General features: G+C 35.8%; 9 protein-coding genes across 23 annotated transcripts; 4 read left to right on the top strand and 5 right to left on the bottom strand.

Annotated features, from left to right (window-relative positions):
* Positions 1–8,525: 8,525 nt before the first annotated feature.
* LOC123566006 (polypeptide N-acetylgalactosaminyltransferase 13-like) lies at positions 8,526–78,311 on the bottom strand. 4 transcript variants are annotated; one of them, XM_045359813.2, is made up of 12 exons: positions 78,158–78,311; positions 67,898–68,188; positions 44,489–45,420; positions 32,501–32,667; positions 26,740–26,917; positions 20,556–20,756; positions 18,910–19,027; positions 18,331–18,519; positions 17,382–17,516; positions 17,016–17,120; positions 10,383–10,517; positions 8,526–9,865 (listed from the first exon to the last, which is right to left on the bottom strand). In XM_045359813.2, the coding sequence occupies exons 3-12, from the start codon at positions 45,013–45,015 to the stop codon at positions 9,740–9,742; spliced, it is 1,881 nt and encodes a 626-aa protein (XP_045215748.2). In that variant the 5' UTR covers positions 45,016–45,420; positions 67,898–68,188; positions 78,158–78,311; the 3' UTR covers positions 8,526–9,739. The 4 variants fall into 4 exon arrangements, with proteins under 4 accessions (XP_045215748.2, XP_045215750.2, XP_045215749.2 ...); XM_045359815.2 differs by lacking the exons at positions 67,898–68,188; positions 78,158–78,311 and adding an exon at positions 62,512–62,534; XM_045359814.2 differs by lacking the exons at positions 67,898–68,188; positions 78,158–78,311 and adding an exon at positions 62,298–62,437.
* LOC123566718 (uncharacterized) lies at positions 33,445–41,067 on the top strand. Of its 3 annotated transcripts, XM_053550236.1 has the most exons (3): positions 33,445–33,618; positions 33,893–34,806; positions 37,182–41,067. In XM_053550236.1, exons 2-3 carry the CDS (start codon positions 33,894–33,896, stop codon positions 38,843–38,845), a joined length of 2,577 nt encoding a protein of 858 aa, XP_053406211.1. In that variant the 5' UTR covers positions 33,445–33,618; position 33,893; the 3' UTR covers positions 38,846–41,067. The 3 variants fall into 3 exon arrangements, with proteins under 3 accessions (XP_053406211.1, XP_053406212.1, XP_053406210.1); XM_053550237.1 differs by lacking the exon at positions 33,445–33,618 and having other exon boundaries at positions 33,835–34,806; positions 39,699–41,067; XM_053550235.1 differs by lacking the exon at positions 33,445–33,618 and having other exon boundaries at positions 33,835–34,806.
* LOC128558910 (uncharacterized) lies at positions 68,070–79,440 on the bottom strand. Its single transcript, XM_053549199.1, has 3 exons — positions 79,218–79,440; positions 75,745–77,142; positions 68,070–68,188 (listed from the first exon to the last, which is right to left on the bottom strand). The coding sequence occupies exons 1-3, from the start codon at positions 79,438–79,440 to the stop codon at positions 68,070–68,072; spliced, it is 1,740 nt and encodes a 579-aa protein (XP_053405174.1).
* A 30,292-nt stretch (positions 79,441–109,732) lies between these two features.
* LOC123566007 (uncharacterized) lies at positions 109,733–119,091 on the top strand. 4 transcript variants are annotated; one of them, XM_045359819.2, is made up of 3 exons: positions 109,733–110,163; positions 112,278–112,516; positions 116,424–119,091. In XM_045359819.2, exon 3 carries the CDS (start codon positions 116,481–116,483, stop codon positions 117,603–117,605), a length of 1,125 nt encoding a protein of 374 aa, XP_045215754.2. In that variant the 5' UTR covers positions 109,733–110,163; positions 112,278–112,516; positions 116,424–116,480; the 3' UTR covers positions 117,606–119,091. The 4 variants fall into 4 exon arrangements, with proteins under 4 accessions (XP_045215754.2, XP_045215753.2, XP_045215755.2 ...); XM_045359818.2 differs by lacking the exon at positions 112,278–112,516; XM_045359820.2 differs by lacking the exon at positions 109,733–110,163 and having other exon boundaries at positions 110,196–112,476.
* Positions 119,092–135,120: 16,029 nt separating this feature from the next.
* LOC123565593 (phosphopantothenoylcysteine decarboxylase-like) lies at positions 135,121–143,641 on the bottom strand. Its single transcript, XM_045359451.2, has 5 exons — positions 143,503–143,641; positions 140,584–140,679; positions 137,329–137,457; positions 136,329–136,497; positions 135,121–135,269 (listed from the first exon to the last, which is right to left on the bottom strand). Exons 1-5 carry the CDS (start codon positions 143,596–143,598, stop codon positions 135,190–135,192), a joined length of 570 nt encoding a protein of 189 aa, XP_045215386.1. The 5' UTR covers positions 143,599–143,641; the 3' UTR covers positions 135,121–135,189.
* Positions 143,642–149,581: 5,940 nt separating this feature from the next.
* Positions 149,582–208,820, top strand: LOC123566008 (angiogenic factor with G patch and FHA domains 1-like). Of its 5 annotated transcripts, none has more exons than XM_045359822.2 (16): positions 149,582–149,627; positions 156,102–156,250; positions 160,294–161,085; positions 161,437–161,536; positions 164,250–164,368; positions 166,737–166,901; positions 173,114–173,215; positions 174,308–174,415; positions 176,524–177,490; positions 180,360–180,511; positions 184,208–184,309; positions 186,915–187,074; positions 187,867–187,949; positions 189,865–189,995; positions 191,825–191,924; positions 208,127–208,820. In XM_045359822.2, the coding sequence occupies exons 3-16, from the start codon at positions 160,312–160,314 to the stop codon at positions 208,340–208,342; spliced, it is 3,279 nt and encodes a 1,092-aa protein (XP_045215757.2). In that variant the 5' UTR covers positions 149,582–149,627; positions 156,102–156,250; positions 160,294–160,311; the 3' UTR covers positions 208,343–208,820. The 5 variants fall into 5 exon arrangements, with proteins under 5 accessions (XP_045215757.2, XP_045215758.2, XP_045215759.2 ...); XM_045359823.2 differs by having other exon boundaries at positions 149,620–149,698; XM_045359824.2 differs by having other exon boundaries at positions 149,624–149,666.
* An 11,446-nt stretch (positions 208,821–220,266) lies between these two features.
* On the top strand, positions 220,267–231,950 carry LOC123566010 (follistatin-A-like). 3 transcript variants are annotated; one of them, XM_045359827.2, is made up of 8 exons: positions 220,267–220,876; positions 226,575–226,769; positions 227,683–227,901; positions 229,107–229,337; positions 229,663–229,920; positions 230,342–230,521; positions 230,731–230,808; positions 231,215–231,950. In XM_045359827.2, the coding sequence occupies exons 1-7, from the start codon at positions 220,783–220,785 to the stop codon at positions 230,787–230,789; spliced, it is 1,236 nt and encodes a 411-aa protein (XP_045215762.1). In that variant the 5' UTR covers positions 220,267–220,782; the 3' UTR covers positions 230,790–230,808; positions 231,215–231,950. The 3 variants fall into 3 exon arrangements, with proteins under 3 accessions (XP_045215762.1, XP_053406208.1, XP_053406209.1); XM_053550233.1 differs by lacking the exon at positions 220,267–220,876 and adding an exon at positions 225,201–225,453; XM_053550234.1 differs by lacking the exon at positions 220,267–220,876 and having other exon boundaries at positions 226,635–226,773.
* Positions 231,951–241,379: 9,429 nt separating this feature from the next.
* LOC123533404 (uncharacterized) lies at positions 241,380–242,735 on the bottom strand. The gene has a single exon (XM_053549198.1). The coding sequence runs from the start codon at positions 242,733–242,735 to the stop codon at positions 241,380–241,382; it is 1,356 nt and encodes a 451-aa protein (XP_053405173.1).
* A 218-nt stretch (positions 242,736–242,953) lies between these two features.
* Positions 242,954–243,595, bottom strand: LOC128558909 (uncharacterized). The gene has a single exon (XM_053549197.1). The coding sequence runs from the start codon at positions 243,593–243,595 to the stop codon at positions 242,954–242,956; it is 642 nt and encodes a 213-aa protein (XP_053405172.1).
* Between the last annotated feature and the right edge of the window lie 2,821 nt (positions 243,596–246,416).

The raw sequence follows: 246,416 nt of genomic DNA, 5'->3' as shown, positions 1-246,416 counted from the left end.
ATAAGTACATCTGTTATTTGTATGCTCAACTCTTACAGCTTCCATCCAGTTCATATTAACTTAGTTTATATCATTGACATTAAGTACACAGTTGCATATTTTCGAGATATCCATGTCTCTGCTTTTGACTACGATATAACAACATTAATCCCCTGCTAGTGGATTTACGGATTCACTGGAGGGGATTTACGGATTCTGTCAGAACAATACAATTTTTATGAAACTCCGGACACATAAAGATAAGTAGCAGTGTTCTGCAAATAAGACTATAGTCTGTCCCACCTAATTTTGGACCTCCGATAATTTATTTATACTGTATATAAAATTGTCATAAATGACATCGTTAATACCAGACGTTTAATATCTCTAGGCACCTTTTTCGTTTTTTTGAAAAAATGTAAAATGAATTTAAAAATCAAGATTTTATGTTTTTCTCCATAGACTTGCATTGTAAAATGACGCAACGTCCATTTCAAGATGGCGGCGTCCATACGAACGTCATTTGGGGGTTTGCTCACAGTTAGCGACGTCATATATATTTATTGTTGGATAACAGACATGGAAAATTAAAACAAACTCTGTCCAAAACTTGTTTTATTTTCTTGTACGGAAGACCCTGAATTAACATTTTACTTCAAATTAAAGTTATATCCGTTTCAGTTTCAGGTTTTCAGCTTTTTTCTGAAAATATGTTTGTACTTACTCGTTAGCATTGACGTAAAATAAATACATGTCTCGAGTCAAGTGCGTATCATTGTTTCAGCCGTAGATATCGTAATAGAGGTGGGGACAGCGGAGATGCGCGCAACCCATTTAACTCATTTTCATTATTGGTTTCTGTTGTTTACAATCGTATCAAAGGTTCAGATGAGAACAGTCTGTTAAAAGGTTGTTTTTAAATAGCGTGAATATACATGTTTGTGTACTGACTGGTGCTTACTATTTTTAGTGACCGTTCGATCAAGGTAAAACATTACTCCTTAATGCAGTTAATGATTTAAAATATACATATTTCAGTTTGAGACAACTGCCTATATAACAGACTACGTTAAACAAATTAATAATTGCCTTTATTCTTTATAATAACATAATACCAGTTTTTCAATTCCATCCTGGCGTCTTTATTTCTCATGCTCAGCCGTTCATTGGAATCCAAAGTGGCATGTTAAAACATTTTTATGTTATTGATAGGCATGGTAGACCTATAGACAAAATAAAAATATGAGCCGCGTCATGAGAAATCCAACATAGTGCATTTGCGACCAGCATCCGCGCAATCTCGTCAACTGCCTACTGCAATTAGAGAAACCGTTAGCGAACAGCATGGATCCTGACCAGATTGCGCGGATGCTGGTCGTAAATGCACCATGCTGGTTTTCTCATGGCGCGGCTTATATGACCTTTTGAAGGGGTATTTTGTTCTTCAGCTAGATAAAAGAAGCATGTTCAAGCGCGTCAGTTACTTTCATTTTCGATGATATAAAACACGTGTCTTTTTTTTGTTTTTTTTTTTTCACCAAGAAGTACGTATATGAAACATTTACTTCTATTACAAACGGGGCAGTACATAGCTATATTGACAATTCAACCAAAAACACGTTGAACGCAAAAAAAAAAAAAAAAAAAAAAAAAAGAGTTAGATTCCTTAAAAAAATGCTTTGTAGCAATTCAAACTTTATATAGACATTCAGTCGAAAAATTCGTACTTGCATGAACTTTACCGTACTGTGTATAACTAGCTTATTGAATACATTTACCCATCAAGTTCATTACAAAAATATACTCTGGCAAAAATGACGGTATCAATTGCAACAACTTGTAACTAATGCAACATATAGTCTACACAGAATATCACTGCGGTCATGTACATAAGCCGTGATATAGTCACATGCCAAATGAATTTTCACTGTAGGCCTATCATATGGAACAGACCTAAATAAAGAAACTTTTGACGGGGGGAGGGGGGGGGGGGGGCACCAGTCTAGTACGAAGATGTCACCGCCAAGGTGCATAGCGAGGTATTGGAGGGGATGCCCTTGCCCATGTTAGGGGTGGGTGGGTATGAAATGGGATCCTCTGGTGCATTTATTAATGGATGTACTCCCCTCATTTTAGTGGGGTCAGGGGCTCTCCCCTGGAAATCTTTGAAATACAGGCATAAAATAGTTGCTTCCGGTGCAGTTTTTGGTCTAATATAGATGTAATAATGGCGGGGTTACTCCTTATTCCTCTCTTGTTGTTGGGGGGGGGTCAGGGGGCTCTCCCCCTTGAAAATTTTGAAATACAGGTATGAAATGGTGGCCTCTGGTGCGTTTCTGGGTACAAATTTTGAGAAAAATAGTAGGGTGCATCTTTGATTATTAATATGAGTAGGCCTATAGGTCACTTCTCAGTCAACTGGAGGGGGCGTGGGGCACGGGCCCCCTCGGCCTGCGGAATCTGATGAAACTTCACAACTTATGTTGACAGCGATACATTTGTTGGTTTTCGTGTTGTTGCTTTTAAGCTTGGTTTTACGTCACACTGACACAATTGAGGTCATAATGGCGACTTTCCAACAATCATCTACACTTTACAGGTAAGAAGTCAAAATTTCAAATTTATAAATATAACGCACCTTCCTAAACCGGTAACGTTAAGGTTGATTGTTTTTTTTGTCGGTGATAGAAAAATCCCTTTTAACACGCTTTACCGATATGTTATAAAGGAAACAAATTAACTATTATTCTATGATTTATGTCTGGGCTCAAACTTAAGAATCATTCCCGCCTTTGATTTAAATTTTATCCACGTAGTCACACTTGCACAGTCGACAGCTAATTTGCTTTATCCTCTTTAAATTCGGGACTCAGTTAGAAAATCAAATCAAATCAAATCAAATCAAAATTTATTTATTGTCGGAGATATTTTAACAAGTTAACATAAGCTATGTACCCTATAGCTTTTTACCGACACTTTGAACAATATTCACTTAATTAATTATTGTTGGGGTAGCTATGCGTACAAATGAGGCGACATGACTTGTGCCACCTATGCACTTGTTCGCTCGAGATATTTAGTGACGTCATATATTGTATGACATAGTTGGAATTTAAAAGCGTTTGAAAAGTTATTGTGTCATGGCGAGCTTCTCAAATGTGTAGAAGGCTATATTCTAAGGAGACTGAAGCAGTTGACGTCTTTGCATCGTACAGGTTCTTCCTGGATTATGCATTTGGAAAATACTGTAATTAAAGATATTGTTTCAAATGCATAGTTCAGTTATTTGCCTGAAATTCTTCGAAAGACTGCCGCAGATTGACTGGATCTATTTTCGGATGATGAATTTTCAGTGTAAAACTTCTGACTGAAAATTATGCACTGAACTGGACATCGTTTGGAAGGATTTAAGGATAAATTGAATAATGATTAAAGGAATTTATAACTGAATACATTGCTTAATGGCCGGATTCTTTCGTGCAAAGTAAGTTCTTTTTCTATTTTTCATTTTAACATTTTCAAAATTTCGTTTGTAGATCTATTCAAAATTGTAAATTCTATTTCAAACCCATTCTGTTTCTTACGGGAGGAAAAATAGCTAAGTGTAAAAAATAAGTGTGAAACGTCCCCACGGAATAACACGTGAAATTTCCCGAAAATCTCCAAAATAGAGAATATTTGGCAATGGCGACCAGAAATAAACAACAGCGAATTCCCATAGAGAAACTGAAATTTAGTCGCACGGGAAAACCAGACGATTGTTTCAAAAATCCTTGAAATTCTCGAGGGTGGCTTTTTTTTTTAATCACAAAAACATGTTTTATGTTCTTTGATCCCGTTTCATTTCTTCATATCAGCCCAAAGTTGAGGTCCAAAATTAGGTGGGACAGACTATAGTAAAATTTGGAAGAATAAACAACTGTGTCTGTATCAACTATGAATTCCCAAGCATTATTTCCTAATTCGCTACGCTCAAACAAAAATGAATTATCTGTCCCATAAGCAAAGAGAATGAACGGGAGAAAAATTAACAGATTAACAAATTAACATTTAGGCTTTGTTATCTGCATTGCCCTTGTATAACATAAACTATCAATTCATTAATTTCTACATGGAAAACATACGGTTATGAATATACTTTTCATTTCATTATGCTGCGAGGCACCTGCTCAATTATACCCCACTCCATCGTGAGAGGGGGTAGTATAAGGAAACCAAGTTTCAACACCAGCATCCTTCTTCTGATCACAGGAGTCTGAAATTCTATCAATAAGACCATAAAATTCTATCTTTACAAAGAATACCCCCTATATATATAAAATAAACACCAGGAATGAAACGTCAAAAACCCAGGGTCCCCTGAAAATACGCACGGAACACAGGGTGATCGCAATTTAACGAGCGTAGTTAAAAAATAACACTAAAATACACCAACCACACTCGACTGCATTCAAATCTGATACACTTTACAAGAGTAATCAGACATTTTCTGAGGTTTTCTGAGATTTTCAGCTGTCGCCGAAGCCATTCGCTGACGTCACAACAATAACAACAATTACAGCGCCGGGATAAAATTAGAAAGTATCAATTCTCGTACTGTCTTACCTTCAAATTACATAACAAACATTTTCATATTGCTTTATTCATATAAAAAAGTCATTGTACACCAAGTATCAAATTTTCCTACTGAAATTTAGATATTCCGCTGCATCGTAAATGGCTTATCCCAAGAGTAACCTCCCTTTACGGGTTTTCCCAATCAAATTTTGTAAATTATCTTTTTATTGCAAAAGAAATCTAGTGGATATTATTGACTGATGTAAACATATAAATATTCTAATACTTATTTACTCGATGTACAAATTTTAAAGGATAAAAAAAGTATGTTATCTTTATCTCGGCGCTGTAATTGTTGTTGTTGTTGTGACGTCAGCGAATGGCTTCGGCGACAGTTGAAAATCTCAGAAAACCTCAGAAAATGTCTGATTACTCTTGTAAAGTGTATCAGATTTGAATGTTGTCGGGTGTGGTAGGTGTATTTTAGTGTTTATTTCTTAACTACGCTCGTTAAATTGCGATCACCCTGTGTTCCGTGCGTATTTTCAGGGGACCCTGGGTTTTTGACGTTTCATTCCTGGTGTTTATTTTATATATATAGGGGGTATTCTTTGTAAAGACAGATTTTTATGGTCTTATTGATAGAATTTCAGACTCCTGTGTTCTGATGCACTGACACCCATTTTCAAAATTTATTGCCTAAAAATACAATCAAAATTATTTAACGCACGAAATAATTATACATCCTACACCTCAATACCTTTGAAATACGGTAATACATCGATTTCTTTAAACCTAGGATACAGCTATGTAAATAATACTCATAACCAGCAAATATTTAATTACTAATGCCGTCTTCACATTTCCTTTTTTGTCGTTTCGTGAATTTAGATTTTATATTTTCGCCTAAACATCTGTGGCAAGACTTATCAGATTCCAAGAATGTATAGAGATACATTTCACGGAAATTGTAAGTTTTGAAAAGAAATGTTCATGACAAGGACGATTGTGAAATTACAAACATGTATCAGATGGCAAACAATAACTTTTAGTAATTACCTTTGTCTAGAACATTTTTCTATAACTGCAATATTTACCAGAGAATTGACCGTAAATTTACTTGAAGAATGAAATGAGAATCTGTTGGAAATAGCTTCATTATTTTGTCTGTTTTGAAATTATGCATAAGTCAAAATTGTCCTCAGCAGTCTGATCAGTTCATAGGCATTTTAGAGTATTTACTGCAATATGATTTGCATATATTCCGTTCTAACACGTATGTACACATATGTACTTTATTCAAGAATTGAATGCTATTTGCTGTGCGTTTATACGGGTATAAACAATATTGGTACTTCTTGTAAATTCATGAATCTCGCTAGCAGTGGTTCATACTCATATAAACGCACAAAAATATCACTCAATTCTTATATTTATTAATTTACATTTTACGACAGCTTGCAACAAAAACTGATTTGCTTTCTAGGAGTATCAGAAAGTCAAAATAAATGTTCAAGATATCGATCTTTTCGTCATCTTATAACAGAACAGTGAAAAACAGTTAAACACCCGCCCACATTCAACTATAATTCGCCTTCCGATAAAAAATACAGTTCCTGCTTTTTATTTTAAATATTTAAATTCATACAGTCGTGTCGATTCAGTTGTGATCATTGACGTCAGAAAAAATAGTTAAAGCTATAACTAAATGTTCTTTTTGAAAGTTTTGGCGTCCAATTTTGAAAGAATGTTTGGAACGAGGCCATTTTGTTCATGTTTTTGGTGAAGGACGTCAGATTACACGTGCAATCTCGCGGAAAGGGCCGTCATTTGATACTATTACTCCAACGTTGTTTATACGAAAATTAACGCTTTTGTCTTTCCATATAAAAGTATAGTGAATACAAATTTTGTATACAACAAATATATATATGAAATAAGTTTGGAAAAAGAACTCATGTTGCTTAATTTGTGAATAACAAATTTCATCCTGAATAAATAGACAGTCTAGTCACAGTCCTTCCAAAAACGCCAGCCCCCACCCCTCTCCCCGACCCCGATTTGTAACGTTCATCAACTTATATAGACCTTTCTTTACATTCCGAGCCGTTTGCGAATATTTTGTTCTAAACTGAAGAAGCATAGTTTTGGTTAGAAAAGTCACCCTTTCTATTTGTTTGCTCTAAAATTTCCACGGGGGAGGCTCCTCGGACCCCGCCGGAGGAGGGGATTCCTCCACCCACACTCTCCCCTTGAGCAACATCTAAATTGATCGCGCTAGGCCCCGACTATTGTCTGTACTTTTATGGCTGAAACAATGATACACATTTGACCTGCATTTAATTGACATCTAAGATACTTTCTGTTACGGTTATGAGAAAATAATAATCATTTTCAAACGGATATAATTACTTAATCATTGAGAAAATGTAAATTCAGGGCTCTAAGCGCAAGTAGATCCTACAAGTTTTCCTCAAGATTATATTTCTTTCATGTCTATAAGGCCAATTTAACATTAAGTAAAGAGACTCCGCCAACGGTGAGCAAACCCCCAAATAACGTTTGTATGGACGCCACCATCTTGGTACGGACGTCACGTCATTTCACAACGTACGTTAGTGTGGGAGAAAGACAATTTTGATTTTTAAGCTCATTTTACTTTTTTTTTTTTTTTTTTAAAAAATGAAAAACATGCCTTAGAGATATTGACCATTGACCTTCTGGTATTTATGATGCTATTTTTGATAATTTTACATTTAATTTGAATAAATTATCGGAGGTCCAAAATTAGGTGAGATCGACTTTAGTAGCAATGACTCGCACCACTTTCATTTTTGACCGACAAACCACTCAATATTTTGTACAGTGGAACTTCGTTTCCTTGAACTCGGGGCAATTTGGACAGCACCCTTCGCTCGAATTTATCGTCCTGTATTTTTGAAGCATGTTTGTTGTTCGACCCCTGAAAATTTGAACAACGATTATTCGAAGTCTCGAACTAGTCCCGACAGACGTTTTATAGTGTCCTTCTAACAGAAAAGACTTTACCAAATATTTTCATCATTACACCCGTGCAAGAGTCACCCCTGGTTAATTACTAGTACATTGATTGACAGGTGTTATCGTAAATAAAAGTTGCGTTGTTGCACTAATTATTTAATCCTCTATCTGCGTAAATTTTAATATCAAAGCTGAATTCTGCTGGAACATGAAGGGGAAAAAAGAAAATTTATTTCGGACCGATGGCAAATAGATTTGGCTATTGTGTGTGTGTGTTCGGGTTTAACGTCTTTCTCAACAATTTTTCAGTCATATGAACGACGGAGATCTGGCCATTGACCGGCAATGATTGTGTAATTTGATGCGGTAGTGGCAAATAAAACAAAGAATAAAGAAAAAAGCCCGAAGCTGAGAAAGATAAGATGAGGGCAGATCAACTATGAATGTTACTCTTAACTTTGAAATGACCAATGTTTAATATGTAAACACAAGTTTTACTGCTACCTTTATTCTTGATATTCTCGAGGTTTTTAATTTGTTTCAAAATTTGAGACACCACAACACCCACAAGTTACTAAAATAGAAACGAATAAAATTCTGGTATCTGCTTTTACATGATTTTATAGTGGTGGTTATATCACCTGACAAAGATACAAACGTTTAAAGATGGAATCGTGTCTGTAGATGGGAAAGTCTATAGTTTTCTCGGGTGTTCGTCATAACATTAAAGATGTAAAGCGGAGAAACTAACAAGCTACGGAGGATTATACGTTAGGTAAATCGCACGTGCTTTAGCATTAGTCATACGGTGCAAGTCGATCAATACAGGTCATACGCCACGGGAGGCTACTGGAGTCACATATTTGGTCCAGCTATTGGTAACCGGGGCAAACTGGCCATGGGGTATCCAACTTTTATTCAAATCTTGAATGAAACGGTATTAAAGATTTTTCACGCTATCATGTCTTACATAAAATACAACACGAATATGTTTTTGCAATCAATTTCCTTCTCTGGCAACATAAACAAACAATAAATACAATTAACAGTTGTAGCAAGATCATGGCACATTTACTGTCTGCATATCCATCAAAATGATCGCTTCCCAACTGCTCTGGATACAAAATTTGAGCAGCGACGTCAAAACGTATCTTACCTGACGTTACGTTGCGATTCCTGACGTAGGTTTTACATTTCTTTGAATGTCCACAATATAATTACATCGTATATGAAATAGCAGGAAAGTTTTAGGAATTTGCAAAACGTGTCTAGCGGATTATTTTGACAGACTCACAGACAACAATATATTGTGTGTTTAAATGTCTTTATGCACATATATGGGTACATATTCGCAAGAACCAAATTTATTTGAAAGAACATTATATTTCGCTAAAATGTAACTTTGTCATAATGATGATGATGATAATGATGATGATTTTAAACTGTCAGTGGCACTATTAATGCGGAATGTGACGGAAGTTTTGCGACAGCATTAATTTTGTTGAAATTAATATGGGTCCTGGACATGATCCAAGTCTTGACACAGTGGCAAGGCAGCATGCATCCTATACCTGGGCTCAAATCTCTGATGCACAAAATGACATGGGCATCCATTAAATATTATGAAGCAAAGTCGCTGAACACTCTGGCAAGGTAAGACATCTACTAAAACAATCGAGATTCGCCATGGCATGTAACTAATAAAGCAACATCTGGATTTGCAAATCAAAAATATTTTCACTAGCAGCAAAAATACATTCTCTTCTGACGAATGTTATTAAAGCGCAAATAAAAGCGTTGAATCCGAGAGTACAAAATGAAATTTCTGATGAGAAATACCCTGTTACGTAAAGACGACTTAATTATTTCATCCTATTGGACTAGGTCCTTCAATTTTGCCACCTCTGCACCACAAATGTACAAGTAAATGTTTGTCTTTCCAATGCGTCCATTTGAAGCGGTTTCACTGTGTCGTAATACTATGTTCAACATGACTTTAAGCACTTTTTTTTTAACATAAAAAAATCTCCTTTCCGACTAGATATTTTAATCTGAATTTCATGCGGGTCCACAGATATATTCGGCCTTTGGTAAAAAGTAATTTTGGTAATAACAGAACATGTCCGAATAATGAGATCAGAAATTGCGTTTTAATGTTTAAGCAAGTAATGAACGATCTATTTTGTAATTTGATGAGCTGCTGTCACGAAACGTATGTGTTAAATTGCCATATCTGTGTTACAGCAGTCGGATCACACGTTTTCATCACGGGACCCTGTTCGTCTAAATCGAGACACAAACCGGATTTCTCATGTTTGATATAACCTCCCTGAAAACAGAAAAGTGTGTGATAAGAAAGCCTCGGATATACGGAATGTTTAAGATCAATTAAGTGCAGCTTTTTAAAACTTTATGGGCGAGTTGTTAGCTATTGCATGATAACCGATACGTGTGTTACTAGGTCTACATTCACCACTAAGAGAGATACTTCCTGAAATATAATCTCAAATATGACATTTTAAAGCGAAAATCTGCCTAGCTTAAAAAAAATTAAACTAACGAAATTTGTAATGAATGTCCCCTAAATTTATAATTAATGTCCCCTTTTGTAATGAATGTCCCCTTCCTACTAAGCTTATCGGTACATTACTGTATAGAATATTCACACTCATAAATGACCTCGAATTATAGGATGCTCTTGTAATCTTATATATTCTTCAAGCGTTCATATAAAATCAATGCACTGTATTTTTTAGTGTTTTAAAAAGCAGGATGATCTGGTTTATTTTGTATTAGATTAAACTGTAATATTATATTTTGACTGACTGTTGAAAAAATGTCCATACTTGTTTGTGAACCCACGTGTCACGTGGACCAATGATACAGTCTTCAAGTTTTGGTCTGGCTCCCTCCATCTCTTCCTTTACAACAACACATTGCAGGGAAGTTCTTAACAACTTGTCATTCGTCATGGAAAACCCCTTAAATGATGATTAAAACAGTTCTATCAATATAGTACATTGCAAGGTTTTCACATATATATTTAAATCAGTTTTAACGAACTTGTACTTTCAAGTCTAACATATTCATCGCACCAAACAGTTGTCGTCTAGCGCGTATTAGAACAAATGCCACATTAATTTATTCAGACCGATGTTACCGCAAATGTCACTTTACCAGTTAACTGGCGTGCACATATGCAAGCGCTTAAACCAGTGTCAACTTATATGTTTCTATTCAATACTAAAGCGTGCCCAAACTATTACCTTCTTTCACTTAGGGATAATAACATGCATTTTCTTGTAATATAAGTCAAATTCCCACGCGAAATTATTAACACTGCTGCAGCAAAACACAATGTCGTATTCTTTCCAAACTGGATAAGACCAAGTAAAATAACATCGGAGGACAGCAGCGCTCGACTATTCAACAGCCTTGTCAATTGAATCAATATTAAAGTCGAAAAGGGGGCATAATTTTGTAAAATTGCAAAATATGGTTATAAAATCTGTACAATGCATATCAACTCGTGACAATGGACAATTGTGTGAAGTTTCAATCCAATCCCATTAGTGGGTACTGAGATACCAGCTTACATACAAAAACCTAACCAAAAAAATCAGCTAAGTAAAAAAGGGGCCCAAAAATTGTAAAAAATGCAAAATAGAGTTATGGAACCTGTGCAATGTAAGTCAGTTTATCATAGTGAATAAGTGTGCCAAGTTTCAATCCATTTCCAGAAGTAGTTACTGAGATACCTGCTTATATAAAACAAGAGGGCCAAGATGGCCCTAGGTCGCTCACCTGAGAAACACACCATAAAACAACATATTAAACAGTGTAAACATGTTTGACCTAGTGATTTCATGGAAAAAAGTATCCTGATCAATTATCATTAAAACTGGAGCAAAAATCTTGAGTATAAGTAAGTATTTTCTTTGATTTGACCTAGTGACCTAGTTTTTGACCCCAGATGACCCATATTCGAACTTGACCAAATTTCATGGAAAACCAATTAAAAAATACAGCCTCTATCGCATACACAAGGTTTTTCTTTGATTTGACCTAGTGACCTACTTTTTGACCCAAGATGACACATATTCAAACTTGACCTAGATTTCATCAAGGCAACCATTCTGACTTAATTTCAGGAAGATCAACTGAAAAATATAGCCTCTATCGCATACACAAAGTTTTTCTTTGATTTGACCTAGTGACCTACTTTTTGACCAAGATGACCCATTTTCAAACTCGGCCTAGATTTCATTAAGGTTATCATTTTGACTTAATTTCAGGAAAATCAATTGAAAAATACAGCCTCTATCGCATATACAAGCTTTTCCTTTGATTTGACCTAGTGACCTAGTTTTTGACCCCAGATGACCCACTTTCGAACTCGGCCTAGATTTCATCAAGGTTATCATTCTGACCAAAATTCAAGTAGATTAATTGAAAAATACAGCCTCTATCACATACACAAGGTTTTTGTTTGATTTGACCTAGTGACCTAGTTTTGATCACAGATGACCCATTTTCAAACTCAGCCTAGATTTCATCAAGGTAATCATTCTGACAAATTTTCATTAAGATTAATTGAAAAATACAGCCTCTATCGCATACACAAGGTTTTTCTTTGATTTGACCTAGTGACCTAGTTTTTGACCCCAGATGACCCATTTTAGAACTCGGCCTAGATTTCATCAAGGTAATCATTCTGACCAAATTTCAGGAAGATCAGTGGAAAAATACAGCCTGTATCGCATACACAAGCTAAATGTTGACAGACAGACGGACGACGGACATCGAGTGATCAGAAAAACTCACCTGAGCATTTCTCAGGTGAGCTAAAAAAAACTTAACCAAATCGGGACGCTAAAAACGAATTGAGCGCGATTACATTAAGTTAGGAGTTGCTTAAAACACCGTAACAGAAAATTTAAGCATATGGCCGTCAGATTGTCTTTGGTTTGAACCATAACACCAAAACATAACAAAAAACAGTCGTTTCATGTCTAGCTTAGAGTTGCATCGATACGATATATAGCTCAAATCTTCTGGTAATAGAGCCTCTACTATCAGAAGATTTGACCTTCCTCTAAGAGGAAGACCACATGTCCTATTCGGCATCGTTTAAGACATGGGTAAGTACCTGAGTAGAACCACCGACCGTCCGTAAGTCAGCTAGTTAGACATGGGTAGACACCTGGGTAGAACCACCGACCATCCGTAGGCCAACTAGTTAGACATGGGTAGAACCACCGACCGTCCGTAGGCCAACTAGTTAGACATGGGTAGACACCTGGGTAGAACCACCGACCGTCCGTAAGCCAACTAGTTAGACATGGGTAGAACCACCGACCGTCCTTAAGCCAACTAGTTAGACATGGGTAAACACCTGGATAGAACCACCGACCGTCCGTAGGCCAACTAGTTAGACATGGGTAGATACCTGGGTAGAACCACCGACCGTCCGTAAGCTAACTAGTTAGACATGGGTAGACACCTGGGTAGAACCACCGACCGTCCATAGGCCAACTAGTTAGACATGGGTAAATACCTGGGTAGAACCACCGACCGTCCGTAAGCTAACTAGTTAGACATAGGTAGACACCTGGGTAGAACCACCGACCGTCCGTCAGCCAACTAGTTAGACATGTGTAGAACCACCGACCGTCCGTAAGTCAACTAGTTAGACATGGGTAGAACCACCTACCGTCCGTAAGCTAACTTGTTAGACATGGGTAGACACCTGGGTAGAACCACCGACCGTCCGTAAGCCAACTAGTTAGCATGGGTAAACACCGACCGTCCGTAGCCACATAGCAGTGAACACCGACGTTCCGTAGGCCAATAGCAGACATGAGACACCTTGGTAGAACCACCGGCCGTCCGTAAGCCAACTAGTTAGACATGGGTAGAACACGACTGTCGTAAGCCAACTAGTTAGACAGTACCACCGGTAACCACCACCGTCGTAAGCCAACTAGTTAGAATGTAGACACCTGGGTAGAACCACCGACCGTCCGTAAGTCAACTAGTTAGACATGGTAGAACACCGACCCTCGTAATCAACAGTTAGATATGGTAAACCACGACGTCCGTAATCAAATGTAACATGGGTAGACACTTGGTAGAACCACCGACCGTCCGTTAGTCAACTAGTTAGACATGGGTAGACACCTGGGAAGAACCACCGACCGTCCGTACGTCAACTAGTTTGACATGGGTAGAGACCTGGGTAGAACCACCGACCGTCCGTAAGTCAACTGGTTAGACATGTGTAGAGACCTGGGTAGAACCACCGGCCGTCCGTAAGCCAACTGGTTAGACATGGGTAGACACTTGGGTAGAACCACCGACCGTCCGTAAGCCATCTAGTCAGACATGGGTAGACACCTGGGTAGAACCACCGACCGTCCGTAAGTCAGCTGGTTAGACATGGGTAGACACCTGGGTAGAACCACCGACCGTCCGTACGTCAACTTGTTAGACATGGGTAGACACCTAGGTAGAACCACCGACCGTCCGTAAGTCAACTAGTTAGATATGGGTAGAGACCTGGGTAGAACCACCGACCGTCCGTTTAGAACCACCGACCGTCCGTAGGCCAACTGGTTAGACATTGGTAGACACCCCTGGGTAGAACCACCGACCGACCGTAAGCCAACTGGTTAGACATGGGTAGACACCTGGGTAGAACCACCGACCGTCCGTAAGCCAACTTGTTAGACATGGGTAGACACCTGGGTAGAACCACCGACCGTCCGTAGGCCAACTAGTTAGACATGGGTAGACACCTGGGTAGAACCACCGACCGTCCGTAGGCCAACTAGATAGACATCGGAGACACTGGTAGAACCACCGACGTCCGTAGGCAACTAGTTCGACATGGGTAACGGTAGAACAAACCGACCGTCGAGCCAATTGAAGGTAACACGGTGACACGACGTCGTAGCCAACAAGTTAGACACCGGTAGACACCTGGGTAGAACCACCGACCGTCCGTAGGCCAACAAGTTAGACACCTGGGTAGAACCACCGACCGTCCGTAAGCCAACTAGTTAGACACCTGGGTAGAACCACCGACCGCCCGTAAGCCAACTAGTTAGACACCTGGGTAGAACCACCGACCGTCCGTAAGCCAACTAGTTAGACATGGGTAGACACCTGGGTAGAACCACCGACCGTCCGTAAGCCAACTAGTTAGACATGGGTAGACACCTGGGTAGAACCACCGACCGTCCGTTAGCCAACTGGTTGGCTTTCTCAATGAAAATTTTTATACCTAATTAAGTTGGTGAAGAGTTAATGATTCGAGGTCAGCGACCTTAATCACTCCTCTGTTTCATATTTCATATTTATTTATTTATCCTTACTATTGTCGATTATACGAAACAGACAGTCGTTTCTTTTATCAATGAAAACCAAAACAAAACAAAACGATAATATTTACAACACGGATGGTCATTGTGACACAACATTTCATTTAAATTGTCGGTAATCTGAGCTGGGGAGATCTAAGTAAGGCGTTTAATGATTAACTACAGACAGAAATGACATTCGAATTATTTATTCGGTTCAGGCTACAAAGGCCGTTCCAAAAGTATGCAGACTTTGCATAATGAACGTAATATTAACATTTCTAAATATTCTTCCTGAAATTAACTCGAATACCTTCAAAACTGCGTATATGCAACGCCAGGCTAGGTTCGATCATACTTTAAGTAACCATGTGGAATGCTGTATGTTCGGCTTTAAATTCTGTATATTCTTTGAATATGTTTTTCTTTCCTGTTGGACATTTGTCCTTGTTTCTTTGCGACAAAACAACATTAATGGATGCACAGTAAAACCAGTGAATGAAAACGTTGCTAAGGAGAACCTAAAAGTTATCTTTATTAACAGGTGATCGTTCTTATCATGTTAAAACTTCAATCGATATATTAGGACAAGAAAGAGAAAGCAGGAAGTAAGAGTAGAAGATAAATGCATAAGCAAATACATATGAGCCGCACCGAGAGAAAACCAACACAGTGCATTTGCGACCAGCGCATCCGTCAGTCTGGTCAGGAACAATGCTGTTCGCTTTCAAAGCCTATTGCAATTAGAGAAACCGTTAGCTAACAGCATGGACCCTGACCAGACTGCGCGGATGCGCATGCTAGTCTGGATCCATGCTGGTCGCAAATGCGCTATGTTGGTTTTCTCATGGCGCGGCTCATATGAGAGTTGATCAAGAATTAAGCGGACTGTTTCCTTAATTTGTAAGTATTGAAAACTATATACATGTATAATACTCTCACACAATCTATCTGATGTTTTAAATAAATGTTTATTAATTTTGTCCATCTACGTTGTGGTCCAGTAGTTACAATGTCTGACTTCGAAACCAGGATTCTTCTGAGTTCGAGCCCCACTCCTCTAACTAAGCATTACTAATATTTGTATTAAGAGTCCCGTGTATGGGTGCCTTACACCTGGCACGCTATAGAAGCAGGGACACTTCTGGAATTGGAGCATCTTCTTTATCTTGCACTATCCTCCTTCTAACATTACTAACATTCGCCCATATTTAAATAAGGGGTTCATCAGTGTAGATCTTGACTAAACCATTCAGTAAATATTAGAGTATATATACCTTTGTTGGACTGCACAAGGTTGCTTTTTGATTTAAAGCTAAGTAATAAACTCTTTTGTGCCATTAATTTGTTGGAATTATAATTGAAGTACGGGACAATCATGTAAGAATGTAGCAATAACAGGACACACGAGGAAAGGCACATAAAATGAGGCGTCATCTGGAAAATATGGATGGTCAGTCTTTTTCGTAAAAGTTTTATCAAAATTTCAGTTTTTAATAATAAAACGAATATGAAATGAGGGACACAGTAGTGTTCGCATATTCCCTGATACATGATATCATCACTAGTGTCCGATATTGATTCCATGTAAAATGATTAATTCTATGAGACAAGAAACTGGAACTTCATAGGTTTCCAACCCTAAATATTTTCCGGCTGTGAGGGTTTCCGACCCTTTCTAATTTCTGGCAACGAGGGTTTTCGATCTTTACTTATTTTTGGATATAAGAGTTTACGAACCTTATCAATTTCTGGCTATGAGGGTTTCCGGCCCTGACCTATTTCTGGTCGACCCTTACTTATCTCTGTCAATAAGGAATTTCGACCCTTACTTATTTCTGGCTATGACAGCACTGTCAACACTTAGTGCACAAATTTTAAATTTTGGACATAAATGGGAGATATACAATCTAATTCTATACATTTTAGGAATCAAATTTTATTCTTATCTTGTATCTGAGTTATAAAGTCCTTTTAATCTGATATTGAAAGGGAGAATTAAACTGAATGAATGAATGAATGAATTAATTAATTAATTAATTATTTATTTATTGACTTACTGACACAGTCTTACAAAAGTTAAAGCAAACTTGAATAAAACATCATGACAGTGCCTACCTGGGCAGCGTACATGTAATGACATGACTCAGCATAGAGTGGTTCTGGAGCTTGGAAAAGGTACTGATGGTTATCTAAGCATTTGTTGGTATGTAAGTTTCTTGCCTGTAAATATAAACAAACAATCCAAGATTTAAGAAATGCCAAGATACGTAATCAAACTGAAATTGCCGAAGGAATGAGGTGACCAGAGTGATTAATAATGTTTGATCTAAAATGAATAAAAGTAACTTAAAGTCTAAGGGAATTTTCTAATTTATGGACAAAGAAATCTTAGTGATTCTGATTTTCTTTTCTATCGAAACCCTATCTTGTCCTTTTTTATCCACCAGTAACATGACAAAATTAAGTTCAATGAATACATACGGATCCCCAGGCTGTAACGTTTTTACTCATAACAAACAGCTCTTGCCAGACATTCTCCATAAACCAGGAAAATGGTTTACATTTAAGCCTTTTCTTCAGTTCAAGGCGCTCTGACAGATCTCCCACATCAAGCGTCTGCAATTTAAAACAAGTTTTGCTACATTAAGGTGTACAAAATATTTGAAGTCCATAAAGTTTGATAACAGTCTGTCTTCTGTGCATAAACAGCTCTCTTTGAATGAAGTAAACACCTTTCCGAGAATATTCTATTCAAGTGAAAATAGACTGCATTTTAGATATGCAAAATTTCATCAAATGATTTTTAAATATTTTCATTTCAACAATTATTAACATCAGACGAACAAACTGGGACTTTCCCCTACCCCCCCCCCCCTCCCCCCCACCCCTTATTGTACATCAAGTAACTGTACGCCCTCATTTTGGCAAGGGAAGTTTAATACATTTTGATTTCGTAGCTTTTTCTGCCACTCTCACAACCGGGAGCGGAACTTTAATCAATGACGCCGGACTTTGAAATCTTCGCTTGTTCGAACCCCTGCCCCTCCTTCTAATTATGAACTTCCTTTCAGAAATGTATTCTTTACACCAGGCACGATAATAAACCGGAAAAAGTTTCTCTGTTTTGAGCGCCTTCTATATTTTATTCCTAAAACCTAAAATTACGCTGGAGGAGTCGCCAGTACGGGTAACTAGGGGCAACAGCAAATGAACTTTGATGCACGCATGCACGCTGCAGCTTTTATGCAATACATCTTGCCATTTGCCTCCATGTTTTGCTTACAACTCACTATGTGAAGCAAAAATTAAAACTCCATCTAACTTGTCATTTTTCTCTTACGTTAATTTTAAGATATTGGCGACAAAAACAAAACTAAAACCAATCTACATTTGTATTCTAATGAGTAATTAAACTCATCGTTCGGCTTACTTTCATTTGAGGAAAGTAGTTATAGACTAGGTCTTTGTGTTCTTGGTCCATCCAGACCTCTATAGCTCGTTTGTAATTAAACTGCTCAATGGCTTCTCTACCACCCGGAAATGAGTACGGTTGCGAACGCGCCACGTGACCAATGTGTGAACAAGGCGCGTGAACAAGTCTGCCACCACACAACCAAATCTTCAAAAATAAAAGGACATACATTTTTTAAATGACAAAGACCTGTATACATGTATTTAAAGGCATGGGATAAATGTTCATAATTATGAAAACGTATAGGTTAGGAAAGCTCGGCTGAATATTAGAACAAATTATTACAAGTCAACTATGGCGCTGTTAGATGATTAAGCACGCAAATGAAATATTTAACGTGTTCTTTTTCAAGAATACTGATTAGCAACCAACAGATCTCTTAAAGATTTTATCACATAATTTTAAAAATTTGATACAATTTAACACTGTACACGTATTATAGGGTATCAATTTTGCAAACGCATTTTTTCATAAAAAAATATATCCCGGTCGTGTTTAATATTCGTGTATTCTTACTGACATGCAAATTTGCATTACCCTCCATGCCATTTCTAAATTTTCCCCTCCCCATACTTTCATGCCCTCGTCATATTTTCCCATCTCTTGGAAGAAATTTCTTTCTATTGCATAGGCTGCTCCAACCATCACCGTTCCTCTGAAAATACGGCGGTGAAATATTAACTTATTTTTTATTAATTTATCAAATTTGCGATCATCGTTTATCGTTCAGATGCATATTATTATACCATTCAGACTGCGCCTTCCTTCGTATCTGAACTCCAAAAAATGATCCTATTCAACAACAAATCACAAAATGAGATATATTATTTCTTAAATAGTATTCTTATTTGTTTGAACATACATAACGACACATGCAAATTCTTGAATAACCGAACAAACAATTTACATGTACTTATCTTGCTTAAATGTAAATAAAAGTGTAAGTTGTAGAATGACCCTAGTACCCGTTTCACACCATATAGAAAACACATATAGAAAACAAAAGTAAACAAGAGGGTCATGATGTCCCTGGATCGCTCACCTGAGTAATATTGCCTACATGTCATCAATAACAAGAAAGTAGATCAGAAGGTAACTGGAACCCATGGCGGAATTTGGCTGGTTCAAGAAGGAACCGAGATCTTACGGTGATACAACTTAAGTGCAAGTTTGATTAAAATCCAATTATAAATGAAACTGTCGTGCAGACAATACGAAAATATCCAAATTTTGCCCTTTCAGGGGCCACAACTCTAGAATCTATAGTGGGATATGGCTGGTTCAAGAAAGGAGCCAAGATCTTATAGTAATACAAGTTGTGTGCAAGTATGGTTAAATTCCAATCATAAATAAAACTGCTACTGTGCAGACAAGACTAAAATAGCAAATTTCTGGCCCTTTCAGGGCCCGTAACTCTATGGAGCCCATATTCCTAGTTCAAGAAAGGAACCAAGATATTATAGTGATGCAACTTGTGTGCAAGTTTGGTTAAATCAAACACAAATGAAACCACTATCGTGCAGACAAGACCAAAATAGCCAATTTTTGCCCTTTCAGGGACCGTTACTCTGAACCAATGGTGGGATATGACTGGTTTACGAAAGGAACTGAGATCTTATAGTGATACTTATTGTGTGCAAGTTTGGTTAAAATCCAATCATAAATTAAACTGAGACCAAAATAGCCGATTTCTGGCACTTCCAGGAGCCGTAACTCTAGAATCCATTAAGGAATATAGCTGGTCCAAGAAAGGAACCGAGATCTTATAGTGATACAAGTTGTGTGCAGTTTAATTTAAATCATAAATGAAACCACTATTGTGCAGACAAGACTAAAATAGCCAATTTTTGCCCTTTCAGGGGCTGTTACTCTGTAATCCATGGTGGTATATGTATGTCCTCTTTATTTCTATATAGAAATATCTGACCGCTATGACAATCGGCTTGAGGACATGATGAGTATTCTTCAAAATGCAAGCGCACAAATACTAGAATGAGACGAATAAACACTTTGTGCTATCTTACTTCAAAGAACATAACGGGACAAATTCTAAAATAAGCTGAAATAACATTTTATGCTGTCTTGGTTGGATAATATTTGTGCTGCTTTAATAGATATAATGAATTATAACTTAATGTTATTAACTGGTTAACGTGGTCGTCGTTTTTAGAATAGTTACTTACGGCCTGGTATCAGTTGATTTGGATCCAATCTGATCATTTCTGAAGAATGTTTCGAAGAATACGAGTCTCCAGTCAAATCCATATCTGGTCATATAGTCTTGATAGTACTTATATTCCATGGAGTCTAACTGAATATAGTCTAAATTACCCATAGCTATAGTCGTACGATCTTTCTTTATTTCTGTGAGCAGAGGCTGTAACCTGAATATAAATGAAAGTTCGATATTTTTGTCAGAACGTTTTGTTTTACACCTGATTCCAAGCCAAGTACGAAGTTAATAGTCAACATTTTGTATCCGGGGTGTCAAGGACTGTATGCAAATAGCGATGACAATTGACCGTCAAGCCAATCAACCATTTATTTTATAACACGAGATCAAAAATAAATTTTAAAAGTTCTTTCTAAAGTTTTGACTATAGTCATATCAAGCAAACGTGTGTTGAATGTGTCAAGCTAGATGGGATGACAAATAACTCCGCCTAACTTCATTCGAAAGGAAATTAATACAATATCAATATGTTTATTTTATTAAACAGTAATTTTGTTCAGCGATCTCCAAAATAGGTTTTTGAGATGACTTGCCGTTTCTTCCTCTTTTTCAATATAACTTACTTTTAAAACAAGAGCTGTCACTAATAGTGACAAATGCCCTCGAAGCGTGCCCAAGAATGCTAAAGTTAACTGCGCAAAATATGCCAGAATAGTTTAGGTATGAATCATTTTGTGACCTTGACCTGAGAGACCCGGGTCATAAGCGCCACACACCTTCTCAATATGGTTAACATTTGTGTCAAATTATTTTCAAATCCCTTGATAAATGTTAGAGTTATGGACCAAACAAGAAAAGGACCATGTTATCCTCTGACTTCAGCCATCAGAAATATATGTTCATAATTATTTTCTTCAAATAATGCTGCACTTACAATGTTTTTACGAAATCAGATATTTCTGTCACCTTTGGGACATACAGGACTGTTTAAGTAGCGGGCACAGCGAATGACCACATAATACTTTGACCAGGTCCAGTTTTTAACAGAATTTGTAGTCAATTTAGTTGTGGTCGGCAGACTTGTTTGAAAACACATACACTTAACGTTAAGTATTTTATTTACGTCAAATAATTTCTTAAATAATAAATTTCAAAATAGTGCGTGCAGTTTAACGAAACATTAGTTTTCTCGACGAACGGGAATTAAGAATTTACTTCGGGGCAAAAATAAATGTGCTTATTCACAGATGATCTTTAATACATGTTTCAGTATTAAGGTAAATTATGTAATAAAGATCATAATGTAACTAGATGCCCACGGGCAACAAGTCGAGTCCGCCCTTTAACCCTAACTGTGACCTTGACCTTTGAGATAGGAACCTGGAGTTTGCACACGACACTTCCGTCTCACTGAGTTAAACATTCATGCCAAATATAAACTAGAGTTGTCACAGAAGTAACGAATTATACCCCCACCATAAGGCCTTGTCACAGAAGTAAGCCAATGTCAAAGTTAAACCTCAAAATCAATACTAAGGGGTCATTTGCTGGTCATTATCAACCTCATTATTAAGTTTTGTGATCCTAGACCCAAGCGTTTTCAAGTTATCGTCCGGAAACGGTTTAACTGTTCCGGGTCTCTGTGACATTGACCTTTGACCTACTGACCTCAAAATCAATAGATTTCATCTGCTGGACATGACCAACCTTCCTATAAACTTTCATGACCCTAGGCCCAAGCGTTCTCAAGTTATCGTCCGGAAATGGTTTGACTGTTCCGGGTCACTGTGACCTTGACCTTTGACCTACTGACCTCAAAATCAATAGAAATCATTTGCTGGTCATGACCAACCTCTCTATCACCTTTTGTGATCCTTGGCCCAAGCGTTCTCAGGTTATCATCAGGAAACCGTTCAAATATACCGGGTCATTGTGACCTTAACCAATGACCTACTGGCCTCAAAGTCAAATTCGATCCGTATTTTATGATGTTACCAAACTTTATGATCCTAGGCCCAAGCATTCTCAAGTTATCATCCGGAAACCGTTTCAAACTTACCGGGTCATTGTGACCTTGAACCTAATCCTACAGCCTCAAAGTCAACTTGATCCGTATTTTATGATGTTACCAAACTTTATGATCCTAGGCCCAAGCGTTCTCAAGTTATCATCCGGAAATCGTTTAACTGTTCCGGGTCACTGTGACCTTGACCTTTGACCTACTGACCTCAAAGTCGAACTTAACCTGTATTTTATGATGTTACACCTGAGTACCTAAATTTGTGATCCTTAGCCCAAGCGTTCACAAGTTATCATCTGGAAATCATTTAACTGTTCAGGGTCATTATGATCTTGACCTTTGATCTACTGACCTCAAAGTCGAACTTAACCTGTATTTTATGATGTTTAACCTGTGTACCGAAACTTTTTCCAATCTGTCAAGCCTTTCATGAGTTATTGTCCGGAAACCATGAAAACCAACGGACGGACTGACCGACAATCTCCCTCCTGTATACCCTCCCCCCTCCCACACACACACAGACGAATATATAACAAGATTCCTCAAAGCATGTCAAAGTTATGGGCTGGACAAGATCTGACATGACCCTTGACCTCCAACTGTGACCTTGACCTTTGAGATAGGAACCTGGGGTTTGCGCATGACACTCCGTCTCACTGAGGTCAACATTCATGCCAAATATGAACAAGATTGATCCATGCATGTCAAAGTTATGGTCTGGACAAAGAAATCCGGACGGACGCATGCACGCACACACGCACCGAACAGCCACTTGGACGACTATGTCTTCGCTTCCGCAAGCGGGCTCGACAATAAATGATGGCTGCATTTTGTATACATTTTCACTGTGTAAGATACGCACATGTCACAACGAAAATTGACACAAAACTGCATTATTAAAGCTAAATTGACAATTCAGATATACATGTAATATTGAATTGTAACGAAAATAGATATAAAGATAGCCAATTAAATGGCATCTATGTAACAGATGTTCTCTAGTAAATTTTTCAGTGTAAAGGTTTTTGAGACGACTTGAATTCAAGCATGAGAGTATACTGTAATGAACCTTGGTTATAATTATACTTTAACATAAATAGAATAATTTAAACATCATTAATTCAGAATTTAACACGCCGGAGACTTGTGTTTATTTCGACAACCTGAAATATATTGAAAGAAGACTAATTAATATGGAATTTTATTATTGTTAATGAATATTCATGCTAGCCGTTCAAGTATATCCCAAAAACTAATATGAGTCGCGCCATGAGAAAACCAACATAGTGGCTTTGCGACCAGCATGGATCCAGACCAGCCTGCGCATCCGGTCTGGATCCATGCTGGTCGCAAAGCCACTATGTTGGTTTTCTCACGGCACGGCTCAATTATATTAAACACAGTGGCATATTAAAAGCATGTAATGCAACATCGTAATTCTAGACGGATGACAAATGTACTAATAGGCTCCAAAACCAAGATCTAGCATGACTAATTTTAAAAACCAGTATTTTAACTAGAACTTTCATACAAATATTCTCTTGGACAAATTTTGCGTGAGATAGATACCCGCTCCACATCGCGAGAATGCACTCCTAGAGGATGCCTCCTGAGGATGATTATTATAATGAAATATCCAGTAACACAAAAATGCAACAATAACAGATCATTTTACGTGCGGGAAACATAATGCCTGAATGTGTTAATAACTGGCGGAAATCGGAGCTGCAGTAACCCACGCAGGCTAGTATCTTCCGTCGTCAATGACCAGATGCTGTGGAAAAAGTATTGGTTTTCAAGTTCAGCCGTCATTCTACCCGTTTTGAAAGGCGAATTTTTGTGTTTCGTCAGAGTCGGTGTTTCACTCTGTTCTGCAGTGACGTTTGACAGAAATGTGCTCTTTTTACAAGGTAACACCGAGATGTGTGAACAAAAGATGAGCGTACAAAAGCATTGAAACTTTACGAGTTATTGGTATCTAATTTCGTTACAATATTGATTTACTTTGAGTGAAACATAAGGCTTGAGATATACTATGTTCAGTTGCCATAGTTTGTTCCACGAACTCGTGAAAGGTTTTTTTCTTTTGTTTTTGACAGAAAATCCTGTCAACAAACAAAATTACAGCGGACTGTTCCAAAATGCAATACCATATTAACCCAGTAGAATCGTTGATAGTCCGGACCTCTCTAATTTATTGATACCATATAATGCAAAAGCGGGGACAGTATCATTACCAATCAATATTTTAAAACAACCTTTGTGATGTTATCATATCCAAGAAGACAATGATCATACATTCATTACATGACTATCATCAAGATGACAAAATACACAGAATATTCCCTCCCCTATTAACATCCTTGTTGGGATAAAGACGTCCAAACGAGTAAACATATCCAACACTCACTGCTTTGCAATAAGTGTCGTTGGGAACTGATTTTTACTTGGAAATAACCCCTTGTCTAGTAGTAAAAAGTCCATTATTAAACAAAATCCATGAAACTTGTCACACAATCGTTTGACCAAACATTAGGTAAATTAGGTAAATGACAACCATAATTTTATATTTCAAATGCCGTTTAATTTATTAACTGGAAGTGACGGCACAACGTCACTTATCTGAATGCCTGGTTGTGGTTATATAGGTAGCATTAATGTAAAGAATCTATTATATGTTAAACAGTCAGAGCTTCTATCTTTCTTAAGGTTTGATTTGAAAAAAAAAAGTTTTGACATAAAATGATTCCAAACAGTAACGATGAATTTAAACAGCAAAGAACTCCAGTTGGTATAGTTGGTGTACTGTGAAATATCTAGCACTAGGACCTATACATTCGATTTGACAATACAACTGAAAATATGTACATTTTCATTTAAATCTACATTGTGGAACTGTTTCTAAACGTGAAAATATCACCAAAAGTTCGATTTTCCAATTTTTGATAGAATATCATTGAAAAAATTGACCGGAGGATCAATATTCTCAAGTGTAAGAACTCGACCTTATCTCTTTTACTGAGTGAGTTTCGTTTAGATAAAACGATGCTTTGAATGATTAAAGGGTAATAAAATTTTACAGTTTAGAACAAAATGTGTTAAGCATACAGAACTTCTACTTCAAAATGCCAACAGCAATAGATAGATAACATATCTTTTCACAGTCTATCATACCGTGACTGTTTAACATTTAGCCTTTACCCGGCTTAATTTCTATAATGAACTTGTCCATCTTTCAAGTTGGACAGTACCATTATCTTTTAAAAGGGGTGCTCACCAAAATGATAATGACTGAATGTCGAACAGTGCAGATCTTGACAGACGGCACGGATGTGCAGGCTGATCATGATCTACACTGGTCGCAAAGACAGAATCAATCGTGTCCAGCATGCTAAAGGCTAAAGCACTCTCTTGTTAAAATTGACAAGCTATGTGCCTCCATGAAATGCATTATAATGGATTGACACTAGGTTGCATAATATCTCGACTTTTAAAAGCTTAGTTCAAGATTTTAGAAGGATGTTTAAGGTCTTCATAGTGATAACTGTCCGTGTTTTGTGTGCAGGAAAGACCTCAGCAATATATTCGGTTAAGGTTTTTGTAACACATCTCTGGGGAGCAACACCACAGTTGCGATGGCTGGACACAGTAATAGTGAAAAAACAACAGTTACTGTATAAGAAATTGGGACAATATTGGCAACTGTACTTTAAACGAATATCAATACAAAAAGCCTATTGATAATTCAAGTTGCAGCCACTATCATACCACATTACGATGGCAATAACCTGGCAATAATGAAGATTCAATGGTTTCATATCCAAGAATCTCTTTTTGGTCTCACACGTATTTTTAATTGAAATGTCTCGGTGCCGCACGTTATTTGACTCGTGTAACCAACCTTCAGACTATCTTTACAATAGGGTGAAATATGCATGTAATAAATACTGAAGACACACGAAAACCGCAGACTGGTTTGCTTAAACAGAGTTAAATACAAAAGATATTTTTCTCAACGCGGGATATGGTGCAACCTATATCCACCATTTATGTACGCATTCTTGTGTTATATTTCCTGCAAATGATCTGCAACTGTAGTACTTTAGTGTAACTGAATATATTCGATAGTTCTGAGCAGAGATATTTGTCAAGTTTTCATAAAGTCATTACTTACCAATCTATGTTAACCTCCATATGACTGTCGAAGAAGATGATGACATCCCCTGTGGAATTACTGTATCCTGCTAGTCGAGCTTGTATAAGTCCTCTTCGCTCCGGAACTCGGATCATTTTGACCAGCCCTTTCGGAAAATGGGTTTCAATGTATCTATCTAAGTCACCTTTCAATTCACCTGAAAAATTATGAACCAGAAGTAAGGTTTACAAGTGGTATGACACGACAATGCTACATCATGAGACGACAATTTCTGAAGGCATATTAACCTTTCAGTGATGCACAGGCTGAAATTCACTGAAAACTTCTTTCAACAACGACCGGACCACAATGCGCCTTTTGTGGTAGCGTTTGAAGTTTGTATCAAATTTCTGACTGCAGTGCGTTTTAATCTATAAATTTTGATCAGAGCGTTGTGTTGGTTATATTTTCACAAATATAGGATCATATTCTTCTAACAGCGCTTTTTGGTTACTATAATTTTTGGTGGGCCGGTGGTCTAGTGGTAACACGCTTGACTGTCAATCCAGAGGTCCGGGGTTCGAATCCCGGTCCAGACACTGGAAATTTCTAAGATGCTCTTGAGTGTCTCCCACCTAACTTAGAGGCCTGTACTGGTTCTTCCCAGGAAAGACGGCTTCACGTGTATCGGTGCTATACACCAGGCACATTAAAGAACCAGACTGTCTATTCGCAAAGAGCTAGGCTAAGTTAGCCGGACAAGTCTGTATCTAAGAAATAGGATTTCTCTCTATCTGTTCTGGGGGCTTTATCTCACTCCGTCCCTCTGGTCAGATCGCTCTGTGTCTGTACTAGTAGAGGATGAATTTCGCGCCCTGTTTGGCTGCGTTTGCTGTATGTAAAGTGCCTTTGAACGTGTTTATCATGAAAAGGGCGCTACATAAATCTGGTATAATAATAATTTTTGCCTACAGCACTAACGTTCGAAACCTACAATAAATTCCCTGACCCACAACTTGCCTTTCTGACAAGAATTCTAATTTCGACTTTTAAAACGGGAGCGCACGCTTTATCTGTCAAGGAAGTATTTAGATTTTTAATTTGAATAAATTTCTTAAAGTGGGGAGTCACGGCAACAGAAAGCTGTCTGTAAAATCCTATTTCTACTTAACCTGTCATGGCCGTTACGCGAATGTAACATATACATGTATATAGCTATATTTTAATTCTAAAACATTTTTAAAATTTAATTTCCACTTATATACTGCTGTCTCAGACACCAAAAACTAAAATGTCCCCGAATAAAACCAAAGACTGGAGCTAAGATAGTTTAAGTTTGCAAATATACATAACCAGCAGTATTAAAAATAACTTGTTGTTGAAGGTATACTATCGACAACATTATCTATCCTGTTTATCTATGTCATACTTTTTTCAAGAACCCGCCCGGTTAGCTCAGTAGGTAATGCGTTGGTCTACGGAACGCGGGGTCGCGAGTTCGATCCTCGGGCGGGGCGTATGTTCTCCGTGACGATTTGATAAACGACACTGTGTCTGAAATCATTCGTATCCACTTCTGATTCATGTGGGGAAGTTGGCAGTTACTTGCGGAGAACAGGTTTTTACTGATACAGAATCCAGATACACCGGTAAGGTTAACTGCCCGCCGTTACATGACTGAAATACTGTTGAAAAACGGCGTTAAATCCAACACAAACAAACAAAACTTTTTTCAAGATTTTTGACAACGTAATCCCCGAATAGCTGTATCAAACTATAGACCAGTCAATAGTACAAGCTAAGTCAATAGACCAGCGCATTGTATAAGGATACTGCAACAAATAGGAATTATAACACACAAAAGACGGTCAAAACTGGTCTATAAAAGAAAGTCAAAATTTGTCAGATGTCGCCAGAAATGCAACGAGTAAAAACATTCTGTCTTAACCTTGATACAATGTTTCGTTGCCTCGGAAACCGTATTTTACACCTGAATGAAATTATACAGGCAAACAGTCCGCTGATAATCAACATTTTCGCTTTTTTATATATTTTACGCATGCAAAATCGTAATTATTCATGAATTTGTCAATTTTTTAAAGAAATACTATTATATATATACTCGTAAATTTTAAATCTCTTTCTGGATCAGTTGCAAAAGTTTTGTATGCCTCAATGCTATCTAAAGCATGATTTATACTCCACACTTGCTATCAAACAGTATTTATCAAATGCAACACAATGAAACAACAAATCATATCTTGGTAAAAGAAAACAAGAGAGTCATGATGACCCTATATCGCTCACCTGTTAAACTTGGCCATGTGTTATCTTCAGTGTTGTTATATTTTCTTGTCCTTTGGGATAATGGGGTCCATTCAATATATGTGTAATAAGAGTTCCGCTTAAGCCGATGCTAGGGGGCGTGAGAGGTGTTGCACATTTCATTACCTCTTATGAACAGACTCAGTCAAACCGTGTCTGCTACTGTTCTGCTTGGTTGCATTCTAAGCTTCCAAAAGATCTTTTTATAGACTTCATTGAATCATCAAGATAAACATTCTGACCAAGTTTCATGAAGATAGACTCATAAATGTGGCCTCTACAGTGTTAACAAGATTTTCCATTAATTTGAGTGGTGACCTAGTTTTTGACCCCACATGACCCAGTTTCAAACTTGGCCTAGGAATCATCAAGATAAACATTCTTACTAAGTTTCGTGAAGGTAGGATCAGAAATACGGCCTCTAGAGTGTTAACAAGCTTTTCCATTGATTTGCGCGGGTGACCTAGTTTTTGTTCCCACATGACCCAGTTTCGAATTTGGCCTAGGAATCATCAAGATAAACATACTGACTAAGATTCATGAAGATATATAGGCTTCATAAATGTTGCCTCTACAGTTTTAACAAGATTTTCCTTTGATTTAAGTGGTGACCTAGTTTTTGACCCCACATGACCCAGTTACGAACTTGGCCTAGAAATCATCAGGATAAACATTCTTACCAAGTTCCATGAAGACATGGTGATAAATATGGCCTCTCGAGTGTTAACAAGCCTTTCCATTGATTAGCGGGTGTCCTAGTTTTTGACCCTACATGACCCAGTTTCAAACCTGGCCTAGAAATCATCAAGATAAACATTTTGACCAAGTTTCATGATAATAGGGTCATAAATGTGGCCTCAAGAATGTTAACAAGCTTTTCCTTTGATTTGACCAGGTGACCTAGTTTTTGGCCCCATATGACCCAGTTTTGAACTTGGCCTAGGAATCACCAAGATAAACATTCTGTCCAAGTTTCATGAAGATAGGATCATAAATGTGGCCTCTAGGTTGCTAACAAGCTTTTCCTTTGATTTGACCTGGTGACCTAGTTTTTGACCCCACATGACCCAGTTTCGAACATGGCCTAGAGATCACAAGATAAATATTCTATGCAAGTTTGTATCAAATCAAAGCATAAATGAAACCTTTATATATGGCTAAAAGGGCCAAAATAGAACATTTAGAATCATGATGAAATCTAGCTGGTTTTCGAAAGGAATCGAGATATTATTGTGACTTAAGTCATATGAAAGTGTACTTAAAATCGAATGTAAAATGTCGCATCTATCGTGTTCACAAGGTAAATTTAACAAATTTTAGCTCTTTCAGGGGTCAATCAGGCGCCGTAACTCCGGAACCTATGATTAGATCTGACAAATTCATCATGGAATCCTTGATCTATTGTTGTTAAAGATATTTTCCAAGTTTGTATCAAATCAAAGGGGAGCGGTGGTCTAGTGGATAAGGTGCCGGCCGCTCAATCTAGGGTCGTGGGTTCTATTCCCACTGGGGTCACGACCATGACTTCTCATATGACACCAGTACTGGCTTTTCAAGGATGCGGACTCAAGATTGGTTGCTTCTATCACAATCGAGCTAAAACAAATTAGTATAAACTAAATCAAACCATAAACGAAGTCTCTATATGGCCGCAAACTGAGCCAAAAAAGCAAATTGCAAAAAATAACTCTGGAATCCATAAAGGGATCTGGCCAGTTTTCGAAAGGAACCGAGATATTATGCCATTACAAGTTGTGTGCAAGTTTAATAAAATTGATTGAAAAATATGGTCTCCATCGTGTTCACACGAAATTGTGGACGAACGACGGACGGACGAACGACGGACGACCACAAAAGATCACCTTGTCACTACGTGACTGGTGAGCTAAAAACAGTATAAGAAAGAGCCAATATAATCGTGTGTCTTCGGGTTTAACGTCTTTTTCAACAATTTTTCAGTCATACAAACGACGCAGTAAGCTACTTTATAGTGCTGCCTCACTAGAATATCACGCCGTAGACACGTGACATGATACCCCACCCAGTCACATTATACTGACACCGGGCTGACCAGTCCTAGCACTATCCTCTTAGTGTAAGTATTTACCCGTCTGGCCCCCGCCATCAACTAGATTAATCAACTATACGTATTTTCCCGTCTGGCTCCCGCCATCAACTAGATTAACCAACTGTGAGTATTTACCCATCTGGCTCCCGCAATCAACTAGATTAATCAACTATAAGTATTTTCACGTCTGGCTCCCGCCATCAACTAGATTAACCAACTATAAGTATTTACCCATCTGGCTCCCGCCATCAACTAGATTAATCAACTATTCGTATTTACCAATCTGGCTCCCGCCATCAACTAGATTAATCAACTGTAAGTATTTACCCATCTGGCTCCCGCCATCAACTAGATTAATCAACTATACGATTTTACCAATCTGGCTCCCGCCATCAGCTAGATTAATCAACTGTAAGTATTTACCCATCTGGCTCCCGCCATCAACTAGATTAATCAACTGTAAGTATTTACCCATCTGGCTCCCGCCATCAGCTAGATTAATCAACTTTAAGAATTTATCCATCTGGCTCCCGCCATTAGCTAGATTAATCAACTGTAAGTATTTACCCATCTGGCTCCGGCCATCAACTAGATTAATCAACTGTAAGTATTTACCAATCTGGCTCCCGCCATCAACTAAATTAATCAACTGTAAGTATTTACCCATCTGGCTCCCGCCATCAACTAGATTAATCAACTATAAGTATTTACCCATCTGGCTCCCGCCATCAACTAGATTAATCAACTGTAAGTATTTACCCATCTGGCTCCCGCCATCAACTAGATTAATCAACTGTAAGTATTTACCCATCTGGGGGGAGTCATCAACTAGATTAATCAACTACAGGTATTTACCCATCTGACTCCCGCCATCAACTGGATTAATCAACTATAAGTATTTACCCATCCGGCTCCCGCCATCAACTAGAGTAATCAACTATACGTAGTTACCCATCTGGCTCCCGCCATCAACTAGATTAATCAACTATAAGTATTTACCCGTCTGGCTCCCGTCATCAACTAAATTAATCAACTATAGGTATTTACCCGTCTGGCCCCCGCCATCATCTAGATTAATCAACTATAAGCAGTCACCCGCTCCCGCCAGCAACTAGATTAATCAAATATAAGTATTTACCCGTCTGGCCCCCGTCATCAATTAAATTAACCAACTATTAGTATTTATCCTTTTGCTTCCCGTCATCGACTAGATTAATAATATATAGATATTTACCCATCTGGCTCCCGTCATCAACTACATTAATCAACTACATGTATAAGTATTTGCCGTTCTGGCTTCCGTCATCGACTAGATTAATCAATTATAAAAAGTAGATTAATAATGTATAATTATTTACCCACCTGGCTCCCGCCATCAATTAGATTAAATCAACTATAAGTATTTACCCATCTGGCTCCCGTCATCCACGAGGATAATTTCTTGTAGAAGGGACCTAGGTGTTCTGTTGATTATACTGTATATAGTCCGCAACAAAATGGACGGCCACTCGTCATAAAATGGGATTATTATGCTGGTTGTTGGTAAATCCCTCGGGTATGGGATATCTTTACATCTGAAACGAGTCAAATTTCTTTCTTGGTTACTATCAGTCTTAAAGTCCTAATTTTGATGGGAGATATGTTTTCATAATTGTTACGACATGGATAATGGAGAAAAGCCTAGGGGTGTTGACTTAGATCTTTTATATCTCTCCTCGGGATCCGGAATCGGCTCCAAAGAACAGTTCATGGAAAATACTAAGACAAATCGTACCGTTCGTCATTTACCGTTTTGAGGGGAATTCATCGTCATGGTAAGCTCAGTGAAAAATAAAATCTAAAATTATTGAAAGTGAACGTATTCCAGCAGAATTGGAAATCACGAGTGATTTGCAAGGACAAAGCACCGGGAATAAATACGTATGGATAAAACGTAGGCGTGAATCAGACATTTTCCCTGAAAGCGTTACCAGGTTTGTATCTATAGCCACTAGACAGTTAAATAAGATTTTGAACGGTGTGTATGTAAATGTTGGAAAGTACTGTATATTATAGCAGTGTAGTGTGAACAGAACGTATATTTGCTGGTCCGACGTGGAATTCCACACGATATGTACAATTTTCAATATATTCACTTTTGTATTCATTCCGCATGCACATTTGCATACGATATGTGTTTAAATAACCTTAATTAATAGTGTACATTAGTTCATTTGTATTCCACACTTTCTCATTTGCATATAATTTTAAGCGATTTGTGGTGTATATGTTTTAATTGAATTCAATGTTGTTTCATTTTCATTTAATGACTTTGCCTACAATTATTTGTAAACTGACTTTGTATAAGTACAGTTATTTGGAGCTTGTCTCCAAATAGATGTCTTTATCTGGAGATGTTATGGGAGCTAACTCCTCCGGTCTTGTTGGTTGGCATGCACGCGGTTTATAACTACGTCATCAAGCCTGCGTCATCAAGAAGAAACGCGCAGAGCTCCTCCTTTTTGTCTGGGAAGCCGAACAAACAGGTCACGTTTTGTAAACTCTCATTAAAATTATGTTGAAAAAAATGTTATTTACATGCTTACAGTATATTAAAATGATTTTAAATGTTTGCAAAATACGATGGTTCATTTACATGGAATATATAATTTTGAAAATTTGAGTCAAAACAGGTTTTTAGACTAGCTAGTGTCGTTAAACTAGAATGGTAGAGCTATTTCATTTTATATTTTAACAAGCTAAATTGTAAAATTATTTGTGATAGACATAACCTCTAGCAAATTAAATATTTTATTCAAGCATGCCAAGACAACGAAGGCAACGTATTACAACTGTGACTGGCAGACCCAGGCGTAATGCACGGCGACAAGAAGTAGCCACAGAGTTACAGAGGTTAGCGTCAGCTACTCCACAGTCCGCTGAGCAGTGCCTTAATTCAGACCCAGCTTCTTCGGTGGGAACACCTCAAACTGCGCATACTGTTACAGCTACCAATTTACAATCGGGGACTTGTAGTTCTCGTGAATGCAGCGATCAGCTACAAGGCAGCTCTGATTCTATAGTCAATCCCACGCAACATGGTTACTCAAACATCGGAAACTCTTACACTCCCGAGACTGTCATATCAGTACCTAGTGACACCTTCCAGTATGCAACGTCGACACAATTGCCTAGTAACCAAATGGCATGTTCTCAGAATTTCAATTGTCATGGAAACGCACCATCTGCCGGATATGTTAATACTATCTCACAACAAACTAATCCGGGCAATTACACTTCCGGTCAATATATATCGTCGGAACATTTGATGAGTACCCAACCAGGAACAGTACCCTATGCGACATGGGCACAGTTGCCTAGTAATCCAGTGACAGGTTCTCAAAGTTTCGGTTGCCATGGAAACGCATCATTTGTCGGATATGCTAATACGAACACGCAACAAACTAACTCGGACATTAACACTTTTGGTCAATATGTATCATCGGACCATTTGACAAGTAGATCTATCCAACCAGGGACAGCATCTGGCATGGATCACAATGTAAACACTATTTCAGATGCAAGTGTTACATCAGCTGTGAATGTCCAACAACCAGTGTACCCCTACTCTAGCAACTCTGGGCCCGTTATGCAACCCACTAGCAATGTTCCCGCACATAGTACCCAGCAATACATGGCTCAACCACTGTCGGAGGCTAATTCACATATGTCAGGTAATGAAACTTTTATGACATCTAGAGTCAGTGTACCCGGTTTCGCACTGTACGCGGTTTCGCACACCCAGCAAATTCATGTGCTTTGTGAGAATAAAGCAGAAAATTCAACAAGTCTTTGTTATTATTTCACAAAATTGAGTTATTCCCTACATAAATTGACACAAGAGGTCCATCCCCGCTTGAGCCTCGTTCTGGTAAGTGCAGACGAAAACAATAACAATACTAATGGAGGCCAGTAGGTCAGCTAAAAAATATTAAATTTTATGAAAATAATGACTAAGCAAACAACAACAAGGTGTAAAATAAATTGAAAAATCACTTTTCGTTCATACATGTACTGGTTGGGAACCATTTTCCGGACACATTTTCATATTTCGGCTCCATTATTCCCTAAAAAAAATATTTGACATAAATCAAGCTCACACTGCACAAACTTCAGCTCCTTCCACATCCGATGTTGTAATCAGCATCGCGTTGTGGCGTAAGATATTGGTTCCATGTGGCCTCAAATGGGGTCACTAAAATGAGTTATTTTTCCCGTCATGTAAACCAGTTTCCGGACAAATATTTTGACAGTGTTTTGTTGTTAATTTGATATCAAAATAAGTAATTAAACTACTTCTACACATTTCTTTATCATTCATCTCTTCAAAATTGCGCACGAAACATAACTCGACTTTCAATAGCAGCTAAGAAAGCAAACCAAGGTTGACTAAAAAAAACTCGATTTTCGTCTTATACGAATTCATGATAATTCCAATAGATATAGAATAAAATTAGTGCAAAAATCGACAGCCCTGCATCTTACGTAACTTTTAGCGTTAAATTAAAAGTAGAACATGTTATCAGCAGACAATCATTATGTAGTTTGATTATTTCTTCCCCACTTGATACCTCGGCATGTGTGAACTACTGCGCATGCGCAATGCTATCTTCATGCCCCGTTAAGACAGAAAGTTGTTTTGTAAACGCAGGTGAGTTATCATCAAAAACCCAAACATTATACAGCCTTATAAAATAGTGGTTTGCTGTAGACATGAAGAACAAACATCTAAATGATCTAGATGAAACAATTACATGAATAACAACGAAATAAAGCGGATATTACATGTGTCCGGAAACTAGTCCTGTCCGGAAAATGGTTCCCAACCAGTAGGTATTTACCTATTACTTTACCGAAATGAAAAATATTTCAACAGATATTGAAGTTCTCCCAACCTGCAAAATGACTTCAACTTGATTGTTTGCTTTACGTTTTTATTAAAACAGAGAACTTAATCGAATGACAAGACTTGTTTGGGTCTTTTGTGATTCAGCAGCTTCTATTGTTTATTTTTGTTTCATGTATTCAGCTGTTTTAGCCTTTTCTGCTTTAAGCAGTAAAAACAGGGTTTGGTCCCTATATTTCACTTTCATAACTGCTTTTTAATTTCACTTTCAGATGTTCTATTGGAAAATACATGTTTAAATTGAATAGAATAAATACTTAAAAAGTTAATTGAAATTTTTCTTTTGGGTAAATGTATTACTATCACTGAATTCTATAAATAGCATGGTGTGCGAAACCGGGTACACTTAAATGCAAAAACTGGTCAAAATATGTTATCCGAATCAAGTTCACCAAGAGGTATGACGTCATTGAAGTGGGAAAGGAAAGTAAGCGTGTTTTAAACCAAAATAAGTGTATTTATTAAAACATGTAGAGGTAAATTCAAATTTAATCATTTTTGGCTAAATAGGAAAGAATTCTTAGGAAATGTGTGCGAAACCGGGTACACTGACTCTATATGTACAGATCTTGCCTTGCATGTTAGTCAAAATATAAAGGAAAAATGTTGGCGAGGAGAGTTTATCGAACTCTCGTCATTATTAGAAAAAGATGTAGCTAGTAAACAAGTTATTAAATTAGTCAATGGTGAATTGCAAGTTAGCTCGCCACCTTCAAAAACAAACGAAATTTTGTCAATTGAAAAGTGGACTGATGCATTTTTGGTTTATATGAGCATAATGTTACAAAAAATGCCTTATCTTGCAAGAGATTTATTGCAGTATGTTAATACAATACGTTCAGCTTCTAAACAAAACTCTTTTGGGTGGTGTAAATATGATCGGATGTTCCGGCAGAAACTTTCTAAGTATACAAATATGAAATGGTCATTTATAGATGCCGAAATCTGGCTTATTACTATGACCAGCCACACACCGGTCAGTGACAAATTAAGGCCTTGTTTTGATTTTAATGATAAAGGTTACTGTTCAAAATACGCATGCCAGTACGCTCACAAATGTAAAAAATGCTCAGGGTCACATTCTTCAGTAATTTGCAAAAATGTTTTTCAACTAGAACAAACTAGAGGCACGAATTATTTCAGACCAAGATTCCCAAGGCCCGTTTACAGACAAGTTTCTAATGGCTCATCTATGGGACCTAGGCCATACACCGATAGATCCGGTGCGCTTAGACATGTGGCTCCACGACTACGACCATAATGAAAGAAATTATTTATTATCCGGTTTCAGAGAGGGGTTTCGAATCGAATATCATGGTCCGCGTTACGCACTTCATTCAAAAAATTTAAAGTCTGCAGTATTAAACCAAGATTTAGTTCTTTCAAAATTATATAAAGAGGTGGAGCTTGGTAGAATACTTGGGCCATTTAAGACGGAACCATTCTCGAACCTTCGCACCAACCCTGTCGGACTGGTGCCAAAAAGCACTGGCGATATGCGATTAATAACACACCTATCATACCCATACGGGAATAGCGTTAATGATTTTATAGACCCGGAATTGTCTTCTGTTCAATATTCAAAGTTTGACAATGTTATTGATATAATACAAAGGCTAGGACAGGGTACGTTAATGGGGAAACGGGATGTTAAATCTGCATTTAATTTAATACCTGTTCATCCAGAGGATTTTAATATTCTTGGAATTAAATGCGATAACAAATTTTGGATTCAAAAAATGCTTCCGCAAGGTTGTTCTATTAGTCCGGCTATTTTTGAACGTTTCGCAACTTCATTACAATATGTTGTAGCAACGTTCGCTAATTCAAAAAATCTAGATCATTATTTGGATGATTTTTTCTTTGCCGGTAAAGCTGGTACAAATGATTGCTCTGATCTTTTATCATCTTTTGAATATATTTGCAATGATATTCAAGTTCCAATAAATGCCGAAAAATCGGAAGGTCCCGTCACTACATTAGTTTACCTTGGTTTAGAAATAGATACCATCTGTATGGAAATCCGGGTACCCAGCGATAAAATTGAAAAGGCAAAAACACAGATTTTAGAAGCTATTACGAAAAAGAAAATAACTTTAAAAGCACTGCAGTCCATACTTGGAAGCCTTAATTTTTTCTCGAAAGCCATTCCTACTGGCAGAACTTTCAGCTGTAGATTGTATCAAGCGCAAGTCCAAGCCAAATTACCTCATCACTATGTCCGTCTTAATAAGGACACGAAAGAAGACTTAAACATGTGGTTAACCTTTTTAAACTCATTTAATGGAACTACCATTATGTCAGAACAGGAATGGCTTTCAGATAACCACATAAATCTGTACACCGACGCCGCCGGAAACAAATCGTTAGCATGTGGTGCTTACTTGAACGGAGAATGGTTAGTTTATAAATGGCCTGGTCACTGGAATGAGGCTGTGTTTAGGGACATCACACTTTTAGAATTAGTCCCGATCCTTTTGGCCTTTTTAATGTGGGATAAACAATTAAAAGGAAAGAAGCTAATGCTACATTGTGATAACATGAGTCTCGTTCATATTATTAACAAAAAGACATCCCGTAACCAACGGGTGTTAGACTTGTTAAGAAAACTAGTTTTAGTTCTTTTAGAAAACAATATACAAGTTAAGGCTGTTCACATCACGTCAAGAGCAAACGAACTTTGCGATGCTATAAGCCGTCTACAATTTAACAGAATTAAAACTTTATTACCAGCCTTCGCTAGCGAAACCCCTCTCATGATTCCCTCTGAATTTCAGGAGTTTATCAGCACGAAATTAGCAGATTGATTAAAGGATCTATCTCAGAAAATACACATAAATGTTACAGAGCTGGAACTGACGCGTTCGAAAACTTTAGGCAACGAATGCATTACAGCAAGCACTGGCCTCCAAGCGTCCAACAATTGGCAGAATATATAGCTTATATGTCGCGGAATGGGTATTCATACAGGTCTGTTGGTTGTCACGTGGCTGCAGTTGCATTCACATGTAAAATCAATAATTTAGTAGATACTACACAGAATTTCTTTATTCGGAAAATGATTGAAGGCATGAAGCGTTTACAATGTTGACGCGACATAAGACAACCAATCACCATAGATATGTTAACTAACATCACAAAAAAATTGTGTCTTATTTGTAGCTCCGAGTACGAAGCACTTCTCTTCAAGACGGCATTTTTACTGGCATTCTTTGGTTTATTGAGGGTCAGTGAAATAAATTTTCCGAAACAAAATATTATCATATTTCAAAATTATATTCAGGTGCATCTTGCCACGTCAAAAACTGATCAGTTAGGCAAAGGCGCTACGATAAAGATTAATTTGCAATCGAGCGATTGTATTTTGCTAAGGGAAAGCGTTACACAATTTTATTCAGCCAGACCAAACGTAGATGGACAATTTCTATGTCATTTAAACGGTGCGCCATTGACTCAGTATCAGTTTAGACAAATGCTTCGTAAGTCTCTAACATTTTTGGGATATCCGCTTAAGTCCTTTCAAACGCACTCATTTCGTATAGGGGGAGCTTCATATTTGTATGTTAAGGGTGTCCCTGAGCAAACAATCAGGACTTACGGACGTTGGAGGTCAGTCGCTTACAAGAGATACATTAGATTATAAGTTTATAACATTTTCAGATATCACTACAGTATGGATAGTTGGGTCTTCGATTATCCGAGATGCCTTCTACCATACGCAAGACAAGAATCTTCAATTACCCAATGTCAGTATATACTGGGATTATCAGCCGGGCATGAGAATTCATCATTTAGTAGAAAAAATTCAGAATTTGCTCACTAGGTATGTGCCTCTTGATTATATAGTGATACACTGTGGCGGAAACGATATTGGCCAGAGCCCATTAAACAGCACCGAGCTACTAGCTATAGATGCCGTACAAAATATACAGTCATTAACAAATGCAAGAATTATTTGGTCACAAATTCTTCCGCGATTGGTGTATAGGAATGAGGTAAATCACACAAAATTAAACAAAGCCCGAAGACGTTTCAATACTGTAATGGCAGGAGTGTGTCGCCAAATTGGAGGGGCTTACACAAGACATCCTCAAATATCAGAAAGAAATTATTTATTTAGGGATTATGTTCATCTCTCTGCTATAGCGAATGATATATTTTTAAGTAATTTGAAGCACGGTTTAAATGCAATCATATATTATAATTATGCTTGCTTCCCGGACGAAAGATATTAAAGATTATTGTTTGTAATTATATTGGGCTTGGTATTGGAATGTTATAACCTGATGCATACTAAAGTAATTGAATTTGAAAATATGCTTAATACACAGTGTTAAACTAGAACAATTGATCTGTCCGATATCCGGAGGAAACAGTATTTGTTTTTTAGCGTCTGCAAATCCAGCGTAATGACTTTTCTGACATCCAGAGTTTATCTCTAGTTCGTTATACGCTTGCCTTAAGTTCAAGCGAAATAATCTTTCCGAATTCCGGAGGCAATTTATATATGTTGAAGATGAGCCATTTTGCCCGTATGGGTCGGCCATCTTAGCGAAAGTCGGTGACCGACATCCGGCACCACCTACCGATATCCGGAGGCTGAGTTTTTCGACATCCGGAAACTCTTAACCTACCGACATCCGGAGGTTAACTTTATTACAAGAAAATCATGTTCAAGTTTTTCAGGGGGGCCCCATTGGTTTATCGGGAGACCACTTATAATAAAAATTCTTCAAATTTGAAAGTGTCTTATTGAATGCATTGTTTGCGGGGTTTGATAAAATAGCCCTAGTCCTTGGCAGGGCTCGGGTTTAACCCGAGCTATGGCATTCTAGTGCTTATTTTATCAAATATTCTCACATCTTACATGGAAATATCATTATTTGTAGATACATGATTTAGTAATAATGCTTAATTTTATATACTTGTGCTATTTGGTTAATTTGCAAATATCTAGTATTGACATGCTAGTTTTAATGAGAGTCAGTCATAGCCAACCAACTGCCAAACTTTACATGATCATTTCAAATATATATATATATATATATATATATATATAAATAGCTCGTAAATTAATAGATATTTAAATAAATGATATGATATGTAGTCGGTTTTCTTTATAGCTAATTCTCCAGATAAGTACAGTTATTTGGAGCTTGTCTCCAAATAGATGTCTTTATCTGGAGATGTTATGGGAGCTAACTCCTCCGGTCTTGTTGGTTGGCATGCACGCGGTTTATAACTACGTCATCAAGCCTGCGTCATCAAGAAGAAACGCGCAGAGCTCCTCCTTTTTGTCTGGGAAGCCGAACAAACAGGTCACGTTTTGTAAACTCTCATTAAAATTATGTTGAAAACCCTCCCTCCCCCACCAGCTTATTATATCTTTTGTTATTTAGGAACAATACTGCGCCGTTGTTCTGAATTTATATTCCAGGTCACGTGTGTAAATGTAGATATGACTAGAAAGAACTAACAACATCTAGGTTTCGGCATGGCTGACAACACAATGGAATGCCTGACAACGCAGTTTACCATATTTTAAACCTTCAGACATTTGTGATAAATGGTAATATTTGTGTATTCTGCATAATGTTTATATTAAACTGATAAAGAAACACATGGTGTTGACATAAAGACATGTGCTGGCGCTGTTATTTATCATAGTGTTGATATTCAAACTGGTAATAAGGAATACATAGTGTCGACATAAAGACATGTGCTCGCGCTGTTATCTGTCAGTGTTGACATTCAAATTTGTGATAAGGAATATTATAGTGTAGACATAAAGACGTGCTGGCGCTGTTATCTATCATAGTGTTGATATTCAAACTGGTAATAAGGAATACACAATGCCGACATAAAGACATGTGTCCGCGTTGTTATATACCACACCACGACATCCAATATCCGTGGGCAGGAACTGTGACTTGGTGTTGATATATAAGACTGTTTCAGGCATTCTAGTGCTTATTTTATCAAATATTCTCACATCTTACATGGAAATATCATTATTTGTAGATACATGATTTAGTAATAATGCTTAATTTTATATACTTGTGCTATTTGGTTAATTTGCAAATATCTAGTATTGACATGCTAGTTTTAATGAGAGTCAGTCATAGCCAACCAACTGCCAAACTTTACATGATCATTTCAATATATATATATATATATATATATATATATATATATATATATATATATATAAAATAGCTCGTAAATTAATAGATATTTAAATAAATGATATGATATGTAGTCGGTTTTCTTTATAGCTAATTCTCCAGATAATTGCATTCTGGGTAAAGAATCTGTTTACTTTGTTAGGAACAGTTTCATTGGTGCAATTTTATAATAATAATCATAATAATAATAATGATAATAATATTAATAATGATAAATGTATTTTTCAATATTCAAAAACGCCAACTGTGTGTAGTTTTGATCTTACTAAACAAGGGAAGATAACAGAATCGATTTTTATCCAATTCTTCAATATGATTGATCCATGAGGACAAACAAAACATCATACCTGGCTAAAAAGTGTGTAGCATGTACATGCAATGAAATATTCAAGCGGAGAAAGTAAACGATAAATTTGCATGTTAACACTGGCATTTATAGAAACATTTTCGGAAACCTGAAAATACAATTAGCAATATAAACCAATGCTTAGCTAAACTTAAAATTATTTTGATATTAACCATGTTACAGAATTCCTCTATCATTTGTAATTAGTTGGTAAATCGTGTAGCATTATGACAGTACATATTTAAGCTAGTTAGCACGCTGTGCTGGTTTCATGACAGACAAGAAGAAAGAGCTATAGAGATCCGTCGAGACCATCGCATGTCATACTAACCTAGTTTAAGTCGACGCACAACAATCCGATACGACATTTAACATAATGTTTTTATTACAACAACCCGAACCATGAGGCCCATAAACGCTTTCGTATATAATTGTCGTTTTCTCCTGTGTGAATATTGCACTAACTGCTTTTATAATGTCGCAAGTCATGTATTGTTGTCCATCGGGTTACATTGTCGTAATAATGTGTCTTATAATCAAAATCTATTAGTGGTAATTTCATGTTGCAATGTCGTTATGTCGACGGTTATGTGGAGGGATGATTTCTCTTTAACATGCCATACCGACAATATGGCACCACAGTACGACATTGCGACACAACATTACGACAGTATATTTCAAAGCACGACACAACATTCTTTAACTTCTAACACGGAATTACGATAATGCGACACAATATTACGTTGAAGCGAAACAATGTGACACTCCATTGCAAGGGTATGACATAACATTTCAACAAAAAGAAACCACTTGATAACAATGCATCACGACATAACGACAGTAGGAAACTCGACAAGATGACATATGTGACGCGATATCGCGACAGTATTGCCGTCTCATGATGTAACATTATCGTGTCGTATCACGTGTTGTGGCATATTGTCGCGACTGCACCGCACTGTCGTAATATCTCGTGGCATCGACGTTGTACCGCAGAGAACCGTAATGTCATGTCGTGCTTTTTTACGTTCGTCTACCGTAATAATGCATCGGTCGACAAAACAACGGTTCTGTCAGGATTAGCCAACGACCTTGTTCAAAAACCACCAGGGAAATCCCAGACTAACATTTATAGGTTATTAGCTTTGTATCGGGAAATATGCACTTTAGGAGGAGCGCAATATTCTTCCGCTGAAGAACGAGTGCATATTCCCCGATGCAAAGATAATAACCTTTTTATTACATACGCATCTTCACGTATAGAAATAATGTAAATACTACGAATTTGTTCAATAGCCTGAATAGTGTTGACAATACTGAACTAAATTAAAGAAACAGTGCAAAAACACACACTAAATTACGTCACGCACCCGATATGAAATTCAGGCGTCAGTGTATGGAAAAATATTGACGTTTCCGGTACCAGTGTAACTTAACGGGGAGTAGAAACGAGTATGTAATAATAAAGGATATAAAACAATGTTTTTACAATCTAAACTGAAAACTCACTTAATATTTAATGAATGTAGAAAAAAAGATAAAAAGATAAACAAAGAATATAAATTACAAAGTTTAACCATTGATTATTAACTGCAAAGAAGAAAAATAATTGACGCAACATCATAGATGTTAGAATTTACTTTGATGCAATATTTTTCCAACTAAAATCTTTAACAAAATACAGTGCAACCTCTGTAGAGCAACACCCTTTGGGAGATACAAATATTGACTGTAATATATGTTGTTCTGGAGAGGCAAATTTAATAGTATATTTCATCTTTGGGTAATTTTGATGATGTTGTTATAGAGATGTTTTTGCTTAAGACAGGGCCGCTCTGGAGAGGTTGTACTGTACAATAATTCTCATTGATAAATTTACAAACAAAAAAGAACTTGAATAAAGTAAATATAAAACATACCCGGGAAATCTGGCATCAGGTACCTTTCTATTGAGTGGAATTCTATCGCTTGCATAAACGTTTACATTGTATTTGGATATCAATTGTGTAGCTTTTTCCTTCTCAGCACCAACGAGAATAACTCCGGATCCATTTTCACCCATTCTACTAGGGTCGTTCTTTCCATAATTGTCTATAAGAGGATTTCCGGTTAGAGCAGAAGGGTTATTCCTATATTCCTGCCAGGAAATTGTGATTGGTGCCCGACGCGAGGTTCCAGAAGCCAAAAATGTCTTTAGTGAAATACCTACTAATTTATTAAGCGTTTGTTTACTTAAATTTCTAGCACCGCTGTTATAACTATTATAAGAATTTCCACCATCTAAATGCGTTTGCATTCGTTTTGATAGAAAATTATTTTTTAAGAAATACGCACTTGTGTCCGACATCATTGCCAACTGGATTGAAATAAATGTTAAAATTAGAACTAAAATACAAAATAAATATCGAAATGCACAACGCATTCTTATATTCTTCCAAATTCCCATCCTTTTGTGTCTCAAGATTCCGTTTTTGAATTACAGAATTTATAGTTTTAAATATATCGCACTGAAATCATGCTCTTCTTCACGAGATTGTGTTATTTTGATGCGGAAAACCTGTCCTGTATTATTACATCAGATTCTGTGTTTAGTTGATAAATAGCACACGATTTTTAATATTCTCCTTGCTTTATTAAATACATATCCATCGCTGATTTGTTTTATCAAATGTCAGCAATATCGGCTGAATGTATTGCTGCTGGAAAGGGTCTCCCAAAATGTTCATATTTGAAATTCCATTTGTAGAACAAATCTTTTAAATTCGAATTAAATACAGATTGTCCTCTTCATAAACACTTTGAAATGCGACTGAGCACTGCTTCGAGACTTGGTTTATTGACTTCATCAATACTGAAAATATATATGTCTTAAAATGAAATCCAGTGCGAATATTCTGAGTATTTTATATAATACATAGAAGCGTGTTCCTGGTCGATTTCAGTTGTTCTAAAATCAATGCACAAAGTTTTCAATAACATTGTCTTGTTATTTCTATAAACAGAAAGAAGTAAATAATTACACAGTAATACTGCAGATTCAGTGATTATTTCTTCAAGCCTCTGTCTGTCACAAGCTACTTAAATGTAGTTACATATTTGTTGACAATGTTAGTTTATATATATATAAAAACATGTTCAAATGTTTCCAATAAAATGCTTTCAAAATCAACTCTAAAATATCACTGATTATAAGCTCATGATATTTACAGATCAATTCCTGCACATTACCCTTATATTTTTATGAAAAATTTTCTGTTTCGCCATAGGACCTGTACTCTGTCGATTAGACACTAACTAACAAAAATTCCTGACACCTAAAGGTTTACTTATCGTTTAATGTTTAAGCTGATGCTTTCGTCTTTACTGAAAAGAACAACGTTACGTTGTTATTAACCCTCTCTAATAAAGCATGGGAAAAGGCATATGTTACGATGACATTTTCTCCTCGTATCTACAAAGGTCTAGGATTGGCCGTATTGAGGACAATGATAAGAAATTATTCCTATCAAAGGTATTAAATTTCTATATTTTAAATGAAATATGAAATGACGCGGTAGCGATTCAATATTTTTCTCTAAATCTCCGCGTGTTTCCAGCATATCAATAAAAGCAAATTACGTCTGACATTCTCTGAGTGGAATTTGATTAAATGCGAATGTCCCTTATGGGTGTATAACTGCTTCAACAACACAATGACATTTGTTCATTTAAGTAAAAACTGAGACAAAGCACATCTAATCGCAGATTTAATAAAGAGATCCAGTATTTAATATTCATAGAACAGGAGATGTTTAAGACAGAAATTTAAACTCAAGTTTAAGTTTCAAGTGTTCCTTCTGATATGTTTGAGCCACAGCATGGCGATAAGACAAAAATGTTAAGTTAAGCGTAAGGTGATTTAAGAAAATATACTCCGCATAACTTAAAATGGTAAAATCTTATTGACAAATTATTTTCTTTTTATTCTTTTATTATGAAATCATTCTCCATGACGAATTATGTATTTTTTTTCTAAAATGAGGATATGCTGATATCCAAGTTTGATGGACAAAATACATTTTGTAACATTAAATAACATTCAAATTATAAACGAGGTGGTAATATATAAAAGTAAAATCTAGCAATACAAGTTATCATAATTTCGACTTCCTATCAGACTGATATTGACAACTGTATTTCAACGAATGAGGAATAGTGTTTAAAGGCCCATAGTGCCTTTGTCTATAATTTGGCTGCCACACATTTTTGTTATGAACATAATTATGTTTATATTGATTTCTTGTTGCATCCTGTTTCCGATAACTGATGTCTCTAATATTTGTTAAAGGTTTGAATATTGATTAACAAAAGAGGAAGTTTTATTAAACTCATTGTTTTTATTACCTTTCTTTATGGTTCTAATGGAATAAATTCATGCGTAGTAATTAAAAAAAAAGTGTTAATCTTACCATGCAATTATGCATAACCTATTTAGTCTGATTTTAACATAAAAGTTAAAGCCTTAGGAACTTAAACTTGTTTGTTTTGGTTTGGTTGGGTTTAACGACAAAGGTCATATGTCGAAATTGCCAGCTTTTCACAGTAAAAGAAGACTTTATGTACCCCTCCAGTCACTCCCTCAAGGCACTCCCTCCAGACACTCCTTCCTGGCACTGAAAGGTTCCAGGCACACCCTTAAGACACTCCCTCCAGGCACTGGAGGGCTCCAGGCACCCCCTCCAGGCATCCCCTCCATGCACTCTCTCCAGCCACTGGAGGGCTCCAGACACTGGAGGGATCCATGCACTCTCTCCAGGCACCCCCTCCAGGCACCAAAGGGCTCCAGGCACCCTCTCCAGGCACTCTCTCCAGGTAACCCCTACAGGCACTGGGGGGCTCCAGGCACCCCCTCCTGGCACTCTCACCAGGCATCCCCTCCAGGCACTCTCTCCAGGCACCCCTTCGAGGCACTCCCTCCAGGCACCCCCTCCAGACACTGGAGGACTCCAGGCACCCCCTCCAGGCACTCTCTCCAGGCATATCCTCCAGGCACTCCCTCCAGGCACCCCCTCAAGGCACTCCCTCCAGACATCATTTCAGATATAGTGGGTACCTGGCTTCTGAAAGCATTCTACACTCCAAACGAAGTTTCGAACCCACAGCTGTGAGGGGCAAGTGATTCGAGGTCAGCGACGATAAATACTTGGCCACGGAGGCACACTGATAAAATAATGCGTATTTTAATAGTTACATCAATTTGGTGGTGTCGCTGCATACACAACGTAATGATTTGGAATTCAAGTGGGTCTAAAATAAAGCTTTGTCAAATTTTAATATCCACACGAAACTTAAGTTATATTAAACAAGCATCTGAGTACACAATAGGTTCGTTGGACAAACACGCGAGAAAAAATTAATTAAAAGCATTTGCCGCAGATATCGACCATGATTTTACAATTTTGTCAAGAGTTGTTTTCAATATCCCGTGATAACTTACTCACAGTGTATATAGTGTCTCAAAATTTAAATGAAGTTACTTGTAGTATACAGCGTCGTAAAATTCAAATTCATCTGTGTTGATTATTTATAAGTTAATTATGACAAATCACTAGCCCTCACTGTTTAATCTATCTTCCTATACATTGCATTTATAACATAAGATGCGCATTGTCTCATTACATACACATAACAAATAATGCATAATATTGTACTGCTCTTAAATACATAAAACTGGTTAGTAGTTAAGATCATACATTTTATTTTAGTTCAGTCTCATCTATGCACAATGCAACCAGCAAATGCATGGTAAAAGAACACAGCATTGCACATAGCCATTCTTACGATAGAACTATAAGAGACTATAATTATATTAACATTAAAAAATATGAACGACAGGGTCGAATTTACATATATAAACCGACAAATAGGCGTGTTTTTAAAATTCACTAAACAGCTGCTGCCCTAATTTCAGAATTAAAAACAAAGTATAACTGATTTCTTATCACGGAAAATTTAAAACTGTTCTTTCTTGTTTATTGGATACAATGGAATGAAGCTAGCATTCTTTTCGCCTTAAACTGTTTTTCAATATGACGCATTAATAATGCGCATTCAACAAGTGTCTTAATTAGATATTTTACTGTTTTACTATAACTATCTAGAATAAAATGAGCCCCAAAAGTAAGATTTTTAAATGTCTTAAGCAGATCTGACGTACAGTTTTATTTAAAAGTATGTACTACTGATGTAACAATGCGGGGTTTCCTTCTATCAGGAAGTATATAAAATATATTACATTAGTAAACTGGACTCACCTGTTTAGTATTTCCCAAGTCCATTGACCTTCATATGTGATAACAAAATGTAATCTTATCTCGGTTAAGACTATATCAGCACTTTTGTACTATCTTTTAAAACACTTTATCTTTATCTCTAATTAACGACGTAAAGCAATTTACGTTGACAAGCACGCGTTGCCTAAGGCAATATTGCACGATGGAAAAATGCAGCCGACAAGTTAAACAGATATACTCATTGACAATAAAACGTCCTTCTATTGTAACAGTTGCAGTTATTTTAGATAGACGTGAAAACTTAAATGTAGGAGTCTTAGATACTGTAATCAAACGTTAATACAGGTACTGTCAAACGTTAATACAGGTACTATCATACGTTAATACAGGTACCGTGAATTTAGACATTGAAAGAAATTCGTAGACAAATGTTCAAGAAAATATATGAACAAACCTTATTAAGGATAATATAGTGTAATAGCCATATTTCATATCTTGTAACTGGATGGTAATATTTAAATGAGATTTAGTCACAAAATTAAAACGTTTCACCGAGAGATTTTTCAAATTTTGTCTTTTTTAGGGGAGATAATCGGTATTGAAGTTAACATTGATGCCTATGGGAAATATTTAATTTCTTTGATTATGAGAATCTGAACCTGAGTTTCGAGAAAATTTTACGGTAGAAAGATGCATTATATGATTCTGATACAAATATCAAAAAGAAATCTAGAATTCCCCGTAGGGAAAAGGAGATTTTTTTTCTAGTTCTCAGGGGAGGTAACTCATGAAAAAAAATTATCAGGGGAGGTAATTTAAAGGAAATTTTTGAGAATTTCTATCACTATATAACTTGTTAATATGCACCTTATTTCTATTGTTTGACATTTTCAAAGCTTACATTATCAAGTTGTATGTATACGCTTTTGGTGAAATTGAGGCCTATTACGGGTAGTCATCCTTAAAAAAGTAATATGATATTTCTTAATTCCCCATGCCATGAATATACTACCACTTTAGATTTCATACAGTTTGCTGGGTTGTAGTGATGAATATAGCCAGTCTATCCCTCTGATCCGTGATATCCCGTGCAAAGCATGATTGCAAATTATCTAGATACATGACTGTATACACTGCTGACTAGTGTATACAAAGTAAACCAACTACAGTAAAATTGAGTCTGCAATATTCACTATTAGACTTGTCATCAGTGCTTCCGAGGGATCCACTTTTCAGATTTTGTTAATATATTATGTTATTATTAAGTTAATAAGAACAGAACAGAACATAATTTTATTTCAGTAACTTATACATATAAAGTATCTCGTTACATACATACATACATACATACATTTTAAAATATAATAATTTCTAGGTCACATGATAAACTTATAAAAACAAGGATAAATATCAAATCTTAAGTAGAGAAAAAAGAACAACTTATAGCATATTGAGGTCATATTTGATGTGTGGAGAATAGACGAAAATACATTTTGCTATATCAATGCACTTTAAATATAATAATTTCTAGGTCACATTTCAAACTCATAAAAAGGATAAATATCAAATCTTAAGTAGAGAAAGAAAGAACATGTTGCATATTGAGGTCATATTTTGTGTGTGGAGAATAGACGAAAATACATTTTGTTATATCAAAACGTACATGGCATACTATCATACGTTGTGCATGTTATAAAGGTCAAGTACCAAATAACCCCGAGAAACTTATCACAATTAATTTATACATGCAACGCTGATAAAGTCAATTGCGCTACGGATGTCTATAATGTTACCGTAATGTTTTTGTTTTATAGTGTATTGTTTACATGGTAACAGAATAAAAACTGCTATATTCATTATTGTTTGATTGCAATAATTCAATTAATTTGTACATACTTGGTCTGATGTAATTGTTTTGTTTTGTTGGATTTAACGTCGCACCGACACATGATAGGTCATAAGGCGACTTTCCAGCTTTAATGGTGGAGGAAGACCCCAGATGCCCCTCCGTGCATTATTTCATCACGAGCGGGCACCTGGGTAGAACCACCGACTTTCCGTAAGCCAGCTGGATGGCTTCCTCACATGAAGAATTCAACGCCCCTGATGTAATAATAACGTTTAATAAATCTAAGGCGAATTCTTGATAACTAGAACATATAAAAAATAAAATGAAACTCATCCTCGATCTCATCTATGTTACATAACTGACATAGTCTTTCATTACGCTGTATCCTATTACGTCCATATCTACCAGTTTCTATGGCGTAGACTATGTGATGATATTCTTAGCCTACTGATATTCTTACGGAGAGATTTACAAAAAATAGTTTTAAGATAGTGTTCCATGCCATGCAAAATTGTGGTTTGATATATTTATACAAGGTGTATAACACTTGATTGGATTCTAAATCTGAAAACCACTTTTGTTTAAAACAATCTATAACTCTTTGTTTGAAAACGTGTATAAATGTTTTGCTATTGACATCAAACGAGTTCTCCCAAATATCAGAAAAACCAAAATCATTCAGTAGATTTTTTACATCAAGTGCCAAATTTTTAACGCCAATTGAGCTATTATCTAATGCATTTTGATATATTTGCCTTAGTATAACATTTATCAGTTTGTAATATCTTAAACCAGTACTTGACAATTTGTACATACCTATTAACATAGAGTGGGTATCTACCTAATTCACTATAAACAGCAGCATTGTTTGCACTTTGTTTCACACCCAACAGTATTTTACAAACTTAAGGTGAACTCTTTCCAGATCCTTTGACTTTGTAAAACCCCACACTGGACAAGTAAGTAATTAAAGTTATTTACAACTTCAACAGGGTCACCATTATAAAACCATTTTTCATTCGGTTTGACGGGCCCCCTTTTACGAAATAACTATTTTTGTTTTTGCTGTATTAACTAAGACCCCACCTATTACAATATTCATATAATGTATTTAAAGAGTGTTGCAAGTCTTCCTGGGATTTGCCAACGATTACCATATCATCCGCAAATAGTAAAATAACAATACACAATTCATAAATAGTGAGACCACAATCTGATCTATTTTGTGAAAACAATTCAAGATCTTCTAAAAATAAGGCGAACAGCGCCGGCGAATTATTTTGCCCTTGTCTTAAACCAATTGATATATTGAAAAAGTCTGAATAAGTATTACAATGTTTAACACAAGACTTCACAACCGAATACATGGCTTTAATAAATAAAGTATCTTTCCATCAAGTCACATATTAAATAGTTTTAACCAGAGGGGCGTTTCTATACACAGAATCAAATGCCTTTTAAGATCAATAAAAGCACACGGAAGTCTATATTTTTCTGATAACATTTGCACAATTAAATTGTGTAAAACAAAAATTGCATCCACTGTGCTGCATCCCTTTCGAAAACCAAACTGTGCATCTGACAAAAAATTGTTGTCGTCAAACCATTTTTCTACTCTTGATGTAAGAATACTTGTAAATAATTTTCCAAGATTGCTAAGTAGTGTGATACCTCGGTAATTATTAACAGTTCTATTATCTCCCTTTTTATGTAGAGGAACAATAAAACCTTGTGTCCAAAGTTCAGGAAAATGTCCTGAATCAAAAACAATGTTGAATAAATCTGTAATATGTCCTACTAATATATCAATAGACTCAATGAAATATTCATTTAACAAATTATCACTAGGAGAAGAAGCTTTATTACGATTTAGGCGACGGACTGCTGCTCGCACCTCCTCATTTGTAATTTGCATATTTAATTCTTCAAAAGTAGGGTTTTCTGTATTAAAATCACCATGTTCGTTGAATGATTCTACCTCATCAATCACAGTTGATTTAATATTGTCAAACATTTCAGAAAAATATTTTTGAAATTCTTCACACGAAATATCACCACCAGTCTGATGTTTTTGTTTCTTAAAATGACGCCAAAACTCACGTGGCTTACATTTTTTAAGTTTGCAAGTTCTTGCGATTTCTTGTATATAAATGCTGGCTTCTTTCTTTTTAAAATCATTTTATACGATTTCTTAGACTCACACAACGAGACTCTATTTTCAATTGTTTTGTTTCCATTAAAAATATGCAACTTCTCCTTATAAAACTGTTTCGCCTCATAACATTCATTATCAAACCAGGAGTTGTCATAATTTTTCAGACTGCGTTTGCTGGTTCTTCTTTTGAAAAATGGATCTGCTGCATCACAGATTAACTGAGAAAAAATTAAAACCAAATCATCAATATATCGATTTACTTAAACATTATTTATATCAACGTTTAAAATGTTGTTAAAATCATTTAATTTTCCCAACAGTGCTCTTCTAAATAAACTTCTATAATCATCATTCCATTTATAATATACATGCTGCGATTCATTGTTTAAATCACCGTAAGGTATATATCTGTTTCAAGATTTTTACAAAAGTAGTTGATAATTTTAGGTTTAATTTATCAAAAACATCCTTACATCTTTTAACGATGTTTCAGCAGATAACTTCTTATTTACACTACAGTATGTTCTTTGATTTTTATTCCTCGAAGGTGGGCATATTAAATTCGCCTTGTCTGTCCGTCCGTCCGGCTGTAATTTTGTAAATTCTTATCCGGGCTGTAACTCTGCCGTCAACGAAGGAATTTTAAAATAATATGGCATATACATTAACCTTAATGAGACGACGTTTCGTGTGTAATACTCAGACCCCTAGCTTCAAGGTCACACTTAGAAGTCAAACGTTGATAGGGTTTGTTTCATGTTCGGTTCGTAACTTTGCCATTCATCAAGAAGTTTGAAAATACTTAGCATCAATGTTTATCTTTATGAGACGACGTGTCACGGGCAAGACTCAGACCCCTAGCTCCAAGGTCAAGGTCAGACTTAGAGTTTAAATGTTAACAGGATCTGTTTTTGTATCCGGTCCATATTTCTGCCATCGATGAAGGGATTTTGAAATACCATAGCATAAATGGTAACCATAATCAGACAATGTGTCATGCGAAAGACCCAGATCCCTTGCTCCTAGGTCAAGGTCATACTTAGAAGTCATAGGTTAATAGGATCTTTTTCGTGTCCGGTATATAACTCTGTTATCCATGAAGGTATTTTGAAACAACTTGGCATAAATGTTTTCCATAATGAGGCAATGTGTTACGCTCAAGAACCAGACCCCTAGCTCCAAGATCAAGTTTACACTTAGAAGTCAAGTCAAAGTTTAATAGGGTTTGTTTCATGTGCGGTTCGTTACTATGTCATTCATCAAAGAACTGGCATAAATATTCACCATAACGAGAAAACGGGTCATGCATAACAAACAGACCGCTAGCTCTAAGGGCAATGTCACATTTAGAGGTTGACAGTTTACATGGTGTGTTTCTTGTCCGTTCCATAACTCTTCCATCGATCAATTGATTTTAAAATTACATGGCATAAACGTTCCCTATATTAAAATGACGTGTCAGACACAAGCCCAAGACCCTAGCTTCAAGGTCAAAATCACACTTAGACTTAACATTGTATCTTTCTTGTGCGGTCAGTAACTCTGCCATTCATCAGAAATTACTTGTCACAATTCTTCCCTATGATGAGCTGGTGTGTCATGCTCAAAACCCAGACCCTAGCTCCAAGGTCAAGATTACCTCCGGAGAACTTGTTTAATCTGATCGCAAAATGAGTCATACCTAAACTATGCTGGCATACTGTAGCATTTTTGGTCACACTTCGTGACTTCGGGGGCGTTAGTTCACTAATAGCGCCAGCTCTTATCTGACTGTGGCAAGTCTATATCTTCATGCAGTTCTCGTGTGGCTATCGGTGTGTAACATTATCGTGTTCAGGGGCGTAGCGTGATCAATTTAGATGTTACTCAAGGGGAGAGTGTGGAAGGAGGAATCCCCTCCTCCGGCGGGAAGCCTCCCTCATGGAAATTTAAAACAAACAAATAGAAAGGGAGGCTTCTGGTGATTTTTTCTAACCAGGTCAAAATATTGACAAACGGCTCGGAATGTAAAGAAAGGTCTATATAAGTTGATGAACGTTACAAATCTAAGTCGGGGAGATGGGTGGGGCTGGGATTTTAGAAGGATTTGGACTAGGCTATCTATTTATTCAGGATGATATTTGTTATTCACTAATTAAGCAAGATGACTTCTTTTTCCAAACTTACTAGTTGTATACAAAATTTGCATTCAATATACATTTCATAAGGAAAGATACAACCGCTAATTTTCGTATAAACATCATTAGAGTAATAATATCAATGACGACCATTTCCGCGAGATTGCCGCGTAATCTGACGTTCTTTACCAAAACCATGAACAAAATGGCCTAGTTCCAAAAAATCTTTCAAAATTGGACGCCAAAACTTTCTAAAAGAACATTTAATTATAGCTTTAACTTATTTTTCTTACGTCAAAAATCACAATTGAATCGACACGACTGTATAAATTGTCACTGGAGTTAATAAAAACCAGGAACTGTATTTTTATCAGAAGGCGAATTATAGTTAAACGTGGATCGGTCTTTTTGACTGTTCTGTTATAAGATGACGAAAATATCGATATCTTGACATTTATTTTGATTTTCTGATACTCCTGGAAAGCAAATCAGTTATTTTTGTAGCAAAATATCGTACAATGTAAATATAAGAATTGAATGCTATTTTTGTGCGTTTATATGGGTATGAACCACACTGGAAGGCTTCTTGCTAATCATCCAAGATGCGCTAGCTCGATTAATGAATTTGCAAAAAGTCCCAATGTGGTTTATACCCGTATAAACGCACAGAAAATAGCATTCAATTCTTAAACAAAGTACGCATGTGTGCATACGTGTTACAACGGAATAAATGCAATCACCTTGCAGTAAATACTCTGAAATGCTTAGGAACTGATCAGACTGCAGAGGACAAACTTTGATTTAGGCACAATTTCAAAACATACAAAACTAGAGTTGTCACAGGAGTGACAATTATATCACAGTACGGTCTTGTCACAGAAGTAAGCCAATGTCAAAGTTGTACCTCAAAATCAATAGGGGTCATCTGCTGGTCATGATCAACCTCCCTATTAAGTTTCGTGATCCTAGGCCCAAGCGTTATCAAGTTGTCGTTCGGAAATGGTTTAACTGTTCGGGGGTCACCGTGACCTTGACCATTGACCTACTGACCTCAAAATCTACAGGTGTCATCTGCTGGTTATGACCAACCTCCCTATCAGCTTTCGTGATCCTAGGCCTAAGCGTTCTCAAGTTATCATCCGGAAACCGTTTAACTATTCCGGATCATTGCAACCTTTACCCTTGACCTACTGACCTCAAAGCTGAACTTGACCTGTATTTTATGATGTTACACCTGTGTACCAACATTTACTATCCTAGGCCCAAACATTCTCAAGTTATCATCTGGAAACCGTTTACCTGTTCCGGGTCATTCTGACCTTGACCTTTGACCTACTGACCTCAAAGTCAAACTTAACCTGTATTTTATGGTGTTACACCTGTGTACCAAAAACATTTAAATATGTCAAGCCTTTCATGAGTTACTGTCCGGAAACCATGAAAACCAACGGACGGACGGACGGACGGACCGACCGACCGGCCGACAAGATCACTCCTATATACCCCCTCGCCAAACTTCGTTTTGTGGGGGTGTAATGATGAAGCTATTTCAACAGCTTCTTATTTCATTCTTTAAGCAAATTTACGGTAAATTCTCTTTTGAATATTGCAGTTATAAGAAAATGTTGTAAGCATTATATTGATTTCTAGACAAAGGCGATTACTAAAAGTTATTGTTTGCCGTCTGTTGCATGTTTGTAATATCACAATCGTCCTTGCCATGAACAATGGTTTTCACAACTTACAATTTCCGTGAAATGTATCTCTACAGTCTTGGAAACAATCAAGTAAATAATGATACAGAGACAAAAGTCTTGTGACAGATGTTAAGGCTGAAATATAAAATCTAAATTAACGAAACGATAATACAGGAAATGTGTAGACGACACTAGTAATTAAATATTTGCTAGTTATGAGTATTTATTACATATGTATATCCAAGGTTTAAAGAAATCTAGGTATTACCGTATTTTAAAGGTACTGAGGTGTAGGATGTACAATTATTTCGTGCGTTAGATAATTTTGATTGATGTATTTTTTTCGGTAATAAATTTTGGGAAATGGGTGTCAGGGCATAAGAAGAATTAAGGTGGCTGGTGTTGAAACTTGGCCTCTTTATACTACCCCCTCCCACGACGGAGTGAAGTAGCGTTAAGTAGGTGCCTCATAACCTCAAATGACCCGGAAAGTATATTCATAACCGTATTTTTTCCTTGTAGAAATTAATGAATTGATAGTTTATATGACTGAAGTTGAGTGTTATACTATGGCAATGCGGATAACAAAACCTAAATGTTAACTTATGAATCTGTTCTGTTTGCTCCCGTTGATTCTCTTTGATTATGGGATTGATAATTTATTTTAATTTGTTTCAGCGTAGCGAATTTGGAAATAATGCTTGGGAATTCATAGTTGTTACAGTTGCAGTTGTTTATCCTTCCAAATTTTACTAGTGATGGACAATTGCCATTAAGAAGATTGGTCCTATGGTCAATAGCAGCTATAGTATATATCTGAAATCATATATGTATTTAGAATTTTAAATGTATTTAGATTTAAATACGTATTTACAATAACAAGTGAATGTGGAGCAAGAAAGAAACAAAATTTAGAAATTTTGATAAAAGAGCAACAGCAGTCTGCCGTCACAAAAATTAAAATAAATAAAAGTCCAGGACCAAGACAACAACATACTCATATGCTATGACATTGTCCCTACCCCCATACCCACTCCTGATCAGTTTTTTTATTGCTTCTATGGAGTTTTTAGCCTTCTTTATTTTTTGTTTGTGGATTTTAAATGTTACTCAGCCGAGTAACTGAGTATGCCACGGTACGCGCATGGTGTTCGCATTAACCGTTAATTATAGGCTATAGCATTTATTTTTATCCATCGGTATTCAAGAAATTAGAAGTGTTAAAGACCCACCAATACCTAGTCGTCTACTTTTTCCTCTCACATGAATTTGGTGCAAAAAATCGTGCATACTACTACATTAATTGAATATTATATCTAGACATTAAATATATTGTCTTAGCCCTATATCTGTAACTGTCAAGTTGTAACCGGATACTTGTTATTTCTCATTTCTTCATATAAAAATGTATAATTACCATCATGGAAATACAAAAGAATACAATTATTTTGTGGAGTGCCTTAAAGGTAACTTAACACTAACCACTACTGACCTTGACATTTTATAGGGAAAATACAAGTATATACAACTCTCAAAATGTACTAAGTATTTCAAGTTAAAGCTTCGCTACTGCGAAAATACAAAGTGGTAATATTGGACTGGGAATTCACGGCATGCAGAGGCCGATGTTCCGTTTGGACAATCGTGACTTTTTATTGAATCCTAAACCGCGATGTACGATGGTACGATGACGAAAACGCGATGGTGCGATGGCACGATGATGAAACAACGATGGTACGATGGTGAAAACGCGATAGCACGATGATGAAATCGCGATGATGCGATGGTACGATGGTGAAATGTCGATGTAATATCGCGTTTTCATCATCGTACCATCGCGTTTTCACCATCGTATCATCGCGTTTTCATCATCGTACTATTGCGTTTTCACCATCGTGCCATCGCGTTTTCATCATCGTACCATCGCATTATCACCATCGTACCATCGCGTTTTCACCATCGTGCCATCGCGTTATCACCATCGTACCATCGCGTTTTCACCATCGTACCATCGCATTATCACCCTCGTACCATCGCCTTCCGGTGGTCATGCGCAGTGGTACAGTATATGTGTCAGTAATTAATCTCATTTTCACATTGCACTATGTACCTTCTACATCCTAACAAGAATAACTATTACATCCAGCTTTTTATTTACTTTCATGCATACATAAATACAAAGGACGTGGCCTTGAAGATTTTACACAGTTTTAATGAGTTGAGCACTAAACATTTTGAAAAACATTTTGCAAAACAGCAGAATCTAAATGGTTAATATTTTCTTCATTTTAAGAAAGATCTCTGGCCGAAGACATTATTTTACTCTTTTGAAATACAGTATGAACGAAACATAGCGGAGATCGTCTTTTTATTTCATTTATATTACCGCATAGTTACAGACATTTATTTTAACAAGGGAACTAATTATTAGCACAACTAGTAATTATTACATCAAAGAAATAATAGCCAGTTTGCAAAGTAATTTTGCTTTTGTCAAGATTATCAACAATTAACAAGTACTTATCGCAATTATCATGATCTCGGTGCCGCGACTATACTCGTCAATCGCCGCCCTGAGGAGTCCTGATAACACACGTATAGTCGCATATCGACGCTACAGGGGTAGAAAATATAACGCCTATAGTCGCATTTCGGCCCCAGGAAGTTACGCGATTACAGTCATCAATATTTTAGCCATATCCTGCATGTAAACGTTTGAATTTTATATATTTTACATCGAGAAAGACTGTGGTTTTCATGAAAGCCAAATTAAATCGGATCACTAGCAGTTTGAAGTTTAAGGAAAAGACTGAGCACTGAGTCGGCTATTTTATTTTTATGGCTGAATTTGTGCACCCGTTCTTTTACTATTTTACTGTGTTAAAATACACTTTCAGATGCATAGCATGTTATAAATTCTGCCTGTAAAGAAAAGTTTTTGTTCTAGTTGAAAATGATATGTTAGTGTAAGTCAAATATATTTTCAAAAAATAAATCGGATCCATCATTGTCACTGGAACAAAATAACTGCAATCTTTCTCATTTTCTAGCCGGTTATGAAAATACTTCAAGGAAATTATTTTAGACGACCGTACAGACAGACTGAATGATGGGATGCCGTTTTCTTTCTCTTAAAAATGAAGACAATTATTTATCTTCAGTCGAAAGTTGAAAGCACACGCTATTTTAAGTAATTAAAGTTAACCCTAGCCTTTCGTTACATCCTGTAAAATATGACATTTAAATATTTAAGAATGAAATCATGTTCTACAATTATCCTTTTTTCAGCTGGTTTCACATGTGTGTTTGCGTGCCGGTGCGTGCTGGTGCGCGTATGCGTGTGTGCGTGCGCGTGTGTGTGATTTATTCTTTAATACATGACAGTGTTTTCATATCCTTGATAAAAATTTCAATACTTTGCTTTTTAGGAGTACAAAAGATATATTAAATACTTAAAAGTTCCATTGTCTTTTGCCCTCCACGAAATCGCAACAGCGAATGGATTACTTCAACATTTTGACTCTAAAAGATTTGAGTTTAGAACTGACTGAAGTTTTTAAGATTATCATAATATTAAGAATGCCTATATCTTCTTTTCACTTAAATTAAAATTTTAATGCAAATATTTGAGAGAAAAAATATAACAAAATTATTCTTATATTTCTATCATTCGTTATGCAAAACGTGTTTAGCATTAAATTTCTTCTATAGGTAATATAAAAGTACTGCCTTCGTTGTGCAGCAAGGCTTTACTTTAGTTATAAAGCGCTCAATGATTATTCTCTCTTTATTTCTGTCTATTCATTGTGCAGCATAAATTACATAATAAAATATCGATATAAAATGCACACTGCCACTCTATAGTAAGAGTTATTAGAGACTTATAACCAAAAACATATCAATATTACTTAAATTAGACACAATGAATATGAATAAGTGTGAATACGTAGACACTTTTAAAAAAGTCAGTTACACGTATATCCGAAAGCAGTCCATTCTATTGAGGAACATGATCTCAGTCCATGAAATATCACATATTTCTTCTGTTAATCTGCGGTTTAATTAAGGATACCGTTAGCAATATTAAATCCTATTTTATATATAAAAACTAAAAATGGTAATTTGGCAAGGAGTTAAATAAGCTCCTACGGTAAACGACACAACGCATCATTTCAAAGATATATGTATGGTTGATTGGAAAGATGCCGGACAACAAAACCAGCAAACACCAGTTATAGGACAAACAAAGTGACTAATTTGGTTTCAGATGAGAATTTTCTGCGTACATTATGCTATGCACCTGGCACGAAAGCCTAAGATCATCATCGGTTAAATATACTGTTCTCCAAAACCTCCGTTCCAAAGTATCGCCAATACGGAAAATAGTTTCCAGCTATTGAAATATATTTCCGCCTTATAAAGGGAGATAATTTAAAATATAAAGGGCAATAAAAGATGTTACTGAAAGGGATGTAACTCAATGCAACATGCCTTTTATTCTTAATAAATCTTTTGCAGAGAGTATATAGGTGGCATACTGATCACATTAAACTCTAAAATGGATTTGCCAGGAAAAAAGACAAAAGAAATATGGTCTTACTGAAATAACATTTAATTATTGACTGAGGTTATATTTTATAGGTCAGTAATTCGGTCGAAAATGTGCTTCCGTGGTGTAGGTGTAATCGAAAGAAGTCCATAATAAATAGAACCTAATTTTCTCATTTTTGCGCAAATTCATGTAGAACGAGTGCTTTAATCACATTTTTTTTCTCTGCTAGAATACATTCTGCATGAAATGAGACGGTTTCCATGTTAATACACCCCATTATGGCAAGTTTTGCAGATCGAAACCGGAAGTAGGATTTTATTGTGCGGACAAGAGCAAATGTGCGCCATTTTTTGGATAACAGACCACAACTGACTGGCATTTCACTAGGAACTATTCAACCCCCTATTTCTTTTCATTTTTTTTTTCGTTAATTTATGATAGAACTTTCATGAAAATAGGTGTAGGAAAAAGTGATTTCTATAAAGATACGTAAAGACGACCTGAAGTTCTCGTTTTTTATATGAAACAAAGAAGGATTACTGACCTTCAACCTATAGGTGGCACACTGATCACATTTAACTCTAAAATGGATTTGCAAGGAAAAGAGACAAAAGAAATATGGTCTTACTGAAATAAAATTTAATTATTGACTGAGGTTATATTTTCACCGGAAGTAAAGAGATAAGATATGTGTCATTATATTTTGAGAATGTTGCATCCGCGAAGATAAATGTCAGAAAATACACATGAAAATATGATGGTAGGTGTCACCTGTCGACAAAACAGGCTTGTGGGACTGTTAAAGGTCAATAATGTGTACGGTAGCAGACAACCTCATTATGCAGTGCAAGTTTATAGATGGTATTGACATTTTGCAAAGTTTTGCATTTACAACGATAAAATAAAACATCATGTCTATTATAAAGTTAAGGTAATGTTTCATACAGTATTTCAAACTGAGAACAGTATTGTAAAAACACACATTGCAGCATAAATTATTATTAATATATTGACGAAAATCTCGCAAATGACTTCTCGTGCCTGAAATCAAAATTTAAACAGATCAATTGAAAAACAATCGCTTACTCTTCTCTAGAGCATATTACTTCAGTACTATTTATGGTTAATCCATGTTGAAGCTTTTTTTCATTAATAAAAATGTTCAGTCGCCAGTACCGTCATTGTAGCACGTGCGGCATTTAAGATGAATCAGTTACATCCTGCTATCCAGCACACATATTTTTTCTTAATATTGTGTAAATGGAATTAAGATTCTTACAAAACCATGTAATCCACCTACTTTTTTTATATCAGTCTGAATTCCTAGAGTAAACAAAATCAGGAGAATATCATTGTTGAATTCGTGATTTTATTCCAGCACTTCACTACTTTTCTGCCAAAAACCCAAATATTCCTGCGTGTAGGCTATTTCAAGTGATTAGTTCATTTCTGCTATTTACCAGAGTATTATATAATAACAGGTTTATCATAACACAATGTTTACAGTTCATTTCCTGTTCTCTTACCTAGTTATTTACTGCAATGAAATTTTAGAAGGTTGATAGCATCTAACCCTGCATCTGGATTGATTCATTTTGGTATATCTCATATTGATAAAGATACTGTATAACAAATTCAATAGAAAGGCATATATTTAACATTCTTTATATAACATTTTAACTTTTCCTACTAAATAATTAACTATCAATCAATACAGTTCTGTGCGCCTTAGTGTTTTCCCGTATTTTATATAATATTAACTTGAGAAGTTGGTGTTATTGTGTTATTGTTTACAACAGACCTGATATTAGGGCGTAATATTTGATCTTTTAGAACCATTTCTTAAGTAATGCACTTTGATGCTGATATTGCTATTAGATATCTACTTTTTATATAGCAGACTTTTAAGGAATTTACGCCAGTATTAGCATAAATACAAGAATGAGAATGAGACTTTGATAAAGAATAGAATGTGATATAGTCGCTAATCTAACAGGTTAGAGAACACCAATTGTTTTCCCATAGGCTTTCATTATAACATTATGGCGTGTACGGCCTTCCATAAATCGAAACATGTATATCAAATCACAGTTATTTTTTTCAACAACTATCTTAGATCCACCAAATCTTGGATGAAAAACATATGAATAGTGATACTTTATCTTGGTAATTTTCGTGTGAATGAGACGACAACCCTGTTTACATCGTTGACATGGCGAGAGAAATTCTTTTGATAAAACATTTTTATACACATAAAATGTAGCAAATTTTGTCAAAATACAAAATAAAATACTGTAAATGCAGTAAAAAATTAATTTTGAAAAAAAATCACTTCTTGGGTTTGTTTACATGACTGACCAATCAGGACGGACAAACATTACCTTATTCCCATCACTTAAGTTCAGAAATCTGTTTATTATACACTACAGTACTACTAACAGATAGAAACGTATTACAATATTCTCAGATATAATTGTTTTATAAAAGTTGCAAATACACGAAAGTCTATAGGACTTTAATGAAAGCTTTATTTGGCACGTTACTGTAGATTATTCATTTTCGCAGACAGAGTTTCCATGTTAGATCGTGTGTTATACCTGGGCCAAACTATTTTGAAGGCTGTCAGCTGTAATTCACTGACATATAATGTGCATTTCCTACGCGTAAGTCAAAGTTTAGTCTTCAAGTAAGATGTATCCTATAATTAGAAGAGAGTATAGTGCATTATCTTCTCCCAGAGATTAATGGTTTTCTCTAATTAGAAAATGTTTTCGTTCTTTAAAATGGGAAGTATAAACATGTTCGTCGAAGGCAGGCTTTATGGTGCAGGCGAGGAGTCGGGCGTAGGTATGGGATTAGAATGCCGTATGGAGCGGGATTTGAACAAGACTGCTTTGTTTTAAATAAAAATGCTGGAAGAAACTTAATCAAAAGCTAAAAACAGGTCATCTGACAGTAAATTACAAATGGAATGAATGCGTTTAATTCTGTTTTCAACAGTATTCCAGTTTACGTGTTTCTTTGGCGTCGTTTTTCATTTTCCTGTATTAACATTCCACAAGCCAAAATTGTGTCCACCGAAAGACATGTTTTCTTCTGTAATGAGTACAATAACAGAACCATGCAGTCTGTTTATATTTGTTTATATCCGTCAGAATTGCTAGTGTTAGATACTGCAGCAAGGCAAAATAAGCTTCGTCTGGAAAAGTTGCTTTTTCGACAAGTATTACGCTATTCACAAATATTCTTCGACTGCATATAAGCTTCCAAAATAAACTACAGTAAATTCTTCCTTCCTATGAGTAACACGTTCCTATTAATAATACAGTTGGATCCAAGACTGCGCCTGGAATCACTATATTTTGGTTGGCTATTCAATAAAGCAGACCGTTTGTGAGACAACATTCTTTTCAAGGCTACCAACATTTCCGATATCGATTTGGACGTATCCCATTATTTGCGAAATTGCGTAATAATTTTCCCGGAAAATCATGTATTCATTAATAATTCCAATAACCGGCACATTGAACACTTTGTTATTTCGAATGATGAAGGAGAGCTCTCAGCAGGGTATTTTGTAAACTAAACGTAAAATATATTTAAAGTGGTTAATTACGGTCTAGGCAGCATATAGTTGTACGCATCTGTTGTTTTACGACTTTCTGCATGTAAATGTTTGACATTGACTTAAATGGGTAAAGGAACGCATGATTACAAATGTATTAATTAATTTGAAAGTTCATAACAAACTGCACTGTAAGACTCCGCTATAAAATTGAAATTTTCGAGGCGGCGATGATGTTAAAAACGAAAATTACATACATAGAGGATATTACATGAGTGTCTTTTCATATTGAATTTATTAAACGAGTTGAATAAAATAATAAAATGCGAGGCTCTGCCGAGCATTTTATCAATTTTATTCGACACAGAATGAGAACAAAAAATAACGCTGCCATTCTATGTAATACAGAAAACGACCGAAACTCGAGAAAAGATTCGCAAAATGAACTATTAAAAAAAGAACGATAAATGTCAAACTTTTTTTTTTTGTTATTTCTTATTTAGATTTTTACACCGAATTTAGGAGGACAATTATTGCCTAAACAATTTCCATACTTCACAACAAGTTTCTCATGCGTTTTAGGAAAAATGATACAACATTGTTAAATGTATTTTTCATGACTTGTTGGCGAATTATAGGTTATTCATAATATTTCTTTTTGTGTGTATATGTATTAGTTGGCTTGACACATAAAGTATGTGCTCTTCACTACTGTACCCATGAGTCATGCAACATCAAGTTGTATTAATGAAATGAATGAACTGGCACGCAGAAAAGTGCCATTCAAATATTCCACATTAAATGCAAACACAATCTGCCGTGTCCAACTGTTTAAAAGCAGTTTGGTTAATTTGATTAATCAAACGTAAAATTATAATCACTTCTAAACATCATGTATCAACACATCCGGACATGCACAACAGTAGCCTGACGAATTCCCCGGAAACATCACCAGATAAATTCCCTTGCGAAGAATTAATGGCAAGTTAAGGCCTATCACCTTGAACATCGTAGATGATAAGACAGAAGTGTTTGTAACAATTGTGATGATCATCCAATCTGCCTTTTGTTCCTAAAAATTTTTTTATGTGTCATTGATTGCTAGCAATTGTTTGAGATCAAAACGGGAGTTGTTTGCCATCCAAAAAACTTCTTCTGAGTCAACAAGCAATCAATCCATCCTTATATACATGTGATCATAAGAATGGCACACCTTATCACTAAGAAGCAGTCTGGTTATAACCTTGACCCAATCCATGTTTAATTGTCGATATTTTATGTAAGGCCAAGGAAAATTATTCTGCGATTCTACTTAAAACTCCACTAAAATATCTGTCTGCCCTATGAGTCTCATAAGACAATTCAGGCGGCGGGGCCTCTCGAAATCCGAAGCTACACCAATATATACCCAACCCACAGATAACAACAAACATCCTCTTCAAATTATGACAATGCGATATACTTACCTTAACACAATGAGGAAAATCACTCATGGCACCGCCATAGAAAGTATGAAAACAATACCTCCGAACTTCGGTCACATACTCCGAAATCCTCCGAATTCTGAGCAAAATCTCCAAAATCCGAGCAAAATCATCGACCCAGAGCAACCAGTTTACTCATCCGCCCGGACATCCAGGCCATACCGCACATCCCCCTTCATCCGACCGCACTGATTCCCCGTCAGTGTGTGCCACCCACCGACTAAAAATCAACACAAAAATTATCCCCTTAAATTGATTTAGTAAGAAACAAAGAGGACACCGGCACTATCTATGAAACCAAAGCCAAAAACAACCAGCAACCATCTCCACGTAACACAATACACGACCCGGTGTCAGAAAAGTACTCGAAAAACTCAAGAAAAGATTCGCAAAATAAACTATTAAAAAAAGAACGATAAATGTCAAACTGGATCTTTTGTTACTTCTTATTTAGATTTTTACACCGAATTTAGGAGGACAATTATTGCCTAAACAATTTCCATACTTCACAACAAGTTTCTCGGGCGTTTTAGGAAAAATGATACAACATTGTTAAATGTATTTTTTATGACTTGTTGGCGAATTATAGGTTATTCATAATATTTCTTTTTGTGAAGTCTGGTACAAAACATACGGTAAGTCTTAGTTTTTTCTCCTTTATTCTATAATGTTATGAATTTGAAGGGGCTATTTCAATTCTGATTACAAAAGAAGTTGTGTAGATTGGTCACATACATTTAAGGCAGACACATACCTAGATGGTGGGTAATTTTTATAAAAGACAATTTTAAATGAGAAGGTAGGAAAAATAGAACAATAGGTTACTGTCTAATTTTAAATTTATTAGGACCATCTGCGAAAAAAATGTCTTGAATAAAACCACGATTTTTACATTGTCTTCGACTCACCTAATAAGACAGTAACTTAATATTCTCTATTTATACCTGGATGTTAAACAAGACATAAAACACGCCTTGAAACATATTACTTTGCATATCGCTTACCTATTAATGAAAAGAAAAACAACCAAAGTTTTTGGCACTTTTGAAAAATAAATAGAAGTGTTATTCATTCTTTTATTCAATACTTCTCTGCATATTTACTTCAGAACTTGTCTGATTTCAGTTGATTATAGCAAAAATGAGCCGCACCATGAGAAAACCAACATAGTGGCTTTGCGACCAGCATGGATCCAGACCAGCCTGCGCATCCGCGCAGTCTGGTCAGGATCCATGCTGTTCGCTAACGGTTTCTCTAATTGCAATAGGCTTTGAAAGCGAACAGCGGATGGGCAGGCTGGTGTGGATTCATACTGGTCGCAAAGCCACTATGTTGATTTTCTCATTGCGCGGCTCAAATGTTTTTTATTCAGTCTGATAATGAATTCAGGCGCCTCCACTGTAACATGTCAGTCACAAGCTGGAATCTAAGCAGAACCGTTGACCTTCCTAAAGTCATAGTTGTCCATAGTCCTAGTTGCGTGACTATAGTAATGTTGTATTTGTCTCATGTTTTTGTATGTATACAAACTGCGAATATGCTGAATAAACATGAAAACTTGAAACTAAAGCGGACTGATTTGTTTCCACTGAAATAATCTCTTTTATTAATAAATGTGCATGTACTTAAATACTTACTGAGCCATTCAATCCATCCAAAAATTGCTAAAGTCGGATACTGTTGCAAAGCAAAATAAGTATAACACCAATTGTGCAATTCGTGGCCGCTTCTCGCGCTCCTCTGTGTCCCAGATATTCCTACATCAAGTGATATACAACTAGTCCATTTTAGCTATTCAGCAGAGAATTCTCACTCTCCAATGAATTTCTTCATGATACATCGTATACAATTCATTTCAGTTGCGTGTAATCTCGTGTTGTTAAGCAGACAATGAAGTTTGAGAAAGCCGATTGCATCTAACGTTGCATCTGGAATCATTACATACATCATATATTGATAAAGATAATACATGAGTTATAATAGTTTACTATTACAACAGAGAATTATGCGTACGTATGTAAATAACTATTCAGCGCTCTATTTCCAGTAAAGGAAAAAAATGATGATCATTTAAATTACATTCACAAGCTTACAACACTGAAACAAAAAAAAGAGGGCCCTGAAGGCCTTGTATAGTACCTATTTCTTACCACACATAACCTTGTATCTAATTTGGAGACAAACATTTTGATCACGTTTTATGTAAATCAGACATATCATTATCCAAGTTTTTCAATGATTTGAACTAGTTATATAGCTTTTGACCTCAGGTACCCCACTTTCGAAGTTGACCTAGATTTCTTACAGACAAACATTCTGACAAAGATTTACGATGATCAAGTTGAAAAAGTGACCTCTTAAGTGTTAAGAAAATGTTTCTATGACTTGACCTAATGACCTAGTTCCCCCTATGTGACCCAGTTACTAATTTGTCCTAGATTTTAAACAGACAAACATTCCGACCAAGTCTCACGAAGATCAGGTAGAAAATGTGGTTTCTAGAGTATAAAAACATCTTTCTATAATTTGACCTAGTGACACACTTTCCTAGATAATTTTAGTTTCGAACAAGGAGACATCATTCTGACAAAGTTTTATAAAGATCAAATGAAAAATATGGCCTCTAGGGTGTTAACAATGTTTTTCTATGATTTGACCGAGTGACCCAGGTAAAGATCTCCGTTAACCCAGTTTTGAACATAATATATATTTCAGTAAGACAAACATTCTGACAATGTTTTATAAAGATCAAATTGAAAATATGGCCTCTACAGGGTTGATAAGGTTTTTCTAATGATTTGATCTAGTGGCCTAGCTTTTTTAACTCAGGTAACCTAGTTTTTAATTTAACCTAGAATATATAGACTAACATTCTGACAAAGTTATATGAAGATCAAGTCAAACATGTTGCCTACAGAGTGTGAACAATGCTTTTCTATGATCTGACCTAGTGTCCTAGGTTTAGATCTCCGGTAACCCAGTTTTGAACTTGATATATATTTCAGTAAAACAAACATTCTGACAAATGTATTGAAAACGTGGCGTATTCAGGGTTGACAAGGTTTTTCTATGATTTGATCTAGTGGCCTAGCTTTTTACCTCAGGTAAACTAGTTTTTAATTTAACCTAGAATTTATAGAGACTAACATTCTGACAAAGTTTTATGAAGATCAAGTCAAAAGATGTTAACAACTTTTTTTATGATTTGACCTAATGACCTAGTTTTTTACCTAACATTTGACAGAGACAAACAATCTGACAGAGATTTTTGATAATCAAGTAGTAAATTGTGTTAATAAGGGTTTTCTGTGATTTGACCTAATGACCTAGTTTAAGACACCGGGCAATTTAGTTTCAAAACTGACCTATAGATTCCATAGAGACAAATATTCTTTTTTATGAAGATGGGGTAGAAACTGTGGCCTCTAGAATGTTAACAATGTTTTCCAGTCAAATGACCTAGTGACCTAGTTTTTTTTTACCCCAGATGACCCAGTAATGAACTCGGTCAAGGTTTAGTTGAGAATGACGTACTGATCAAGTTTCATTAAGATTTGGCCAAAATTGTGACCTCTAGAGTATTAAAAGTCAAATTGCCGACGAGGCAAGACGCCCGTCGAGCGAAGACGGACACCGGACACACACTGATCAAACAGCTCACCCTGAGCACTTTGGGCTCAGATGAGCTAAAAACTGCACAAAAGTTAAGCCAGTGTTCTTTTGTAGCGCTATGTTTCAGATAATATTGCAGTCCATAATTTTAAGAGAAACGGAATACAATGATCAAACATATGATCGTTTTATTGAAGTTGTATAATTAAATGAAGAAAATTGTGTGTTTTAATGAAACAGTTTACTGCTTGCACGTCACAGTTATTATATGCCATAGCGTCAAAAATATTGAAAAGAGAAAATAAAAAACAAGAACAACAGGAAAAAAAAACAAAAACGAACGCTTTTGTCGAATCAAAGAGCTAGCAAGCTAGTGGCGTCGTTTTGCATTAACAGTTACGTATGACGTTTATGTATTAAGGAAATAGAGGAGTGCGTGAGTTTTATTCTATTTTGAGAAGTGTTACAGTTGTTTTGTTTTCACTCATTGACTTTGGCGTAGTTTTTCAGGACCATGTCATTTAATTATGTAATGTTGGTCAGTCAACCTACCCAGTAATATTGGACTAAGACCCAACACTGACACTTGTTCTTCTCAATTAACAGGCCCACAGTTTCTTAACAGGCAAAGGGCAATACACTACGTGAAGTAACTGCACCGGCGTTGTTAACAATACAATGCGTGAAATAAACCTGTTCTGGTTGTAAACAAGACACAAGCGTGAAGAAAACTCGCTCCAGTTGTAAACAATAAACTGCGCGAAGTAAAGCCGCCCGCGTTGTTAACAATACACTGCGTGAAAAACTCGAACGAGTTGTAAACAATACACTGCGTGAAATAAACGCGCACGAGTTGTAAACAGTACACTGCGTAAAGTAAACCCGTTAAGTTGTAAACAATAAACTGCGTGAAGTAAACCCGCCCAAGAGATGAACAATAAACTGAATACACTCCGTTAAGTAAACCATATACCAAGTTGTAAATAGTAAACTGCGTGAAGTAAACCTGCTCAGAGGATAAACAATAAACAGAATAAACTTCGTGAAGTAAACCATATACAGAGTTGTAAATAGTAAACTGCGTGAAGTAAACCCGCTCAGGGTATAAACAATAAACTGCGTGAAGTAAACCCGCTCAGGGTATAAACAATAAACTGCGTGAAATAAACCATATACAGAGTTGTAAATAGTAAACTGCGTGAAGTAAACTCGCTCAGGGTGGGTATAAACAATAAACAGAATAAACTTCGTGAAGTAAACCATATACCTAGTTGTAAATAGCAAACTACGTGAAGTAAACCTGCTCAGGGGATAAACAATAAACAGAATAAACTTCGTGAAGTAAACCATATACCGAGTTGTAAATAGCAAACTACGTGAAGTAAACCCTCTCAGGGTATAAACAATAAACTGCGTGAAGTAAACCATATACCGAGTTGTAAATAGTAAACTACGTGAAGTAAACCCGCTCAGGGGATAAACAATAAACTGAATAAACTTCGTGAAGTAAACCATATACAGAGTTGTAAATAGTAAACTGCGTGAAGTAAACTCGCTCAGGGTATAAACAATAAACTGCGTGAAGTAAACCATATACCGAGTTGTAAATAGTAAACTGCGTGAAGTAACCCCGCTCAGAGTATAAACAATAAACTGGGTGAAATAAACCTGCTCAGGGTATAAAAAATAAACTGCGTGCAGTAAACCATATACCAAGTTGTAAATAGTAAACTGCGTGAAGTAAACCCGCGCAGGGGATAAACCATAAACTGCGTGAAGTAAACCCGCTCAGGGGATAAACAATAAACTGCGTAAATTAAACCTGCTCAGGGTATAAACAATAAACTGCGTGAAGTAAACTATATACCAAGTTGTAAATAGTAAACTGCGTGAAGTAAACCCGCTCAGGGTATAAACAATAAACCTCTGAAGTAAACCCGCTCAGGGTATAAACAATAATCTGCGTGTAGTAAACCATAGTAAACTGCGTGAAGTAAATCCGCTCAGAGTATAAACAATAAACTGCGTGAAGTAATCTCGCTCAGGGTATAAATAATAAACTGCGTGAAGTAAACCATATACCAACGTGTAAATAGTAAACTGCGTAAAGTAAACCCGCTCAGGGTATAAACAATAAACTGCGTGAAGTAAACCCGCTCAGGGTATAAACAATAAACTGTGTAAGCAAAGCATATACCAAGTTGTAAATAGTAAACTGCGTGAAGTAAACCCGCTCAGGGGATAAACAATAAACTGCGTGAAGTAAACCATATACCAAGTGGTAAATAGTAAACTGCGTGAAGTAAACCCGCGCAGGGGATAAACAATAAACTGCGTGAAGTTAACCATATACCGAGTTGTAAATAGTAAACTGCGTGAAGTAAACCCGCGCAGGGGATAAGCAATAAACTGCGTGAAGTAAACCATATACCAAGTTGTAAATAGTAACCTGCGTGAAGTAAACCCGCGCAGGGGATAAACCATAAACTGCGTTCAAATTATAAAAAATAAAACTGCGTGAAGCAAATCAAAAGGATTTTTATGACAGTTTAGTACATGAAGCATACTTGCTCGGGTTTATGAAATAACAAACTGCTTCAAGTATACCTGTCCGAATAATAAATTGCGTGAAGTATACCTGACCGGTTTATAAAACAGGAAGCCGTCCATGATAAGATAAGAAGGCTTCTGTTTTATCTAATGAGTGTGGTAAATATTGCTGCACAAGTTGCAAGTGCCTTGTGATAACGCTAGTCTTTCAAAACCTAAGACGGCAGGTTATCAGCTGTACCATGTTAAATTGGCATGTTGCTGTTTACTTTATGAGAAGACAAAGTACAAATTATGTTTACACTGTCAATCAAACAAACGATTGAGAAAAACAAATTAAGCGTTTAAGTATGAACGTTATTGAAATTATCTTCATCCACTTTAAAAATAGTTGATTTAAACATTAATACTTACAAATGAATCTGAAGTGGTTTCTTTCTACAGATTAACATCAGAACAGAACAGAACAGAAGTTTATTCAGTAATTTGTACATACAGTACCTCATTACATGATATACATTGACATATAAGATATGATCATGTGGCAAAGTTGTTGAAAATTTAAACTTTAAATGGAGAACGGATCGTAACAAGCCGTAACGGGCAGGTCTTTTTACCCCAAGACACCCCAGAACCCCAAAACACAGCAACCACCATGACACCCAGCATCAAAATAATCACTTGTTTGATAATGTAATTAGGTAACTATATAACAATGATAACTCAAGGGGAACAACCCAAAACTACTTAACTGTAAATAAAGATGTAGCAGTTGTTTCCCTTTCAATTGTTGCGACAAACCCAAAAATGTAAACTGGGACGTCCCGGGGCAAAAAGACCCGCGAATCGTAACGGTCTTAAAATAAAGATGATGATGTTGCGAAGGAACACAAAAAACGTTACAATAACAACATCAGTGGTTACTATTCAATATTGATATAGTTACATAAACTATCTGGAAGAATGAACTATGTATAATTCACTATGACAAAAAATAACTAGTTGTTAGTCCTGCTGGTATTAATGTTTCCATGCAGTTATAATTGTCAATGCTTTTATGCAATGTGGGATGAGCACAGATAATAATTTCGTATACAAAATATATGAAACAATCATAACAACACTACAAATAGAGCTGCTTTTAAGAAAAGGGAATGCCTCCCCCAACTGCCTAATCATCTAAATTGCAAGTTAAGCCTTTATATACATATCACTCACAACAATTAACGGGCCCAAACTCCGCTTTGGCTCATTATCGAACTTGTCAGAGGTCTTACAGTCAAACACATTTTGTACAAATTTGGCGAAGATCATGTTGGAAATGTTCAACTTGGAGTGCGGACAACAGCAAAAGAGCTGATTTTTCGGTAATTCAAGGGCCGTAACTCCAACTTGGCCCTTTATGGTCAAACACATTTTGTTCAAGTTTGGTGAAAATCGGATAAGAAATGTTTGGCTTAAATTGCGGACAATAGCAACAAGGCCGACTTTTCGGTAAATCAATGGCCGTTACTCCGAAGTAACTCCAATATGCCTGGACCGGTTTAGCTAATTATCGAACATGGCCGAGGTCTTATGGTCACACATATTTTTTTCAAGTTTAGTGAAGATCGATTGAGAAATGCTTGACTTAAAGTGCGGACAATCTTTGTGACAGACAGACACACACACACAGACCGGAGTAAATCAATATGTCTCCCACACCACTGTGTGGTGGGAGACATAATGAACATGTTGCCTTATTATCTAAGTAACATAGTATTCCTTTTATCGCTTGCCAATCTGATATATCTACATAACCCTAACTGAACAGATTTTTTAGTACACTGCAATAGTTCGACAAATTTATGCATATTTGGTCTTTCATAGTAGTACCTTTGTATACATTTGCTACGATATTCATTATAAAAGTTACATTTCAAGATAAAATGAAACTCGTCCTCAATATCGTGGACATTACAGAGTTGACAAGTTCTTTGATTTCTCTCCAATCTATCTCTACCATATCTTCCAGTTTCTATGCGCAAACTATGTGCAGATACCCTAATACGGGTTAAATATTGCCTAGTTTTTTTACAAACAATTTTTCTAGATAACTTTCCATACCAAATACAGGTTTAATATACATATACAAAGTATTTAATACATTGTTGTTTGCAATATCAGAAAACCACTTTTGCTTAAAACAATCTATAGCCCTTTCTTTAAATGTTAGTAAAAACACATTTGACTGATAAGCAAGTGGGTTATTCCATATATCTGAAAAACCATATTCTTCAAGCAAACATTTTACTTTGGAAACCCAATTTTTAACACCTTTTTACATTCATTTAAAGCATTGTCATACACTACATTTAGTAAAATATTGTTTGTATGCAATAATTTAAACCAGTACTTGATTATTTGAACATATCTATTTATGTATAAAGGGTATCTTCCCAATTCGCCATAAACTGCCGCATTACTGGTACTAAGTTTAACACCCAAAGTAGATTTACAGAATTTTAAGTGGATCCTTTCTAGATCCTTACTTTGGTAAATCCCAAACAGGACAAGCATAATTTAAAATAGACCCAACAAATGAGTCAAACAATTGCAATACAACATGTGGTGATAATTCGTACTTATTTATATTATATGACAAAACATTCATAGCCTTTAAGGCTTTCCCACAGACGTACTGGTTATTAAGTACAAAAGAACCTGTATAGTTAAAAACAACACCTAAATAATTGAAGTCATCAACAACTTCAATTTGTTCATTATTATAAAACCAAGTTTCATGGGGATAGATATTACCCCTTTTGCGAAAAACAACTATTTTGGTCTTTGTAGTATTGACTTCAAGTCCCCATAATTGACAGTATTCATATAAACTATTAAGACTAGTTTGCAAATCTTCTTGGGAATGGCCCAGTATTACCATGTCATCCGCAAATAATAGTAAAATAACACAAATTTCATATAAAGATAATCCAGAATTTATATCGTTCTGTAAATACAGTTCCAAATCTTCTAAAAATAGAGCAAACAGAGCTGGAGAGTTATTTTGACCTTGAACGTAAGCCCACTGATATGTTAAAAAAATCAGATAAACTATTACAATGTCTTACACAAGATTTGACAACATGGTACATGGCTTTAAAAATCCTCAGCAGTTTGCCATCAATGCCTAATTTGAAAAGTTTATACCACAGACCATTACGGTAAACTGAATCAAATGCCTTTTTCAGGTCAATAAATGCACAAGGTAACCTTAATTTTTGTGACAAAACATGTTCAACTATACTATGTAAGACAAAAGTCGCATCTACTGTACTACAGCCTTTGCGGAAACCAAACTGGGCGTCTGACAAAATATTGTACCTATCAAACCATCTCTCCACTCTATGCGTCAATATACTAGTAAATAATTTACCAAAATTACTTAGTAGGGTTATGCCCCTGTAATTGTCTGGAGCTCTGACATCTCCTTTTTTGTATATCGGTACAATATAACCATATGACCATGATTCGGGAAAATGTCCCAAATCTAGAACTATATTAAACATATCTGTTAAATGGCCAACTAATATGTCAATAGAAACAATAAAATATTCGTTCAGTAAATTATCACTAGGACATGATGCCTTATTTCTGTTTAGGCGTTTTACAGCATCTCTTACTTCAACAGAGGTAATAGGAATGTTTAACTCATCAAAAATAGGGTCATTTACATTACAATCATCTTTAGAATTAAAATCTTCTGCTTCATTGACTACAGTTGTCCTTATATCATCAAACATTTTAGAAAAATACTCATGAAATTCATTTACTTTTATATCAGCACCAGACACTGAAGTTTTCTTTTTGAAATGTTTCCAAAAGTCCTTAGGTTTACTTTTCTTTAGTTCGGCCAACTCCTTAGATTTTTGGATTTTGTGTGCTCGTTTCTTAAATTTAATAATACATTTGTATTCCTTTTTTGCATTACATAAACTATTTCTATCTTCCTGTGATTTATTTTGATTAAAAACAAACAGTGCCTGTTTGTATTTGCGTTTAGCCGTGGTACAGTCGGCATCAAACCAGGAGTTATTGAAAAATTGATTTCGTTTAGAATTATTACAACGTTTAAAAAGTGGATCTGCTACTTCACAAATAACTTTTGAAAAATTCAAAATCAAATTGTCTACATCCACAGTGTCATGTACAACAGTGTCATATACAATTCTATTAAATGTTGATAAATTCCCTATTAGGCCACGCCTAAATTCATCTTTGTGATCCTCAGACCATTTTATATTATACATATTGTCTACATCACTAGTCACATCACTATTTTGCATGTAAGCTTTACAATTTAATGTAAACAATATTGGTGCATGATCACTGAATTCGTTAAATTGACCGATTTCAAACGAGTCAATTATATTGAAATACCGTTCATTCAATAATAGATAATCTATTGTACTACTACACTGTCTATTGTAGTAAGTGAAAAAACCATTATTATAATCATTGTGTAGCCGACCGTTAGCTAATCGCATTGAGGTAGTTTTACATAAATCTAACAATTTAACTCCCCTTCCATTACACACCTTATCATATGAGGCCCGTAATAATGGTACATCTGGAAGATAATCAACTGAGTCTAAGTCAGAAATTTGCCGGTCACAAGCAACAAAATCAGATCTGGTGCCCACACGAGCATTCCAGTCTCCAGCCACCAGTACGGTACCTAAATTTCCAAAATGAAAAATGTCATTTGCAACAATTTCAAATAAATCTTCGTTAATTATGCTTGAAGCTGGTGACTCATCACCCCACATGTACACCCCCCCTAGAAAAACATCATTTTGAATCTCAAAGAAGTGTTTATCAAATTTTAGCCAAATGATGGTATCAAAATGATTCCTTACAATGGTTATTCCAGATTTTATGGTATTTCGAATAAATAAAACAACCCCTCCACTATTTCTTTTGGCCCTTCTATGATTAACATCAAACGTGCATGTAAACGGCTGTAGTTTATTACACACAAGAGAAAAAAAAATATCAACAGAAAACATTTTTTAATCGATTGGGCCTGAAAACCACACATGATGATGATACAACATGCGTTATATACTAGTTATACGACCGTACACAGTCTTATACAAATTTTAAGAAAATGGTATTTTTACGGGATTCTTTTTGTAATTTTTTATTCGACATACTTATCATATCTATTTAGACAAACCAATATACTTGCTATATACACTGACCCAAACGTACATTTAAAACTGTAAACAGGTGAAATTTTCGTTGTGGTTTTACTCTGTGTGTTGCGGGGGGTAGAGGCGTAAGTATAACAAACATACAATTCGCAAATTTGTGACGAATTCGTACGATCTTTGTGCTACATTCGCTCGAATTCTTCACACGTGTGAGGAATTGGCAGGACTTTGCAACTTTTTCAGCCATGCTCTTAAAAGTGTTAAAATAAAAACACTTTTTCAAGGACTTGTAATTTAAAGCAGGTCAATACACGCCTACTTTTAATAAAAAGACTGAAGGTGGATATGAAAAAAAAAAAAATGTTAATTACCCGACGTTTTATAATATGAAAAGGCGTAACACCATGCGTAACGTCCATAGAAATATTTAAACTTAATCATCTTTAAATTAAGTACCCTTTATCAAAGAATAAAAAATTCCTTTATACAGTAAGTCTCAAAATGACCGTGATTGATGAAAACTAAAATATAATTTACCTGAACTAAAAAAGTACTCGCTGACTTATTCCGTCAAGCTCTAGTCAAAGTTCTTTTCATTAACTTTTAAAGCTGAAACTGTGAATCAAATTCCCACTATTATTATTATTTTTTCTTCACCTTAATAGAAAAGAAATAATTCCGCAAATACTAATAAAATATGAATATGACAACATCTGTAGACGATTAGCAATCAACTGAAGAGCTAAATCAATGGTATGGCTCATCTTTCCTACTTTTGATAGATGGAAAATGACATGCAGATTAGGTTTCAATTGCTGTATACAAAATGTATTGACAAGTACTATTGTCAGCAACACGAAACAACAATGATATTAAAATAAATAATTACATCTCCATTGTCTCAATGATAAAATACCGGCAACGAAGCTCGCAAGCTGTAGCCCGTTGTCTGTGAAATGAATGCGTTGTGAAGTCGACCATATAAATCATGGATCAAATATATAAGATAGATGACCGGCTTTTGTTCTTGCGTAATGCTGATGACACAAATTAAAGTTTAATGATCATCAAAATGTTTTACACAATAATTATAAAAATGCCACACAGTCAAAGTTCTATTTTCAAACTGTTCTTTGCATGAACTGTGCAAGAACTATAACATATAACAATATAATATGTTGCATGCCAACATATAGTCAACATTCTATAATCAAATCTACTAAATCACGTAGACTCTTCCACGCGTTTATACTACATATTAATATTGCTAGACAGATCAGTGTAACAGACTATTAAATCACGGTGGGAAATCACGTGACTTCACATGATAGTACCCTCGGAAAACATGGATCCCGTTTCTATCGGATCGTCGAAGAAAACAAGGTATTTTAACTTAATTAAATACATTACTATTGGTATTGTAATATATCCTATCATATGGCTATGTAAGAAAGACTAACAACAACATAAACCATTTGCCATTTATTAGTAACTTAACTGTGACACTGCCTTTGTAAAGGAATCATAGTCAGGGGGTGTTGCAATATTGGGGGTAACCTCCCCCAGAAGACTGTTGTGTGGGGAAATTAAGGAGTACCTGAAATAACCTGAACTGACATGGACTGGACAACGAATAAGGGCATACATATATGTCTGGTTAACATGATCTGAGCTTCTAAGCATTCTGGGAGGGAGAAAGCTACAAGGTGATGGTATGTCTTGTAGAACATAATAAGTTTGGAATCTAAACATCTGTCATCAAGGCCTCTCAAGTCAATAGTGTTTTGCAAATCTATTACCCGTGTAACGGGAGTAGTCATTTTTGAGTCGGCTAAACGCTGAAAACGTTTGACGAGTCCTTCCTATCGCCCGATTTCTCATTCTCATTAAATGGCCTCACAACACAACGAATATATGTAGTTCCATTAGATTGTCTCTAATTTCAAAGAGTTCATTGATCGGATGAAGTTCAGTTATGTCAATCCCATTTGCTATAACCAATATATGATGTAATCTGTCAAATTTATGAAGTGTAATTGTGCAATTCTCGAATAAAGCCACGTATTTTCTTCGCGGTAACTCATTAAGCATAAACACGCATAACGATTCTGCGGGATTTGGTAATACATTTGCGCATATGATTATGGTGACTAATTTCATGCTCTTTTGTCACAAAATAGCAATTATGATATTCACAAATTCAAATAAAAACTGCATATTAACTTATTAGCCAAATTATCCATTTGTTACCCTGTCCGTTTAAAAAAAAATCTTTAAAATAATTGCGCAAATAACAAATTTATTGCGCTGTACATTTCATGAATTGCGCAGGCTTACCAAGCTCGCGTAACATCCAGCGAAAGACAAAATATAGTTCCAGAACATACTGCTAGTATTTTATTGAGTCGGGTACCTCTGAAATCATTGGAATGTCTCTTATCAAAGAGTTTACCACATCGGCGAAATTGAATTATGACAGCTTCATTTTAAATGGCCCGCATAAGATATGTGCAGTACGTTATTTCTTCCGCGAGACTTCGCGGATGAATCCTAATTACATTCTGGGCACTTGCCGGCGGACACACGTGACTTGTTTATAACAACGCTTCTACGACTTTGCGCTTGAAAATACGGACTTCGGTTCACCGAAAAAATACTACGAAGATCGGCCATATCAAAATGATACAAAATCGCGAGTGGCGAAAAATGCAAACGTCTTCATACAACTTCGTTCTAAATCGTAACCTTTCTGGAATTTTGACTGGTTCGGATAATTTGCATACGATTCAGGTCGCAAAAAAATAAAACCGTCACCCATTCTGCGTTTCATGATGACACATGGGTTGAATTTTGCAGTCAGTAAGCGGATAAATTATCGGGAAAAGAAGCTCTTACTGGTTTGTTTATAATTACTACTGATTTTAAAAATGATTTTATTTCTTATTTTTCGAGAAATAGACAAATCGGCGAAATATTTAATTGTATTTTCTTGTAGTTTTTGAAATCGAAAGTAGATCGTCTTTGTTAGACTGCTTTGACGAAACGATTTTTTTTTTATGAAATGATTTAAATAAGAAGTAATAACCGTAAACTTCAATGTCAGATACTGCCAATTGTTGCTAAACTGTCTTCGTGTCATCACAATTTATAAAACATATTGCTGACACTGGAGATTGTGGCGGTATAAAGAAAAGTGTAATCGTATCCGGATATAATATTTTGGGTAAATATCGAGCTGTTTTATGAAATTCAAACATTCAGGTAACAGACATGATAGATATTATTGTAACAGAAATGATTCTAGAATTTATTTTTTATAACACATACATAGAATCTATATCAGACTTATATTCTAGTCCTGAGGCATGACCCGAAAGTAAAAATATGAAGTGACAGCCATTCATACTTTGGATATTGTAATACAAAAAAAAGAATCTAGGTTATATTTAGAAAGTGAAACATAACATTTTCAGTTAGAAATCGCACCAAAGGCTGTATCAAGGGTCTGCATTTTCAAAATTTTCTTGTGGTGATACCCCAAACCCTACTTGCAGGAGGGTGTATCCTCTCACACCCCCCCCCCCCCCCCCATATTGCCACTTTACAGTTTGATACATTTGCCCTTTTACCGCCTGCCACAATGCCCATTTCAAAATCTGACTGCAGTTCAAAGCGGGAAGCAACACCCCTCCCCACACCCACCCTGCTACCGACCACGTAAAAATGGCTCAAACATTTTTCAGCCCAGTCTGGGCCTGTCTGTCTACATGAATCAAAACGGATAATTGAAAGTGCATGGACTTTGGGACTACTGACATGGTTTTTAAGGCGTTAACAGGTCTGAAATAGAATAAATGATGGTTTTAACTAAAAAAGAACTGCATTTATTAATATCGGTTATCTTTTCCGAAATTGGTAGCTAGTCCGAGTAACTTCCCTTAGTTTCGAATGCGTAATTTTCCTGTCAGTGTAAACATTCATGACACTATATATTGACACTCAGCAACATTTACAGTCAAACCTGTCTATAAAAACCACCCTTAGGAGAGCCAAAATGTGACTTTTATTGGAAGGTGGACTTTATTCACAGGTTAAAATACACTGTAAATGTTAAAATGGGAGACAAAACATGTGGTCTTTAGAGCCAGGTGGTCTCTGTTCAGAGGTGGTCTTTAATACAGGTTTGGGTTTGACTGTACTTTAAATTCACATCACTTATAATATGATTAAACAATACCTAGCGTGTGACACGGTTTTCACCAGGCCAGATATCTGTAAAAGATCTGAACAGTTCTTTCGTCCATCCGTTACAAATTGTATGTGACAATCCGCGCTATAACTTATGAATTTCAATATATAAATTGTCATATTCACATTTTATCATGTGCGAATATATACCAGCCGATAATTGCCTGTTTTGGTAATGCCGGAGGCAAATGTTTACTGGAAAAATATATATAGTCATGGGCAGTATCTTAGTGTCAGCTGTAAATTTGTAGTTTGTACTTTCAACATTTTTATTTTTGCGAACTACTCTTCAATTTTAGAGAAATATATTGGGTTTAAATACTTGTTTAATGTCAATCAAAGTTTTACTAGGCACCGATTGAATGTCAATTTCATCTATTGTAACAAAATCTCTGTTCAGTTGGGAAAAAAACTAAAAACAAACTGAAACTGGTATACTATACTACCAGTATATCAATCATTAGCCGACTCTCAGGCCCTTTAGACCTTTGATTTTACTCATCTGATTGCATGCTAATTGAATATTTCCAGCTTGTGTATGTAGCGACCATGAGGATGATGCATATTCTAGTTGATGTCCGGCTGATGTTTTGCAATACAATGATTTCGCCCTTTTAATGATCTTTAACTGGGACTAATGTTTGACTATGAAGTTTTATGGGAGTTCAGTAGGCTTCTAATTGCAGTTGACTGAAGTGCCAGGCATTTACATTACATGTCCCACAAATTTTTCCATTGTTTATTCAAGCTTGTATAATAGTTTTTGCTTGTTTAATATGATCACCTTCTCGATTTTCCGTTTTCATGCCGGATATACGTTTTATTGGTTGTATAGAGAAATGTTTGTGTATGATTGTAAGCTAAGTTACTGCATGGTGTGGCTATTTTCCTTGGATCTTTTCATTGCGATATACATGATAACATTCTTCATAGTCAGAAACTTACGGAAGCCCTGGAGGGACATTTATTACTTATTACCTATAATTTACAACTTATAACTTATAACTTAATACCTATAATTTATAACTTATAAGTTATTACTTAAAATTTATAAGTTATAATTTATTAGTTACGGTATACAGCTGGCGGGAAATATTCGAATTATGCCCCTGGGGTGAAAAGATCGAGGCCTGCCCTGTGGGTCACTTGTTATATGAGTTATATAGGAATAAATACTTGAAAAATTATCAGATTATATTTCTTAGACGGTTTAATTATAATTACCTGATGACCACAAGCGATAAGGGGTTACTTGGCCGTGACCTTGACCTACTGCCTTAGCTACTTCCTTGTTTTTTTAAATACAGCGTTGAAATTTGGATGACATATACAGTTTTGCACATCGATCTTAAAACTGACTTTCAGTGACCGTAGATGTGACCTACTTTTTAATATTTTAGTATCAGTGTACCATTTTAAACATGTGGTCATATTACTCAGGAGAGCGATTCAGGGTCATCATGACCCTCTTGTTTGAAATTTGGGGTTCGTCTGGCATTCTCTTATGATTTATGCTTAGAATTTGTTTTAAATATGAGGTTTAAGCTTTTATGCATAAAGGTTTTGTGTTTTTGTTTTAAAAGTTCTTTACAGTTTTGACAGTTGCTTTATTGTACCCCCTGAACAACCAAGTTGAAATGAGATTACTGGTTTCGGTTGTCTGTCTGTCTGCCCGTAGACACAATCTTGTGTGCAACAACTCTCCTCATCCCTAAAGAAACTTCAAACAAGTATCAGTAGCAACAGTAGTTGTGCATGGTGCATTCAGAGTTACGTGACTTTATTTTTTTTTTTTACTGTAGTATATACATAAGAGCCTGCATATGCAAGCTTGTGCAAGTCTAATCTCCTGAACGCTTGCACACAATTTAACGAAACTTATGCACACAATTTAACGAAACTTAATAAAGTGAAAAGTAGTAACTTTGTCGTGCATGGTGCATGTTAGGTTCTTTAAGACAAAAAAAATGCACAGTCACGGGACTTTTATTTTTGTTGATTTAATACATACATACAGTCTGCATGTGCAATCTTGTAGGCGCCTAATCTCCCGAACCATTGCACACAATTTGATGAAACTTCACATAAATGATCAGTACCAACCCAAGTTGTGCATGGTGCATGTTACGTTTTTTTTAGATGAATATTCTGCAGAGTTGTAGGACTTTGGGGTTTTGTTTGTTACTTTACTATATAAATTGAGTCTGCATAATTATGCAATTTTGTGTACGTCTTATCTCCAGAACCCTTGAAAACAATTTAATGAAACTTCACACAAGTGATCAGTACCAAGGCTGGTTGTGCGTTGTGCATGTAAGGTTCTTTCTTAAAAAAAATTCTGCAGAGTTTATGGGACTTCCTTTTTGTTTCTATTCTATATACATACAGTCTACGTAATTATGCAATCCTGTGCGCATCATATTGCAATGTACTGTGTCAGTGGGCAGGGACGGGCGTACATTCATCACCTTCCGTCATAGCTTTAGTTTTATTTTGGCATTGTTTAGGTGTGGAAAACTCAGAATTTGAGAAGAGATGTGCAACTGCCGATTTTCAGATCTTTTCAACCTATATGAACAAAAATATTCATATTTAAATAGTGGCGGATTTAGCATTTTTGGGCTATTTTTTAAATTTTAGGATTCGTTGGGCATTATCTTATATTTACAATTAATTTGGAATATGGTATTGTTGAAGTTTTTATGCATAAAGGGTTGGTGGTTTTGTTATAAAAGTTCAATAAAAGTTTTAACAGTCAGTTGCTTTATTTGTTTTGGCTCAGCCAGAGCTTGAAGTGGGAGCTCCTTGAACATGGAACACCATATTCTTACCATGTTTCAAATTTTTAGCTCACTTGCCATTTTTGTGACAAAGTGAGCTTTTGTGATCAACTTTTGTTTGCTGCTCGTTGTCTGTTCATCCCTCAACTTTTCCTCCTGAACTCAATAGGTCAAATGTTTGGTTCAATATCACAATGTTCACCTTGATGATCTCTAGGTCAAGTTCATATCTGGGTCATGTGGGTTTAAAAACTAGGTCACAAAGTAATATCATAGAAAAACCTTCCGAATACTTAAGAGGCCATAGTTTTGGCCAAAGCTTCATGAAACTCTGTCAGAATGTTCACCTTGGTTATATCAATGTAAAGTTTTAAGTTGGGTCATGTGAGGTCAAAAACTAGGTTACTAAATTTAATCGTAGTAAAAAAACTTGTAAATACAATAGAAGTCACAGTTTTGGTCCAACCTAGAGCTGTGGAATTTAGTCAAAATGTTAACCTTGATGATATTTGTGTCAAGATTGAATCAAGGTCATGTTGAGTAAAAAACCAGGTTACTGGATCAAATGAAAGAAAAAGGTAGAGGCCACAGATTTGGTCTACGTGAAAAATTGATCAGAATGTTTGCTTTTATGATATCTAGGTCAGTTTAAAAAATGGTCATGTGGGGTCAGAAATTAAGTCACTATGTTAAATCATAGATAAATCTTTTGAACTCATAAAGAGGCAAACAGTTTTGGTCCAATCTTGAAGTTCCTGAAATTTTATCAAAATGTTTAACTTGGTGACATCTAGGTCATATTTGAATCTTTGTCATGTGGGGCCAAAAACTTGGTAATTAGGTCAAGTCAAAGAAAAACCTTGTGTACACAGTTGAGGTCACAATTTTAGTCACATCTTGATGGAACTTGGCCAGAGTGTTTACCTTGATATCTAGACAAAGTTTCAGTCTTGGTCACGTGGGGTCAATAAATAGATCACAAGGTCAAATCAGAAAAACCATGACCACAGTTTTCGTCAAATATTCATGAAACTTTGTCAGATTTTTCAGCTTTATAATATCTAGGTCAGCTTTAAACCTGGGTCACATGGGTTCAAAAACGTAAAATAATAGAAAAAGCTTTTGATAGTCTAGAAACCATATTTTGATTCATTCTCTTGTAACTTGACCAGAAGTTTTATCTTGACCCTATATAGGTGAGGATTGAAAGTGGGTCATGTTTGGTAAAACAAGAAATGCTTACGAACAGCATAGAGGCCTTAATTATGGTTCAATCTTAATGCATCTTGATCATCTCTTGATCATCTATAGAGGCCAAAATAAGCAGTATTTTGCCTTGTCTTCCATTGGAATGTTCCATGGCATTTTTGAGTTTTTATAGCAAACTTGCACACAACTAGTATCATTAGTAGATCTAGTTATCCAGGTTTACGTAGATAACCAGTTATTAGATTGGGGTATGTCGGCCGGCGGGCATCGAACTGTGGTTTCCCCACAATAACTTTAGTTTAAAACATGCTATGGACACCAACTTTGGCCTGAAGATAGATGATAAGGAGACGAAGGTTGAGATTGCATTTGGGGTCATAAGAATCAAGGTCAAGGTCGCTTTTTCTAAAAATAGAAAAATTGGGTTCCCACACAATAACGTTAGTTTTGCATTGCTGTATTGAAATTAAACTTGGCCTATAGGTGGGGCCTCCGTGGCCGAGTGGTTAGAGTCGTTGACTTCAAACCATTTGCCCCACATCGATGTGGGTTTGAAACCTCATTTGGGGCGTAGAATTCTTCACGTGAGGAAGCCATCCAGCTGGCTTACGGAAGGTCGGTGGTTCTACCCAGGTGCCCGCTCGTGATAAAATTGTGCACGGAGGGGCACCTGGGGTCTTCATCCGCCATTAAAGCTGGAAAGTCGCCATATGACCTAAAATTGTGTCTGCGACGTTAAACCCAACAAAATAAAAAAAAATAAATGGCCTATAGGTAGCCTGTAGAAAAATAAAGGTTGGGATTGTATATGGGGCTTTAGTCAAGGTCAGGATAACTTATCTTTACACTTAGAAAATTCCATGGTGGCGCAGTGGTCTATATCTATTTTTTTTTGTTTTTGTTTTGGTCAAGGTCAAGGTCAAAGTTACTAAAATGGATTTTTTTTCTATTAAAGTAGATTTTTTCTCTGTATGATTATCAAAAAGGTGATTTCCGCTTTATAAAATTAGTTTGAACTTACATACTGTCACCAAACTTTGTGTACAGCCAGTATATCTGAAGAATTAGCTTTGGGTGATATTTGGGGTCACTGTTACTAAAAATAGAATAATGGTTCCCACTCAATATCTTTAGTTTGAGTACACTTATTGTCAGTATGCTTGGTGTGTAGATAGCTTTTATTAAACACGAAAGGTTGGGAATGTATTTGAGATCACTCGGATCAGGGTCAAGGTTGTAGCGTAATGACCTCTAAAAGCCACATGGCACCAGTGTTACCAGACTTGTAAAACCTGTGGTAGAACTTTCACACACATATATAAGATCGAAGACACAATAGTTCATTTTTGATGTTTATTTAATTTCAGGTAGTTAAAGAAAGTCTTTTAATACAAGCAGTTTTATTGTCTCAGTGTCCATCTTTCAAATAATATTTAGCTACTGTAAAATGTTAAGAACTAATTATGTTTGAGTTGTCTTTCATGAAATCTACATATTTGGAAGGTAACCTAACGAGGCAAATTGGTATTTTGACTTACGTTGGCAGAACCACGGTTGGTGGCTCTGCCGCCTTGCCTCCCTGATTGTCCAGTACATAGACCTTTTATATGCACCGGCCAGACTGTTGATTACCAAATTAAGATGTAGTTTTCCTGGTGTTATGTCTTAACCTGCCCAGAGCTACGATAACTTGTCAGTTTTATATTTCAAAAATTTTAAAAGGTCAAGTAGTTTCCGGTGAAAGTCATTTAACTAATTTTGAATGAAATATACTATCCAAGACATTGAATAATTTAGTCTTTTAAAACAATAGCCTAGCACCCTTTTTGAAATTACATTACAAGGTCAGTGTAGCTAAAAATAGAAAAATGGGGTCATATTTGAATAAAAAAAAGATTTTGTGCTATGGAATGGAAAGGTGCCGGTTTAAGTCGGTTCAAATCTCACTGCGATCCAGTTTTAATCCCCCCCACCCCCTTCGAAGAAAGAGGTGTATATTGTTTTGCAGATGTCGGTCTGTAGGTCGGTATGTAGACCAATCCGTTTCTGGATGATAACTCCAAGAACACTTGGACCTAAGATCATGAAAGTTAATAAGGAGGTTGGTCATCACCAGCAGATGACCCCTGTTGATTTTGAGATCAGTAGGTCAAAGGTCAAGGTCGTAGTGACCAGGAACAGTAAAACAATTTCCGGACGATATTTTAAGAACGCTTGGGCCTAGGATCAGGAAAATTGGTAGGAAGATTGGTCATGAGCAGCAGATGATATATATATATAATAGAATATGACCATTTTTTAAAAAAGGGGGATCTGAAGTAACTTGGCAATGCGCCATGCGCACCATACTTCCAAGGTCAAGGTCAAAAGTCAGATTTCATTATTACGAAGAAAAACATAGCACCAGGTAGATGAAAAATTATAGAAAATTTGTGGGGATTTGAATGAGGGGGTTAGGAATATAGAGGAAGGGACAAATAACTCTGTAGTTGGAATTCATAGTTTGTTCAGTGGCAGTTTTGTTTTCTGCTTTCGGTGTTAACAACTCCACACTTACAGTTACTAGTATTTATTTTTATTCTTCAAGAAGGATGCCTGGCGATTTTTAGAAAGTGCTCAGTATCAACTGTTTTTCAAAGAAAGAAAACATTTCCAGAATTATATTACTCAGGAAGTTTCTCTAAATTGTTGCAAAGAAATTGATATACAATTTTTTAAAATGGCATGCATATAAAGACTGAAAATGACCACCGTGACTTTGAGGTCTTATTCTGCAGTTAAAGTAATACAAGAAACTTAACGTGCCTGCATGTAAGACTAAAGATGTTTAAGATCTAACCATTTTATGACATTTTCGAGATATATTACACATACACAATATCATATTTATAGTGATAACTACGTCCCAAAACACTATGGTTATCATCAATAGGTTTCATTTGATGAACATAGTCTATAAGTTTTACCCCATCATATTTCTTGTTCGTATAGACTGATCAGTTCTTCAATTACTTGAAACCATCATCTGCGTTGCACGGAGCCTGAAGATCTGGTTTAAGGATATATGCCAGTTCACGAAACTCTGCACATTGTTTTTTGTTTTGGCGAAGCATACATTTCTTGACAAGAATTAAATCAATGACATCAACGTTTTTCACCCATTTCATATCCACCAAACAATTCGGGAACGTTAAACAAGATTTCGGGTTTACCTGAGGGAAGCTCGTTTACACTTTTCTGAGGCCGAATAATGTGCAAAATCCAGTGCTGTGCTATCCGGTCAAGTTCTGCTTGCAGCACATCCATAAGACAAAATCTAACGCATTTTATGTGAATCGGATTGAGTGCGTTAAATCTGCCAGAATCTCGGAAATCTTTTAGTTTATTTATCCACCGTGTGTACCTTGGCGTCTAAGGTAGCTCCACCAGGCTTCAATTCGTTGATTGGAAGTACTTCTACCGAACACAAAGCTCTTGATTCCCGCCATGGTGTCATTGTGACTCAGTCGAAGTAAAGGCTGTATGTAACTGAAGTACGTGTTTTCAGTGCCGCAGTCAGTTCCGATAATCCGTGGAGCACGCGTCAAACTCTTAACTGTTTCCAGATAATAATTTTCAATGCATTTCGGGACGTTGTTACTTGCTCCAACCTCTAACCACATTATTCTGCGACTGTACCCTCTAGGACTTTGTGCACAGTATCTTCTTCTGTTTAGCCTGTGAGCCCTTCTCAAGCTTACTCCCTCAGGATGTGTTTCTTTCATCAACCTCATAACATCACTTCTCTTACAAAAAGGTTGTGCAGAGTTTCGTGAAACTGGCATATATCCTTACGTCGACGTGCCAGATATAATTTGGACTTTGTGCACAGTATCTTCTTCTGTTTAGCCTGTGAGCCCTCTCAAGCTTACTCCCTCAGGATCTGTTTCTTTCATCAACCTCATAACTTTCAATTTAGAATCGTACATTAATCGACGCCAAATACTTCTATAACCAACACAATTTCACACACTGAGTTGGAGTTCCTTTTCTGTCAAGTCTTTTACTTCTTCTAGCGGCTATATCACATCCCCACGGCGACGCAAATTATTCGCTTTCAAATATTCGTTTTAATTGTCGGATACTTATTTTAATATTGTGTTGACATAACAGTAGAAGAACTATTTCAAAGTATCTAAAACCAGCGTAAAAGTATTCTTTCACCAGTGTAAGTGTAGACTTGGTATTTCGACTTGCTGGCGGCAAATATGGAGGCACGACAGCTCCTACATTACCTATTGTCCTCATCATAACTGTCGAAAAATGTACAATCACAGCACTCCGAAGCATTTTTCCAATTACTTGTACATGTATCTGCAATTTAAAATAATAGTTAGACACTTACACATAAACGACAGATAGTCTATGCATTTATCCCTTCCGTTCAGCGGTACGGTCAATTAGGTTTTCGTTCAGTTGTTATGACTACATCTTATACGGTAGTTTAACTATATTATTATTTATAACTTATTATCTATTACCTTTTATTTATTATTTATAATTTATTAGTTATTATTTATAATTTATTAGTTATTACTTATTATTTATTAATAACTTATTAGTTATAACTTATTAGTTATAACTTATTATTTATCATTTGTTACATAGAACCTATTACATGTACATATAACTTACAATGCATGTCTCGTCTTCTGTCTTGTCTTGTGTCTCATTTTTTGTCTTTTCATGCCTAAGGTCTTGTTTTGTGTCTAATCTTGTCTTGTCTGGTGCCTTGTTTTGCATCTTTTGTTTGGTTCTTATGCTTGGCTTCTGTCTTGTACTGTGTCTTTTTTTTGTCATTGTGTCTTTTCCAGCTTTGTGTCTTGTCTTGCGTCTTGTCTTGAGTAATGTATTTACTCATTATTTACACTGTATGTTTTCAACTGATATATGATCAAAAGTAAACAAATTGAGGGAAATTCATTGGGCCGTTCTTTATGGAATGTGTAACCAGGCTATAAAATTAGCCAAATTCTTTCATAAAATTTAATGATAAATTTTAATTTCAATATTTTGTGAATTAAGTAAAATTATTCAAAATTGATTTTTCTATTTTGTAACATTTCTTTGCTTGGACAAGTGTTACTTAACTTATTATTTTTTCCTGCTTTAAACATGTCAGAAATTTTATTTTATCACTTTCTAACAATTTTGATTATAAAACAGATTTTGCTTTTAGCACTTTGCATTAGGTGCTATTGTTAACAAACACCTTGGCTTCCTTGGCTGATTAAGTGTGAAGCCCAGCATGTTCTTAAGTAAACTTCTAAATTCTTAAGTAAATGATTTCACCTTTTTGTTACAATAATTTCCATTGGTTTAGATATAAAATTACTTTTAAATTTTTATTGGCTAATATGGTTACCTAGAGATTGTCCTTGGAAACTTATAATTTTGTTTTAGAACTTAAAATGAGTCTTCTTTGAAATTTCGATTAAGAAACATCTACAATAATTTGACATTAGAATTAACTTTGGTGCTTGTCTTGGATGTGTTTATCTTTAACTTATTTTGAACATAGAACTTTGATAACATTTGGAATACTGGACTATACTAAAATATTGAAATAACATTACATAAACTACACATTGGTGTCCATCATAAAATAAAAGAATTAATTACTGAACTGAAACATGGAGTTCATAATTTGTGCAACCATACAGGGGCAATGACCCCACTCCAAAATATCTGTTGACTGATCGGTCTTCGGTGGTCAGTTACCACTTGAGCATAATTTCCCCGCAACTATTTGGAGCTGCCGAACCGACGGTCACAAATGCCTTCGAAATGTCGAACCGAACTTTGTCTGTCTGGTCCATTTTATTGTTGGTCTTCCCTTGATCTTGAAGCGGATTGACTAAAGGCTAGTCGGGAACTACTTTATTGAAAGCTTTTCTGCAATTACCATCAGTTTTGGGACAGTAAAATAACTAATTATTTTTTTTTGTCCCAATATATTTTAGGGTCATAGTAATAATGCAGAAATCAGCAAAATCACGCAATTTAAAACCTTCTGTTTCTATTTTGCTTTATAATATAAAAAGTTATCCAAATAGATCAATTACGATTCATTCGAAAATAAAACATTATTTGTAATTAAAACATTATTCGATGGTCACAAAAACTTAAAGCAAATACTGTGTGTACCAAAATTTAGGGAATTCTTAATGCAAAGGTGTCAAAAAACTTATGGTAATTACGGTAAGTTCTTTACATATTTCAATTCATATTTTTTCTAGGTGTTTGTTCAGTTGGTATGACTACACCCTATACAAGCAGCCACTGTGGTTTCATTTCATCAATAATCTGGACCAGTTTCAGAACATGTCCCTGAATGCCTCCTCTAATACACCTAATCACAAAGCTCGTAATATTTTTTAAAACAAATCAAGTGCCAAACGTTTTGCATGTCCCTCGTAATACAATAAATCTATTTTCATCTAACCTAGCTGGAAACAACCTTAATAGACCACCTGCACTAGGCCTTTCTGATTTTCACGGGTGTCGAAAACTTGTAATATTGCCTGAATATTATTCTATGAGTTGCTTTTTTCACAGTAAAGCATCTTGCAATAGACACATTGTATGCGATATGAGTACCACTTTGACGGCAAATACATGTAGGAGTATATGGGGTCTATCACCAACACGATTGTATACTTCGTATTGCTCTTTGTTTTAATGGTACTGTTTTTACCGTCTTAAGCTTGAATATCAATTTTCACAGGAATTACGTAGTATAGTCTCATGGGAAAAGTGGGCAAAATTACAATGACATTAGGGAAAGATCGCCCCTATCCTCATTAGTCACCACAGGCAATCCCTTACCTTTCTACCTGATATAGTGCTGCCGAGATCTGATGGCACAATGATATTTACTAAAGGAATGAATGTCATATTTATTTTGGTTTTACACACTTGTAAAATCCAACACAGAAGTACACATTTCCGATAAGGCCGTTATCGTAGATATGTTTACGAGGTTTCGGGTTTTACAAGTGTGTAAAACAAACAAAAAATATGATATTATTGCTTTTGTTTCTTTTTATAGTCATTGTTTTCAAGTCAATCATTTTTAAGTATAAATAAAAAGTGAAAAAAGTAGTCCAACATCCGGAGCAGCACAAAAGTTATCCGAATAAATTTGTTTTTCACAGTTGTAAAAAAATTCTGTTCGCCAATCAAATTAAAAGAAACAGTCCAAATGATAAAAACACATATAATATAAATATTATTGGGTCTTCAAATCATGGCAGTATCATAAACCCTTTACAGCTACGTTGGAAAAAATGAGCGAAACAACCACAACACAGACAATTCAGGAGCAGTTCAAGAACAAACTTTAGTAGAACTATAGTATCATCCCGCATGTCAATAACCCGGATAAACCGAACGCAATCTAGTCTTACCGTATTTAAGTTATGAAGTTGCTTTGTCTGCCATTTTAAAACTGGCTTTTAGTCTTATTTAAACATTACGACATACAGAAAATTTTATATGCGTTTCGAATATACAATACACTTCTTTAAGTCATTTTACTCGTAGTTTCATGAGAGGCTTGTAAAATAGAAGGATTGCATAGGGGTTACCGGGAGACCATTGGGTTGGGTCAAACTTGGTCTCAGATCACTTTGGGTGTGTGTTACATATAGCACCAAATACTACTTTTCTATAAACACTAATAAAAAATTTAAAGTATTTTCGGTTGCACATGTGTATTTATACCTTTTTCGTTCCTGTGAATGTTAAACCTCAGAAAACGCCGCCTTTCGATGAATAGAAACGATGGACACGCCGATAGTCTAAGCTCTCAGTGTACTCAAACATAATGATCTCCCGCCATAACGAGCAATATCCATAACTTATAAATTATAAGTTATAAATATTAATTAATAAGTTATAAGTTGTAAATTATAGGTAATAAGTAATAAATGTCCCTCCAGGGCTTCCGTAGAAACTAAACCGATAACAGAAAAAAAACTGTGTTGATATTATTATAGTAAAGAAATAATAATGTATGCCTTTTTGATATATGTACATGTTGTAAATGAATTGTGATTTATAAAATATTGTTTAAACCAAAGAAATAAATGTGATGATATATAACAGTATAGTTTTTCCCATTGAGCTCTATACAGAAAAAGTTAGCAATATAATTTTATATATATCGGCACATGTTTTTGGTCATATAAAATTTAGGGCTTCCAGTGGGGATCTCTCGTTTATGAAAAATCTTTATAATCTTTACCACTACCTAAAAACTGCCTTTAAATATGTTTAACCTGTCAGTCTTATTTCAGACATACTCAGAATGTATCACGATAAATAAACTGGGTTATTTTCAAAAATACAACTTCGTTACTTATGTTCCATGTTAATTGTACAGAAAGTCGTTACAATTTCATTAACAGACTATTAATTAACTTGGAGGAAATTTGTGCAGTTTGTATTTTTTGCAATTATATCATTGTCAATATTTTTCTTTGTAAAATAAACTGTCCTGTTTCATGAAGCACTTCCATTTCCACTCTGACGGAAGAGTATGCCCATATTAACTTTCAGACAAATATCAAGACCTGCTTAGAATTGAATGTTAAAATTTAACAGTAAAGTCATGTTTAGATTAATTTTCAAGATATGTAAAGCTTGTCGGATTTTTTTCACTTAAAACGTACTTTTTTTAAACAATTGATACTATATTTACGGAATCAATCACGCGTTCAACTAAAATGTCATGCACGGACTTCTCGTGCATTGTTTCGGTCGCTTACGCATAACTTTAAATTTAATCTCTGACTAGTGCGTAAGTGTGTCGACAATTTGGCTCAGTGGATAGAGCAATGGACTAGCATCGGAGTGACTCGGGTTCGATTCCCGCTACAGGCACTTGAGATTTTTGTGTAGACAGTAGAAATAGAACAGGTCTGGAAATTCTTATAGACCTCATAAACGGTCTATAAGGTGTTTATAGACCTCATCGGAACAAAGAAGCCGGTAGGTAATATATCATATTGGCTGCCGACTGTAAATTACATGTATATGTCGTTCGATAGATGCATATTGCGTTTGTTTTCATCCCCTGTTTGCCTGACGGATCGATATTGAAAATGCTGTTGCTTCATAAATAAGTAACTTGTCAATCAATTGAAATAATATGGATTTGTGCACTCATGTAATACAATTATGGTACTAGAATATGAATTATTAATATCCAGGTATGTGTAAGCACAGAACCATTTTATAGCCATCTATTTAAGCTGAAGCTAAAATCTTTCGCGTTTTAGTTAGATCAGAGTTTTTCGCGGCTTTTTAATTTCACGGAAATATACTACCCGCGAAAGGAGCTAATATAAAAAGCGCGAAAACAATTCTAGGTTTACAGTATTGTTTCCATGCGATAAAACAGTTAAAGGATAGACACTCGTGCATTATCGTACATATCACGGCGTTGTTTTCCTGCAGAGATTTTAATCTCGGTCAAAGACCTCGATGAAAACCTTTGCACTGATATTTGCGATAATGCACTCTTATAGGTCCTTTAACTATTACTTATGAAAATTGATAATGCTATGACTCAATGGTCACGTGACCTAGACATGTGATAAAATCAATGATAAATACATACTGCCACTTTAATTTTACTTCGAAACAAACTTGGAAACATATAACTTAGCTTAAAATCATGCCCAGATCCCAGACTTTCTCTTTACAATCAAGCATTTATGACAATGTGACCGGACTTACGTGGCGATTGCGCTTTCACCGGCTCTGGTCGTATCAAAAAGGTCGTTTTTGAAGAAAAACAAAACGCATCTCTCATTTTCTTGCAAGTTAAAACACTCTTTCCTGATACTGAAACTACACGAATACACGAGTGACTCCTATACTAGTTATATTGCAAAAATTTTGAAAGTCTGATTGATCATGTAAACGTTCCTTTCAGTATGTGGGAGAGTGTTCAGCATTCGTTCAGGCTTAAGGGAAGGCATACTGGCAAATTATCGTACACGTGCTGCCTTTTTACTAAGACACAGGTAACTGTAAAGGAAATTTAAAGTACGGATATTTATTTTGATATACTTCTTTTATTTTGATGATTTCTTTCTAGTATAGCTGAAATCATATGATATACTTATGAAAATCTGAAATTTTCGGGCTATTTTGTAATTTGCCATCGAGAAATATTTGGCAAATTGTTGAAAAAAAACATCTTTGGAATCTCGTTTTACTTTGCCTGATATTCCACAAGCCTTTGTCAAAACAGAACTTTTTTTAAATATAAAATACAATTCATGGTGTTCACTCTCAATAAACTGTATTATATGTACTACACATACTACATGTATATATCTTTCTGTTGGCGGATTCGTTGAGTGTTGTTTCATTTGACACTTTATCTCGTCTTGTTGTTAAATACTTGGGTTTTGATTTTTTTGGCAATATAGAAGTTTTACAGGTATCGCTATACGAAGATAAAAGAAGTGCAGAAGTTATGAAGGTTTCTTTAGTAAGCTAAGCCGAACGTGTATGATATCATTAAATTACAACTTTTATTTTATTCGCCTGTATTGTGTTTTTCTTTTGCTACTTGCAGGTGTTCAGCCCACAAAGTAAAATAGTCATAGATGTAACCGTTATAAACCACATTTGAGCCGTGCCATGAGAAAACCAACATAGTGGGTTTGCGACCAGCATGGATCCAGACCAGCCTGCGCTTCCGCGCAGTCTGGTCAGGATCCTTGCTGTTGGCTAACAGTTTCTCCAATTCCAATAGGCTTTAAAAGCGAACAGCATGGATCCTGACCAGACTGCGCGGATGCGCAGGCTGGTCTGGATCCATGCTAGTCGCAAAGCCACTATGTTGGTTTTCTCATGGCACGGCTCATTTACCCAATACAAGCAAAATTGAAAGGGTAACAAAAGTTTGCACAAAGACAAGGCCGTGGACACTAACATGCAGCAATGTACGTGTTCACTAACATGACGATCACTTCTCGAATTTGGCGAGCGATATTCAACTTATTCAAAGCACCTTTCTATTTTTACTACCAGAAAATGTTGTATCTTTATTTTGATACAAATATAAGTACGGTATTACAAGAGGGTCATTGACTCTAAAGCGCTCACCTGGGTAGAAGGCTTCAAGTGCGTTTATATAACGTAATGGTACAAGTACAGAGTTAGCTTTCTTCTATGTTAGCCTATATTATATGTACATGTCGCGCATATTTCTGAACCTATCGCAATCATTTGAAAAATTATGGTAGACAGTAAAACTCTGATATCACAAGCCAAATATCAAGGCTCTAGCTATTATGGATTCAGAGAAGAAGATTTTCAAAGTTTCTTATATATATGCCTAAAAGTAAGTACATGTCACAAACAGGGGCGTGGCCATTTTTGACGGACGCACGCAGCACGACGGACAACGGACACAGCGTGATCACAATCCCTCACTATGAACACTTTGTGCTCAGGTGAGCTAAAAAGAAATACTAGAAATAATCACCTCCGTCCGTGCATCCTACCGTTATGGAAACGACTTGTGGATTCAAACTTCCCGAGTGTTCTCGAAAAGTACAAAACAGTCTTGTAAAAGTATCAAGTATAGAAGATAATCGATTCCAAGACAATAGACATATGATAGCGTATATTAATGTATTTAGGTCACAAAGTAAAAACAATAATGGCGTATTTTCCGCGCATATATTTCGATACATTAATGCTAACTGTTATATTGTGAGCGAAATTACAATATATGGATGTAATTTGAATTATAATATAACGCTTATTAGTCGCTAAATCAGCGATTCATTCGTTTTGATAGAAACTGTTGCGGCGTCCTTGACTATATCTTAAGCTTTAAAATAAGGAAGAGGTCGATCTGGGAGTATCAACGTGTGTGCCACATGCACATGTTCAAACTATGATAAGGACTTTGACATCTTGTCCATCAAAAATATCTACTGTAAATCCGGTATTTTGAGTAACCAGTCATGTTGGCAATTAATCGCTTCGTTTACTAATTATACTTTTCAAAATGATGCGACTGTTTTTGGAATCACGAGTCAATTAGCGAAATTTTTAATCTTTATAAAATTATTTCTTGATTTACAGTATTTGGGTGGGATATGTGAGTTCGAATCTATTTGCCAATAATAGTGTTGAATTAGGGTCTTGTAACCAGTGAAATTTTGAATAAAAGCGAGGTAAGCAGATAACGGTTTACAGATAGAGAAAACATCATTACTTCCCTTTGTTACATACTAAAAATGTAGCATACGAAAGCAGAGATCTCCAATGCTTCAAACTAATTTGCATGAGAGTTTAAACTGACGTCCCGTTAAAGAACCAAGCATCGTGTGGTGGAGTTTCTACTGTATTTGGAACAGCCCTCCAAAACCTAAAAGATCACAAGTCATCTGCACGAGTCCCAAGTATAAGTATCCGTCAGTGATGTAAAGATGCATTAAGATACATTGTAGCCCCATTCAACCTCACTGATTTACGGTGAAGACATTTTTGCGTTCTTCAAATTTTTGTAAGTGTAAAGTTTTTTTTTCTATTGATTATTCAATTTATGATAGGAAGACGTTAATATTCAAATCAATATCAATTATGACAGGCTCCCGAAAACAACGTAGGAGATACAAGGGAGCTTAAAAATGTTGTATCATGTAACGTTAGTTTTATAACTTTTAGGAAGCCTTGATTTTGTATGATTCAGCGAAGTCTCACAAAGGATCGTGGCATTCATGAGCAAAAAAAGTACTCAAATAAAGTATAACTACTCGAGTGTCTCTATGGAACTAAGTATCTCTATTGAACTAAGGTAGTTCTTGAAAAAGTATCGTTAGATATGTTTTGCCACACATTGCATGATAGAAGACTATGTGAATAACATTTGGTGGTCATTAACCATATGTCTAGATAATCTCAACAATGCTTTTAAAAGATGTAAAAAAGTTGTCCCTCCAGCAAGACTATTTTCGCCCGGTCATTTCAACCGCAGAACTAAATTGGGTACACTTTGTAATCCACCTATTGAGATGTATAATACTGTTTTCGAATTACTCCATTTTTTTACAATGCTGTAGGACCCCTAAATGTAAAAATGGTCACATATATAAAAATGGTAACAAACGTAAAGTAATTTTACCGTATATGTCAAAACTTTCTACAAATGTAAAACTGAGTTGTTACAAATGTAAAAACGTAGCTGGTGACATATGTAATAAAAAAGCGTCACAAATGTAAAAACAAACTTTTGGTCAAATATGTAAAAACAATTTCCTACAAATGTAAAACACAATTTTCGCAGACACCCTGTGATTTCATCTGTATGAAATAGTTTTGCCTTTTTATTTTCTAAAACAAAATCTATATAGCCGGAGTGGTCTATACAGTGATATGTGTAGTGTGCGCGCGTGTGTGTAAAAAATGGGCTTGTCCGTCCCTCAGTTTGTATGTTCCTTCTGCAAAAAATGTAGAAGACATTACTTCTAGCGGCGAGTACAGTTACATTTCTTGGGCGGGCGGAGAAGTGGGGCGGGGGGGGGGGGGGGGGGAGGGTAGTGGTAATAGATGTTTCTTTCCGAAAAGAGCTCCACAAGATCATGCTACTTCTTACGCGAGAAATACAGCTTATGCTTACGTTGACTCTGTGTTTGTTACTGATCTTTGTACCCCGCTTACCTTAGGAAGCACTTGAAAGGATGCGAAAAGCGATTTTCGCGCCATATTCGTGCACGTGCAGTAGGAAAGTGTATATTAAAGGTATGTATGTCTTTTCGATCATGTGGCTGGCCCTTTGCATAACTATGAATTTATATTTTCGTTACATGTTACGCAAAGATCATGGGCAACTAGAACTTCGTGAAACGACAAAAATTTAGCTATGCGGACATCTCCCGTCATTATACTTTAAAGGCATTACTTGTATTGCATCACTTATTAATTGCTATATATTATAAGCGGACAAAACGTATTTACCTTTTTTGTCGAGTCCGATTGCGGTAGCTCGACATAGTTGTCACAATGGCGGTTCGGTGTCAAGGTCAAAATTCATTTATGTTTAAAGGTGACTGGTCGTCAGTTTGTGTAAATACATGATCAGTTTCATATAGAGATAATCTGGGCACATAGCGCGCCGCAATCTGCCCTTCAACAAACAAAACGTGTTACCAAGGAAGCCATTGTTAGAATTTTATCAATGAAAAGAGAAAAAGTAAAAAATAACACATGTGATTGAAACATAAAAAATGCTAAAATATTAAGAAACAAAAGTATATAGAATATATATCACAGTGGGATTCGAACCAATGATGCAATAGAAATGAAAAAGCCCAACGCTCTATGGAAGTCTCCCTGTCAGTATTACATTGTATTAAATCAAAATGCGTACGTAAATCATGCAAATAATCGATTATCCTTCTGGTTTGGACTCGTCCAAATAGCCACTGCGAAGTTATCAGACTTTTACTGTACATTTGATCCTCGCAGTACAAAAACAAACATCATAATGCAAAAAGAAAACTATATAATTATCATTATTTGGCTGACTTCTACTACTGTCGTTCTGTCGTCCCGTCACAACGAAAGAACAAACATGTTCACATTTGGCGTTGTCTCGTTCTGTCGTCCTAGCGCCCCCACCAGAACGACGTTTTCTGTCATAATCATCTGTTGGCGTTGTTTCGTTCCCTTGTTCTGGCGCCACCGCCAAAACGAAATAACGAAGAAACAACGCGACAAAACGAAAGAACGACACATAAACGGTGCCCTAATTTACCCTCAGAATCCATACTTCTTTCATTCAGATTTGTTTGCTAACACTGCGTATTCTCTACGCCAGAACGATATTTTCATATTTGCCGTTATTTCGTTCCGTCATTCTGGCGGGGGCGCCAGAACGATAGAACGCAAAGACGACGTTTTTGGGCGCCGTTTATGAGTGTCGTTCTTTCTTTGTGTCGCGTTGCATTCTTCGTTATGTCGTTTTGGCGGCTTCACCAGAACGAGGGAACGAAATAACGCCAAAAGAGGAAAACGTCATTCTGTTTGGGGCGCCAGAACGACAGACCAATACAACGACAAATGTGAAAACGTCGTTCTTTCGTTATGGCGGGGGCGACAGAACGGCAGAACAACACTGCCAGAATTCGGCCACCATATATCATATACCGTTGCGCACTATGCTATAAAGTGAATAAAGTTATCTTTGATGAATAATCGAACCGTATTGATGCAGATTTTAGACTGCGATTTATGTTACCAAAACGCATTAGTTTGATTTTCTCAAGGCCTGAACCATTGTAAATTTGAAACTGTTCACGTGCATTTCGGAATAGTTTATGAAATGTACTTTATTCAGGCGTTTTGGCTGGTCGTGTTCGTCTGTACACTTTATACATTATTTTGATGGAAGGTACTAATTCATTTGCATCCGTAAAATATATCGTGTGACCAATGCTCGCGTAATGTCCGTCACATGCCTAGCTTTTATCATTAACGTCGAAGATAACCGTTTGGAAGCCCCCGGTGGCATAACACCGAATTCCACATAGAACTTGAAATGATACAGGAAAGTTGTGTAATCTAGCTCTAGCCCTAGAAACGTCCACACACGACAAGCCACATACTTCAATAAGTGCACATCGGCAAAGTCTGTACCTCTTGACAAGTTCCGTTTTCTCATATAATCTAAAGGATTCAACCTGTCACGAAATATTACCGGTCTTCTTTGTAGAACTCGACCTTGCAAAATAACATAGGGGGGAGCCATTTTTGTTTTTTTACTTAAGTTTGACTTTTGACAGGTAGCCACCAGTACTAAAAACGACTCAAATTTTAGACTTAGCTTTTTGTCTAAGACTTTTAATGAATAAGCTTAAGTCGATATTTTGAGACTTAGTCAAGACTTAAGGACGCTCGCTACAGTTTCGTATTTTTTTTCTCAATAATAGATTTTGATGAAATGTTTTGTATTAAAAGATCATGTTATGATGTATTGAAAAATGAAATAAAAACACTAGGTCACCAGTTTTGTTTCAATTTAATTTGCCCCTAGATATGGTGCTATTTTTAACATTTTTCAAAATTTCTATAATCCTAAAATATTTCAGTAAAGTACAATAATCAGCATAAATTTGATATCTTAGCATTTTTATAACGGAAAACAATATATCTATTTGAAACATGCTCAGAGAAATCAAAAGAAAATGATTTTGTAAAGAAAGGAATACTTGTTCAGCAGACCCAAGGGCTATTTTGCATATTTTTGTCAATTTTACGTTGGTACTTCTGCTATTGTATCGAGTTTCACATAATAGAATTTAATTAAACTCTGCACATACCTTTGGTTATGTCTACCTAATCTAAAACAAAAAGAAAATTGATAGGTCACCATATTAGATTTCGCTTAAATCAAATTACAACGAGGTGGGGTGTGGCGGGCATTTATACAACGCAGGTTGGTATGAAATGCTCTTTCAGTGTTTGAGCAAATGACTTAGAGATATATCAAATTATCAAAAGGCAGATTTCTTAATAAGCGGATTTTAAGGTGTTTCTGAAGCATTTTGATGTCATACAACGATGAAAATTTCCGCCTTTCTCCGAACAAAACCTATAGTTTACGAATACGGATGTACGGTATGGGTACGGTACGGGATTAGAAACAGCTGTGACTCAATGCAGATTTGGAGCGCCGGTATAAATTACAGACTCCAGTATATGTCGGACTGAAGCAATTTGAACTAAAAGTACTTTAAATGTATATATTTTGTAACCATGGTGATACTTACCCTAACCTTTAGTCAGTATATTATACATATTATACATTAAATGCATGCGAACATACAATAATTTGCGAATTTTTGCCGAACGCGACATTAGATAATCACTTCCGGGTATGCGCAGAAGACCGCTCCAACTCTGCAATGAGCTATATCGATTTAGGTATGATGGTATTAAATGCCTCCGCTACTATTTTCTATATAAAATTAACAACTTATAACATATTTTTATCAAGATTTCTAGCCTTTCACTTCCTGTGAGACTACCCTTGTCTTGAAGGTCTGTCTTTAGGCAATCAAAATATACCCAGAAAATATGGGGTTGACCATAATGCAGTGAAACCATGGTCACGTGACTGAGACATGTGATGAAAACGCTAATATTGCGTAGGTAGACATCAGGAAATACCTACTTCACTTTCATTTTACAAGGCAGCTTCAAATCAACTTTTGAAGCATATAACGTAGCTTAAAGTCATCTGCGGACATTCATTTTTACGATCAAGCATCAATAAAGCTTATATCTGGCATGAAAATGGCCTTTACTAGGCGGGAAAATTGCACTATATATTGATATGGACTACATTCGAGTGGACCACGGAGGCATATCCGGCTAATTGCCCCCTTCATGCCTTAGAAACACAACCAAATTGGCACGGTGTTGGGGTAAATATCGACCCTTCCGGAAAAACTGTAGCGAGCGCCTTTAAGTCAAATTATTAGTCTTAGCCCTTTTGTTTTCCTACGCTTGTACATAGAAGTAAAACACACAAAAAGCGAGATTTCGTGCTTCGCCATAGACCACAAGCTTACCGTATGATCTTTGGTATGCGACAATTTTCTTTTGTCATGCAAATTGAGCTAAACAGGGGTGACTAACTCAAAGGTCCCTTAAGTCCTAAGGTGGTCGTAACGTCACCTTTTCTTGCTCGTAGGGATTTTTTTTTATTAACTCGTAAGATACGAGTTACCTTAAGTAATGCCGTATCTTAAGGTAAAAAAAATGGTGCCTTATCTATATATCGTAAATAGATAGAAAATTGAAGAAATTAAGTTTTGTTTAAGTTTCTGATTAATTTTTCATTTATAATCTAGCTTTTCCCATTCCTGTTGTTTTTTAGATCGATATAGAGGTAATTTCCTAAATAATCTGTTGTTTTTTATTTCGTCTGTCTGCAAGGCAACTATCATTTCAAACCATATAAAGTTGCCTTAATACAAGTATTGAGCAATGGCATTTTATTTAGTAAAAAAACCATAACAGATACGAGTATTAATGAATATTTGCAAAGATCTTCAAATGACCTCAAACATGCAAGTCACTTTTTGAATTGATGGCATAAACCTTCCGATGTTCATCAAAACATTTCTTAAAATCCCAACGTGTATAGGAAATTTTCAGCCAATATAAAATAAATTGATATTTCGTATGTTGGTTATATAATACTGATACTTTCTTCTGTCTTATATCATATATTTTGCTGTGTGATTAACGCATCTATTTCGGACTCCTACTTACGAGGACATGTTTGAAGAAATATCAGATCTCGACGTTTCAGTCGTTCAATTAAGATGTTCGACATTTTAATGTAATTAGCTAGTTCAGTGATTGATAAAACATTTCTGTTGCATATGCATATCTGACACTCTGGGATACGGTCAAAATAAATGTACTTGCCTAATGCAGATTTTGGTACTCCTTAGTCCTACAGTTTAGTAAATATTTCACAACTGTCATTCATATAATAATTTCTATTGTAGACGCGCACTTTAAATGCTTACCGTGCTCAAATGTAGATTTATATCAACAAAAGTTTTACCACTATTACAACAAGAGCTGTCACAGGAGACAGCGCGCTCGACTATTTCGATGCTGGATAGTGAAACTGGGCACATCTGAGGAAACTAGAGCTGTCACTAAAGTGTTTAATGACTCCAATTGTGGATGAAGATATTGCACAATAGTCTGAGTCTATGTCAAAAATATCAACTTAAAGTAATAAGAGAGGTAAAGATAAAATGTATCAAAACACTATATAAATATATCCTAAGCAAAAAGGGGCATAGTTCATTAAATATTGGTGCCAGAGTTATGCAGCTTGTGTCATATAGTGTCGGTGATGATGTTGAACAACTATTTTAAGTCTGAATCAAATCCATTCAGTAATAACAGAGACAGAGTGAACGTGCATCAAAACTTTAACCTAAAATTCTAAGTAAAAAGGGGGAATAATTAATGAAAAATTGGTGCCAGAGTTATGCACCTTGCGTCATATGGTGTGGGTGATGATGCTGAACAACTATTTTAAGTTTGAATCAAATCCATTCAGTAATAACAGAGACAGAGTGAAAGTGCATCAAAACTTTAACCTAAAATTCTAAGTAAAAAGGGGAAATAATTCATGAAAAATTGGTCCAGAGTATGCACTTTGTGTCATATGATAAGGGTAATGATGTTGAACAATTGTTTAAGTTTGAATCAGATCCATTCAGTAATAACAGAGATAGAGTGAAAGTGCATAAAACTTTAACCTGAAATTCTAAGTAAAAAGGGGAATAATTCATGAAAAATTGTACCAGAGTTATGCATCTTGTGTCATATGATGTGGGTGATGATGCTGAACAACTATTTCAAGTTTGAATCAAATCCATTCAGTAATAACAGAGGTAGAGTGAAAGTGCACCAAAACTTTAACCTGAAATTCTAAGTAAAAAGGGGGAATAATTCATGAAAAAATGGTGCCAGAGTTATGCACCTTGTGTCATATGATGTGGGTGATGATGTTGAACAACTATTTTAAGTTTGAATCAAATCCATTCAGTAATAACAGAGATAGAGTGAAAGTGCATCAAAACTTTAACCTGAAAATCTAAGTGAAAAGGGGGGATAATTCATGAAATATTGGTGCCAGAGTTATGGACCTTATGTCAGATGATGTGGATGATGATGAGGAATAAGTATTTCAAGTTTGAATCAAATGCATCAAGTAATTACAGAGATAAGTTGAAAAAAGAGAAAGTGCACCAAAACTTTAACCAAGGTGGGGACATGAAAGACGCCGACGCCGACGCCGACGCCGACGCCGGGGCGAGTAGGATAGCTCTCCTTATACTTCGTATAGTCGAGCTAAAAAGTGGATGAAAGGTTAACATAATTTGATATCCTTTCATGATCCTTTCATGATTCAGACACGTTAGTAAAGAAATTTTAGTAATCTTCAAAAGATTTACCAGATATAATACTGAATCGAGTTTCACGGTGAGGATGCTTACTCCGGATATTGCCATTAAGTGATAAGGTATTTTCCGTAAACGTGATTATTTTTTGTCAACAAGGTAAGTAAAACCCCAATTTACTATTGTATTATACTATTACAGAAGAAAAGAGCATTACTTTTAATAACTAGATACTGTGTATATGCTCTCACAAGCGTAAAATGAGTCAATCTTAAAGGTGGTCAATCACATTTAATCAACATTTAATGACATTTTTTACTTTTTGTATATTCTGGTAGAGAATTATCTAAGGAACAAAAAGACCGATTACATAGAGTTAGATTCCTATTTGAAATGTATATTTCATTATTTTTATAAAATTTTGTAATTACTCCCCTTTAATTGAAAGTATATAAAAAGCTGGGTATTTCTTTTTATTTCGATACAATGTTTAGTTTTACATTTGCATTTGATAGATATATCAACTATTGAACAATCTGAGCCAAAATGCAAGTTTTAAAGCTGTGTGTAGCTTCTGAATTCATTTATTTCCAATCTATCTTTGTTACACAACTAAGATTAGCAAAGGGAGGTAATAATAATTTTTCAAACTTGCGTTTTTAATGAATTCCATCTAAATACATAATTTTTAATACAAATATATTACAATATGTCTAATATTTATACATTTCCTTAGGCAAAGTATGTTTATCAAATTTATACTTATGATAAAATAACTCTATCTTGGTTGGGCAACCAGGATATGAAAATGAAATTTTAAAAATACCTCCAGTGAAAATCTAATTTGTATTAAGTGTTAAGTGAACATAAATGAGTGTAAATGTTCAGATGCTAAAGTTTCGAAAAAATCCGTTACATGGCCAAAATCTGATTATCCACCTTTAAGTAGAAATGCTTAAATTTGTGATAAAATGGCAAGTTTATCATTTGATAAATGCATGCCGTAAACACATTTGTCCTGATACCATAACCTATTTGCATTGTAGGAAAAATCTGAATCGTACGATTTATTTAGTTACATTCAAAGAAAAAATGTGCAAAATTTCAGCTTTGTAAATGTTCAAATCACGGAGAAATCGGTGATAAATGAGCGTCGATAGTGTACTGTGTATTGAGTTTTCAAAGTAATATTTGTACTGTGTATTGCAGTTTGGTGTACTGAGTATTGATATTGAAAAACGTGCATATTTTCAGCATTGATGTTCATAAGATAGACAAGGCATGTAATTCCATTGGCCCAAATGATGGAATGCCTTTTTCTGTTTTCTGAACACTGATATTACAACTTACAGTTAAAGCGGCATGCCAATAGTCACTCCGAGGAATTGTCTCTAAAGACCAGCCATTGCCGAGTAAAGACCCAGCCACAAGTTCTGCCGTGAAGTTTTATAATAATGTAACACAAGATATGATGACGATAAGTGTGGAAAAGGTCTCCCCTTATAAGAAGAGCAAACATGAAAATATGTTATCCTTTTGCCTTCATACTACAAAGAGACATACACCTTGGTCAATAGACGATCTTAATCGATTATGGTGTCAATAGTTCAAAGGTCAAGGTCGTAGGGGCCTTGAACATTTAAAGTGGTTTCTCCTCAATAATCTTCGACTCATAGACTGTTTTGTTGCTAACAGTGACAATTTACCTGTTATATAGCTGTGCACATTTTGAGACATTTAATGATAGTGAATTGGATATATACAGGTAATCATTTATTTGTTCTACTTCCAGCTAAAGTTGATCGCTCTAGTTCAGTTTTTAAGCCCAAGCAGATATGTTTGTCGGCACATAGTGGCACCAAAATCCGAGAGAAAAACAATTAGCTGAAAGGTTTCCGTAACCGTCAACATTTCATCTCCTGTTTAGTATTTAGTATGTAGTTTAAATGTTCGCTTTATACGAAGAACATAACTTTCTCGCTGGTCCGTCTGTGTTAAAACTGAATTATATATTTTCAACCAGATTATAACGCCCAAACCTTAAAAATTTAGTGCGCGGCACAAGATAGGAATTCACTCATCAGCATCTAAGCAGAATGGTTTTATTTATTTATATTACACTGTATATAACACTATTTAAATCTTTTAATGAAAGAAAACAAACTTTTTTTGATTTCTAATAACTATTATTCATTTTCTAATTGAAAGACTTTATTTTTTTTTTCAAATGACTCCGGCAAAATTAAGAAAAAGAGATGCGAGCATCTCAAAACATGATTCGTTAAAGCAATATTTTCTGAAGTGTTTTAGACTGACATTTTGTAGAAGTCGACAACTGATACCGTTTTGCTATATCTGAATGTTTTAAAGTGCCTTTACAAGTTTTTAATTCAACTTGGCCTTGTGATATATGTTTCAACAGCCAGGTTTGCAGTTTTCTATCGGTCAAGTAGGCTATTTTGATACACGGGTTGACCCATGAAGACACTATATTATGTATGTACAGTGTATGTTTTTTTTTTCAAATATTACTCACAAAATGGCACAGAAATACTCAGAAAATACTTATTTACTGTAATAAAAGTCAGAAAGTCTGTTTTAGCATAGGTGTTTGAAGCTCTATCAATGAAATATATGTGCAGGTTAGATCTCTTGAAGAGTATATTACGTGGGTGGGATATGGGAATGCATATATTTATTGATACAGCTTCAAGCGCCTGTGGTTTTAGATAGATTAGGGGAGAGAAATCTTACTACTTGACTTAAATTCTGTAACAAGATTTACACAATTTTCTTCTTTCTTCTAGTACCAAATAATGCATATAAATCATAAGCGTAGTTGGTTGTGATGTTGTCTCAGGGCAGCGGCTATAACAAGGTTGTATGTTCTAACTAAATAAATGTGTCTCCCCCCCCCCCCTCCCCCCCTGCCTCACTTCCCCCCCCCCCCCCCCCACCTCATTCGAGGGTTGCTAAACAAATTAGACGTCTTTATACTAAAATGAAGCAATATAAAGGATGACATGATTAAGATTCACAATCTTTCTAGAATGTAATAAATACACTGCAAACTGTCTGAGACGTTATCCCCCTTCGAAAATAGTAGCACGATTCGGGCGTACGTTGATATACCCTGCTAAATTTCTAAAATGGACTAGTCCGTCATTCAATTTGGACAATACCACTTATTATTCAAATGGGTGTTCACTGAAAATTTACTGACTGAAAAGCGAACAGTGCAGACCATGATCAGCCTGCACGGACTAGTCTGCGCTGGTCGCGCGGGCAGAATCTCTTGCCGCCAGCAGGCTAAAGGTTAAGGAAATTTACATTTATTTTGCATCAATCCACAATCAGTTGTGTCATTAGAAGACTGCAAACAGTATCAACCCGAGTGCCCTATAACTTAGTTTTGTATTTCGCATTATACTTCTACACATTTCGTCTATTTCCGTCTAGAGATTCGAATAAAAAAATCATGTGACTCATCAAACCATAAAATAACATGCTTTTATCGATTCAGTAATGATCTTTACCGTCAGAAAATAATGCGTTTTAGCTTGACATACATTAAACCAAAAGAAATTAAGATGTTGAAAGTTGTATCAGAAAAAAAATGTAGTCATAATGGTACGTAAACTGTTAAAAATATCAAAAAGTGTTTACTGCAATTTCAGTGCAAATGAGACTGTGATGTAGTTTTGATGTTTTATATACGTTGCTACCTGTTTAACACAAAAAAAAATGAAATTGTGATAACGCATTATGTGTATTGATATTGTTGATCACTTTGTCCACTTCCCCAGTTCTTGTATTATTCTTATATGAAATATATCAATTTAATATCAAACTGTACGCCAGTGAGAATATCGAGACAGCTCTTTGAGTGAACGAAACATTTATTAAAATCATATTAACATTGGCTTAGAACAGAACTCAATACTGCTGTTATAAATGATATCTGTTATTAATGGAATTATTCCACGGATGCTTGTAATTATTTGTCTAGCTGCCTAACAGATTAAGTTGTTTAGTGAAAGAACTTTTTCGTTTGTTTCTTTGCCAAAACATATTGTACTAGAGGTTTCCACATATAATACACTGTGACTGACAAACCACCTAGCAGGATGAGTGCTATCATTAATTAATATCTCGTACATGTTAACAGACAGGTATAGCTAGTTAATATTGTCTGTTTTGCTGTTTGTTGATGTGTGTTGTAGGTTTCAGATGTTTTGTGACGATTTACCTGTTTCACAAGGCTTTATTGTGATGTAATATTGGATATATACAGGTAAATATTTATCTCTTCTATCTTTATATAATATTCATGTCAAGTAATAACTCTTCATTCTGATTCATTGTCTATTTTAACTTGAGTCGGTATTATAACAGTAGAGTCATAGCATATTAGTCGTGACTTTAAGAAAAACAATTTTCGCCTTCTGGTCTAGACTTGACATTTCTAGATTAGTTCAATGTGAACAATCAGCATTATTTGCTCGCTCGCTCGCTTGTCCGTCCATCGGTCTATCTGTTTTCAGCTGATTTAATATACTCAATCCAGTTTTAAATTTTCTACACGGTAAATAATGTTTTGGAGGGTCTTTTATGTCCAGTATTTTCTCAGATTTGTCTCACTCTGTATATTTGACAATATAGATGAAAGCTTACAATCATTACAATGAGAAGATATACCCCTCAATAGAGTCAATATTTATTGCTAGTGTATAAGAATATAAAAAAGGTATTTGAATTTCCTTAAATTATAGATGTACTATGTTACATTATGACTATAACCAAGATAAATAACAGACAATATCAGAGAACTTAATAAAAAAAAACAAACAAAAAACAGTGTTAGTATCTACTTCTTAATGCTTTGATAAACAATATATCATAACTGTAAATGTCAAATCCTGTCCTGCAGTTTCCATGACAAGTAAACTAAATCGATATGTTGCAGAAATAAACTTTCACCACGAGATCGTTTTGAGGTTTCCTTTCTTATATATTCATGACAACGATACTGTGCGACGTTTAATGTGACGAACGTCGCAATATTACCAAGTCTTGTTTTAAACTAAAAAAAAAAAGAAAAAGATAGAGACGTGTATGCTATAACCCTGTCGTTGGCAATCATGCAACTGCGTGACCTGTTCTTAGCTGTTTGGAAGAAATGAAATAGTTCGATAAAAAAATAAGCTTTTTCATAAAATTGCACTATATCAGAATGTACTTCGAAAAATGAGTCCATCATTATGCAAAGTAAAAAAGTGCAATTACTTTGTAAATAATAAGTTAAACAATATGATAAAACTCTTTCTATGCAATTTTCTTTTATACACTTATAGTCAGTAGAATATGTTAAAATGCGTAAATTTTACAGTAAGAAAATAAAATTTAGCTTTTCCTTTAATCGCATTTGAAGTATTCTGATTTTATTCTATACGTTGCTATCTGTTTTCAAATAATGAAGTTTTTACATTATTTTAATGGACGTCCCTTTAAAATGGCCTTTATTAACATGTTTGGACTTTTTTTTATCGAAACTTCATAGTTTAGTATAAATCCAGTGTTTTCAAATAATTTAAAAGCATTGTGGACGTTATAAATTTAACAAACACGTATTTCCATAATTATTTTGTAATAGATCCAAGGTATGTTGTATTACTCCCAGACCGCAGCCTTGTAGAGGGCTGATAAGACTGATCTTGGATTAACTACAGGACCGTGGTCATGATGAAATCTGACAATTTTAGTTTAAAATATATGTCAGTAAGAAATTCTCACTTGCTCAGAAACATTTGCGTTACATAGTCACGTGTTTATTTGTAACATAAAAGAAACGCACTTCTTATGAAACTGTAATTCGACGAGAATATGAAAAAAAAATCTATTAGCTTTGAACGCAACATTTATGAAACTTATATTAACAATGGTTAAGTGGAGTACGGTAAGAATTAAATACTGTCTTTATAAATGATATTTATGAGTGATGGAACTATTTCTCGGATATTTTCTAATTATTTTCTACCTACCAAACCAATTATGTTGTTTATTTAAAGAACATATTCCTGATTCTGTGCCAGCATCAGAGCTGCCACATATAATACAGTGTGACTGACATATTGCCCAGCAGGAAAAGTGCTGTCATTAATTAACTTATCACATTCATGTTAGCATACAGGTATATCCTAGCTTGTTAACATTGTCTGTTCTGATAGTTGTAGGTTCAAAAATTGTGTGACAATTTACCTATACATTATACAGCTAGAGTTTATTGTGATATTGTATTTGACGTTTACATGTAATTACTTAATATATTTATTTTCATATACAATTGTTTATTCTGGTGCCTGCGTTGCCGAGTGGTTAACGCGGATGCCTTCAAATCACTTGCATCAGACCACAGTGAGTTTAAAACTACGAAGTAGATTTCTTTCATGTGCGGGAGCCTTCCAACTGGCTTATGGAAGGTCAGTGGCCTACCCAAGCGCCCGCTCGAGCCTTGATAAGAGGGGCATCTGCGATGTTGTTTCATCACCCAAAGTAGGAATATTACATGAATGATGTCGGTGTGATTAAAGTCCCAACGAAACTGAGTGTTAGTTGTGATTCAAAATTGAAACGGATTCAGTACTAAAGTAAAATTCTTAACATTTTCTATTTCTATTTCTGTGTTTTATTCAAAGGTATATCATTACGCTAAATGTCATAATCGTTGAAATAAGACCTGTTCTGCGGAACTTTGCTTGCATTTCCATGACAATAATACTAAATCGATATGTTGCAGCAGCGATTAAAGGGGCAAGTCTCTAGATGTATAATACAGGTTTTACCGCATGACTCACGCAGTAGATGGTCACTGCTTTTAAGTTTCAATGTGAACTCAATGAAATACATGATATTAACTTCTTTTATTTATTCTTACGTAAAAAAAAACTACTTTTTTCTCTGGATCCGAACATGTATTGACGGGAGAAATATCTTCGTGTCATGTTTTTATTAGCTCACCTGCTCAGGTGAGTTTTTGTGATCGCTCGATGTCCGTCGTCCGTCGTCTGTCGTCTGTCTGTCAACATTTAGCTTGTGTATGCGATATAGGCTGTATTTTTCAACCGATCTTCATGAAATTACGTCAGAATGATTACCTTGATAAATTCTAGCCCAGTTTCGAAAATGGGTCATCTGGGGTCAAAAACTAGGTCACTAGGTCAAATCAAAGAAAAACCTTGTGTATGCGATAGAGGCTGTATTTTTCAACTGATCTTCATGACATTTTGTCAGAATGATTGCCTTGATGAAATCTAAATCAAGTTTGAAAATGGATTATCTGGGGTCAAAAACTAGGTCACTAAATCAAATCAAAGAAAAACATTGTGTATGCAATAGAAGCTGTATTTTTCAATTGATCTTCATGAAATTTGGAAAGAATGATTTCCTTGATAAAATCTAGGTGAAATTTGAATATGGCTTATCTGGGATCAAAAGCAAGGTCACTAGGTCAAATCAGAGAAAAATATTGTGTATGCAATAGAGGCTGTATTTTTCAACTGATCTTCATAAAATTTGGTTAGAATTATTGCCATGATAAAATCTAGGTCGGGTTTGAATATGGATCATCTGAGGTCAAAAACTAGGTCACTAGGCCAAAATCAAAGAAAAACCTTGTGTGTGCGATAGAGGCTGTATTTTTCAATAGATCTTCAGGTCAGTAGGTCATATCAAAGAAAATACTTGTTTAAACTCAAGATACCACATTTTTGGTCCAATCTTAATGAAAATTGGCCAGAATATTTGTTTCCATGAATTGACTAGGTCAAACATTTTTATACTGTTATGGTGTGTTTCTCAGGTGAGCGACCTAGGGCCATCTTGGCCCTCTTGTATGCAAGAATAGCAACAATGTTTGTTTTGTGTATCAACGTCCAAAACGCCATTGGGATATGTTAGTGAAATCAACTAAACACTCCCGCGGGCTTCTGCAGACGTTAATACACAAGACAAAGGGTGTATTACCCCTGTACAATTTCTAATAACAGTAACTATATTTCGGAATGAAGGACATGAATTTAGAGGAGTGTCCCTTTAAACATGGTTACACTCAAAGCATTTTATAATTGTTATGAATTGTCTAAAATATAATCCTGAATAAGAGGGCCGACAGAAGTGATTGTATGATATGTAAACACTAAACAGCTGTGAGATTTAAGTTTAAAATTGGTGCAGATTTCTCAAAAGGACAGTACCATTAACTGTTAAAAGGGGTGCACAAAAAAAAACATACTGACTGAATGGCGAACAGTGCAGATCATGATCCGACTGCATGGATGTGCAGACTGATCATGATCTGCATTGGTCGCAAATACATAATCAATCGTTAAATACATGTACAGTGTATTGGTTTTGCAACAGTTTTTCAAAGTAATTTATCTAGCGTATTATGCTGAGGTGTAAATACGGTGGAACTCGTCTGGCAGAACTTCATGTCACTTCGACACAACTGAAGTTATAGTACGTTAACAGACAAAAAAGCACAGGACATTACAAAATCCTCGAGATAGCAGGAATTTCAATATAAGAAAATTCGAGACACTAAGTTTAAGCTGGGACAAAGTACATTCCTTTATTGGATTGCTGTCCTGTATATAGAAGAAGAGTACGAAAAAAACTGTTAATACAAAAGAATTTATGCGGATTATGTATCGAGCACGGTCCTTTGAACACTATAAGTATTTTCAGAGACCACAGATTAAAAAGTACATGAAACTTACTGTGAATACCTCGGAATAAGATACGGCCCATTTCGCTCTAATCAGACTTTTGTATACAAACCCAAGAAGTAATAATATGAAATAAGGCAAAGCCTCAATCGGGAATCGTTACAGTCCATCAGCTTGCCCAGAAATATTCGTTTGTATCAATTTAAAGGTAGATATTGGAATAAAAAACAATACTGCCCATATTTGTACTGATGTGCAAGACATTGCGGTTCGGACAAGTTATGTGGACGCTTATTACGCACAAGGAAAATCTTATTCTTCCAAAAAATCCTAAGTCAGACGCTCTGTGCACGTGCCTGAAGACCACATTTTTTAAGTAGATAGTACATCTCATTCTGTATATATCGCATGTTACCGTAGAGCGATTGATCCCGATTTTCGTCGCGAAGAAGCAACGAAAACCGGTAGGATCGATTCCCTATTATTTTCAAAGTTCTTTTTCCTGCATTCGCTTTATTTAGTTATACATTTTGACAAAATTTGCTACAGATGGTCTAAGTTTAAAGCTGGCTACAATTATTGAGTGAGAATCAAACCCCGAAAGTTGCGATTGAAGTGATCTTAACGTCATCCTCATCTACGACGTCTGACAGACAAAGTATCATGGTTTCATTTTATAGTAGTGATTGATCCGTCAACTTGGCGAAAGTTTGGAAAGCCAAATGTTTGGAGATCTTAAAAGGTTTCAACCCTCACTTAATTCGATATGTCCTTTACGACTTTATGACAACGATGCACTTTCTCTTTAACTCTTCTGTCATTTTATGAAGTTTTAACAAAATCCCTTCAATATATTTCATGCTCCGTATATGCTAAAGTGTAAAGAGTAAATTTAATAAAGGGAAATAATTCAAAAAGTTAGCAACATAAAGTTTCAGTTCTTGTACGATGTTTAGTCTCCCTATATCGTCTGTCATTGTGTGATGTTTTGATAAATTCCCTTTATGCACTGTAGAAAAGTGGTAGGCATAAATCAAAGAAAGGTAGTTACTTGACGGACAGATGGACACCATAACCATATCCGCCCCTCGCCATCCAGTGGGGAAGTAGAAGTATGATTTTAGGTAAATAAATGTTAAGACAATATTGACAGATTCACAACGATATCATAACTTAAATGAATATATCTTGAAATTGATTGTAATACATCGTAACATAACCCATACGTTAAATCTTTACTTCGTTGATGCACCAATACATATCTCACTAGCAACCAATACGTGTATAAATACACACAAGTGCTTTGAACTTCTAGTCTATATCAATGGTTTATCGTGTGACTAACGCACAGATATTTTCATTTACAACAAAAACTGGAAGTACTTTCTTTGTTTATTATTGCTTATCAATAGGATTGAAAAATGCATTGGGTATTAAATTCGTATACTTTGTTGCTGCATCAAATTACACGCCCAAGTAAAAGAAAATACAAACTTTCGCGGCATACTGACTTTGATGATTCCTATAGGATACGAAATTGTAAGAAACAATAAAGAAAGCAAGTGCTGATAATGAAAATAAAACATGTCACTACATAAATACAGTCAAACCTGAACACGGAAACCATGTTTAGGAGAACCAAACCGTGGTCTTTGTGTGCAGGTGTTCTTCGCGTACATTTGATACTCATACATTTACATTATCAGATATTTAATATGCAGACGATTTCTACATGTTATTTCACCTGTGAAACAAAGATTGTTAGATTATTTATGAAGTGTGCAGTATGTATAATTTCTGACTTGATATGGTCTAATTGTTATTTCAGAATGACCTTGTTGCCTTCAGAAGCTCATAAATTAACAGCATAGAAAGACGAGGCGAGATGGCCGCTGTGGAGATATTCAACGTCAGCCTTGACGGAAGTTCATCAAATGCAAGTGTTCATGAAAACTTAACTGAGCTTTCAATTGACGATGTTTTGCATCTGACCATAGCTCCAGTAATTATAGTAGGAAAATATGTACATCTCGTGTGGTATGCAATAGGTTTCATTGGAAATGTAATTTCTGCGAAAATTTGGAACGTACCACGCATGTATGAAGTGTGCTCATCCGCACATTATTTAGTGACAATATCGGTGTGCGATATAATATGCCAGATTTTGCACGTGTTCTACTACATGAAGTTTTACTGGCGAGTTTATCTTTTTGATAAACCTGAATTATGTGAATTCTGGAGCATAATGTACATGATTCCTTTGTATATAAGTGAAATTCTGGTACTCGGCTTCACCGTTGAGAAACTAGTATCTCTACGCAATCCATTTAGAAGCGGCTGGTTTTCTAGAAATAAACGTGCTCCAAAAGAAATAGTTTGGATTGTTGTTTCCGTCACAGCATTTTCTTTGCCTCAAGCATATTTCTGGAAAGTGGACAATAAAGGGTATTGTGACGACAATAGACACGATGACGTCATGGAGCACCCCATCTGGATCTGGCTCACAGAATCGTTTATTTATCTTGTCATTCCAACGACTGTAGTTATTCTAAACTTCATTATAATTCGTACAGCTAAGCATTCCATAATCCGTGTCAGACATGGATTGAGTAAACAGGTTCATGTGAGAATTGCAGAAAGACTGCGAGAGTCCACTGTAGTTTTGTTACAGCTATCATTTTTCCGCGTTTTGACGCTGGTTCCCGCGGCTGTGGTGGAGAATCTTCAACAACTGGACTACTTTAAGCCCTTAAAATTACCTCCAGTATATACTCTTCAGGAGGTCTGGGCAAGCGAGAGATGGAACAGATTTATAATTTACTCGGCATTTTCCTACAGCTTATGGACCATCTGTGCCTCTAGACTGGCATTTAGTGTCATTATCTACTGCAAATCATCTTCTCATTTCAGATACGAAATTAAAAGAATTTACCATCACATCATCAGTGAGGCGGGGACATTTATTAGAAGAAGGCTGAATTATAATCAGATAGTTCGATCTGATGAGTAAACAATAGGCTTGCTGGTACAGCGTTCGGCTCTTGTTCGAAGATTCGAATCCCGCTATTGGCGGTTTTCTCGGTCGGTCCCCTTCTTACGGCACAAGCACTGGTCAGGGCTAGAGGGAACAACTGTCAGTTTTACCAATATATCTTTTTAAGACTTTCAAAAACCCAGGCGTAAAGCGAAAAAGTTCATATATTTGGTGTTAAAACATTTTGCCGTCTGACTCTTCTCCGATGCGATCAATGTCTATTTCAGACAGTTCTTAAGGAAAATGCTAACTAAACGGATTATTGTTTCAAAAGAAGTAGCTTTTAATATAATTTAACTTTTGACTCTGAACAAACCTTATTTATAAATATGCTTGAAAAATATCTATACACACATGTATTACATTCGAGTAATTTGTGTCTCTAAATTTGTTTTAATATGGCTGGCAATTTCTCCGGCTTCCATGTGACGTAAACTATATGAAGTCCTTGGAATACTATTCAGTTAAGGCCCTGCACTGTTGTCCTAATGATACGGGTATGTAAAATACCTAACCTTACAAACAAGACTATGTGTTTGTGTGTCTCTCTATGTTTATGTATAGTCGCAGACGGTTACCCATTATCCTAGAATTTGGAGGAATCTGCAAGACACAGCAGAAATGTCACTGGCTCATATGAGAGTCACGTGTAAAGTAAGACTGTTATTTGAATAAAAGTGGGCAACTTGAGCTCTGTGTTAGGGTACGAACTTGTAAGCCTTAATGACATATAATAGTCTACTATCTTACCACAACAATACACATCAGTTCAATAGGTTTATGTATAGATCGTTGGCAGTTATTAGAATATGCGTACAACACTTTCTCGCTCTTATAAATGCGCATTCTTCACCTTGACATCGTGAAATACCTAGTCCTTACCTATATTGCCGATAAAATGCTCAGGCTTACACTGTAGTCAGTGACTATATATACTCTACAGACGGTGAAATGCCAAGACTTACATTGTACATAGCTAAAGCTTACTCTATAATCTGTGAAATACCCGAGCTTACCCTGAAGTAGGTAAAATGTAGATTTACCTTATATATAGTCAGTGAAATGCCAAGGCTTACCTTGTAATTGGTGAAATGTCCGAGTCTGCATTATATTCAGTGAAATAACCAGGCCTGCCAAATCATAGCCTTCATTTGCCGGCAATATGCCAAGGCTTTTTCTAAAGCAAGAAAACTACGTGTGTAATTTAAGTTATTGTGAAGTAATTCTGGAGGAATATTGTATGAGGTTATGTTGTGGTGAGCGAACTCGCAACCTCCTAATTGTGTGGCATGTATTTCATTCCGACAAAGTAACCTTTCTTTAATTATAACCATACCGTTATATAAGAAGGTAAATGACCATTTTGTAAAAGTAAACATAGAAAAGACGTGGAAATTCTATGGAAACCAAGATTTTTCAAAATTCAAACCAAATTAAAGAAATAAAGTTACGTCTAAGGAGCCTTTTCTCTATTTCCCAGGTATTTAATGTGGACGTATTGGTAGAGGGCTAAGACGCTTTCCTACGGAGTTGAAGGCGCCGGGTTGGATTCCTAGCTACTTCCATTGCGGCGTGTCCTTGAGCAAGGCACTTTATCACGTTTGCCCTAGTCGACCAAGCTGTAAATGGGTACCAGTATACATAACCATGACCCAATATATAGCCCTATTCTAATTCTTACTATAAGTTACCTAAAGGCGAAGTTTCATTTTAATATATTAATCCAAACTAGAGCTTTAGTTTTAGTAAAATCGACATTGGTTCCGTTTAATCCATATGAAAACTTAAGGTATAGATTGATGTAAGCTCCCTATATAATATCCAAAGTTTCATTTTAAAATCTCAGTCCAAACTTACGTTTATGAGTGGGCATGCTTGTTCACCTTAACTGACCAATAGACTCAACGACAGTCGAATAAGCAGGCTTTTAATTTTGAAAACCTAGTTCAAAAGTAGCACACTATCTGGAATTTATATGTGTTTCCCTATGTTTGTGCGCTGTGGCTATGATTGATAAGCAGTCACAGCTGTGCAGTGCAGGGTAATGAAATAAATCGGAATAAAGCAAATAAAAGCATATGTTCTATGATGTACGACCTAACATAACAAACAGAATTATTGTTTTAACATGTAACAATTGCATCAACTCGTAACATGATTGGTTTTAAACCCTCCACGGAAATAACCACACGACCGCGTTGTAAGTGACTGGAACAATTTTTCAGGGAAGCAGACTACATGTATAAGGATTTGGGATTAAATGCGATTGTTTCAGCAGTATTTCAGGCAGTTAATTCACGCGGTGTCTGTACAGACTTATTTCAAGTCATTTACTACTTTTCTAAACATAAATCAGAGGCAGCAGACGATGAACATTTGACGTTCATTTTCGTGCATGGCCCGTTAAAGTATTTTTTGTTGTTGTTTTTATTAACTTGATGGGTCCGTCGAATTTTTATGTTCAAGTAAAACATGTAAATAAACGTATTTTTTATAAAAAAATTGTAATAGATCTAAAGCCGAGTCCACAGGCCGAGTGCTAATACAACTGTACAGGGCCATAGCGAAAACCCGTTTTTAACAATTTTATTACATTATCATTTTTAAACGTTTTAAATCAAGTACAGATTAATAACATACAGGTTATATCATGTATAACATATTTTTATTTTCCAACTCTTGTTATCTTAATCTGTAAAAGACTGGCACTTAGTCTTACACCGCAAGTCAACGAGAATATGAAAAAAAAGCCTATTTGCAAACATCTTTATTAGTTTCATCATGATCAACAATTAGGTAAAATTTGTCGTCTAATCGGTAAAATTATCCCCCTTGAAATCACCTGGCAGTGCGATATCGATTTTTATCTGGTTGATATTTTCCAATAGAAACAAAGAAGGAAAAACGGTTTGAACAAATATTGTTTTAATTAGAATGAACACACAATATTTATTATCCTATTGAAGTGTTCGTCATTCTTTTCTCTTTACAAAGATATAAAAATTATTTATCTAAAATGAAGAATTAATGCTTCCCTTGGCGATTAAAAAACATCACTATCAGTCTCTATTTACGGCATATAGTTACTGAATAAAATAAGCAAAAACCTGTGATACGCATCTTATTCTTTCCCCTGTAGCCACTTTATTCATACTTTGAGAATATTTATTATCCTATTGAAGTATTCTTCAGACAATAAACATTTTATATATGTTTTTATTTTGTAATTATTTTAATGTCTTCTTGCTTCCCTAGACGTTTAAAAGTTGGTGATTTTTGTATTATTTCTTTATTTGCCGTGTCCGTGGTATTTCCGAACGCGTGCGGAAACGCACGAACTCGCCCGAAGTTTAGCTGCCGATGATACAGAACAGAACAGAACAGAACATACATTTTATTCGAATTAAGCATAAACAGCTCATCTTCTTTTATAATACAATATATTTGCATGCATACGAAAATGATAAGTATCTAAGCATTGAGTGAGAGTGAATAAAACCATTGGGCTACAATTTGGAGGATATTTTCTCCAACACAGTACATAATATTATATATTTACACTACAGTACATATATATTTTTACACTCTAATGATATTTTCTAAATCTTTAAGGATACGCTCTCTGGTGTACAATTTCGGTGTATAAAAGGTTAATTGTATGCGCTTGTAAAGTTGTGAACGTGCAGTGATTCGCACGAAAAAAAAAAACCTACTGTCAATAATTTTCCGATGAAACGATTATAAGAACAACTCGATAAACCCGTGCATCCATGAGTGACCGATATTTAGCATAGCATTGTGCGGTTTACGAACAACTTTTCAAAACAAGTGAGAAACTGTGTACATATAACATTACAATATCGTGTCCAAATAAAATAAAACATACATTATACAAGCACATTTTCAATAGTCATTCGCGATAGTACAATGGAGAGCGTAACCACAGATAATATGCACAACAGACTTTCACGCTGTTTCAGTACTCAACGTCTTTAAGGTAGATTAATCATATACAAAAAAGAAACAGGCAACCTTCAGACTATTTCCGGGACTTAGTGGACAGCTACAGGACAGCCAGCAGACGTCGAGCCTTGAAAACGCATAGAGTTCTGGTGTGCAATAAAACTAAGATACTAGTACATTATACATTATAGTGCAAACAAATCATGTTGACTTAATATAACGCATTTAATGCATTGTTTCTTATTTTAAACGCCTTGTTACAATATAAGGCTAGTTTTATCACAACTGATTTCCTCGTGGAATTTAGGAGTTCGATGAACTTGTACATACAAGGGTGTCTTACGTAGTAATTAGAAATATACAAATTTCTTATTTCATTATATAAGTGACAGATTATTACGAAATGATATTCGTCTTCGATATCGTTACAGTTACAAAGTGTACATTTTCTTTCACTTCTGTCAATATTATTATGTCTTCCTGTTTCTATAAACAAATTATGTGATGATAGTCTAAGTTTCGCTAACGTGTTTCGTAATTTATAACTTGTTATCATATTTAAATAGACAGCTCTGTTGAAATCAAATTTCAGGTCTTTATACATATATAATGATGAACACAAATCCACACCATTACGCCAGTATGTAATATAAATATCTCTCATACGACATCGTAATAATGGTATAAAAATATCTACGTTGACGGACTCAGGAAAAATCCAAACATCATTGAAACCTGCACTCTGTAAAATAGTTCTAACCTTCGAAGACCAATTAGCAATTCCAGGGTTTAATTCAATTTCTGCCCTTTGCTGTTTTACCATACAGTTAAGAATACAATTTTCGCTTTTAACTTTATACAGGTTTATGAAATATTTTACCATGCGTATATGGCGTGAGATATATAAAGGATATCTACCTAGTTCTGAATACAAAGATAGTGAGTTTGTCGACATCTTTACATTAAGCATCCATTTACAAAATTTCCGATGAACAATTTCTATATTTTCCGCTTGCAGGTAGCCCCATATCTCACAACCGTAATTCAAAATAGATGCAACATATGAGTCAAACAAGTTAAACATAATATCTATTGGAATGTCTTTGCCCTTTGTTTCACTCAATAATGAACTCATTGCTCTTAAAGCCTTGCCTTTAAGAGTATTTGTAGCGTGAACAAATGAGCCACCACTTGACATAACAATTCCTAAATAATTAAAAGTATTAACAACCTCTATATTGGAACCTGCATATGTCCATTTGCAATTTCTGTTCACTATAGCACCTTTTCGGAATACAACTATTTTTGTTTTGTCTACATTTACTGTCAGGTTCCATTTTGAACAATATTTTTCTAAGCTATCCAAGGATTTTTGAAGACCTTCTATCGAGTCAGAACATATAACAGCATCGTCTGCGAATAACAAAAGATAAATAGATATCTGATCTAGCGTCAAACCAACATCTAAATTTTCTTGCAATGCGTTCTCTAAATCATTTATAAAGAGACTAAATATAATTGGTGACGTAATCTCACCTATCTCACTATCAAAAAATTCAGACAATGTATGGATATGCTTGACACGTAATTTTACCTCTTTGTATATGGAATAAATAACCGAAAATAATTTACCGTCAACGCCACATTTTATAAGTTTGTACCATAGACAATTGCGATCAATTAGGTCATATGCCTTCTTAAAGTCAATAAAGCAACAAAACAATTTTTTCCGGTCTGTAATATACTTTTCTACTAATGAATTTAATACAAAAATAGCATCTACTGTACTGTAATCTTTCTTAAAGCCAAATTGAGCATCAGTAATCTTTTCATTTACTATGGCCCACTTTTTCAACCTTTCATTTATAATAACGGTAAAAAACTTTACAAAACAGCTTGTAATTGTAATACCCCGATAGTTATTAGGGTCGGATGACTCGCCCTTTTTATACAATGGAATAATAATGCCAGATGACCAACATCTTGGAAAGGTTCTACTGTCTAATATATAATTAAATAATAAGTGCAATGGGTTAACTATATCATAAATATTTGCTTTGAAATATTCATACAGTATGTTGTCAGATGAACACATTTTATTATTACTTAAACATTTGGATGCCCGTACAATTTCATCAATTGTAATAGGTATGTCAAGCTCATCAAAAGTTGGGTTATCTGTACCGTTATTCAAAAAATCTTCAACAAAGTCATAACATTCTGTATTTACCGCATCATCTTCGTGCCGTTCTTGCGTAGAGGAAAGGTCTTTAAAGTGATTATAAAACTCATTACATGAAATTTGCTCCCCTTGACTGTTAGAAGTCTTTTGTTTAAAAAAAATTCCAGAATTCACGGGGGGATTTATGTTTCATGCTATTAAGATTTTTACAAAATAACTTGTTGTACTCGTTTTTACATTTACGACAATAATACTTGTAGCTTTTCTTCTTTTCAAAAATATTACATCTTGTTTCTTGACATGGATTCATGTTATATTCATATACCGCCTTTTTATACTGCTCATGTTTTTCTTTGCATTCCTGATTGTACCATTTCTGTTTGTTTTTGTCCGTATGTATAAAATATGCATCTTTTATTTTAGAGGAATGTTCAAAATAACATTTTCCTTTTTCTTGTAAAAAGTCTGTAAATTTACCCACTAATACATCCGGTGCTTCCGCTCGTGAAATATCGCTAAGTAAACTGGTTTCTAGGTCAGCAATACCATTTCTTACTTCATTTACAAAGGCGTCTTTATACTCAGGGTTCCATTTATAGAATACATTTTTACCTTGGAATTATATGAGATAATTCTGTATTTATTTTCAAACAAAAGGAAACTGGGGCATGGTTCGAAAAAGTATTGAAATCTTCAACACAAAAATCGGCTATGTCCTGGAAATTGACCGAATCAGTCAAAACATAATCCACCAAACTTTGGCCATTATGGGTCATGCATGAGAGTTTGCCGATTCCTTTATCCTTATGAAGCCTACCGTTAACAATTCGCACGTTTGTTGATTTGCACAGATCTATGAGAAACTCTCCAAATCTATTTGCCGTTAAGTCACAGGTTGAACGTGGGAATGGTGAATCGATCTCAAACCAATCATTGCCATTTATGATTCGGTCATTAACAATATAATCATGCTTATTGCCAACCCTCGAATTTAGGTCACCTGTTAAAAATACTTTTCCTAAATGACTGTATCTATTTATATCTTCTTCAATTTTTCTAAAAATATCTCTATCGTATGTATTGTGAACTGGCAAATTTTCTGGAGCTATATATGTTACAGCAATATAAATATCCTTTTCTAGGTGAAAAAATAATTTATCAAGTTTCAACCAAATTAAGCAGTCAATATCGTTCTGTGTTACTTTCACCCCTTTCCTACAACTATCTTTTATATAAATAATTAGTCCGCCGCTCGATCTTCTAGCCCGTCAATGTTGAAAACGTCTAAAGGAATGAATTGGATTGCTGTACCCTTTTAAGTTAATTTTCGATTTCTTATTTGTCCATGTTTCTGATAAACATATAATATCATATTGTTTTATAATTTCTAAAAAATCTTCCGATGATCGTTTCGCCTCAGTTAGTCCTTCAACATTCCACGAGACACACTTCAAAACACTCTCACGTGTGACCTACTTTGTACCGCTATCTCCATTGTAAAGCACCTTGTTTATGTATAATTTGTCCACTTTCAAATACGCCTCATCACCATTTTCTCGTGCTTGTTTCATGATCGGGATCAATTTTTTTCGCGTTTCCATGATTTCCTTGGGAAACTGTTCGCTTATACCGAAAAAAGTACCACTCAGATTCTTTGCCGCTTTTCTAACCCTTTCTCTATCAGGGTAATATGCAAATTTGGCCACAATTGGCCGTGTTTTGTCAGCTCTGTATTTTCCTAATCGATGAGCCCTATGTAGTTTAATAGTTTCTTTTGCATCGTTAATTTTTAGCTTTTCCTCAATGAAGCTTAATACCTTATTTTCACAATTTTCCTCTTTCTCTTCAAAAATGTTATAAAATAGCAAATTGTCCCTCATACTTCGGCATTTTAATTCCGTTATTTCCACCTGCAACTTTTCTTCTTTGTTTTTTTGACGATTTTCATCAGTTTTCAGGGCCTGCAGCATCTTTTCGATTTCAGATTGCCGTTTGTTCATATTTTCAATTGCCTCGTTGTCGAAGGAACGACTGTTTTCAATGTCCTGGATTTTGACCTCCATAGCACTGATCTTTTTATTCATTGAGTCCATTTTTACCGTTATTGTGTTGACACTCGATTGAATATTTTCTAAGTGGGTCAGTTTTTTGTCCATTGAATCAAGCCTTTTTCAGAAAGAGCTGATTGTTACAACATAGTATTATTTTCAATTGGTAATTTTTACTGCATGCATCAATATAAAAGAAAGAAAGGTAGAGAGAGAGAAGAAAGGAAAGTCATAACAATTTCACGGGTTAAATTTACACAATTAGAAAAGAAGCTAAAGTATATAAATGGTCTATATTTTACTGTTTGCTATACATATTTAGAAAAGAAGCTTGAGTATGTAAATTACCTATAATTTCAAATGATTAAATAATTATTTATCTGGTACAACGACAAAGATATTGTGCAAATGGAGGGGTATGTAATCAATTTACCAGGGGTGCAACTTGGAACATACGATTTATTATTGCAGATAATTATTGAAGTGATAATAACAGTGCGGGAATGATTTCAGTTAATATATTAAGGCGAACCATAGTTTTTGGGAATAACAAGCTTTCCGCAAAATAATTGTTACAGAGAAAGATGCTGACGTATCATGTTAATAAATTAAAAAATCATAAGACATGATGCTCGTTGCAACTATATATATTTCTTTCTAAAAAAGATATAACCACTGTCTCGTATTTTAAAAATTCGTTTAATTATATTTAGACCCCTTAGTTTAAGTTTTAACCATAAATATGTATATAAAGAATTAATATAATGCAACATTTTGAGTAAATTGTTTTCGGGGCCTTTGAAACAGCCATATTAAAGCACTTTTCGATAGTTGTTTATTACCAATTAACAGCTTTTTGCAAGTTTATTGCTTATCAACACCTTTTTATCAGGGGATTAGGGAAGATTTTTATTACACAGATAATAATCTTCTCGGTGATTGCGTAGGAACATTTTGAAACATTAGCTTAGATGTAACAGATATTTAATTCAACACTCAGGTTATAAATGACATATTATAAATGCAATTATTCGAGGGAAGCCACTGATTATCCTCTATCGACCTAACAGATTACGCTGTTTAACTAAAGAATATATATTTCGTTTGATCCTGTGCCAGAACCAAATGGCACTGAAGATGCCACAAAGGGTATATAGTGTGACTGACATATTGCCTAGCAGGAAAATAGCTAGGTCTAAACTTGTTAACATAGCTTGTTAGCATTGTCTGTTTTGTTACTTGATGATGTGTGTTGTAGGTGCAGATGTTGTATCGATTTACACATAGAATTAAATAGTAGGCGTTCATATGAGATGTTGTATTTGAAATATACAGGTAATATGTTCATTTGATATTTTATCAATTTCATTGCATAAATACTACTACTTCTGTAGTATCAGTTCCATACTGGTGAAGGTCTCTGCTTACTTAGAATCACTGCGGATTTGAAACCTAGCTGAAGTGGGGAAAAATTGATGTGGGGGCTTACGAATGGTCTCTGGTTCTACCGACTACCCAAGTCCATGCGTGAAATGATGATGAGACGGGCATCTGGATCTTCGAACCTTCACCGTCAAAAGCTGTAAATGTGACATAGTTATTTATTACTGAGTCGGTATATGACTTAAAACCCAACAAAAACAAAACAGAAAGTTAATTCAAATATCAGATTCAACACATATTTGAAGCCACATGTTCAGAAGTCAGTATATCATTCGCTACGTTATGAGAAAAGTCGAGCTAGAGAAAAAATAGACCCAGACCCTACTTGTCTGCATTTCATCTCCTGTTTTATATCCAATTAAAAGAAATATCAATACTAATTACATGCGGTCTCCCCGTTGATAGTTGAATTCGAGTCCACTTTTTTTATTAGATGTAGTACATCAAAGCTGAAAATTGTCGAACACAATAGATACAGGTATTGTATATTTATATTATACAGATTATTGAACTGTTTATTTCCGGGTACTGTTTACACATTTGTAAAGCAAACTTCTTGAAACTCCTGGCACGAAAACTACGTCAATGTTATATCATAGTTTCAGCGCATTTTTTTTAATTCTATTTTTATATAATTATTGTCGGACTCTGTATATTTGAAGGAGTATGGATAAATACTTGTAATGAAAAAGTTAATATCAAATATCAGAAAATGAATAACTGCTTAAAATGGCCACATAAACGGTAAAATATTTTTTTTATGCAGTCTGCCAAAGCCATTCCCGAACCTCTGATGTTACTACAATAAGTTACTTAGATATGAAATCTCGCAACATATAGATCCAACTGGTTATAATATGGTCATGACCGAGTTAATTGGTAGGCATTAATGACATTTATAATACAAAGCTTTTTTCTATTGCATTATGTTTTCCTTCAAAGGTACATCATTAAGCTGAATGTCACAATCGATGAAATTAGACCTGCCCTGCAAAACACTGTTCGCATTTCCATGACAACTAAGCTCAGTTGATGTAGCCATTAAAGGGGCATATCTCTAGATGTATAACTCAGGTTTTAGCGCGGGACTTACGCAGTAGAGTCACTGCACTGATCTTTCATACTAGGATTTTCTATTTATATCTTATGTATCAATTTATCTAATATTGGACATGTATAATTATCAAATTTCAAAATAATAATTGGCTTGACAGTCTACACAATACATGTATTCCGTTTTCTTTTACAGCCAGACTTTGCAGCTATTATAATCGGACGGATTTATAGCCAAGCTTCGCATGCATTATAATAAGTCGATTTCAGAATCCATGTCTAAAACGTGCAGTCATGGTAACAGTGCGGATTTGCAGTCATAACAATCCTAGATGCCGCCGTTATAGCCCAGCCTTGCAGCGGCTTAGGATCCGCGACAAATTACTATATTGTAATAACCATTATCAGAACAAAAATTTAAGTTTTACATATATTTGAAGAAATGGTAACTTACTTCATCGACTTTTCCTTTGATGTATTTCTGATGTTGTTTTGTGGCAATTATACATTGTAGTTTTGATTAAATGAATTCGTAAGCATTCAAAAACGAATTTAGACTAAACTTTCTAGAAGACTACATTTTATTGCAGAACTATGTAATGTAAAACATTTTATCACGAATATTTTGCCAGCGTCCCAAGGCAGAAATTGATGAGCTTCTGGTGGCTCTGATAGCTGGTGGATAAGTTGTCATATTGCCACAGATTCTCCAACATTCGACAGCCTGAAGCACGTGTAAAGATTACAATATTGTATTAACGAATGAAAAAGGACTATGTTAAATGTTCTCGGTAGTGGGAACATTTTCCCTGTCACAGTTTCACCGCTAGCTATACACTTGCCTTCTTTAATACAAAGTTTTCCTTCTTAGATACCCTTAGAAAAGTCGTATCACACAACTTGACGGGTTCATGAAATTAACGGATTAACGTCACCTACATTATCTAGCATAGGAATGAATTTTTGCAAAGATAGAACCAGTCACTGTAGTTACTTTCTTCTGTTTTTCAATTTTGATAGTTTATACGTTAACAGAATATAAAGTCACAGAAACCAATTTTCGTTTTAAGTGTTGGAGGAATTGCTAAATATAAACAAGAGCTCGCCTAACAGGGCATAATACGTGCGATCGCAAGCAGAACGGGACAGGAGTGCATGCTTAGAATCAAGACATTGAACTGAAAGTAAATAATGTAAAAAACACAGGGGCGGAAATGGGGTATGAGGAGCTGCATGTGAATGAGGGATCCTAATATACAATAACAAACAAGCAAATTCGGTGAATTGGTATCCCCCGCCGAAAGGGTTTGTGGTGAGGAATGGCAAAAAGATATATCCGGCAAAAAGTTAAGGATGTTAATAAGAAGCAAATAATTTCATTAGTCAAAATCAATTTAACAGAAAACAAATGTTTAATTAAAGAGAACATAATAAATGTATGATACTTTGATCCTGACTAAAGAATTTATTTTGAATGGGATATGCTTACTGTAATAAGCTTAGCTTTTAAAATTAAATGCAGTTAATTGAAATGTGAGCTTGAAGTTTAACTGAAATGAAATATTGTCTTTGAGTGGTTTGGCACAAGGTGTTGCTGTTTTACTTGTACATTTGAACTTAAAAGATCAGATGTCCTTAAGAGAACATAGGTAAGATATCTTGAAGATGGCTGAGGGCAAGGTTTGTGCAGTCACAACTTAACATGTTGAAGGTTTGAACATTTAAAAAAAAAAAGGAATGGAAATATATATATCTATATATATTTATTTTTTTAGGGGGTGGGGGTGCAGGGGAACGGGAGAGGAAACAAAATTTCACATGCTGATTATAAATATTGATTGAAAATTAAAAATGAAAAAAAAAAAGGTAAAAGGGTGAAGTTGGAGTGTGTGTGGGGGGGGGGGGGGGGGCAGGGGATGCTTGATCAGTGGTGGGCATGACTGGGTGGAGAAGTGAGGTGGGGGAATGGTACAACTTGGAAGGTTTGAATAAAATCTAAAATAAGAAATGAAAAAAAAAAGTTTTTTTTTGGGAGGGGGAGGGGGTGGTACCAATGCAAGTGGGTGACCAGGTGTGGGTGCGCAACTTCACATGTTTATAATAAATGTTCACAGAAAAGAATGAAAGAAATTTAATGAAATTCTGCCAAATGGTAAGTTTGTTATGTACAAATATGTGGATTTTTAGACAATTAAAGGGAAATAACTCTGAAGTTACAAAAAGAAATCCGTACAAAACTGTCTGTGCACAACCACATAATAGTGCTCTAAATTCTGTTAAAGTTTCATAGTTCTAGGTCAAATATATCAAAAGTTATGATGCAGAAATTGCCATATCTATAGATCTATAGTACCCTATATAGTTAACACTAGAAACTTCTAAGGGCCATAACTCTGGTGTTACTTGGGCAATCTGTCTGAAACTTGATGGGCCCCATAAACTCATAGTGGTGAACATGTATATGAAGTTTGTTCGAAAAAAATCTAAAATAAGGAAAAAAATTTTTTTTTCGGGGGTGGGCGTTGGGGGATAGTGGGGGAGGTGTGTGATAAAGGTAAGGGGGTGACCAGGTGTGGGTACACAACTTCACATGTTTACAATAAATGTTCATGGAAAAGAATGAAAGAAATTTAATGAAATTCTACAAAATGGTAAGTTTGTTATGTTCAAATATGTGGATTTTTATACAATTAAAGGGCAATAACTCTTAATTTACAAATAAATCCAAATGAAATTGTGTGTACACAACCACATTATGGTGATCTAAATTCTGTTTAAGTTTCATAGTTCTAGGTCAAATATATCAAAAGTTATGATGCAGAAATTGCCATATTTATAGTACCCTATATAGTTAACACTAGAAACTTCTAAGGGCCATAACTCTTGTGTTACTTGGGCAATCTGACTGAAACCTGACGGGCCAAAAGAACTCATTGTGGTGAACATGTATATGAAGTTTTAAATAAATATTCCCAACCATTTCCTAGATATGGCTCCGGACGGACGGACGGAAAGACGGAAGGACGGACGGACGGAAGGACGGACGGACGGACAACGCCAAAACTATATCCCTCCGACTTTCGTCGGGGATAACAAGTGGGCCATGAAGGCCCTGTATCACTCACCTGACCTATTGACCTAAAGATTTCATGCAGACAAACATTCTGACAAAGTTTCATGCACATCATGAAAAATTCAGCCCCTATTGCATACACAAGGTTTTTCTTTGATTTAAACAGGTGACCTAGTTTTTGACCCCTAATGACCCAGATTCAAAATTGACTAAAGATAAATATTTTGACCAAGTTTCATAAAGATAGGGTCATAAACGTGGCCTCTAGAGTGTTATCAAGCTTTTCCCTTGATTTCCTAGATTTTAACCCCACATGACCCAGATTCGAACTTTACCTAGAGGTCATCAAGACAAACATTCTGACCAATTCTCATGAGTTTCAAACTTAAACTGTGGACTCTTATAGGGCTAACAAGATTTTTCTTTGATCTGGCCTAGTGACCTAGTTTTTGACCCCACATGACCCAGTTTCAAATTTAACCTAGAGATCATCAAGACAAACATTCTGGCCAAGTTTCGTAAAGACTGAGTCACAACTGTGGCCTCGAGAGTGTTCACAAGCTTTTCCTTTGATTTGACCGGGTGACCTAGTTACTGACCCCACATGACCCAGATTCAAACTTGACCTAGAGGTCATCGAGACAAATATTCAGGACCAATGCTCAGGAGTTTCAAACTTAAATTTTGGTCTCTAGAGTTTTAACAAGATTTTCCCTTTATCTGGCCTAGTGACATAGTTTTTGACCCCACATGACCCAGTTTCAAACTTGACCTAGAGAGCATTCTGACCAAGTTTCATAAAGATTAGGTCACAACTGTGACCTCTAGTGTGTTCACAAGGTAACTGTTGATGGACACAATGACTGGTCACAATAACTCACCTTGAGCACTTCATGCTCAAGTGAGCTAAAAACTGGATTTTTTTTTTTTTAACAAAGGACTATAATATTACTGTATGACATTTAAGGTAGTTCTGCACGTTTGCTAAACCGGAAGCGAGGGCGCAACATCATTTATCCGGAAAACGTAGAATAAAACCTGGATTCGGCGTACGGAAATGAAAACTAGAAATTGCTTTTGTAAAAAAGCGTATGTCTCCCCCAATGCAAAGTCCTATAGGCAAGAAGTCAATAGCGGTCAGGAGTGAAAGTCAAAGAGACACTGATGGTTGGCTGCAATAGGGATCATCTACTTGGCATGTCCAGTCAACCCGCTAAATATCAACACTCTTGGCCTAGTGGTTCTCAAGTCACTGTTCAGGCTCCTGTGACCTTGACCTTTGATCAAGTGACCTCAAAATAAATAGGGGTCATCTACTCTGCATGTCCAATCATCCTATTAAGTTTCAACATTCTAGGTCAAGCGGTTCTGAAGTTATTTTCCAGAAATGATTTTACATGACCAGGCCCCTGTGACCTTGACCTTTAATAGACTGACCCCAAAATCAATAGGGGTCATCTACTCTGCATGTTCAATCATCCTATGAGGTTTTAACATTCTGGGTCAAGTGGTTCTCAAGTTATTGATTGGAAATGGTTATCAATGTTCAGGCCCCTGTGACCTTGACCTTTAACGAAGTGACCCCAAAAACAGTAGGGGTCATTTACTGTGCATGACCAATCATCCTATGAAGTTTCAACATTCTGGATCAAGACGTTCTCAAGTTATTGACTGGAAACGGTTTTCCACGTAAAGACCCCTGTGACCTTGACCTTTAACTGAGTGACCCCAAAATCGTTAGGGGTCATCTACTTTGCATGGCCAATCATTCTATTAAGTTTCAACATTCTGGGTCAAGTGGTCTTCAAGTTACTGACCGGAAATGGCTTTCAATGTTCAGGCTCCTGTGACCTTGACATTTAACAGAGTGACCCCAAAATCGATAGGGGTCATCTACTTTGCATGTACAATCATCTTATAAAGTTTCAACATTCTGGATCAAGACGTTTTCAAGTTACTGACCATAAGTGGTTTTCAATGTTCAGGCCCCTGTGACCTTGACCTTTAACGGAATGACCCCCAAATCGATAGGAATCATCTAGTTTGCATGTACAATCATCCTATGAAGTTTCAACAATCTGGGTCAAGTGGTTCTCTAGTTATTGATTAGAAATGGTTTTCAATGTTCAGGCCCCTGTGACCTTGACCTTTGACGGAACGACCCCAAAATCGATCGGGGTCATCTACTCTTCATGACCAATCATCCTATGAAGTTTCAACATTCTGGGTCAAGTGGTTCTCTAGTTATTGATCGGAAACGGTTTTCCATGTTCAGGCCCCTGTGACCTTGACCTTTGATGGAGTGACCCCAAAATCTACAGCGGTCATCTACTCTTCATGACCAATCATCCTATGAAGATTCAACATTCTGGGTTGAGAGGTTCTCAAGTTATTGACTGGAAACGGTTTTCCATGTTCAGGCCCCTGTGACCTTGACCTTTGATGGAGTGACCCCAAAATCAATAGGGGTCATCTACTGTTCATGGTCAATCATCCTATGAAGTTTCAACATTCTGGGTCAAGTGGTTCACTAGTTATTGATTGGAAATGGTTTTCAATGTTCAGGCCCCTGTGACCTTGACCTTTGATGGAGTGACCCAAAAATCAACAGGGGTCATCTACTCTTCATGACCAATCATCCTATGAAGTTTCAACATTCTGGGTCAAGTGGTTCACTAGTTATTGATCGGAAATGGTTTTCAATGTTCAGGCCCCTGTGACCTTGACCTTTGATGGAGTGACCCCAAAATCAATAGGGGTCATCTACTCTTCATGACCAATCACCCTATGAAGTTTCAACATTCTGGGTCAAGTGGTTCACTAGTTATTGATAGGAAATGGTTTTCAATGTTCAGGCCCCTGTGACCTTGACCTTTGACAGAGTGACCCCAAAAACAATAGGGGTCGTCTACTCCATCAGCCCTGCCATCCTATGAAGTTTGAAGGTTTTAGGTCAAATGGTTCTCAAGTTATTGCTCGGAAATGAAGTGTGATGTACGGATGGATGAAAGGACGGACAGGGCAAAAACAATATGTCTCCTCCAGAGGGGAGGGGGGAGACATAATCATTTTATGAATACATGGCAACCTGTGAGTAAATTATGAGGGAACTGTTACTATCTTTCTAAAGTTGAAATATGAAATTAAAACATCTGACACAGTAAATAATTCAAAATAATGTCTTAAAATTAGCGTGGAATATTTGGTTCACTTTAATCATGGTCAAATATCTCAAAAATGAGCACATGGACCTATACATTTTATTTCACCACATTATAGGCCATATCTTTATTTACAACTGTGAAAAGTTTCACTAAAATCTACATTGTAGAAAATTTCTATTCGAAAATGTTATGAAAGTTAGGATTTTCCTATAGATTCCCATTATGAAAAATTGCGTGAGGTCCAAATATTTCAAATCAGTTTAGCAAACAATCAAGCACACGATCCTATCTTTTTCATTTGCTGAATTTTCTAAGAATATTATAAAGTTTTGAAAAATCAGATTTTAATCAAATTCTACATTGTAAAATAAATTTCGATCCGAATGTGCAGAACTACCTTAATTATAAATGTAGCACTGCATACACAATCAATTTACATATCAAGTAAAGTCACATATATTTGATGAGGCTTTTCTACATCTGAAGTAAATTTATTAAGATAAAATATTTTAGTGAAAGATGGACACTGGATTTTTCAAGTAAGATGTGATAAAATTAACAATACTTTCTTCATTTTTACATTTATTTAGCATATAATTATACAATAGTACAAAAAACATCAATTATTGCAGTGCTATCTGTCTGTTACTAATCTTCCTCTTTCTTCTAAAATAATTTCAACAATCGTGGAAACCTCAGCCATTGCACCTGCTCCTGAAAATTATAACACAGAGTACATGTATGAATATGCAACTGCAACAACTAGTGAACAGCTTTTCATACTAGTTAAATTATTCGAAATGTTAGCTCACCTAAACCAATATTTCAGGGTGATTTACAGTACAACTGAATGCTCTGTTGTCTTGCATCAAACATTTTTCTTTAAGTAACTCTTCATGGATATCCACTAAACTTTGTGACTAGCATTTTTCCCCATGGGCCTCTTTAGAAAATTGTTTAAACAGTTTCTATTTAACTGCCACTAAAGCATCAGTCAAATGACTTCTCATCTTCAGAATGATGTGTTTGTTTTGGGTTTACTGCCATTTTTAAACATGATTTCAGTTCTGTATTGGCGACCAGTTAATCTAACCAGTGCTGCTGGATTCTGTATGAGTACTAACCTGTTTTCTGTAAGCAACTGCCAACATTTTCACATGAATCACAGGTTGAGGATGAATGATTTCAGACATTATGTTTGTTATCACATCATCGCGGAAAACATACACCTAACCTAACACACAATCCCAGATCTGTTGATTTGCATTCTCCCTCTCGAGCTAAGCAGACACTGATGTTCAACAAAGTTGGTGTGAGAATTCTCAGAAGAAAGATAACATGTTTTATACCCCTAAAACAGAACTATCAGTTTTACACTCATCTAATTAACTTTGACAAGCTTTCTCAAAAAACATTTGTTTCAGGACAATTCAAAGTCAATTTGACAAGTGTCTTCTACTTGAAACAACATCAAAATGTTATTACACACGTGTATTCAGGGATCAGCCAAGAGGGAGACTTGGGAGAAATAGTCTCCTTAAGTTTCCAAACTTCACCCTGTTTTCAGCTGAGGGAGAAGTGGTTTTACATATAACTTATACAGGGACTTATGCTCAGGCTATTAACTTCTCCCGAAAAATAGACATGAACTTGCAACACTTCTCCCTGTTCCAGCCTTAAGTCCAGGCTGATCCCTGGTACTACCAAAATATTGTAGACAAGACATTGTATTATTTCAATCCCACAATGTCAAACAAATATTGTGATGAATACCTTTATCCCCACAAACAAGTGTCTTCTCTACAACCGGTATCTCTCGATAACCCCAACTCTCCAGTTTTTCTATTTGTTCATAGGTCAATGGATGTTCCCACATGTAAGTATTCATTGCCGGAGCAAAGAATAGCGGTTTCTTCAAATCCCATGCTCTTACTACACATGTCTGCAAAACAAAAGAACTTCCTTTAACATGTTTAAATGTACATAAAAAATATTTCTTGAAATCACTGATTTGTTATTGTCAAGTAAAAACTCCTAACAAGAGCACTTGAAAAAAATATTTGTATGGGACTAACTGTGTTGATTATATATAGTCAGATCAATTATTAATAAATGTTTTAAAGCGACAGATTTCCTGGTGCACATCAGGTTTTTATGAATTAAAACATATTGAAAAGATTATTTACATTTGTTGAATAAGTGCTACTTAAGTCAATCCTTTATGTAAAATCAGCTTCATTTTTTACAATGTGTAATGTTTTAGACCCTTTCTTCACAGATTTTACAGACTACTGGACAGGTTTAACTGATCTCTAGAACTCTCTGAAACAATTTATTTTCATTCTTTTTTTTTCAACAAAACTATTTACTAAGCACTGTTCACTTGTTTTTTTTATCAAGTAACTGGGTTTCTAGGGTATTTTGAACTCTACCGGTATGTGCATGCCCCAGTTCTATGTCTACGCCACACTCGGTTTTGCGTCTCAGCGTTGTAGATTTCGAATTCTCAAAGTTATTGAAGTTATAAAATGGTCATGTCCATGTTTTGATATTTGAATGTGTGCAACCACTTCATGTCCTGCCCCTCAATAACATAACATAAGTTGTTAATATTAATGAAAAGTAAAAAGGTTTAATGAATATTTTATGCTCATAATTATCATATAATTCTCAATACAGAGCAAAAAGTGACATCCACTTCTATTTCTCAAGAGCTTACTGATAAATTATTAAGTGCATTTGACTTAGAAGTGTACATGTAAATTCTACTTGCCAATAAATTATCACATATTCCGTTGGATATTTTGGCAAGAGTGTTTGCATCGAGAGGTGCTATCACCAATATATCAGCCCACTTCCTCAGGTCAATGTGAAGCACTGGATCTCCTCGTTTTGTCCATGCCTAAAATGGAGAAAACTTGTTCTCTTACATGAAGTGTTTTACTTTCATAACAATGAACTCAGTAAACAATTTAACATGTCATTACGTAATTAGTTTGAATGATAAGGAACCTAACACTGTGCTGATTAAAGATTTCTGAAGTCCTTGTTATACGTTATTTGCTAAATTTTAATTTCAGTTGCTAGGATTGTTGATGTGGAAAATCTAAAATATCATTTATTACATGAAAAGAATAAAATATTTTTTAAGTTAAAACAAGAGGGTCATGAAGACCCTGTATCGCTCACCTGACCTATCGACCTAAAGATCATCAAGATTAACATTCTGACCAAGTTTCATTAAGATATGGTCATAAATGTGGCCTCTAAAGTGTTAAATAGCTTTTCCTTCGATTTGACCCAGTGACCTAGTTTTTGACCAGACATGACCCAGATTCGAACTTGACCTAAAGATCACCAAGATTAACATTCTGACTAAGTTTCGTGAAGATACAGTCATAAATGTGGCCTCACGAGTGTTAACAAGCTTTTCCTTTGATCTGACCTAGTGACCTAGTTTTAGACCCACCTGACCCAGATTTAATCTTGACTTATAGATAATCAAGATTAACATTCTGACCAAGTTTCATTAAGATATGGTCATAAATGTGGCCTCTACAGTGTAAACTAGCTTTTCCTTTGATTTGACCTGGTGACCTAGTTTTTGATCCTACATGATCCAGATTCAAACTGGACCTTGAGATCATCAAGAATAACATTCTGACCAAGTTTCATGAAGATACATTCATAAATCTGGCCTCTACAGTGTTAACAAGCTTTTCCTTTGATTTGACCTGGTGACCTGTTTTTTTTACCCTGGACGACCCAATATCGAACTCGTCCAAGACTTTATTGAGGGTAACATTCTGACCAAGTTTCATTAGGATTGGGCCCAAAATTGTGACCTCTAGAGTGTTAACAAGCTTTTCCTTTGATTTGACCTGGTGACCTGGTTTTTGACCCCAGATGACCCAATATCGAACTTGTCCAAGATTTTTTTGAGGGTAACATTCTGACCAAATTTCATTACGTATGAGCCAAAATTGTGACCTCTAGAGTGTTAACAGTCAAATTGTTGACGATGGACGGACAACTGACGACGGACTGACGACTGAAGGACGACGGACATGGGGCGATCACTAAAGCTCACCTTTGAGCACTTTGCGCTCAGGTGAGCTAAAAATCTAGGGCAAGGAATTGTACATATTTTCTTGTAAGTATAGATAAATACATATAGCACAAGAAAATGAAAAAAACTTATAGATCAAGCTGCTTGTTTCTGAGAACATTTCATAACTTCCTTTTATCTAAAAACAAAATTCCAAATTTTATTACCCATCCTAAACATTTATTGATGAAGTAATCAGTCCACTGTATTTTACTAAGTTATCCACATTAATTAACAGTTGTTTGTAACATGAATGTGAATGTGCAAAAAGATGCACACTGGCAACACCTGGATACATACCATTCATACTGGTATCTGCATATATATTTAAACAAGAGGGTCATGATGACCCTGGATCGCTCACCTGAGTAATATGAGCTACATGTTTCAAATGTCAAACTGATGATTTTTAGAAATTTTTTGGAAGATTTTCCGATGTACAATCAAGTAACCCCTGGGGCGGGGCCAATTTTACCCCGGGGGTCATGATTTGAACAAAGTTTTTAGAAGTCTACTAGGCAATGTTACATATCAAATATCTAAGATCTAGGCCTTCTGGTTTATCTTTAGCAAATTTATGAAGATTTTCCTATGTACAATCAAGTAACCCCTAGGGCTGGGTCAATTTGACCCTGGAGGGTCAAGATTTGAACAAACTTTGTAGAGGTCCACTAGGCAATGCTACATGTCAAATATCTAAGCTCTAGGCCTTCTGGTTTATTTTAAGAAAATTTTAAAGATTTTTCTATGTACAATCAAGAAACCCCATGGGGCGGGGTTCAATTTGACCCCGGGGGTCAAGATTTGAACATATTTTGTAGAAGTCTACTAGGCAATGCTACATGTCAAATATCTAAGCTCGAGGCCTTCTGGTTTATTTTTTAAAAAAAATTGAAGATTTTCCTATGTAAAATCAAGTGACCCCTGGGGCAGGGTCATGATTTGAACAAATGTTGTAGAGGTCCACTAGGCAATGCTACATGTGACATATCTAAGCTCTAGGCCTTCTGGTTTACTTGTAGAAAATTATGAAGATTTTCCTATGTAATATCAAGTGACCACTAGGGCGGGGTCAATTTTGACCCAAGGGTCATGATTTGAACAACTTTAGTAGAGGTCCATTAGGCAATGCTACATGTCAAATATCTAAGCTCTAGGTCTTCTGGTTTTTGAGAAAAAGATTTTTTAAGATTTTCCTATGTAAAATCAAGTGACCCCTGGGGCGGGGTCAACTTTGACCCCGGGGGTCATGATTTGAACAAATTTTGTAGAGGTCCATTAGGCAATGCTACATGTGAAATATCTAAGCTCGAAGCCTTCTGGTTTATTTTTAGAAAATTTTTGAAGATTTTCCTATGTAAAATCAAGTGACCCCTGGGGTTGGGGTCAATTTTGACCCTGGGGTCATGATTTGAATAACTTTAGTAGATGTCCACTAGGCAATGCTACATGTCAAATATCTAGCCTCTAGGGTTTCTGCTTTTTGAGAAGAAGATTTTTTAAGATTTTCCTATGTAAAATCAAGTGACCCCTGGGGCGGGGTCAATTTTGACCCCAGGGTCATGATTTGAACAAATTTGGTAGAGGTCCACTATGCAATGCTTCACATCAAATATCTAAGCTCTAGGGCTTCTGGTTTCTGAGAAGAAGATTTTTAAAGTTTTTTCCTTTCGGTTGCCATGGCAACCAGAGTTCTGTATGGAATTCAATTCTTTGAACAATTTTGAAAGGGGGCCACCCAAGGATCATTCCTGTGAAGTTTGGTGTAATTCTGCTTAGTGGTTTTCAAGAAGATATTTTTAGAAATTGTTGACGCACGACGGACGACCCACAACGGACGACTGACGACGGACATCAAGCGGTCACAAAAGCTCACCTTGACACTTTGTGACAGGAGAGCTAAAAAAAAAAAATACTTACTTTCCATTCATCTGCATCAGTAAGGACAGGAATACTGAGTGTAGAACTGTCGAAGAAATGTAGAGCTCTGTCTGTTGTGACAACTTTCACTTCTATCTGTCAAAAAGAAAATAAAGAAAAATAGTTCTCCATACACTTCAAGTGAGAGTCCAAACAGATCTTGCTGGATAGAAAGTTCCATCCATATGAAGCCAGCACTGACCACACCACTAAATAGGTTGTTTCCATGCCAAGCTCTAAATGATTGATAATGTACTGAGCCACAGTACCGTGCATAGGCTAGGGAACTGGAATTTTATTTCTATGCATAAAGCTGCCGAAATTCACTTTGTTTCTATTGATAAGTATCATGCATGTTATTATCTTAATTAATTTCACCATGCCCTTGCATTAATCTGCGTTTACTGTGTCTCCAAAGTGTACCCGCCACATACTGTCTGCCACATTGGAATGATATAAACTAGTACGAATGAATGCGTGAAAACTACTTTGCCATTTTTAAATGTTATTTGCTTTAAACATGTACTATGTTTATATTATTTAAATGTAAAATTGTATTGTTTTGTATATATGCGTCATTAGATGTTTACGGATGTACAAAATAATATAACTGCCATTAAAGCTTCCAGCGGATTCTTTGATCACTTTAAATACTGGTTTGTAACACCTCGGCATTTCACATGCATCAGTTTTTTAATTGGATTAAAGGTTGCAAGTGATTAGCAAATTGAAAAAAAAACAACATGATTGTGATCAATACTTATTAATAGAAATTTAGCATTCGTGAATTCGTACTAGTTTATATCATTCCAATATGGCGGACAGTAAGCGGCGAGCACACTTTCGCAGACACAGTAAACGCAGATAAATGCAAGGGCATGTCTTGCTGAAATGGTAAAATTAATTCATCTACATCTACTGTGAACTGCCCAACAATCAATTCTGATTATAACTGGGAGAGGCATTGTCTGGGACAGACTGTTAAAAGAAGAGCAAGCTTATTAGGTGCAAAGTTAAAAAGAACTACAATTACTAAGATAACAAGAGCTGTCCGTAAGACAGCCAAGCTCGACTATTCGAAATATTGTCCCAGAAGCAGGAAAATATTACCCAAAAAGGTTAAATATCAAAAGAGTTTTAAGTTCAAAAGGGGGAATAATTTGACCAAAATGCATATCAGTTATGGGACTTGCTGCTCTTAACTAGTTTTATTACCTCGAGAGCACATGTGAAGTTTCAATTCAATATCTGCATTAGTTTTGGAGATAGAAACTTGCATGTAAAACGTTAACCAGAATTTTCAAAGTCCAAAAGGGGGCATAATTTGCTCAAAATACATGCCAGAGTTATGGGACTTGATCCAGTGAGGTTAGTAATTGATCTAGAAAAAGAAAAAATAAGTTTAAAATCTCTATGCCTTTTAGAAATAGCTGTATGTACATTGTACTTGCACGCAAAACTTTAACCAGAATTTTCTAAGTCCAAAAGGGGGCATAATTTGGCCAAAATGAAGGTCAGAGTTATGGGATTTGCTGCTATCAACTAGTTTTATAACCCCGAAGACACATGTGAAGTTTCAAATCAATATCTGCATTAGTTTTGGAGATAATAACTTGCATGTAAAACTTTAACAAAAATTTTCTAAGTCTAAAAGGGGGCATAATTTGCTCGAAAAACACGTCAGAGTTATGGGACTTGACCCAGTGAGGTTGGTAAGTGATCTAGAAAAAGAAAAAATAAGTTTCAAATCTATATGCCTTTTAGGAATAGCTGTATGTACTTGCACGCAAAACTTTAACCAGAATTTTCTAAGTCTAAAAGGGGGCATAATTTGGCCAAAATGAAGGTCAGAGTTATGGGACTTGCTGCTATCAACTAGTTTTATAACCCCGAAGACACATGTGAAGTTTCAAATTAATATCTGCATTAGTTTTGGAGATAGTAACTTGCATGTAAAACTTTAACTAAAATTTTCAAAGTCCAAAAGGGGGCATAATTTGCTCAAAATACATGTCAGAGTTATGGGACTTGACCCAGAGAGGTTGGTAAGTGATCTAGAAAAAGAAAAAATAAGTTTCAAAGCTATATGCCTTTAATTGATGGCTGTATGTACTTGCATGCAAAAACTTAACCAAGGTGTGACGCCGACGCCAGGGTGAGTAGAATAGCTAGACTATTCTTCGAATAGTCGAGCTAAAAACATAGATATAGATTAGAAAGTTACAGTTGCCAGCCTCTCAGTGAATAGAATCAAACTGGGGCTGGACTGTATATATGTAGGGGGAGACCATTCCAAGAACAGATTGTTCTTGGAAAAATGGAGTTTGAATGGTACTGCGTGTGAGATCAAGTAGTTCAGGTTTGTTGTAGGTGTGAGGTGGTTATGGTCAACTGCAATAAGACTGTACCTTATCTTAAAAAATACAATAAGGGAATTTTTTATGCGGCGTTGTTCAAGGGATTGCCAGTTGAGATCATTAAGCATTTGGGTTAAGATAATAACATGCATGATACTTACCAAAAGAAACAAAGGAATTTCGGCAACTTTATGCATAGAAATAAAATTCCGGTTCCCTAGGCTATGCATGGTACTTGGCTAGAGAACCGGTTCTGGACAAATAAGTTTGCTGTTTAGGGAACCAATTCCGTTTCTCTAGACACTGCCTTTTGAAGACGTCATTGTTTAATTTTAAAACAAATTCTTCATTGTAGAAAAAATTGCAAAACTACCTTTATTGCTTTTGAAATAGTGTCGCTCACTGTTTCATAAAGCGATGTTAAACAGAACAGAAAGTTAACTATACTGTGCAGTTTGTCCGAACATAATTATATCCGGATATATATCATCCCATCAAATTCTAATATCTGCCAAATTCCATTGTCATATATGAACGACGTTTCAAAATATGCGAAGTTTACCTTTTCTTGCAATAATCGAGCTACTATTTCAGGAATTTTAAGAGCAGCTACACTTCCAGTACAACAAATTAAAACATTTATCTTTTTGTTGTCCATTAATGGTTTGCTTGATTATCAATAAGGTTAGAGACCACCAACATTTCCCCATAGACAACAAATAATTATTATTATAAAAAAATAATAATAAAAACAAAGCGTACATAGTAATATTAATATTAATAATACGATTGTATTGTACATAAATATTCACTGTGCGGTACTGGATTATATATTAGTGTGGTGGTGGATTTATTCGCACGATTCATTACGTCACTACGGCGGTTCTTCCAGACGGGAGGTATTGATCAAAAGATTACAGATATGGCGTGTTCGGCCTTCCATAAATCGAAACATGTTATATCTTATCACGTTTTATTCAAGAACTATCTTATTTCCACCAAAATAACAAACTAAAATCATTGAGTATTTTGGTGTGAATGATATGACCTCCTGTTTTTACATCACTGACATGACGTCATTGGTAAGTTTTCTAATGAGATTTTAGTTTCGCTGGAAACAACAAGTGAGACTGTGGGCCAAGTATGCACTCTTCCAGTCATAAAGACGTGTTCAGTGGAGTACAGTTTAATGACAGGCTGCGAAAACTATGGCCAGTGTGAACAAATGTAACAAATATTGTCAAAGTGTTCAATAAAATACCTTAAGTTTTACCCATTATTAAAATGGTTAAATTTAAAAAAAAGAAACAACAACTAGAATGTGTCTGTAGGATGTGCCCCCCCCCACCCCCACTGGTACATTTGTCATAAATGAGGGCCTGCCAATAATTCAAATGTTTGCAGTCTTAACGGGGTATAGCCTCAACAATCATTTTATGAAAAGGATTCATTATTCTAGGCCCTTTACTTTTTGAGCTATGAGCATCACAACCAAAAGATCCACTATTTTGGTTATTTCACGGGCCATAACTCGAGATCTGTAATAAAAGCTAAGATTCTCAAGAGGAATGCCAAGTGTGCAAGTTCACATCGCGATAAAGACTCCAGCAAGGTTTCCTGAATTTACATCTGATACTTCTTGAGCTAGGCACATAATTAGGTGAAAAAGTGCATTTTTTTTACTATTTCAGGGGCCATAACTTTGAAAATAGGGGGTGGAGCCAGCCAAAAAATTAGAGGTGTGCAAGTTGATAAAGACTTATGCAAATTTTCAACCATTTATATTAAATACTTTTTGAGCTAGGTGTACCACAAGGTGAAAATGTGTATTTTTGACTATTTCAGGGGCCATAACTCTAAAAATTGGGGGCGGACCCAAATGAAAAATAGGAGGTGCGCAAGTTCATATCATGATTAAGACTCATGCAAGTTTTTCATGAATCTATATCAAATACTTTTTGAGCTAGGCATGTCACAAGGTGAAAATGTGCATTTTTGTCTATTTCAGGGGCCATGACTCTGAAAATAGGGGGCCGACCCAATTGAAAAATAAGAGGTGCGGAAGTTCATATCATGATTAAGACTCATGCAAGGTTTCATGAATCTATATCAAACACTTTTTGAGCTAGGCGTGTCACAAGGTGAAAATGCGTATTTTTTACTATTTCAGGTGTCATAACTCTGAAAATAGGGGGCAAAGCCAGATGAAAAAATAGGAGGCGCGCAAGTTCATATCATAATCAAGACTCATGCAAGGTTTCATGTATCTATATCAAATACTTTTTGAGCTAGGCATGTCACAAGGTGAAAATGTACATTTTTGACTTTTTCAGGGGCCATAACTCTAAAAATACGGGGCGGAGCCAGATGAAAAATAGGAGGTGCGCAAGTTCATATCATGATTAAGACTCATGCAAGGTTTCATCAATTTATATCTAATACTTTTTGAGCTAGGCGTGTCACAAGGTGAAAATGTGCATTTTTGACTATTTCAGGGGCCATAACTCTGAAAATAGGGGGCAGAGCCAGACGAAAAATAGGAGGTGCGCAAGTTCATATCATGATAAACACTCATGCAAGGTTTCATCAATTTGTATCAAATACTTTTCGAGCTAGGCGCGTCACGAACTTCGGACGGACGGACGGACGGAAGGACGGACGGACGGATGCACGCACGGATGCACGGACAAGACCAAATCTATATGCCCCCACCACTCATGGAGGGGCACAAAAACCCACTTGGTGGTTTCGTTTACATTACTGACAATCATCAGAACGGACTATACATTACCTTACGCCGCTTATTCCAAGTAAGAGCTTTTAAACGCGACACCATACATGAAACTTGCGTCACAAATGACGTCACACAACCGATATGAAGTCTGAACGTCAGTATGGAAAAATATTGACGTTTCTGGTTCGATTGAAACTTAACGGAGTTATAAAATGAGTATGTAATAATAGTAAATATTATTTCCCGGGGGAGGATATGATATGTTCGGCAGATAGGATGTTTTTTGTATATGCTGAAGAATTTTACACAGAGCTTGTGTAACTGTGGTGGTAATTTGCGGAAAATGAACTCCTGTCTGAAGTTTAAATGTGCCGAACTATATTTAAAATAGATTTTTTTTAAATAAATTTTCTCCCAGGTTTCTAAGCTAGTGAGATCTTGTTGCAGAGATATACTATCTGAAATAGAGTTGATGGTAAGGTATATTATGGTATCATCTGCAAACATTCTTGCATTACATTCGACTGAGTCTGGTAATATACCAAAAAAGACAAGGTCCAAGAACAAACCCCTGGGGAACTCCAGGCAGTACAGGAAGTTCACTGGAAAAATGACCGTCAACAGCGACTTTCTGGGATTGATTTGACAGGAAGGAGTTGATTCCATTGCGTTGTTACTTATAAATCAACCTAAAGGCTCGTCTACATTATTCAATAAAACTTGCACTAGAGATAAATCACAGCAACTTGAATAGTGTAGACAGTACATTGTGTCCCCCATTAGTGTCTTTTTGAGTGGCAGCTTCCAGATAATTTTCGGCTACAAGATCTTGTAGCGTTTAGAACTCATCCTATTTTTCTTGGATGGTTGTGCTGTCAAATGCTCTGATAAAGAGTTTTTGACGAGGAGCACCTGCCCAGTATGGTATTTTGTTTACATTTTTTCATTAAATGTGTATTGAGATCTAATATAACCATTATTGTATGCTGGGCTTTGATAATTTAAGAAATAAACATGGCAGTGTGGACAGCAGAAAAAAATGATGTTTTAATTGAATGACATGCTCAAAAGCCAAGTTTATAAAATTCAATAATAAAATTATATCTAGTACTCCAGTGGAAGAGTAACATCAGCAAGTTCGATGTTCTCAAAAAGTATCTTCACATTATCAATGATGTTTCTCACAAGGTCACATATTAACAAAATATGACTGTTTTATCATATTTCCTGAAATAATATCTTTTAAGTTGCTTTGTTCTTCAACTGGATATGTATCACTTCAACTAGAGTTTTTCTCAATCAATGTTTTCACTAATGATTCATGTTTTAAATGTCCAAATATTTGATCTTTATAAACACTTTGTATCATTTTGGCCATCTTGTTTATTTACATGTCATGATTTTCCTCCATTTAAAATTAATGTGTGTTCCAAGTTCAAGAAATATTGCAAAGCACTAATGGCTTGTACAAAAGATAAATTATTTAGTGATTTATGGGCCCTACAAGATTTGCTTGCAGTATGTAGACGGGGCTTAATGTGATCGAGCTCACCAAACGCCTTGGAAAAGTCCATGACAATAACATCTGTTTGTTGGCCCTATTCAGTGTTACTGTAAAGTTCCTGGGTGAAATTAATCAGCTGAGTCTCACAACTGTGATCTGACCTAAAGCCGTGCTGGAACTGGCTAAGTAGCTCATGCTTATCAAAATAAGTCATAAGATTGGAAACAACAATATGCTCAAAGAGTTTAGAAGCAATGCAAGTTAAGGAAATTAGACGGTAGTTACTGGGTTTTGACTTGAGACCTTTTTTAAATACGGGGACTACGGTGTTTGTTTTCCAGTCACTGGGTACAAGGCCAGATTCAAGAGATAACCTATATATATGGGAAAGTACTGGAGCAATTTCATGGTTCTTTCAGGATGCGTGGGGAAAATTCGTCAGGTCCTGAGGCTTTATGTGGGGATAGGCCATGGAGCGGTTTTTCCACACCTTCAGTGATAACCTGTATCTTACTCATCTTGGAGACTGAGGATGGGAAGCAGCTATTACACAAGACGCCCTTCTGGTTACATGTTACTTCTTTATTGCACTGCCCACATGGGAAATGCAAATCTTTCTATCTATCTGCCGTTTCAATCCCCTTGCGCGAACGTAGACGTTTGCGTGTAAAAATCCAGAAGAGAAAGAATATAGTGATAAAAATTTTATAGTGGAAGAAACTAAAAATAAATTTGGTGATATAAAAAAGATTAAAACTTAAGTTTGCAGAATAACCAGGGTGAGACATGTTCCATGCTGCAAACTGCAGCATTGAACTGCTCTAGGGTAGGGAGGTGGGCGACACTGGGGGGAAGTTGGTTCCAATGGTACACTGTTCTCGGAAAATAAGAAAACTTGTAATAGTTAGTGGTTGCGGTAATTAACCTATAACTTAGGGAATGGCCAAAGCGAACATAGCGGGTCATTGGGGTCATATAATCTTCGATTGGGATGGCAACCAGATCATGATGAATCTTATAGAAAAGTGATAACCTAGATTCAATATGCCTTAAATCCAGTCGATGAAGGTTTATGTAGTGTAGCATATCTGTTACACTGGAAGTACGGCCGTAGTTGGTCTTGATCCAACGGGCGGCTTTCTTTTGAACGCTTTCAATTTGGTCAATTTGTGTTTGAGTGTGGGGCGACCATACCTTGGAGGCATATTCAAGGTGGGGTCGGACTAGAGTCTGGTAAGCAATGGTCTTAATGGGTTCGGATTTGACCTTATGTTTCTTCGCAGAAACCCTAGGGTTTGGTTAGCTTTCTTGGTTGACATGTTTATACATGTGATTGTCCCATAATAGATCATTTGAGATATCCGCGCCAAGGTACAGCGAACTTGCCCTTTCCGAACCAGTTTTTAATTTTTATATCGTTTTACTTCGTCAAGTTTATATTTAAAATATAAATTTCATCTTAAATGCTGGACAAATATGTCACGATCAAAATAGCGTGAAAAGAAATTCGAAACAAAACATTGTTTGTAACAGAATTCTGTAATTGATCAGACTGGTACTGTGCGTAATCCGGGTCATACTCGCCTATTCCGAATCACCACAAATGAGCTGAAATGGTTTTCTTATTACTATCTACAACAACATAAAACTACCATCTTGAATCGAAAACTGAAATTATTTTCACTTAAGAATAGAAATAATCGCATTTAAGGCCACGATAGGCATGACATCCTTCTCTGTCATTATTGAAATATGCTGTTTAAAAACATGTGGGCGGTCTTGTCCTTCGTATGAATAAAATAGTCACATGGTATAATAATACCTCCGTCCTTTTCTTTAACATTTGGACATGGGTAAAAATAATAACATAAATTAATATTTTGGACAAACTGAATCAACAACTTTTACTGCAATCTTTAAACAACATGCAGCAGAACAGTTCTGAAAATGTGTGATTCGGAATACGCAAAATGTATGTCATCTAGATTTCTTCTTTAGGCATCTCAATGATCATGTTGTTTTTAATGTGGCATATACGACTGGAAAGAGCGTAAAATTTCCTTCTTTTTAATCTCCCTTCCGTTTCATTTCGTTAAAAAAACTAGAACGCAAGTGCTTCTTGAATCCGACATCTTTGTTTACATTCGTCAGATTTCCACATAAAAAAAAATATAGCATTTGGACAATGTTGCAAATATGGAAATGAGTCAATTTACAGACTGATTCGGAATAGGCAAGTTCACTGTATTTAAAAATCGCATGTAGATCTACTTGCATTGGGTTAATTTGAAATCATCAAATTTGAATGATCACAGTGGGATAAGACACTGTCATTTCTTACAATGACAGTCTATTGAAAAATAAATAGCAGTATCTGACCTAAATTAATGTTTACTCGATTAAAGATAATATGGACATTATGGTCGATATGAAATCAATTGCCTCTGCTGTATTATCATTTTTTATTTTATTTATATTTTGTTATACAGTAAGGTTTCTTCAAACCCTTCAGATTTGAAAGTATTTAAATGTTTTATTTCCGTTACATCATTCGTTTTCATAAGGATATTACCTGCTGTCAACATTCTGATAATTATTGAACCTGAATTTTATATCCTTGTTTACATCGCGAAAAATGGTAACTGTCGAGTGAAACTTATTTATTCAATAAACTTGAACACTGAGGTTGTAACAAATTCAAATTGTCAATGTCTGAACTTTTTCATATCATATCTGGAGCATTTTAAACAATTGTTAAAGTTTTAATGATAAAATATGTTTGAATTTTAACTGTTACTTGTCCTATCAATAACAGTGTCATCTACATCTACATGATACTTCCAACAATCATTAACGATTATGACTGGAAGGCGCTTGTCTGGGCAGTGTTAAAAATGAGAAAACTCATTAGGTGCAAAGAATAAAAATTACTACAGGTGCTAAGTTAAAAAACATAGTGAAGGAAGTTACTGCAGATGTACAGTGGCCAGCCGCTCAGCAAATATGTTGAGGCTGGGGCTGGACTGTACATATTGGGGAAGGCCATTCCATAGTCTGATTGTACGGGAGAAGAAGGAATTCATGTGGTATTGAGTACGGGACTGTGGAATTAGGTAGTTCAGGTTTCTGGTCGGAGTTAGATGGTTATGGTCGACGCATACATGATTTGTTCGGATTTTGTAAAAATAGATGAGAGAAGATTGTATGCGCCGTTGTTCTAAAGTTTGCCAGTTTAGGGTGTTAATCATCTGGGTTACACTGCTTGTATAGTTATAGTCGTTAAAGATAAACCGTGCAGCTGATCTTTGCACTTTTTCGACTTGTATGAGAGGGACTTTTGCCAGGGGTGCCAGATGGATGAGCAATACTCAAGTTTTGGACGGACATAGGTGTTATAGGCTTTCTCTTTGACCTTTTTGTTTGTTGTCTGAACATTTCTTTTGATGAATTTAAGAGAGTTGTTTGCTTTAGAGGAAATAGTATTAATATGTTCAGACCAGTTTAAGTCTTTAGTTAGTGTAACACCTAAGTATTTAGCGGTATCGGTAGATTTCAGTTCCTTGTCATGCAGGGTGTAAGGAAACATGACAGGGTTTCGTTTGCGAGTAATTCTCAGCGCCTCACACTTGTCTGGATTGAATTCCATTGACCAGTCCTGTTCCCACTTTTCAAGGGCGTACAAATCTTTTTGTAGTGTTTGGGCATCAGATGAGGACTTGACTGTAAGGTATACTATGGTATCATCTGCAAACAGTCTTGCCTTACTTCTAATAGAATCTGGTAGGTCATTAATGTAAGCCAGAAAGAGACAGGGCCCTAGGACGGATCCCTGAGGGACACCGGACAGGACAGGCAGGGTGTCAGAAGTGCAGCCGTCTACAACTACTCTTTGGGTTCGACCCTTCAGAAATGACTTTATCCACTGTGATACCAGAGGGTGGACACCCAGCTCATTAAGTTTAAATATCAATTTATTGTGATCAACCTTGTCGAATGCTTTACTAAAATCCATTACTATTACATCTGTTTGTTGACCTTGCTCAAGGTTGTCGTAAACTTCTTGTGTAAAGCTGATCAGTTGTGATTCACAGCTATGCTTAGATCTGAAGCCATGCTGGTACTGGCTTAAGAGGTCATTATTGTCAAAATGTGTCATGATGTTGGTGTCTGAGTGCATTTATTCATTTCATCCAAAGAGCTATAAAAATAAATAGATTGGCAACTTGAAAGGCATATAGAGCAAATCTCGCCAACCTCCTGTGACAAAAAAACGAGATCTCGTTTACCGGAAGTGGCGCTTTCTCCACGCGCCATTTTGTATGCGAAAGCAATCATTCATCGGTGAAATAATTATCACCGTATGACCACGCTTCTTTCGATGGCAAAAAAACGTGTACTTCGTGTCTTAAGACCATTTCACATTAAACTAATTTTGTTTTAGAAGCTAACATGTATTTTAAATGTAGTTTTAAAGGTACAAATTGTAACTCCATGCACGCCGATGTTTGTTTTTAGTAAGATAACGCCGAATCACGCTCGGACACGAGCTCACGCGAGATTACAGCCAGTTGCCATTCTGTGTATTTTATACTTCTTTGTTTCATCCCAATCTTACCTAGTCTTACTTAGTCTTTGAGGCCGGAACATCCTCTTCTGGATGCTAAGCTACTTAGCTTCTTAGGCCCTTTTGGCAATTGTTTTACCATATTGGCATACTATTCTGTTTTCACCTTTTGTTGTTTTATCTCTACATTTATACATTTATTTACACAACACAGTTAAAATTTAAAATTATTCACACTGATGGATAATTAGCTTCTCATAGCTTTCCTGATTTGTAAAGCACTTATCTGTCACTTGTATCATGATAAAACACCTATCACTTCACATTTAATTTTAGTAAGGGTTGTAACATTTGGCATGAAACTTATAATCGCCTGTCCAGTGTCTATTTAACCTAGCCTTAAATGTATTTAGAGCTTGTGCTTCAATGACACTATTGGGAAGCGAGTTCCAACTGTCCACAACACGATGCGTAAAAGCATTTCTTCAAATTTTTACTAGCGCTCTAGGTTTAAATAGTTTCTGATTGTGGCCTCTTGTATTTGTTTCTTCCCTGACAGTTAACATGTTAGTGGCTGTTATGTCAAGTTTGTGCATAAGTTTGTAAACCTCAATGACGTCTGCCCTAGATCTCCTGTATTCTAGCATTGGTATTCCTAATTGTATCAACCTATCACTGTACTCTAACCCATGGATGTCTTTCAGCATTCTTGTGGCTCTTCTCTGTACATTCTCGATTAAAATAGCTTGCTTTTTAAATCTTGGTGTCCATATAACTGAAGCATATTCGAGATGGGGGTGCACAAGTGACTTATAAAGTTGCAAAAACATCTCTTTATTCATGAAGGTAAACTTTTTGGATATCAATCCTAGGTTCCTATTGGCAATATTGACCTTGGAGTTTATATGTTTATCAAATGTCATCTTGTCGTCAAAAATTACTCCTAGGTCTTTTTCCTCTTTCACTTGTTTGACTTTCATGACTTTGTTTTCATTATCCTTCATAAAGTATTCATTGCATGGTTTATTGCCGACGTGCATCATTTTGCATTTTTTTGCATTTAAAACATTTGCCACTTCGAGGCCCATTCACAAGCATTGAAGATATTATCTTGTAGTCTTTTTTCATCATCCAAACTTTTTATGACTGAATACAGTTTGGTGTCATCAGCAAAAAGTTTGAACGCACAGTTTAGAACTTCAGGTAGGTCATTGATAAATATTAGAAACAGCACTGGTCCTAACACGCTTCCCTGAGGAACTCCACTTATAGCCTTCTGCCATTTGGAAATGGAACCATTGACTTTAACCCTTCGCTGCCTGTTGTCCAGAAAGTCTTTAATCCAATTATATAGATTCCCCCTAATACCAATACTCCAGATTTTTTTCAACAGTCTCTTGTGCGGAACCTTATCGAATGCCGCTTCAATGTTTTTCTTCACACTGCTTATAAGTTGTATGTATCACTACAAATCTGTTATAATTTTACATGTTAATATTAGACTTATGAAGCTTGGAAATTGTCAAAATAAGCTAGTTTTATATTTCTTTTTAGATAATCTGATACAGCTCTGCAAAAGGTTAAGCATATCTATTTCATTTTCAAAATTCCTTAATATGTTTATTGAGATTTATGAGTATAGATATTAAACATTTTTCTGACTTACCACAAAAAAGTTATATTCCTATCAGCCTCTAAGAATCACTTATGAAAACTGTCTGTAATGTACACAGATTTCCTTCTAAACATGTCCAGAATATCTGGTTGTAAAATTTATCAGGCTCATACTGTGACCTTACAGATAATGTTACAAATTAATTGATCTACAATTACCTGCTCTTATAAAAGCTCTTCAGTAACAGTTTACCAAAATATTATAATCTTTTAAGTTCTTCTCGCGAACATGCCGCAATCATTGGTCTTCCTGCGAATATCCCGTGAACTAGTATCAAACCAATCGCGGCATGATCGCGGTAGCAGCGAATATCCCGCGAATACTTTCTGTGAATAGGTATGTTCGCGGCATGTTTGCAGCTTTTTCACCATTTCGTAAGGGGGTCTGTGTTTCGGAGAAAAAGGTTTAAACATCATCAAATCATAGAAAAAAAGCATTGTTTTACATGAAAATTTAACAGCATATAAAACATTTATATTATTATACAAAACCATTGTCAATTTACTCCTATTATGTATTGAATTCCGGAAAGGGACTGCATGAAGTGGCCACACTTCTGGACAGTTCAGCGCCTTTAAAAACTCAACAATTCTAAAAAGATACTACATGTCTTCCTTTTGATGCATTTGCAAAAACGTACGTATGTTTAAACTTAACATAACTAGATAAAACATCGTTTTTGACAGTTGTTTACATTTAGGTTATAACACACTAAATAGCTGTTCTTCTTTATTCTATATAAAGTTGACCTATTTCCAATGACCGCAGCACACATCAAGACCCATTTTAAATGTCTGTAACTTACATATTCTTGAAGAATATTGTCAGTGCTAAATAAAAATCAAAAGAAAAGTGGGGGTCATGTTTAATGCAAGAAAAATATTTTCAGTCAAACACACAAACTGCAAAATCAGCTGAAAAATGAGACCCAAAACTATAGTGGTGGTGATCTAAATTTTCATGAAAAATTCTGTCATGTTGTTATTTCATTATGAAAATGCTACCTACATGTCAAGCTTAGATCTGTCATGTGATTTTAGCTAAAATGATGCAAAGAAAATAAGGAAAATAGCTCTACAGAGCAAAAAAACTGCGGACTATTTGTATCCGCCATTATGCGACTGCCATTTTTTTTCGCGCCATTTTTCTATTTAGTGTCTGTATGCCTTAATTTCTTTACAAACGGCATTCTATTTTAAAGGGGGACAGCTCCTTCAGAATATATTAAGTATCAAACTCTATAGGACAGAACAGTAAAACATGTATTCGATAGATAAGTTGTTTGTCAAGATGCTGTTCGTTTACTAAAAATTCTGTTGTTTTGTGATATTCTGCTAAACCCTAATGGCAACGAGGATGTTTGACGGACTTATGCGGTGAGCATGGAGGGTCATTATGGAGAGCTAGTGAGCTCTGAAAAGTAAAGGAAGAGAAGTGTTGTGAAAGCAGGTTTATAGGCCACTTCCAACAGCCTTGCTGTTTGGTTAACTCTTTAGCAAGGTGGTTAGAGTGTCCGCCTACGGATCACAAGGTCCGGGGTTCGAGCCCCAGGGGGACCTTGGTATTTTCTTTCCCAGGGTTTACTTTATTATTCTTGCTGTGTTCCGGGTTCAGGCTATCGCCCATAGGCTGTCTCAGAAGGTCTGTTGGCAGGCCATATATCCTTGCTGACAGCATTTTTTGGTGTTGACTAGAATGGTGATCCATTTTAGGGCTGTAATACGTTTGCGTTTTGCCACACAATGTATGTTTTAACAGCATGTGAGTGTGAGAATCTCTGTTAACACATGCTTACTCTCCTGTTAAAACACCCCAGAAAAGTGACAATAACAGCAGTTTTAGGCTAGAATGCATCAATACAAGGCAATAGACAGTGATGATGTAGATGAAATTGGCCCGTGGAGCAGTGTTCACAATTACTAGCTCAAATATTTCCAAGTTTTAAAACAACAATTTCTTTTTTTACATTTATCACTTTTCATTGATCACACTAACTTAATATATCTCATATTGTTTCTAATGTTATTTGTCACATGTTTGTACACTTAAAGCCTTTCTTAAATGGAACTCATTGCAGTTATACTAGGAGTGAAATGATCATTCTAATTTCATGGTAAGGTAGATGTGGTATTTGCCCACTGACCGACGTAAACTGAATCAGTTACAGAAAAGACAGGAAAGCATGCCTCAGACACTTGATTAAATTAGATAAACTGATGATTGTGACATGTTCGTTTGGTGTTCACTTTTCACATGCAGATTAGTTTTCTTGCAAATATACCGGTGAACTTTCTGCAAACAGATTTGCTGTGAATTTGTTGTAAAGAATGATATCTGCAAATTCCCATGAAAAAAGTTGCTGCAAGCATCCCACTATCATTGGTCTTGTGGAAAACAACCTGCAGTCGCTGGTCTTAAGTTAACATTCTGTGACCATTGGTCTTGCAACAAAAACTGCAATCACTGGGCTTAAGCGAACATCCCATGATAGGCTGGACATTGTTGCCTATGGGCACCAACATGTTAGTTATTTACTTTCGTTAAGTACATCTGTACTGACTGAATACTGGTAGTATGACAACTTTATTTTCTATTCCTACCTCCCCGCCCCCAAACATGGTCATGAGAACACTTAACATTCTGTTCTTGGTTGCAAGTTTAATCCTTTTATTCTTTTTTTTCAGACACTGCAACTATAAATTTAAAATGGAGCTTGTGTAATATTGTGCTAAATAATACATGATGGTACTACTGTTATAATACAGTGTGACAGTCAAGATTGATTGCATGTGTGACTTTATACTGTTGACACAACTCCTTTGAATCACAAGAGGTGAGTTTAAGCTTAGGCTGGATTTATAAATCACTTGCTGATTGTTACCCAAATTTTTCTTTAAAAGGATAGGTGTGAGGGAGGGTTTAACATTTTAGTTCACCTGAGCACAAATAAGCATTCGTCTTTCGCTTACAATTTCTTTAGACAACATCTTCTCTTGATATTTTTATAAGCCTAACTGTGTACTTGTACCATTACATTATACGTACAACATGTACAAACATACTTGAAGCATTTTGCACAGATGAGCGCTTTAGGGTCAATGACCTACTTGTTATATAAATCAGGATGAGTGAGCTCTTCTATTAAGGGTTTTTATATGGGCGGCCGTAACCGCCAAAATTAGTAAATATACAATCCATTCATACATAAGTCAGTCAGTGCAGTGCATTTCAACGCCGTCTAGTCTAAAACTCCATCCCGTCCAATATATTTGCATTCAACGCATTGTATTTTGAAACCATTTAATGCAAAACTTCATTCCATCTATTTAAACATGGAACGATGCATTGAAAAACTTGTTACGATGCACCATACTATGAAATCATCCAACAAAACATGATGCCATGCAGCTCAATGTGAAGCCGTTTAACACAACTTGAGTACGTGCAGTGTAAAATGAAATGATTTATTACAACTTGACGCCATCTAATGCATATTGAAACCGTGTTGTGAAATTAAGAGCCGTGTTTAAAAACTTGATGCCATGCAGTCCAATGTGAAGACGTTTAACGAAACACGAGTTCGTGCAGTGTAAAATGAAACGATTCATTAAAGCTTGGCGCCGTCTTATGCATACTGAAACCGTGTTGTGTGATTTTGAGCTGGGTATCAAAATTTGATGCGATGCAGCCAAATGTGAAGCCATTTAACGAAACACGAGTACGTGCATTGTAAAAGGTTAATACGACTATCAGTTCATAAGTTTGACCTGTTATAAATATAGATTCTGGATCAGTTTTATATAAAAATGTCTTAAAATTTGGCTTAAAACCGACTTTGTGGTAAAATTTTCAAATAAAATTTACACAGTTCTTAGGATTTATCTAAATATTAAAAGGGACCTTATTTTCGAGAAACATCTTTCTTCTTAGTTTAAGCTTTGTCAGAAGTATACTCGTGAAACAGACTCAGTAATAGAGATAATAATGACAAAATTAACAAACACTAAAAATCGCCCACGTTAATTATCAATTATATAAAATAAGGGTTTACATGTTTATGTTTTTACACAGTATGTCAAAATTGCATGTACTTCACTGTACAGTGCAATGGTGTTTTTTTAGCTCACATGTCACAAAGTGACAGTGTGAGCTTTTGTGATCGTGCAGCGTCCGTCGTCCGTCCGTGCGTCCGTCCGTGCGTCCGTGCGTAAACTTTTGCTTGTGACCTCTCTAGAGGTCACATTTTTCATGGGATCTTTATGAAAGTTGGTCAGAATGTTCATCTTGATGATATCTAGGTCAAGTTCGAAACTGGGTCACGTGCGGTCAAAAACTAGGTCAGTAGGTCTAAAAATAGAAAAACCTTGTGACCTCTCTAGAGGCCATATTTTTCACATGATCTTCATGAAAATTGGTCAGAATGTTCATCTTGATGATATCTAGGTCAAGTTCGAAACTGGGTCACGTGCCTTCAAAAACTAGGTCAGTAGGTCAAATAATAGAAAAACCTTGTGACCTCTCTAGAGGCCATAATTTTCATGGGATCTGTATGAAAGTTGGTCTGAATATTCATCTTGATGATATCTAGGTCAAGATCGAAACTGGGTCAGCTGCGGGCAAAAACTAGGTCAGTAGGTCTAAAAATAGAAAAACCTTGTGACCTCTGTAGAGGTCATACTTTTGAATGGATCTTCATGAAAATTGGTCAGAATGTTCACCTTGATGATATCTAGGTCAAGTTTGAAACTGGGTCACGTGCCATCAATAACTAGGTCAGTAGGTCAAATAATAAAAAAACCTTGTGACCTCTCTAGAAGCCATATTTTTCATGGGATCTTTATGAAAGTTGGTCAGAATGTTCATCTTGATGATATCTACGTCAGATTCGAAACTGAATCATGTGTGGTCAAAAACTAGGTCAGTAGGTCTAAAAATAGAAAAACCTTGTGACCTCTCTAGAGGCCATATTTTTCACATGATCTTCATGAAAATTGGTCAGAATGTTCATCTTGATGATATCTAGGTCAAGTTCGAAACTGGGTCACGTGCCTTCAAAAACTAGGTCAGTAGGTCAAATAATAGAAAAACCTTGTGACCTCTCTAGAGGCCATACTTTTGAATGGATCTTCATGAAAATTGGTCAGAATGTTCATCTTGATGATGTCTAGGTCAGGTTCGAAACTGGGTCACGTGCCATCAATAACTAGGTCAGTAGGTCAAATAATGAAAAAACATTGTGACCTCTCTAGAGGCCATATTTTTCATGGGATCTGTATGAAAGTTGGTCTGAATGTTCATCTTGATGATATCTAGATCAATTTCGAAACTGGGTCAGCTGCGGTCAAAAACTAGGTCATTAGGTCTAAAAATAGAAAAAGCTTGTGACCTCTCTAGAGGCCATACTTTTGAGTGGATCTTCATGAAAATTGGTCAGAATGTTCATCTTGATGATATCTAGGTCAAGTTTGAAACTGGGTCACGTGCCATCAATAACTAGGTCAGTAGGTCAAATAATGAAAAAACCTTGTGACCTCTCTAGAGGCCATATTTTTCATGGGATCTGTATGAAAGTTGGTCTGAATGTTCATCTTGATGATATCTAGGTCAGATTCAAAACTGGGTCACATGAGCTCAAAAACTAGGTCACTATGTCAAATAATAGAAAAAAAACGACGTCATACTCAGTTCAAAACTGGGTCATGTTGGGACAGGTGAGCGATTCAGGACCATCATGGTCCTCTTGTTTCGGGGATGGGGTGGGTGGGGGGGGGGGGGAAGATCTTATGCAATTTTTAAACAGTATTCATTTAAGTTGGACAGTCATTTTCCTGGATTTCATACGACCTTAAGGGGAATTGTGAACCGAGCGAGCGTAGCTTATACTTGTGGAGATAAAGTTAATACATGTATATAATTCAGGACTTAAATGAAATACTGTTTAGAAACGGCAGTTAATACTTGTATGAAATCCAGGACTTGAATGAAATACTGTTCAGAAACGGCATAAAATCTTCCGCCCCCACCCATTCCCGAAAAAAGAAACAAACAAACATTAAGCTGTGTAAAATTAAATGTTAGAATTTTACCACAAGTTTGGTTTTAGGACATATTTTAAGATTTTTTTTATAAAACTGATCCAGAATCTATATTTATAACAGGTCAAACTTATGAACTGATAGTCGTATTAACCTTTTACAATGCGCGTACTCGTGTTTCGTTAAACGGCTTCACATTTGGCTGCATGGCATCAAATTTTGATGCGCAGCTCAAAATCACACAACACGGTTTCAGTATGCATTAGACGGCGCCAAGCTTTAATGAATCGTTTCATTTTACACTGCACGAACTCGTGTTTCGTTTAACGTTTTCACATTGGACTGCATGGCATCAAGTTCTTATACACGGCTCTTAATTACACAACACGGTTTCAATATGCATTAGACGGCGTCAAGTTGTAATAAATCATTTCATTTTACACTGCACATACTAAAGTTGTGTTAAACGGCTTCACATTGAGCTGCATGGCATCATGTTTTGTTGGATGATTTCATAGTATGGTGCATCGTAACAAGTTTTTCAATGCATCGTTCCATGTTTAAATAGATAGAATGAAGTTTTGCATTAAATGGTTTCAAAATACAATGCGTTGAATGCAAATATACTGGACGGGATGGAGTTTTAGACAAGACGGCGTTGAAATGCACTGCACTGACCGACTTGTTTATGAATGGATTGTATATTTACTAATTTTGGCGGTTACGGCCTCCCATAGTTTTACCCATGAGAACATATTTATAAATGTATGTCTGCTACCTATTCTTTCAATATGTCTGGGATCATTGTTATCCTAAGTAAAAAAAAATGTTTCTTTTTCAGGTACTATAGCAAGAAAACATGACAGCAGTCGGAAAACTCACAGATACAGAACTGCTGGGTCTCATCAGTCAGACAACACAAGGCTCACCAAATGTTGCTTTCTACAACAACCAAGAACATGAAGTTCCTGCTCAAGATAAGGTTAATGATGTTAAAGAGGAAAAGTTGAAAAAGACAAATGAACATCTAACACCTGCACTTGAGCTGGAAGCTGAAAGGCCTGACGTGCAAGCAGACACATTGACACTTTCAGATGCACAGTCTCATGCGAAAAATTCATCAGCAGATTTCAATTTAGAATTGTCACAGTCTGTTTTACAGTCTAGTTTGATTGTTCCACATAAGTCTGAAACTGTGTCTTTCTTACAAGCAGGGACACAGTCTGATTTAACATTTCCTGTTCTGACTGTGTCCCAGTCAGAATTTAACACTGGAAATTCCTTAAGAGCAGATACACAGTCTGTTTCAGCTGCAATTGAGACAGTGTCATCAGCTAAGGATGTGACACAGTCAGCTGTAAATTCTCAAAAATCAACAGTATTGCATTTTCAGATGTCTTCTGAGTCTGGATCTCAGGTCAGTTCTTCTTCAATTAGACTGGTATCACCAACAGATATAAAATCACCGTCGTATAAATTAGATGCCGAACTTGTCTCCATGCTGTCACAAGAGGAAATTATAAATCTAGTCCACGAATATAGGACAGAAGTAGAAATTACCAAAAAGAAATTGGAAAGGAGTGAAAGGCAGCTTACAAAAGCCAATAACTACAATGATGTCCTGAGGAATATGGTAAATTAAACAGCAATCTTTATATTCAACATGACTTGTTAGTTAGTTATTAGGACACCTTGAGTTTCTTTTTTTTCTTAGAGGGAAAGAGGCCAGGCCTGTGATTTGGGGAAAAAATCTTGGTATTTGGGCAAAGGGGAAAGTTACTTTAAACTTTTATATTTGTTTTTCAACATTGTTCAACACTTACCTAAAATAAATGGGAAATGTTTAGTATGGTTTATTAATTATACTTAAAGAAGTTTCTTCTGTGTAAATAAGAGATTAAAGATTCTCTTTGTTCAACCGGTATCATTGTTACCAGTCACAAGAAACTGTATCAAGTTATATTTAAATGATTATTATTTACAGGTTGAAAAACTCAGTAGTGAAATACACCAAGTGAAGCATGGAAAAACCTGCAGTGTGCACGTGCAAGTGGATAAAGATGATTTTCTTGCCTATACCACAGGTAAAACTATTTTACAGCAAGCTTAGTTAAATTGAAAACAAAAAAATCTGTGATCGGATATTAGATAAAGACCAACTACAATGTACTCACGGTGCGCACCCTATATGGAATGCTTGGCATAAGTGTTAATACTGTTTTCAGTATTCTAACCAAACAACTTGCTATTACTTAGGTATTGTTAATCAAAATTAATAAAAGATTTACAATTATAAATAAATGTATGCTTAAATCAAAGCATCTCGATAATAGTCAAACCTGCAGTGTGCACGTGCAAGTAGATAAAGATGATTTTCTGGCCTATACCACACTCATGTAAAACTATACTTTACAGCTGGCTTAGATTACTGGAAACCATATTACTGAGACAATGTATGTATATATCACAGACAAGGTGGATTGCTTCTTTATATAGGGGAAAGCTTGGAAAAGCTCTCGCCACTACTGACTGATCAACCAGATCAGTATAAGGGTTTTTATCGAGTTATAGCTTTATTTTGCAAGAGCCAGATAAAAATCTTTTGCATCATTCTTAGACTAAAAGTATGCAAGGGTGGTAGTAAAATACCTTTTAAGACTGTACAATTTATGGTCATAAATGTATTTTTCCCATTGTAAAAATTGGGATGAGTTACAATTTGAAAAATGTCTGAAATCATTAGTCCTCTGCCTCTGATTCATGTGGGGAAGTTGGCAGTTACTTGCAGAGAACAGGTTTGTACTGGTACAGAATCCAGGAACACTGGTTAGGTTAACTGCCCGCCGTTATATGACTGAAATACTGTTGAAAAATGGTGTTAAACCCAAAACAAACAAACAAACAATTTGAAAAATTTTATGTTTAGAAATTCAAAAAAAATCATAGAAATGTTGCTTTTATGTTAGAGTTAGATATCCAGAATTTTTTTTAATAATTCTTCTACAAATAAAGGTAAAATTCAAAATATTTTGGTGTCCAGAGTGACCAGAATTTACAGATTGGAAAATACCCCATCAAAATTGTTTTTGTTTTTGTTTTGATGATGCATTTAGAATGAATATATTGTAACTGGCCTTGAACTTCTTAAGAATAATGTATAATCTCACCGGTATTGTCTTATATTTAAAAAGAAATCAAGGAAAACCCTTGTTATGGAACAAAATGTAGGTATGAGGAGCAAAATACTCTAGAGTCAGGCCTACACCACTCCTGGCTTGTGAAGCTTTTGTAGAAAGTAACTGGAGGCTGTGGTGTAAAATAACTATACTATATGAATAAACAAATACTGATAATATGTTTAACCTGATCATTTTTGTAAGACTTTGTGTATTCTGCAATGTATGTAGTCGAACATTTGCAGGATATAATATATGTATGGTTGAAATTAAAGCCTCTGTCTAGCACAGTAAGTTGACAGTTCTTAATGTGGGTGTTAAAGGGCATTTTTTTTAATCCCTCGTCATGAGTGGTGGGGGGGTTATAGGAATGGTCTCCATCCGTCCGTCAGTCTGTCTGTCCGTCCGTAACATTTCGTGTCAGCTCTGTATCTCCTAAACCCCTTGGAGGATTTTCATGAAACTTGGGTCAGATGATCACCTCATCAAGACGATGTGCAGAACCCATGAGTCAGCTATGTCGGCTCAAGGTCAAGGTCACAACTCAAGGTCAAAGTTTTGAGCCTTCCATTTCGTGTCCGCTCTATATCTCCTAAACCCCTTGGAGGATAATCATGAAACTTGGGTCAAATGATCACCTCATCAAGACGATATGCAAAACCCATGAGTCGGCTCAAGGTCAAGGTCACAACTCAAGGTCAAAGGTTTGAGCCTTCCATTTCATGTCCGCTCTGTATCTCCTAAACCCCTTGGAGGATAATCATGAAACTTGGGTCAAATGATCACCTCGTCAAGAGGATTTGCAGAACTTATGAGTCAGCCATGTTGGCTCAAGGTCAAGGTCACAACTCGAGGTCAAAGGTTTGAGCCTTGAATTTTGTGTCCACTCTATATCTCCTAAACCCATTGAAGGATAATCATCAAACTTGGGTCAAATGATCACCTTATCAAGACGATATGCAGAACGTATGAGTCAGCCATGTCGGCTCAAGTTCAAGGTCACAAGTCAAGGTCAAAGGTTTGGGCCTTCCATTTTGTGTCCGCTCTGTATCTCCTAAACCTCCTGGAAAAATTTCAAGAAACTTGGGTCAAATGATCACCTCATCAAGATGATGTGCAGAACTCATGAGTCAGCCTTGTCGGCTTAAGGTCAAGGTCACAACTCAGGGTCAAATGTTTTGCCTTCCATTTTGTGTCTGCTCTGTATCTCCTAAACCCCTTGAAGGATTTTCATGGAACTTGGGTCAATTAATCACCTCATCAAGATGATGTGCAGAACTCAGGAGTCAGCCTTGTTGGCTCAACTTCAAGGTCACAACTCAAGGTCAAAGGTTTGAACCTTCCATTTTATGTCTGCACTGTATCTCCCTAACCCCTTGAAGAATTTTAATATGACTTGGCTGTAATATTCCATTTATCAAGACAATGTGCAGAATTCAAAATTCACCCCTGCCAGCTTAAGGTCAAGATCACAACTTTATTGTTTAATGGTTCCACCCAATACCATAAACGCTTGCACTATCCATAACAATGGCGGGAGATATAGCTGTCTTTCAGACTGCCTTGTTAGAACAGACATAGTGTTATTTTTCTGTATTTAATTCTGTAATGCATTAAACAGGAAGAAATACAATGCCAAATTGGAACAATGAAGATGAACAAATTTCAATGCCAATGGAAACTAGTCAAACTCCTGAGGTGCCTGTGGTGGCTACATCTGAAAGAACCTCCACACAGCAAGTATGTTTCTCATAACTTGCTCTCAGTCATGGTTTTTAGATGCATTGGAGTCAAAATTGTAGCATCTAAATCCCATTGTATCTATAGAATTTCCAGATATAATATCTTTAAAATTTGTTTTCTGTCAGTTCATATTGACACAAAAAGTTGTATCTGTTGAAACCACAAAAAAATTTCGTTTTTAGCTCATCTGATTTTTTGAAAAAAAATGATGAGTTATTGTCATCACTTGAGCGGTTGTCGGCGTCGGCGTCGGCGTCGGCGTCGGCGTTGCCTGGTTAAGTTTTATGTTTAGGTCAGCTTTTCTCCTAAGCTATCAAAGCTATTGCTTTGAAACTTGGAATACTTGTTCACCATCATAAGCTGACCCTGTATAGCAAGAAACATAACTCCATCTTGCTTTTTGCAAGATTTATGGCCCCTTTTGTACTTAGAAAATATCAGATTTCTTGGTTAAGTTTTATGTTTAGGTCAACTTTTCTCCTAAACTATCAAAGCTATTGCTTTGAAACTTGGAATACTTGTTCACCATCATAAGCAGACCCTGTACATCAAGAAACATAACTCCATCTTGCTTTTTGCAAGATTTATTGCCCCTTTTGGACTTAGAAAATCAGTTTTCTTGGTTAAGTTTTATGTTTAGGTCAGCTTTTATCCTAAACTATCAAAGCTATTGCTTTAAAACTTGCAACACTTGTTCACCATCATAAGTTGACCCTGTATAGCAAGAAACATAACTCCGTCCTGCTTTTTGCAAGATTTATGGCCCCTTTTGGACTTAGAAAATATCAGATTTCTTGGTTAAGTTTTATGTTTAGGTCAACTTTTTCTCTTAAACTATCAAAGCTATTGCTTTGAAACTTGCAACACTTGTTCACCATCATAAGCTGACCCTGTACAGCAAGCAACATAACTCCATCCTGCTTTTTGCAATAATTATTGCCCCTTTTGGACTTAGAAAATCATTTTCTTGGTTGAGTATTATGTTTAAGTCAACTTTTCTCATAAACTATCAAAGCTATTGCTTTAAAACTTGCAACAGTTTTTCACCATCATAAGTGGACACTGTACATCAAGAAACATAACTCTATCCTGCTTTTTGCAAGAATGATGGCCCTTTTTAGACTTAGAAAATCATGGGTAGGACAATATTTCTATTACACAAAAAAAATCAGATGAGCGTCAGCACCCGCAAGGCGGTGCTCTTGTTACAATAATTGTACCCCCCGACAACAAAGTTGTAAGGGGGGGTATACTGGTTTCAGGTTGTCTGTCTGTCCGTCTGTCTGTCCGTAGACACAATCTTGTGCGCACCATCTCTCCTCATCCCCTTGACAGAATTTAATGAAACTTCACACAAGTCATCAGTAACAACAGTAGTTGTGCATGGGGCATGTTAGGTTCTTTCAGAAAAAAAAACTTGCAGAGTTATGGGACTTTGTTTTTTGTTACTATACTATATACATAGACACAATCTTGTGCGCACCATCTCTCCTCATCCGCTTGACACAATTTAATGAAACTTCACACAAGTGATCAGTAGCATCAGTAGTTGTGCATGGGGCATGTTAGGTTCTTTCAGAAAAAAAAATTGCAGAGTTAGGGGACTTTGTTTTTTGTTACTATACTATATACATAGACACAATCTTGTGCGCACCATCTCTCCTCATCCACTTGACACAATTAATGAAACTTCACACAAGTGAATCAGTACTACAGTAGTTGTGCATGGGCATGTTAGGTTTCTTTCAGAAAAAAAATTTGCAGAGTTATGGGACTTTGTTTTTTGTTACTAAACTATAACATAGGCACACCTTGGCGCACCATCTCTCCTCATCCCCTTGACACAATTTAATGAACCTTCACACAAGTGATCAGTAACAACAGTAGTTGTGCATGGGGCATGTTAGGTTCTTTTAACGACAAAAATTGCAGAGTTATGGGACTTTGTTTCTTGTTAACATGCTAAGTACATACAGTCTGCATATGCAGTTTTGTGTGCGCCTAATCTTCTGAACCCTTGCACACAATTTAATGAAACTTCACACAAGTAATCAGTGCCAACCCTAGTTGTGCATGGTGCATGTTATGTTCTTTAGATAAATTATTCTGCATAGTTATGGGATTTTTGTTTTTTTTTTACTAAACTGTATCATACGTCTATATACAACAGTCAACATAATTATGCAACTTGTGTGCATCAAATTGCAATGTACTGTGTCAGTGCATGTGGGGGGTACATTCATCACCTTTAGTGATAGCTCTAGTTACGATTTAATTTAGCAGTATGACTAAAAACATATGAGAAACTAAAAAAGCATACATTACTGGCTAGTTTACAGACATTGTGGTTTATCTCTATTTCTAGCCTGGAGTAGAGATGGAGACAGTATCAATTGCTGACAGTATCAAGCAGGCTGCGGAAGCTGCTGTACAACAACAACAGGCTGATATGTTACACGACCAAGGTTACGTGTATGATGAACATTCTGGACTCTATTACCATTCAGCCACTGGCTATTACTATGATCAGGTTAGTTTCATACAGGGGTCAAATTTAACAATAGTTTCTACTAGCTGAAATTAGCTAGTGCCCTTTTTGATCACTAGCTAAAATGAAAAGCTACCGGCTAACGTTAATAATATTTAATTACTCTATTAATATTTTACTGGCAAAATCTTACTGATTGATCACTATTAGTAGCAAGTCACAAACAAAAATATTTTCTATTAGCTTAAAATAGCTTGTGCCATTTTTGTTGAACAATAAAATGTCATAAACATAAATGATAACATTCCTTTCATGAAGAAAACTGTTTACCTTCAAAACAATTAAACTTTATTAAAGCTCTGAAGACATTTGCTTGTTATATTATTGACTAGTTGAAATTAGCTAGTACATTTCAAACCCACTAGCTATTTTAAAATTACACTAGCATTTAGCTTGTATGCTTGTCTAAAGTTGAACCATGTCGTAGATGATATGGAAAGAGTTAAACATGTTTAGCTTAGACTAAATGAAGAATAGGTAAAACGGTGGTATTTACACGTTCGTCTGCATCCTCGCCCCTATTTACATAACTTTAAACATTTATTTGCTTTGATGATTTGACATGTAATGCATAATTCTATTTATTTTGCATTTTACAAAGTTATGCCCTTTGTTTAATTTTATGATTCATTTGTAACATTATTCAGTGGCATCATTTATTAACCAGGTTTTTGTAGAAAACCAGTTATTAGGTTGGGGTATGTTGTCGGGCGGGCGTGCGTCAAACTTGGTTTCCGCACAATAACTTTAGTTTGGAACAAGCTATAGACACCAAACTTGGCCTGTAGATAGATGGTAAGGAGACAAAGGTTGCGATTGCATTTGGGTCAAGGTCAAGGTTGCTGTTGCTAAAAATAGAAAAATTGGTTTCCTCACAGTAACTTTAGTTTGCATTGATGTATTGAAATTAAACTTGGCCTATAGGTAGCTTATAGAAAAACCAAGGTTGGGATTATATATGGGGTCATTGGGATCAAGTTCAAGGTCAGGATAACTTATTTAATCTTCACACTTAGAAAAATCATGGTGCGCAGTAGTCTGGAGTGTTGGGCCAAAAGTTACATTTTAGCTTTTTAGTCAGTGGGACGGAAGGGCATTGGTTCAAATCCTACTGAGATCCAAAAAAAATTTTTCTTTCTTTTTAGCTCACCTGTCACAAAGTGACAAGGTGAGCTTTTGTGATTGCGCGGCGTCCGTCGTCCGTCGTCCGTGCGTGCGTGCGTGCGTAAATTTTTGCTTGTGACCACTCTAGAGGTCACATTTTTCATGGGATCTTTATGAAAGTTGGTCAGAATGTTCACCTTGATGATATCTAGGTCAAGTTCGAAACTGGGTCACGTGCCATCAAAAACTAGGTCAATAGGTCAAAAAATAGAAAACCTTGTGACCTCTCTAGAGGCCATATATTTCACAAGATCTTCATGAAAATTGGTCAGAATGTTCACCTTGATGATATCTAGGTCAGGTTCGAAACTGGGTCACGTGGGGTCAAAAACTAGGTCAGTAGGTCTAAAAATAGAAAAAGCTTGTGACCTCTTTAGAGGCCATATTTTTCATGAGATCTTCATGAATATTGGTCAGAATGTGCAACTTGATGATATCTAGGTCAAGTTCAAAACTGGGCCCAACGTGGGGTCAAAAAGTGGGTCATTAGGTCTAAAAAATAGAAAAACTATTTGACCTCTCTAGAGGCCATATTTTCTCAATGGATCTTCATGAAAATTAATCAGAATGTTCACCTTGATGATATCTAGGTCAAGTTCGAAACTGGGTCACGTGGGGGTAAAAACTAGGCCCAGTAGATCTAAAAATAGAAAAACCTTGTGACCTATCTAAGGCCATTTTTTTTCATGAGATCTTCATGAATATTGGTCGAATGTTCACCTTGATGATATCTAGGTCAAGTTCGATACTGGGTCATGTTGGATCAAAAACTAGGTCAGTAGGTCTAAAAAAAGAAAAAACCTTGTGACCTCTCTAGAGGCCATATTTCTCAATGGATCTTCATGAAAATTGGCAGAATGTTCATCTTAAATGATATCTAGGTCAAGTTCGAAACTGGGTCACGTGCGGTCAAAAACTAGGTCAGTAGGTCTAAAAATAGAAAAACCTTGTGACCTCTCTTGAGGCCATATTTTTCAATGGATCTTCAGGAAAATTGGTCAGAATGTTTACCTTTGATGATATCTAGATCAAGTTCGAAACTGGGTCACGTGGGGTTAAAACTAGGTCAATAGATCTGAAAATAGAAAAACCTTGTGACCTCTCTAGAGGCCATATTTTTCATGAGATCTTCATGAATATTGGTCAGAATGTTCACCTTGATGATATCTAGGTCAGGTTTGAAACTGGGTCACGTGGGGTCAAAAACTAGGTCAGTAGGTCTAAAAATAGAAAAACCTTGTGACCTCTCTAGAGGCCATATTTCTCAATGGATCTTCATGAAAACTGGTGAGAATGTTCAGCTTGATGATATCTAGGACAGGTTCGTAACTGGTTAAGGATAACATGGTGTAATGGCCATATTTCATATCTTGTAACTGGATGGTAAAATTTAAATGAAATTTGGTCACTTTATAGACATTAAAAATTTAAAAACTTTCACCGAGAGATTTTTAAAATTTTATCATTTTTGGGGGAGATAATCGGTATTGAAGTTAACATTTATGCCTATGGGAAATATATAATATTCTTTGATTATGAGAATCTTAACATGAGTTTTCGAGAAACTTTTGCGGTAAAAGCTGCATTATATGATTCTGATTCAAATATAAAACAAAATCAAAATTCCCCGTAGGGAAAAGGAAAAATCATATTTTCTAGTTTCTGGGGAGATAACTCATGAACTCTAAACTTATCAGGGAGGTAATCTAAAGAAAATTTTTGAAAACTCTGTCACTATATAACTTATCAATATGCACCTTATTTCTATCGTTTGACATTTTTAAAGCTTATATTATCAAGTTGTATGTACACTTTTGGTGAAATTGTGGCCTATTACACCATGTTATCCTTAATGTGCAGTCAAAAACTAGGTCAGTAGGTCAAAAAATAGACAAACCTTGTGACCTCTCTAGAGGCCATATTTTTCACGAGATCTTCATGAAAATTGGTGAGAATGTTCACCTTGATGATATCTAGGTCAAGTTTAAAGTGGGTCACGTGCCTTCAAAAACTAGGTCATTAGGTCAAATAATAGAAAAAGCTTGTGACCTCTCTAGAGGCCATATTTTTCAATGGATCTTCATGGAAGTTGGTCAGAATTTTTTATCTTGATGATATCTAGGTCACATGTGCTCAAAAACTAGGTGACTATGTCAAATAATAGAAATAACGACGTCATACTCAGTTCAACACTGGGTCATGTGGTGATAGGTGAGCGATTCAGGACCATCATGGTCCTCTTGTTTTCTTTTTTTTTTTAGTGATAAAAAGGTCATTTGAATGCCATTTGGTCAAGGTCATGGTCACAGTTACTAAAAATAGATTTTTTCTCTGAAAAAAAAGATTTTTTTTCTCAGTGTGATCATCAGAAAGGTGGTTTCCGCTTTATAATTTTAGTTTGGACTAACTTACTGCCACCAAACTTTTTGTATAGCACTGAAAAATTAGCTTTGAATGATATTTGGGGTCACTGTTACTAAAAATAGAAAAATGGCTTTAGTTTGGGTACACTTATTGTCAGTATACATTGTGTGTAGATAGCTTTTATCAAACACAAAAGGTTGGGAATGTATTTGAGGTCACTTGGATCAGGGTCAAGATCAATGTAACTAAAAATAGAAAAATGAGGTCATATTTGAAATAAAAACTAGATTTTTGTGCTGTGGAATGTAAGGGTGTCGGTTCAAATCTCACTGAGATCCAAAACATTTTTTTTCTTTTTACGTTTTTTTTTTGTTACAAAAAGGTCATTTTAATGCCATTGGGTAACTAAAAGTACAAAAATATGGTCGTAGTTATAATAAAAAATGTATGTATATAATAGAATATGACCATTTTTAGCTCACCAGAGTACAAAATGCTCGAGGTGAGATATTGTGACCGGTCATTGTCCGGCATCCGTCGGTGTGCGTCGTGTGTCGTGCATTGTGTGTCAACATTTGCCTTGTTAACACTCTAGAAGTTACATTTGTAACCCAATCTTAATGAAACTTAGTCAGAATGTTACCCTCAATAAATTCTTGGACGAGTTCGATATTGGGTCTTCTGGGGTCAAAAACTAGGTAACTAGGTCAGATCAAAGGAAAAGCTTGTTAAGACTCTAGAGGTCACAATTTTGGCCCAATCTTAATGAAACTTGGTCAGAATCTTTCCCTCAATAAAATCTTGAAAGATTTTTATATTGGGTCATCTGGGGTCAAAAACTAGGTCACCAGGTCAAATCAAAGGAAAAGCTTGTTAACACTCTAGAGGTCACAATTTTAGCCCAATCTTAATGAAACTTGGTCAGAATGTTCCTCTCAGTAAAATCTTGAACGAGTTTGATATTTGGTATCTGGGGTCAAAAATGATGTCACAAGGTCAAGTCAAAGGAAAAGCTAGTTAACACTGTAGAGGCCACATTTATGACCATATCTTAATGAAACTTGGTCAGAATGTTGATCTTGATGATCTATAGGTCAAGTTTAAGTCTGGGTCAGGTGGGTCAAAAACTAGGTCACTAGATCAGATCAAAGGAAAAGCTTGTTAACACTCTAGAGGTCACAATTTTGGTCCAATCATCTGGGGTCAAAAACTAGGTCACCAGGTCAAATCAAAGGAAAAGCTTGTTAACACTCTAGAGGTCACAATTTTGGCCCAATCTTAATGAAACTTGATCAGAATGTTACCCTCAATAAGATCTTGGATGAGTTTAATATTGGGTCATCTGGGATCAAAAACTAGGCCACCAGGTCAAATCAAAGGAAAAGGTTGCTAACACTGTAGAGGCCACATTTATGACTGTATCTTCATGAGTCTTGGTCAGAATGTTAATCTTGATGGTCTCAAGGTCCAGTTTGAATCTGTGTCATGTAGGATCAAAAACTAGGTCACTAGGTCAAATCAAAGGAAAAGCTAGTTAACACTGTAGAGGCCACATTTATGACCATATCTTAATCAATCTCTGCCTGCTCCACCACCAACAGCTGAAAAAGTCGCCATATTACCTAAATTATATAGATGTAGAGGATATTTGTTTGTTTTGAGTGATTATGGAATATATCTCACTGAGAAGTGAGAAAATTTCAAATATTTTCATGAGCGCATAGCGCGAGTGAAAATGTGAACATTTTCTCACTTTGAGGTGAGATATTCCATATTCAAGAAAAAACAAACAAATTTTCTTTTTATTTTATGCTTAATTACATTGAGATATGCATTTTGCAACAAATTTTAATCTCAGTGCGGGGAACAGACGGGCATAAACATACATGATGTCAGGCATGTTGTGACGTTAGAAAGACGCACACGACATAAAGTTCCATTTTGTTTTATTTCTTGCTGCATAACGTTATGAACTTCTCTTTAAGTAAAATATTTGAATTGAGAAATATACTATAACGAACGAAGTGCGGTTACGCTTTTCATCCTGTTTTAAGCAAATGATTTGAAATTTATACACAATGTACAAGTAGATCGGCAAAGCTATAGGCCTACAATGAGTGATATGCAGTAAGTGATAAGAATTATATCTCACTGATAAAACAGTATTTCATTAGTTAGCATAAAATAAATGACTCTTAAATCTAACACAAAAAACTCCTTACATGCTAGAAACTTCAAGTAGCTTATGAACATTCATTCTGTGACATCATACTAAAATTACCCTGCTGTAACATTGTGGTATTCTGTGTTGTCTATTAATAAAATATATTTTAAAAAGTAAAAGCTGACCACATCTATTTGCTAGCCTATATGTATAGACTGTGTTTGCAGACCCAAAGGCTCGGAGATCGAATCTCATTCACACACCTCCTCCAAATAAATGTTGGACATTTTAAGGTTTTGGAGAGTAGTGCAAGATACAGAAGATGACTGGGGTCTTACCACTGTACCCTTGTGTCCACTGTGGCACTTTGCAAGTCTGCAGGCTTATATAGTTACAGCATTCCATATGGCATAATTTAAGAAGTTTTTGCATGTTTTCTCTTAAAATTAGCTGCAGTGCACTATTATGACATTAATTTTTTTGATGTTTAACTTCATTTCAGCACAAGTCATTGTTTTATGATCCGAAGTCTGGTATCTACTATTACTTTGATTATGACACTGGAGAATACTTGTTCCACTCGCAGATTGAACTTACATCACAGGTAATACAGTATTGTATGTATATCTGTATATTTCTCCTTCTAACATAGCTCAGTTTGATTGCCAGTTAAACAAAGAAGAAAGTCAAGCTCTTTATATTCTGCGACAACGGTTGACTGTTAAGAGAGTGTTAGGATGTCAATTATGACGTCAAATTGCAGCATGACGTCTGGTTCATTACTACTCTAATAAATGATAAATAAGACAACAAACCACTCTAACGCATTGATTATTTGTTAAAGTTATGAGTCTTTAATCAATTTATGTGACAGTTACCAAGTTTTTTTTTACCAGGAGGGGAAGGGGTCAGGCCTGTGATTTTGGGGAAAAAATAGCTCGGTATTTGGGCAAAGGGGAATAAAAAACCTGATGTAAAGTCAATTTTTGGGGAAAACTGCATGATTTTAAAGAAATTTTCTGATTGGAAGGGGCCTATTAACGGCCCCTATTATGAAGAAAAAAAACAAAAAAAAACTGGTTACATTTATGGATAGACTTGAACCATAGTTCTGTAGAACAATTATCATTTAACACATCTACTTTTATCAGTTAGCTTAAAAAAACTTGTCCTTTGTCAATACTGGATTTCCTTATCTGATAGGTATAAGTTGCAAAATATAATTTTGATGTATAAAAGAAGGCATTGAATATTACCAAGCTATTTAATAGACATTATCTAGCCTTTAGTTAGTGAATCCAGGTCATATAACATGTAATAATGATAACCATGTGACTGTAGCACAATGTATAGAAATATTCTCAAAATCTGTCAATTTGAAAGCCTCATCAGTTAAACTATGGAATTGATTAGAACCATGTACTGTTTTGATTTGGAGTTCATTTGAAACATCACATTTTAGATAATAACATATTATGATGTTCATTGAGATAAAGTGTTGCCATGTCATAATATACTGCAATACAAAATCTCTGACAATACCTATCTTTTGATACAGTTCTTGAGTCCATAGTCCTATACGATTTCAAATGACTCTGTCAACTGTTTAGCTGGGATTATACAGAGTAGTTTTATGAAGGAATGCAACAGTGAGATTGGGAGATTTTGTCCTTCATTTTTTGAAACATGTTTACAGACAACTGAGCAGTCAGCAGTCAAGGTAGATGTTCCGGCTGAGAAGAAAAAGTTGACAAAAACACCAAAGAAGAATAGAAGCAGAGAAAGATATTCATCTGGTGAAAATGTAAGAAGTGTAGATTTCATGGTAACCTTTTGGTGGTGATGCTAGTAGTATGTGCAAGTATTGGTGCAGAGTAATTCTTTGATAGCAGGGTCTAAAGTTATAAAACACGAGTTTAGAGAGCAAAGACAAATCTCCAGTGTCTGGTTGTTTAAGAATTGACCAATGACAAAGCTGCATTTGAACACATGTCTGCAATCTTTAACCCAGTATTAACTGGTAGCATCAAAGAAAACATTTCATCAAATGCTAACATTTTATCAAATGGTAAGGCTTTTATTAGTCCCCTACCGGTGGATCACTGGAGAGGACTACAGAAATGCCCTCCGTCCATCCGTCTTTCTGTCCGTCAGCAAATCTGGATCCTGCGATAACCCAAAAAGTATCCAAGCTAGGTTCATAAAAATGTGAATAGAGGGCAATATGTAGATTATGCACGTACATGACTTATGCTTGAAGGTCAGAGGTCATTGTCACTATTGAACGTCAAGTAAAAATTATTTCTGCTCCATAACTTTTATATGCATTGATGGATTATCTTAGTGCTACACACCAATGTTCACCATGATGAGTCAATATGTCAACACATGATCTGTGTTTGTCAGTTAAAGGTCAAGATCATTATTCAAGGTCAAGTAAAAAAGTTTCTGCTCCACTACTTCTAATTGCATTGAAGTATTTTTAGTACTACACAGAAATGTTCCCCATGATTAGACAATGTGTCGTGCATATGACCCATGGTTGTCGGTCAAAGGCCAAGGTCACTATTGAAGGTCAAGTAAAATTGTTTTTTGACTGGTACAGGACTTCTGTATTGCCACTGCAATACATGTTCTCTTGTTTTCTAGGCTAAGCCCATCTTAAAGCTGTGATTGGTCCTGTGTGACAAACTTTTTTATTCATAATATATAATCCTGTATTAGCAAAATACTTTTTTAATAATTAAGAGGTTGAGGTTTCATACTTTATTAGTTGGACTGTTTGAAGAACAGGTAGAGCTGTTGGACTCACCCATGCATTGGCGTGGACCATTTAGTTAAGTTTTTGCATGTAAGCTGGCATCTCAGTAATCACTTCAGAGAATGGATTGAATCTTCACACACTTATTCACTTTGATAAACTGACTTACATTCATTGCACAGGTTCTATAACACTATTTTGTTTTTAATTTTTGATTTTACAAAATTATGTCCTTTTTTCGACTTTCGAGCAAGTTTTGGTTAAGTTTTTGTGTGTAAGCTGGTATCGCAGTACCCACTAATCGAAATGGATTGAAACTTCACACACTTGGTCACTGTGAAGGTCTGACAAACATTGCTTGGGGTTCATAACTTTACTTTGCATTTTTACAATATTGTGTCCCTTTTTCCACTTTCACATTCATTCAGTTGACAAGACTGTTGAATAGTCAAGTATTGCTGTCCTCTGACAGCTTTTGTTGGTACAGGTCTGAACAAAGTCTACAAGCAAACTATATCTACTGTTCTTATCTTGATAAACATTCACATATAAGGGGGAGCAATACATACAATTTAAATATATGGAATCACATAGAATTATCTCTCTTACCTTGCATTTTTTGAAAAAGAAAAAAGAAAAACAGTATTGTGACTGAGTTTAAATGAAAGTCACTTATAGAATATGTGCATAGTTAAATTTGCATAGGACTTTTAATGTGACTCGGTCAGAACGTTTGTTTATAATATTCTAGGATACTTTGTAACAGGGTCACATGGATAAAACACTTAAAATGCCACTATGTCAGATCATAGTAAAACTTTGTTACTGATATGCCTGATTATCAAGAAATGTGATCAGAATGTTTGTCTCTTTTGTCCTGTTTACAATAATTATTACAAAAAAACTGAAAGCACATTTAAATAAGTTTGAAAATTACTGTAGCATTTCAGATTTTTATGGATACATTGCCTAATGGTATCTTGTCTTTCTGTTTATTCTCAGAGTAACAGAATGGAGGAAGGAATGATGAGCCAAGTTTTGTCAGGAATGGAAGACTTGAAGATTTCCCAGTATGCAAGAAATGCAAGAAAACACGCCTTAGGTAAATACAGTCAGTCTGGCAATGTTGACGTGGATTCATTTTATTGCAGATTTTCAAAAACCGGAAGGAAAGAAGAAGGGCTGAACAAGAGTATCGATCTAAACAAAGAAGACAACATAGAGATGATAGGTATGGACAAAGTGATAAAAGAGAGAGGGGTAGAAAAAGAAGAAGACGTAACGATCATACTGACAGTGGTGATAGTGATCGAAGGAGAGATCGAAGGTCAGTGAAATCACATGACAGAGATAAAATAAGGAAAACTAGGACAAGTAGAAATAGGTCTGAGAGAAAACATGAACACAGAAAGGATGGTAAAGCATCAAAGTCACATATAGAAGAACGTAGTGTTCAAAATATAGATGATGATCAAGTTAAAAAGTCCAAAGTTGATAATAAGGGCAAAAGAACAAAATGCGAAAGGTCAATAGTTCATAAACATAAATCCAGATCAAAGAGTGAGGAAAATACAGAATTCCTTGAAAAGGACAAACATGATACAGAAATCACGCAACCTGGAGATTTAGAAAGTTCCCTTGGTAACAGTCAAGTTAAAAGGGAAGCTTCTGATCATACAAATAGTGCTGATGAATATGAACTTGAATCTGAAAATGAATTGATGATTGTTGAAGATGAAAATGAGGGTATATACTGTGAGGTAAAAAGTAATGGAGAAGACGATGATGTAATTCATGAAGGACAGAGAACGGCATTTGAAATGGAAAACAAAAACGAAGGCTTACATAGTAGAAATGAAAAATCAAGAAGATACTCACATAGAGGGAGTAGGTCAGAAAGAAGAAGACATCATCACAAGAAGGAGAGTCGAGAGATATATAAGAGCAAATCGAGTCATAGTGAGGACAGTGCAAGTGAGATAGAATCAGGGGAGTTAAGTGATACTGATTCTGATCACGCCAGTTTCAGTAAGAGTTGCAGTTCTTACCTCAGTATATCTAGTGGAGAAGAACTGTATGTTGATCTTGTTGAGGATGATGAGCATCAAGCAGAAACAGGTTTGATCCACCTTTTCCTTAACAAGAATTTTACCTTTTTTAAAAAGATATGATAAGGTTGTTATAACAGTGATGTATTAGGCTCACAAGTGGATTTTGCCTGGCAGCTTGGCAAAATCCACTAGAGCTGAATAGACCATTGCAGATCAAGGCACTGCTTTCTTGACCCTTCAGTTATATACAAGTACTAGTATTTGGTGTTAGATCAGCCAATTAGGCAAATAAGACTGAAAACCCGTTTGAAACTGTGGACTTTTTGATTCATGGAATGTTGAGACTATCTTTCTGATCTCATATTTGGCATGAAAACTAGAGAAAGTATTCCAACCATTGCATATTATTCCATATCGAATAGGAGTTGAATAAAGGGTTTGTATTTGTTTGTGAAGTAAGTGTTGCACTTCAGACAGAAAAATCGTAAGTGTAAAGAGATAAAAAGCAATACTATTGATACTATACATCATTCTTATTAAGAACTATGAAGTTTGCCTACTAAGCTCAATGGTTTTGGGTTTGATCCACAGATGAGGCATCTTTCTCTGTGATGACTTTATAAAAAACATTTATCTGGTCGTTTTGTCCTGCACCTCAGATTTATGAGGATAAGTTTGCATTTACTTGCGGAGAAAAGTTTGGTACTGGAATGGAACCCAGGAATACTAGTTAGAAGAACTGCCCATCATTACATATTTAAAATGCTGTTGGTAAATGGTGATAAACGTAAAACAAGCAAAAGAATTCTTGGGTTATTAGAATCTTTTTAGATTTTCAAAATATGTTTTGAATTGATTTCCGCAGGCAAATAACCTCTTAATCATGTTTGAAATTATATCAAAGCATGGTTCTGCCATATATCATTTCATAATTTGACAATAATTAGGGTATGTCACATTCTATGTTAAATTATGTCTCCTGTAGTTAGTAATACTAAGTCTTGGCAAGGAATTGCCAAACTTTAAGACTGTCTGATATACAGCACTATTGTACTACAAAATCTCTTAACATTTGTACAAATTAATTTGCACTTCTCTTCATCTATATTTAAGGTAACTGAGGAACTTTAATTATACCCCCACCAAACATGTTTGGGGAGAGGAGCTATATAGGAGTCAGTTTTGTCACGTCACGTTGCGTCCCGTCCCGTCGTGTCGCGTCCCATCCCAAAATCTATATCTCAGTTATTACAAAATGGATTTGATTCAAACTTCAAATAGTTGTCCCACCTTATCACCCACATCATGTGACACAAGGTGCATAACTCTGACACCAATTTTTCATGAATTATGCCCCCTTTTACTTAGAATTTAAGTTTAATTTTGATGCATTTTCACTATAATCTCAGTTATTACAAAATGGATTTGATTCAAACTTAAAATAGATGTTTCTCCTTATCACCCACATCATGTGACACAAGGTGCATAACTCTGACACCAATTTTTCATGAATTATGCCCCCTTTTACTTACAATTTAAGGTTAATTTTGATATATTTTCACCATATCTCACTTATTACAAAATAGATTTGATTCAAACTTAAACTTGATGTTCCGCCTTATTACCCACATCATGTGACACAAGGTGCATAACTCTGACACTAATTTTTCATGAATTATGCCCCCTTTTACTTAGTTTTTAAGGTTAATTTTGATGCATTTTCACTATATCTCAGTACTAAATGGATTTGATTCAAACTTAAAATAGATGTTCCACCTTATCACCCACATCATATTACACAAGGTGCATAACTCTGACACCAATTTTTCATCAATTATGCCTGCTTTTACTTAGAATTTAAGGTTAATTTTGATGCATTTTCACTATATCTCAGTTGTTATGAAATTAATTTGTTTCAAACTTGAAGTAGTGGTTCCATATCATCACCCACATCATATGACACAAGGTGCATAACTCTTGCACCAAAATTTTCTAATTATGCCCCCTTTTTTGCTTAGAATTATACTTATATAGTGTTTTGGGTACACTTTATCTGTACCTCTCTTATTATTTGATATTTTTTTAACCAGACTCAAACCCATTGTCAATATTCATCCACCATTGGGGTCATTAAACACTCCAGTGACAGTTCCTTGACAGATTTAAATGTTTTGGTACGCAGTATAACATCATAAAATACAGGTAAAGTTCGACTTTGGCTACAAACCCCAATTTTAAAATGTATTATGGCCCCTTTTTCCCAAATTAAAATTTGTCAAACCCCATGGTTGCCGGACAGTAACTCACAAAAGGCTTGACGATTTAGATAAATTTTTGGGACACATGTGTAACTCATGAAATACAGGTCAAGTTCGATTTAAATTGCCTCTTCTTGTGGCCATGTTCTTTCTTATGGTTGCCATATTCTGTGACAAGACCGTATTGTGGGGATATTCGTCACTCCTGTGACAGTTCTAGCTTTGTTTATATCTAATTGTATTCAGATCTATATCGACATTTTGCTCTTTTTTTACATTGTTTTTGTACTTTACAACATATTTTTATTATTATATTTGTTTTGTTATTAAGTTTAATAACAAAGGCAGGGCCGAATGGTTAAGATCACTGAATTTTAATGACTTGCCCTTTACTGCTGTATATTCAGCTCCTCACTTTGAACGAAGAATTCTTCCAGGTTAGATCTGTCTCCACCATAAAAAGATGGAAAGTTGCCATATAACCAGACTTATGATAAAACCAAACAGAATAATGTCAAGTGAAGGGCATGTTACAAAACACAAATCTTTATGAAATTTTGAAGAGACATTTATTTTACAGAAGAAAAGACTGAGTTGCGTAAATATTAAAACAAAATTATTTGTCATCAGGATTTGATAATGATGTTTAAGAAGCTACAGAAATTTTCTATTTTACAGAGGTTGCTGGGAGTTACCCGCCTTGTATACGTGTAATGGTGACAGAGTCTGAATATCTGCAGATAGGAACATTATACATTGTAACCTGTACAGGAGCAAAAATTGGACGTGAAAACTGTGATATCTGTGTACCTGATGTAAATGTTAGCAAGGTAAAGTTTTAGATTTTTAGCTCACCTGTCACAAAGTGACAAGGTGAGCTTTTGTGATCGCGCGGGGTCCGTCGTCCGTGCGTCCGTCCCTGCGTCCGTCCGTAACTTTTGCTTGTGACCACTCTAGAGGGCACAATTTTTCATGGGATCTTTAAGAAAGTTGGTCCCGAATGTTCATCTTTATGATATCTAGGTCAAGTTCGAACTGGGTCACGTGCCGTCAAAAACTAGTCAGTAGGTCTAAAAATAGAAAAACCCTTTTGACCTCTCTAGAGGCCATAATTTTCAATGGATCTTCATGAAAATTGGTCAGAAGTTCACTTGATGATATCTAGGTCAAGTTTGAAACTGGGTCACGTGCGGTCAAAAACTAGGTCAGTAGGTCTAAAAATAGAAAAACCTTGTGACCTCTCTAGAGGCCATAATTTCACAAGATCTTCATGAAAATTGGTCAAACGTTCACCTTGATGATATCTAGGTCAAGTTCGAAACTGGGTCACGTGCCTTCAAAAACTAGGTCCCGAAAGGTCAAATAATAGAAAAACCTTGTTTACCTCTTTAAAGGCCATATTTTTCATGGGTCTGTTGAAAGTTGGTCTGAATGTTCCCTCTTGATGATATCTAAAGGGCAAGTTCGAAAGTGGGTCACGTGCCATCAAAAACTAGTCATAGGGCAAAAAATAGAAAACCTTGTGACCTTTCTAGAGGCCATATATTTCACAAGACTTCATGAAAATTGGTCAGAACGTTCACCTTGATGATATCTAGGTCAAGTTCGAAACTGGGTCACGTGCCATCAAAAACTAGGTCATTTGTCAATAAAGAAAAACCTTGTGACCTCTCTAAGGCCCTATTTTTCATGGATCTGTGTGAAAAATGGTCTGAATGGTCATCTTGATGATATCTAGGTCAAGTTCAAAACTGGTCACGTGCGGTTAAAAACTAGGGCAGTAGTCAAAAATAAAAAACCTTGTGACCTCTCTAGAGGCCAAATTTTTCCCTGAAATCTTCATGAAAATTTTGTCAGAATGTCACCTTGATGATATCTAAGTCAAATTTTGAAAAATGGGTCACGTGGGCCCTCAAAAACTAGTTCAGTAGGGCAAATAATAGAGAAACCTTGTGACCTAACTGAGGCCATATTTTCCATGGGATCTGTATGAAAGTTGGTCTGAATGTTCATTTTGATGATATCTAGGTCAAATTTTGAAAGTGGGTCACGTGCCGTCAAAAACTAGGTCAGTAGGTCAAATAATAAAAAAACCTTTGTGACCTTTTCTAAAGGCCATATTTTTCAATGGGTCTTTATGAAAGTTGGTCTGAATGTTTTATCTTGATGATAAACTAGGTCAAAATTTGAAACAGGGTCATGTGCGGTCAAAACAGGTCAGTAGGGCTAAAAATAGAAAAACCTTGTGACCTCTCCCAGAGGCCTACTTGTAATGGATTTTTCATAAAAATTGGTCAGAATGTTCACCTTGATGATATCTAAAAGTCAAGTTCGAAAGTGGGTCACGTGCCTTCAAAAAGTAGGTCAGTAGGGTCAAATAATGAAAAAACTTGTGACCCTCTAAAGGCCATATTTTTCATGGGATCTGTATGAAAGTTGGTCTGAATGTTTATCTTGATGATATCTAGGTCAAGTTTGAAACTGGGTCAACTGCGATCAAAAACTAGGTCAGTAGGTCTTGAAATAGAAAAACCTTGTGACCTCTCTAGAGGCCATACCCTTGAATGGATCTTCATGAAAATTGGTCAGAATGTTCACCTTGATGATATCTAGGTCAAGTTTGAAACCGGGTCACGTGCCTTAAAAAACTAGGTCAATAGGTCAAATAATAGAAAAACCTTGTGACCTCTCTAGAGACCATATTTTTCAATGGATCTTCATGAAAATTGGTCAGAATTTTTATCTTTATAATATCTAGGTCAAGTTCAAAACTGGGTCACATGAGCTCAAAAACTAGGTCACTATGTCAAATAATAGAAAAAACGACGTCATACTCAAAACTGGATCATATGGGAAGAGGTGAGCGATTCAGGACCATCATGGTCCTCTTGTTTCAGTTAACAGTAATGGTTGACTTCCATTCACTTATTTAGTGAGAAGGAGCTAGCTGTTTCAGCCAATAAATGTTTTCCTATGTCATACCTACCAAACTGAAAATTCCAGCAAACTTGTTCAAAATGAGAAAAATCATCACAAAATGACCGTGATCAATAAACAGTTACTCAACTAATGGAATGCAATAGATCTTCATTCATTAAAACTCGACAAGATCAGCTACTTTTGTTTGAGTAATCTGTAGTTAGAGCCATGGAGGTTTTGGGTCATTACCACAAAATGTGTACCTGGTTACCTAACTTAGTGGCATTATATATCCCGTGTGCATTGAAGTCTCCTTCAAATCAAAACAGTTAATGGTACATAATTTTTAGGTGTAAACTTTATTCAACATTTACAACTTTTTTATTTCTAACAATTTGAAAACATATTTGTATACAACATGTTTCGTTATCAATACACACTCTATTTTAGCACATAAACCACTAGAAATCGACATAAGATACTTTGCGTAATTTAGACCAACTGGTCTTTACACCATAGCATTATTATGCTGTGCCGTTGTTGCTCAGGCACTCATAACCCCTTCCGTGCTGAATTTCTATAATGAACTTGTCCATCTTTCAATTTTGACAGTACCATTAACTGTTAAAAGGGGTGATTACCAAAAAAATACTGAATGAATAGCAAACAGTGCAGATTTTGATCAGACTGCATGGATGTGCAGGCTGATCATGATCTGCACTGGTCGCAAAGGCAGAATCAATCGTGTCCAGCATGATAAGGGTTAAAAAGTCAAATTATTAATGCAAACAGCAGATTAAATAGTGTAAACAATTTTTCTTTTCACATCTCACAAGGTGTAAAAAATACAAGCGAGTAAACACCTGTCAGTCAGTGTAATTATAAGAGACGACTTTCTTACATGTGTCTATTGACGCAAATATTTGGCACACTTCTTGTTTTGAGTGAAAATACGTGAAATGCACTATAACAATTCTGTCAGGACTGGTAGTCAAGTTTGAGAGTCCAGAGGTTCAAATTATCAGTGTTTGAATTTTCTGGGGTTAAAGAGTACACATTAAATAGGGATACTGGCGTGACCTGACCATGAGTTCGAGCTAAGGTTGGTGTTTGAGCGATCCCAGTTCCAAGCAAAATTCGACTGTATTCAGACATTTACCCCGAGAAACAAAAATATTCTCATAAACTGGCATTGACTTTGAAGTCGATGCTGCTGTGTATTTCAAAGAGGATTTAAAATTGTTAAGGAGTTTTGGCAACAAAAAAATTTACTGATTGGCTGGAACCTGTAATATAACAAATTATATCAGCCAAATATGTCTGGGGTTAAACCAGTGCTCTGATTTACCAGTAAGTATCTTTACCACCTGGCAGACTAGACTGTACACTTGGCTTGTTGTACATTTCAAATGTGTTGTTATGGCATCTTATCCATTACATGATGTAGATGGCTTGGTAGTGAAAAGAACAAGTCAAAGGTTTGTGTTGACATGCCGATACTTGGATGATAATGGTTTACTGACTGCCATAACACAACTGATAAATAATGATAAACATATATCAAAAACAAAACTGTACTTGTTTTACAATTCAATTTGTGGTTTCAGGTGCATGCTGAAATCCGATACAATCAAAGTGCTAGTCAGTATGAAATATTTGATCTTGCAAGTCAAAATGGAACATTTCTCAACAGTCAGAGGCTATCACCTGTAAGTTAATACTTATTCTAACACGATCTGCAGCAATTGGTATATAAACATATAGCGAAATCGCCTATACATGAATCTACGATAAAATATGGTTGGCTGTTACATTTCGACCCCTATGATTGTGGCATAAGAGATTCTACTTCAGTTCCATTACATACAAATTATTTCAGGGCCAAACGGTTGAAAACAGCATCTCAAAAACATAAATATGATAAAATGTCATACTGTCTTATGTGTAGGATCGTAAAACACGTTTCGATCTCTACAAGCGAATTCAATCAGCTTAATTAAGATTCAGCGGTGACGTCATAAATGTATGGCATAAAGTATGACGTCATAATGATGTGACATCATATAAAGTTAAGCTCGTAGCTTGTAACACAGGGTCAACTCGCCTAATTTGATGATTCTCTTCATAATTAGTTTGCGAGCTGTTAGATTACTAAATTATAAATACTTCTCAAAATTCTGATAAAAAGAAACAAATATCTATACGTTCCACTGGCTATGCAACTCTTTCCAACCGTAGGGGGTAAATTGTAACAGCATATGACCCGAATGACGTATTACGCTGAAAATGAAGTACTGTAAAATGCGAATTATTTGTGTTGTTAGAATCGAAATAATAAATCTGTTCCAATAATTTTATCAATTAATAAAACATGGGCAGTCGTTTGGATGCGAATAATTAAATCACTCGTGCTACGCACTCGTTATTTAATTATTATGCATCCAAACTCCTGACCATATTTTATTAACTGATAAAATATAGGAACAGATTTATTATTTCTTAAGTAAAACTTGGAAGTCTTTTGGACGTTTTGAAATGTCAGTATGGTGTCTCTGGTGTTGCATTGGACTGGTTGAACTCATATCTGAGGCCACGGAGCTGCCGCGTGAGTGTGAATCAAACAGTGTCATCAGCACGTGAGCTTACGTGTAGTGTCCCCCAGGGAAGCTGTTTAGGGCCGTGGCTCTATCTCACGTACGCAGGAACGATTTTTGACATTGTTCCCCCGTTCATTTCCGTCTATGGCTTTGCAGACGACCACACCGCAAGCACACGTTTTAAGCCCGAACCATCCATCGAGGCTCAATCCATTGGTGAACTATAGGAGTTTGCTACAGATTCAAATGAGTGGATGAACAGTAACAAACTAAAAATGAATTCCTCAAAAACTGAACATATTGCCTTTGGAAGTGCCCCTCAGTTGAATAAGTTAAACATTCACGAGATAGATATTTGTGGTGATAAAATCAAGAGACAGAGTAACATCAGATATTTGGGGGCCTATTTGGATGAAACTTTAACTTTCAAAGGGCATATAAAAATAAAGTGTAGAACGGCAATGTTGAATTTTTTCCGAATCAAAAACATTCGCAAATATTTGACTCAGGATGCAACTGAAACCTTAGTGCTATCACTGGTTATTTCGCATTTAGACTACTGTAATGTTATTTTATACGGTATTTCTGATTGTGACATCGCAAAACTGCAACGCATTCAAAATATGTGTGCGAAGTTAGTTCTGAATCGTAGAAGAAGAGACAGTTCTAAGCAGGCACTCTACGATTTGCACTGGCTGCCGATCAAAGCCAGAATAAACTTTAAGATCTTGACGTACATGTTCAATTGCCATGTTGGAAATGCGCCTGCATATTTGATTGAACTCTTAACACCGAAAATCCCCCAGCGCTCTCTCAGATCCTCGGAGTCATCAGTTGACTGTTACACCGTCCCTTTCAACAAGCGAAAAACTTTTAGTGATAGAAGCTTTAGTACTATAGGGCCAAAGTTGTGGAACAATTTGCCGTTGAACATCAGACAAAGTTCTTCAATTGACTGCTTTAGGAAAAAGTTGAAAACGCATTTCTTCAGAGACTACTTTGCATTATTCTAAGTTTTGACTGAGTTTTAAAACAGTGATGCTGGTGACAGTGATAGAAATTTAATGTTTGTCTGTGATAATTATATGTTAGTAATATTTTAAAATATAGTATTATCATTGACTTTAAATTAATAATTGCTATTTTGATTCGTTTTAATTAATCTTATTTAAAATATTTTATATTTAATATTTTATTTCAGCTTGTATTGTAAAACACCGTTGAATATGTTTTAAATGTAGAAATAGGCGTTTAAGCAAATAAACCAGTTTCAGTTTCAGTTTCAGAAGTCATTTCCTAGGTCTGTTCAAATACTTCTTTAGTAATTGTACATTCTCTCCTTCGCCTAGCCAAAACATTCAGTGCCAGAAATGTTTATATACTGTTATGGATCTCTTGGGTGACACATATCCAGTATTTAAACCTAATCATGCCAGATTTCATTGAAGTAGTATACCATAAAATTTGAATGTGGGCATGTCCACTGGATGCAGATATGAGAATTTACAAAATGCGTTTGTTTATTCATACTTTTGGACAATTACTTTAACTTGTCTCTGTTCAGATGCTTAATGGTTTAATAATAAAGATCAGGATCACAGTGACCTGTTGACTGAAAATGTTCTCTCCATCATCAAAAGCTGAAAAAGTAACCATATGATCTAAATTGTGTTGTTGTGACTCTAATCCAAAGAAAAAAAACAAATCTACATTTCAGGCAAAGATAGCCAGTGAACCTTTTGCTCTAAGTCATGATGACAACTTGTTGATTAGTACAACAAAATTGCTGTGCCATATACACACTGGATATGATACATGTGACCAGTGTGAACCAGGGGTTGTCATAGCAACACACAAAGCACATCAGCCTCAAACAGGTACAGTATATAAGTGTTATTCTGCTATATTCACTCCTGATTAATGCATGTGGTTTTCATTGCAGCAAAGCACATGAACCAAAAAAAAACCGGTTTGGTATTAAATGTCACGTAGTGTCAGTGCATTTGTGCCTCAGACACACTGACTGTGATACATGTGATAAGAGTGAACTTTGGTTGCTTTAGTAGTTCAAAAGGCACGTCAGCCTTAATACACTTAATAAGCATTCTTGCTGTCTGTTTAGCCACTTAGCAACTTTAGCGTTGCTGCTGTCTGTACGTCCATCCGTACGGCCCAAAATCTTGTGTGTCCAACTTCTACCACACTATTAACCTGATTTGCTTCAAACTTTCACAGATGTTCAGATGCACAACCTTATCTGAATACAGTTTGCTTCAAACTTATAGTCCAACATCCTTCATGTGAAGATTGTCTGCACTAAAAACTTTGCTATGAGAGGATGGCACTGTATGTTGTGGCAACATATGGTTATATTGTTGTAGTTCATCGTTTGTCAGTCTGTAGATCAATAGAATATTTTTGTTTCCAGTCAACAACTAGACAATGTTTGGTCCTCACTATTGTCAGACTTCAGTGGATGGTTGCCAGTGGTCAGCAGATGACAGCAATTGTTTTTTTGGTCAGCGTATCAAAAGTAAAGGCCACAGTGAAAAACTTGAAATATAATCATGTATCTGCAAACTGACCATTTATCATTCTTTGTTCTACACAGAACGTATAGTCAATGAAGAAAGCTTTTGTCAACTCGAAATAAATCTATTGTCTTACAGAAATGAAAGTTATGACTAAAGAAGAGAGGTTACGTCAGAAGAAGCAAGAATTGAACCAAATAAAGAAAAAATATGGGTTAAAGGTGAGCAATACCAAATTTGCTCTTCTGTTTAGTAATGTTGATTTGTTTTTTAGCTCGACTATTTGAAGAATAGTGGAGCTATCCTACTCGCCCCGGCGTCTGCTTGAGCGTGAGTGTCACACAAAGTTTGTGTACCACCCCAAATATTTTCAAAGTCCATTGAGATATTGCTTTGATATTTTGCATACTTGTTTACCATTATGACCCCAGTCTGTAAAAAGGAGAACGCAACTCTATCAAGCATTTTGACTGAATTTGGCCCCTTTTCGACTTAGAATATGCTTATTGTAATGTTAAAGTTTGTGTACCACCCCAAATATTTTCAAAGTCTATTGAGATATTGCTTTCATATTTTGCATACTTGTTTACCATCATGACCCAAGTCTGTAAAAAGGAGGAGGCAACTCTATCAAGCACTTTGACTGAATTATGGCCCCTTTTCAACTTAGAATATGCTTATTGTAATGTTAAAGTTTTACTCATAGCTTATATTATACTATCAAGCACTGAGAATAGTCGAGTGCGCTGTCAACTGACAGCTCTTGTTATGATATATAATTACACTTTTAAATTTTAGAATATATGTGGGAACCATATTTAGCTCATCTGAACTTAGTTCAGGGTGAGCTATTACTATAGATGGATGGTCCAGCATCTTTCATCCATTGTCCTGTGTCAGTTTTTTTCTTAAACATCTTCTCTGAAACTGCTGGTCAGAATTACACCAAACTTGGTCAGTAGCATTCTTTCATGGACCTCTATCAAGTTTATTCAAATGGTTCACCTTGGCACCTTTTATTGGCCACCAGAGCTAAAAATAGAAAAACCTTTAAAGAGCTCCTTCTCATGAACTGCTTGATGGATCTTCATCAAACATGACTTGTAGTATCATTATAAGGTCCTTCACCAACATTGTTCAGTTGGGGGCACTTGGCCCCTTTTAGGGGCTGCTAGAGTTAAAAATAGAAATACCTTTAAATAATAGCTTCTCATGGTTTGCTTGATGGATCTTCATCAAATCTGGTCTACTGGATCATTATAAGGTCCTTTCTCAAATTTATTCGATTTGGGGCACATGGCCCTATTTAGGGGCCACTAGAGCTGAAAATAGAAATACCTTTAAAATACTTCTTCTGATGAACCTCTTGATGGATCTTCATCCAATTTGGTCAGTATCATCATTATAAGGTCCTCTCCCAATTTCTTTCAAACAGGGGCACTTAGCCCCTTTAAGGGGCCGCTAGGGCTGAAATTAGAAATACCTTTAAACACCTTCTTCTCATGAACAGTTAGATAGATCTTCATCAAACTTGGTCTGTAGGATCATTATAAAGTCCTCTCTCAAATTTATTCAAGTAGGGGCAGTTGGCCCCTTTTAAGGCCACTAGGGCTAAAAATAATACCCTTTAACGACTACTTCTCATGAACCATTTAATGGATCTTCATCAAACTTGTGTTTGTAGCATCATTATAAGGTCCTCTCAAAAATGTGTTCAATTGGGGGGTGCTTGGCCCCTGTTTGGGGCCACTAGAGTTAAATAGAAATGCTTTAAGTGACTACTTGATGGATCTTCATCAGACTTGAGTTGAAATAGAAATACCTTTAAATTATTTCTTGTGATGGTTATAAGTTGTTGGTGCGTGAAAGCATAATATAGAAAAAAAAAACTTTAAATACCTTAACGTTTCGTTTTAGTGAACAGCTTGAAGAATTTTCACCAAACCTAATTAGGAGCAAGTCAGATGGTTAAGGTTTTTTTCGTGGTGAGCGACTTAGGTCCATTTTTGCCTGTTAAAGTATCCCAATACTTCATACAGAAAGGATGTGTACCTTCTTAATAGAGGGTTTTGTCACATTTATACATTTCAAAAATACAAGTTTGAAATACAACCAAAATATTGTTTGATGTTCCAGAATTCAGCCTATGAAGACAACACAGAAGTGTTCAACAATCCAAACTATACCAATAAGGCTGAGGAACGCAGGAAGTTTGTTGGTAGTGATGTTCCAGGGCAGAAGCAAGAGGCACCTGCTTCAGTACATAGGTATTTGCAGCAGATGAATGTTTAAATTAACCTTCATAAAAATTGAAACATCTTGATATGTCGCTTATTGCCTGTAAAGCTTTAGCATGTAATCAAACTTCTATCAGTGACTTTTAAGAGTGCCTAAGAAAACGTGTTTAGATGTACTGATCAGTCTGAGTAAGGGGGCCTCTGTCGCTGAGTGGTTAAGGTCGCTGACTTTGAATCTCTTGTCCCTCACCAATGTGAGTTCGAGCCTCACTCGGGCTGTTGAGTTCTTCATTGGAGGAAGCCATCCAGCTGGCTTATGGAAGGTCACTGGTGCTACTTAAGTGCCCTCTGGGGATGAAATAATGCACAGAGGGGCACCTGTGGTCTTCCTCCACCATCAAAGCTGGAAAGTCGACGTTTGACCTATAAATGTTTCGGTGTGACGTTAAACCCAACAAAACAGAAAACAAACAGTCTGAGTAAAGTTATGCATTGTATTTCATTTATTAGCTCATCTGATTTTTTTAAAAAAAATGATGAGTTATTGTCATCACTTGAGCGGTTGTCGGCGTCGGCGTCGGCGTCGGCGTTGCTTGGTTAAGTTTTATGTTTAGGTCAGCTTTTCTCCTAAACTATCAAAGCTATTGCTTTGAAACTTGGAATACTTGTTCACCATCATAAGCTGACCCTGTATAGCAAGAAACATAACTCCATCTTGCATTTTGCAAGATTTATGGCCCCTTTTGTACTTAGAAAATATCAGATTTCTTGGTTAAGTTTTATGTTTAGGTCAACTTTTCTCCTAAACTATCAAAGCTATTGCTTTGAAACTTGGAATACTTGTTCACCATCATAAGCAGACCCTGTACATCAAGAAACATAACTCCATCTTGCTTTTTGCAAGAATTATTGCCCCTTTTGGACTTAGAAAATCAGTTTTCTTGGTTAAATTTTATGTTTAGGTCAACTTTTATCCTAAACTATCAAAGCTATTGCTTTAAAACTTGCAACAGTTTTTCACCATCATAAGTGGACCCTGTACAGCAAGAAACATAACTCCATCCTGCTTTTTGCAAGAATGATTGCCCCTTTTGGACTTAGAAAATATCAGATTTCTTGGTTAAGTTTTATGTTTAGGTCAACTTTTTCTCTTAAACCATCAAAGCTATTGCTTTAAAACTTGCAACTGTTGTTCACCATCATAAGCTGACCCTGTAAAGCAAGCAACATAACTCCATCCTGCTTTTTGCAATAATTATTGCCCCTTTTGGATTTAGAAAAATCATTTTCTTGGTTGAATATTATGTTTAAGTCAACTTTTCTCATAAACTACCAAAGCTATTGCTTTAAAACTTGCAACAGTTTTTCACCATCATAAGTGGACACTGTACATCAAGAAACATAACTCTATCCTGCTTTTTGCAAGAATGATGGCCCTTTTTAGACTTAGAAAATCATGGGTAGGACAATATTTCTATTATACAAAAAAAATCAGATGAGCGTCAGCACCCGCAAGGCGGTGCTCTTGTGTGGTTTTCTAATGATTTATGTGCTAAAATAGGTTGTGTACTGATCACTCCATACATGTTGTATACAAATATACTTTGTAAGAAATGATTTAAAAGTAGTTGCTTTCCTTGAATAAAGTCTTTACTTGGATTTGAAGGAGGCTATAATGCATACAGTGTGCAGATGCCAGTAGTTGAGTAATCAGTACACATTTTAGTTAATGACCCAAAACCTCCATGGCTCAGACCGTCAGTAACTCGAACAAAGTTTGCCAGTTCTGTCAAGTTGTGCGAACACAGTATATATATATATGTATAATAAAATCTGACAATATTCGTTTGTAATTTCAGGCCAATATCAACTGGGAACATTGGTCATAAAATGTTACAGAAGATGGGCTGGAAGGAAGGAGATACACTTGGAAAGAATAATACTGGTATACAAGAACCTGTAAGTGTCCTGATTTACCATATTATTCTAGCATTTTATACATTAACCAGTTGTTTGTACACTGTGTAGTGCTTGTTTTTTGTCCAGCTCGCTTGCGGAAGCGAAGACATAGTTGTCCATGTGGCTGTTCGGTGTATGTGCGTGCGTCCGGATTTGTTTGTCCGGACCATAACTTTGACATGCGTGGAGAAATCTCGTTTATATTTGGCATGAATGTTAACCTCAGTGAGACGGAGTGTCATGTGCAAACTGCAGGTTCCTATCTCAAAGGTCAAGGTCACACTTGGAGTTGAAAGGTTAAATTCAATAATTACTTTGTCCGGAGCATTTCTTCTTCATGCACGGAGGGATTATGAGGTAACTTGGCACAAATGTTCACAACCATGTGACGGAGTGTCGTGCACAAGAACCAGGACCCTAGGTCTAAGGTCAAGGTCACACTTAGAGGTCAAAGGTCAGATACAAGAATGACTGTCCCGAGCATTTCTTTTTCATGCATGGAGGGATTTTGATGTAACTTGGCACAGTTGTTCACCATCATGAGACGGAGTGTCATGTGCAAGAACCTAAAATTACTTCCCTTTGTTGTTACTATAAATAGCTTATATTGTAACTTTTTTATTACTGGTCGTAGGGAAAAATCAAGACCACTTTTCTGTAGTACAGTATGCATGTTACATCCAATTTTGAGGTATATTTTGACCTATCTCTACTGGTAAGAATTTTTGTGTGGATTTTTTAAAGATTTACTTCCTTTTGTTGTTAATATAAATAACTTATATTGTAACTTTTGCAATCATTTTTTATTTGGCATAAATGTTTGCCTCAGTGAGACAGGGTGTCATGTGCAACTCCTAGTCCTTTTGACAGCTGACAGGCTCGACATGTTGCCTGTGGGCATCTAGTTTTAAGCATGTTGCTACAATAAAATTATTTACAGACATTGAAAAGTTGAGCCCCGACAGATTTCACAGCTATATCATTGTCAGGATGCTTGATTTTACAACATCTATGTGTGAAACAATTAATTTAGTTGCTGTATTATTCAATATTGTAAGTAGTGACATTGTGCTTATATCACCTCCATATTAAAGATTTTGAGGATGAATGTGGTATGTTTTGATATTTAATGTGATGAGCAGTTACGCACATATGAACAGCAATCTGGTTTAAGTATTTTAAAACTAAGTTTTAGCACCCTGATTGATTAAATAGCATACAGGTGTTACCATTGATTTCTGATATAATTACTGATTATTATATAGATACCGTCTAATATATTAAAAGATACAAATTCAGAATGCTGTAGGTTCTAATCTAAGGTAATGAATGCAAATTTCTGTTTATTGAGCAAGTCCATTCTTTCGAAAAAAAAATGATGAGTTATCGTCATCACTTGATCGGCGTCTGCGTCGACGATGCCCGGTTAAGTTTTATGTTTAGGTCAGCTTTTCTCCTAAACTATTAAAGCTATTGCTTTAAAACTTGCAACACATGTTCAACATAAGTAGCTGACTCTGTACAGCAAGAAACATAACTCCATCCTGCTTTTTGCAAGAATTATGGCCCCTTTTGGACTTAGATAATATCAGATTTCTTGGTTAAGTTTTATGTTTAGGTCAACTTTTCTCTTAAACTATCAAAGCTATTGCTTTGAAACTTGCAACACTTGTTTACCATCAAAAGCTGAGTCTGTACAGCAAGAAACATTACTTCATCCTGCTTTTCGCAAGAATTATAGGCCATTTTGGACTTAGAAAATATCTGATTTCTTGGTTTAGTTTTGCGTTTAGGTCAACTTTTCTCCTCAACTGTCAAAGCTATTGCTTGAAAATTTGGAGCAGTTATTTGCCATTAAAAGCTGACTCTGCACAGCATGTAACATAACTCTACATTGCTTTTTGCAAGAATTATGGCCCCCTTTGGACTCAGAAATGGGTAGGACAATATTTCTATTATACAGACAAAAAAAATCAGATTAGCGTCTGCACCTGCAAGGCGGTACTCTTGTTTTACATATTCTAAACACAAGAACACTTTTAAAATTAAGTTGTTATAATAATTAATAGGAATTTGAGTGTTTACCATCAAAGGTAAAAATGATAGGCCATTTGGTTATGCTACCTAAAATGATGTTACAATTTACAAGGATAGTTCTTTCAGCCTATTCTTCTAAATGACAGTTCTATTTAAAATTTTATATGATGCAGTTGTATACAGTATGGGTTATACTTTCTTTTATTAATGTGATTTATCTCTCTTACTACATTTTCTTGTTTCCTGATTTTTATAAATTATTGATTTTGTAAATAAACACACTTTAGTAGTAAGCATGGTAAGCACTTAATGTACAGTCTCATACACAGCACAAACTGTTTTTGTTATGAAAAACTCATGAAAAGCAACTGGAAAGTGTCATTACGGAAGTAGAGACAGACAGATTGTGGAAGAGATGGTAAAGTTGTGTTCGAAGTGAGCATTTAACTAGCATGCCAAATATGTTTAAAGGTTGTCAGTAAACTTAAACCATATTGGAAACAATAAACCTTGTGCCTTTAGGGAATATTAAGTTATAAAGTAGTTAAAAACAGATCTTTTTACTATAAATCTGCCAGTGTTGTTTCACTCAATCTCAGCAGCTCATTAAGTTTATGATTGTAAACCAGAATGGAAACAGCCTCTATTATCTTGTACTTAATTTAAATGATGTGTGAATATTGTATAAGACCTACAGCAGAATGGTTACAGTTATGCAGCATTGTTGTTTGTAGTGGTTTTTGTGGGTGCAAGGTGATACATAGAAACCATTTATCATTAATCATCGGAGAGGATTTAGGTCCACATGGCGAGGCAATTTTTTTCTGGAATGGTGTTATTTATCATGTTTGTTGATGCTAATGGTAGAAGTAAGTGCTCCTCTCTCATTTCATTCCATCAAGGAAGTAACTGTTATTTTCAGAACTTGAGGGCTACTTAGAAAGAATGGAATGCAGTTATTTCGCCGACTGTGTGTTGCAAGATTTTAGCTCGACTATATTCAAAGAATAGTCTAGCTATTCTACTCACCCTAGCATCGGCGTCACACCTTGGTTAAAGTTTTTCATGCAAGTACATATAGCTATCATTTAAAGGCATATAGCTGAGAAATTTCTTTTTTCTTTTTCTATGTTAATTATCAAGCTCACTGGGTCAAGTTCTATAACTCTAACATGTATTTTGGCCAAATTATGCCCCTTTTTGGACTAAGAAAACCCTGGTTAGTTTTGCATGCAAGTTACTCCAAAACTAATGTAGATATTGAATTGAAACTTTACATGTGTCTTTAGGTTTTTAAACTAGGTGATACCATTAAGTCCCATAACTCTGACTTGCATTTAGGCCAAATTATGCCCCTTTTTTGACTTAGAAATTCCTGGTTAAAGTTATGCAGGCAAGTACATATAGCTTTCATTTAAAGGCATATAGCTTTGAAACTTATTTTTCTTTTTCTAGGTCAGTAACCAACCTCACAGGATCAAGTCCCATAACTCTGACATGTATTTTTTGGTAAATTATGCCCCCTTTTGGACTTCTGGTTTTGGGTGCAAGTTCTTATCTCCAAAACTAATGTATATATTGAATTGAAACTTTATATGTGTTTTCAGGGTTATGAAATTAGGTGATAGCATCAAGTCCCATGATTCAGATACTGGATTGAAACTCTATCTCATTAGATATTAATGCCCCCCTTCGAAGAAGGAGGGGTATATTGTTTTGCAGATGTCGGTCGGTCGGTCGGAATGTAGACCAATCCGTTTCCGGATGATAACTCAAGGACGCTTGGGCCTAGGATCATGAAAGTTGATAGGGAGGTTGGTCACCACCAACAGATGACCTGTATTGATTTTGAGGTCTGTATGTCAAAGGTCAAGGTCACAGTGACCATGAATAGTAAAACGGCTTCCGGATGATAACTCAAGAACACTTGGGCCTAGGATCATGAAAGTTGATAGGGAGGTTGGTCATGACCAGCAGATGACCCTTATTGATTTTGAGGTCAGTATGTTAAAGGTCAAGGTTACAGTGACCCTGAACAGTTAAACTGTTTCTGGATGATAACTCAAGAACGCTTAGGCCTAGGGTCACAAAAATTGATAGGGAGGTTGATTATGACCAGTAGATGACCCCTATTGATTTTGAGGTCAGTATGTCAAAGGTCAAGGTCACAGTGACCAGGAACAGTAAAATGGTTTCCAGGCAATAACTCAAGAACGCTTGGGCCTAGTGTCAGGAAAATTGATAGTTAGGTTGGCCATGACCAGCAGATGACCTCTATTGATTTTGAGGTCATTAGGTCAAAGGTCAAGGTCACATTGGCCAGGAACAGTTGAATGATTTCTGATCTTCTTGTCCAAAACCATAGGGCCTAGGGCTTTGATATTTGGTATGTAGCAAAATCTAGTGGTCCTTTACTAAGACTGTTCAGATTATTTCCTGGGGGTCACATGGGTTATATAGACTTATATAGGAAAAAAATTTGAAAAACCTCTTGTCCAAAACCACAGGGCCTAGGGCTTTGATATTTCGTATATGACATCATCTAGTGGTCCTCTACTAAGATTGTTCAAATTATTCCCATAGGGTCAAATATGGCTCCGCCCTGGGGGTCACATGGTTTACATAGACTAATATAGGGAAAAACTTTGAAAATCTTCATGTCCTAACCACAAAGAATATGGCTTTGATATTTTGTAATGTAGCATCATCTAATGGTGGTCTACCAAGTTTGTTAAAATTACTCCTCTAGGGTCAACTATGGCCCCACCCCAGGGGTCCAATGGTTCATATAGACTTATATAGGGAAAAACTTCATCTTCATGTCCGTAACCTACATCGTTCAAATTTGACCCACATGTATAGTTTTGAGTGGCAAGATGAACCTTGACATGAGTTGACCTTGATCTTGACCTAGTGACCTACTTTCACATTTCTGTAGCTACAGTCTTCAAATTTGGACCACATGCATAGGTTTGTGTACCAAAAAAAACTTTGACCTTGTTATTGACCTAGTGACCTACTTTCACATTTTTGAAGGTACGGGCTTCAAATTTGGAACACATGCATAGTTTTTTGTTCCAAAATAAAATTTGATTTTGATTTTGACCTGGTGACCTACTTTCACATTTCTCAAGATACAACCTTCAAATTTGAACCTCAAGCATAGTTTTGTGTACTGAAATGAACTTTGATCTTGAGATTGACCTAGTGACCTACTTTCACATTTTTGAAGGTACAGGCTTCAAATTTGGACCACTTGCATAGTTTCGTGTTTCGAAATAAAATTTGACATTGATTTTGACCTAGTGACCTACTTTCACATTTCTCAAGCTACAGCCTTCAAATTTGAACCACATGCATAGTTTTGTGTACTGAAATGAACTTTGATATTGAGATTGACTTAGTGACCTATTTTCACATTTCTGAAGCTACAGGCTTCAAATTTGGACAGCATGCCTATTTTTGTGTTCTGAATTGAAATTTGACATTGATATTTACCTATTACCTACTTTCACATTTCTCGAACTACAGCCTCCAAATTTGAAGCACGTGCATAGTTCTGTCTACCGAAATGAACTTTGACATTGAAATTGATCTTGTGACCTACTTTCACATTTCTCAAGCCACAGCTTTCAAATTTGGACCACATAAACGTTGTTTTGTACCGAAATGAAATTTGACTTTGATTTTGACCTTGAGCTAGTCTTGAAATTTGGAACATTCAAAAATGGCTCAGTGGATGGCACCAAGATCACTCTGACCTCTTGTTAGGTTAATAGGTTAAAGGTCAAGGTCAGATTAAACCAGAATGGTAGAACTTTTGTTTACAGTGAGCATGTAATTTCTTTTCCTTGTGCAGTTACTGAATGCATCAAGGGGGGCATTTCGTGTTCGACAAGCTCTTGTGGATTGGGTTTCTGTTGCTTTTTAGGTTTATCTTTTAGAAGGCCCTGAACCTTGTTTAACATTTAGGGTAATATTCCTGCTTCTGGGACAAAGAGTCGAATAGTCGAGCATTGGCTGTCTTATGGACAGCTCTTGTTCTTGAAGTACCAAATAACACACTTTTCAGTCTTGTCAGCCTTTGAAATAAAATTGCCATGAAATAGGGCTCACACAGGCCTTGATAGGTACTTGAATTTTGTCTCAGATATACTGTACGAACCAATAGAAATTTACCAACTTCAAAGCTGTTACTACGCACTGTTGGAATGTTTGTAGTTCCAACAGCACCTGTCGTTTCAGATAGCTATCACCTTAAAAGTATGAGACAAATGAATGTGCAAGGAAGAGAATACAAAGTGTGGTTATGGTGGCCCAATGGTCAAGTGATGATATGCTTGACTGTTGATCCAGAGGTTCGAGGTTTCGAATCCCGGTCCAGGCACTGGAAATTTCTGAGATGCTTATGAGTGACTCCCACCTAACTAAGAGACCAGAACTGGTTCTCAGGAAAGATGGTTTTGCGTGTATCGGTGCTATACACCGTTCACATTAAAGAAACATACTGTCTATTCACAAAGAGCAAGGCTATGTTAGCTGGACAGGCCTGTATCTAAAGGATTTCTCTCTCTATCCCTCTGGTCATATCACTCTGTGTCTATACTAGTAGAGGATGAATTTGGCGCCCTGAGCGGCTACCTTTGCTCTATGTAAATCGCCTTTGAAAGTGTTTATCATGAAAAGGGTGCTACAATGTATATAAATCTGGTATTATAAGGATAAAAACTAAATATTATACAAATTTTGATTGAATGATTTCTATCTGGGCTTTTGTTTAAAATGCGGCAGAGTATTTACACACTCTCAGCCCACTAGTACCTACTAGACTGCGATTTGTGTATACACAATTTATTGCATCGTCAGTATCTCCTTTTATGTACATCAAGGTAGAATTTCAGCCAAATATGGTAAGAATTGATTAAGAGCAGTCTTGTATTTCGATATTTGCGAAATTTATTATTAGACAAAACGATTTAGTATGTCTGTTATTTTATCGTGATGTTTGATTCTGGTTACTAGCATATTGTTTTATCGCAAGTTAATTCCTTATATTTTGATTTATACCTTATAATTGTATCACATTTCTATGTCAAACCCATCTTATGAAGCTAATGGTCTTATTAGTTTCCTGCCGGTGAAACACCTGGGTGGGGGGACTAATGGTTTGCCCCCGTTCGCCCGTCTGTCAACCGCATGTAGAGGGATCCTGTGTTTAATGAGAAAAACAAAATTTTTTGGCCCCCAAAGGGAGGCATATAGTTTTTGAACCGTCTGTCGGTCTGTCGGTCAGTCAGTCTGTCAGTCTGTCCGCAATTTTCGTGTCCGGTCCATATCTTTGTCATCGATGGATGGATTTTCAAATAACTTGGCATGAATGTGTACCACAGTAAGACGACGTGTCGCGCGCAAGACCCAGGTCCGTAGCTCAAAGGTCAAGGTCACACTTAGACATTAAAGGATAGTGCATTGATGGGTGTGTCCGGTCCATATCTTTGTCATCGATGGATGGATTTTCAAATTACTTGGCATGAATGTGTACCACAGTAAGACGACGTGTCGCGCGCAAGACCCAGGTCCGTAGCTCAAAGGTCAAGGTCACACTTAGACATTAAAGGATAGTGCATTGATGGGCGTGTCCGGTCCATATCTTTGTCATCGATGGATAGATTTTCAAATAACTTGGCATGAATGTGTACCACAGGGAGACGACATGTCGCGCGCAAGACCCAGGTCCGTAGCTCAAAGGTCAAGGTCACACTTAGACTTTAAAGGTCATTTTTCATGATAGTGCATTGATGGGCGTGTCCAGTCCATATCTTTGTCATTCATGCATGGATTTTAAAATAACTACGCATGAATGTGTGACACAGTAAGACCACGTGTTGCGCGCAAGACCCAGCTCCGTAGGTCAAAGGTCCTAAACTCTAACATCGGCCACAACTACTCATTCAAAGTGCCATCGGGGGCATATGTCACCCTATGGAGACAGCTCTTGTTTTTTCATGAAACTTGGTTCAGATGTAAAATGGAAAATATACACGCCACTTTTCCCTTTTATTTTATCGCATTGGCAAAGATAGTGTTGATGTAGCTTCAAATAGTCCAAAATATGACAGAAAAGTGGTAAAGTGAATGTGCAAGATATTTTTTCATGAACTTTGCCTCACAGATACTGTAAATCCGGTATTATTTGCGTTGTTATAATTTTCGCTATTTTACGCGAATCGGGTGCATTGCGAAATCATGAATCCGCATAAATATCCTTCCATAACATACAGACATATTCGAAAAAATGTCCAAAATACGGTCAAGTTCAGCAGTCAATACTAGCCGCCTGTACATCGATGTTTATTGAATGAATTTCAATTCATTTCACATTTCAATGTATTATGAATAATTCATGTAGAATATACTGCTAAAGGTTAGATTTACATGTAGCAGGCAGTTTTTAACGGAGAGCATCTCCTTGTGTCAAACAAGCAGAGCGTGTGTTGCCCGAGAGGAAGATCCATATCATCACTTATCTTCTCAACAAACCTTACACATTTTGTTTAGACAACAATAGGGATTAGCGGACAATTTATCACACCATTGTATTATATACTTGTGCGTTAATTATTTATGAAATAGCTGTAACAAACTTTGAACATTTTATCAGCTATTACGTGTAATAAAAATAATTGCCATTAAATTGAATAAAGGATTTTAAAGGCTCAATTATTTCAGTCTGTGTGAATAAAGTAACCGATTGCTAATACAAAATATTTGACATGCATAAATTCGGTACGGTACTGAAAAAAAGGCATTAATATAATCATGACTTCCTGAATTAATTGAAATTTCGCTAATATAAGATAAGAACCTTCGCGAATTTAAATTCCTGACCCTTCCATCGCGAATTCATAAAACCGCGAAATAATTCAGGGTGCCGGAATTCGCGAAATAAAGATCACGCTAATATAAAGTGATTTACAGTATATTGCAACATGGAGAGAGTACTCTGCTGTTCCTTTAGTTGCTGTTGTCGCTATACCAATTAAATATCCAAAGATATGACAAATTTTGTTACACGCCCGAAGGGACGTATTATGTTATGGTCCTGGTATCCATCTGTTTGTCCGTCCGTCCGTTAGCAATTTAGTGTCCGCTCTGTAACTCTTGAACCCCTTGAAGGATTTCAAAGAAACTTGACACAAATGTTCACTACACCAAGACGGCGTGCAGAGTGCTTGTTTCAGATGACTAGCTTCAAAGTCAAGATCACACTTAGGAGTGAAAAGTCATATGAGTGTGTTTTGTGTCCGCTCTGTAACTCTTGAACTGCTTGAATGATTTCAAAGAAACTTGGCACAAATGTTCACCACACTGAGGTGACCTGCAGAGCGCATGTTTTGGATGACTTGCTTCAAGGTCAAGGTCACACTTAGAGGTCAAAGATCATTTATGAATTTGCTTTGTGTATATTGCTCTGCATTGCAGTGCTCTTGTTTTTATTTGGCAGATCTCTTTTTGTTCTCTTACAATAATTTTTTTTGAATTACTTCCCTTTTATGTTACTATAAATAGCTTATTTTGAAACTTTTTTGTTATTGGCCGTAGGGAAAAACCAAGACCACTTTTCTGTGGTACAATATGGACGGTACATCCAATTTTTAGATGTATTTTAACATTACTTTACCTGGTAAGAATTTTTTTTGTGGACTTAGAAATTTTTTTTTTTTTCGAATTTCTTCTTTTTTGTCGTTCCTGTCCTTTGGGCTTCAACAGTCAAGTTCTTTAAATTTTGCTACCGTCCTCTGATGTAACCCTTCAGGCGTATATTGCCCCGCTTGGTGGCGCTCTTGTTTAGATAATTGGATGAAATCTCCGATATAATTTTTTAATGCGCAGACCAAGTTATTTTTAAGTATCTTTTTCTTACTGACAATTATTGAAAATGGTTAGTTAAGGTTAAAAAATCGTGTAATTAGGTATCTTCTATAATATTCATATCAACGGAAATGTGTAAGTGTAAAATGACAATGACAGAAGAAGACAGTGCTTGTGCATCTCGGTAATCTATTGTAATACATATGTATATCATACAGTACAGTGAATCCGCAATTTGGTTGGTGGGTGAAAAACTGGATATGAATGACGCCTTTCAGATAATTGCAAGACATTAATTGGCTTTAATAATGGACTAAACATAAACCCATTTATGTTCTGAGCTGATTTGGAGGGATTTTATATTAAGTAATATAGCTTACTGAATATTTGTATATCATGTATTAGAAATATTTTTCTCATGTAACTGGCACAGGGCATGATGTACTCATATTACTGTAGTTTATACTGACATAAATGACTTTGAGAATGACGTATGGTTGTTATAGTGATAATTATGTCTCCCACCACACAGTGGTGTGGGAGACATATTGATTTACTCCAGTCTGTGTTTGTGTGTGTGTGTGTGTCTGTCTGTCTGTGTGTCTGTCACAAAGCTTGTCCGCACTCTAAGTCGAACATTTCTCATCCAATTTTCACCAAACTTGAGCAAAATGTGTTTGACCATAAGAGCTTGGCCAAGTTCGATAACTATCCAAATCGGTCCAGGCGTCTTGGAGTTATGGCCCTTGAATTACCAAAAATCGGCCTTTTTACTCTTGTCCGCACTCTAATTCAAACATTTCTCATCTGATCTTCACCAAACTTGAACAAAATGTGTTTGACCATGAGACCTCGGCCAAGTTTGATAACTAGCCAAATCGGTCCAGGCATTTTGGAGTTACGGCCCTTGAATTATCGAAAAATTGGCAGTTTTACTCTTGTCCGCACTTTAAGTCGAACATTTCTCATCTGATCTTCACCAAACTTGAACAAAATGATTGTGTTTTACCATGAGACCTTGGCCAAGTTCGATAACTAGCCAAATCTGTCCAGGCATTTTGGAGTTACGATCCTTGAATTATCGAAAAATTGGCAGTTTTACTCTTGTCCGCACTCTTAAGTCGAACATTTCTCATCCGATCTTCACCAAACTTGAACAAAATGTGTTTGACCATGAGACCTCAGCCAGGTTTGATAACTAGCCAAATCGGTCTAGGCATTTTGGAGTTACGGCCCTTGAATTACCGAAAAATCCGCCTTTTTACTCTTGTCCGCTCTCTAAATCCAACATTTCTTATCCGATCTTCACTAAACTTGAACAAAATGCGTTTGGCCATAAGACCTTATCCAAGTTTGATAACTAGCCAAATCCACCCAAGCACTTTTGATTTATGGCCCTTGAATTACTGATTGGATCCACTCATCCAGACCATATAATTGGATCCACTTGTCTAAACCATCTAAAGAAACTAGACATTTTACATAGGGACAGTTGTGGGAGACATGCGCTTTTCTCAAAAGCATCTCTAGTTTCTATTGTTTTGAGAAATGACGTATGTTTGTCAAGCGGGTTTGCTCATTAGTTACACAAATGCCCAATGAAGACTATCCGTTGATCAATTGATTCTTGTTAGGAAGTTGCTTGTTACTTGGGGAGAACAAATGGATACTATTATGAACCCATTAGCTATGGTCCGGTAAAGGGGCTATATAACCGCATATATATTTTGAAAATCTTAGTGTAAATTGAAAAAAAGACCGATAACGTTATTTTTTTTTGCTCTGAAAGTCATTTTCTTTCTTTTGCTTCACCTCGGTATCAGATATGTATGAGAGCTTGTTTAATCAGAAAACGGATTTTGCACAGTGTGGATTTTATATTTATGTCTCCCCCCCTACCCACCCACATATTGTTTTTGCCCTGTCCGTCCGTACTTACGCCACACTTCATTTCCGATCAATAACTGGAGAACCATTTGATCTAGAACCTTCAAACTTCATAGGATTGTAGGTCTGCTGGAGTAGACGACCCCTATTGTTTTTGGGGTCACTCCATCAAAGGTCAAGGCCACAGGGGCCTGAACATTGAAAACAATTTCCGATCAATAACTAGAGAACCACTTGACCCAGAATGTTGAAACTTCATAGGATGATTGGTCATGTAGAGCAGATGACCCCTATTGTTTTTTGGGGTCACTCCTTAAAGGTCAAGGTCACAGGGGCCTGAACATTGAAAACCATTTCCGATCAATAACTTGAGTAGCACTTGACCCAGAATGTTGAAACTTCATAGGATGATTGATCATGTAGAGTAGATGACCCCTATTGATTTTGGGGTCACTTTGTTAAAGGTCAAGGTCACAGGGGCCTGAACATTGAAAGCCATTTCCGGTGAGTAACTTGAGAACCACTTGACCCAGAATGTTGAAACTTCATAGGATGATTGAACATGCAGAGTAGATAACCCCTATTGATTTTTGGGTCAGTCTATTAAAGGTCAAGGTCAAAGGGGCCTAGACATGTAAAGTCATTTCCGGAAAATAACTTGAGAACCACTTGACCTAGAATGTTGAAACTTAATAGGATGATTGGACATGCAGAGTAGATGACCCCTATTTATTTTGAGGTCACTTGATCAAAGGTCAAGGTCACAGGAGCCTGAACAGTGACTTGAGAACCACTAGGCCAAGAGTGTGAAACTTAGCGGGATGACTTGGCATGCCAAGTAGATGATCCATATTGCAGCCAACCATCAGTGTCTCTTTGACTTTCGCTCCTGACCCCTATTGACTTCTTGCCTATACGACTTTGCATTGGGGGATACATGCGCTTTTTTACAAAAGCATCTTCTAGTTATATTTATATTTGGGTTTTACGGCGCACCAACACAGTATAGGTTATATGGCGCCAAATGTGGATTTATTCAGAAAGACTAACTACTTAATACATCAGTCTGAGATTAAGTCCATATTTTCAACACACTGAATTAATTAATTTATTCAGTCATATATTCTCTAAGTACTTCACAACTGACATTGGTTTCTGACGACATTAATAGATTGAAAGACTAACAGCAAATTAATTTTCGAGATAAGGAATTGACCCCAACATGCTCGACTATGGACTTGCCTGTAAAGTCCCAAAAGAAAGTAAGTTCATATGAAAATGAACATATTAATTATGTCTCCCCCAGGAGACATATTGTTTTTGCCCTGTCCGTCCGTCCATCCGTCCGTACGTCACACTTCATTTCCGAGCAATAACTGGAGAACCATTTGACCTAGAACCTTCAAACTTCATAGGGTTGTAGGGCTGCTGGAGTAGACGACCCCTATTGTTTTTGGGGTCACTCCGTCAAAGGTCAAGGTCACAGGGGCCCGAACATTGAAAACCATTTCCGATCAATAACTAGAGAACCACTTGACCCAGAATGTTGAAACTTCTTAGGATGATTGGTCATAAACAGTAGATGACCCTTATTGATTTTGGGGTCACTCCATCAAAGGTCAAGGTCACAGGGGCCTGAACATGGAAAACCATTTCCAATCAATAACTAGAGAACCACTTGACCCAGAATGTTGAAACTTCATAGAATGATTGTACATGCAAAGTAGACGACCCCTATTGTTCTTGGGGTCACTCCGTCAAAGGTCAAGGTCACAGGGGCCCGAACATTGAAAACCATTTCCGATCAATAACTAGAGAACCACTTGACCCAGAATGTTGAAACTTCGTAGGATGATTGTTCATAAAGAGTAGATGACCCCTATTGATTTTGGGGTCACTCTGTCAAAGGTCAAGGTCACAGGGGCCTGAACATGGGAAACCATTTCCGATCAATAACTAGAGAACCACTTGACCCAGAATGTTGAAACTTCATAGGATGATTGTACATGCAAAGTAGATGACCCCTATCGATTTTGGGGTCACTCCATTAAAGGTCAAGGTCACAGGGGCCTGAACATTGAAAACCATTTCCGGTCAGTAACTTGAGAACCACTTGACCCAGAATGTTGAAACTTCATAGGATGATTGGTCATGAAGAGTAGATGACCCCTATTGACTTTGGGGTCACTCTGTCAAAGGTCAAGGTCACAGGGGCCTGAACATTGAAAACCATTTCCGACCAATAACTAGAGAACCACTTGACCCAGAATGTTGAAACTTCATAGGATGATTGTACATGCAAAGTAGATGACCCCTAACGATTTTGGGGTCACTCTGTGAAAGGTCAAGGTCACAGGGGCCTGAACATTGAAAACCATTTCCGGTCAGTAACTTGAGAACCACTTGACCCAGAATGATGAAACTTCATAGGATGATTGGTCATGCAGAGTAGATGACCCCTAACGATTTTAGGGTCACTCTGTTAAAGGCCAAGGCCACAGGGGCCTGAACATTGAAAACAATTTCCAGTCAATAACTTGAGAACCTCTCAACCCAGAATGTTGAAACTTCATAGGATGATTGAACATGCAGAGTAGATGACCCCTATAGATTTTGGGGTCAGTCTATTAAAGGTCAAGGTCACACTGGCCTGTTCATGTAAAATCATTTTTTGGAAATAACTTGAGAACCACTTGACCTACAATGTTGAAACTTCATAGGATGATTGGACATGCAGAGTAGATGACCCCTATTCATTTTGAGGTCACTTGATCAAAGGTCAAGGTCACAGAAGCCTGAACAGTGACTTGAGAACCACTAGGCCAAGAGTGTTGAAATTTAGCGGGATGATTGGACATGCAAAGTAGATGATCCCTATTGCAGCCAACCATCAGTGTCTCTTTGACTTTCGCTCCTGACCCCTATTGACTTCTTGCCTGTAGGACTTTGCATTGGGGGAGACATGCGCTTTTTTACAAAAGCATTTTCTAGTTATATTTAGACTTTGCAGTCTTAATTCGATGAATTTCTGTACAGCCTTTACAGTTTGTTTTAATGAAACGTAGCTAGCCCCAATCTGCTCTGGCACATCTTTGAATTTCCAACAGTATGTATGAAATTTATATTAGGAAGTTACTGTAGCATAAATGGTAGGAAGGTTTCAAAAAGCTTTAAGGAGATCCCTTGGAAACAAAGAACGCAACAAAACGAAATATTAGCAGTCTCGGTTGATGGAATCTATTTATAAGATATAATGAAATTTGTGTAAATATGTCAGATACAGGCTTCTTTAAGGAGTAGCTTACTAATGGCTTTTTATGCAGTTAATGACAAATTCCAACTTTATGAACGAATATTCTTTCCTTTGCGTATCCTTAAGATAGCAAGCGTCTGCCTGAACTGAGTACATCAAAAAATTAGAGCATCCGGTCTGGTAGACCTTCGGCGTTATGGGAAGTTTGTTTTTGTCTGCTTGAATGTTATCTGAAATCATGATGCTGCATTTTGTTCCAAAAGAAGTAGAAACCCTAAGTTCACTAATGATATTATTTTTGTGCCTTCCCAAATTCGTGCGTGCATGCGTGTGTGTGTGTTGGGAGGTGCGAAATGGACACTAAGGCATAGAGTAATCAATGCTTATTGCATTGTTATTCAGTCTGTGGAGTTGTGCACCTGAGGTTTTGTTGAGTCATAGTGATTTTTTAGCAGACATTTACAGTTAATAATTATTTTTAAAACTCTAAAACTGCTACATTGGTATTCAAATGAACGTAGTGATATGACCTATAATCATACTGCGCTGATGTGAGGTTAACCCAACATGGAATATTCAAATTGGAAGTATTTGAAATGAAATCAAACTAAAGAATTAAGGTTCATACATCAACGCCGCCTGCTTAGCTCAGTAGGTAAGAGCGTTGGTCTACTGATCGCGGGGTTGCGAGTTCGATCCTCGGGCGGGGCGTATGTTCTCCGTGACTATTTGATAAACGACATTGTGTCTGAAATCATTAGTCCTCCACCTCTGATTCATGTGGGGAAGTTGGCAGTTACTTGTGGAGAACAGGTTTGTACTGGTACAGAATCCAGGAACACTGGTTAGGTTAACTGCCCGCCGTTACATGACTGAAATACTGTTGAAAAATGGCGTTAAACCCAAAACAAACAAACAAATCAACGCATAATATAATTCGATCAGTTTATAAAGACAAGTTGAAAAAAAAAAAAGAGTATGATAAAAGTTAAACTTATAGAAAAATAAACATTTGGGAATGACAGTGTAAATACCTTCGGAGGAAAGTTGGTAATGCTTCTTATGATACGTGGTCTGTAAAATAAAAGAAAATAGTAGAATATCAATTATTTGTTATATTTATTATAATTAACAGTCAGTTATATATTTTCAGATTTCTGTCACGTTGAGAGCTAGTCAGAAGGCTGGATTAGGATCTGCTAGTGCAGGTGCTTTCTCAGCCGACGATGTCAGCACTGTAGATATGAAAAAAGCCAATAGACGAATACAGGCACAGGAAAGATACAAACAGATTGAATCAGAGAAGTGTAACAACGAAGGAACTGCATCAGAAAAGCAGTGGACGCAAGGAGATTCTGAGTTTACGTGACAAAATATGTGTTTGACCATATGAAAGATTCAAGCTTCGATTTACAGAAAGTTGATTGATGCAAAGTTTGGGGTATATCGTGCGTCTATCTGCCTGTCAGAAGTGGCATATAATTTACAGTCAGTTGTAAAACCGGTCATTGCTATGAGCATTATTTCTATAGTATTGCATCACTCCACGTGCCACCAAAAGTTTTGTTTTTAAGGGAGTAGGAGGGGGCACTTAGATTTTCCCATGTTTGCCTGTCAAGCCGTCCGTCCGTCGGTCCGAATTGGTGCCGTGTATATCTCGAAACGTATTTGATATAGAGTAATCAAATATCCTAGGTTTGTTATTCAGTATGTGAAATTGTGCACCTGGAGTTTCCTTTGGATTTCACTCTGCATGATTTGACTTATTGCCCTTGGCAGTCAAAATATGCATGAAGGGCCTATAAGTTTGTTTTGGATATATCTCAAAATGATTTGACTAACAGTAATTAAACTCCTGGACATTTACATGCTAGTATGCACCTGATTTATTTTGGATATTACTCGACAATCGCTGGTATGGCCCTATCTAGTCAAATTACGCATAAGGGGTCTAAGTTTTGTGCACATACTCGAAAAGAATTTGATCTGGGTTCATGAAACATAAGCGGATTTTTGTACAGCATTAAAACGTTGTGCACCTGGTGTTTTGTTTGGGATTACACTCAGACAGGCCAGAGTTACGGCCCTTGACTTAGTCAAACACATGATTGAAGGGCCTAAAAGTCTGTGTTTCTTGTCTTTCAAAAAGTATAGTCAGTATAGAATTGACCTAGAGACAGTATAGGATTGTTATTCAGCATGTGGAGTTGTGGGTTTTGTTTGGGATTTCTCATAGCTAGTCGAGCGTTATGGCCCTTGATATAGTAAAAACTATGCATTATTGAGTTGAAAGTTTGTGTCGCACGTATCTCAAAAAGTGTTTCACTTGGAGTCCCGTTATGCAGTAGTTGATGTAATACATCTGAGGTTTAGTTTGGGATTGACTCACCCCTCCTACCCACTTTGATGCCAACAGCATACACTTTTAGTTCCTTTAAGTTTAGTTCCTTGATAAGTTTTTGTAGCAGCAAATGTAATGTAAAAGAATGCTTTGTCTTGAATTGTCAACAAGTAATATATTACAGTACAGTGACAGGAGTTCGGGCACTAGTGTGTTATGAACACACATATACTGTAAAAATTATTCAGTTTGAAAGATTGTTTTTCAGTATTGAGTAACCCGTCTTCGAAAATGGTCACTCGAGACGTGCAGTTTGTTTATGCGTGTCCATTAGTTTTCTTGAATCCATATATTATTGGATAAAACTAAATTATGTTTTTACTAATAGTATGGTTCAGTAATTTGGTACGATTAAATAACGGGATGAATTTTATGAAAATGTCTGTATCTTAGTTTATTGTCTATTAAAGAAACAAATCCTAATGTGATCTCGATTCTTATTTTTTCTTCTTAACTGTCTTAGACGTGTTTGATCTTATGTCCCTTTCTTGTTTACTGTGTCTCAGTTCAAAATAACTACTTATTTTCCCCTTCAAAGAACACAATGATATTGATCGATAATGGCCACTGGACCCCTAGACAAAGAGGCGAAACGTCATTGTCATTGTACATTAGAATTTGCGTGATTGAAACCCTGGCCTCTGGGAATAATTTTAGGGAAATTATTTATAATTCTTTCATTTTAGCTAACAGGTGAGATTTTTTTATCCCTTTGTCCGTCGTCGTCCTATCGTCTGCCTGCGTCAACATTTTTCTTTACCTTTAGCCCGCTGGTGGCAAGTGATTCTGCCTTTGCGACCAGTGCAGACCAAAATCAGACTGAACATCCGTGTAGGCTGCTCATGGTCTGCACTCAGTAAATTTTCATTGAATACCCCTTCGAATAATAAGTGGTATTGCCCAAAGTGAATGATGGACCATTCAATTTTAGAAATTTAGCGGGCTAAAGGTTAAACATCATCTTTGAAACTTCTTGTCCGCATTGCACCAAACTTGCCCTGTAGCATCCTAGCATGGATCTTTCTCAAATTTGTTCAAATCGTTGACTGCATTTAGGAGCCACCAGAGCTAAAATAGAAAAAAAAATCTTAGTGATTTCTCTTGAATCACCTTAAAGATTTTCACCAAATGGTTTGTGGTTTGCTGGTATAGAGATCTTTCAGTTTTATTCATATGATTCTGATGTACTCCATATGTTGTGGCCGCCAAAGCTAAAAATAAGAATACCTTAACAAACTTCTTCTTGTTGGGGCTATCATTGAAAATTTGTTTTAATATCCAAAAGTACATATACAATCTTTTTTTCATAAGTTTGACAGATGTTCCTCAAACTTGGCCAGAAGTATCCTTGCCAGAACTTCTCATGTGTTAACAAATGGCACATCTTCAGTGCGCTGATGGGGCCATTACAACTAAAAAGACCAAAAAAAAAACTACAAGCCATCCCAGCTATCAGTAATAAGAGTATGCTTATCACACAAACATTCGCAGGTATTTTCCCTCTGTAAAATTGAAACATCTAGCATTGTATAATAAGTACCTTGAGGACAAGAATATTTATCTTGAGTTGCTTCTATTATATTTTGAACTGCCATCTATCAATAATTTGAACGTTGAAAAGGTCATTGTTATGAAAAGGCACTTAAAATTTGATGTAAATGACAACATAAGAAACGAATAAAGAAGAATTAAGGATGTTAACTGGCACTTGACAACATTCTGATAAGTTTTCATTGGAACTTATTCCAGTTAAACCTTCATACGTAATTCCTTATTGACGGATATTTTCAACGGCGAACAGCTTTAAATTTAAAAAATGGATATAAACTGATATTTTCAACGGCGAACAACAACGGATTTATCATACAAATTATTAGGCGTAATTTATTATTTTACCTTCAGTAAATGACTTTCAATTTTTGGTGGGCATTTCTGTCAACAATCTGTTTACAAATGTTGTAATTAATTCATCATATTTGGAATTTTAATATAATTTAGCAATAGAGACATTATGATTATATCTTAAAGTTAATTACATTAAATGAGAACTTGTCATTGAAAAATAATGATATGAATATAGTCGCGGAGGGAATTAATATACACATAGGCAAATTCCTCTTTTAATATCAAAGTGGTCTTTGGGGAAAGATATTGATTAACGTTGAAAATATAATTTATACAAATTTTCTGTCGTCCTATAACATGTGCATAAGGCCTCTATTTTCAAAAGTCGTTTTTTCAACGCGAAATGATGTCAGAACAGTTTTTAATTACATAAATTATTAATTTGAGTAACTATTTTGATTTGAAAATTTTAGAAAAAAACCACGGGTTAATTGGTAAAGTGGGAGAAAAAAAAACGCGGGACCTCCCATGGGTTAGCAAAAAACCCGTGGGAGGAAAAAATACTCCCATGGGAGGACCAACTTTGAAATCGTCCCATGAATTCATTTTTTAAGATATACAGAAGGAAACGATCAATTATTGCTCTATGAGGCCCGAACTATCGTTTGATGTCAAAAACTCGGAGAAAAGTCAAAGACAAAAGGTAGCTGAGTTTGCGAAAATTCCGTATTTGCAAACTAATTCCGGAGACTGTTATTATACAAATTTTCTGTCGTCCTATAACACATGCATAAGATCTCTACTCTCGTTAGAAACGTAAAGCTCGGTGGTAGCTTTTGTCTGATTCTTTGGAAATAATGGTTCTAGTTACCTAATAGGAGGTCTTATAAATGACATTGCGGCTGGCCCTAGTCAACTTAATAAATGAATACTCTATCCCCACTCAATGTAATGTAAGACTACTGCTAAAATATTGCTTTAGACGAAACTAACGTTTCAGATTAATTCTGCATTTTATCATTTAGTTCAAGTAATTCGGCAACGCCTTAGCATTTGTTTAACCTTCTCTTTCAATTAAGTTGGCATATTCTTTGAGATTTTCAATTAACTCCAACGATCGATTAGTCTTGTACAAAATTATTTCTTCTAAGTTGAACGGAAACGTTACAGGATTATCATAATTCACGAAAGATTGCTCTGACGTAAAATAAATATATGTAACATAGAACACACACACATACATGTAACACACCTGTCATCGTTGTTGCTGTTTTCCATTAAACATATATAGCAGAACCATGTTTTAACGTATCAAATACGTTGAGATTATACGCTTGCGGATTAATTTTACGAGGACGTAAAACCGATTCATATTGTTGAGATACCGACTCTAATTATGTATTTTATGTAAAAACAAGTAGACGAAATAATGTAACAAGAGGGCCATAATGGCCCTATATCGCTCACCCGAGTACCATTGCTCTTTATGATAAGATCAAGTTTTGACATAGATCACATAAGCATACTCATTAAATATCATCAGGATAAATATTTTCTTGTAACAGTCCCTTTTGACCTATGGGTCACATACTAGTCAGGGCCAATCTCCATATTCAATTGAGGTCCTAGCTCAATGCTGATTTTGTACAACATACTATTTTAACTGGAAGACATAAATAACATTTAATAAAACCAATCTCATTAAAATCAGTCCATAGTTATCTACCCTGATTGTCTCAGTCCAACTAATGAGTAATGACAATAATGAAATTTCAAATGAGTTCTGTAAATACTTACTGAGATGAATCCATTTTGATTAAATGGACTTTCCTTGTACATCATATGTAATTGGAAAGGTATCATACTAGTAACTCTTATACAGTACAGAGTGACCCGAATAGAGACCAAATTGTTTCAAGTTCCCTGTAAGATACTGAAATCGTCATAAACAAGAAAACATCGGCAATAAAAGGTTCTTGCACTTGTGCTGTGCAGTAGTAATTAAGAATTATTAATTCTAAAGCCTTGGCTAACATAAATTTTGTCGAACTTGTACTGTTTTTTTTTTACAAAAATCGTTGGAAAAGTGGACTTGAGCAGGACATGAACTATTTATCTCCGTATAAAGCGTTCAATAACTTTTTTACGGCGCCAGGTACAGACTCGGGGTAAATTGTCGGGAGGAGATAAATAGCGTGCTCACAGAATGCACGCATGCAGTGTTTCTGAAGTTAAAGAAAAACGCACATACTTGGTAAAATATCCGACCTAGGGTGATGGTTTGTTAACAAAATCCGCCATATTTACCCGATAGACACAATTTTCTCACTTAAACCACCGAAAAACACCATTTACGTCCTACCCCCTGGAAATAGGTGGCGCATGTATGGCGCCAAATATAGTAGGTCGACGTGACGTCAACGTGTTATTAACAGCAGTTGGTAAAATACGGTAAGTAACACTTCCTGCGGAACAACTTAGGTAATATTAAGAGTTATTTTTTGTGCCTGATAAGCTATACAGTGTGTGTGAATTAAATATAACGCCATTCTGTTATGATTTTCGATTCTGGAACATCTTTTAAATGAAATAGGAAATCGAAATTCAATGTAGTAGCACTCTTTTTCGGTGCCAAATAATACATTGATGTGAAGTCATATTTTCGTGTTTTAGCAGAAAATTGCATAAATTGTTCATACATTGAGCGCACGTTTTTCGGCAGCTTGTAAGTTTGCGAATATTAATCGGTTAAGGGACGTCACGTGCTAACTCGATATATATGGCAAAGGGGTAAATTAGAGTACCCTAACCATAACCCATGTCCTGATAGTTGTAGTGATAGTGTAGTTCGTTCAGTAATGAGCTGTTTGATAACCTTAGGACACCGGGCACATTTTCATGCAATCTCGGTATGTTTTTGACAATACAGAAAATAACGTCACTCGACCTTCAGCTACTAATAAACTTTGATAATGTGGCAGTTGAGTCCAATAAGTCCAGGGGTGTTCAAAGATAATCCGTCATAGGTCTATTGTAAAGCAAATATTGGATTTACCTAAATTGGAAAATAAACAGTGTCGATTGTATTGAGGTTAACTGCCACATTATCAAAGTTTATTAGTACTATGCCCCAGCGATAACTTGATATTTACAGACATGACTATAAATAGATTGAAATGGAACATAGGGGATTCAACATTTTTCTAACATATTTAGATAGTTTTAGTACCAATTACAAATTAGCCCAGGGGTAAAGCATACTGCATATCCAAGAGATCTTTTGCCGTGTGGGTTCGAATCTCAGCATCGACATTTAATTTTTATTTCATTTTTGCATACAAAATTTAGATTGTGACAACACGACAGAGAAATATCTAAACTCGATTTCAACTCGATATGACAGATGAAAAAAGTTTAGCATCATATCAAAGATTTTATTATTAAATCTATAGTCTTTTCCATTGGTCTAGATGTAATCACATGATCAATGATAAAAAGTAGTATTGACTCGAAGGCGGAGCCAAAACAAGTATTGACCTCCAGCTGTGACGTCATTACGGTTTGACGTCAAAACAATGCGACGTCGTACACAATTTACCACGAAAAATGACCAAAGGCTGCAGATTTTTGTATTTAGTGTTTATACTTATGAGTAGGCTGGATTTAATAATAAAACAATTGTTGCCCTTAAAGTTCGGTCGAGATGTGGATTTATCGACCTGATAAAAGCGATATCAATCTCGGGTTGCGCCCTCGGTCGATATCGCTTTTATCAAGTCGATAAATCCACATATCTACCTCACCAAAAGGCAATAATTGTATAATATTAATTAAATGCATGCACTTCAGCGAATAATGAACATAATTTTATGTTATATAAAGATATATATGCAAATACAAACCATCAAAGAAAGAAACGAAAATATGGAACCAAAAATGAAACGAATAGGAAAAACAAAAATCTGAAAAGAAATCCTCATGAAGATTCGAACTCACAAAACGATTTGCTTATATCCAGTTGTTATCTGAATTTTACCTGACTGCGCTATGTTGCCGTATACTAATTTAAAGTGGACAGTATAAAATGAAAAAAAAAAACCAAAACTAATATTTACTTGTCAAGTAATGTGCAAGCTTTATGAATTGTTATTTAATCAGTTATCATGGAATGGACTCGTCCTCGCGTTTCGACGGGAATCACGTTATGAACTTATCATTGGGGAAACTCGAAAACGAAAGTCGCATTTGCATTGGTCGATAGTCGGGGGTCACGCACAGGGGTCATCCCGTCAAAATATATGCGCGTGGACTTCTTCTTCTTTTTTTTTTTGCTAATGGTGAGTCAATTCTCAGGACTTTCTGACGCTTTGAAAATACCTGGCCCCGTGTTCACAAAACATTTTCAGTCTCAACTGAGTTTGATAATGAAACTGTATATGTCATTTATATCTAAATAACATGTTTAAAACTAAATTTTAAATTGATAACTATTTTCAAATGCCTATCCACTATTGATGGTCAGTGTCAGGTGCTATTTACCCTTGACGACTCGGTAAAATTGATATTAAAATTTCAAACTCAAACTGGGGCCTGGGCTTCAGCACGTCATGTCAGCTTTTCATCTAGGAACAATTATTTGTATGTCTTGTATTATGTAATATTTATGTCATGATGGGCTTTTAAGCTTAAATGATTTGCAATAAAATTGTCTTGTCTTGTCTTTGAACTCGGAATAATCACAAATCCCACAGGGGTCCTGTAACGGAGCAAGGGTATACGGAGATTTTTGGAACTTCGTCAAAGCGTTCAAAAGGTCCTTTTTGATGTTGTCTGAAAGTGTCAGTATATGCCTCGGATGTAAGATATTTCCGTATTTGAGAGCTGCAGACCTAGACATTTCAGAAATAATTTCAAAATGAATTTCGTGTAATAAATGTCGCTTCTACGGAAGCGTGAAAGGGCAATCAGACGCTAATACATTTTAATACGTTACAAGTGCGCAAAGGATATAAAGTACTCGTAGTCGACCACTGGCGCCAGAGGAAAAACACTGTACATGCTATACCCTACCCCTAAGTGTACTTTAAGAACCATGGTCATGAACAGGGAAATATACTAGCCCATTTCAGTCTGGCATTTCTCACCTAAAAAGCACAGTTCTGTAATTGTTACTATGCATACTGAGATGTTACCATGCATACTGAGATGCGGTAATGCCCCAGTCACATTGTCTCAATATTTCATATCGCAGAAATTCCGCATATTTTGTCCTTTCGTCAACGTTTCAGAAAAAACTTCGATGAACTTCCCTATGGTTAGGATATTGGTTTAAGTGTTAAAAAACCGCGTTATTTCACGGAAATAAAATCTAGGTGAATGTGAGTATAAAGTAATTAGTTAGTAGAAATATCTGAATGATGTAGTTATCAGAACTTATTGCTAAGAGCAGTACAAGAAAAGGAAACCAAAGGTCAACAATGTAGGCTTTAAATCTATGAACTTTGATAACTCTAGGAACTATCTGGAATTGCGTTCTTTCTCTGATCTTCCATTGCGCTTCCTGTTTGCGTAGATCATCAGAAGGGAGAGATGTATTTAAATTTGAAACACTGCAGTTTTTCTTTAGATGATTTTAATCATTAGAAAGTGTTCTGATAATAGACGTTTCAATTTATTACCTCAACACATGTGAAAGTGATATCAAACGCAATCCGCAGTGAGATTAGGTTAATCATTTATGACTGAAAACTCCTGTACGATTTTCAATTCTAACCTATGCTTATGTAAACTACACTAAAACCAATGCAAATTCTTTAGTGGTGGAAATATATCCACCATTTCAGTGTTGCATCATTTTCTCATGAATGATTTTTCTAAGTGGATAGAAGTTCAAAACAGTTGTAATATTTATTCGCTCGGCAGAAATATGAATAAGTTATCTGGTATGTTTGAGAAATTTAATATAACATGTCCGCTAATTTTCTTCTTGTTTTCATTTGAACCGAATACATACGTCAGCTACAGAATAATTGAATATAGCGATATCTTTTACTCAAATTATTTTTCTATAAAGCATTTATTGGCCGGTGTATCAATGTTTTCTAAATAACTGTGGACTTGTTTTACCTTTTTTGTTACTTTTACTTTGGTAAATGCTTCACTTGTTCTATAGAGGCATCCAGCTTTCTTACTGTGTTACGCAGGTGCCCGCTTGTTCCTGAAATATGAGGGACACCTGGGTTCTTTGTCTGCTATATGAAACTCAAAAAGTCTTATGACAAATATAACGTCGGCATTTCTGTACATCAAGCAAAACCAAAACAAGACTTGTTTTATAAACCCGCACATCCCGAAGTTATAAACGCGAAGTCCTCGATTCAAAATGGTTACACTTAAAGCCAATCAATTAGCGGTATGTAATTTGAACCATAATACAGATATTAAATGACTGTGTGAAACTTATTTTCTTTGCTCAAATCACTTGGCAGATCTATGCTTGACATGTAGGTAGCATTTTCATAATGAAATAACAACATGACAGAATTTTTCATAGAAACGTAGATCATACACGGCCGATACAATTTAGGGTCTCATTTTTAGCTGATTATGTAGTTTGTGTGTTTGACTGAAAGTAGTTTTCTTGCATCAATCATGATCCCCACTTTTCTTTTGATTTTTATTCAGCACTGACAATATTCTTCAAGAAAATGTAAGTTACCGACATTTAAAATGGGTCCTGATGTGTGCTGCGGCCATTGGAAATATGTCAATTTTATATAGAATAAAGAAGAACAGTTATTTAGTGTGTTGTAACCAAAGTTGTCTGAAAGATTATTCACTTGCCCAAAAGACGGCCAATCATTGATAAAGAAATATTTTTTTTTTTGAAAAAAAATTACGGACCTGGAAGCAATTCACATGTCAAAATGCTCATAAACACCTTTCTAATGGCTCATTGTCACAGGGGCAAAAAAAACAACAACAAAAAACATACTGTATCCTAGGTACGTTACTGCCACCTGTGTTCCGAATATGAGTTGAACAGGATTATTCAAATCCCAGGTCAAGTAGTAATAGCCGAGTTCCGAGAACTCCTCATAAAAACAACCTGAATCAGTGCATGTTTGGAAGTGTAGGCAAACACACACACACACACACACACACACACACACACACACACAAAGGATTTCTAACACGATCCGATTCATTTATCTTTTAAACATAGAAGGCTGAAAACTTGTGTGTTATTATAGATCTACTACCGTTCATTTTTCTGACGTCACAATTATTACGTCATAGCGTCAAACGGCATAGTGGCGCGCTGGAAAAGAAACCAACGGAAAACAGGCAAATATTTAATGGATGCCGTCAAGGATGTTCAAAATCCTTGTTAATGTGTTAGAATCGAAATAAAATATCTCATTTAGTGATTTAGTCTTGAATAAAATCATTGTAAACTAGCTGCGCCCTCGTGACAAAATTTCTTCGCATCTGAACTCCAAACAATGATTTTATTCAGCGACAAATCACAAAATGAGATAGATAATCTAGCTCTATATTATTTCTTAAATATAATTGACACATAGACGCCGAGAACAAAACAAACACAAGGGGCACTAATTGAGTTCGTTACAATGCAAATCATCAATCTTAAGTTATCCCCTACAAAAGTAATGATGTCAAAAGACACTGCATGTACAACATAGAACACATATATACGCATGTACTCAGTAGCTTTTCATTTATTTATTTATGTCTCATTCATTTACAAACATATAAAATTACATACAGACTAAAACAATTGTAAATGACCGTTCTAAATAGAACTATAAGAGACAATATACATACTCACATTTAAAAACATACCATATAACTTATAAATTCATATTAACTTCATACAGCAAAGCAACACACCTTTCGGTGAACTATAACATCGAGGGAAATTATACGCAAAGGATCTACAAGTCATCTTCCTTATGAACTTACCATACAATCCTATTGAAGAATTTGTTCTCAAGAATAGGAAAGCGAGAAATACTACTTTCTTTTCTATCGGACTAAATCCACACAAAGCAATAGCCTGTCATCAAAATGCACAACATACTGTATTAGTAATTTGCGGAAATTCAGACACTCTAATTGGTTTTCTAGAATAATATAGTATTTCATTTCATTCAGATTTTATATCAATTATCTTCTCAAGTAACTGTAAAGCGAGTAGACGATGATAAACAAATTGCTAAAATTACGTTTTTACTATAGCTGGCACATTCCCAAACCACTGTCTGTTAATCAAGTTGTAGACAAACTGCAGAACCTAACGTAATATCTTCTTATAGTCTATACCTGTCCATCACACCATACTTTTATGTGGCTTTTACTAACTTAGGCCACTGGTAACCGTATCCAGCAGTTTTGAAATAATCGCATAGATCTTCAGTGTGAAAATAGTATGTTCAATATATGAGCCATGCCATGAAAAAAACAACATAGTGGTTTTGCGACCAGCAAGGAACCAGACCAGCCTGCGCATCCGCGCAGTCTGGATCCTGTTCGCTAACAGTTTCTCTAATTCCAATAGGCTCTGAAAGCGAACAACATGGATCCTGACCAGCCTGCGCGGATGGTCTGGATCCATGCTGGTCGCAAAGCCGCTATGTTGGGTTTATCATGGCGCGGCTCAATCATGACAATGTACTTTTAGTCGTGAGATTCCACTTTTGGTATCCATATTTTTTTTTGTCATTAGATTTCTTAACATTGTGTTCATTAGATATCCTATTTCGGTCATTGAATATCAAATTATTTTTTTATCTTTACTTTTTTCTCTATGTCTGTAATAAGAGCTTGGGCGTATGTCTTCCAAACATCCTAATATTTGAAATTTTACCCGTATTGATATGCAAAGGAGTGGTAAATAACTTTTTTTTTTGATGTTCAGGTGTAATTTAATATTAACTGCTTCCCAACTTAATAAATATAAAAATATTTTCACCCACAAAGACATTATTTTATGACAGTATTATCATAAGTATACAGATTTATATTTTTCGATATATTGTAATGACAAAATGAATGAGCTGCCAATCAGACAAGTGAACCGCCCATACGGATAAAGGAAGGGTGCAGTGTAAAATATAAATAAACTGTACATATAGATCGGCGCTATTGAACAGTGCTACTGTCTGATAGCTTTTAGCAGTCGTTCACGTTATTACAGTAAATCTTGTAAAATCGTGCATATGAGAAAAACAAACATTATTATGATAATTGCGGCGTACAATATATTAAAAATCTGGATTAAAAATACGTTCTGAAGATTAAATTGGATTAAACGGCAAAAACGTTTTGAAGAAAAGTAAAGTCCTACCTGATAATAATGTTGAGCATTTAATTAAATCAGAAATTATCATTTTAAAAGGATTTTTATTGTTTGTTTTAAAACAACCACACTTCCAATGAAAGAAATTGAATCAAAATGAACGTTTTTTTGCGTGTTTTATAATCGTTTATTGGACACTTTGCTGTAAGCGCATGCTGTAATACATGAAGTTTTATACATAATGGTAAACGCTGGGACCATCAAACAATTTTGGAGTGGGATTTTATGCAATGCACTCTACCTCATCACAGCAATCTGTGTCCGTCCGTCTGTCGGTGAGTACTTTTTATATATACACATTTCTGTATGAAAATATAAAATCATAAATTTGAGACTTCTGGAGCTTAATTCCTTGATTTCTTTTGAACACTTGGATTTCTAGCAAAAAAAGTAAAATATGATAACGCGCTTGATTTTCCTTCTTATTTGTTCTAGACGGAGTTCCTAGTTTAAATGACTGTATATGGTTTTCATTTTTTTTTCTTCTAGAAAAAACCTAACGTTTCTTTCACTCTCATGCTTGGATAACATTTTACGCAATTAATAGCAGGTTATATGACCATATAAAAATATTTCATTAAAACGCTATGACAACAATTGTTTATCTATGCACAGAACAAGATAATAACGGTATAGAATACACTTAAAATATTATTGAAAGCATCGATATCCTGAACGTTTCCTGGTCTGACTCCTTATGTAAATATACAAACGACACTACGGTCACATTTACATATATGATATTTCCTGGATCTTGCTTAAATGGTCGCCCGCCCACTTAAATCAGTAGGGAGAGCGTTGGTCTACGGATCGCGGGGTCGCGAGTTAGATCCCCGGGCGGGGCGTATGTTCTCCGTGACGATTTGATAAAAGACTGTGTCTGAAATCATTCGTCATCCACCTCTGATAATTCATGTGGGGAAGTTGGCAGTTACTTGCGGAGAACAGGTTTGTACTGGTACAGAATACAGGAACACTGGTTAGGTTAACTGCCCGCCGTTACATGACTGAAATACTGTTGAAAAACGGCGTTAAACCCAAAACAAACAAACAAACAAACTTGCTTAAATGGAAGTTAAATGAAGTTGAAAACCATGTATGTACGTATGTACGCGAATAGTTCGCTTCAACTTCAGATAAACTAGTCTTCGATTTTTAAACAATTAATGCGTTTCTCAGTAATTGATATTTTTAGATAACTTCTGGGAAATTGCGATTGTCTTAAATAACAATTGAAAATAATGTGATTATTCTAAGGCGTACTACCAAGACAAACGTACATTTAATTTAAGTGGACCTGTGGCCCAGTGCTACACTATTTATTTCGACCGTTTCGACGGAGAAACTGTATGTATATTTTAGACAGATTACTTACAACCTTGCCTTTTTATGGGAAAATCTGAAATAAACTTGTGCAATAGCCTATACATGACGATTCTGTTAACTTTTGCAACGCATCATATGTATTTAGTCTGTAACATTTGTGTCCATAGCAGGGATTGTCTTGAACAGTTTGAGGTGTTAATCAACGCGTGAGAATTGCATGTCTAGACGTACTTATTCTGCAGAAAACCAGCTGGAAAGCAAGTACAAGTCTTAAGTTATTGCATATTGAAGCACACTTAAAGAGGAGCAAAATAATTAGTAAAAACAAAGTAAACTTCAGATGATAATATTAATATTGAGGGTAAAATAACATACCGAGAGGCAAGTGAAATACTCTTAAATATGAAAAATGATAAATTCCCTGGAAGTGATGGTTTTTCTGCAAACTTCTTTAAAATGTTTTGGAAATATCTTGGTCATTTTGTAGTTCGCTCTTTGAACTGTTCATTTGAAATAGGTCAGCTATCGGTTACTCAGAGACAAGGCATAATAACTTGTATTCCGAAAGCAGACAAATCAAGACATTTTTAAAAAAATTGGCGACCTATCACCCTTTTAAACACTGTATACAAAATTGCTTCTGGCACTATAGCAGGCAGAATAAAACAGTTTTAATAAAATAGTTAGCAATGAACAACGGGATTAATTTGTAAAAGATAGATATTAGGAGAAACACAAGACTTATCTATGATTTATGCACTGTCGAGAAATCACATCCCAGGCCTATTATTACTGATTGATTTGAAAAAGATTTGCTCTGTTCTTGGTCCTTCATAGAAAAACTCTTCACATATTCCAATTTTCTGAAAGCCTTGTCGAATGGTGAAACTATTTTATACAGATATACAGTTTGTATATTACATGTGTTTTTTGACAGAATTCTCAGTATGGCCGCGGCTGCCGACAAGAAAGATCCTTGTCGCTATCTTTATTTTGTGTACTGAGATTCTCATACAGCTTATGAAAAATAATAAAAAACATTAGGTCTAAGAGTCAATGGATGGAACATTTACTGTCACTTTTTGCGGATGATACATCACTTATATAAGATGGCTCTAATGAATCACTAAATGAAGCATTGTCAGTTAGACTTTTTTGCAAGTGTATCTGGCCTTCAGATCAATTATGAAAAAACTCAAGTGATCTGGATTGGTTCTAGAAATTTAGCTATCACCATCAAAACCAAATTCAAGCTAGATTTGGAAAAAGAGTTTTCAACTGTTGGAATAAAATTTCATTGAATTAGAAAAAAATGAATGCATTTAATTATACTGGTAAATTAAAAACTTAAAAACTGCAGTTATTTTGGAAGAGAAAATCTAACTCCATTGGAGAATTACAGTTATAAAAAGCCTCTTATTGCCATCGTCAACATTTATTCCTTTCCCTTCAGATCCAGGTGATAAATACTGAAAGAACTACATAATATTTTGTATGACTTCTTATGGAATGGACCACAAAGTTAAAAAATCTGTTATAACTAAAGATTACTCTGAGGAGACTTAGGATGACAAATGTTGAGTGTTTCATTAAAAGTTTAAGATACTTGGATTAGAAGAGCAATAGTAACAGAAGGAAAATGGATTCTATGACCAATCATATGTTTGGACTTACACAACTTATATTGTGGTAAACATTATGCTGATAAATGTTAAAAAACCACCACATGTTGAAAAATGTTCTAAAATCATTTTCAGTTTTATGAACTGACCTGTTGATGAATGCATGTCTTTTTAAAATGCCCGCGTCTTTTACAACCATAATTTTGATTGGAAACAAGAGCATGTATTTAGATCATGGTATGAAAAGGGCATAAGGTATATCAATGACTTGTATAAAAATAATAAATTATTACAATGGAAAATTTGAACGTAAAACAAATTTACAAATAATAGTTTGAATTACTTGGTATAAAAAAGCTGGTCAAACTTTCCACAAAAATGATTTCTTAAATCCAAGTCACTGAAGATGAATGAATATTCATTATCCATTGATACCATTACCAGCAAAGATTCAGATCGTTGTACTTTCTGTAAAACAGACATTGAAACAATAGAACATCTTTTTTGGAGATGTTATAAGGTTAGAAAGTTCTTTGATGTTTTATGTACCTCCCTTGACAGTAAACATGTAGAAGTAATTTTTGATGAGACTAGTGTGTTATTTGGAGTTGATAATGTTCCCAAAAATATATTAATTCTTTATCTTAAGAAATTCATATTCACCTGTAAACTTTTAGACTGTAAACTGTCATTGGCTGGATATAAAAGGTTTTTACAACATCATTTTAATATACATAAAGCGATTGCAGTTAAAAATCAAATATTAGATTCTTTTGCCAATACCTGGCAAATAATACAATCTGTAATAAGCTTAGGAATCTCAGATAACTATGTATTAAAACTGAAAATTTTTCAAACTGGGCTTGATTATAGAACTTAATATATAAGTCTGAAATATGCTCTTTCTGTTAAACTAAACATTATATATGATATAGGTTCATGTGAACGAAGTTTTGAAGTTAAGTGGTCATTTATACAGTGTCGTATTGGATCAATATATTCTTTGAAATATGTTTGTATCCTGTATTAAAAGGTATGACATTATGTGAATATTTTGAACTTGGCATATTGTCAGTTCATCAAGACATAACCTTTGACAAATTTTTAACATGATGGCTTGTATATGTAATATATATGCAATATAATGTTATATGTATATGATATGTAATATAAATGTAACATATAATGGTATGATATTATGCTGACAGTGTATGAAATATTGTAAGGTATGGAGGGGGATGGTTCCCCGACCCTCACATATCAGTTTCATGTGAACCTTAAAAAAAAAGTAATTAGTAAAAATTCCCTAAATGACATATTACGTCTCCTTTCCTAAATACGTATTACGTTGAGATATGTTCACATATTGAATTGTTCGTTTAACGATACATAGGTTTATGATGTTTATGTGATTTTCATGTTTATCACATTTTAACTATGAATGTGTTTGGAAGTATTTCACATTTTAACGATGAATGTGTTTGGAAGTATTTCACATTTTAATGATATGTTGTAAGTTTACAATATTTTCTTTCATTGTACCATTATTAAGTTTAAGATAGCTTAAAGGCTTAATGATTTTTTTATAATTTTCCCTGTTGGTCTACTGGTAACCAACTTGACTGTCGGTCCTGGGTTCGAATCCAGGTCTAGGCACTAGAATCCCACCACTTCACTTCGCACTGGGTACATTGAAGAACCCGACTGCCTATTCGAAACATCTAGGCTAAGTTAGCCGGACAAGCCTGTATCTGAAGGCTCTCTCCCTCTCTCTCTCTCTCTGTTCAGCGCTGTTCCTCTGGTCAGATTGCTGTTTGTACTAGTAAAGGATGAATGACACCCTGTGTGGCTGCCCTTGTTGTGCCTTTGAACGTTTATCATGAAAAGGGCGCTATATAATTCTGGTATAATACATAATATATATTTGTCAACATCATAAATTATATATTAATTACCATAATATAGTTCTGATTTCGGATTTATGGATATTTTTCAGATTTATTGAGATGTTAGGACTTGCATGTCTAATATAACTATTTATGGCAAATTTATACACACATTGCAATGTATGTACGCTAGAGCTACACATGATGAACCTAATGATTGCTGACATGATTTATTACAATTTTGTATTTATTTGCACCGATACATATTATGATTATAATTTATGTTCTTATAATGTTAATTTGTAAAAGCAAGCAAGATTAATTGCTAATTGATACAAGTTTATTTACACATCGTAAACTGTGTACGCTGTAACTTTGATCCTAGAAATACTCAATGTCTGATAGTCTAATATTAACGATTCATACAGCCGCATAAATTATAAGCATTAGAATTTATGTTATAATTAAGAAATCAAAGCCTTGAGATGTCTGGTGGTTGCGGGTTTTGGTAGATTTATTTTCTGTATTAATTGAATTAGAAACAAATACAAATGTGCCTCATATATATCTAAGATGAACTCTGCCTGACCTAGCTTGTGATGTAACCATGGGCTGGAAAACCTTATCATTGATAGATCTTATGTAATTTAAATGGTCAGTGTGAATGGATACAGGTTGAATCAGAACTGCTTGATCATTGATAATTCATCCGCATTGTTCATGAATGGGACTATTTTGTGTAGCACATGAACATCCTTTGAAAGTGATTTGGAATAAAATAAAGATGCTAAATGATTGTCAGAATTACACTTGTAACTTTGGTAGCGGGGTAAATTCAATCGGTTTCTTTTCCAGCGCACCACTATGCCGTTTGGCGCTATGACGTAATAATTGTGACGTCAAAACAGTGAATTGAAAATAATATATATTCACTGTTTTCAGCCTTCTTTGTTTGATAAGAAAATGAATCGGATCGTGTTAGAATGTTTATTTGTATCGCGTCTGATGTAACGATGTTTCGCAAATATACAGCTTTATGATTGATGTACGCTATAGCATTCTTTTGTAGAACTAACCCATCGTACTGCATATCAGAAAATAAAGTACGAATATATTTTTCTTTCATTTTTGTTCTGCAGGTGGCACTTGTTGGGAAGATATTGACCATACAACAAATCTTTGTAAAAAAGCTTTCAGACTAAACATGACTTATGATGAATGCTGCGGAATACAAGGCTTGGGGTCGGTGTCATGGACACCTCACGATGTCACTAACACCATCTTCTACTGGAACTTCCTCTCAAAGGGGGCAAGCATGTGCCAAAGGTGCCATAGTGAGTGAGTTATATTTTTTAATTTGTATTTTGATTCTCGGATGAAAGGTAATTTCCACTGTTCATTACTTTCTGAATACATTAAGAATGAATGAAATATAATTAAGATTTATAAATTTGTTATTTAAGTGGTATGGCACTAATTCTAAACATGTTATACTATAATACTATGACTGTATCGTTATGGTAATTATTAAGGAGAGTTTTTATTGTTTTCACTGTTTTCTAAAATTGAAATCATATTCATTTTCTTTAAGATAGCTCGACTATAGTAAAGGCGAGACTAATTTAAGGGTCAGCAAGTTTAGATAAAGCATGAAAAGTTCCACCGTGGTATCTATTCGGCGTGCAGATATCTATCCTTATTATAAGATGTTACTGGATTGCTTTCCTTAAATATACCTTGTTAGAATATATTATATACTAATTCCACTAAGGTGGCATGAGAAATGGTCAGCAGTTGACACATCATCTTTTACGGTTTTGCTATATAACTCTGGTCTCCTCGATAGACTGCAGAGCGCCTCAGCTTTCGAACAGAGCTGTAAGATGATGGGTGTCTCTCAGTTTTGGCATATAAGATTCTAAATTATAATTATTTTTATTAAACTTATTTAATTTCAAAGGACTATTTTGGAACTATGGACAAATTAATTTAAGAAAGATAGAATTATTTATTTTAAATGTGCATCTAGAGAGAGAGTTATTATGTATTAATTAATTCAGGATGATTACGGGATTTGGAATGAATAAATCATATTTAAAGAACTTTGTACCTCATGTTTTTTTGTACTAAATAAAATCCACTATACGATCGACTAACGAACTATATATTAAAAACGGCTGATAGGGGTACAATACACAGAAGCTGAAAACATCTTCAAGTCCCTGTCAAGTTTATTTTTATTTTCAGAAACTTGTTCGTCCGTTGTTTGTGAACAAGGAAAAACATGTCGTATGGTAAACGGAGTTCCGGTTTGTGTTTGCAGACCTCACTGTTATAAAACTTTGAAGTCACGTGGCGCTTTATGTGGAACTGACGGTCTGAAGTACAGAAATTACTGTGCTCTACAAAGATACAATTGTATTGCAGAACAGCAGATATCTGTCGAATATTACGGAAAATGTCGAAGTATGGTATTATTTTACTTACTTTAATTAAAAAAGGATTTTTTCATTTGACGGCCTTAGGAAAATATACCTACATTAAACTGTTCGCTCTTAAGAAATAAGTAATGGAAAGTAACACGCATGTAAATTTACGGAATTACATTTTAAAGTACATATGGAATTTCCTTGCACTTTGATTACTCAGCAAAGCGTTGTCTGTTTAGTTCTTTTTGATTTAACTATTCACTCAAATTATGTAACTGAGAGTATACAGATTATGAAAATTTAAATTGTCTGTAACACATTGTACAGACATGTGCAGTGGGCAATGTTGGTTTGGTCTGTTTAATTACACATTATACATACATACTCGTATATAGTAAATGATATTTTCTGACAATCGGATACGTTGATTATTGCCGATAAAGAAAATTCAATATACTGAATGGAAACCCCGGAATATGTTATGTTATATATACAGATGGTTTCATTTTGAAAATGTCGGTCTAAATCAAACCAATATCGTACAGGAATTTGATTTGTTAAAAGCTATAAGAAGATCCTTTGGAAAAATCGAACGCAACCAAACAAAACAATAGCAGACTTAGCTTAGTGGTAGAGCGTCAGTTCCGAGTGCGGGATGTCGTGTGTTTGATCTCCGGCCTCGTCATACCAAAGACGTGAAAAATGGTACCAGTAGCTCCCTTGCTTGGCGTTCAGCATTAAAAGGGAAACTGGCCTTGTCTCTCGTCCCTCGTGGCGATGGATTTCATCAGGAATGAGGTGTCGAGAGTGATTAATATAAGTTGTAGAACTTCCTTCTCAATCGACCTAAAATAAATTATGTATAAACTAATAGCAGAGTTGGTTTGACTGAGTCTGTTCATGGGAGGTAATGAAATGTGCAACACCCAGAACTAAATGATAAGTTTTCTATCATTTTGTTCCAGTGTTTGCGAGACATAAGATCCGTTGATTATTGTGAACAGTCTGGAGACAGTGCTTATTCAATTTATTTCAAATGTATGTGCAGCTAATATGATGTTTAAGCAACTAGAAGACAAAGCTAATCAAATCCACAATGCGTCAAGTATCTTAAGATCGAAATGTTATATTTAAAAATGTACAGTATCCGCTGTATAACCATTTCCTAACTATGCTTACAAAAGTAGAAATAGGTGCGATTGTATTATCTTAGAATTTACTGCATTAAATTGCTTATTGTAGATTCTTGTAGAAGAGTTCAATGTGAGCGTGGAAAGCATTGCCTACAGGACCAGAATGGTGTTCCACATTGTGTACCTTGTCACGACTATTGTAATATGATCTTGCCCGATAACCCAGAATATCACATGTGCGGCGAAAACGGAAAGATATACAGAAACACATGTGAACTACGAGCTGATATCTGTAAAACTGGGAGAAGTATACGAGTCGCTCACTCTGGAAAGTGTGCTGGTAAAGGGTTATATTATTTTTCTGATATATTTTGCAAGATGTTTGAATACGTATACATTCAGTTTTTTTTTGTTATTTGTTTTTCAAAGCCTTAAGTGGTTTATTTGTCACTACTCAAGTAAGAAACAACCAAGATAATTGACACTGTAACAGTTACGCATAATTCTCTAGAGTCTATGGAAATATCCCTTACTGTTAGTTGGGGAATAGCGACATTTATGACTAAACAAATGTATTGGAAATGTTGACATTTTATATTTTAAGCAATTACTACTTTTGCAATAATCAAAATGTTTAGATGAGAGTACTTTCCTTTTTTATGCAGATAACGAGACGTGTAAAACAGTAACATGCCCACAGGGAACAACTTGTTTGGTTAGTGCTAAAAGCGGCAATCCTGTGTGTATGAACTGTGCTGCACTTTGTGTCCAAACTGTTAGCGTTCCCATTTGTGGAACAGATAAACGGACGTACCACAGTTATTGTCATATGGTGATGTCAGGGTGTAAGTCAGGTGTTTTTGTGTCAACACATCACAGAGGTCCTTGTAAACAACATCCGAAACGCAGAGAGTTGTCTAAAGGTATATTTGTACGAGAAAAGTTTTTATATAAACACTATTGTCTGGTATGGGTTCAAACAAAAAATGTATATAGCATTTTAAATTTTTAATATTTTCAAATCGTTATCTTGAATGCGATTCCTTTGCTATCAGTAAATTAACTCTAAGCTCTTTTTGAGTTTTCTAGGCAAAAACCTACAAGCGAATAGAAATGTGTTCATTGTACCGTTTATAAAAACAGTCTGCCTTCTTTCTTCCAACTGGGCACAAGTCTGCCTTCTTTCTTCCAACTGGGCACTAGTCTGCCTTCTTTCTTCCAACTGGGCACAAGTCTGCCTTCTTTCTTCCAACTGGGCATATACATGTAAAATATTAATTTTGCTGTGACTCAATTCGCAAAACAAAAAATAAAAAAAAAATACTGTTCCATCCTTATTTGCAGTACAACTGGAGAGTAGAAATGGATTTAAACTTCGTCAAATGAGTACTAGCACTACAGAAAGGCAGCAAAAACGACATCGGAACGGGAGACATAGACGGCAGAACAACAGGAACAAACGTCACAAACATAAGGAACGAAAACATCATAGTGTAGTTCCATATAAAACTTTTATTCTGTCTAGTAAGTTACTGAAATAAATATTTTATTTTATATATTAACTGTAATAAAACAGCCAATTTGTGTTTCCATTCTACATATTGCCCTTGGGCATCTAGTTACTCAAACACATCATTCTCTTTCTACATTATTTTTTCAACTCTTGTTATTGAGTATCGATACAAATAAATATCACGAAGTAAAGTAAATTTCGTCTCTTGTAATATTTGCAGATAAGAAAAATAACACAAGGAGACGAAATATATATGAGGAAGAAAGTAATTCATCATGACGGGGCACTTCTGGTCAAGGTAAACGCATTTTGCATGTATTCGGCAGACATGGCATTCTACGAAGTAACAAGTCATAATCCGACTAATACATGTGCGGAGAGTCAAAGTCCATTGTTAAAAAATGAAGCTATGATATCTCTTGTTGAAGTATAATGGTTCCTTATTTTACAAGACCAAAGTCATAAGATTTGATGATACTATAATGGGCTTAAATTTTTATGAAACTATATTTAAAATTTCTAAGACCCTAGAGTTTTATATCAAGTTGATTGTTGTTCAAAGAGGTTCTTTTTTCAAAAATGCCTAAATTAAATGCCCTAATGTCATGACACCGAGTTTCTTCTTTAAAGATTTTAATCTGCTTTTGTTGCCAAAAATTATCAATGCAGCTTTCTCATTACGCACTTCCGTCTTCTGATTTCAGAACACAAATTTACTCTTACATGTTATGAAAGAGAATTTGAGCTGAAGCGACAACGGATCACATCGACCATTCTCGCAAGGTTTTATGCAGGGCAGGAATCAAAAATGGAAAATGACTTTACTCACAGCAACTGCATGCACCATCATAAGAATCCCATGAAGATGAATGAATGTGTTTTGATGCTTTTCATCATGTATATGTATTCTATGTTTCGTATAACTTCTTTGTTGTGTTTACATCGTTTGCTAAAATAAGATAATTTTAGTGAGATAAACGCATTTTGAAATTATACAAATATGTGGTTGAGAACAAAAACATTCAAATGAACATATTTATAACATACAAGTATGAAATAAAGGGTTTACCTGACAACTATTATTTTATTTCAAACTCGTAATGTTTCAACAACGATAAACACATTTTGAGGTATTATTTACTTTGAAATTATTTTAATTATAATAACATTGGGAAGGTAATAGTAAAATTTATTCAGTGACTCTTCAATAGACCATGTTTACACGTTAAAAGAAGTAGTAGATATCACATTCATGTGTATTTAAATTAAAACTTAAGAACTACCGTTTGTACTTTCTGACGTGCGTGAGTTAATGAAAGTAATTTTTTCTATTGCTGGTTTTGTCAAAGTACGTTATGATAAAATGGTAGGTACTTGACAATCAGATTTTGTGGTTTGTTGATATTTATTTTCGATTCCATATTAAAAGCGGTAAATGTTTCTGTCATTATTTCTGATTCCAACTTTCATGGTCAACCAGACCAATGTGTGTTCCAATACCGACATCACCTGGAGAAGCTGGAGAAGTTTAAATGTATTTTGGAACATCGACGTTACAATATATCCCATTTTACTTGGTCAGCATGACAAACTTTGGAGAAGATGTATTTCCAGACTTTTTAGAATATTAACCACAATATTAACACTTTTCAATTTTCGGATAAAGAAACATTGGCGAAATGTTTTCCAACCTGAATGGTCTAGCAGTATTGAAGGGATAGTCATCTTGTTACCATACATAATTATGTTAGTTACAGCATGCAGCGTAATGACGGCAGATCATCTATCCTTACATTAATTGTCCAGACCCGCGAGGCTACATTTTTTTCAGTACGATAAAAAGGTACTATATACATTTGGAATATTAATAATATTCAACACCGCGACAAGATTGGCTAGGTTAATCATTATTTAAATACAAGTACTGTTTATTTCTGTTAATTCCTAAACGTTTGATATTTAAGAGGTTAGAAACACTGCAAGTACTTGTTTAATCGTCTTTGATAAATGAAAAATACTGGTAATATGTTCATCATATTTTTCTCAGTCATTCGTCATTCTGATACCTATAGCCCCTCCAGACATGTTAAACTGTATTAAAAACTTGTCCTTAAAAACAATTTTGTATGTCAACTCCCAGTCGATTATAATGTTAATTAAAATTGACCTTAGGCTAGTCATTTGGAGTCTTGGTTGACTTTGTCATGTACTTACTTGTAAGTGCTGATATTTTTAAAGTCCAGTAAATAAAATGGATGATAGAAGTAGTTCCATTTTTTTGGTCTGTTGAGGTGAATATGGAAAGTTCAAACATTTTAAACTTGCAAGTTGGAACCATTTACGGACCTTTGAGTTTTCCCGGTTTTAAGTATTTACGTTTAAATTACCTGGAACACATTTTGTACTAAAGCTTGTGGTTTTGATATTCTAGATTTGCAAACGATCTGCATCATAAATTTGAACAAAATGAAAAAAGAATAATTATATGAGCCGTGTCATGGGAAAACCAACATAGTGGCTTTGCGACCAGCATGGATCTAGACCAGCCTGCGCAGTCTGGTCAGGATCCATGCTGTTTGCTAACGGTTTCTCTAATTGCAATAGGCTTTGAAAGCGAACAGCATGGATCCTGACCGGACTGCGCGGATGCGCAGGCTGGCCTGGATCTATGCTGGTCGCAAAGCCACTATGCTGGTTTTCCCATGGCACGGCTCATATGTTCAATGTTGTGTATTTCGATGTTTGATATCCATGATATACGTCAGAAATCATACTGCTACAATACCAAAACGTTTTATTTATAGTTACCTGATCGAACATCTTCCATTGTACTTAAGAATTATTTGAAGTCTGGATCTTTATAGCATGATTATTCAGCTGTCTCTTCAGGAATGCATATATACCGTATGCCGTTGCGATTGCGTTCAGAGACTTTAGAAAAAATAATCAGGATCTATGAAATTGATTTTCCTTATTATACGGCAGATTAAGATATATTTAGATGTAAGGATAGATGCGATGTCTTGACGGAACACAAACTATTTTGCCAAAACGTCTGGAAACACTCAAGGCACTTTATGTACAAACACTGTTTAAAACCATTTCAGTGTAAAATTTTGAGTTCGCTATTGTTCCTTTGTTGACAATGGATTTAATAAGTGTTTTTGTTGGTGTACGAAGTCAATTGCATTCATCAGACAACAATAACACCTAACAAATGAAAGTTTGAAGTGAAAATTCAGATACTTGCTTGTAAAATTTCGCCAATTATCAATTGTAAAACGCTGATAATGGTTTAAATCAAGTAATAAGACATTTCGTAATTTGATTTTGCAAAATATAACGTAATATTTTACATATTTTAAAGAAAATATGATTGTAAAATAAAAAAATAAATTGTAAGGATAGAAACCATCGGAAGCACAAAGCATTTTGAATAAAAAACAGAATGTTTCGGGTGACATTTCAGGACTATGGCAACGTTTACTTTCCGATCAGTACATAAATCATGTGCATGGTTGCTTAAAGTTATTAATCATAGAAAGTAACCACCGTTTTGTAGTATAAAAATGGTGTCAAATGTAGTTTTCAGTTAGACCATAGTTTATACTTGTTTTCCTGTAATCATATAATGTAGTAATGTAATTTAAAATCAAAGATAGGTTAACACCTGTCATATCCATCCCTGAACGCCCCCAAATGATCTGGAGGAAATACAAAGTAGCTTACAGCATATTATCTTTCTATCTATTTATAGGATTTCATTTAGTTTATTATCAGCATTTGGCATACAAAGTAGTACTAAAGCCAGTCGGAGCAAATTAGTTATAGGAGTGACTCTTTGTCAGGTATATATTAAATCCTATTTCAGTGGTTATGAATAGTGCACAATCCTACATTTAGTAAACTGTCTTTTTACTTCTTACCCATGGATAATACGGTTTTGCAGAAGTCTGATTTTTTCTCCTTTTAGCTCACCTGAACATTTTTCACAGTGACCTTCTTGTGCAGGTTAATGATCCTGCATCTGTCGTTCTGCATCCTGCATCCTGCATTCTGCATAAACAATTCGACTTAAACCTATTTTCCTCTATAGCTACTGATAAGAATTACATCAAACTTGGTAAGTAGTTTCCTGGCATAGACCACTCTAAGATAGATTAAAATGGTTAAGCTTGACCTTTTTAGAGGCAACCAGAGCTAAGATAGTAAAAAGTAACGACTTGGTATCATGAACTAATGGATAGATCTTCACCACATTTGGTCTGTAGCATTCATGTAATAATCTGTCTTAATTAATTACAGGTTGTTTTGCTTCAGCCCTACTGTTTGCCACCAGAGCTAGAAACGTCAAACAAAGTCTTCTCACAAATCAGATGAATGATATTCGTCAAAAATGTCTAAAGCATCCTTGTACAGTCCTCTCTCAAATTAGATCAAATGATTTATCCCCCCCCCTTTTACGTACAACCAGAGCCAAAAATAAAAAGAATAAAAAGAAACCTTTAAACGACTTGTTGTCATGAGCCACATGATGGATCTTCAGCAAACTGTTTGTTTATAGCGTCTTTTTATGGTCTTATCTCAAACGTGTCCAAATGGTTCTACTTAACCCCTTTTAGATGCTATTAGAGCTAAACATATGAAAATAACTTAAAACGACTTCTTCTCATGAACTGCTTGATGTACCTTCGCCAAACTTGGCCTAAAAGATCCTCACATGGATCTGACTCATGTTTTTTTTTTCTTTTTGTCTTTTTGGAATGGATCCGCTCTTTATTTTCGGATTAGTGACAAACACGACATGAGCACTTTTTAATTCCTTTATACCTCTACAGTCTGTGGGCTAGGCACTTGCTGGAAACGATTAATTAGCGGCCCAGTGATACACGAAACAATGGACTGACCTTGCTATTGTTCCAAATTCCTTTGTCGTCATTTTGTTCATATTTCCGTAAATTATTAAATTCATTCTAAGTTGCGTCTATCCATCAGTCTAGGACCTCTGATGCTCAAAATAATAGAAACAATCACACAATGCTCGACAGCGTACTGGTAAATTTCTAGTAATAATGCCTGTCTTCTTTTATTCCTGCGTGGACTTGGCTGAATCAGCGGATGTGTCGTGAACAGATGTTCTGAGGAAATAGCTTCAATTTGTTTTATTAATGGCGAGTTCGCGTCCATTGATAAAATATCTGTACAAATATGTGAACTGGATCATCTTTCAGGTCTCAGCAAGCCTTTAGAGGATTCAGATCGTACTTTTGACAATGACGCTTATAATTGACATGTTGTTCAATTCAACTTCTATGTCATTAAACATTTCAGTCTTGTATTTCAGATAAACAATATGGGTGAAAATGAATATTTAAAATAATGCATTCTTGATAGCCAACGGATAAGTGTTATGTTTAGGGAAGCATATGAGATACTGCATGTGACAATTGAAATTGCAGAAAACAAATAATTTGTCGAGATAATAGGCATTTAGAGTATGAGTCTGGCACTGTAAATGGCGCTTAGTTACATATGAGTAGTATCTATTTTCATAATTTATGAATATTGTTTATTCGCCAGATTGAACTTGCCTGTCAAATGTTAAACAATTATAATTTCAGTTTGGGAAAACGAGAGGAACAGAATATTAAAGTGTGTTAAAGTGCATTCTTAATTTCGCGTTAGTAAAAATAATAGCCACGTAGAATCTTCATATACAGAATTATTTTATTTATAGCCTTTAAATATAGAACCTGGGGCCTCCTTGGCCGAGTGGTTAAGATCGCTGACTTCAAATCACTTGCCCCTCATCGATGTGGGTTCGAGCCTCACTCGGGGTGTTGAATTCTTCATGTGAGGAAGCCATCCAGCTGGCTTACGGAAGGTCGGTGGTTCTATCCAGGTGCCCGCTCGTGATGAAATAATGCACGGAGGGGCACCTGGGGTCTTCCTCCACCATCAAAGCTGGAAAGTCGCCATATGACCTAAAATTGTGTCGGTGCGACATTAAACCCAACAATTTTTTTTTATATATATACCTAGACGCCAAAACGACAGCCCGATTGCTTGAATCTGTTAATCATATAAAATACCGACGTTAACTAATTTTTATCGCAACGACAAAAAATGAAATAACGTCAAATATTACACGTCAACCATCCATGGCGGAACACTAGCCGGGGATATGATGCCCGTCTCCGGCTATATGGCCTGGGTTACAGGATTTTCTCCTATGCAGTTTTATTAATATTTATAGTACGGTTACAATTTTATAGAACCTTTTATATGTATTTTTTTTTGTTTACACCGACACATATCACCAAATTACCTCTAGTTTATTTTGGCGAAAAAAGTCGGAAACAGCAAAAAAACTTCAATTTAAAGGTTTTCTCTGCTAAAAAAACTTCTTTAAACTGCATGCTATCAATCACCCAAACTTTACAGAATATCGACATATCCATACGGAGTATATTTTGTGGGAAGCTATTTATTTTTACATAATATGTCATGTTAAAATTACCTTTTAATGTATTTGAAAGCTTTCGTTTGAGTGCAAGTAGATATATATCGTATTGAGCAATTGGTTTAAAGAGATAAGGGTATCAGCTGACAAAGAGATAGCTTGTTTGCCAGCGTTAACCATAAATCTTTATAAGCGTCAATTTTACATACATAAGAAAAGCTATTAGCTTTACATTTAATTCGTTTAATTTACTTGAGAGGGCTATTAGGATCAGGTATTTTCACTAATTAGACAATTAAATGACAGAGGAGGTGCTATCGGTTGTTTTAAGATTAATAAAGATATACCACAGCGATCTATGGTTTACTTTAAAATGTCTTACTTCGTTTAAAGTTAGAAGAGTGCGTTGAACTTTATGTAGGTCTTTTATTCTTGTGTCTACTATTTGAAACACCCGTACCAGATAAAGCAAAACAAACGCTTGCCCTTTTCAAATTGTTGAACCGCCCAATAAAACAATATATTACCTTTCTTCTTTGGCAAATTTTAGAAAATGCCCCTATATATGAAATCTTTGTACCAGCCTTTTATACAAACACTAGGCAGTTCGGCATAACGACTTTTACAATTTTAGTTATTTGATATATGAAAATTATAATACAAAAATGTTGGATTCAATTTTCTGTCAATACAGAATTAAGACAATTATTCACTTTGTATCAGCAAACCTTTTTACGTTCTGTGTATACTGTGTAGTGTTTAGCGATGAATCGATCAAGCTGAAGATACAGGTTTAACTTGTAACAAAAATATTGAATCAGCCAGAAACTTTGTTTCCAGTGTTATGCAGAGGTATGCTGCTGCATCTTGACCACTTGACCATCGTAGTAGCAACAGACAGCGAAATGTATGTGTCAACTACTCCTAATAAATGCAGCGAATTGTCGCAAATGTTGAATTTCTATGGAATTTGATGAAATGACGAAACAGAATCTGTCTCTGTTTATGTAACCACTTCTGTAACAGCTAAGTTGAAATACAACAGTAGACATCCAATAAATTCATTCCGCAGAGATATTGTGCCTGATTCTTTGTTTTAATTTTCCAAACTGAAACCATAATTGGTTATCTATATTCAATGATAATCCAAAAATAATTTACGTTTCAATGAACACATCCATTCGCTTAGATGCATCTTTTATCGGCAATTTGCTGAATACATAGTTTGTTTTGTTTATTATGCTTTAATTGATTTGTGGACGCGGAAGAAAAACTTGGTCGGTACTGGTTATAATGGGTATTGGGTAATAGACAAGTGCTAGAAAAAATCAAGGGGGACTAATAACAAGTCTTCTAATTTTTCGCTTCGACTTCTTTGAGATAGTGAGCAAGTCATTTAAAGCATTAATACATACAATTCATATTCATTTAAAGCGCGGGAAACTTCATACATACATACAAGGCTTAGTCATAACGTTTCAAACAAATTACTACATATCTTATATGTATTATATTATATTCTATATGGAACAATTTCTGTATTTGATTTTTATCTAGCTTACAAAAAAGGTGAACGATAAAACACGAATCTTCTGGTCAAATAATTGGGAATGATTGTGTCAGTAGATCAAAGTTTCATTGTATTAGTAGAGGTATAAGAATTGCATAATGAATAAGAAACAAACAAAACAAAAAGACAATTAGTACGGGACAAATAAAAAACAACTGGACAAGCTGACCAATGAAACTCAACTTTGCAGAAGAAATTAAGTTAAATATCATTAAATAAAAGCATATATCTTTCTATATCTTATCTTTATCATACGGCAAGTATCACTATTTAGTACATACAGTAAGGGCCTTATTCACAGGCAAAGTTAAGCAATGTTCATTACCATACATCTGAAAACTTTTAACTTTGATAAGTTTTGGATCTATGTAAGTTCCCTGTATAGATCCTACATAACGCCTTGATGCATTGAGACAAAATTTTATGTAGTAGTTATCAGTCTATAAAGATATTAATTTCAGCTGTTATTATGTGTATGTACTTCTATCAAATGCGACAGGGATAAGCGGTAGCACACGGATTGTTTCATAAAACAACCGCCGAAAAGCAACACCCTGCAGTCATTATTCGAATACCATAGGTTGACAGCATTCGGTAGAATTGCCCTACATTTTTGCGGATCGATTGGTTTTATGCATATCTCACACCTTCAAACTTGTCGTCAAGACAAAACAAATGTTACAAGATCGCTCGTAATACATTTTCTAATTTTATGGTCTCAAAAGTTCCATGTTCAAGGTCACATTGACATTGTTACCTGTAATCATTTACTATCTTGTTACACATTTTTATTTGTCACCTTGTTGACTTTTAGCAACATATTAATAATTTTGATCGGTTATAGAATTTGCGGATAGCAATGGTGAATTTCTAAAAAAGGTAACTCACAGCATAGTTACTGAACGCCTCTTTGAGCACATCAAGCGAAACAAGAGTTACACTGTATATCGAGTCAGTCTAAAACCGGCGCAAAAACAAAAATATAACAAAAGTAATGTCCATCCAAACGGTGCATTGATCTTAAAAGAAATACATTTTACCGGTAATAATTCATAAAGTCATTATGAAGCGGGATACCACGATAACCTAGAACGACAGACATATCAAAATAGGTCAGACAAAAACAATTATAATGTAGGTGCACCCCTAGAAATAGCGAATAACCTTCAAAAAGAAAGATCGTGTGTAAAGGAAATTGGGTTTGTAAGAAAGGCAGGGTCTAAACGTGTATTTAGCTTGCCAACTTCACCTCTCAAAAGAGAAAATAGTAAAATAAAATATACAAAACCTGTCAATCATAGGTATTATTGTAATATGAGTCTCGGTAACTAATCTAATGTCAAAGAACCAAGAGCATAAACTTTTCAGAGAAAGCTTCCTAATCGGACCATAATACAACTGAAGTACACCAAACCAATTTGTTCCTTCTGTTTTTATTTAGAAAAGTGAATATTTGAAACTTTATTGATTACCGATTAAAATTGGCAGTGATATCTAACTGCACTTAATATTTCAAAACCTCAATAAAGATGTTTTTCTATAGGATATCAAGCTTAAAAAGATAGAAACTAATTAGCCTGGAAAGATATATTTTTTTATTCCGTAATATCAGAGTAAAAGATTTGGTGCGTTCGAGGACATATGAACTGTATACCCCTTAGTGCACTTGATATTTAATCTATCAGTACACTTATTGCAACCTGACTTTTTTTTTATCTGCCTGTAGCCTTGTAAACAACATCTGATGATGCAATGCATACCATCCTGTATGATATGTGTGGGCGCAAGCAAGTTTATTGCACATCTTTATCAGTTAATTGATTTAGAATTAACATGCATTCTGTGGGAAATATCTGGTTAAAACCTCCTGGCCTCATCAAAGGTTGGCTTTAAATGTGGAATGATTGTTTAAATTACTGTCAACAGTTCTAAACACGCGAATTACATTCAATTATTTCCCGAATTGCCAGTAGTAATTCCTTGTTATTATCATAATGACTGAAATGTTTTCTTTATTTCTGATCATTTCTCATATAAAAGTTCAGACGTAAATCTACGTCTTCATATTTTAATTGTTTACAAATTCATGTAACATTTCGTGTAACTATATGGACATCAATGTGACTGCTAAATAACAAAATTGTCAAATCTACTTTAAATATAGCATTAGACGTTGGACAGAAAAAAACATGTCCTGCTTTTGTATTCAAAATAAATCAAGTTTCAAGTTTCAAGTTTAGTTACAAATAAGCATGAGTTCCACTTTATGTGGGCAGCATCAGCATATACATTTCTATAGTACATACATTCAGTAATATATCACATGACAAAAAGGAAAACGGCTACAAATTGTTTATATATAGGGCTATATACAATGATTGATTTCTTATATATAAACACAATAATATACTTTACAGTAAAATATCTTCTTTGCTCTATGAAAAATAATTGTTTCTCTAAAAAAGAATCCGTATGTGTTTCTTCTTCTTATTATTGTTGTTGTGCGTATCATTATTATCATAAACGACCCAGTCAGTCTCACTCAATGGGGAAGTATGAAATTATCTTAAAGTTGTTAAAACATTTTTTTTGTGGAGGTGATCTTGAATACACATGTTTTTTTTTGTTTTTATATTTTTTACTTTCCAGTATGCCAGATACGTAAAATTGTAACTGAACACCAATTATAAAAAACTATAATTACTACAACTGATTATGTTGTTCCCATGCTCTGGATTTAACATTTTAATGAAGAAATTCCAGTACTCAGAGCAAACATTTACCTAGTGTAATTTTCGGCAGTGTCTCACTGCCTTCTTCAGCACTGACTGACCGGTTATGGTAGGTCACGTGACGTAGGAAGGTCGCGTGATCGGCGGAGAGGTCCGTAGACGTGGGGAAGCTCCAGGCCCTCGTCTCGATTGAGCGATGGTCTCCGCTGTTTTATTTCTATAGCCTCTTTGACTTTGCGTTTGATAAGTCCACTTTCACTTGTCAGAATCTTTGTGTTTTCAGATTTGATGGTATGTCCGGTGTTTTGACAATGTTCATGTATGGCAGAATTTGTTCTGGTCCTATGCTCTTTAAGTCTAGTCTCTAATGTTCTGGCAGTTTTCCCGATGTAATCTTCTTTGCAGTTTTCACATTTCACATGGTATATAATTCCACATTTTTTCAGTTTATCGGTTTGATTTTTCACCCGAGTGACCTGACTCCTTATCGAGTTGTTTGGTTTGTGGAACATGTTCACTCCGTGGTTCTTAAACACCCTCGCCAGAACTTCCGAAGTTCCACGAATATAGGGCATACCCACGTTTACTCTTCTTTCCTTTGTCGCACTATTTTGAGTCTTGTCCTGTTGAGATTTTTTGTTGGGAAGCTGAAAAATCCACTCAGGGTATCCATTCGCACGTAACGCTGTTTTTACGTGTTCAATTTCCTTCTTCTTGTCTGATTCGTTAGTCACAAGTGTGTTGGCCCTGTGTAACAAGGTTCTTACCACTGACCTCTTGTGTTCCAAGTGGTGGTTTGAATTGAAATTAAGATATTGGTCAGTATGTGTGGGCTTTCTGTAAACTGTTACTCTTGTTGAGCCATCGTCCTCTACATGAATACAAGTATCTAAAAATGGTATCTTCCCATCCTCTTCTTGTTCTGAAGTGAACTTTATGTGCGGGTCTATGGAGTTCAGATGTTCCGTGAACTGGTCAATGTCATACTCATGTATCTTTGTCATGATGTCATCAACATATCTTACCCACAGTGATGGGGGGTTCTTGGCTCGGTCTAGTGCCTGGCGTTCAAAGAACTCCATGTAGAGATTAGCAACTATAGGGGAGACTGGAGACCCGATGGCCGCTCCCTGTTTCTGTTGGTAGTACTTGCCTTGGTATATAAAGTACGTACTTGTAAGACAAAGTTCTAAAAGTTCACTGACCTGATCAACATTGAGTTCGCATCTGTCATTCAAGTTCTTATCTTTCTCTAGTCTCATTCTAATGACTTCAAGTGCCTTTTCTGCAGGTATACTGGTAAAAAGTGCAGAAACGTCATATGATACTAATTTCTGTCCCGGTGGTACCTCTAGTCCCTGAATTTTCTGCACAAAATGAACACTATTGATAATGTGGTGCTGTGTTTTACCTGCCAATGGACCGATTACTGACGCTAGGTACTTTGCAGTGTCATACATTACACTTCCATTGCTTGAGACAGTGGGGCATCCTTTTTGTGTATTTTTGGGAGACCATAGAGTTTGGGAACATTTTCAGATGTTGGATAGAGTCTGTTGTACAGTTTGTCAGATATGGAGGAATCCTTTTTCCAATTTTTCAATAAATTTATAAGTTTATTCTTCACCGACCGTGTTGGATCACTTTTCAGGGGTTCATATGTGTCTCTATCTTTCACTTACCTGTCCATTTTTTTCTCATATTCCGACCTATTGAGGACTACAGTAGTCCTACCCTTGTCCGCCGGTAGAATGACGATATCCTTCTCTTTGCATAAGGTGTACAATGCCTTACGTTCACCACTAGAAATATTACTCTTAGGGGTCTTACTTTGCCTCAGCACTTTCACGACTTCAGCTCGTAGACTATCAGCTGCCGATTTGTCATTCATCTGTGAACAAGCCGCCTCTGTGGAAGCAATAATCTCATTTACAGGTACAGTGGGAGGGGTAACACAAAAGTTCATACCTCGTTTTAAGACGCTCTTCGCGTCCTCCTGTAGGGTACGATCGGATAGGTTAACAACCCACTTGTCTGTGTTGATCCCTCGAGTGCTGTCAACGTCTTTCTCAGTTCCATTTCTGTTCGCCAAAAGCTTGTCAAACTTCTCACGTTGTGAATGTTTACTTTCAGAAAAACTTCTGTCATGCGCATGCGTGAAGAGCACCTGCACTTCCGTATACAGTTCGGCGGTTAAGTTCGCGCCCAGAAACTTTCGTACCTGATTTAAATCACTCTCAATTTTCTTACAAGTAAAAACACTGCCTGATACGTTCCTGAAGTAGTTTACGTTCAGCCTTATATAAAATTTGACTAGCATTGTGACCAGAAACTGACGAAAATTACACTAGGTAAATGTTTGCTCTGAGTACTGGAATTTCTTCATTAAAATTATAATTACTAAATTTTGAACTAACGCACATTTCTTGCAAAGCACTGCTTGTTGGTTATTTACATTTTGCCATTCTTCTCTACATGCTAATTCAAGTTTTTGTTCAGTTCATCTCGTGTATTTCAGACTTAACAAGCTTATACTAATTTGTTTGAGCTCAAATGAATCACCCCGGCACCTCATTTCTGCCATGATATTCTTGCAGTATTACGTTATAAAATTCTCGTTAAGTTACGTTATTTGAATCGCAAAGATCAAAGCTCGTCAACAGTTTATCCCGATTTTACGCAAAAAAGAGAGAAAAACTAGTTTTAATTAGAACAAGGAAGTTTGTGAGGATTTGTTGTTTGAAGGTTTTTCTATTTTTAGCTCTGACCGCCGTGTTTTTTAAGAGAATCGAAACACTTAAAAGTTGAAAAATCTTAGTAAAGGGTTACCCAAGAAACAGATATGTGCCCTTCTTTTATTTACAAGAAGATTACATATACTTAGGAAAAAAGAAAGCATCCTCTGGCGGCCATGGTCTTGACGAGCAAAAGTAATTATATTGTCACTTATGAAAATATTTCAAATCTGGAGAAAAACTTTCTGGCATGAAGTTTTGTTAAGTTACTTCTATATACAGATAGGGAAAAGTAACCTGATTCCTATGTGGCCACGTTTCGTACGAATTGTAATAACTTAAAGAATCTTCTTAGAGGGTCATCCATTAACTATTTCTATGAAATTATTTTTAAATATGGAGGAAATGTTTTAAAGACTTTCTATTTTTAGCCTTAGCGGTCAAATTTTTCGATAAATCGGATTATTTTGAAACTTCGTAGGCAGATATGTAAAACAGGGAATACAGTTTCTGTAAAGAAATGTTTTAAAGTTTCTACTATATACAAACAATCAAAAGTGACAACGTTCTCCGGCGGCCATATTTTAACAAATTAGAATACATATTGGGTGAATACGTATTCTGGGGGCCATGGTTTGGACGTATCAGATAAAATTGAATTATTTCTGTGATGTTTTATGTACAACTATATTAAAATCAGGCCAGCATTTTCTGCGTTACAATGCCATCTTGTCGTCATTATTTTGACAAATCAGAATAATTGAAACAATTTTGAGACAGGGTCATCCAAGGATTCTTAGTTTTAATTTATTTTAAATTGGCCCCTACAGTTTCTAATAAGAAACAATTCGAAGGAATATTTTCTGTAAGTACTTTAAGATTTGGGAGATTGTCCTATGAGCAACCCAGCGGGACCATTTGGACATTGTGGACAAAAGAACACCAAAAAAAAAAAATAATAATAATAAAAAAAAAAAAATAACAAAGACAAATATCAAACAGGGATTGCCACATACCAAAAACGCAGCCTCCCCAAACGAAACCCACAGCATGCAGACGTGCACACCACAAACACAGACACACATACACATACACGCGCACACACACAAAGCCAACACAAGAGGACAAAACGAACAAACAATGGAACACAGTGGGGCACCGCCTTGGAACGGTCACTGGCAAAAACACCACTGGGAAGCTTAAACCGGTTTATGGTGCGCACCCAACCTCACTCTTACCCCCACCATGTTCCAAAGACACGGGACAGTGTAAATAAAAGTAATCCCCTCCAGGTGAATCTCTAACACACGTAATGGAAACAAAAAGGCAAGGTATGTAAAACACAAAAAATGCTCGTGGTTAAATATATAAAAAGCAAACCTTTAGAACCAAAAACGTATGTACTCAATGCCTTTTCAGAAGACAGAGCAACAAGAGAAACACCCTTAAGGGCCCGACGAAACAGGCCAGAAGACAGATATCAAAACAGTTCAGTCCTGGTAGGATTTAAAAACTGCTTATCATAGAGTTCTTCTCTCTTCCGTCAGACGCCAATCAAAGAGGGAAGCGTAGTGTCCAACTGTAAACGGGTTGAACACTAAACATGCGGTATGTCTCAAAACAGTTGGGTCGTAACCTCTTTTAATAAAACCGAAGCCAAGTTTCGTTAATTTTCAATACAAATGATGTCATTTGTCATTTAAAGAATAATTGACGGACGGACGACGGACGGTGACTGATCACTATAGCTCACGTTTGACAGGTTGTGCTCTGGTGAGCTAAAACATTTAAGGGAAGGATGGGTATTGGAAAGTACACAACTTTTTTAGTTTTCCATGTTTCAGGTTTGCAAAGTCAATAATTTTTGCAACATTGCAAAATGTTATATTTAATTTTGAAGACATGATAGTTTTAAATGTTTTTATAGTGGTTCAGTGACAAAAGAAGGGTTATAAAAATTTATTTCGTATTTGCCAGTAATATATGCAAACTAACTGTTTTCAATTTTGTCGCAACATTTACACATCCTTGCCTCCCTAGCTAAGTTCACACATCAGCCGGTTTTTGACAGACTGTGATGACGTTCTGAATCTTTCAAAAGCTATTTATTTTGTTTCAATGATAGTTCTTATTCGAAACTCACATTTAAATAATGCATACAAATGTAGCGTCTTGAATCATTTATATCACTGTATCTTGTTTGCTTATATGATAGCATCAAAGGGTATGTCAATCCAAAATATTACAAAATCCATGTCGTCAAGAATGCACTTTATTTGATGCACTCGTTTATTCCTATTGTATTATTTTCAGCGTCTTACTTTAACATTTTAAATTTATGTTCAAAAGGGAATCATGGTTAATTGAGAGTAATTGTAACCAATATTTAAGCATGTTAACTTAACG

The sequence above is a fragment of the Mercenaria mercenaria genome, chromosome 8 (genome assembly GCF_021730395.1).
Source record: "Mercenaria mercenaria strain notata chromosome 8, MADL_Memer_1, whole genome shotgun sequence".
NCBI lineage: Eukaryota > Metazoa > Mollusca > Bivalvia > Venerida > Veneridae > Mercenaria > Mercenaria mercenaria.
This window is presented reverse-complemented; position numbering and strand designations above follow the sequence as displayed.

Coding starts and splice junctions, on each gene's coding strand:
- LOC128558910 (XM_053549199.1), bottom strand. CDS start 79,440: ATGACTACTCCCGTTACACGGGTAATAGATTTGCAAAACACTATTGAC. Junction 77,143..79,217: donor GTCAGTTCAGGTTATTTCAG/GTACTCCTTAAT, acceptor TTGGAAATTTAG/GTACCGTACTGGTGGCTGGA. Junction 68,189..75,744: donor GTTTGGTTTCCGCAAAGGCT/GTAGTACAGTAG, acceptor TAATGATTCCAG/ATGCAACGTTAGATGCAATC.
- LOC123566718 (XM_053550236.1), top strand. CDS start 33,894: ATGCCAAGACAACGAAGGCAACGTATTACAACTGTGACTGGCAGACCC. Junction 34,807..37,181: donor GGCTAATTCACATATGTCAG/GTAATGAAACTT, acceptor GAATTATTTCAG/ACCAAGATTCCCAAGGCCCG.
- LOC123533404 (XM_053549198.1), bottom strand. CDS start 242,735: ATGTATGACACTGCAAAGTACCTAGCGTCAGTAATCGGTCCATTGGCA.
- LOC123566010 (XM_045359827.2), top strand. CDS start 220,783: ATGGTAAACGCTGGGACCATCAAACAATTTTGGAGTGGGATTTTATGC. Junction 220,877..226,574: donor CTGTGTCCGTCCGTCTGTCG/GTGAGTACTTTT, acceptor TTTGTTCTGCAG/GTGGCACTTGTTGGGAAGAT. Junction 226,770..227,682: donor CATGTGCCAAAGGTGCCATA/GTGAGTGAGTTA, acceptor TTTTATTTTCAG/AAACTTGTTCGTCCGTTGTT.
- LOC123566006 (XM_045359813.2), bottom strand. CDS start 45,015: ATGGGAATTTGGAAGAATATAAGAATGCGTTGTGCATTTCGATATTTA. Junction 17,517..18,330: donor ACTACTTTCCTCAAATGAAA/GTAAGCCGAACG, acceptor TTTAAATTGCAG/ACGCTTGATGTGGGAGATCT. Junction 10,518..17,015: donor ATTACATGTACGCTGCCCAG/GTAGGCACTGTC, acceptor TCATCATTTAAG/GGGTTTTCCATGACGAATGA.
- LOC123565593 (XM_045359451.2), bottom strand. CDS start 143,598: ATGGACAACAAAAAGATAAATGTTTTAATTTGTTGTACTGGAAGTGTA. Junction 136,498..137,328: donor GAATATGTGATAATTTATTG/GCAAGTAGAATT, acceptor TTTGTTTTGCAG/ACATGTGTAGTAAGAGCATG. Junction 135,270..136,328: donor ACTTGTTTGTGGGGATAAAG/GTATTCATCACA, acceptor TATAATTTTCAG/GAGCAGGTGCAATGGCTGAG.
- LOC128558909 (XM_053549197.1), bottom strand. CDS start 243,595: ATGCTAGTCAAATTTTATATAAGGCTGAACGTAAACTACTTCAGGAAC.
- LOC123566008 (XM_045359822.2), top strand. CDS start 160,312: ATGACAGCAGTCGGAAAACTCACAGATACAGAACTGCTGGGTCTCATC. Junction 187,950..189,864: donor AGAAAAAATATGGGTTAAAG/GTGAGCAATACC, acceptor TTGATGTTCCAG/AATTCAGCCTATGAAGACAA. Junction 189,996..191,824: donor GCACCTGCTTCAGTACATAG/GTATTTGCAGCA, acceptor TTGTAATTTCAG/GCCAATATCAACTGGGAACA.
- LOC123566007 (XM_045359818.2), top strand. CDS start 116,481: ATGGCCGCTGTGGAGATATTCAACGTCAGCCTTGACGGAAGTTCATCA.